This window comes from Triturus cristatus, chromosome 10 (assembly GCF_964204655.1).
Source record: "Triturus cristatus chromosome 10, aTriCri1.1, whole genome shotgun sequence".
Taxonomy (NCBI): Eukaryota; Metazoa; Chordata; class Amphibia; order Caudata; family Salamandridae; genus Triturus; species Triturus cristatus.
In genome coordinates, this window is record NC_140593.1 from 786,225,891 (window position 1) to 786,514,248 (window position 288,358).

Here is a 288,358-nt window from a genome sequence, read left to right on the forward strand (position 1 = left end):
GTGTGGTTATCACAAGTTTGCAAGAATTTTGAAGCAAGAAGATCAGACTGCAAAGATTGCAATGCAGCCGAATGCTCAGGCAGCCAGCAAGATTTGGTAAAAGTAGGTTATACCAAGGCATAAAGCGATTTGATACGCTGGGCATAATCAGGAATGTAGGTACGACTGAAATTCAGAAAACCCAGCAGAGATTGTAATTTCTTCAGTGTCGTAGGAGTACTAAGGCGTGCGCATTTCTCAAGGAAGTGCGGAGCCAAGCCTCGACCCTCATGATTGAGTTCGTACCCCAAGAACAACACTGTGAACTCGGCAATGTGGGACTTCGCAAAGTTGAACTTGTAACCGAAGTCAGCAAACATAGTTATTATGTTATCCACGCGAGCAAGGTGTGGAAGCAACTCGTCGTCCGTCAGGTAGATGTCATCTACATACGAATATGCTTCCAGGTCAATCATCTCCAAGAGAGAGACCACACGAGCAGCAAAGACCCCGGGGCTATTTTTATAGCCCATCGGGAGCCTTTTGAACCTCTTTTGTTTGCCACCCGAGGTGAAAGCTGTCCACTCATAGCTATGAGGAGACAGGTTGTGGCTATAAAAGCCATTGGAGATGTCAAGAGTAGTTTTAAATCGTTTTCTCACGAGACTATCGACGAGAGCGGATCTGTGTGTATTCTGTACCGCACATGTCCGGCAGTGCCGGTAATCCAAAACTAGGCGGTACGATCCGTTAGGCTTCGTCACAGTGAATAAAGGATTATTCATGGGTGACACATGTTTCAATTACTCCCTGATATTCCAATTGTTCAAGGATGGACGCGACGTGAGATCGAGCCTCGCGACGCATGGGGTATTGGGGTTGTGGCTGGGGTTCCGGCCGCAACGGAATCGTATGATTGGGAGAAAATTTGTCCCAGCCCACCTGAGTATGGTACAACGCAGGTGCGAGCACCTGCGCCCACTCCCCGGCTAACCTGTTAGAATGTTCCAGTGGCACTGTGTGCCCAAAGGACGGGAGGATTACTACCTCCCCTCTAGGAGCCTCTAAAACGAAAGCCGGGGGCCAATCTGCCTCCGCCAAAAGGATATCATAGGTGGTGGTTAGATTATCCCAGAATACCACTTTAATTTTACGTTGTATGTCACCCTCAATTAAAAGGACAATTTCAAACATCCGTTCAGGGGGAGCTACGCGAGTATCAGGTGTTTCAACACTTACAAATGTATCAGTTGCTGTCGCCGCCAGAAACGGACGCAGCGCTTGTCGCACTACTGTAACTTCCGCCGCGCTGTCTAGCAGCGTTAGCGCCCATGTCTGGTTCAGAAGCTGTGTCCGTACCATCTGAGGTATATCTCGCAGTCAGAGCAACAACTTTTTTCTTCTGAAACGGGGGTCTTTGACGTGCAGACTCGTCCTGCTTGCCTTTACCGTCAGTCTGACGGGGCTGCTCACGACCTTGAGCACCCCTTCCTTTCCCACGATCTCCGCCACCGGATTGAAAAGCCAATGTTTCCTGTGAAGAACGAGGAGAGCGTTGTTCAGGAACCTGAAATCTATCAGGTGACTTAATATTAGAACAATCGCACAAATCATAAGTGTGTTCACTTTGTATCTGCACCGGCGACGCAGAACGAGACCTCCATTTCTCTTGCTGCTTCCCCTGTTTTTTAGCTCGCCAACTTTGTTTTGGAAAGTTGGGCTTCTCGTCTTTGGTAGACGAACTCACTTTAGGCTGCTGCACCACAGTAGGAATGATCACGGTGGGTTTCACACCCAAGGCGCTACGTCCCACCATTCTGTAGGCTTTCGCTATAATTTTAGCAAATTCCTTTGGCCTGTCACCCGGATCCACAAGTGCCAACATATTACACACTTGGAATTGCATGGCATCTCCCTTGAGGTTGCCCATAACCATGGAACAAACAATATCGAAGCTATCGACAAGCCTCATTCCCAACTCAATTGCTGCCTCTGCACCATGATTGTCTTGGACCTTCTTGATGACTGAGGGCAGCACAGACATAGACGGAGTGCCATAGCACTTCGCATAGGTCGCAGCAAAGACCTTGCCCCAATTGTCACAGTCGACCATATACGGGACCAGATCCTTCGGCAAAGTAATAGTGAGTATCCTGTGTTTATCCACAGGAGAAGTATGTGGAAACACGGCTTCTAATTGATCACATTTTTCAGCAAGCCAGTAAGGAAATTCATCCCTATTCTGGGGGCGCTTGCCGACAACTGCATTAACCATAACAGGACTGATGACCATCGCGTGATGGTCAGTCGTGTGGCCCGCAACTGCAGGTGCCCCCACCTGTACATTGCGAGACACGTACTGCACTAACGCCCTATGGACCGTAATCAGGGCAGTGTGTAGCACTCGTAACTCCGCCACCGCCACAGTCATGTAGCGGGGATGGGGAGTATAACCGGCCAGCACCGGCCATGTGGCCCCTGCAATAGACAACGGGCCCATTCTCGCTGGTACTACCGCATGGGGAAGGGCGCCATTAAACCAAATAGTATGCTGCCAGGCAGTGAGGGGAATCTCAAGTGTCCGATAAGGGGCATAGGCTGCAGGCACCGCTGTGTGAGTATATTCGTGAAACAAATTGTCGTTTGCATCCACCTTCTCAAACGTCACCCAAGAGTAAAACAACTCATACGGGAACGCCGCATCAGCGCCTACGACTAAAATAACAGCCAAGCCATCATCCGGGACCCCATAGACCCTCAAATGTGCGGTCAGGGGAACCCGACTATGCGCGGCAACATTGACCGCCATTGGGACACTCAGAAGAACAACAAAAAGCTATACTGTAGCACTGGGGTTCAGAAAAAGAAAACCTTTTTAATTATCAAGCTTGAATGAACCTTTAGTCGAAACCTAGGTAGGTTAAGCCGTCACTCCCGTTGTCCGGAAACCAGAGTGAGGGCGTTGTGGACTAATCAAAGCACTACTAAGGCGTCTCAGATCAAAAGACCAAACGTTAGGTGCGCCATGTTGCAGGGATTCTGCTTATGCACAGAACTATGCGCAGGAAACCAGGACCTCAGAGAATTGTGGTGTACCAGAAACTCCCCTCAGAACCAAGAACCCATATCCGACTAGCTTAGTGTCACATTCATTATCCGAGATTTAGCTCGGCGATCCCAATGTATAGACAACCCAGAACAAGCGACTTGGATACTCTCAGGAGTGGTGGGAATCCGAAATACCCGTTGGTAGCTATATATCAGTCCACAACAGAATAACAAAGACACGGTAAAGTTTAAAGAGTTTATTTTATAAACCTCGCGTCCTAAGATGCAGTACTTTGGCTAACACAAGCAGACAAATGGTTAGGATCAGCACCATCAGCATTGTTACAATACCATAGAAAATGAAAGGAGCAATCATAATAATAATGACAGTGGAAAGCGACCACCCTCCTTTCTCTAGCAACTAATAAGGTATTATTAGACTAATAGAAGGTCTCTTAGGCTTGCATGGGGGACCCCATACCTTATAGATCAGCTTAGTGGAATCACATCACAGGATCAGCTAGGCTCTCTCCTGCAACAGCTCTTCGTTTCGAATGTAACAGAAAACATGCTGCTCTGTAATATTAAAGGGCTCGTCTTTCAGGTATTGGCAGCTGTATGTATGTTATGGCTAAGAAGTGGTACAATCAACCTGAACACAACAACCTGCACCGTCTAGTGACCCAGACTCGTTCTTTACACGGTGTACAGACCAAGGTCACTGCTCGCTGTTAAGGATGTTAAACAACAGACGGTTCTCATGTGAAGCAAAGTCGAGTCAGCAGTTCTCGAATGAATAACATGTAACAACAGTGTCGCGTGCAAAAGCAGCAAAAGCGGCAAGCTGGCTTTCTAACAGCCATCGAGGTTATGCTAACTTAGCGTTGTACATAGGGAGTGGTTAACCCATACTACAACACCTCTCCCTTTCTCCAAAAATCAGCCACATTGCCAATGGAAATCCTTTTGCGGCTGGCAGCGTTGTAAGTGGGTCATCCCCCTCCATCGTATATTTGAACCAGTTCCATTTACCGGGGGCTCGACCCTGCAGGGTGGGCTCTTAAAGCAGGAATGGAGATCCTGCCGCTTTGCAATAACTCACAGACATCACCAGAGCCCAACTCCGTCTTAATGCAGAAAGCTGACTTTATTCGTCACGAGTGCTGCAGCATTTCAACACACTTAAATAGTCCTGACGCGTTTCAACGTTACTCCACCTCGGAGCCCCCGGTAAATGGAACTGGTTCAATTATACGATGGACGGGGATGACCCGCTTACAACGCTGCCAGCCAGAAAAGGATTTCCATTGGCAATGTTGCACATTGTTGGAGAAAGGGAGAGGAGAGAGGTGTCTTCCTCTCTCCTACAACTTCACTGTGCAAGCATATATTGGGAACATTGCAGCATCGTGCAGGCACTTGGCAACGAACACTAAATATGCACTTTGAGTAAGGCGAAATGGAAATGTGACATTGGAATAAAAATACGCTATTGTAGCAGAAAGGTATGAGTTCCAATGCACAACTGAGAATACCTACCTGGTGCATTCTGGGTCCCATAGTTGACAGGCTGCGGGCACATGTCCACTTGGAGTTAATTAACAACACACCCACCTGTGAACAAGACGGAGTAACGCTGAAACGCATCAGGACTATTTAAGTGTGTTGAAATGCTGCAGCGCTCGTGACGAATAAAGTCAGCTTTCTGCATTAAGGCGTAGTTGGGCTCTGGTGATGTCTGTGAGTTATTGCAAAGTGGCAGCATCTCCATTCCTGCTTTAAGAGCCCGCTCTGCTGGGTCGGAGCCCCCGGTGAATGGAACTGGTTCAGTTATACGATGGAAGGGGTTGACCTGCTTACAACGCTGCCAGCCGCAAAAGGATTTCTATTGGCAATGTGGCAGATTGTGGGAGAAAGGGTAGAGGAGAGAGGTGTCTTCCTATCTCCTACAACTTCGCTGCGCAAGTACATATTGGGAACATTGCAGCATCGTGCAGGCACTTAGCAACGAACACTAAATATGCACTCTGAGTAAGGCGAAATGGAAATGTGACTTTGGAATAAAAATATGCAATTTTAGCAGAAAGGTATGAGTTCCAATGCACAACTGAGAATACCTACCTGGTGCATTCTTGGTCCCGTAGTTGACAGGCTGCGGGCACATGTCCACTTGGAGTTAATTAACAACACACCCACCTGTGAACAAGGCGGAATAACTCTGAAACGCGTCAGGACTATTTAAGTGTGTTGAAATGCTGCAGCGCTCGTGACGAATAAAGTCAGCTTTCTGCATTAAGATGGAGTTGGGCTCTGGTGATGTCTGTGAGTTATTGCAAAGTGGCAGGATCTCCATTCCTGCTTTAAGAGCCCGCCCTGATGGGTCGGAGCCCCCGGTAAATTTAACTGGTTCAATTATACGATGGAGGGGGATGACCCACTTACAACGCTGCCAGCCGGAAAATGATTTCCAATGGCAATGTGGCAGATTGTTGAAGAAAGGGAGAGGAGAGAGGTGTCTTCCTCTCTCCTACAACTTCGCTGCGCAAGCACATATTGGGAACATTGCAGCAACGTGCAGGCACTTGGCAACGAACACTAAATATGCACTTTGAGTAAGGCGAAATGGAAATGGGACATTGGAATAAAAATACGCTATTTTAGCAGAAAGGTATGAGTTCCAATGCACAACTGAGAATACCTACCTGGTGCATTCTGGGTCCCGTAGTTGAAAGGCTGCGGGCACATGTCCACTTGGAGTTAATTAACAACACACCCACCTGTGAACAAGGCGGAGTAACGCTGAAATGCGTCAGGACTATTTAAGTGTGTTGAAATGCTGCAGCGCTCGTGTTGACTAAAGTCAGCTTTCTGCATATATATATATATATCTATATATATATCTATATATATATATATCTATATATATATATATATATGTTCCACCAAAGTGCCCTGAAGCATTGGAAGGTCACTCGACGGCGCTGATTACCATCCGGTTATTTTTGCCTTGAACTGCTCACATTGACCTCCCCATTCAAATTCTGCCATATTTGCCGACGCGTTTCAAGGCATATCCGCCTCTTCTTCATGGGCTCATTTTCAAAAACACCACACTGATGCCTCACCTTCATTTCAGTATTGCGATCTTTTATTGGCACGAAAAGCCCCCAGTGGGCGTTTCTCAGGTAAAATATCCCGTATTGAATGCTGGAACATCTAGTCCTTGAACGTGAGGAAAAATAAATCCCTTTAGTAGGTTCAGTGTGCGTTCGTCTTAATGTATATATTTTCCTGTAGTAGGTAGGAGAGAGTCTTTACGAGCAAATTAAGTTCCAAACGCCGTGCTGACAGGTCAGAAAGGAGTTCTAACCTCAGCCATTCATTTGATAGAACTGGTGCTCCTTCCCACGGCCAGGCTGCCGTGTGCAAATATGTTCCACCAAAGTGCCCTGAAGCATTGGAAGGTCACTCGACGGCGCTGATTACCATCCGGTTATTTTTGCCTTGAACTGCTCACATTGACCTCCCCATTCAAATTCTGCCATATTTGCCGACGCGTTTCAAGGCATATCCGCCTCTTCTTCATGGGCTCATTTTCAAAAACACCACACTGATGCCTCACCTTCATTTCAGTATTGCGATCTTTTATTGGCACGAAAAGCCCCCAGTGGGCGTTTCTCAGGTAAAATATCCCGTATTGAATGCTGGGACATCTAGTCCTTGAACGTGAGGAAAAATAAATCCCTTTAGTAGGTTCAGTGTGCGTTCGCAATACTGAAATGAAGGTGAATGGGGAGGTCAATGTGAGCAGTTCAAGGCAAAAATAACCGGATGGTAATCAGCGCCGTCGAGTGACCTTCCAATGCTTCAGGGCACTTTGGTGGAACATATTTGCACACGGCAGCCTGGCCGTGGGAAGGAGCACCAGTTCTATCAAATGAATGGCTGAGGTTAGAACTCCTTTCTCACCTGTCAGCACGGCGTTTGGAACTTAATTTGCTCGCAAAGACTCTCTCCTACCTACTACAGGAAAATATATACATTAAGACGAACGCACACTGAACCTACTAAAGGGATTTATTTTTCCTCTCGTTCAAGGACTAGATGTCCCAGCATTCAATACGGGATATTTTACCTGAGAAACGCCCACTGGGGGATTTTCGTGCCAATAAAAGATCGCAATACTGAAATGAAGGTGAGGCATCAGTGTGGTGTTTTTGAAAATGAGCCCATGAAGAAGAGGCGGATATGCCTTGAAACGCGTCGGCAAATATGGCAGAATTTGAATGGGGAGGTCAATGTGAGCAGTTCAAGGCAAAAATAACCGGATGGTAATCAGCGCCGTCGAGTGACCTTCCAATGCTTCAGGGCACTTTGGTGGAACATATTTGCACACGGCAGCCTGGCCGTGGGAAGGAGCACCAGTTCTATCAAATGAATGGCTGAGGTTAGAACTCCTTTCTGACCTGTCAGCACGGCGTTTGGAACTTAATTTGCTCGCAAAGACTCTCTCCTACCTACTACAGGAAAATATATACATTAAGACGAACGCACACTGAACCTACTAAAGGGATTTATTTTTCCTCTCGTTCAAGGACTAGATGTCCCAGCATTCAATACGGGATATTTTACCTGAGAAACGCCCACTGGGGGCTTTTCGTGCCAATAAAAGATCGCAATACTGAAATGAAGATGAGGCATCAGTGTGGTGTTTTTGAAAATGAGCCCATGAAGAAGAGGCGGATATGCCTTGAAACGCGTCGGCAAATATGGCAGAATTTGAATGGGGAGGTCAATGTGAGCAGTTCAAGGCAAAAATAACCGGATGGTAATCAGCGCCGTCGAGTGACCTTCCAATGCTTCAGGGCACTTTGGTGGAACATATATATATATATATATATATATATATATATATATATATATATATATATATATATATATATATATTTATATATTTGTTTCTTTAGTCAAAATATAGTCCCTGATTCCCAGTATAATGCCTCAATTTCATTCAGTTTCTAATATATGTATACACAATTGCTAAAGTGGTATAATAGCCCATCTCTCTTTGCAGCAAGAAATTTGGTGATATTATAAGATTATTGTATATTGACGACATATATATTCTAGATGATGATTTAACTGAACACCTAGCTAGGGTGGACAAGATAGTGAAACTTTTAGCATGTCACAGATATAAAATTATTTTTAAGAAATCTAAAATTGCATTTTTTAAATTCTTTTTGCATATGAGCTGTTCAATGAGCCTAAAGGATAGGCACCTGACTTCCTACAGGAGTGTGCTACCTTACAACCTCCAAACTCATTGAGGAAGTTACAAGCCCCTGATGGGGTTTCTAAAATTTGGTGGTGCTTATTTGCCACATTATGCTGAGCGAGTTAGGCCTTTGTATGACTTAATCACTCCAACATTCTCTGAAAAGAATTGAACAAAAGCACTGACAGCTACCTTACTTGGAGTGCAAAATGTGCTGTGTACAATGAGGGGCAGACAACTCCCATAGCATAAAGATAATGTCTGTATTTCTCTGCCGAGAAATGATTTACTGCTTGTGAGAAATTTCTCACCACACCTCAGACAGCTATGCAAGGGGTATCACACTCAAGCAACTGCTGCCTTAGAAGTTCTCCCAGGGAACTCTGGGCTTCTTACTCGGTCAGGATGTTGTGTTCTCCCTCTGACCTATCCTGAAAGATGGAGGTATTCAAAGATATTGAAGTAGACGCCTTGCTCACTTAGCGTGACATGCTTCATCATTGGCGCCTATCCACACCCGGGTAAGGTGATACTACCCGGGCGGACAAATGCAAAAACAACAGCTGATGGACAGAATGCAGAACAATGTCATACATTCACCCCAGTACAGAGATCTGGGCCTAAATCCATCGTTTTCTTGCCCACCATGCCGTTCCAGTTTGAACCCAGCCATTTGAAAATCAGTCTTGACCCTGTGCCTCGTGGGTACAGTCCAGCCTGAACTGCCAAGCCAGGTCCTCCGTGAACTGGAAACAAGCATCCTAGGACCGGTTTCATGGTTTCACCCCTCTTCAGCCAGGATAGCTTGATTCCAGTGGCATGGAGAGCACGGGACCCACGTCTGGGCATACCCTTCCCACTCGGGGTGACAAATGCAAAAACAACAGTTGATGGACAGAATGCAGAACAATGTCATACATTCACCCCAGTAGGGAGATCTGGGCCTAAATCCATTGTTTTTTTGCTCACCATGCCGTTCCAGTTTGAACCCAGCCATATGCAAGTCAGTCTTGACCCTGTGCCTCATGGGTACAGTCCAGCCCGAACTGCCAAGCCAGGTCCTCCCTGGACTGGAAACAAGCATCCTAGGACCGGTTTCAGGGTTTCACCCCTCTTCAGCCAGGATAGCTTGATTCCAGTGGCATGGAGAGCACGGGACCCACGTCTGGGCATACCCTTCCCACTCGGGGTGACAAATGCAAAAACAAGAGTTGATGGACAGAATGCAGAACAATGTCATACTTTCACCCCAGTACAGAGATCTGGGCCTAAATCCATTATTTTTTTGCTCACAATGCCGTTCCAGTTTGAACCCAGTCATATGCAAATCAGTCTTTACCCTGTACCTAATGGGTACAGTCCAGCCTAAACTGCCAAGCCAGGTCCTCCCTGGACTGGAAACAAGCATCCTAGGACCGGTTTCGGGGTTTCACACCTCTTCAACCAGGAAAGCTTGATTCCAGTGGCATGGAGAGCACGGGACCCTTGTCTGGGCATACCCTTCCCACTCGGAGTGACAAATGCAAAAACAAATGTTGATGGACAGAATGCAGAACAATGTCATACAATCACCCCAGTACAAAGATCTGGGCCTAAATCCTTTGTTTTTTTGCTCACCATGCCGTTCCAGTTTGAACCCAGCCATATGCAAATCAGTCTTGACCCTGTGCCTCATGGGTACAGTCCAGCCCTAACTGCCAATCCAGGTCCTCCCTGGACTGGAAACAAGCATCCTAGGACCGGTTTCGGGGTTTTACCCCTCTTCAGCCAGGATAGCTTGATTCCAGTGGCATGGAGACCACGGGACCCACGTCTGGGCATATCCTTCCCACTCGGGGTGACAAATACAAAAACAACAGTTGATGAACAGAATGCAGAACAATGTCACGCATTCACCCCAGTACAGAGATCTGGGCCTAAATCCATCGTTTTTTTTGCTCACCATGCCGTTCCAGTTTGAACCCAGCCATATGCAAATCAGTCTTGGCCCTGTGCCTCATGGGTACAGTCCAGCCTGAACTGCCAGGCCAGGTCCTCCCTGGACTGGAAACACGCATCCTAGGACCGGTTTCGGGGTTTCACCCCTCTTCAGCCAGGATAGCTTGGTTCTAGTGGCATGGAGCGCACGGGACCCACGTCTGGGCATACCCTTAACACTCAGGGTGACGAATGCAAAAACAACAGTTGATGGACAGAATGCAGAACAATGTCATACATTCACCCCAGTACAGAGATCTGGGCAAAAATCCATCGTTTTTTTGCTCACCATGCCGTTCCAGTTTGAACCCAGCCATATGCAAATCAGTCTTGACCGTTTGCCTCATGGGTACAGTCCAGCCCGAAATGCCAAGCCAGGTCCTCCCTGGACTGGAAACAAGCATCCTAGGACCTATTTCGGGGTTTCACCCCTCTTCAGCCAGGATAGCTTGTTTCTACCCGGGTCGACTCAACCATAAGGCAGAGGGAGAACACAACATCCTGACTGAGTAAGAAGCCCAGAGTTCCTTGGGAGAACTTCTAAGGCAACAGTTGCTTGTGTGTGATAGCATTGTAAATGGGAGAGTGTAACTAACCTGACTTTCTCTTGCTTTCCATAGTGTAAAAGAGCTATGCAGAAGGAACATCCTCTAGCTCAGGCAATCACATTATTACAGTTTCTCCCATACTTAGACTAGAAGCAGTAATAAAAGCTTATGGGCCAGATATACAACCCTATTTTGCATGTGCAAACGGGTTTGCTACCCGTTTGCGACCCGTTTGCGCATGCAAAATTCATGTGGGCCATGTACAAACCCTATTTTGCAAGTCACAAAAAAAGTGTTTTGCAATTCGTATTAGGAAGGGCCGTTCCCTTCCTCATAGCAATCCCAAATGCCATGTATGAGTGTTTTACAACCACAATTGCGGTCACAGAACAGTCGCAGTTTACCACCCTTCACAGACCCCTTCCCATTTGTTACCACTGCTTGCTCATTTTAAAAATGAAACTGAAAAGTTTCATTTTTATTTTTTAAATGCATCCCGTTTTGCTTTACAGAAACCGGCTGCATTTAAAAAAAACTGCTTTATTCAAAAGCAGTCCCAGACATGGGGGTCTGTTGCCAGCAGGCCACCATCCCTGGCAGGGCTAGCCATTCCCAATAGGGTCGCAAATTGCGAGTGCCTCATGAACATTGATGAAGCAGGCAATTTGCGACCCCATTAGGAATTGCAAACAGTGTCTCCGATACTGTTGTACATGGCAATTTGCGACTCCCAAATTGCTACTTGCAATCGAGTGCAATTTGCGAGTCGCAAATTGTCATGGTCATACATCTGGACCAATATTCCTAATGTGCATGCTCTACACCTGTATCGGAAGCAGTAGGCCAATTTTTTAAATGATACCCGTATAAAATTGTACTATAACCCTACACTTTGCACTCAGGAATTCTTGCAATATACCCCCTAAGTTTTGCAAACTCTAAATGTTTTACCCATACATGAGTTTAAGTGCGTGTTGTACACAGACAGCTCTGCACAACCTGCAGTTGGCTCTTAAAATAAGTACTCCACAGCTTGTGCTGCAGTGCAGGGCATTTTCAATGATGGCTACTTCAATGCGCTACACACACTACAATTATGGATAATTCCACTGGACAGTTAGTAGAACTAAACACCCTGCCACTTGCCCTTTGGTAGTGTGATCTGTCAGTTCCTACACTTATTTAGTTAGATTCAGCCTTCTGTATGCAAGATGTAGATTTACCTTTTTGGTGTGTAAATTCATTCAGAAATTCAAAAGGTAAATCAACAGAAATTTAAAAGGTAAATCAATAAAATGTAAACAACTTTGGGGACAGTTGTCTCTTCTACTGAACACACTTCCTTTGTTGCATGTGCAGCACTACATGGTCCATAAAAGTGAATGAATTCTTTCTCCAGGGACCTGTGTGGCACACTTAGCTGCAAGGACATCAGTACAGATCTTTAAGGTAGTTACTGTAACTCAATCTCATACTAAGATCAATGCATTCATTTGAGTAGTGATACAAGCAACATTATAAGGGGAATCCTCTGATGGGTTTTCCCTTTCAATATTTTTAATCAGTTATTATATATAATAATCCTATGGTTTTTATACCTGGAGCAGGAGATATACACATCCCTAATTAGCAAGATAGATTAGATCTAAACAGGTTGGCTCATGAGAGAATAGCTTCAGCTCATGCTGTCATCAGTGCTGCTGGATTAATACTACATTTTCTAAAGTTTACAAAAAATATATACAGCAATGAAATCTTTGTCAACAAATAAAAGATTTGACTGTTGTACGACTGGCACAGATTTCCTTTAGTATCTCTGATAAACTTTTCAGTGTAAATGTTATCCCTGGTCAAAATGTAACTACACTGGAGTAACCAGAATAATTTCATTCATTTGTGTTACTCCTACATTTGCCTAATTCAAGCAAATATGAAGAGCAGAGTAATAGAGGATGAGTGGATGCTGGCTACTGCTGTTCCTGTTATGGTGCATTTAGCCGTATATTCTTACCTCAAAATGCATGCCTGGGTCCATTTGTTATGTAAGGGTGCATTCTGAGCTAAGAAAATTGTGTTAAATGCAAACTTTTACTTCTCGCATAACTCCACGTACTCTTAATAATTTTGCTGTAATTCAACTTAATTACACTACAGCAAATTATGCAAAATATGCCCACCCCTAGTATGTTTTCTTAGCTATACTGGCCCACTCATGTGTATGAATCAATATAAATGTATATTGGTTTCGGTTGACTCATGTCCTAGGTTCATTAATGGTTGGCCACAAAAGACTGCCACTACTCGAACAGTCATAAAAAACTTGCAGTGTCTATTAGCAATGAGAGCAGTTCATACCTTTCATTTTGAAAAATTTTCTACATGAAACAAACAAGCATTAGCATAGCCAATAGGTCTTCCCTTTGGGACCTAATAAGTGTTTAGCCATGCAGTACATCATCTTGACTACTTAGTTTTTGAAAGGTATTTGGATGCTGTTGTGGCGGTTTTTATAGTTCTGCCGGTTATCTGGTATCATTAGCCCTAAGCAAAAACCAAAGGAAATGATGGATGGAGTGTTGAACATTGCTAGCACTCACCCCCAGTCAACTGATCTGGGTTTAATCCATCACCGTTCTTTAGCCCACTCTGCCACCCCAGTTCAGACATGGCCATATGCAAATCAGTCTGACCCTGTGCCTCATGGGAACAGTCCAGCCCGAACTGCCAAGCCATGTCTTCCCTGGACCGGAAACAAGCTTCCTAGGACTGGTTTCTGGCATTTCAGCCGTCTTCAGCCAGGCTTGCTTGAATCCAGTGGCAAAGTGAGCAAGGGACTCACGTCTGAGCATACCCTGCCAACTTATGGCGAACAAAGCAAAAACATTGCAGAAACCGGTCCTAGGAAGCTTGTTTCCGGTCCAGGGAAGGCCTGGCTTGGCAGTTCGGGCTGGACTGTTCCCATGAGGCACAGGGTCAGACTGATTTGCATATGGCCATGTCTGAACTGGGGTGGCAGAGCGGGCTAAAGAACGGTGATGGATCAAACCCAGATCTGTCGACTGGGTGGGAGTGTTTGATTGGTTCTGATGCTACGTCCATCACCACCCCCTTTTGTACCACTTTGTTCGCCATAAGTTGGCAGGGTATGCTCAGACGTCAGTCCATTGCTCACTTTGCCACTGGATTCAAGCAAGCCTGGCTGAAGACGGCTGAAATGCCAGAAACCAGTCCTAGGAAGTTTGTTTCCGGTCCAGGGAAGGCCTGGCTTGGCAGTTCGGGCTGGACTGTTCCCATGAGGCACAGGGTCAGACTGATTTGCATATGGCCATGTCTGATCTGGGGTGGCAGAGTGGGCTAAAGAACGGTGATGGATCAAACCCAGATCTGTCGACTGGGTGTGAATGTTTGATTGGTTCTGATGCTCCGTCCATCACCACCCCCTTTTGTACCGCTTTGTTCGCCATAAGTTGGCAGGGTATGCTCAGAAGTGAGTCCCTTGCTCACTTTGCCACTGGATTCAAGCAAGCCTGGCTGGTGATGGCTGATAGCCAGAAACCGGTCCTAGGATGCTTGATTCCGGTCCAGGGAAGACATGGCTTGGCAGTTCGGGCTGGACTGTTCCCATGAGGCACAGGGTCAAGACTGATTTGCATATGGCCATGTCTGAACTGGGGTGGTGTGGTGAGAAAAATAACGATGGATTAAACCCAGATCTGTGACTGGGGGTGAATGTTTTGCCAATGTGCAACATTCCGTCCATCATCTAGTGTGTTTTGCTGTTCGCCCTATGTGGGAAGGGTATGCCCAGACGTGGGTCCCGTGCTCACTACGCCACTGGAGTCAAGCTATCCTGGCTGATGATGGCTGATAGCCAGAAACCGGTCCTAGGATGCTTGATTCCGGTCCAGGGAAGACATGGCTTGGCAGTTCGGGCTGGACTGTTCCCATGAGGCACAGGGTCAAGACTGATTTGCATATGGCCATGTCTGAACTGGGGTGGTGTGGTGAGCAAAATAACGATGGATTAAACCCAGATCTGTGACTGGGGTGAAGGTTTTGCCAATGTGCAACATTCCGTCCATCATCTAGTGTGTTTTGCTGTTCGCCCTATGTGGGAAGGGTATGCCCAGACGTGGGTCCCGTGCTCACTACGCCACTGGAGTCAAGCTATCCTGGCTGAAGACGGCTGATAGCCAGAAACCGGTCCTAGGATGCTTGATTCCGGTCCAGGGAAGACATGGCTTGGCAGTTCGGGCTGGACTGTTCCCATGAGGCACAGGGTCAAGACTGATTTGCATATGGCCATGTCTGAACTGGGGTGGTGTGGTGAGCAAAATAACGATGGATTAAACCCAGATCTGTGACTGGGGGTGAATGTTTTGCCAATGTGCAACATTCCGTCCATCATCTAGTGTGTTTTGCACCTTCAGGGCTAGCCAAGGGCAACACACACTAAGCACAGAGTTTGGGAGGCACTGTATAAGTAAGCTCGGATATAGAAATACACAGCAGTTTATTAAGTTCATTTTGAAGCTGCACCGCTATATGGCAATGTTACTTACACAAAGAATCATGTTTTGTTCTCATTACATGCACGTTCTTCATCTTTTTCAAAGTGTGCATAGAAGAAATACTGTTCGGTATGACATGTGCAGTTAAAGTGCACGCTTCCTCATCCTGGGGCATCTTTGAGTTAATATTGGGTGATATGAACGTGGGCAAACTGATATGAGCGTGGAAAATGATGTTAATATTTGTGTGTAGAGAGAGAAATGATAAAAAGCCCACGGCAAAGATAAGATGTTATACTTTTGAGACGGTGGTACAGGTTGCATTAGTACCGTGCTTTCGGTATTGCGATATAAAGAAAATACTTAACAGGTGAAACTCGTTATGCGATAGACTCTAGAGTGATTTCGGACACATAGGATGCAGCCTCGCTACTCTACGTCTGCCCCAATGTAAAGAAATGGGCACCGGGAGTGCCCAAAACATTAACACTATTTGACCTTTGGAAAACTTTTTGTGTGTGAAACGTAGCAACACCAAGATAAATGTAGGAACGCCTTGCAGAAAGAAAGTACATTGTCCAAAGGATTCCAGTTTTTACCTGCATGGGTACGCTTTGTAGTATGGAGAGAGGCAACACCTGGAGTCTCATTCGGTCATTGTAAGACCACTGTTCACAGACGGCCAGGGGTGGCTCCCCCATTATGGCTGAGGAGCGTCGCCCCGCCTACTGTGAGTGCAGCAGGCATACACATTAATAAAATGGTATTAAATACCATTTTATTAATTTGTCCAAGGCTCAGCTCGATGGCCGGGGGTGAGGCTGATCAGTGCGAGTGTACTAGTAATGCAGCCCGCCCAGTGCACAGGTCAGATTGTGCGGCTGCTTACAGCCGACCAATCTCACCTGTGTACTTCAAAGCCTGCAATCACAAAGCAGGGAAACAGCAGAGGGATTCAAATTTTGCGAACATACGTGACAAGAATTTTCAATTCTATTAAGGACACGGAGGCGAGGATTATGCTTCTCATTTCTTTACTAAGAAATTGCTCAGCAGCCAATCATATTACAACAAACAAAAACCAAGACTACAATACCCATGAACCCACTGGGTATGACGCAACAACCATAGAGTGTCTTCGTATAAAAGGTCACCAAGAGAATACGACTTCCTCTTTCTTTGGTAGTTAGAACAGTTAGAGGAAGAAAACAGTTCAGGAAGAGCATGGAAGAACAACGTAGCTCGATCACTGCAACAAGAGACCAACAGGTTGGAACAGCTGTCTTGATGCTTGAGTCGACATCCCAAAACCGGAACCAGCAGGTAACCAAAATAATCGAAGAAAAGTAGAAGAGCGCAACTCACTTCGGATCAGAACCTGAAAAAGATATAAAGTCGTAATATACCATTCCCAAATGAAGGAAAAAAGGTATAGATACTAAGGGGAGGGAAGAAAAAACAAGGAATTCATCCAAATTACACCATAGCATTACACAAGAAATATAGAATGGAAAATTACCATATGCAAAGATATATATGAAAAGTACATGACAGAAAAAATGGGTGGGATAATCCTCGCCTCGGTGTCCTTAATAGAATTGAAAATTCTTGTCACGTATGTTCGCAAATTTTGAATTCAATGTCAGGACCGGAGGCTCCGATTATGCTTGTTCAAAGCTGCGCCACCACAACAGAAGCAATATCCAAAATAGGTTTTTAATAAAAAGTTTTAAACATAGAGTCAGTTGACCAATCAGCTGCTTTCATAATATCCATTAAGGTCACTCCCATAGAAAAAGCTTTGGAAGCCATTGCTCCACGAGTTGAATGCGCACCAAAAACTGTAACATCAATACCTGCCTCACCCATGAGCCATCTGACCCATCTTGCTAAGGTAGCCGGGGTCACAGGGCGAAAAGGTTTCTGCAACGCAATCAACAATTGGCGATGCATATCTTGTCGAAATTGAGCAGTACTTACCTCATAATCCTTAATACATTGCACTACACAAAGTTTTGGGTTATTGGGAAAACTCGGGTAAGTGACTGAGGCAGTATTACACTTAGTACGTCTGGAAATAGAAAAAGTAACCCCTTCAGGTGAAAAGGTACGACCTGCAAGATCTAGCGCGCGAACATCAGAAACACGTTTGCAAGAGACCAGACATAACAACATAGTCAACTTTGCAGACAACTGTTTGCGGGATAAAGAAGCGTTGGAGGGCCAAGCCTCCAAAAAACGTAAGTTAATAGACACATCCCATAAAGCAACATATTTCGGACAAGGCGGTTTAACCAATCTGATACCCCTGAGTAATTTAGAAACCAAAGGATGCTCACCGGCAGGTTTACCATTAATAGGAATATGTCCTGCAGAGATGGCAGAGTGGAAATTATTGACAGTCCTATATGCAAGCCCGGAGGAGGCAATAGATGCTAAAAAATTTACAATCAAAGAGACATCTGCTGAAGCGGGATCCACTTCCCGTTGATTGTACCAATCACACCAACGTTTCCATGCTGCGGCATAACGTTTGTGTGTGTTGGGAGACCAAGCTTCGTTGATAAATCTGGAAGCGTCTCGCGAAAGGCCTGGGATTTGCCAGCGATCCCCGAAACCCGCCATGCCACAAGAAAGAGTTGATCCGACTCTATTAGCGGATGAGGATTGCTGAGAGGATCCAATAACAGATTCCACAGCTGGGGAAGAAGAAGTGGCACTGCACAAGACATCTGCAGAAGAAGTGGGAACCAAGCCTGAGCCCTCCAGAGAGGGGTGATCAGAATCAACTCCATCTGATAAAATTTCATGCATGCCAGAACCCTGGATATCATGAGAAACGGGGGAAAGGCATAACACAGAAGAGACGGCCATGTCTGTAGAAATGCATCCGTGGCCAGAGCCTCCGGATCCGGACGCCAACTGAAAAACTGAGGAAGTTGAGTGTTGAGTCGAGAGGCAAAAAGATCGATCTGGCAGGGGCCCCATATCCGAGACAGGTATCTGAACACCCGAAGGGTGAAGTCTCCAGTGCCTGAAATCCCGAAGATAACAAGAATTCCAGTCCGCCACCAGATTGCTGTGACCCGGCAGGTGCTCTGCAATCACCGTGATGTTTCTCTGAAGACAGAAGTGCCAAAAATCCTTGGCTATCTCTGCCAGAATCTTGGAACGTGTCCCCCATAACTTGTTGACATATCGAACCGCTGAGACATTGTCCATTCGCAGGAGAATGCAACAGTTCGTCATGCGTGGAGACAGACAACGGATCGCAAAAGACCCCGCCAGAAGCTCCAGACAATTGATATGGAGAGATAATTTCTCCGAAGACCACCGGCCTCCCGTGGACATTGGACCGCAACGGGCTCCCCATCCCCACCGACTGGCATCGGATTCTATTACCACCTCCGGGGACACTTCGAATAGGGCTCGGCCATTCCAGGACTCCATGTGTTCCAACCACCACAACATCTCCCACCTCGCTTCCTCCGAAAGAGGAATCTGATCCGAATACCGGAGGCCTTTCTGGAGATGACGGATTTTGAGTCGCTGGAGCGCCCGATAATGGAGAGGACCCGGGAAGATGGCCTGAATTGATGAAGCTAACAGACCGACAATCCGAGCTATAGATCTCAACGACACAAGCTGTTTGTGTAAAATCAATCTCAACTCCCGTTTGATCATTCTGATCTTCTGAAGGGGCAAGAGCAGTTGGCAAGAGAGGGAATTGATCAGAAAACCCAGAAATTCAATCGACTGCGAGGGACGGAAAATAGACTTCTGAGGATTCACTAGAAATCCAAGTGCCTGTAAGAGATCTATTGACCATTCCAAATGGCGCATTAACAGACGAGGACAGTGAGCCATGATGAGAATGTCGTCCAGATAGATTATCAGACGAACACCCCGAGCTCGCAGTGACTCCACCACGGGCCTCAGAAGCTTCGTGAAGCACCAAGGTGCTGGCGAGAGGCCTAACGGGAGAACCTTGAACTCGAACCAGACACCCTGCCATTGGAATTGGAGAAACCGGCGATGAGGACCGTAAATGGGAATCGACAAATACGCATCCTTCAGATCGAGACAAACCATCCAGTCCCCTTCCTGAAGAAGATCCCTCAAAAGATGGATGCCCTCTATCTTGAAGTGGCGATAGACAATCCAGCCGTTGAACTCTTTTAGGTTGAGAACTAACCTGGAACCGCCTCCTTTTTTCTGAACTAGAAAGACGTTGCTGGAAAAACCCTGAGGATGACGGGAAGACCGGACAATAGCCCCTTTCCGCAGGAGGGAGTCTATTTCTGCAGAAATAATCGCTTGATCGTGAAGGGAAAAAATTAGGGGAGAAGGAGGGAAGTGTTGACTTGGGCAACTGAAAAACTCTATTCTGAAACCTTTGACAGTCTCTAACACCCATGCATCGCTGGAGATCAAAAGCCAATTGGGAAGAAAAAACTGAATCCTGCCCCCCAACACGACTTCTGTAGCCGAGAGCAAGCTCACCTGAAGCGGAGGAATCGTGATGTCCTCCTTGATTACCGCCATAGCGTCCTTTCCGGAATTGGTGTCGACCTTTACGGGATGGGTAGAAGGAAGGCTTGTGGGTGGTGTAGTTGGGATCTTGACCTCCTCCACGGTGGGACTGGAAACCACGCTGGGTGGATTGGTTAAAACCGCGGCTGAACGATCGTCCCCTATATCGTCCGGCCCGTCCAAAAACTGGGCGAAAAGCCCATCTAATAGAAGCTTGAGCCTTGTCAAGGCCACTGAAAGTGGCCACAAATTTAGTTAGTTCCTTAAGGAAAGGATGCCCGAACAATGAACCCTGCGCCAAAGGACCAGATTCCGAAGTGGAGAGTTCAGCCAGTTTTGGGTCCAACTTCAATAATATAGAACATCTGCGCTCACAGGACATGGCACAATTGGCGTTTCCCAATTGGCAAATAGCCCTTTGAGTCCAACCAATCAGGTCATCTGGGTCAATGGTGGAGGAAGACTCCTTGGCCCGAAAGCCTAAGTCCAATATTTTTGTGGGGGGTCCCAGTAAGTCTAATAACTTATCTTGACAAGAGCGCCATGCTCTATCAATGCCTCTTTTTGGGTCCTTGGCATATTTTTTAAGATATGTCACCATAGTGGGATCCACCTCAGGTAATTTGTCTGCTAAATCAGGCTGTGGACACTCAGATCGGAGACGGGTACGCACATCCTTGTCAAAAGGTTGACGAATGTGTATCTGGACGTACTCCGCCACCTCCTGAGACGGGAGCCAAGAAGAAGAATTAGGATGCATGATGTCGGAAGGTTCAAAGGTAAGGACTTGGGGATGCGACGGAGCATCAACAAAATGCTCCTTCCGAGCCCTCTTACAAGGAGGAGGGGAAGCAACGTCATGGTCAGAGGAGGAAGAAGGAGAGGTAGCATCATCGTCTGTCTGGCGAGCCGGAGGAGGCGAAGGATCCCTGGAAGGCTGACCATAGGAATGCTCAGAAGAGAGGGCCTTAGCAAGCTTGGCAAAATCACACTTATGCGGATTAGCAATTTTGGAAGATTTAGAAGACCTGGAGGACTGTGAAGATTTTGAAGATTTAGAAGACTTAGGCAGCCAACCCTGCTGCACCGCATATTGGGACAAATGACGATTTAAGGGTGTAATAGCGCGAACCAGCGCCTTATTCACAGACTTTTGAACACCCGCGTCAAAAGCCTCTACTAAATCCTGTTCCATAGAGCCAGAGGCTTCCTCATCATCATAATAATAATATTCATCTTCCTCAAAATATTCAGCCATGGCAGTACCTGGCGTTAATAAAGCCCACAAGAGGAAGGAATAATAACAGGAAAATCAATATGCCAAAGCACAATAAAGGGGGAGCGGCAGAACCCCGTTGGCAAGACCAAACAACAGGTGAAATAACCTGAAATATTTAAATGTGGAGGGAGGGCTTGCCAATAATTATAAGCCACTCTAGGCAGTGCCTATGCAAGATTATCCAGCCTCAACTGTGTCAATGTACAGCAGGACGTCAATAGGGGCAAGAAAACAGGCTGTGGGCATACGAGCAAATGAAGCGCTGCTCTCGCGCTGAGTTTCTGAGGTAAAAACAGTGTTTACCAACAAAGAAAATGGCCGCCTGAATTCATCAAAAGGAAAGGACTAGGCGACACGCGTGTAGCCTTTCGGCCCCGTTTTCTCCCGCTCCACGTAATTAAAGAGGCGTGGGCGCACCGCGCCCGAACCGGGCAGGCAGACACACGCTCCCTGCAACGTTGAAACGAAGAATGCAAAACTTGCTGAACACGCGACCACAAAGTAAACCTGAATGCGCACAGCGCTATTAAAGCCAAAAACACAACGCTGAATACAATGCTAGCAATGTCGCGCTGCAGCAAGGAAATACAGAGAAATAGTATTGGAATAATAATAAAAATGCACTTAACTGGCTGCGGAGCAGCAAAGAAAGAGGATGTGGTATTCTCTTGGTGACCTTTTATACGAAGACACTCTATGGTTGTTGCGTCATACCCAGTGGGTTCATGGGTATTGTAGTCTTGGTTTTTGTTTGTTGTAATATGATTGGCTGCTGAGCAATTTCTTAGTAAAGAAATGAGAAGCATAATCGGAGCCTCCGGTCCTGACATAGAATTGTAGCCACAGGCCCCCAGCCTCAAGTGAGCGATGGGTCAGACTGCTCCAGCCAATCCTGGAGATGCAGCACAGCTCCAGGATTGGCTGGTTTCACGTTCTAGGGCGGAAGTCCTTTCCTTTCTGCCAGAGCCGAGGAGAGAGCTTGGAGGAAGGAGACCGCATCCAGAGCCTGCGGCAGAGAGGACACAGAAAAGAGAGTCTAGCGGCAGGGAAGTTCTTTGTATTTTATTTTAAATTTATATTTTTTTTGTTTGCCCCCCTCCCCGTCGCCCCCCCTGCTGCGCCACTCCACCCTCACACCAGCCGCTACTGCAGACAGCAGTCTTTATTTCCAGGTGACTAAAGTGGACAGCTGTGCTTTTACCTGACTAAATCAACCGTCTATAAGAAATACATCATTTTTGAAAGCCCAAAACTAGAGATTCTGCACCAACCTGGAGAAACCTTACTTTAGATTTCCTATACCATTGCTTCCAAATTCACTACATAGTTTTTGTTCTCTAAATCTGTTTAATGCTTGTCACAGATGCTACATTTGTGCTTTGACATTAACCTCGAGCTTAAGAACGTTTATGTGCAGTGTTGTCTCTGCCTCTTCTAACAGTGTTTGTGCTGTCAAGGACAATGATGTGCTATCCAGTTGATCAACAATGTTTCTGACATCAAACAGTTCCATGTCCTTGCTCTTTTGGCAGATGCTGTTGACAGGGATTGGCAGTGCCAATGGGTCTGGCTTGTTTTGAGAGTGTGTTCATTTTTTGTGATGTGTCTAGATATGATAGTGGAGGGATCACCAAGAGCGCTTGGGCGCTGCTTGCTGCTTTGGTTTACCTGCAGGAGGGTGTCACTCGGCAATGGAGTGTCACTCACACACACATGCATATTTCCAATACTTGAAGAGCTTTTTTCTGAGGGTGATTCTGGGGGCAGTAGTGATGAAAGACAATACAGGGAAGGAGAAACACTGGGCAAATACTTATTTTAGGAGGAGAAGGTGGACGTTAAAGGATGGTGGAGTTCAGACAAGGACAGAGACTCCAAGTTTTGCCAAGGTCCACCTTGGAAGGGCCACGGTGTTCAGCAATCCCTCACAGATAGGAGGAGGGACTGGGCTGTCTCACTGATGTTGCACTGCATATTGATTGTAATACCTTCACCATTTTCATCCTGGTTGTTTTCTGGGAGAAGGAAGTAGATACTCCCAGGGCAGGACTTGCATCCCCCCACCCACCAAGGAAGATGTGGGATGATGGAGAGCAGCGACCAATAACCAGTGGGTCGTGGGAGCCACAGGTGGAAAAGTTTGGGCACCACTGCATTAACGTAATATAAAGCAGCTGTCTAAGATCCCACCAAAAGGGAAATATCAAACTGCTCACAAGGACATCAACTGTGGATTTGGTTCACAGAACAGGAAGCAGGGGTTGGGCGTTCACTATTGGTGCTCAATATAAAGCAATATTTACACTGGTGAAATGCTTGTGATGTTTTTAGGTCTCGCCTGAGCCAGCGCATGCGCTGCACTGGCTAAACATTTAGTGAGTGGGCTTTAGAAATCCGACCACAAGGTTTTGCTGGCCTAGAGCGTGCTGTTACGCACACAGTAACACGCATTCCTCGCATCCCTCGATCAGGCACCATCTGGCTTTCCTCTCACTTGCTCTCCCAAGCGCGTGCTTCAACGCTCCTCCCCCACCCCCACCACAGAGCGTGTCCCGCTCCTCCCGCTGGCTGCTGCTGCTCCCGGCGCCATCTGGCCACTTTCACTGTCACCTCTGCCCGTCATTGCTTCCGTCTATGCTCCTATTTAGCACTTTGTTTTAAAGTATGCCCCTTCCACCCCACACACATACCTTTGTTGCTTGACCTGTCCCTCCCACCACCTTCTCGTCACTGCTTGACACCTCACCACCCAGTGACTTTCCCCATTCCGCTCCCGCCATCCTCCCATTCGTCCACTTGCTTTCACCTAAAATACTTTTTATGCTAAAGCCTTCACTGAACCTGATAGCAAGTATCCGTATGAGTTACCAAAACTGACATGAAAAACATCTATGTGTAAACTCTCCTGGCATCTCGGTCTTACACCAGCAAGTGCAATGGTTCTGAGCTTTTGATGCTTTGACTGTAAGCATTGCCCGCCCGGGCTCGAGTCCCAGCATGCAAAGCAGCACAAGTTAAAGAGCCAGTCTAGACTGAAGGTGTCCCAGTGCGGGGCTGCGGGAACATATTTACCAATGCTTGTTTATTGTTTTCAGTCCGGTCCTGACAGGAGCAGGGCACACACCTTCGTTGGGAATACGAGTTGTCTAGAGCCATTGGGGCGTGTGTGTTAACCATGATGGACTGTGCTTTTAGTTGTGTGCATGAGTGTGTTTGGAGGGGGTTGGGTTGGGGGGGTCAACTACACGTTCACTCCTCGCTGTCCATTTGCTTAAGGTGGCAGGATTTTATTTCATTTTAAAAGAAAAACACATGAAATGCTGTTCATCAAATTTGCACATCACTAAAATAAAATTTATGAAAATTACTATACCTTAAGAAAGGTATTCATAAATACAATAGCAATAATCCAAAGACATTTTAAACAACATTTCTGCAAGCAAAGTCAAAAGGAGAAAAATATAGGTTATTTGTGATATTTTGTAGCGCACTGAAATGTCGCAGCTTACTGGCCACTACAACGATGTGATGGAGCGGTGGGGGCTCTGAGATGGCTTTGTTTAAAGGGACCCTCTTCCTTGCACATCCATCTTGAAGGGTGTTTGCAAGTGAGCCATCCAGTGATTTACATTGTCAGGTGCTGGGTACCTGCACTTGCTTAGTTTGAAATGGAGAGTACCGGTGCTTGTGAGCAGGACGTCAGTGGAGTGGTACTGGCACGTCTCAGCATGGTTGCAGTGGTTGTGATGGGAGAGTACTGGCACATCTCAGCATGTCTGCAGTACATTCAGTGGGAGAGTCTAGTCATCTGTAAGTATGATTGCAGGACTTGTAATGGGAAGGTACTACTACTACTTCTCACATATGAGAGTACCACTACTTCTCCACACAGTTGCAGTGCATGTAATGGGAGGGTGCCACTACCTCTCTGCGCAGTTGCAGTGCTTGTACTTGGACGGCACCACCACCTCCCACGCAGGTGCAGTGCTTGTACTTGGACGACACCACCACCTCACGTGCTGTTGCAGTGCTTGTAATGGTGGGGCACCACCACCTCTCTGCACAGTTGCAGTGCTTTTACTTGGACGGCACCACCACCTACCGCTCAGTTGCTGTGCTTGTATTTGGACGGCACCACCACCTCACACGCTGTTGCAGTGCTTGTAATGGTGGGCACCGCCACCTCTCTGCACAGTTGCAGTGCTTTTACTTGGACGGCACCGCCAACTCTCTGGGCAGTTGCAGTGCTTTTACTTGGATAGCACCACCACCTCTCTGCGCAGTTGCAGTGCTTGTACTTGGATGGCACCACCACCTCTCTGCGTAGTTGCAGTGCTTTTACTTGGACAGCACCACCACCTCTCTGCGCAGTTGCAGTGCCTGTACTTGGATGGCACCACCACCTCCCATGCAGATGCAGTGCTTGTACTTGGATGGCACTACCACCTAACACGCTGTTGCAGTGCTTGTAATGGTGGGGCACCGCCACCTCCCGCGCAGTTGCAGTGCTTACACTTGGACGGCACCACCACCTCACGCGCTGTTGCAGTGCTTGTAATGGTGGGGCACTGCCACCTCTCTGCGCAGTTGCAGTGCTTTTACTTGGATGGCACCGCCACCTCTCTTGGCAGTTGCAGTGCTTTTACTTGGACAGCACCACCACCTCTCTGCGCAGTTGCAGTGCTTGTACTTGGACAGCACCACCACCTCACGCGCTGTTGCAGTGTTGTAATGGTGAGCCACCGCCACCTCTCTGCACAGTTGCCGCACAGTTGCCTCAGTTGTAGTGCAAGCATTACCCAGATAAAATCCTTAACAAAGGCTATAAAAGAGCACGGAACCAGCCCAGAGAGGCGCTTCTTGAAGATAACTCCAAGGAAAATAAAGAACTACCTTTAACATGCGTAACAACTTACAGCAGCGCTTCGAATTCAGTAAAAAAAGCTGTTAACAAACATTGGGGTATCCTCACCAGCAGCAATCGCAATTGGGATAAGCCACTTTTCTCATTCAAAAAAGGATGTAGCCTTAAAGACACCCTAGTCCATACACGCCCTAGAGAAAACCCCACAAGAGATCCAACTATTACTGAGACATGGGGTTTACCTAAAATCATGGGCCATTTCCCTTGCACTAACTGCAGCGTCTGTCATCTGACTAAGCATACAAAGGTGCTAAATTTGGAACAAGGCAAGACGTGGACACAGCGAGCCCACACTAACTGTAACTCCACCAATGTGGTTTATTTGATAACGTGTCTGTGTGAGTTATGTTATGTGGGCATGACGACACGTAAAGTGAAATTACGAGTTGGTGAACATCGTAGTAATATCCGCTGTGGTAGAATCACCACCAAGTTAAGTGAACACTTTATACAGCACAATCACACTGCAAATTATCTCAGATGGACAGTCTTCGAACATGTGCAAACACAACGCAACACCCAAGAAATCCTTTTTGAAAAAGAACAAAGGTGGGTGTACCGGCTGGGCACTCCTAACAAAGGGTTAAACGTTAACATTCCCTGGGCTTCAGTGTTAAACGTTAGTCAAATGCCCATCTCTGGGCCTTATATAAAACATCCAATCTACACCCCTCTTTTGTAACCGTTCCTCCCTTGGGAAATTATCCCTAAATAAGAAGGATGACCAATATTCAGGATAAGGTAGTTTTTCCTACCCCGATTTGCATAACGTGAGATGCTGGTCCTGGCCCCGTAACCAATAGATTTACAAAGGCCTTTCTCTTCATATTTAGTACGATCTGTTACTGATATGTTGACTTGGGCCACAGCCACATTGACAACTTTCACTTGTATAGTCCCCTCTTCCATTTTTCTTACATTCATACTCTGTTTTTATTCTTTTTATTCCCATATAACTAGTTGTAACTATTACTCCATTGTGGGTTCCCTTGAACATTTGTCTCTTCCAGTGCTATTCACTGAGACATTTAGCAGAATGAATCTGCTCCTTTGTTCTCCGTAAAGGCCTAATAAAGTTTCCTCGTCTAGACGCTAATACCAAGCTAGTCTTTCAGCGCGTACATTAAGCGCGATGTTGCCCTGACAACTAACTCTCTGTTATTTACCTTACGATTCTTCTAAAGATGGCCTTCAGAGTCTTCTGACTCCGGATTGGTACACGGCACATGACGCCTTCGGCGCCCACGTGTCCACGCCCTGTGTAACGCCACTCCGCCTCTTTGCGAGCCTCTGGAAAATCTGCTTAAAATACAAGCCGGTTTCCCCGCTACTTTGTCATCGGGGTCCGGTTCAAGAGGAAATTTGCAGGCACCAAGTGGGTGTTAAGCACTGCGGGCGTGAGTCCTCCATGCTGGCATGGTAAGATAAGTAACGCGGTACTTTGGTCTTTCCTTAGTAACCGATCACCCTCCATTTTTCGTTTTCTTTCCTTTTAACTCTTTAGGGTGTGCCATTGTTGCTACCACCCCCCTCCCGAGACCCATGATGTAGTTAGTGACTGCATCTTATGTGAGACTTCTCTTTCCTTTTTCTTTGTAAATATTCAATGCCCAATTGCGCTATGTATAAAAGCTTTACGCATAGTGTTTCTCACACAAGTTCGTGCTTATCGACACAACTCACGATGGGCATACTATTCGACACTCTTGTGAGATTCTACCACCGAATTGAGTTTGGTTTGCCATCTTTAGTGCACACTGTTCCTCAAAAGCAGCACGTACTGATAAGTGTTTCTGCTTATGTGCACTGCGTAGAGCACCAGTATTTCTGTGTTCAACTATGAGTTATTGATCGAATCACGGCTAACGATTATGTTTGCCTTTTTCTTTTCATGTATGTCTGTGTATGTTATGTTCAACCAGAATAAACTCGGTTCCTCCCACACACGAGGGATACCAGATGTCACGTGTATATATTTTTACACTTTTTTATCTTTTTCACTCTTAGAACCTCAGGTTAGGGTGAGCCTTAGCGCGCCCATACCGCCGGGGTTTACACTTAATGGTCCTGACGAATGCCTGTTAAAATCACAACACATAGGCAGAAACATGTTGACCACCTCTTAAGCGGACTCTGCTGAACAATTTATTCAGCTTTTTGTCCCACACCTTGTTTTTACTGTGACCGATTGGCTTCTAATAAAATATTTTTTTTGACAGAATCGTGATACTTTTAACACCCACTCCTTCACTATTCATTACACACGAATAACCAGCTCCGCAGTAATTCTGGCGATGTAGCACACCAGGGTGGCACTCGGCCTCTCCTCGTGGGGTCCAATGATGAAGCATGTCACCAACCAGGTTAGTGAGTGAGGGCTTTATAAAGAACCAATTTGGATTCTTCTGTCATGCTCTACATTCATTGTTTGCAAGGCACACTCTTTTGTTGTTATGATTAGATTTATCCTGGGGGACTGAGAGGGTTCCTGATTTATTTCCCTCCCTCTCTTGTTGTTTTCAACATATTTAGCAGCGCACAGCTGTGAGAGTCCTTTTTTCCTAGGAGGTCCCTAAATACCTCCTTACCCTCCTTACCTTTTCTTCTTTACTTTTTTGTTTTCCTCACCTTTGTTTCATGATGGAAAACCTGGGTCTCACCCATCCCGATTCAGAGGTGGATGCTATTCTGGCACGCCCTTCCCTTTTTGCTGATCCTGCAATCTCACAGGCTATAATCCACAATAGTGAATGGGAAAAATTATCAGAGCAGAAGAAAAATAGGATTCGGACTATCTTACACGGGACAATCTTAACTGAATATCTACGCACTAATACCGCGCCGAAGGGTCTTCTAGTTACTAACGCCCCACGTATCTTCCTAGAGGATGCCACCTTTAGGAAAGAATGGGCAATGATCGCGTGGCACTGCACACGCGATTGGCTGGTGCTAATTATAAAAACAGCAGTGAGACTTTCGGAAACACTTATGATCGAGATTCAACAAACAGTGAACCACTTTAAAACCACCCTTACAGGTTATAAAAAGAGATTGGATGAAATCAACAAGGACATCACAGAGTACAAGGAGGGTCTGACGCAGGCAAAAGTAACCAAGTTTCAGAAAGATCTGAAAACATTTACCTTCACCAAGGCCTATCCATATGCCTATCCTACATATACTCCGACAAGCAGAAATAGTTCAAACTCCGATCTCTCTGATGATAACTCCTCAATATCAAGTGGTTCCAGCAATGGCAGTTACAAACAAAGACAGGGGAGGGGAGGAGCCAGAGGGATGACAAGACCAAACTTCCCACAACCAATATGGCATCCATATCAGATGCCTGGAGGAGGGATACATCCAATGCATTTCCAACACCCTCATGTCCTGATGATGGGATGGAATCCTGGCTACATGCAGGCACCCCATTTCCAACAAAACACCTACCGCCCACCTTTTTTAGACAGAGGCCGGAGAGGAAGAGGCAAGAGGAGAGGATACAACCAAGTCCGATGGGAACAGGACGACCCAGTGGGCAACAATACTCGCAGCAAGTCCCAACAGGCGAGCACGAGTGCCCAGGGAGTCTAATTGTCAACCTCTCCAATTTAACTCTTTGCCCTTTAGAGACACATGTCCTTGAAAAAGGTTTAGGCTTTGTGCCAACTGACTGTCTGGACAAGTTCAGTCTTCACTGCGAACTCGCCAATTTTTTCAGAAAGCTGAAATTAAAGGCCTTTATTGAAGGAAAAGAAGAAGGAGCATTTAACACTGTTAAAGGAGACACCGGCTTGAGAAATAAATCAACTTTCATACCGCCCCCTCATACAATACCAGCAGAAATCCCTGCTTTTGAGTAGGCGGTCTTTCTTGAAATCGAGACCCTTGATGAACCTAGAGAATTCAAGAATCTGAGTGTGCTAGAATACAGGGCAGTTGATAGCTTAAAAACTAATTCTACCATCACAATCAAACCTGCTGATAAAGGCGGTGGTATTGTGATACAAAACACAGTTGATTATGACAATGAGTTCAAACGCCTGCTGAGTGACAGGGCAAACTACCAACCACTCACGACGGACACCTCCAAAGAACTCAAGGCTCGCATTACTAACCTTGTGAGAGAGGCAGAGGATAATGGTCACATCACTAAACATGAGGCAGATTTTTTGACAGCAGGGGACAGTGTAATGCCCTATTTCTATACCCTGCCAAAAATACACAAAAATAAAATGCCTCCTCCAGGTCGCCCTATTGTCTCGGGGATTGGCTCTCTTCTTGAGCCTCTGTTCCGTTTTTGCGACTACTTTCTCAAACCTTTAATCCAGAAGACTCCCACCTACCTTAAGGACACTAAGACCCTCCTTAACTTACTTCAAGAACTATCAATTGACACTGAGGCCACCACATTAGTGACCCTAGACATTGAGAGCCATTATACTAGCATTCCCCAGGACGAGACCATCAGAGTCCTGGGTGAGGCCCACAATAGTATAAACTGGGACTACCAAACATCCAAGGAATTTATTCTGGAATGTGCCACTTTGGCACTCAAAAAAAACTTTTTTGAAGATAAGGGGGACATCTACTTACAGTCAACTGGTACTTCTATGGGTATCACTTTCGCCCCTAGTGTAGCGGGCCTCTACGTCCATGACTTTGAACGTAGACACATCCAAAGTGCTACCAACCTCATTATTTTTTGGAAGAGATACATAGACGATATCCTCCATATCTGGCAAGGTGCGGAGAATGAACTAATGACTTTTTTGCAATGGTTAAATACCTTGGATCTTAATTTAAGATTCACTCACACCTGTAACTCACAATCAGTCGTGTTCCTGGACGTTGTGATTTCTAAGTCCAATGGGTGTCTAACAACCAAAACTCACTACAAACCCACCGCCAGGAGCAACCTTCTAGAATTCTCAAGTTTCCACCCAAGACCTTTACGAGAAAACTTACCCTATGGCCAATATCTCGGGGTAAGGAGAAACTGTAGTAATTTGGAAGACTTCCGTAAGCAGTCCACCGATCTCACCACCAAGTTAAAACATAGGGGTTACCCAGATAAAATCCTTCACAAAGGCTATAAAAGAGCACGGAACCAGCCCAGAGAGGCGCTTCTTGAAGATAAGCCCAAGGAAAATAAAAGAACTACCTTTAACATGCGTAACAACTTACAGCAGCGCTTCGAATTCAGTAAAAAACAGCTGTTAACAAACATTGGGGTATCCTCACAAGCAACAATCGCAATTGGGATAAACCGCTTTTCTCATTCAAAAAAGGACGTAGCCTTAAAGACACCATAGTCCATACACGCCCTAGAGAAAACCTCAGAAGAGATACAACTATTACTGAGGCATGGGGTTTACCTAAAATCATGGGCCATTTCCCTTGCACTAACTGCAGCGTCTGTCATCTGCCTAATCATACAAAGGTGCTAAATTTGGAACAAGGCAAGACGTGGACACAGCGAGCCCACACTAACTGTAACTCCACCAATGTGGTTTATTTGATAACGTGTCCGCGTGAGTTACGTTATGTGGGCATGACGACACGTAAAGTGAAATTACGAGTTGGTGAACATCGTAGTTATATCCGCTGTGGTAGAATCACCACCAAGTTAAGTGAACACTTTATATAGCACAATCACACTGCAAATGATCTCAGATGGACAGTCATCGAACATGTGCAAACACAACGCAAAACCCAAGAAATCCTTTTTGAAAAAGAACAAAGGTGGGTGTACCGGCTGGGCACTCATAACAATGGGTTAAACAATAACATTCCCTGGGCTTCAGTGTTTAAACGTTAGTCAAATGCCCATCTCTGGGCCTTATATAAAACATCCTATCTACACCCCTCTTTTGTAACCGTTTCTCCCTTGGGCACGTATCCCTAAATAAGAAGGATGACCAATATTCTGGATAAGGTAACTTTTTCCTACCCGATTTGCATAACGTGAGATGCTGGTCCTGGCCCCATAACCAATAGATTTACAAAGGCCTTTCTCTTAGCCCCATTGACAACTTTCACTTGTATAGTCCCCTCTTCCGTTTTTCTTACATTCATACTCTGTTTTTATTCTTTTTCGTCCCATATAACTAGTTGTAACTATTACTCCATTGTGGGTTCCCTTGAATATTTGTCTCTTCCAGTGCTATTCACGGAGACATTTAACAGAATTAATCTGCTCCTTTGTTCTCCGTAAAGGCCTAATAGAGTTTTCTCGTCCAGACGCTAATACCAAGCTAAGTCTTTCAGCTCGTACATTTAGCGCGATGTTGCCCTGACAACTAACTCTCTGTTATTTACCTTATGATTCGTCTAACGATGGCCTTCAGAGTCTTCTGACTTCGGATTGGTACAAGGCACATGATGCCTTCGGCGCCCACGTGACCACGCCCCGCGTAACGCCACTCCGCCTCCTTGTGAGCCTCCGGTAATTCTGCTTAAAATACAAGCCGGTTTCCCCGCTACTTTGTCATCGGGGTCCGGTTCAAGAGGGAATTTGCAGGCACCAAGCGGGTGTTAAGCACTGCAGGCGTGAGTCCTCCATGCTGGCATGATAAGATAAGTAACGCAGTACTTTGGTCTTTCCTTTTAACTCTTTAGGGTGTGCCATTGCTGCTACCACCCACCTACCAAGACCCATGATGTAGTTGGTGACTGCATCTTATGTGAGACTTCTCTTTCTTTTTTCTTTGTAAATATCCAATGCCCAATTGCGCTATGTATAAAAGCTTTACGCATAGTTTGTGCTTATCGATACAACTCACGATGGGCATACTATTCGACTCGCTTGTGAGATTCTACCACCGAATTCATTTTGGTTTACAAACTTTAGTGCACACTGTTCCTCAAAAGCAGCACGCACTGATAAGTGTTACTGCTTATGTGCACTGCGTAGAGCACCAGTATTTGTATGTTCAACTATGAGTTACTGATCGAATCCCGGCTAACGATTATGTTTGTCTTTTTCTTTTCATGTATGTCTGTGTATGTTATGTTCAACCAGAATAAACTCGGTTCCTCCAACACACGAGGGATACCAGATGTGACGTGTATATATTTTTACACTTTTTTATCTTTTTCACACTTAGAACCTCAGGTCAGGGTGGGCCTTAGCACGCCCACACCGCCGGGGTTTACACTTAATGGTCCTGACGAATGCCTGCTAAAATCACAACACATAGGCAGAAACATGTTGACCACCTCTTAAGCGGACTCTGCTGAACAATTTATTCAGCTTTTTGTCCCACACCTTGTTTTTACTGTGTCTGATTGGCTTCTAATAAAATATTTTTTTGACACAATCGTGATACTTTTAGCATCCACTCCTTCACTATTCGCTACACACGAATAACCAGCTCCGCAGTAATTCTGGCATTGTAGCACACCAGGGTGGCACTCGGCCTCTCCTGGTGGGGCCCAATGATGAAGCTTGTCACCAACCAGGTTGGTGAATGAGGGCTTTATAAAGAACCAATTTGGATTCTTCTGTCGTCCTTATCACATTGTGCTACTACTCCTGAGAAATAACCGGAAATTGGCCAGACCTCAAACCCATCCCCCATCTGGCCCACCCATCAGAATACTGAATCTATGAACTTACCTCTGACCGTGGAGCCATAGCTTTTTGGCCGATCCCCGATGGAGCTACCTGATAGCTATAGAGGAGATGAGCTGTGGTCTACCCCCTCGGCCGTCACCTACCCAGCCGGACTTTGGGCAGACCTTACTTTGTCTCTCCGTTGTATTCTCCCTCCTACCCCTTACCCCGCCCCCTTTCACCTCTATGGTTCATTTATCCCATCCTCTATGCTCTTTAAATGTTTTCCCGTTGAGACCTAGCTATTTGGCTGATGCCCGGTGGAGCTACCTTATAGCTTTAGAGGAGATGGGCTGTGGACTTCTCCCTCGGCCGTCACATACCCAGCCGGAGTTTGGGCAAACCCTCCTTCGTCTCTCCATCCTATCTCCCTCCTACCCCTTTACACCACCCCCTTACCCTTCTAAGCTCCATTTATTTTGTCTTCTACGCTCCTTAATTGTTTTGCTAATAACTGCTGTAACTTGTAACTGATGTAATTTTGTGGAACCTTATGTAGAGCGCTTTGATACCTCCGGGTCTAACTCAAAAAAAAAAAAAGCCTTTGTGTTTGTCTGCATTGGGCCCAGCGCACCGTCCCAGGACCCACTTCCACGCCTTCTATAGCCAGTTGAGGTGGGGGCTTGTGCAGGACTGTTGCCCCCCAGCTTCCACTTCTTGAAATTGGCACTGGGCCCGGGTGGTGCCCGCACCCAGTGGAGGAATTCTTGTGGTCCCGGCAACTGGCTGCATCGGCCTGGGCCATGCTGTTCCAGGGTCCATTATTGGGCCTCTACCGGCCGGCTGCAGTGGGGACCTGTGCTGGACAGTTGGGGCTCCACTGGCCCCTGTACACCACAGAGGGCTGTGTGCAGCCTGCTTTGACACCAAAGATCGGCTGCCTTGCACCAGGCAGCAGCATTTACGGGCCTCCATTCCATCTCTGTTGTGGGGTCCCGGCCTAGATGCTGGGGCTCACCCACATCTACACTCGCTCCCCACCTTCTTCCCCTCTGGTGGGTGTGGGGGCCCAGCTAAGAGGACTGTGAGCCTGCCCTACGAAGACTACACATGTGGTGGGGACCCACTCTTTAACCTTGGGGGCTTCCTCTGGAGAGTGTGGGGGATGGCAGAGCTCCTGGTAGACCTGGGGCGATACCAAAGGGGAGCAGTTGACTGGGGGTGAGTGTTTGATTTGCTCTAACACTAAGTTCCATCATCCCCTTTGGTATCGCTTTGTTCGGCCTAAGTTGGCAGGGTATGCCCAGACGTGGGTCCCTTGCTCACTTTGCCACTGGATTCAAGATAGCCTGGCTGACGAGGGTTATGAACCAGAAACCGGTCCCAGGATGCTTGTTTCCGGTCCAGGTAAGACATGGCTTGGCAGTTTGGGCTGGACTGTTCCCATAAGGCACAGGGTCAGACTGATTTGCATATGACCATGTCTGAACTGGGGTGGTGGAGTGAGCTAAAGAATGATGATGGATTAAACCCAGATCAGTTGACTGGGGGTGAGTGTTTGATTTGCTCTAACGCTCCGTCCATCATCCCCTTTGGTATCGCTTTGTTCGTCCTGGTAGACCTGGGCTTCTCTCTTGAACCACCCATGTCCTCCCTTTTGCCCCTTGGGTCTACGCCTGGCCTGTCCTGGTCCCATCTGTCATCTACAGTTGCCCACCTGGGTAGATTTGCCCTGGCGTCCTGTCCTGATCTGGACAATTGGCTGGGCCGAGTGTACTCCCTCTCCTTCTGACCATGGGGCGGCGTGCTGACTGACTTCGACTGTCCAGCTGAACTTTTCAACACCTGGCTTTTGGTTGCCCCTGGCTCCTCCTCTGGCCTCTGCTGGCTGTTCTGCTGCCCTCAGGGGACCCCCGTTGACAAGCAATATGTGAGCATCCTGTTCTCTGCTCACCAGCCTTCTCACAGAAGCCGGCTCCTAGCGTGTCTTCCAGCTGTGCCAGGATAGTTTCTCTATTGCTCCCACCTGCCGCTGTACATGGTCACCAGGAAGGTGTCTCATCAGCTGCTCTTTGCTGAGGCTGTTGCATTTCACAAAGTCCTCAAGCCAGCCCCACTGGGTCATTTGAACGACTCAATGGATCGTATCCTGCAGGAAATCACGATGATGGACGACAAGCTTCAACTGATGGATGCCAAGATCACAGATACAAATCGATCCGCATGGGTATTGGTGTGTTCCAGGGCTGCTTGGATAGTGTGTAGTACCGCCTCACTACGTTGAAGGCACAGGTTGCCAGTACCTTGAGGCAGGAGGCTGAGCTTTGGTGCCTAACCCACAAGATCAAGGGCCTAGAAGACAGAAGACAGTGGGATAACATTTGCTTCTTTGGCTTTCAGGTAAAAGTGGAGCAGGATGACACGGGGTACTTTCCTATGTGACCTTCTACCACACCTTTTGTGGCTTTCCTTCAGGGCTCTGCTGGAGGTACAGCATGCACATCGCATCCATGCCCGCTGGCCGGTGACTGCTAAAGAGCGTCGTCCGCTCACCGCTTGTTTTCTGATCTTACCTAAGTCTGACAGACTCTGACCATGGTGCGCATCCAGGGTCCTTACAACTATGGGGGCAATGAGATATGGATCTCGGGGGACTTCTTTAAGGAGACGAATGACAAGCTCTGTGATTTTATGACCCCCAGCCCTGCGCAAGGGGGACATAAAATACGGACTCTGGAGCCGGCATGTGTGTGGATCACCATGGATGGCTGGTCCAAAGACTTCCTGGAACCAGATAATCTAAAGACCTCTCTTGACTCTCTGCAGGACTCTGACAAGGATACTGCCCTGCCTTCTGTCTTCGATGGGGATCAGCCCTGCCACAAGACCCCAAGACAGCAGCACTGGTCGGACAGGTTGCAGGAGTGGCTTCTCACTTTCTACTCCTGCAGCGAGAAGGACAAATCTATTGATTGAACTTATGCAGGAGAAGGGAAGGGGCATGTCCCGTTAACCACTGAAGGCTTCTGAGACATCTACCCAGACGAGAAGGACTACCGGGAGCTCTCGTGGCCAACGGTACTGCAGACTGGATGAGTACACTGAGCTGTTTCTAGTTCACCCTTGTTTCTGTTGTTAGGGGTGACTCCGCTGATAACTCTGGCCAGCACATGTTGTTTCTATTGTCCATTGTCTTATATTATTGCTGGTTGTTTATTTGGGCTATTCTGCTGCTATGTGCTTTTCTATTGGGTGTTACTATGCTTTTGTTTGTTCTTCTATTTTCCTTATTGTGTGGGGAGGGGTTGCATTATACACCATGGGGACCCCCGTCTTTTACTGAAATCTCTTCACCCCCTGGTTGCCCAAAGTAGTGGCCCAGGGCAATTATGGCCTTTGCCCCTCTGAACCAGGGGTTTCCATGCTTGCACTGTATGGGGACCTTAAACCCCCCTCACTCCCACCCCTGAAGGTTTGCTTGCACAGATGAAATCCCTCCTGCCAATGTCACTGCCAATGAACCATGCCCAATTCCAGGCCTTCTACAGCCAGCTGAGGTGGGGGCTTGTGCAGGACTGTTGCCAACCCCTGGCTTCCACATCTTGGAATTGGCACTGGGCCCGGGTGGTGCCCGCACCCAGTGGAGGAATTCTTGTGGCCCCAGCAACTGGATGCATCGGCCTGGGCCATACTGTTCCTGAGTCCATTACCAGGCCTTTCACAGCCAGCTGCGGTGGGGGCCTGTCCTGGACTGTTGGGGCTCCCCTGGCCCATGTGCCCCACAGAGGGCTGTGTGTAGCCTGCTACGACCCTAAATATCAGCTGCCTTAGACCAGGCTGCATAATTTCCGGGCCTCTCTTCCATCTCTGTTGTGGGGGCCCAGCCTAGAAGCTGGGGTCCCCCACATCTACACTCGCTCTCCTCCTCCTTCCTCTCTGGTGGTTGTGGGGGCCCAACTAGGAGGACTGTGAGCCTGCCCAGCAGAGACTACATGGGTGGTGGGGACCCACTCTTTAAACTTGGGGGCTTCATCTGGAGAGCATGGGGGATGGCAGAGCTTGTGGTGGACCTGCGCTTCTCTCTCGAACCACCCCTGTCCCCCCTCTTGCCCCGTGGGTCTACGCCTGTTCAAATGGAACATTCCTTTCACAAACTTTGATATTGACACTATGAGCCGGACAAGGTGGTTGGCCGGCTGCATGCATCCCAGCTCCACCAATGCAAGGTGGCCTTCACTGTCCCAGCCATTAGGAACCCCATGGGTCCCCTCCTCATGTACCCTCAAGGGATTGCAGATGCCTTCACTGCTGCTTCTATGCATTGTAGATGGTAATTAGTGTACCACACATCCACCACTTCCTGAATGCGGTCACTCTCGCTTGGCTGCACGGAGAGTGCAGGGCCCTGCTTTCAGGACAGATCACCAAGGAGGAGATTGGCAGGCGATCTCAGCCGCTCTTACAGTAAGGTTCCTTGGGAGGATGACTAACCTGCAGAATTTTATAAATGGTCATCTAGAGATGTGGTGGAGTCACTCGCGCCACCCTTTGCTGAGGCGGAGGAGTTGGGCAGACTTAGCCCGATTTCCAACAAGGCCTTCATCACAGTGCTCCCCAAATTGGGAAAGGACCCACTGTCCTATGACAGCTGTCACCCCATCATCCTCCAGAATGGGGATGATAAGATCCTGGGTAGTGTCCTGGCCGCTAGGCTCAAAAAGGTTATACCCACGCTGATACACCAAACTGAGGTTGGCTTTGTTCCCGGCCGGTCCTTTGCAAGTACCTATGAACCCTAGCTCACACCCTATGGCTGGTGAAGGACCTAAAGGAAGAGGAGCTGTTCCTCTCTGGCGACACTAAGATGGTGGTTGACTACATAGAGTGGGGATATCTCTTTGCAATTCTCTGCTGGTTCATTTTGGGAAATGACTTTATTTCCATGGTCCAGCTTTTGTATGATGACCCCTCGGTGCATGTGAATTGCGGGGGTTTCACATCTGCTCCCTTCCAGATCAGGCACAGGACACGTCAGGGTTCCCCTCTCTCATGGCTCCTCTTCCTTCTGGCCCTGGAGCCCTTTGCTGTGGCCGTCCGTCAATCTCTGAGGATTGTGGGCATCCCGACCCTGGGAGGTCCCTTCTCCATCCTCCTTCACATGGATGAAATTCTGCTCAAACTTACGGATGGCCCTCAATCAATGTCCAGCTTTTTTTACCCTCATAGATGATTTTGCAAAGCTAACGGGACACAGGATCAGTTGGGGAAGAGTGAGACCCTCCCGCTCTCTTCCTCTATGATGGCAGCCATGGTCTGGGGCTACCAATTCTGCTGGACGCCATCACACCTCAAGTATCTGGGGATTCTTGTCAACAGGGTGTTGGAATGCATGACATCAGACAATCTTGAGCCCCTTCTAAAGCGGACTCAGGTGGTCTTTGTCAAATGGACGCGCCTCAGTCTCATTCTTTGGGGGCACACCCAGGATGTTAAGATGGTCACCCTCCTTAGGTTTATGTATGTTCTGTGTATGTTGCCCTTTTAGGTCCTGATCTGCCTCCTTCGCTCCATGAATAGCCTCATCAAAGGCTACATTTATGGTACTGCGTAGCTGGCATACTCCAAACTGGCCGTCCATCAGAAATATGGCAGACTGGGTCTTCCCTCAGTGGAACATTATGCTTTGGCACTTTACCAGGCGCAACTCGCCTTTATCTTCAATTCAATTGGTCAGATGTAACCTATCAATTCACATCTCTTCCATTTGGTCTTTCTTTAGCACCTTGGTGCTTAACCAAACTACTGAAACCACTCATGTACAATATGAGATTCTAGGGAACACAAACTTTAATTTATCTAGAAGATATTTTAATCATGTCACAAAATGAAAGCATTGTGTCATATTCAAACAACTATTTGGGATTTGTATTTCGAGCATCCAGTCATGTGATTAACAATTTAAAAGCACGCACTGACGCACTATGCAAATTATTTGGTGGAACTTCCAGCTGTGAACAAGGCAACCGCCGAAACGTTAGCGAATGGAAGTATGCTGTGCTGCTTAAAATATGCCGGAATAAAAGCCTGGTTACCAGTTTTGGGCCTCACTTTTTGTGTTCACTGGATGATATATATATATATATATATTGCAGCTCCCAAAAACTCTAGTTACTCGCACAGAGTTAAGCACTCACAGGAGGGGTTCTGTATCAGTTATTGCTTTATTTCGGCAGAAATCAAGATAGCAGCAAGACAGACGCGTTTCGAATCAATCTTCGTCAGTGTCTCAGCGGCAAGACCGCGCGCTTAGATTTAAATACAGATTACGTCATGTATTGCGCGACAGCGTGAGACATAATCGACTGACAGCCACTAAAAACAGAAGATGGCTCAAATCCCACTATTTACAACATTCTGGGGCGGCCATCTTAGAGTGATAAATTCACTGATCATGTCCATACAACTAAAGTTTTATGATCAAAGGAGCCATGATGAAGTTAGGAGCCATGTAAAGCATAATTCATTAAATAATACTGCATATTTAAATAAATCAACAGAACGCCATAACAAGGTATATACCGTTATCATGCGAAAAGCCATATAACGCCATGTATTGGCCATAGCTCCCTATACATTCAAAGAGTCAGGTGATGGACAGAAATAAAAAGAGAAAGAAACTGGAGAGAAGGGATGGGAAACATGGGAGACACTGTACGGGAAGGACAAGGAAAATAAAGGAATCCAACAATATAATAGTACTAAGCATTGCATGTTGGGATTTAAACTTATTTCATACTTCATACGAATATGAGATCCAATTATCTCCAGTGTTAAGACTGATCAGCGAGAGACAATATATGGTTCCCCGCCCTTAAAGTGTGCTCATCTACCCAGGTGTACACTCAATTCTTCCCCACTGTTAAGACCGTGTGGGGCCTTTGTGTATAGATCTATAATGTAGCGGGATTCCAGTCTACGCAATCTTTGGACTCGGTCACCTCCCCTAATGTTTGCGGGTACCTGATCTAGACCGAAGTACTGTAGAAGGTCCCGGTTGCTCTGGTGCATGATGGCAAAATGCCTAGCTACAGGGTAGTTTGCATCATTTCTATTGATGGCACGTTGGTGTTCCAAAATGCGCATTTTAACACTATTAATAGTGCTACCAATGTATTTAAGCCCGCACGGGCAGGTGAGGCAGTACACTACATGGGTGGTCGAGCAAGTGATGAATTTGTCTATGCGCCTTGGTTGCCTGACCCCTGGGATGTTAAATGTGAGAACTCTTTTACAGTTTTTGCAGGCTCTACACTTCCCACAGGGGAAAAATCCGTGCAGGGCCGTGAGAGTACCCGTAGGTTGTGGCAAGGGTGATAGATGGCTTTGTACCAATTTATCACGGAGTGATCTTGATTTTCTGAAAGTGATCATTGGTTCTTTGGGGATGTCCTTACCGATGACTGTATCGGTTTTAAGGATGTGCCAACTTTTTCTGACTATCCTCCTCAGTAAATTTGCGTCATCTGAGAAAGTGGTTATGAGGCGAAATTTGCCCTCATGTTCAGCTGTATCCCTATTGGCTGCATCTTTATATGTCAGAAGTTGTTGTCTGGGTATTTTTCTCACTTTATTAAGTATACAGATCAGGTCTGTATAATTGTAGCCTCTAACTTGGAACCTTTTTATGCTTTGAATTGCTGCTTGTTCAAAGTCAACTTCCCTAGAGCAGTTCCGTTTCAGGCGAAGCAGCTCGCCGTACGGAATGCTACGAATCGGTGTAGGTGGATGATTGCTATGGGCGTGCAAGATGGAGTTGCCCGCAGTGGGCTTCCTGTATAACTCGGTTTCGAGGGCACCCTCTCTAGCAAACACCTTCAAATCCAAGTAATTCACCGTTAGGGAACTAATCTCAGATGTAAACCTGAGATTAAGTTGATTGTCATTGAGCTCAGATATGAAAGTCTGAGCCTCATCTGATGACCCCCCCCATACCAAGAAGAGGTCATCTATGTACCTGTGCCAGGCTATCACATAGTTGGTCCATTTGCTCCTATGGTCGCTGAGGGCGACCTGCTCCTCCCACCAGCCCACGAAAAGATTCGCATAGCTGGGGGCGAAGCAGGTCCCCATGGCAGTCCCAGACAGTTGTCTGTACAGTTGTTCTTGAAATAGAAAAATATTATTGGACAGACAAAATTCGATAAATTCAAGGAGCATAATATTGTGCTCGGAAAATTTCAAAGGTCTTTTCGCCAGGAAGTATGCAGCTGCCTCGAGACCTTGACTATGTTCAATGCATGTGTACAGGCTAGTGATGTCCAAAGCAATTAGTTGGTATGTAGGTTCCCAATTGATCTTCTTAATCTGCATAATGAAGTCGGTAGTGTCCTTAATGTATGATTTCAACTGCAAAACCAGTGGAAAAAGAAAGGAGTCAATATATACAGACATGTTCTCGGTGAGGCTTCCTATCGAGGAAACAATGGGTCTCCCAGGCGGGTCATTGGTGTCTTTATGAATTTTTGGCAACTGGTAAAAGGTTGGCACCTCTATCGGTGGTTGTCTTGAAAATGTCACGCGCTGCTTCATGTCGGTCTGCTTCATCGAACATGTTCGCTGCATCTGCCAAGGGCCAAGCGTATTCTTGCCCTGTCGATACTACCCCTCCAAACGCCTTATCCCGAATGCCGAAGAGTCCGCCCTCAAACTGGGACTTTCCTTTTGCCCCAACAATCATATGGAATATACGCAAACACGTATTGATTTATTCAAATTCACACGGAAAATGAAGCTTCACAAATTCTTCAAGTTAAAACCCATGGTGAAGGAAGCCAGACAACTACAACAACAAGGACAATTACATGGAACCGATCTATTGACCACTGGTGATCTTGATATGCTAGAAATGCTGGAGGCCCTACGGAATGAGGAAGAAACTGCTGGTACCCTGACAGATGATGTGGCAACCAGAGCCATACGAGTGGGTATACACCAAAGAACACCGACTACGAGTTTCAAGCCCCCCTCAGTCTTTATTCCGCAAATGCCATTTGATGCGATTGACGCATTTTCTGATGCGGTAATGCAGGACCTCGTGAAATTTAGAATGAAAGCTTCCAGTACAAGAGATCGAGTTAACAACCTTACCGAAGAACAACGTTCCATATTGAAAGACTTATCACAGGATGCACAAATAGTGTGCAAACCCTCCGATAAAGGAGGAAACATCGTACTACTGACAAGAGAACAGTACTGTCGCGAGGCTTACCGTCAATTGAATGATGTGAAGGTTTATGAAGCAACCAACACTGCACAGTACAATACAAGCATTCTACAATATCAAAATCTACTAGAGAAATGGCGCAAAAGAGGCATGCTGGGAACTAACGAATTTCTCTTTCTACGTAATTTGGACCCCATTACACCAACCTTTTACCAGTTGCCAAAAATTCATAAAGACACCAATGACCCGCCTGGGAGACCCATTGTTTCCTCGATAGGAAGCCTCACCGAGAACATGTCTGTATATATTGACTCCTTTCTTTTTCCACTGGTTTTGCAGTTGAAATCATACATTAAGGACACTACCGACTTCATTATGCAGATTAAGAAGATCAATTGGGAACCTACATACCAACTAATTGCTTTGGACATCACTAGCCTGTACACATGCATTGAACATAGTCAAGGTCTCGAGGCAGCTGCATACTTCCTGGCGAAAAGACCTTTGAAATTTTCCGAGCACAATATTATGCTCCTTGAATTTATCGAATTTTGTCTGTCCAATAATATTTTTCTATTTCAAGAACAACTGTACAGACAACTGTCTGGGACTGCCATGGGGACCTGCTTCGCCCCCAGCTATGCGAATCTTTTCGTGGGCTGGTGGGAGGAGCAGGTCGCCCTCAGCGACCATAGGAGCAAATGGACCAACTATGTGATAGCCTGGCACAGGTACATAGATGACCTCTTCTTGGTATGGGGGGGGTCATCAGATGAGGCTCAGACTTTCATATCTGAGCTCAATGACAATCAACTTAATCTCAGGTTTACATCTGAGATTAGTTCCCTAACGGTGAATTACTTGGATTTGAAGGTGTTTGCTAGAGAGGGTGCCCTCGAAACCGAGTTATACAGGAAGCCCACTGCGGGCAACTCCATCTTGCACGCCCATAGCAATCATCCACCTACACCGATTCGTAGCATTCCGTACGGCGAGCTGCTTCGCCTGAAACGGAACTGCTCTAGGGAAGTTGACTTTGAACAAGCAGCAATTCAAAGCATAAAAAGGTTCCAAGTTAGAGGCTACAATTATACAGACCTGATCTCTATACTTAATAAAGTGAGAAAAATACCCAGACAACAACTTCTGACATATAAAGATGCAGCCAATAGGGATACAGCTGAACATGAGGGCAAATTTCGCCTCATAACCACTTTCTCAGATGACGCAAATTTACTGAGGAGGATAGTCAGAAAAAGTTGGCACATCCTTAAAACCGATACAGTCATCGGTAAGGACATCCCCAAAGAACCAATGATCACTTTCAGAAAATCAAGATCACTCCGTGATAAATTGGTACAAAGCCATCTATCACCCTTGCCACAACCTACGGGTACTCTCACGGCCCTGCACGGATTTTTCCCCTGTGGGAAGTGTAGAGCCTGCAAAAACTGTAAAAGAGTTCTCACATTTAACATCCCAGGGGTCAGGCAACCAAGGCGCATAGACAAATTCATCACTTGCTCGACCACCCATGTAGTGTACTGCCTCACCTGCCCGTGCGGGCTTAAATACATTGGTAGCACTATTAATAGTGTTAAAATGCGCATTTTGGAACACCAACGTGCCATCAATAGAAATGATGCAAACTACCCTGTAGCTAGGCATTTTGCCATCATGCACCAGAGCAACTGGGACCTTCTACAGTACTTCGGTCTAGATCAGGTACCCGCAAACATTAGGGGAGGTGACCGAGTCCAAAGATTGCGTAGACTGGAATCCCGCTACATTATAGATCTATACACAAAGGCCCCACACGGTCTTAACAGTGGGGAAGAATTGAGTGTACACCTGGGTAGATGAGCACACTTTAAGGGCGGGGAACCATATATTGTCTCTCGCTGATCAGTCTTAACACTGGAGATAATTGGATCTCATATTCGTATGAAGTATGAAATAAGTTTAAATCCCAACATGCAATGCTTAGTACTATTATATTGTTGGATTCCTCTATTTTCCTTGTCCTTCCCGTACAGTGTCTCCCATGTTTCCCATCCCTTCTCTCCAGTTTCTTTCTCTTTTTATTTCTGTCCATCACCTGTCTCTTTGAATGTATAGGGAGCTATGGCCAATACATGGCGTTATATGGCTTTTCGCATGATAACGGTATATACCTTGTTATGGCGTTCTGTTGATTTATTTAAATATGCAGTATTATTTAATGAATTATGCTTTACATGACTGCTAACTTCATCATGGCTCCTTTGATCATAAAACTTTAGTTGTATGGACATGATCAGTGAATTTATCACTCTAAGATGGCCGCCCCAGAATGTTGTAAATAGTGGGATTTGAGCCATCTTCTGTTTTTAGTGGCTGTCAGTCGATTATGTCTCACGCTGTCGCGCAATACATGACGTAATCTGTATTTAAATCTAAGCGCGCGGTCTTGCCGCTGAGACACTGACGAAGATTGATTCGAAACGCGTCTGTCTTGCTGCTATCTTGATTTCTGCCGAAATAAAGCAATAACTGATACAGAACCCCTCCTGTGAGTGCTTAACTCTGTGCGAGTAACTAGAGTTTTTGGGAGCTGCAATTTCTTGTGGGGCACCGCCACACCATAGCACCCGCCTGCGAGTGACCCGGCTGCTGGTGCAACTTTGGGAGCCTTCATATATATATATATATATATATATATATATATATATATATATATATATATATATATATATATATCCAAAATCCACAAACGCTTCTTCCGGACAGCTGGCACCCTTGGAAAGTGGCGTACACGCCGGCGAAGCAACCGGCAAGACTATCGTCAAAGTACAAAGATACGTGCGCTCTCAGGTAAGTAAACGACACATCCGAGTTGTAGTAGTGATCAGGTTTATTCCATAACGCGTTTCGACTGCGTCCGCAGCCTTGCTCACATGGAACCGTGTACTGGAAAACTAGATGCAAATGTATACAAAGGACACAACTAAGAGGGCAGTGGAGTCAAAATAGGACTAAGAGAAAGAAGGCGTCCGCCATCTTGGAAAGGTCAACATTGGTAAACATAGTGAAAGGCAAAATGCAAAGCAAATTCACAATAACGTAATGCAAAAACGACCAACAGTACATTTGTACAAAAGAACATACTCCACTGTTACATATGTGATAGGTCAAACGTGTATGGCTCGAAAAACAATAATATGTCGGAGCACTTGTAGATGACTCACAGTAAACTAAACGAAAATGAATACCTGGTGGACTGCGAGCATCGTGATACTGCGTCTTACAAAATTGGAAACGCTAGCCCAGAGTGGAAGCACTGCAAAGTAATAAACTTCCGCTCTGCATGGGATGGTGGCTGAGTAGCCAGAAAAAGGGGGGGGGGAGAGCTGGACCCCTTACGAGTTATTACAATAAAGGATGGTGTGGTGATAAGAAAGAGTCAGTGATGGTATAGTCAACTGAGCAGTGGTTGCATAGTGCAGACCAATGTCATGTCAGTGCGCGTTGCACGAAGTGCAAAGTTTGACCCTAACATGGTTCATGGGGAAGTGAGTCCATGATCTGACGTACATGCATAGTGCTCATACAGTGCAAGACATCTGGTCTTTCAAATCATGAGGATTAAATTAAGCAGTGTGCCAAGATAAGAAACAAGTTAAGAAACATGTTAGAAAGACAGTGATGAGCAAGTGCCCTGGGTCAAACGATAACCAAAAACCACTTATCCTGTTGCTCTCAAAGCCCTTCTTGAAGTGTCCAGTTGTGAATCAAGTGCCCCAATTCTCTAAGTGAAGGTGAAGACGTGACTCCGAAGAGAAGGTTAGGCACCTGTGTGGTGATTAGGTGCCTTCCTTATCTCCTGCAATTAAAAACATGAGATAAACATTAGCTGACAAGTAAGAGAAATATGCAAAATACCAAGACAAAATAAAACACAAGAAGGTACATCCTAGAAAATACAAGACATCCCCTGTAAACTGTCGGAACGTGAATGATTACTCTTTTTTCAGATGTATTGACAGTTCCTCGTCCTGGTTCATCCCGCCAGGGGCCTTGGTTTGGAGATCTACAATGTATTTGGACTCTCTCTGTCTGAGTTTGAGTGTCCTGTTACCCCCTCTGTGATCTAACCGGACTTGTTCCAAAATAAAATACTTCAGTAGTGAGGAGTCAGAATAGTGTCGCTCTTGGAAATGTCTCGCCACCGGGTGTTTGGGGTCTTTATTAGTGATGGCCCGCTTATGTTCGAGTACCCTTTTCTTGGCCATCAGGGTAGTGCTGCCTATATAGTAAAGTACACATGTGCATTCTATCACATATATAACGAATGTGGTACTGCATGTGAGGAACTGGGTTATTGCTCTCTGATTGTGACCTTGTTCGTATGTTTTACGTGAAGTACTGGCCGAACAAGCCTTGCAGTGACCACATGGGAAGAAACCTCTGAGGTTCTGGATACCTCTGTCTTGAGTCAGAGTGATGTCACTGTGTACTAGTATATCCCTAAGGTTTCTTCCTCGCCTATATGTGATATTGGGTCTGTCCTTGAAAGTGTGTCCTATGCTGTTGTCATTCTTAAGTGTGTTCCAATTTTTTGACAAAATATGTCTGATGCCATCAGACTCCGTATTGTAGGTCATGATCACCCTGGTTTCTGCATCCCCAGTTTCCTCCATTGCTGTGGTCTTATCCCTGAGTATGTCTGTTCTATCCACGGACTCTACTCTGCAGATCGCTTTCTTAAGGACCCAATTGGGGTAGCCTCGAAGTTTAAATCTTTCAATCATGACTTTGCTTTCTTTCTCGAATGCTTCTCTGCTGCTACAATTTCTTTTTGCCCTCAGCAGTTCACCAAAGGGGATACTCCATTTGAGGGTGTCCGGGTGGCTGCTGAGGGCATGTAGGATACTGTTGCCTGCTGTACTCTTGCGGTATAATGAGGTATGTAGTGTGTTGGATCTTACCTCTACCTTCACATCTAAATATTCGACCATGTTGTCACTAATGCACCCAGTGAGATGTATGTTGCGGTCATTGCAGTTGAGTTCTTGTATGAGATCTAGGGCCTCTGTCCGACTGCCTTTCCATATAATGAAAAGGTCGTCAATGTATCTGAGCCAAAGAGCTACTTTGCTCAAATTCTTGATGGCAATCTTTTCTGAAAAAATCTCCTCCTCCCAGAGGCCCATGAAGAGGTTGGCAAAACTCGGTGCCAGACAAGAACCCATCGCGGTACCAATCAGCTGTTTATGGATGGTACCGTTGAAGATGAAGATGTTATTGGTGAGGCAGAATTCCGTCATTTCAATGATCATGTCATTGTGTTCCAAATATTTGATCTCTCTTTGGTTAAGGAAGTGCCTGCATGCATCTAATCCCTGTTGATGGTCGATTATGGTGTACAGTGATTGTACGTCTAGTGTGATGAGTAGTAGGCCATTCTCCCATTTGATCTTTTCTAGTTTACCCAGGAAATCTTTAGTATCCCTCACGTAACTTGGGAGCTTGGTGACAAATTCCCTGAGAAAATGGTCCACATATTTGGATATGTGCTCTGCTACACTTCCTATGGAGGACACTATGGGACGGCCAGGTGGGGATGTGGCACTCTTGTGGACCTTGGGTAGAAGGTAGAGCACCGGTATCTTGGGAAAATCCCTCTTGAGATAACAGTACTCTTCCCACTCAAGGATCCCTTTGTCTCTCCAAGTGATGAGTTTGTCTCATATCAGAATGACACTTTCATTGTACACCTCCCTAGTGATCTCTGCTGCTCTTACTTTATTCACGAGGAAACCGGGACCAAAGAATCAGAAAGAGGCCACCAATCCTGAAACACGCACAACAGAGGACAAACTGAGGAAACTGGAGAAAAACAAGAGAGCAGAGATATCGAAATGGTGGGAGGCCATCTCACTACAAAACTACGTGGAACAAGAGATGGCTCCGAGAGGCCTGAGGATTTTCATTACACCCTCGTATGAAAAACCAAACCCCGAAATGCTCAAAGAATGGTCCCAGAACTCGGCACTCAGCTCCAGACGCATGCTGGAGATACTGATAAAGTACGCCTGGATCGACCGCGATGCAATAACATCTTCATCTTCAACGGTACCATCCATAAACAGCTGATTGGTACCGCGATGGGTTCTTGTCTGGCACCGAGTTTTGCCAACCTCTTCATGGGCCTCTGGGAGGAGGAGATTTTTTCAGAAAAGATTGCCATCAAGAATTTGAGCAAAGTAGCTCTTTGGCTCAGATACATTGACGACCTTTTCATTATATGGAAAGGCAGTCGGACAGAGGCCCTAGATCTCATACAAGAACTCAACTGCAATGACCGCAACATACATCTCACTGGGTGCATTAGTGACAACATGGTCGAATATTTAGATGTGAAGGTAGAGGTAAGATCCAACACACTACATACCTCATTATACCGCAAGAGTACAGCAGGCAACAGTATCCTACATGCCCTCAGCAGCCACCCGGACACCCTCAAATGGAGTATCCCCTTTGGTGAACTGCTGAGGGCAAAAAGAAATTGTAGCAGCAGAGAAGCATTCGAGAAAGAAAGCAAAGTCATGATTGAAAGATTTAAACTTCGAGGCTACCCCAATTGGGTCCTTAAGAAAGCGATCTGCAGAGTAGAGTCCGTGGATAGAACAGACATACTCAGGGATAAGACCACAGCAATGGAGGAAACTGGGGATGCAGAAACCAGGGTGATCATGACCTACAATACGGAGTCTGATGGCATCAGACATATTTTGTCAAAAAATTGGAACACACTTAAGAATGACAACAGCATAGGACACACTTTCAAGGACAGACCCAATATCACATATAGGCGAGGAAGAAACCTTAGGGATATACTAGTACACAGTGACATCACTCTGACTCAAGACAGAGGTATCCAGAACCTCAGAGGTTTCTTCCCATGTGGTCACTGCAAGGCTTGTTCGGCCAGTACTTCACGTAAAACATACGAACAAGGTCACAATCAGAGAGCAATAACCCAGTTCCTCACATGCAGTACCACATTCGTTATATATGTGATAGAATGCACATGTGTACTTTACTATATAGGCAGCACTACCCTGATGGCCAAGAAAAGGGTACTCGAACATAAGCGGGCCATCACTAATAAAGACCCCAAACACCCGGTGGCGAGACATTTCCAAGAGCGACACTATTCTGACTCCTCACTACTGAAGTATTTTATTTTGGAACAAGTCCGGTTAGATCACAGAGGGGGTAACAGGACACTCAAACTCAGACAGAGAGAGTCCAAATACATTGTAGATCTCCAAACCAAGGCCCCTGGCGGGATGAACCAGGACGAGGAACTGTCAATACATCTGAAAAAAGAGTAATCATTCACGTTCCGACAGTTTACAGGGGATGTCTTGTATTTTCTAGGATGTACCTTCTTGTGTTTTATTTTGTCTTGGTATTTTGCATATTTCTCTTACTTGTCAGCTAATGTTTATCTCATGTTTTTAATTGCAGGAGATAAGGAAGGCACCTAATCACCACACAGGTGCCTAACCTTCTCTTCGGAGTCACGTCTTCACCTTCACTTAGAGAATTGGGGCACTTGATTCACAACTGGACACTTCAAGAAGGGCTTTGAGAGCAACAGGATAAGTGGTTTTTGGTTATCGTTTGACCCAGGGCACTTGCTCATCACTGTCTTTCTAACATGTTTCTTAACTTGTTTCTTATCTTGGCACACTGCTTAATTTAATCCTCATGATTTGAAAGACCAGATGTCTTGCACTGTATGAGCACTATGCATGTACGTCAGATCATGGACTCACTTCCCCATGAACCATGTTAGGGTCAAACTTTGCACTTCGTGCAACGCGCACTGACATGACATTGGTCTGCACTATGCAACCACTGCTCAGTTGACTATACCATCACTGACTCTTTCTTATCACCACACCATCCTTTATTGTAATAACTCGTAAGGGGTCCAGCTCTCCCCCCCCCCTTTTTCTGGCTACTCAGCCACCATCCCATGCAGAGCGGAAGTTTATTACTTTGCAGTGCTTCCACTCTGGGCTAGCGTTTCCAATTTTGTAAGACGCAGTATCACGATGCTCGCAGTCCACCAGGTATTCATTTTCGTTTAGTTTACTGTGAGTCATCTACAAGTGCTCCGACATATTATTGTTTTTCGAGCCATACACGTTTGACCTATCACATATGTAACAGTGGAGTATGTTCTTTTGTACAAATGTACTGTTGGTCGTTTTTGCATTACGTTATTGTGAATTTGCTTTGCATTTTGCCTTTCACTATGTTTACCAATGTTGACCTTTCCAAGATGGCGGACGCCTTCTTTCTCTTAGTCCTATTTTGACTCCACTGCCCTCTTAGTTGTGTCCTTTGTATACATTTGCATCTAGTTTTCCAGTACACGGTTCCATGTGAGCAAGGCTGCGGACGCAGTCGAAACGCGTTATGGAATAAACCTGATCACTACTACAACTCGGATGTGTCGTTTACTTACCTGAGAGCGCACGTATCTTTGTACTTTGACGATATATATATATATATATATATATTACCTACTGGCGGTCGCCAGTAGGTAGTTATAGTTAGGACCACGTTTCCATAGGAAATCCGCAACATTCTATTTTGAATAACTTTGGCGCCGGTCGATGAATCCTCGCGAATTTTTCAAAATAGGTGGGGCGCTACGCTCCGCTCCTTCCCTGAAAGTCTCGGGGGGATTCGTCAAGCGGGGGCTGAGATAAAAGGGGGGTCCCAAAACGCGTTTTTCCCATGCATTTTTCCATAGGACCTTTAGACACAGCTACAGCCCGAACGGCTGAACAGAATTACTAGAAATTTGGCAGAGAGGTAGTCCTCAGGTCAAGGAAGTGCCTTTTGTAGGTTTGGTGTAAATCTGTTCAGTAGATTCTGAGAAAATAGCCTTTAAATCAATATATATATCTGAGCCAGCTTACGGTGCGCTTACGGTACGCTTACCGTACGCGTACGGTGGCGTGCGCGAGCGCGATTCTGATTGGCTCTTATATCTTAGTAAACATTCGAATCGGTCGAAACCAGGAAGCGGCGGCCGCCATTTCGTGTGTTTCACTCAGAAAAAAAAGAGTGATAACAAGAAAAGGGGGCAAGGAGGAGAGTTACAGACCCCCTAACATTTGTAAGGGGGTCAAAGAAGGACAGAAAAGTACAAAGAAAACATTTATTGATTTTAAAAAAAATCACGGGGTACGCGTACGGTAAGCGTACGGTAGAAAAAAAAAATAAAAAAAGAAATGAAAATCAGATTTAAGTGTTTAGATATTAGGGGGCTCTAAAAAGAGCCGTTGTGTTTATTAAGTGATTTTTTAGTGGTACCTACAAGTAAGTACCGATGCAGAGTCTTAGGTTCAAGAGGAAGACTCTGTTCCCTTCATCATTGAAGTGTACACCATCTCCTCTATAAATGTCTTGCATGTCATAACGCAAGTTGTTGTGGTAAATGGAACCCATACCATAGTCACGGAGGAAAGCAGAAACACATTTGTTGACGTGCTTTCTTGCTTTGTCAATCTGCGGACAGAAATGATTGGACCAGTTCCATTTTTGCCTTTGGCATATGTTAGAAAACACAAAGGCAGTTTTAGGAAAAAGTGAAAACAGTTGTGCAAAGGTCTCCTTCATAAGCATTTCCAGACCTACCCCAGTCAAAGTGCCTAGGTCATTGCCACCACAGTGCACTATTATGAGGTCAGGGTGTTGGATGTGCATGAAGGATTTCACCAATGGCATCAATTGGTGCCACTTTAACCCTCTCTGACCAATCCATTTAATGTCTACATTTGGCAAAGCAAGGTCTCTCACCATATCTGTTTTCTCTGCATACTTTTCACTCCAGAAGACATAGCTGTGCCCAACAATCCACACTGTGAACATCTTCAAAGGAGAACTGGATGCACTCAGGAGGTGTCTTTCAGTAGAATGGCAATATGAAAAGAAAGACAGTTTGGAAATGGAGGCATACATATTTTTTTCAAAAAAAAAAGAACTGATTGGCTGTTTCATACCATTCTAGAATAAAAACTAGGCTGTATGTGTAAATTAATAGAAGCATGTTTTGTATTGGTACAGAAAAATGTGTTACCAAAGAACAGTACTATGGATTTGCTGTTAGGTTTGAAAAGTCAAGCACTCTTGCTCTTTGGAATTGAAACATTGTTTGGCGAACTTCTGACCTGACTCCACACAGCAGTGTTCCATGAGCTGTTGCTATGGTAGCAGGCAGAAGTCAAGTTGGGGGAAGGGTACTAGGCAGAAGTCAAGTTGGGGGAAGGGTACTTTTGGAAAAGGGTTGGTTTTCAACCAATAGAAATGTGTGATTACATTTGAAAAAAAGGGGCAAGCACTGAGATTTGAAACTAACATGTATATGTGTGGAAAAAGAGAGGGAAAGTTTGCCATTATCTGGTTCTGCTGAGAGGAGAGAGGTGTAGAGAACAGAGATCCTGGCTCTGATAATCTGCTGTTTGAGTGCCACATTTCTTTCACAACTAACTAATTTTAAAGGTGAGTTTAGAGTCTGAGAGGGGATGTATATGGTAAATTAAGAAATGAATAATAGAAATGCAATTCTTTTTGTTGAAGTTGTGTTTATTATTTTCTGTTTTGGGAGAAATTTAAATGTGAGGAACATGTAAAATAATATGGACTATGTTTTCACAATAAATTAAGGTGTACTGGTATAATAAAAGAATAGTTTAAGGGTTTGAGGTTGGACTCAGTAATGCAAATACATTCAGCATCACTAAGGCTGGTTGCCCTTGCTGGAGTGTAGGCAGACACCCAGGTTACAAATGATGCTGGTCTGAAAAAGCAGTTTGGACATGTGCTTTGTAAAAAATCTGAAAAGTGGATTCATAATGTGTCAGTCTGTAAAAGTGTTTATCACTTGCCAAAAAAAAGAGCAGTAAGTGTGCTTTCAAATTGGCAAAGAAATTTCGTTTTGTGACTAATGTGAAAACATGACTCTGTGTGCAAATAGGAATTACAGGCAGAGATTTATTGCGTATTGATCTGGTGATTTCACAGTTGCATTAGATGGAAAGGGGGAGACATTTTTTGGTGCAGAAGCAGACTCTTAGCACACAGGTAGCTGCTTACCATGTGGAATCATGCACAGTATTCACAAGCGAGTGGGGTTTGAGGTTTCAGTCAGTAATGCAAATACATTCAGCATCACTAAGGCTGGTTGCCCTTGCTGGAGTGTAGGCAGACACCCAGGTTACAAATGATGCTGGTCTGAAAAAGCAGTTTGGACATGTGCTTTGTAAAAAATCTGAAAAGTGGATTCATAATGTGTCAGTCTGTAAAAGTGTTTATCACTTGCCAAAAAAAAGAGCAGTAAGTGTGCTTTCAAATTGGCAAAGAAATTTCGTTTTGTGACTAATGTGAAAACATGACTCTGTGTGCAAATAGGAATTACAGGCAGAGATTTATTGCGTATTGCTCTGGTGATTTCACAGTTGCATTAGATGGAAAGGGGGAGACATTTTTTGGTGCAGAAGCAGACTCTTAGCACACAGGTAGCTGCTTACCATGTGGAATCATGCACAGTATTCACAAGCGAGTGGGGTTTGAGGTTTCAGTCAGTAATGCAAATACATTCAGCATCACTAAGGCTGGTTGCCCTTGCTGGAGTGTAGGCAGACACCCAGGTTACAAATGATGCTGGTCTGAAAAAGCAGTTTGGACATGTGCTTTGTAAAAAATCTGAAAAGTGGATTCATAATGTGTCAGTCTGTAAAAGTGTTTTTACCATGTGCAATCATGCACAGTATTCACAAGCGAGTGGGGTTTGAGGTTTCAGTCAGTAATGCAAATACATTCAGCATCACTAAGGCTGGTTGCCCTTGCTGGAGGGTAGGTAGACACCCAGGTTACAAATGATGCTGGTCTGAAAAAGCAGTTTGGACATGTGCTTTGTAAAAAATCTGAAAAGTGGATTCATAATGTGTCAGTCTGTAAAAGTGTTTATCACTTGCCAAAAAAAAGAGCAGTAAGTGTGCTTTCAAATTGGCAAAGAAATTTCGTTTTGTGACTAATGTGAAAACATGACTCTGTGTGCAAATAGGAATTACAGGCAGAGATTTATTGCGTATTGCTCTGGTGATTTCACAGTTGCATTAGATGGAAAGGGGGAGACATTTTTTGGTGCAGAAGCAGACTCTTAGCACACAGGTAGCTGCTTACCATGTGGAATCATGCATAGTATTCATAAGCGAGTGGGGTTTGAGGTTTCAGTCAGTAATGCAAATACATTCAGCATCACTAAGGCTGGTTGCCCTTGCTGGAGTGTAGGCAGACACCCAGGTTACAAATGATGCTGGTCTGAAAAAGCAGTTTGGACATGTGCTTTGTAAAAAATCTGAAAAGTGGATTCATAATGTGTCAGTCTGTAAAAGTGTTTATCACTTGCCAAAAAAAAAGAGCAGTAAGTGTGCTTTCAAATTGGCAAAGAAATTTCGTTTTGTGACTAATGTGAAAACATGACTCTGTGTGCAAATAGGAATTACAGGCAGAGATTTATTGCGTATTGCTCTGGTGATTTCACAGTTGCATTAGAAGGAAAGGGGGAGCCTTCTTTTGGTGCAGAAGCAGACTCTTAGCACACAGGTAGCTGCTTACCATGTGGAATCATGCACAGTATTCACAAGCGAGTGGGGTTTGAGGTTTCAGTCAGTAATGCAAACACATTCAGCATCACTAAGGCTGGTTGCCCTTGCTGGAGTGTAGGCAGACACCCAGGTTACAAATGATGCTGGTTTGAAAAAGCAGTTTGGACATGTGCTTTGTAAAAAATCTGAAAAGTGGATTCATAATGTGTCAGTCTGTAAAAGTGTTTATTACTTGCCAAAAAAAAGAGCAGTAAGTGTGCTTTCAAATTGGCAAAGAAATTTCGTTTTGTGACTAATGTGAAAACATGACTCTGTGTCCAAATAGGAATTACAGGCAGAGATTTATTGCGTATTGCTCTGGTGATTTCACAGTTGCATTGAATGGAAAGGGGGAGCCTTTTTTTGGTGCAGAAGCAGACTCTTAACACACAGGTGCCTGCTTACCATGTGGAATCATGCACAGTATTCACAAGCGAGTGCGGTTTGAGGTTTCAGTCAGTAATGCAAATACATTCAGCATCACTAAGGCTGGTTGCCCTTGCTGGAGTGTAGGCAGACACCCAGGTTACAAATGCTGCTGGTCTGAAAAAGCAGTTTGGACATGTGCTTTGTAAAAATTCTGAAAAGTGGATTCATAATGTGTCAGTCTGTAAAAGTGTTTATCACTTGCCAAAAAAAAGAGCAGTAAGTGTGCTTTCAAATTGGCAAATAAATTTCGTTTTGTGACTAATGTGAAAACATGACTCTGTGTGCAAATAGGAATTACAGGCAGAGATTTATTGCGTATTGCTCTGGAGATTTCACAGTTGCATTAGATGGAAAGGGGGAGCCATTTTTTGGTGCAGAAGCAGACTCTTAGCACACAGGTAGCTGCTTACCATGTGGAATCATGCACAGTATTCACAAGCGAGTGGGGTTTGAGGTTTCAGTCAGTAATGCAAATACATTCAGCATCACTAAGGCTGGTTGCCCTTGCTGGAGTGTAGGCAGACACCCAGGTTACAAATGATGCTGGTCTGAAAAAGCAGTTTGGACATGTGCTTTGTAAAAAATCTGAAAAGTGGATTCATAATGTGTCAGTCTGTAAAAGTGTTTATCACTTGCCAAAAAAAAGAGCAGTAAGTGTGCTTTCAAATTGGCAAAGAAATTACGTTTTGTGACTAATGTGAAAACAAATGTAGTAATATATTTAAATAAAATAAAGGAATTTTTTTTTAGTTTTTTTCAGGTATTGCTGAAGAGCAGTGAACAAAATTTAAGATGCCTACAAAATCCAGAGTAAAAAAAGAGCAGAAAAAAAACCTATATTTGGAGACAACTGGAGGACCTAAGTTAGTTGAAGATGCTCATGTTGGGAAGAAGAAAAAATCTTCTGGTAAGCAAAAAAAAGATTTTCTAAGGAACATATTCAAAAAAAGGAAAAATGTACAAAATGTCTGTACTGGAAAGAATGATTTGAATCGAAAAGGACAGGAAAAAATTGAGAATTTAGTTAATGCAAATATACCTTATGCAACTAAAAAGATAAACTTAAACAGAAAAACAGCGTTTAAAGAGATACGTAGAAAAATGTTTCAGAGGAGAGTTATGTCCAATTTGATAAAGGATGTGAAGAAATATAAGCAAAAGGCAAAGTTTTTTAAGAGAAAAAAAGAAATTGGAGCCATTGCAGCTAAGGCATTAGAATTAAAAAGGAAACTATTCATTTTAATTTTGAATAGGATGCGTACATTAGACAAAATGGTTAATGTACTGAAATCACATAGCAAAAGGAAAAGAGTAGTGAACAGAACAAACTTTTGTAAAGTGTTTTTAGGAAAATGGATGCATAGTTCAAGTAGTGAACCTTTTTTTAATGAAGAGAGTTATTTTCAAAGTAATAGTTTGCTGCATGCAGTTGACACCAGAGGTCGTGCTTATGAAGTGAAAAATGGTTGCATAATGGAGAAGGAGATAATGGTTCCAAGAGATGAGGTACAAGTGATGGCGGATGAGGCTATGGGGAGACGTCCTAAAGCCCCAGTGTACACTTGGAATTGTAGTAGTATTTGCACTGTGCGTCAGGAATCTATTGATACATTTTGTGAGTTTCTAAGAGAATATAGCAAAAAAAGTGTGAAACAGAAGATTAAGGTGCTTCAAAGTCTGGATCCATGCAGAGTGAGAGAGAATACTGGTTTGCAGGGTCATTCTCTGGCTTGTCTATCTAGAAAAGTGTGTAATAGTGTTTTCCATCATTTTAGGATGCTGGCTGTTCATCATACTGAAATGAGAAAGTTTGTGAGACGGTTGTATTTTGCTAAAAGTCCAGCAATAAAGTTAGATGAATTGAATAGGGCTCTGTTCCGTGGAACGGTATTAGATGTAGAGAAGGTTGTTGATGAAATTCAGTTTTGTTACTTTGGTCCTGAACAAAACAGTGCAGAAAAGGACACAGTAAATGAGGAAGAAGTGGAAGAGAATGTAGAACCCTCTGTAAGTAAGACATTTAATGATCACATAACAAAATTTGCAATAATCTCTAATGAAAGACAAAATATAACTTGTATTTGTTGCCGCAGAACTCATTATAGAAAACAAACCAGGTATGTTGATCTCTACAGAAAGAGTGAAAATGAAGATAATTATAAGTGGAAGGATTTTGCCACCTATATATTTCTTGAAAATTGTTTTGAATTGGGTGAAGTTCAGCGTATTTGTAAATACTGTTACAACAAGTTAGAGGAAAATAGAATGCCGACCAGAGCTGTACATAATAATTTAGAATTGGATGCTATTCCTGCTGAACTTTCTGAATTAAATACATATGAGTCTATACTCATTCAATGTGTTCATCCGTTCCAGACCATAGTACGTATGGAGCCCAAAACTGGTAAATTACCTCCTTCAGATTTACTGAGAGGTTTAAAAGGTAGAGTGGTGTATTTGCCCTTGGATTTGAAAAAAAATATGGAAACTATTGATGCGGATACTTTGGAAACTGAACCATTAATTATTCTGGTTAATGGTGTACCTACAAAGAATAAGAAGATTTGGCAGGAGCTGGTAGATGTACGGAAAGTACAAAGAGCAAATTTGTATTTGAAAAGGAATAACAAATGGTATGAATCAATTTATATAGAAGAAGAAGAAGAAGAAGATTTACAAGAAGACACAGAAACACCAACTGGACAAATTGAAAAAGTGGACAAGTCAAAGGAAGAAGAAATTTATGAACATTTTAGCATACATCCTCTTCATTCAAAAGAAGTTATGGGAGACAATATTGATCTATTTCAGATGAAGAAAGCAAAAGGAACTCCCGTGAGTGTATGGGAGGAGAGCTTGGAAGCTCGATGTTTTCCCCAGCTGTTTCCTAAAGGAAAAGGAGGACGATACGATGAACGTCCGGAACAGATTCCAGCTTCTGAGTATCGGACTACAAGACTATATGCTGAAGATCCCAGATTTCGACAAAGTATTCCTTATTTGTTCCATCTTTTATTTGAAAGCGACTTGTCTGCACTGTCTTATGCAGTAAATCACATTTTAAAAAGTGGAGTACATTTACAAAATGTGTCTGCTAAGGATTTTATGGAGAAAGTGCAGCACCGAGATGATCATTTGGAAACACAACTGATCAATCTGATGGCTTGTCAGCGTGGGACAAATGAATATTGGTACCGACGCCATGGTGAATTAAAATGCATGTTACGGAATTTAGGAACACCAACATGGTTCCTTACCCTAAGCTGTGCTGAGTACGCTTGGGATGATTTACTGGATTTTCTACGAGAGGCAAATTCAAACATTAAAAACATCGAATACAAAACAGCAGGAGAACTGTGCTCATTGGATCCGGTTAATGTTTGCAGATATTTCAATCATAGATTTGAGGCTATGATGTCCTTCATCTGCAATAAAAAAAATCCACCTCTAGGAGATGTAGTGGATTTCTTTTGGAGAAAAGAGTACCAGGCAAGAGGTGCTCCTCATATTCATATGCTGTTGTGGATCAAGGATGCCCCAAAGTTTGGAACAGATACTGATGAAGCAGTGTTATCTTACATTGAAGAATATGCAACATGTGCTATACCAAAAAGCACAGAAGAGAAAAAGTTAAAGGAGCAAGTTTTACGTTTCCAAAGTCATCGGTGTGGAAAATACTGTCGACGGAAATACAAGAGCAAAGATAAATACTACACTAAATGTCGATTTGGATTTCCTAGACCTGTTCTTTCAAAAGGAAGAGTTAACAGTTTTATGTCAGCTGTGAGACATACTATCACAAGAAAATCACCTAAGAATACCTACAACCTTAAAAGAAAAGAAGAATCAAAAAATATAAATGACTACAACCCAGTGATTTTATCCATGTGGAACGCTAACATGGATATACAGTATGTAGCTGACAATTCCATTGCTGTTGCTCGATATGTAACGTCTTACATTACGAAATCAGAAAAAACAGAATTGAAGGAAATGTGGGAAGAGATTTCTCACGAGAAAACTGTCAGTAAGAAGCTGTACAGTTTCAGTTTGAAGATGTTATCGCATCGAGAAATTGGATCCTACGAATGTTCAGATAGGTTATCTTCTGCAAGTCTCTACTCGAAATCAAGAAGAATAATTTGGGCAAGTTTAGGCCTTGCAGCAATGAGAAATCGGGTACTGAAATCTGTTGGAGAAATTGAATATTTGGCCGAGAATGACCCAGAAAGTACAGATATTTTGAAATCAAACATGTTGGATACATATTACCCAAAGAGAAGTCATCATCTGGAGAACATGTGTCTCTATGAAGTGCTGCAGAACTACATTTATTCACGGAAAGCCGCAGAAGACATCAACAATGGAAAATATAAAGTTATTGGTGAGGAAGGATGTTTGGTGAAGCAAACAAAAGGAAGTTTGATAAATCACCGGAAGCTGAGTTGTGACACTACTGACAAAAAGGAATTTTACTACTTGGCTCTTTTACAGCTGTTTAAACCATGGCGTACAGAGGATGAACTACTGGGAGAATTTCAAAGCTATGAAGATTCATTTAATGCTTGCAAAGACAGCATACAATGCTGAACATTCACAACTTATCTGCAAATGTTAAATGAAGAAATTGAACAGGAAACTACAATTGCAGCAGAAATAGCTAGAGACAGTTCTCAGGACAGCCAAAGTTCAGGAACACTCAGTCAAGATCCCCTAGGACAACCAATCGTTGAAAATGAAGCATCAATAGCCATGAATGAAGTGGAAACGGCTATGAATCAAGCTCAAGAAGAATTTATAGACTTACAAAATTTGGAAAGACAACTGAATCAAGAGCAGCAACAAATTTATGAAGAGATCAGAAACAAAATTGATCACGGATTTCTACATGAAAAAAAAGAGTGCTCATGCACATCATTTCATCCAATCAGGATGTATGTAAGCGGACAAGCTGGAACTGGAAAAAGTTTCCTTATAAAAGTCATCAGAAGCTACCTACAGCAAAAAACGGATTCTACTTTGTCTTGTGTGGTTACTGCTCCAACTGGGTTAGCAGCATATAACATAAAAGGAATCACTTTACATCGTTTGCTAATGTTACCAGTGGAGCATGAGAACAAAATACAATACAACAAGCTAACTGGAGAAGCATGCTTGGAAGTTTCAAGAGTATTGAAGAAGATGCAAGTTCTCATTATTGATGAGGTGAGCATGGTATCGAACTTAATGCTTGCCTTTGTGCATTTAAGAATGCAGCAAATTCTGAAGTCAGACTATGACGTGTTATTTGGCGGAAAACACGTCATAGTTTTTGGAGATCTTTTGCAACTTACTCCAGTTAAAGGACAACCAGTGTTTAATACTGTGACACATGAAGACACGAAGAAGTCATTGGGAAGCATCGGTAATGCAAATATTTGGTCCTTCTCTGAGTACAAGGAACTTACAACTAATATGAGGCAAGCAAACGATGAAGAATATGGAAGTATTCTGAAAGATATCAGGATTGGACTACTCACAGAAGCTGGCAAAAAAGCATTACAGACTCGGCTGCTACATAATTTATTTCCAAAGGAAGAAATAGTTGCAGAGAAGATATACAAGAACATTGCAGAAAACAAAAGTGTCATCTGCTTAATGCCAACTCTACGTGAATGCTCAATATTCAATGAGGAGCTTTTGAAATTGGAAAAGGAAGATATCAGGAAATTGGAAGCAGTGGACAAAATTGAGGATGAAAGAATTACTGTCACATTAACAGGCACACTGAAAAATAAATTGGATTCACTAGAGAAGAAGATTTCCAAAACAGCTGGATTAGAAAAAAATCTATATGTTTGCATGAACTGTAGAGTATTTTTAAGGAGAAATTTGGATGTTGAAAAAGGTTTAGTTAATGGAGCTATGGGAAGAGTTGTGGGTTTTATTAATTATCAGAAAAAAGATGGAATTGAATGTTTAAAAATAAAATTTGATCAGATAGAAGAAGTTAAAGATATTTGTCGTTGTACAGTTCGTTTCATGCTTGTGAAAGACTTATATGTACGTAGGAAGCAGTTTCCGTTTTCTCTAGCATATGCTGTAACTATTCACAAGTCTCAAGGATTGACTGTAGATTGTGCATTTGTGAACATTGGTTCAACTGTGTTCAAAGAAGGTATGGCATATGTTGCTTTGTCACGAGTGAAAACATTATCAGGTTTATTCATGATAGACTTTGATGATTCAAAAGTTAGTGCTGATACAAACTGTGTAAAGGAGTATAATAGATTAAGAAGAAGCTATGCTCCTCATTTAGGTCAGTATCCTGTGTTGGAGAAACGTGTAGTTTCTCGTAAAAGGAGAAATGAGAATATCTGTAATGAAGATGTAGAGAGGAGGAAAAAAAAGAGGAGTGATGTAATTGCAAGCAAAAAGAATAAGGAAAATGAAGAACAGGTTGTAGGATGTTATTTTGAAAACAGCTCTGGTGTCAACTGCTACGCTAATGTAGTGCTGAATGTTGCATTTTATCTGGAGAGTTTGCAAGAGCAGATAATAGTAAATCAGGGAAAAAGATTCTGTACTGTGCTGAGTCTCCTTTTTGAGAAGCTGAGTAATGATAAAACTCAAATAGAAAGTGCTACTGATATTAGAAAAGTTTTAGATGTATGTTCAGGACGAACACAGTTTTCTCAAAATGTACAGCAAGATGCACAGGAATTCTTGATGTATTTTCTTCAGGTACTGGAAGAGGAAGGGGTACAAATACAAAATATGTTTGGTCTCTCTTATAAATGGGAACATAGTTGTGAAAACTGTTATAATATATGTGGCTCTAATGTTGATTCTGAAAGGTTTATTTATTTAACATTGCCAGAGAGTAAAACAGTCACTTTTGCTAAATTAGTTAAAGATGCTAATCATAGCATGCAATGCAGTGAGTGTAAATCTGACATGTTTTCAACATTAATTTTAAAGGAATACAGACAGTATGTAATTTTAATGATGCAACGATGTAGAGCTGATGGTTCAAAATTGGATACTTTAATAAAGAAGTTTACAGGACAGCAATTATCAATTTCAGGAAAAACTTTTGTAACAGTTGCAATAATTTTCCATGATGGACCTACTGTAACTTCTGGTCATTACACAGTTTATCTTAAATGTGAAAAAGGCTGGACACTGTGTAATGATTCCCAATTGATTTTTAAGCAACGTTTGCCTTTTGATTTAGCAAATTCCTATCTAATCTTCCTGAAACCTAAATTTTAGAGAGATTTGGCAACATCTGGAGAAAACAATTTTACCATTTTATTGGATTACCATTTGGAATTTACAAATAAAAAGATTTAACAAATTATCATTTGGCCTAATGGAAAGGTAACCAATTGTAATGTGGAATTTTTCCATTTTTTAAGGAAACTTTGGAAAACCAAAAATTTAGAAAAAATCGGTAACATCTGCACAATTTAAATTTTGGAATGTTATTGGATTGCCATTGGAAATTTTTTCAAAAAAGATTTTTAAAATTACTATTTGGCCATGCGGAAAAGTAAACAATTCTATTGTGGACTTATTTAATTATTAATTAATCTTTCGGAAACCAAAATGTTACAGAGAAACGGTGACATCTGTACAATTTAAACTTTTGTTTTTTATTGGATTACCATTGGAAATTAAACAAAAAAAGAATTTTAAAATTACTATTTGGCCTAAAGGAAATGGAACCAGATGTATTGTGGAGTTATTTGACATATATTATTGTGATTATACTTCTGAAACAAAAATATCAGACGGTATTTTAAAGAAATAAGTATAGATATTAGATGATATTTTTTTAGAATATTATGCATTTCTTTAGAGTTAGGTTTATGAAAAAAGAGATTCTGGGCTTTTTTAAAAACAATCTTTGAGATTGTTAATTTTTTTTTGCCTGCTGTTAAATGATGAATGCAATTGCTTTCACAATTTATAGTGAAATGCAATATTTTCTGAAAACAGCAAACAAAAGGCAAAAATATTTTTTGAAAAATATGTAAATATGTGTACTGTATTATTAAATGTTTTATTAAATATTAATACTTTTTTCTTTTTTTTCAGATTGAGATAGAACATTTTCGAAAACTATAACCATTTTAAAAGCAATTAAAAATAAATTAAATGAATAAATCTTTTTTTGAGTGGGTATGGTAAGTCAATAATGTCATGGTCCCTTTTTTCCACTTCTCTACAATCACATTTGCAGTTTTTAATTGTAGTCTCTCAAGGACCTTGTAATGTGATAATTGATTTTTAGTGTTTTTAAAAAAAAAAAAATAATAATTACGCGTACGGTAAAAAAAAAAATTAAAAAAGTTTTAAAAAAATATATAAAAAATAGATGAAAGGTAAGGTTGGCTCTTAAAAGAGCCGTTGTGTTCATGCAGGGACAGAGGAAAGAAAGATTGGGAATATTAGACGGTACGACAAGTGTGCTGATCTATTTTACTGTTCACTAGGGAAACACTGGTCTCCCTATAAGTAATTAGATTGTGACAATGGGCGCACCGTACTTCAACCCTCGCAAACCGAGGGTTAATTTCCAGAGGACCAGAAAAAGGAGATGCTCCCCCCACAGATGAAGGGCTCACCTGACCTGCAGAAGAAGGAGTCGGCTCTGCAGATGATGGTCCAGGCTGAGCTGCTGTGGATGTGCTTGGTTGATTTACTGAAGGGTTACCTTCAGTAAGTCGAGCATGTGTCCTTCTGTGTACATCCTTAAGGTGTCTCATCATGGTGTGATTCCCAAAGGAATACTTCCTGTCAGGATTACCTCTTGAAAGTACACGCTTACACAGCTTGCAAGTCACTAAGGGTGCATTTACCTTTTGCTGGCCTTCTGGAAAAGTAAAATAATCCCATACGTAAGAGGTGTTTTGTTTCCTCGCTCTCTGCCTCAAGGTAGTGCTGCTAGCCTCACTCTCAGAAGAGCTCTGCTGTTCTGCCATCGTATCACAAATACAACCCAGCTCCTTCTCCTAAGGGATCCCAAGCAGAAATGAGGGGAATGGGTGTGGTGTAGGAGAGTTCTAGAACTGAAAGTAGTTTCAACCAATCAAAAGTTGTGTTTCATGATCACATGACCTACCGTACGCTTACGGTACGCTTACGGTGCGCTTACGGCAAAAGTACGCATGCGCGTAAAAAAGACACGCGCTTGCGCGCATGCGCATAACAGTCACTCCCCGACACTTCCGCGTAACGTGCGCGTGTGGCGTACACGCGTTCGCGCCCCACGCGGGGTACGCGCGGCTACGCAAATTGCGTAACTATACGCAAACAGCGTAGATAAATTACGGACGTTGCGTAAACCGTACGCTTACCGTAAGCTTACGGTACGCGTACTAAAAAAAAAATTAAAAAAAAAGGAAAAAATGTATTGCTAATAAATTTTACGTTTATTTTATAAAATATATTAAAAAAAACATATTATAGAATTTTAAAAATTTAACCATAGTCTTTAAAAAAGGATAGAAAATTAAAAAAAAATATGTAAAAAAAAATAGAAGAAAAAAAAAAATTAGCATTTAAAAAACCTTGCAAATTCACTGATAAAACCATGGGTTTCACTCACGTTATAGTAAGGAATTAGCATTTAAAAAACCTTGCAAATTCACTGAAAAAACCATGGGTTTCACACACGTTATAGTTAGGAATTAGCATTTAAAAAACCTTAGAAATTCAATGAAAAAACCAAAGGTTTCACACATGTTATAGTTAGCTGGACATTTCACTCGTAAAAAACCAATGAAATTCCCCCGTTATAGTTAGTTCAGCTAACTATAACTCGCGCGCCCGCAATGCACTACTGATGACGTCACATATTACATCACTCATGACATGGTCAGTGACATCACTCATGACATCACTGATGACATCTCAAATGACATCACTGATGACATCATCCTTGTGACAGAGTGGTAGACCTCCTCTCACCCTAATATAACCTTTGATACACACATTCAAAAATAGAGACTGAAATTTTCAAAAAAATGGACATACCAATACCAGTTACAACAACCTATTCAGTAATTCTAAGATCCACATACACATCCACTCATCCACCAACAATCCTATACAGTCACTCATACATGTACTCACACATCATATGTACTCATACACCTAAACATCCTGTTACACAATCCCACTCATCCATAGAGTTACTCACACACATAGTCACTCATGCTAATAAAGAAACAAACATCCATTTACTTGCATATACAGTTATACACACACCAGCACACTTACTTTAACAGAAACTTACACATACTTAGTCTTTTTAACAATCACTTATAGAAACACATACTTATTCATACAGGAACTCTTCCAATCTCTCACTCTCACATATACTCACTTATAAACAACAATAGTCACATATACTAGTTTAAAACATATGTAGTTACTTATGAAGACACTATTGAGACAGTCATTCACTCACTAACACACCCATACACACACTCATCCACCCATACAGTCCTGCACACATGCTGTCTTCAACACATACAAACAGTGAGTCACTTATTCATGCACCTATGCACTACGTAATACCCCCCACCGAACCATGCATACACTCAGACTGATACTCAAAAAACCAACTAATAATCTATATAGACACTCATGTAGCTACTCACCAACCCATGCAGCCACTTATATACAAAGTGAGAGACTGATACAGGTATTTACACATTTAAACATTACTCACTAAGCCATGTATTCAAAAAGATACACTTAATCAGTCAGTTGTACAATCAATTTTTCAGAAACAAATCATCAATTTAGACACTTATATACTCATTTATTCTTCCATCGACCTTGAGATATACATATATAAAACATATTTAATTTTCAGAAAAACACACATTCACTGGATGATGTCATCAGTGATGTCATTTGAGATGTCATCAGTGATGTCATGAGTGATGTCACTGACCATGTCATGAGTGATGTAATATGTGACGTCATCAGTAGTGCATTGCGGGCGCGCGAGTTATAGTTAGCTGAACTAACTATAACGGGGGAATTTCATTGGTTTTTTACGAGTGAAATGTCCAGCTAACTATAACATGTGTGAAACCTTTGGTTTTTTCATTGAATATATATATATATATATATTAACAGAAAAAACCATAGGTTTCAGGCACGTTATAGTTAGGAATTAGCATTTAAAAAACCTCAGAAATTCACTGAAAAAACCATAGGTTTCAGGGGTGTTATAGTTAGCTGGACTTTTCACTTGTACAAAACCATTGAAATTCCCCCGTTATAGTTAGTTCAGCTAACTATAACTCGCGCGCCCGCAATGCACTGCTGATGACGTCACATATTACATCACTCATGACATGGTCAGTGACATCACTCATGACATCACTGATGACATCTCAAATGACATCACTGATGACATCACTGATGACATCATCCAGTGAATGTGTGTTATTCTGAAAATTAAATATGTTTTATATATGTATATCTCAAGGTCGATGGAAGAATAAATGGGTATATAAGTGTCTAAATGGATGATTTGTTTTTGAAAAATTGATTGTGTAACTGACTGATTAAGTGTATCATAGTGAATACATGGCTTAGTGAGTAATGATTAAATATGTAAATATCTGTATCAGTCTCTCACTTTGTGTATAAGTGGCTGCATGGGTTGGTGAGTAGCTACATGGGTGTCTATATAGGTTATTAGTTGGTTTTTTGAGTATCAGTCTGAGTGTCTGCATGGTTCGGTGGGGGTATTACGTAGTGCATAGGTGCATGAATGAGTGACTCACTGTTTGTATGTGTTGAACACAGTATGTGTGCAGGACTGTATGGGTGGATGAGTGTGTGTATGGGTGTGTTAGTGAGTGAATGACTGTCTCAATAGTGTCTTTATAAGTAACTACATATGTTTTAAACTAGTATATGTGACTATTGGTGTATATATGTGAGTATATGTGAGAGTGAGAGATTGAAAGAGTTCCTGTATGAATAAGTATGTGTTTCTATAAGTGAATGATTAAAAGACTAAGTATGTGTAAGTTTCCGTAGAAGTAAGTGTGGTGGTGTGTGTATAACTGTATATGCAAGTAAATGTATGTTTGATTCTTTATTAGCATGAGTGACTATGTGTGTGAGTAACTATGGATGAGTGGCATTGTGTAACAGGATGTATAGGTGTATGAGTACATATGATGAGTGAGTACATGTATGAGTGACTGTATTGGACTGTTGGTGAATGAGTGGATGTGTATGTGGATCTTAGAATTACTGAAGAGGTTGTTGTAACTGGTATTGGTATGTCCATTGTTTTGAAAATTTTAGTCTCTATTTTTGAATGTGTGTATCAAAGGTTATATTAGGGTGAGAGGAGGTCTGCCACTCTATCACAAGGATGATGTCATCAGTGATGTCATCAGTGATGTCATTTGAGATGTCATCAGTGATGTCATGAGTGATGTCACTGACCATGTCATGAGTGATGTAATATGTGACGTCATCAGCAGTGCATTGCGGGCGCGCGAGTTATAGTTAGCTGAACTAACTATAACGGGGGAATTTCAATGGTTTTGTACAAGTGAAAAGTCCAGCTAACTATAACACCCCTGAAACCTATGGTTTTTTCAGTGAATTTCTGAGGTTTTTTAAATGCTAATTCCTAACTATAACGTGCCTGAAACCTATGGTTTTTTCTGTTAATTTCAAAGGTTTTTTAAATGCTAATTTCTAACTATGCCTACAGAGATAGGACATGTGAAGAAAGAAGAAAAAATGCACAGAAAGAAACAAAAGAAGTGCAGAAAGAAGCAACAGAAGTCCTCAAATACGAAGATAAGTGCAGGAAGAAGGATAACGTGCAGAAAGAACAAAAAGAAGAGCAGAAAGAAGCCTTGTTGCAAAATCATCCTGTACCCTCAACTTTTTCAGACGGATACTGGTGGTAACTGAGTCTGACTAACCAGTCCTAGAGCCAGTGCTATGTTAAAAGACACTTAGAATACAGTGAAAACACCTACATACACTAGGGAACATTATGCGTTGGGGTCCCCCTGTGATTAGCCTTACCTCCTCTATAAGCCCCTAGTATATAATAGGGCATGGGGATTAAAACTACCTCTTAAAACAGGCCACAGGGCGTTTTTGCACACGTTAACTCAGGCCCCGTCCCCTCCTTTCACCATTGTGTAAACACGCCCTGTGTCCGTTTTTAGTTGGGAGATTAAGTTCATTTGAGTCCTGAGGGTCCCTAGGGTCCAACTAGCCCACTAGGTACCTCCAGTAAGTGCCACAGAGCTGCGTTGCAGAGAGGTGTAAAAAGTGGCTCGGCCTGGACCACCTCTCTGCAATGCAGCTCAGTGGCGCTTACTGGAAGCACTTGGTGGGCTAGTTAGCCCCCAGGGGCCCTCAGTATTGAAGGGAAATTATATCCCCAATTTAAAACGTGCCATGGTGCGTGTTTGCACACGTCACCTCAGGCCCCGTCCCCTCCCTTCACCACTGTGTAAACGCGCCCTGTGGCTGTTCTAAGTTGAGAGATTAAGTCCCCTTGAATCCTAAGGGTCCCTAGGGTCACACTAGACCACTAGGTACCTCCAGTAAGCGCCACAGAGCTGCGTTGCAGAGAGGTGTAAAAAGGGGGTTGGCCTCAGAACACCTGTCTGCAGCGCAGCTCCCTGGCGCATAGTGGAGATGCCTGTTGGGGGCGCGTTTGCAGAGTGCTGCATGGAGGGGGCATGGCCTCCGGCACGATGCCAGTCTTTTATTTATTTTATTTTTTTAAGAAGGGGTGCTGTGTGGTTCCCCTTCTTATTCTAATTTATTGGCCCTGATGACCCCATCCCCCAGGGCCTGTCTCCTAATTATATTTTTTTGACCCCAATCCCCAGGGCCGGCCACTGTTTTTTATTATTTTTAAAAAATATATATTTATAGACACACCTAGGACATGCTGGACAAACCGTACGTACCTATCACCATGACGATTTGCGTGATATTCATTAAAAGGCGACTATGCATGCAATTAATCCACGTGGAATGTATTTACACCACTAGTGAAGCTCTGACATGTCTGATGCTCTACCGTGCCTAATCCCGGTAGACACCCTTGTCGTTTATTTATACAAACATGGGTAGCTATTGACGGGCATATTTAATACACATGCACACCAAGCCATTCAAAGGGGATTCGACAAAAATTCGACCAAAACTATGCAAGAAACCCCCCTCACAGTTAATAAAACACACATCCACTGCCGGATGTGTAATACTTTTTATTTTACTCTCTGGAAAGGGGACGAACATCACTTGCGAGTCACAGCACGCTCCTGGCAGAGCCCAATGCTGTGTTACACCCACCATTGCCTGTCGAGTGCCACACACCTCTGTATTGTATTCCACTAGCTAGTGCATATGCTATGACACTCTCTAGCCCATGTGCACTGTAACACCACCCCGTGAAAATGTCATGCCACACTTGTCTTCGCACGGGTTATATTGCCCCATCTAACGTGCCTTCCTCGATGCCTATGTTATAACGCACAGTGCTATGCCATACATATTACAATTTGGGATCCATATCTTTGTCACAGTGCATATGCAACGTTACACTCCCCAGCACATATTTTATATTACAACTTTAGAGACTAGTTAGGTTACACAACACTGCCCTGTGCATATTACACTCCAAGGCGCATATCGCATAGCACACACTAGTGCCTGTGCTATCTCGCGCTCTCCAATGAATCTGTCATTGCGCACAATGTATTGCATATTATATTTCACGCCTGGTTCATCTTATATCACACTTTTTGGTGCATAGTTTATACCATACACTATATCTAGTTTTCATTTTCAATCGTGCTCTCAGGACTATGTTCTATATAACACTGTGTTCACCTACCCTTTTCACGGGCATTACATTTTGCGATAGGGGGTGGAGGGTCAGGGGGTGTTTTTGCCAAGTGAGCCCGGAGTCACAGTCACTAACGTCTTCTTCTTCCTGAATAAAAGTGAGATTATGCTGCATACTTGTTCATATTTTAAGTAGTTTGCACAGACAAAATGTTTTAAAAACAATAAAGTTTCTAATACCCTCCTTCTCTGAACAGTTAGCTTGCTGCCCCATCCCCCTCCTCCCTATCCTCTGTTGTGTGAATCCATGGACTAGCCTCCTCCCTCCTGCCATGCATGGTCTGATGTGCTGCCACTGCCCTCAATTTAGTATGATGTACCAGTCCACTCCTCCTGCCCTCCATTGCCCAATTCTATGCCCCATCATTGACCTCCTGCTTAAACTCTGTGCTTAGCTTGCTGCCCCTATTCTCCTTCCCCCTGCCCTCCGATGTCTTTGTGCATGCCCCTGCTCCATCCTTTTTGCCCACCATGTCCCATGGACCTGCCACTCCTATCTACTCTGAGTGTTCTGTTGAGCTGCCACTCCCCTCCCACCTGCCCAGCATTGTAAGATGACTGTAACCTGTCCCTGCCACCTCCACCCTGCCTGTCCACATGCCATGCCTCTATCCTCTTCCTCCTGTCCTACATGGTCCATTGTACTGCCACACCCTTCTGCCCTCCCTGGTCTGTTGTGCTGCAACTGCTCCTCCTGCCTGCCCCGTGTGGTCTGTTGTGAGGCCCCTTCCCCTGAACTTTCTTGTCTGTGCACAGGTCCTGACCCTCCCTTCTATCCTCCATCGTCCTTTGTGCATGCCCCTGCACCCTCCTTCTTGCCCATCATAGCCATTGTGCTGCCACTAACCCTCCCACTTGCCATGCATGGTCTTCTGTGCTGCCATGGCCCCTCCCACCTTCCCTGTGTGGTCAGTTAGCTGCCCCTGACCCCCTCCCACCTTCCCTCCATGGTCTGTGTGTATGCCATCACAGTCTCACTGTTGCTCTTCATGTTGTGTCTTGCTTCTAGTGCCCATCCTGCCTGACCTCCATGGCCATCTTGCTGCTCCTGCCCTGCCCCCTTGCCCCCAGCCCTCTGTTTACATGTGCAGACCCCTACTCCCTCCCTCCTGGCTTGTCTGTTCCATTGTAATGCCCCTGATCCGTCCCTCCTGCCCTTTATGGTCTGTTATGCTGCAGCCTTCTCTCCTGTCTGTCCATTATGGTCAGCTAGCTACCATTGCCTCTTGCCCCTCTGTTCTCTGTTGTCCATGTGCATGGTCCTGTCCCCTCCCTCTTGCTTTCTATGGATTGTTGTGCTGCACTCCCGTCCTGCATGCCCTGTGTGGTGTATTGTGCTTCTGCAAACCCGGATGCCTGCCCTGCAGGGTCAGTTTGGTGCACCTCTCCATGTCTCTCCTGTCCTCTGTTATCCAAGTCCATGTCCCTAACCCATTTCCTTCCATGATCCAATGTACCATACTTGCGAACATTTTGAACTTGGTAAGAGGGAGATTTTGAAAAAAAACTGGGGTATTGATTTTCCCCTTTGAGTTACATTGAAAAAGAGGATATTGTAGACAGGAGACAGATCAAATAAAGCCCATTTGAGCTTAAAAACATTGGACGTTTCCTGGCTGAATCGGGTCTGTTGGCATGTATGGTTGTACTACCATTGCCTCTTCCTTCTGCCCACAATGGTCTATTACATTGCCACAGCCTTGAAGGAGGGTAGATTTTGTATCACAGGGGGCCCCTGGCCCGTTCTGTCCACACCTGAAGTATGAGACCCTTGTCCTTGCCCTGCCAGCCGCATTTGTAGGCCGTATTAAATTGACCAGCGGGTCCTGTGTTGCTATATAATTATCCTGAGACATCCTTACCACTCAGCCAGCATAAAACCCCTGTGTAGGCCCTTCTGTTCAATATGTAGGCCTCTTTGTTAAATTGACCATAGCTCTGCAATTTTAGTGTATAGCAGTCTGAAGGCAGGTCTGCGAGGCCTTCTGCTCCAAACTAGTAGCCCCCACCCTACCCGAGTGCTCCGTGCTCGGTATCAAAGTTCAACATCCCCCTGAAGCTGTCGACATACAGTAGGCTGCATCCTGGACTGGTACTTGCTTCCTGGGCAGGTTTCCCGCTTTTAAGGAAGTGGCAACCGCAGAGCGTCAAGTTAGGAGAACTGAGGAGATTTTATACATGAATATATTGAATTCCTGTACAATACCCATTATTTTCTGCTTGCTCTATGGAACTTACGATAAGCGATTGGCCTGAGAGACTGACCTTTTCACCCAGTCCATTGTCAGCATTAAGTGGGTAAATGACGAAATGTCTGGTAAAATCTGCAGACGAAGCTTTTGGGTAGCATACGTAGGTAGATGTAGCGTGCAAAGGAGCCCACAAAATGATATAAAAAGGGAGCACCCACAGATATCGACGGACAACCTCGCCGTCTGTATGTAGGTTAACAGGCTGTGCAGGTTTTCCCCAAGAACTGGGAGCTCTTGTCTTCGTTTGCTTAAAATGTCTTGCTCGGCTTTGCTTGAAGTATCTTATTCTATTTTACCTATATGAAATGTCATGTTATGTTTAACCATTGTTCTCTTTACTTTTGCATTTAAAAGATGTTGTATTGTAATTGCAGGAATGCTTGCTCTAAGAGTAAATGTGAGTGTCCCTAGGTAACATTTTCCTTGGTGTAACTTGTTTCTCATGATGCATTTATAGATGTGTTTTCTCTCTCTCTCTGTCAGTCCATTAATTGAGATACAGAGAATATCATGACAGCTGTATGATTATCTGGATTCTGTATTTTGTACTTTAGGTCTCTATTCTGCGGTTTCTTTGAAGTTGCATCTTCTCATTAAACTGCCATTGTATTCTGCCTCCAATTCCATGTCTCATATGTCTGTTTTCTTCATTTTTGGAGCAAGCGTTCCTAGGCACCCCGGCTCAAATTAAGGTGCCCCTTTTGTCCCTGACTCACTCTCCTGCTCAGTTCTGTGGTGGCTCCCGGGGCTCTGGGGACCGCCCTTAGCTTCCTTGACCCGTAATAGATCTTCCCTCCAACAGCCTCTCTTGCAAGTCCTGTATTGTTGGTTTGTTGCCCCTGCCCCCCTTTCCACTGCCCTCCATAGTCTGTTGTGCTTCCACGGCCCTTCCTGCCTGCTCAGTGTGGTTAAATTGTTGCCTTTGCACCCTCCTACCTGCCTTCAATTTTCAGAGTCCGTGCCCCTGGCCTCTGCCTCTCAACAGTATCCTAATGAACAACTAGATTGCTAACATTCTATATTTATTACAAAAGTGTGGAGCGCCTGACATCATCTTGATGTAATCAAAACTGTAATACCTAGAGCATTCCTTTAGAAATTACATATATGAGAGGGTCTTATTGGCATCAAAATTATGGTTAGTGCTCTAAAAGACTAAAATAAGGAGATATTTTCTGAGTTTTCAAATAGCGACAAAGCACTTTTAAATTATTTGTTATCTTTATGTTTTTTTATCTAGTTGACAACTTGATTACATGTTGCACTTAGGGGAGAGGATGTGGTGTTACTTCCAGAACTGCAGACTTTGCAACTGGGGAACCAGGTTGAAGTTTCTGCTTCAGCTCGACATTCTGTGATTCTGGTCAAATCACTTAGTCTCCCCATGTCTACAACCAAAATGAATTTGTTCTTGTGTGATGTAACCAATGCTCATGTAAAGCACTCCAATACCTGACAAGTCTGCACTATATAACACTGCAAAAACACAAAATAATAAGTGTTTTGCACACTTCTGTCATTGGGCTATATTTGGGCTATATCTGGGTGATTTTGGGCTACATTTGGGCTCTTTTGTCTCCGGTGGCCATCTTGGGAGATTTATTTGTTATGAAGTTTCCTAATTTCCTCATGTACTGCAGTCTCCTCAGTCGGAAATGCTTTCAGTTTTTTACTTTGATTCCATCATGAAGGTATTCAGATATGTCACACATTTGCCATGAATTCTGAATGTTAGCACTCTAGTTGCTCATTAGATCACTGTAGTAAAACTACTGCTCACCATGGAATTCTGCTCCTGGTATTAAAAGTGCATGTTTCAGTCTGCATGTCAGAATTTTTTAATGAAATAGAAGAGGATTTGAGAAGTCACTCAAAATGTGCCCTCATTTTCTTTCTTCAGCATTAATCATAATTTCTATGGCAAAATGAACCCCCTCATTGTGTTCCTTTTTAAATTAAATGTTTTAAGTGTTACCAGTTTATTCCAATCAAGATGGCTTCAGGTGTGCCATACTTTTGTCATAATGAAGACAGTAAGTGCTCTAGTTGTTTTTAAGAACATTCTTGGACATTCTGTCATTGGGCTATACTTGGGCTACATCTGGGTGATATTTGGGCTACATTTGGGCTCTTTTGTCTCTGGTGGCCATCTTGGGAGACTTATTTGTTATGAAGTTTCCTAATTTCCTCATTTACTGCAGTCTCCTCAGTAGGAAATACTTTCAGTTTTTTACTTTGATTCCATCAAGAAGGCATTCAAATGTGTCACACATTTGCCATAAAATCAGAATGTTAGCACTCTTTTTGCTCATTAGATCACTGTAGTAAAGCTACTGCTCACCAGGGAAAACTGCTGCTGGTATTGAAAGTGCATGTTTCAGTCTGCATGCCAGGATTTGAGAAGTCACTCAAAATGTGCCCTAATTTTTCTTTATGCAGCACTAATCATACTTTTTATGGAAAAATGAACCACCTCATTTTGTTCCTTTTTAAATTAAATGTTTTAAGAGTTACCACTTTAATCCAAGCAAGATGGCTTCAGGTGTGCCATACATTTATCATAAGTAGGACGGTTAGCGCTCTAGTAGTTCTTTGGAACACTCTGGAAAGCTGCAGTAGAACACAAAGGAATCAACTGACAGTCTCTGCCCTTGTTGGATGTACATGTTTTACTGAGAATGTCAGACTTCATTCTCACATGACTGAGAAAGATAATGTGAATTTACAGAAAATAAGCTCTCAGTTTAGCTTATAGATCACCTTCCAAACCTCTGTGGTAAAAGCATGAGAAAATATTTTTCTCTCAATCATGATATCCCAGCAGAAGGCTTTTTCACATGGTGAAATCACCTTAGAACATACCACAATTCCTAAAATGAGTATGGTACCATCAACAAATGATTTATAATGTAACTAAAGTCTTAAAATCTTCTATTAACTGCAATGCTTTTTAATGAGGTGCTATCATGTATATTGGTCCCAAGATGGCTGCCAACACTTCTTGGATGAAGTGCTGACAGCCAATCAGATCTCAGGATGAGATGTGTGGTTAGGCTCCGCCCACATATATATATTGATTTAAATGCTATTTTCTCAGGAACTACTGAACAGATTTACACCAGACCTACAAAAGGCACTTCCTTGACCTGAGGACTACCTCTCTGCCAAATTTCAAGTAACTCTGTTCAGCCGTTCGGGCTGTAGCTGTGTCTAAAGGTCCTATGGAAAAATGCATGGGAAAAACGCGTTTTGGGACCCCCCTTTTTTCTCAGCCCCCGCTTGACGAATCGCCCCGAGACTTTCAGGGTAGGAGCGGAGCGTAGCGCCCCACCTATTTTGAAAATTTCGCGAGGATTCATCGACCGGCGCCAAAGTTATTCCAAATAGAATGTTGCAGATTTCCTATGGAAACAGGGTCCTAACTATAACTATCTACTGGCGACCGCCAGTAGATAATAAATATATATATATATATATATTTTTTTTTTTTTGATACTGGGACATCAGCCCATTCAGGGCAAAATAGATAAACAAACAACAGCAAATAACACGGGGGAAATACAAGGAAGATGAAATTAAAATGTATTAAAAACAATCAATTTGCTGGGGGAAAGAGAGGAAAATAAACCCCAATCTATGTGTTTACACTAGAAAGATCATAATCCGATACCTTGTTGAATGAAATCGACAACAAACTTATATTTATCTCCATGCAATGTATAACCCGCTGTTGTTAGCCTATCTTAATTTTATTTTATTAATTTTCACATTATTGCACATTGAACCTTTTTGAAACGACAATGAAAGGAATTGCACTTCATGTAACATGTTATAAGATGGCCGCCCCATTTGAGCAATACACTGTAGTCCATCTTTGCTGTTTACATGGTTCTCGTGAAACGTCACGATATGAAAGTGTCGTTTGTTTTGCACAGCAAACCGACATTGGCAAAGCCGCGAGGCGAAACGTGTCTGTTGGGGGGGGTTTAGGGGTCCGGATTAAAAGCACTTTACAAAAAGGATATGCCAGTGTGCTCTCTTCATTCAGCATAGAATCTGTGCTGATAGTGCTGTTATTATATATATATATATATATATATATATATATATATATATATATAGATATATATATATATATATATATATATATACATACATACATTACCTACTGGCGGTCGCCAGTAGGTAGTTATAGTTAGGACCCTGTTTCCATAGGAAAACCGCAACATTCTATTTTGAATAACTTTGGCACTGGTCGACGAATCCTCGTGAAATTTTCAAAACTAATGGGGCGCTACGCTCCGCTCCTACCCTGAAAGTCTCGGGGGGATTCGTCAAGTGGGGGCTGAGATAAAAGGGGGGTCCCAAAACACATTTTTCCCATGCATTTTTCCATAGGACCTTTAGACACAGCTACAGCCCGAACGGCTGAACAGAGTTCCTTGAAATTTGGCAGAGAGGTAGTCTACAGGTCAAGGAAGTGCCTTTTGTAGGTTTGGTGTAAATCTGTTCAGTAGATTCTGAGAAAATAGCCTTTAAATCAATATATATATCTGAGCCAGCTTACGGTGCGCTTACCGTGCGCTTACCGTACGCGTACGGTGACGTGCGCGAGCGCGATTCTGATTGGCTGTTCGATCTAAGTAAACATTCGAATCGGTCGAAACCAGGAAGTGGCGGCCGCCATTTTCTCTCTCGCACTCTGAGTGGGGCAGCAAAAACAAAGACAAAAAACATATAAAGGGGCAGTATATTCAGTTCTCAACCACCCAGCATCGATATAGGTGTCCCCAAACAACCCCCACGGCCAAAAAAACAATTTTATTTTCTTCCGAAAAATCGCCGATTTCGCTTACCGTATGCGTACGTTAAATATATATATATTTTTTTTAAATTATCCACTCTTTCCTCACCCCGTGTGCAAATGGTGCCCGAAGTGCACCATTTGAGCATGGCATATTTATTTTAGAAATTACTTAAGAATCCCTTTCACAACGAAGCGCATAATATGTCCCCCATGTGCGCACGGGGCGCGTATCGCATCGTGCGTACATGGCCCATCCCGCGTAACGTGGGCACGCGGTGCGCACAGCGCACCGCGTGACCACCATGCGTGCACGGCACTAACTGCGTAAAGTGGGCGCACGGAACGAACTGCGTTAACTGGGCGCGCACGCCACGAATGGCGTAAAGTAACTTAGCATTTAAAAAAACGTACAAATTCACTGAAAAAACCATAGGTTTCACACACGTTATAGTTAGGAATTAGCATTTAAAAAACCTTGCAAATTCACTGAAAAAACCATAGGTTTCACACATGTTATAGTTAGCTGGACATTTTACTGATAAAAAACCAATGAAATTCCCCCGTTATAGTTATTGCAGGCAACTATAACTCACGCGACCGCAATCCTCTGCTGATGACATATATGTCTTTATGAAAAAAAAATATTTGTAATATATGTATAGCTAAAATTTAATGGAAGAAGGCATGGGCAAATAAGTGTCTAAATACAGTATTAGCATCAGCAGAGGATTGCGGTCGCGTGAGTTATAGTTGCCTGCAATAACTATAACGGGGGAATTTCATTGGTTTTTTATCAGTAAAATGTCCAGCTAACTATAACATGTGTGAAACCTATGGTTTTTTCAGTGAATATATATATATATATAGTTCGGACTTTACTGTATCCGGTACTGTACCTGAACATCTTGAAGGAATCAACACAGGATTGGCGGCTGCCAGTCCATTTCGTCCTCCTTCAAGTTTTTATCCGATCATGCCCAAAGACTCTGTTGATGTGTTCAGTGACATGGTAATTAATGACCTAAAAAATCTAAACTTGTCCACTTATTCCAAATGTAGTCAAATAAATGCAAAATTGAGAAACTATTGGGCGTTGATCAAGAAAATTCGTGGGAATGGTCAAATTGTGGTGATGGGTGCTGATAAGGGCGGTAACATAGTTCTTTGGCCCAAAAATGATTATCTTCAAGAGGCTCAACGCCACTTGTCTGACACTAATTGTTACAGCAAAGTAGGCCGCGACCATTTGGGTGAAATCAAGAAATCTGTATCCTCCCTATTGGCACAATGGAAAAGAATGGGACTCTTGTCAAAGAATGAATATCTGTTTCTTAAAAATGATTTTCCAACTACAGCTACCCTGTATTTCATTCCTAAAGTTCACAAGGGCATTTACCCTATGCCTGTTGATTATTTTCTCCAACCCCATATGACCGCTTTGCCATCCTTTATTAAGGATACTGGTGATTTTTTAAATAAAATCCAGGCAATTGATTGGCAATCCACCTTCATACTTATCACACTTGACATAGCTTCCCTTTACACTAGTATTTTACATCCACAAGGGTTAACTGCTGTTAAACATTTTTTAGACTCCCGTTCTATCAATTTCAAAGACCATAACACCATGCTCCTCCAAATGATTGATCTTTGCCTCAATAACAATCTGTTTCTTTTTGATAAAGTTTTATACAAACAGTTGAGGGGTGTGGCTATGGGGGCATGTTTTTCTCCAACCTTTGCCTGCCTTTTGGTTGGTTGGTGGGAGGAACATGTCCTCAGAGTCAACCATAAGGCTATGTGGGATGCACATATCCGTTACTATGGCAGATATATAGACTATATTTTTATCGTCTGGGAACGTTCCACAGAGGAGGCTTCTTTGTTTGTAGCATCCATCAATAACAACACGATGAACTTACAATTCACAGCCACTATTAGCACTGAGAGGGTGGAGTTTCTGGATGTGGAAGTCTTTATTTCAGACCAACACATAGAAACTAGATTACACAGGAAAATCACTGCTGGCAATTCTATCTTACATGCCAGTAGTGCACACCCACCACACCTTATACGCAGCATACCCTACGGGGAATATCTTCGCCTACGTCGGATATGTAGCCGTCAATCTGATTTAGAACAGTGCCAACAGGAAGCTACCAATCGGTTCCGTGCCCGTGGGTATAAACCGGACAACCTGAAAAAAGCCCTTGACAAAGCAAATCTTTGTTCTCGGGAAATCTGCCTTTCTACCAAACAACCTCAGACTACAAACATTAGTTGGGAGGTGGACACAGAGGTTATTCAACCCATTAGACTCATTACCACTTTTTGCAAACAACATAAAACTTTGCGGAATATAATTTACAAACACTGGCCCATTGTTTTAACTGATATGACTCTCAAGTTTTTGCTACCCAATCTACCTAACATTACTTTCAGGAGAGCACCCTCAATGAGGGATGCGTTAGTTAAATCCAATCCTGAAGTCACGGAGAAGACCACGTGGTTATCACGATTTGGCTTTTTCAAATGTGCTTCATGCCGTGCGTGCAAATTCGGAATCAATGTTTCCGAATATCACACTGCATTTAACAATGTTCCGGTACAAATCAAACAACATTTCACGTGCCGCACTGATTTTGCGGTTTATGTGTTGGAATGTACCTGCCATTTGAAATATGTGGGCAGTACCAAACTACCGGTTTTCAATCGCATTTTGCAACATCTGCGTGCGATTGTCAACTCGGATCCCACAGATCCTGTTGCTCGCCATTTCAAAGCAATTCATGCCAACAAGATCAGTGACCTAACATATTTTGTGATTGGGGCGGTACCACCTTCAATTCGGGGGGGCAACAGAGAGAAACAACTTCGCCAGTTAGAATCCTCCTTCATTCTATTACTTGACACCAAAATGCCTAATGGGATGAATACGAGTGAGGATCTGCATAACTTTTTGTGAATGTCTGTTCTATTGTGGTCTGATTCTTTTCCTTTAAATGTAGCTGATCTAACAGTATTTGTAACACTTACTAGCGTTTTCTCGCAACTGGCAGTCTCTTTATAAGTTTGAGTATTCACTCCAATGCTTCTTGCTCAACCTTTTTTCTTACTTCCTTTGTGTATTTATTTCTCTTCATTCCCGTATATGCTTTTTATTAATTCCCAATTTATTTTTCTTTTCCCTTACCTTCCTTCCCTTCTGTTATTTTTCCCCCCCTTTTTTTTGTTTTTTTTTATCTTATTCATGTGATAATCGGTGATCAAGAGTGTGCATTGTTTAGATTTCATCAATGAATTGTTGCTTTTTTTCAGAAACATGCAAACCGTGGCTATGATTTGTTATTAGCATTTCAGCATCAAGGGGCACTTGCCTTGTATTTTGTTTGTTTGCTATGATTTGCTTCGCTGCATATTATGTATCAATTTGATATATTAGCCTGGTTACTACTGTTTCTGATTTATTTTCATAACACCTTTAAGAGGACACACTCTAGGTTTGCAGTATTTTATTTATGTCTATTACCACTGAGCAATATGATTGGGTGAAGTTGATTTTATAATGGAAGGTCCGGCATCAGCGCGTCAGGTGATCAAGATCGCGGAGGCGATCGAAACGCGTCTGAGGCGGACACTTGTCTGACATAATGAAATAAACGTCGGAATTGAAACTTTGGAACTGCTTGGTGTTTTACTTTTGGACGTCAGCATTGTGCATGGTGGAGAGGTCCATACCTGTTCTCAACTCCCTTTGTTGTATTGGGGAGGTCAGGACTTTGTCTCTCTCTCTCTCTATATATATATATATATATATATATTCACAGACAAAACCATAGGTTTCAGGCACGTTATAGTTAGGAATTAGCATTTAAAAAACCTCAGAAATTCACTGAAAAAACCATAGGTTTCAGGGGTGTTATAGTTAGCTGGACTTTTCACTTGTACAAAACCATTGAAATTCCCCCGTTATAGTTAGTTCAGCTAACTATAACTCGCGCGCCCGCAATGCACTGCTGATGACGTCACATATTACATCACTCATGACATGGTCAGTGACATCACTCATGACATCACTGATGACATCTCAAATGACATCACTGATGACATCACTGATGACATCATCCAGTGAATGTGTGTTTTTCTGAAAATTAAATATGTTTTATATATGTATATTTCAAGGTCGATGGAAGAATAAATGGGTATATAAGTGTCTAAATGGATGATTTGTTTTTGAAAAATTGATTGTGTAACTGACTGATTAAGTGTATCATAGTGAATACATGGCTTAGTGAGTAATGTTTAAATATGTAAATATCTGTATCAGTCTCTCACTTTGTGTATAAGTGGCTGCATGGGTTGGTGAGTAGCTACATGGGTGTCTATATAGGTTATTAGTTGTTTTTTTGAGTATCAGTCTGAGTGTCTGCATGGTTCGGTGGGGGGTATTACGTAGTGCATAGGTGCATGAATGAGTGACTCACTGTTTGTATGTGTTGAACACAGCATGTGTGCAGGACTGTATGGGTGGATGAGTGTGTGTATGGGTGTGTTAGTGAGTGAATGACTGTCTCAATAGTGTCTTTATGACTAACTACATATGTTTTAAACTAGTATATGTGACTATTGGTGTATACATGTGAGTATATGTGAGAGTGAGAGATTGAAAGAGTTCCTGTATGAATAAGTATGTGTTTCTATAAGTGATTGTTTAAAAGACTAAGTATGTGTAAGTTTCCGTAGAAGTAAGTATGGTGGTGTGTGTATAACTGTATATGCAAGTAAATGTATGTTTGATTCTTTATTAGCATGAGTGACTATGTGTGTGAGTAACTCTATGGATGAGTGGCATTGTGTAACAGGATGTATAGGTGTATGAGTACATATGATGAGTGAGTACATGTATGAGTGACTGTATAGGACTGTTGGTGAATGAGTGGATGTGTATGTGGATCTTAGAATTACTGAAGAGGTTGTTGTAACTGGTATTGGTATGTCCATTGTTTTGAAAATTTTAGTCTCTATTTTTGAATGTGTGTATCAAAGGTTATATTAGGGTGAGAGGAGGTCTGCCACTCTATCACAAGGATGATGTCATCAGTGATGTCATCAGTGATGTCATTTGAGATGTCATCAGTGATGTCATGAGTGATGTCACTGACCATGTCATGAGTGATGTAATATGTGACGTCATCAGCAGTGCATTGCGGGCGCGCGAGTTATAGTTAGCTGAACTAACTATAACGGGGGAATTTCAATGGTTTTGTACAAGTGAAAAGTCCAGCTAACTATAACACCCCTGAAACCTATGGTTTTTTCAGTGAATTTCTGAGGTTTTTTAAATGCTAATTCCTAACTATAACGTGCCTGAAACCTATGGTTTTTTCTGTGAATTTCAAAGGTTTTTTAAATGCTAATTTCTAACTATGCCTACAGAGATAGGACATGTGAAGAAAGAAGAAAAAATGCACAGAAAGAAACAAAAGAAGTGCAGAAAGAAGCAACAGAAGTCCTCAAATACGAAGATAAGTGCAGGAAGAAGGATAACGTGCAGAAAGAACAAAAAGAAGAGCAGAAAGAAGCCTTGTTGCAAAATCATCCTGTACCCTCAACTTTTTCAGACGGATACTGGTGGTAACTGAGTCTGACTAACCAGTCCTAGAGCCAGTGCTATGTTAAAAGACACTTAGAATACAGTGAAAACACCTACATACACTAGGGAACATTATGCGTTGGGGTCCCCCTGTGATTAGCATGACCTCCTCTGTAAGCCCCTAGTATATAATAGGGCATGGGGATTAAAACTACCTCTTAAAACAGGCCACAGGGCGTTTTTGCACACGTTAACTCAGGCCCCGTCCCCTCCATTCACCACTGTGTAAACACGCCCTGTGTCCATTTTTAGTTGGGAGATTAAGTTCATTTGAATCCTGAGGGTCCCTAGGGTCCAACTAGCCCACTAGGTACCTCCAGTAAGTGCCACAGAGCTGCGTTGCAGAGAGGTGTAAAAAGTGGCACGGCCTGGACCACCTCTCTGCAATGCAGCTCAGTGGCGCTTACTGGAAGCACTTGGTGGGCTAGTTAGCCCCCAGGGGCCCTCAGTATTGAAGGGAAATTATATCCCCAATTTAAAACGTGCCATAATGCGTGTTTGCACACGTCACCTCAGGCCCCGTCCCCTCCATTCACCACTGTGTAAACGCGCCCTGTGGCTGTTCTAAGTTGAGAGATTAAGTCCCCTTGAATCCTAAGGGTCCCTAGGGTCAAACTAGACCACTAGGTACCTCCAGTAAGCGCCACAGAGCTGCGTTGCAGAGAGGTGTAAAAAGGGGCTTGGCCTCAGAACACCTGGCTGCAGCGCAGCTCCCTGGCGCATACTGGAGATGCCTGTTGGGGGCGCGTTTGCAGAGTGCTGCACGGAGGGGGCATGGCCTCCGGCACGATGCCAGTCTTTTATTTATTTTAGTTTTTTAAGAAGGGGGGCTGTTTGGTTCCCCTTCTTATTCTAATTTATTGGCCCTGATGACCCCATCCCCCAGGGCCGGCCACTGTTTTTTATTATTTTTAAAAAATATATATTTATAGACACACCTAGGACATGCTGGACAAACCGTACGTACCTATCACCATGACGATTTGCGTGATATTCATTAAAAGGCGACTATGCATGCAATGAATCCACGTGGAATGTATTTACACCACTAGTGAAGCTCTGACATGTCTGATGCCCTACCGTGCCTAATCCTGGTAGACACCCTTGTCGTTTATTTATACAAACATGGGTAGCTATTGACGGGCACATTTAATACACATGCACACCAAGCCATTCAAAGGGGATTCGACAAAAATTCGACCAAAACTATGCAAGAAACCCCCCTCACGGTTAATAAAACACACATCCACTGCCGGATGTGTAATACTTTTTATTTTACTCTCTGGAAAGGGGACGAACATCACTTGAGAGTCACAGCGTGCTCCTGACAGAGCCCAATGCTGTGTTACACCCACCATTGCCTGCCGAGTGCCACACACCTCTGTGTTGTATTCCACTAGCTAGTGCATATGCTATGACACTCTCTAGCCCATGTGCACTGTAACACCACCCCGTGAATATGTCATGCCACACTTGTCTTCGCACGGGTTATATTGCCCCATCTAACGTGCCTTTCTCGATGCCTATGTTATAACGCACAGTGCTATGCCATACATATTACAATCTGGGATCCATATCTTTGTCACAGTGCATATGCAACGTTACACTCCCCAGCACATATTTTATATTACAACTTTAGAGACTAGTTAGGTTACACAACACTGCCCTGTGCATATTACACTCCAAGGCGCATATCGCATAGCACGCGCTAATGCCTGTGCTATCTCGCGCTCTCCAATGAATTTGTCATTGCGCACAATGTATTGCATATTATATTTCACGCCCAGTTCATCTTATATCACACTTTTTGGTGCATAGTTTATACCATACACTATATCTAGTTTTCATTTTCAATCGTGCTCTCAGGACTATGTTCTATATAACACTGTGTTCACCTACCCTTTTCACGGGCATTACATTTTGCGATAGGGGGTGGAGGGTCAGGGGGTGTTTCTGCCAAGTGAGCCCGGAGTCACAGTCACAAACGTCCTCTTCTTCCTGAATAAAAGTGAGATTATGCTGCATACTTGTTCATATTTTAAGTAGCTCGCACAGACACAATGTTTTAAAAACAATAAAGTTCCTAATACCCGCCTTCTCTGAACAGTTAGCTTGCTGCCCCATCCCCTTCCTCCCTATCCTCTGTTGTGTGAATCCATGGACTAGCCTCCTCCCTCCTGCCATGCATGGTCTGATGTGCTGCCACTGCCCTCAATTTAGTATGATGTACCAGTCCACTCCTCCTGCCCTCCATTGCCCAATTCTATGCCCCATCATTGACCTCCTGCTTAAACTCTGTGCTTAGCTTGCTGCCCCTATTCTCCTTCCCCCTGCCCTCCGATGTCTTTGTGCATGCCCCTGCTCCATCCTTTTTGCCCACCATGTCCCATGGACCTGCCACTCCTATCTACTCTGAGTGTTCTGTTGAGCTGCCACTCCCCTCCCACCTGCCTAGCATTGTCAGATTACTGTAACCTGTCCCTGCCACCTCCACCCTGCCTGTCCACATGCCATGCCCCTATCCTCTTCCTCCTGTCCTACATGGTCCATTGTACTGCCACATCCTTCTGCCCTCCTTGGTCTGTTGTGCTGCAACTGCTCCTCCTGCCTGCCCCGTGTGGTCTGTTGTGAGGTCCCTTCCCCTGAACTTTCTTGTCTGTGCACAGGTCCTGACCCTCCCTTCTATCCTCCATCGTCCTTTGTGCATGCCCCTCCACCCTCCTTCTTGCCCATCATAGCCATTGTGCTGCCACTAACCCTCCCACTTGCCATGCATGGTCTTCTGTGCTGCCATGGTCCCGCCCACCTTCCCTGTGTGGTCAGTTAGCTGCCCCTGACCCCCTCCCACCTTCCCTCCATGGTCTGTGTGTATGCCATCACAGTCTCACTGTTGCTCCTCATGGTGTCTTGCTTCTAGTGCCCATCCTGCCTGACCTCCATGGCTATCTTGCTGCTCCTGCCCTGCCCCCTTGCCCCCAGCCCTACTCCCTCCCTCCTGGCTTGTCTGTTCCATTGTAATGCCCCTGATCCGTCCCTCCTGCCCTTTATGGTCTGTTATGCTGCAGCTTTCTCTCCTGTCTGTCCATTATGGTCAGCTAGCTACCATTGCCTCTTGCCCCTCTGTTCTCTGTTGTCCATGTGCATGGTCCTGTCCCCTCCCTCTTGCTTTCTATGGATTGTTGTGCTGCACTCCCGTCCTGCATGCCCTGTGTGGTGTATTGTGCTGCTGCAAACCCTGATGCCTGCCCTGCAGGGTCAGTTTGGTGCACCTCTCCATGTCCCTCCTCTCCTCTGTTATCCAAGTCCATGTCCCTCTCCCATTTCCTTCCATGATCCAATGTACCATACTTGCGAACATTTTGAACTTGGTAAGAGGGAGATTTTGAAAAAAAACTGGGGTATTGATTTTCCCCTTTGAGTTACATTGAAAAAGAGGATATTGTAGACAGGAGACAGATCAAATAAAGCCCATTTGAACTTAAAAACATTGGACGTTTCCTGGCTGAATCGGGTCTGTTGGCATGTATGGTTGTACTACCATTGCCTCTTCCTTCTGCCCACAATGGTCTATTACATTGCCACAGCCTTGAAGGAGGGTAGATTTTGTATCACAGGGGGCCCCTGGCCCGTTCTGTCCACACCTGAAGTATGAGACCCTTGTCCTTGCCCTGCCAGCTGCATTTGTAGGCCGTATTAAATTGACCAGCGGGTCCTGTGTTGCTATATAATTATCCTGAGACATCCTTACCACTCAGCCAGCATAAAACCCCTGTGTAGGCCCTTCTGTTCAATATGTAGGCCTCTTTGTTAAATTGACCATAGCTCTGCAATTTTAGTGTATAGCAGTCTGAAGGCAGGTCTGCGAGGCCTTCTGATCCAAACTAGTAGCCCCCACCCTACCCGAGTGCTCCGTGCTCGGTATCAAAGTTCAACATCCCCCTGAAGCTGTCGACATACAGTAGGCTGCATCCTGGACTGGTACTTGCTTCCTGGGCAGGTTTCCCGCTTTTAAGGAAGTGGCAACCGCAGAGCGTCAAGTTAGGAGAACTGAGGAGATTTTATACATGAATATATTGAATTCCCGTACAATACCCATTATTTTCTGCTTGCTCTATGGAACTTACGATAAGCGATTGGCCTGAGAGACTGACCTTTTCACCCAGTCCATTGTCAGCATTAAGTGGGTAAATGACGAAATGTCTGGTAAAATCTGCAGACAAAGCTTTTGGGTAGCATACGTAGGTAGATGTAGCGTGCAAAGGAGCCCACAAAATGATATAAAAAGGGAGCACCCACAGATATCGACGGACTACCTCGCCGTCTGTATGTAGGTTAACAGGCAGTGCAGGTTTTCCCCAAGAGCTGGGAGCTCTTGTCTTCCTTTGCTTAAAATGTCTTGCTCTGCTTTGCTTGAAGTATCTTATTCTATTTTACCTATATGAAATGTCATGTTATGTTTAACCATTGTTCTCTTTACTTTTGCATTTAAAAGATTTTGTATTGTAATTGCAGGAATGCTTGCTCTAAGAGTAAACGTGAGTGTTCCTAGGTAACATTTTCCTTGGTGTAACTTGTTTCTCATGATGCATTTATAGATGTGTTTTCTCTCTCTCTCTGTCAGTACATTAATTGAGATACAGAGAATATTATGACAGCTGTATGATTATCTGGATTCTGTATTTTGTACTTTATGTCTCTATTCTGCGGTTTCTTTGAAGTTGCATCTTCTCATTAAACTGCCATTGTATTCTGCCTCCAATTCCATGTCTCATATGTCTGTTTTCTTCATTTTTGGAGCAAGCGTTCCTAGGCACCCCGGCTCAAATTAAGGTGCCCCTTTTGTCCCTGACTCACTCTCCTGCTCAGTTCTGTGGTGGCTCCCGGGGATCTGGGGACCGCCCCTAGCTTCCTTGACCCGTAATAGATCTTCCCTCCAACAGCCTCTCTTGCAAGTCCTGTATTGTTGGTTTGTTGCCCCTGCCCCCCTTTCCACTGCCCTCCATAGTCTGTTGTGCTTCCACGGCCCTTCCTGCCTGCTCAGTGTGGTTAAATTGTTGCCTTTGCACCCTCCTACCTGCCTTCAATTTTCAGAGTCCGTGCCCCTGGCCTCTGCCTCTCAACAGTATCCTAATGAACAACTAGATTGCTAACATTCTATATTTATTACAAAAGTGTGGAACGCCTGACATCATCTTGATGTAATCAAAACTGTAATACCTAGAGCATTTCCTTTAGAAATTACATATATGAGAGGGTCTTATTGGCATCAAAATTATGGTTAGTGCTCTAAAAGACTAAAATAAGGACATATTTTCTGAGTTTTCAAATAGCGACAAAGCACTTTTAAATTATTTGTTATCTTTATGTTTTTTTATCCAGTTGACCACTTGATTAAATGTTGCACTTAGGGGAGAGGATGTGGTGTTACTTCCAGAACTGCAGACTTTGCAACTGGGGAACCAGGTTGAAGTTTCTGCTTCAGCTCGACATTCTGTGATTCTGGTCAAATCACTTAGTCTCCCCATGTCTACAACCAAAATGAATTTGTTCTTGTGTGATGTAACCAATGCTCATGTAAAGCACTCCAATACCTGACAAGTCTGCACTATATAACACTGCAAAAACACAAAATAATAAGTGTTTTGCACACTTCTGTCATTGGGCTATATTTGTGCTACATCTGGGTGATTTTGGGCTACATTTGGGCTCTTTTGTCTCCGGTGGCCATCTTGGGAGATTTATTTGTTATGAAGTTTCCTAATTTCCTCATGTACTGCAGTCTCCTCAGTAGGAAATGCTTTCAGTTTTTTACTTTGATTCCATCATGAAGGTATTCAGATATGTCACACATTTGCCATAAATTCTGAATGTTAGCACTCTAGTTGCTCATTAGATCACTGTAGTAAAACTACTGCACCATGGAAGTCTGCTCCTGGTATTAAAAGTGCATGTTTCAGTCTGCATGTCAGAATTTTTTCATGAAATAGAAGAGGATTTGAGAAGTCACTCAAAATGTGCCCTCATTTTCTTTCTTCAGCATTAATCATAATTTCTATGGCAAAATGAACCTCCTCATTGTGTTCCTTTTTAAATTAAATGTTTTAAGTGTTACCAGTTTATTCCAATCAAGATGGCTTCAGGTGTGCCATACTTTTGTCATAATGAAGACAGTAAGCGCTCTAGTTGTTTTTAAGAACATTCTGGGACATTCTGTCATTGGGCTATACTTGGGCTACATCTGGGTGATATTTGGGCTACATTTGGGCTCTTTTGTCTCTGGTGGCCATCTTGGGAGACTTATTTGTTATGAAGTTTCCTAATTTCCTCATTTACTGCAGTCTCCTCAGTAGGAAATGCTTTCAGTTTTTTACTTTGATTCCATCATGAAGGTATTCAGATATGTCACACATTTGCCATTAATTCAGAATGTTAGCACTCTTTTTGCTCATTAGATCACTGTAGTAAAGCTACTGCTCACCAGGGAAAACTGCTGCTGGTATTGAAAGTGCATGTTTCAGTCTGCATGTCAGAATTTTTTAATGAAATAGAAGAGGATTTGAGAAGTCACTCAAAATGTGCCCTAATTTTTCATTCTGCAGCACTAATCATACTTTTTATGGAAAAATGAACCCCCTCATTTTGTTCCTTTTTAAATTAAATGTTTTAAGAGTCACCACTTTAATCCAAGCAAGATGGCTTCAGGTGTGCCATACGTTTATCATAAGTAGGACTGTTAGCGCTCTAGTAGTTCTTTGGAACACTCTGGGAAGCTGCAGTAGAACACAAAGGAATCAACTGACAGTCTCTGCCCTTGTTGGATGTACATGTTTTACTGAGAATGTCAGACTTCATTCTCACATGACTGAGAAAGATAATGTGAATTTACAGAAAATAAGCTCTCAGTTTAGCCTATAGATCACCTTCCAAACCTCTGTGGTAAAAGCATGAGAAAATATTTTTCTCTCAATCATGATATCCCAGCAGAAGGCTTTTTCACATGGTGAAATCACCTTAGAACAGACCACAATTCCTAAAATGAGTATGGTACCATCAACAAATGATTTATAATGTAACTAAAGTCTTAAAACCTTCTATTAACTGCAATGCTTTTTAATGAGGTGCTATCATGTATATTGGTCCCAAGATGGCTGCCAACACTTCTTGGATGAAGTGCTGACAGCCAATCAGATCTCAGGATGAGATGTGTGGTTAGGCTCCGCCCACATATATATATGCTTTTAAATGCTATTTTCTCAGGAAATACTGAACAGATTTACACCAGACCTGCAAAAGGCACTTCCTTGACCTTATGGCTACCTCTCTGCCAAATTTCAAGTAATTCTGTTCAGCCGTTCGGGCTGTAGCTGTGTCTAAAGGTCCTATGGAAAAATGCATGGGGAAAACGCGTTTTGGGACCCCCCTTTTTTCTCGGCCCCTGCTTGACGAATCCCCCCGAGACTTTCAGGGTAGGAGCGGAGCGTAGCGCCCCACCTATTTTGAAAATTTCGCGAGGATTCGTCGACCGGCGCCAAAGTTATTCCAAATAGAATGTTGCGGATTTCCTATGGAAACAGGGTCCTAACTATATCTACCTACTGGCGACCGCCAGTAGGTAATATATATATATATATATGTATATATATATATATATATATATATATATATATATATATATATATATATATATATATATATATATATATATATATATATATATATATATATATTACCTACTGGCGGTTGCCAGTAGGTAGTTATAGTTAGGACCCTGTTTCCATAGGAAATCCGCAACATTCTATTTTGAATAACTTTGGCGCCGGTCGACGAATCCTCGCGAATTTCTCAAAATAGGTGGGGCGCTACGCTCCGCTCCTTCCCTGAAAGTCTCGGGGGGATTCATCAAGCGGGGGCTGAGATAAAAGGGGGGTCCCAAAACGCGTTTTTCCCATGCATTTTTCCATAGGACCTTTAGACAGGGCTACAGCCCGAACGGCTGAACAGAATTACTAGAAATTTGGCAGAGAGGTAGTCCTCAGGTCAAGGAAGTGCCTTTTGTAGGTTTGGTGTAAATCTGTTCAGTAGATTATGAGAAAATAGCCTTTAAATCAATATATATATCTGTAAGCGCGCAGCGTGCGCGCTGGGTGCGCGCACCTTGCCGTGCGCGAGCGCAATTCTGATTGGTTGTTAGATCTTAGTAAACATTCGAATCGGTGGAAATCAGGAAGCGGCGGCCGCCATTTTGTCTATCGCATAAAGAGGGGGTGATAAACAAAGGGGGAGAACTTGAAAAGGGGGCAGAGTGGGGAGAAATTGACCCAGTAGGCATTGTAAGGGGGTCACAGTAGGACCTTGTAGGGCAAAAAAAAAGATTTATATTTTGTTAAAAAATATCGCCGAGTGCGCGCACCCAGCGCGCACCCGGAAAAAAACTTTATTAAACAAATTAAAAAAAAATCGCATTTAAGTGTTTAGATATAAGGTGGCTCTAAAAAGAGCCCTTGTGTTTATTGTTTGTTTTTTGGTACCTACAAGTAAGTACCGATGCAGAGTCTAAGGTTCAAGAGGAAGACTCTGTTGCCTTCATCAGTGAAGTGTACACCATCTCCTCTATAAATGTCTTGCATGTTGTAACGCAAGTTGTTGTGGTATATAGAACCCATACCATAGTCACGGAGGAAAGCAGAAATAGATTTGTTGACGTGCTTCCTTGCTTTGTCAATCTGCGGACAAAATTGGTTGGACCAGTTCCACTTTTGCCTTTGGCATATATTAGAATATACAAAGGCAGTTTGTGGAAAAAGCGACATCAATTGCACAAAGGTGTCCTTAATAAGCATTTCCAGACCTACCCCAGTTAAAGTGCCTAGATCATTACCACCACAGTGCACAATAATAAGGTTAGGCTGTGGGAGATGTAGAAAGGTTTTCACCAAAGGCATTAATTGGTGCCACTTTAACCCTCTCTGACCAATCCATTTGATGTCTACATTTGGCAAAGCAAGGTCTCTCACCATACCTCTTTTTACTGCAAATTGTTCACTCCAGAAGACATAGCTGTGTCCTACAATCCACACTGTGAACATCTTCAAAGGAGATCTGGATGCACTCAGGAGGTGTAATTCAGTAGAATGGGAAAAAGAAATGAAAGACAGTTTGGAAATGGAGGCATACATATTTTTTTATAAAAAAAAAAGAACTGATTGGCTGTTTCATACCATTCTACACTAAAAACTAGGCTGTATGTGTAAATTTATAGAAGCATGTTTTGTATTGGTACAGAAAAATGTGTTACCAAAGAACAGTACTATGGATTTGCTGTAAGGTTTGAAAAGTCAAGCACTCTTGCTCTGTGGAATTGAAACATTGTTTGGCGAACTTCTGACCTAACTCCACACAGCAGTGTTCCATGAGCTGTTGCTATGGTAGCAGGCAAAAGTCAAGTTGGGGGAAGGGTACTAGGCAGAAGTCAAGTTGGGGGGAAGGGTACTTTTGGAAAAGGGTTGGTTTTCAACCAATAGAAATGTGTGATTACATTTGAAAAAAAGGGGGAAGCACTGAGATTTGAAACTTACATGTATATGTGTGGAAAAATAGAGGGAAACTTTGACATTATCTGGTTCTGCTGAGAGGAGAGAGGTGTAGAGAACAGAGATCCTGGCTCTGATAATCTGCTGTTTGAGTGCCACATTTCTTTCACAACTAACTAATTTTAAAGGTGAGGTTAGAGTTTGAGAGGAGATGTATATGGTAAATTAAGAAATGAATAATAGAAATGTAATTCTTTTTGTTGAAGTTGTGTTTATTATTTTCTGTTTTGGGAGAAATTTAAATGTGAGGAACATGTAAAATAATATGGACTATGTTTTCACGATAAATTAAGGTGTATTGGTATAAAAAAAGAATAGTTTAAGGGTTTGAGGTTGGACTCAGTAATGCAAATACATTCAGCATCACTAAGGCTGGTTGCCCTTGGTGGAATGTAGGCAGTCACCCAGGTTACACATGTTGGGAAATATAGGCAGAGATTTATTGTGTACAACTCTGGTAATTTTATATTTGCATTAGTAGGAAAAAGGGGGAGCGATTTTTTGGTGCAGAAGCAGACTCTTAGCACACACCCAGCTCCTTTCCATGTATAATCATGCACAGTATTTACAAGCGAGTGGGGTTTGAGGTTTCAGTCTGTAATGCAAATACATTCAGCATCACTAAGGCTGGTTGCCCTTGCTGGAGTTTAGGCAGTCACCCAGGATACACATGGTGGTGGTCTGAAAAAGCAGTCTGGACATGGGCTTTTTAAAAAATCTGAAAAGTGGATTCATAATGTGTCAGTCTGTAAAAGTGATTATTACTTGTCAAAAAAAAAGAGCAGTAAGTGTGCTTTCAAATTGGCAAAGAAATTTCGTTTTGTGACTAATGTGAAAACATGACTCTGTGTGTAAATAGGAATTACAGGCAGAGATTTATTGCGTTTTGCTCTGGTGATTTCACAGTTGCATTAGTAGAGATTTAATTTGTGAAGTTGTTGTTCTGAAAGAAATGCAGCCCATGAAAGGGGCAGCCTGTGTTATGTGCTTAAAATGATGGCATGACTCTGTGTGCTTCCATTTCTTCACCTCTTTTTGTATATTAATTTAAAAAAAAAAAAAAAAAAAAAAAAAATTTAAAAAAACCTTGGGTGCGCGCACCTCAAAAAAATTTCAAAAAAAATATCTCAAAAAAACATTTGGGGGGTTTAGTTTATAAGTGGCTCTTAAAAGAGCCCTTGAGTTAATGGAGGGAAACAGGAAGAGAAAAACGCAAAAAAAGAAAAAACATCTATGGCCTAGTGCACGGATGCGCATCAAATTTTCTCTGAAGGAGATCAAGACTGGTCTCCCCCACAGAAATAAGAGAACCGCAATCAGTGCACCGTGTAGACAACCTCGCCAAACAAGGTGGACCAACAAGAGGTGTAGAAACAGGTGAAGGCACCATCGCAGCTGAAGTGCTCCCCTGAGCTGCCGAAGATGTGCTCGGCTGAGCTGCTGCTGATGTCGTCGGCTGAGCAGGTGGAGGGTTTTCTCCAGAAGCTCGACGAAAAGTCACTGGATGCATTTTGTCAACATGCCTCAACATAGTGTGAATGCTAAAAGAATATTTCTTGTTAGGATTCCCACGTGACAAGACTTTTTGACAAAGTACACAAGTAACTTTCGGTGCATTTACCTTTTTCTGACCTTCTGGAAAAGTGAAAAACTGCCATATAAAGCTGTCTTTCTGCTTCCTGTTCCTCTGCCTCTCAAGAGTGTCCTGGTCACTGTCTGAAGATGGTTGCTGTTCAGCCATTGTCTCTCAACAACAGAATAGCTCCTTCTCCAAAGGAATCAGAACTAATAATGAGGGGAGTAGGTGTGGTTTGGGAAGAATCTAGAACTGAAAGTACTTCAAACCAATCAAAAGTGATGATTCTTGATCACATGACTTGCCATGAGGGGATTGGGTGTGGTATTGAAACAATTAGAAACTGAAAGTAATGATAACCAATAAGAAGTGTTGTTTTATTATGTATAAACCCGAGGTGCGCGCACTGCGCAAGCTCCGAGCGCGCACCCCGTGATGACGTATGCACGAACGCGTAAGCGTGCAGGTGCATACGTCATATGCGCGTACCTAGCGCGCATACGTTGAGCACGCGTATACGCGACCGTTATTGCACGTAATTTTAGCGTATGCGGAAGTAAACCGCGTCGAGCGCGTAGGACGCACGCACGCATGCGTACGTACGTACGCATACGTACTGGGTGCGCGCTCCCAGCGCGTACCATGAAGTATATTTGCGTACGTAAATAACGTACGCCGGAATTCATAAAAAACTTACGAAATAGTACTAGGAGCGCGCTCAGAGCGCGCACCCCAAGAATTTATATATAAAAAAAAAAAAGTGGACAAAAAATAATTTAAAAAATTTAAAAAAAAAAAAACTATCCTAATTGAATTTTTAAAAAAAATAAATTAAAAAAAAGATACAGATAATATATAAATGAATATATAGTAATTTTATTTTTATTAAAAAAAAATATCTTTAATTAAAAATACAAAAATTAGCATATAAAAAACCGTACAAATTCACTGAAAAAACCAAAGGTTTCAAAAACGTTATAGTTAGGAATTAGCATTTAAAAAACCTTGCAAATTCACTGAAAAAACCATAGGTTTCACACACGTTATAGTTAGGAATTAGCATTTAAAAAAACCTTGCAAATTCAATGAAAAAACCATAGGTTTCACACATGTTATAGTTAGTTTTACATTTCACTCGTAAAAAACCAATGAAATTCCCCCGTTATAGTTAGTTCAGCTAACTATAACTCGCGCACCCGCAATCCACTGCTGATGACGTCACATATTACATCACTCATGACATGGTCAGTGACATCACTCATGACATCACTGATGACATCTCAAATGACATCACTGATGACATCACTGATGACATCATCCTTGTGATTGTGTAGCAGACCTCCTCTCACCCTAATATAACCTTTGATACACACATTCAAAAATAGAAACTACAATGTTCAAAATAATGGACATACCAATACCAGTTACAACAACCAAATCAATAATTCAAAGATCCACATACAAATCCACTCATTCACCAACAGTCCTATACAGTCACTCATACATGTACTCACTCATCATATGTACTCATACACCTATACATCCTGTTTCATAATGTCACTCATCCATAGAGTTACTCACACACATAGTCACTCATGCTAATAAAGATTAAAACATACAATTATATGCATATACAGTTATACACACACCACCACACTTACTTATACGGAAACTAACACATACTTAGTCTTTTAAACAGTCACTTATAGAAAAACATACTTATTTATACAGGAACTCTTTCAATCTCTTACTCTCACATATACTCAATTAAAAACACCAATAGTCACATATACTACTATAAAATATATGAAGTTACTCATAAAGACACTATTGACACAGTCATTCACTCAATAACACACCCATACACACACTCATCCACCCATACAGTCCTGCACACATGCTGTCTTCAACACATACAAACAGTGAGTCACTCATTCATGCACCTATGCACTACGTAATACCCCCCACCGAACCATGCAGACACTCAGACTGATACTCCAAAAACCAACTAATAACCTATATAGACACCCATGTAGCTACTCACCAACTCATGCAGCCACCTATACACAAAGTGAGAGACTGATACAGATATTTACATACTTAAACATTACTCACAAAGCCATGTATTCACTATGATACACTGAATCAGTCACATATTCAATTTTTCATAAAAAAAACATCAATTTAGACATTTATATACCCATTTATTCTTCCATCGACCTTGAGATATACATATATAAAACATATTTATTTTTCAGAAAAACACACATTCACTAGATGACATCACTGATGACATCACTGATGACATCACTGATGACATCATTTGAGATGTCATCAGTGATGTCATGAGTGATGTCACTGACCATGTCATGAGTGATGTAATATGTGACGTCATCAGCAGTGGATTGCGGGTGCGCGAGTTATAGTTAGCTGAACTAACTATAACGGGGGAATTTCATTGGTTTTTTACGAGTGAAATGTCCAACTAACTATAACATGTGTGAAACCTATGGTTTTTTCATTGAATATATATATATATATATTCACTGAAAAAACCATGGGTTTCACACACGTTATAGTTAGGAATTAGCATTTAAAAAACCTTAGAAATTTAATGAAAAAACCAAAGGTTTCACACATGTTATAGTTAGCTGGACATTTCACTCGTAAAAAACCAATGAAATTCCCCCGTTATAGTTAGTTCAGCTAACTATAACTCGCGCGCCCGCAATGCACTACAGATGACGTCACATATTACATCACTCATGACATGGTCAGTGACATCACTCATGACATCACTGATGACATCTCAAATGACATCACTGATGACATCATCCAGTGAATGTGTGTTTTTCTGAAAATTAAATATGTTTTATATATGTATATCTCAAGGTTGATGGAAGAATAAATGAGTATATAAGTGTCTAAATTGATGATTTGTTTCTGAAAAATTGATTGTATAACTGACTGATTAAGTGTATCTTTTTGAATACATGGCTTAGTGAGTAATGTTTAAATGTGTAAATACCTGTATCAGTCTCTCACTTTGTATATAAGTGGCTGCATGGGTTGGTGAGTAGCTACATGAGTGTCTATATAGGTTAATAGTTGGTTTTTTGAGTATCAGTATGAGTGTCTGAGTGTCTTCATGGTGCGGTGGGGGGTATTACGTAGTGCATAGATTCATGAATGAGTGACTCACTGTTTGTATGTGTTGAAGACAGCATGTGTGCAGGACTGTATGGGTGGATGAGTGTGTGCATGGGTGTGTTAGTGAGTGAATGACTGTCTCAATAGTGTCTTCATAAGTAACTACATATGTTTTAAACTAGTATATGTGACTATTGTTGTTTATAAGTGAGTATATGTGAGAGTGAGAGATTGGAAGAGTTCCTGTATGAATAAGTATGTGTTTCTATAAGTGATTGTTAAAAAGACTAAGTATGTGTAAGTTTCTGTTAAAGTAAGTGTGCTGGTGTGTGTATAACTGTATATGCAAGTAAATGGATGTTTGTTTCTTTATTAGCATGAGTGACTATGTGTGTGAGTAACTCTATGGATGAGTGGGATTGTGTTACAGGATGTTTAGGTGTATGAGTACATATGATGTGTGAGTACATGTATGAGTGACTGTATAGGATTGTTGGTGGATGAGTGGATGTGTATGTGGATCTTAGAATTACTGAATAGGTTGTTGTAACTGTTATTGGTATGTCCATTGTTTTGAAAATTTTAGTGTCTATTTTTGAATGTTTGTATCAAAGGTTATATTAGGGTGAGAGGAGGTCTACCACTCTGTCACAAGGATAATGTCATCAGTGATGTCATTTGAGATGTCATCAGTGATGTCATGAGTGATGTCACTGACCATGTCATGAGTGATGTAATATGTGACGTCATCAGTAGTGCATTGCCGGCGCGCGAGTTATAGTTAGCTGAACTAACTATAACGGGGGAATTTCATTGGTTTTTTACGAGTGAAATGTCCAGCTAACTATAACATGTGTGAAACCTTTGGTTTTTTCATTAAATTTCTAAGGTTTTTTAAATGCTAATTCCTAACTATAACGTGTGTGAAACCCATGGTTTTTTCAGTGAATTTCAAAGGTTTTTTAAATGCTAATTCCTAACTATAACGTGTGTGAAACCCATGGTTTTTTCAGTGAATTTGCAAGGTTTTTTAAATGCTAATTTTTTTTTTTCTTCTATTTTGTTTTACATATTTTTATTTTTATTTTCTATCCTTTTTTAAAGACTATGGTTAAATTTTTAAAATTCTATAATATGTTTTTTTTAATATATTTTATAAAATAAACATGTAAAATTTATTAGCAATACATTTTTTCCTTTTTTTTAAATTTTTTTTTTAGTACGCGTACCGTAAGCTTACGGTAAGCGTACGGTTTACGCAACGTCCGTAATTTATCTACGCTGTTTGCGTATAGTTACGCAATTTGCGTAGCCGCGCGTACTCCGCGTGGGACGCGTACGCGTGTACGCTACACGCGCACGTTACGCGGAAGTGTCGGGGAGTGACTGTTAAGCCCATGCGCGCAAGCGCGTGTCTTTTTTACGCGCATGCGTACTTTTGCCGTAAGCGCACCGTAAGCGTACCGTAAGCGTACGGTAGGTCATGTGATCATGAAACACAACTTTTGATTGGTTGAAACTACTTTCAGTTCTAGAACTCTCCTACACCACACCCATTCCCCTCATTTCTGCTTGTGATCCCTTAGGAGAAGGAGCTGGGTTGTCTTTGTGATACGATGGCAGAACAGCAGAGCTCTTCTGAGAGTGAGGCTAGCAGCACTACCTTGAGGCAGAGAGCGAGGAAACAAAAGACCTCTTACGTATGGGATTATTTTACTTTTCCAGAAGGCCAGCAAAAGGTAAATGCACCCTTAGTGACTTGCAAGCTGTGTAAGCGTGTACTTTCAAGAGGTAATCCTGACAGGAAGTATTCCTTTGGGAATCACACCATGATGAGACACCTTAAGGATGTACACAGAAGGACACATGCTCGACTTACTGAAGGTAACCCTTCTGTAAATCAACCAAGCACATCCACAGCAGCTCAGCCTGGACCATCATCTGCAGAGCCGAGTCCTTCTTCTGCAGGTCAGGTGAGCCCTTCATCTGTGGGGGGAGCATCTCCTTTTTCTGGTCCTCTGGAAATTAACCCTCGGTTTGCGAGGGTTGAAGTACGGTGCGCCCATTGTCACGATCTAATTACTTATAGGGAGACCAGTGTTTCCCTAGTGAACAGTAAAATAGATCAGCACACTTGTCGTACCGTCTAATATTCCCAATCTTTCTTTCCTCTGTCCCTGCATGAACACAACGGCTCTTTTAAGAGCCAACCTTACCTTTCATCTATTTTTTATATATTTTTTAAAAAACGTTTACGGTACGCAAATTTTTTTTTTTTTTTTAAAAAAACACTAAAAATCATTATCACATTACAAGGTCCTTGAGAGACTACAATTAAAAACTGCAAATGTGATTGTAGAGAAGTGGAAAAAAGGGACCATGACATTATTGACTTACCATACCCACTCAAAAAAAGATTTATTCATTTAATTTATTTTTAATTGCTTTTTAAATGGTTATAGTTTTCGAAAATTTTCTATCTCAATCTGAAAAAAAAGAAAAAAGTATTAATATTTAATAAAACATTTAATAATACAGTACACATATTTACATATTTTTCAAAAAATATTTTTGCCTTTTTTTGCTGTTTTCAGAAAATATTGCATTTCACTATAAATTGTGAAAGCAATTGCATTCATCATTTAACAGCAGGCAAAAAAAAAAGCCCAGAATCTCTTTTTTCATAAACATAACTTTAAAGAAATGCATAATATTCTAAAAAAATATCATCTAATATCTATACTTATTTCTATAAAATACCGTCTGATATTTTTGTTTCAGAAGTATAATCACAATAATATATGTCAAATAACTCCACAATACATCTGGTTCCATTTCCTTTAGGCCAAATAGTAATTTTAAAATTCTTTTTTTTGTTTAACTTCCAATGGTAATCCAATAAAAAAAAAAAGTTTAAATTGTACAGATGTCACCGTTTCTCTAACATTTTGGTTTCCGAAAGATTAATTAATAATTAAATAAGTCCACAATAGAATTGTTTACTTTCCGCATGGCCAAATAGTAATTTTAAAAATCTTTTTTGAGAAAATTTCCAATGGCAATCCAATAACATTCCAAAATTTAAATTGTGCAGATGTTACCGATTTTTTCTAAATTTTTGGTTTTCCAAAGTTTCCTTAAAAAATGGAAAAATTCCACATTACAATTGGTTACCTTTCCATTAGGCCAAATGATAATTTGTTAAATCTTTTTATTTGTAAATTCCAAATGGTAATCCAATAAAATGGTAAAATTGTTTTCTCCAGATGTTGTCAAATCTCTCTAAATTTAGGTTTCAGGAAGATTAGATAGGAATTTGCTAAATCAAAAGGCAAACGTTGCTTAAAAATCAATTGGGAATCATTACACAGTGTCCAGCCTTTTTCACATTTAAGATAAACTGTGTAATGACCAGAAGTTACAGTAGGTCCATCATGGAAAATTATTGCAACTGTTACAAAAGTTTTTCCTGAAATTGATCATTGCTGTCCTGTAAACTTCTTTATTAAAGTATCCAATTTTGAACCATCAGCTCTACATCGTTGCATCATTAAAATTACATACTGTCTGTATTCCTTTAAAATTAATGTTGAAAACATGTCAGATTTACACTCACTGCATTGCATGCTATGATTAGCATCTTTAACTAATTTAGCAAAAGTGACTGTTTTACTCTCTGGCAATGTTAAATAAATAAACCTTTCAGAATCAACATTAGAGCCACATATATTATAACAGTTTTCACAACTATGTTCCCATTTATAAGAGAGACCAAACATATTTTGTATTTGTACCCCTTCCTCTTCCAGTACCTGAAGAAAATACATCAAGAATTCCTGTGCATCTTGCTGTACATTTTGAGAAAACTGTGTTCGTCCTGAACATACATCTAAAAGTTTTCTAATTTCAGTAGCACTTTCTATTTGAGTTTTATCATTACTCAGCTTTTCAAAAAGGAGACTCAGCACAGTACAGAATCTTTTTCCCTGATTTACTATTATCTGCTCTTGCAAACTTTCCAGATAAAATGCAACATTCAGCACTACATTAGCGTAGCAGTTGACACCAGAGCTATTTTCAAAATAACATCCTACAACCTGTTCTTCATTTTCCTTATTCTTTTTGCTTGCAATTACATCACTCCTCTTTTTTTTCCTCCTCTCTACATCTTCATTACAGATATTCTCATTTCTCCTTTTACGAGAAACTACACGTTTCTCCAACACAGGATACTGACCTAAATGAGGAGCATAGCTTCTTCTTAATCTATTATACTCCTTTACACAGTTTGTATCAGCACTAACTTTTGAATCATCAAAGTCTATCATGAATAAACCTGATAATGTTTTCACTCGTGACAAAGCAACATATGCCATACCTTCTTTGAACACAGTTGAACCAATGTTCACAAATGCACAATCTACAGTCAATCCTTGAGACTTGTGAATAGTTACAGCATATGCTAGAGAAAACGGAAACTGCTTCCTACGTACATATAAGTCTTTCACAAGCATGAAACGAACTGTACAACGACAAATATCTTTAACTTCTTCTATCTGATCAAATTTTATTTTTAAACATTCAATTCCATCTTTTTTCTGATAATTAATAAAACCCACAACTCTTCCCATAGCTCCATTAACTAAACCTTTTTCAACATCCAAATTTCTCCTTAAAAATACTCTACAGTTCATGCAAACATATAGATTTTTTTCTAATCCAGCTGTTTTGGAAATCTTCTTCTCTAGTGAATCCAATTTATTTTTCAGTCTGCCTGTTAATGTGACAGTAATTCTTCCATCCTCAATTTTGCCCACTGCTTCCAATTTCCTGATATCTTCCTTTTCCAATTTCAAAAGCTCCTCATTGAATATTGAGCATTCACGTAGAGTTGGCATTAAGCAGATGACACTTTTGTTTTCTGCAATGTTCTTGTATATCTTCTCTGCAACTATTTCTTCCTTTGGAAATAAATTATGTAGCAGCCGAGTCTGTAATGCTTTTTTGCCAGCTTCTGTGAGTAGTCCAATCCTGATATCTTTCAGAATACTTCCATATTCTTCATCGTTTGCTTGCCTCATATTAGTTGTAAGTTCCTTGTACTCAAAGAAGGACCAAATATTTGCATTACCGATGCTTCCCAATGACTTCTTCGTGTCTTCATGTGTCACAGTATTAAACACTGGTTGTCCTTTAACTGGAGTAAGTTGCAAAAGATCTCCAAGAACTATGACGTGTTTTCCTCCAAATAACACGTCATAGTCTGACTTCAGAATTTGCTGCATTCTTAAATGCACAAAGGCAAGCATTAAGTTCGATACCATGCTCACCTCATTAATAATGAGAACTTGCATCTTCTTCAATACTCTTGAAACTTCCAAGCATGCTTCTCCAGTTAGCTTGTTGTATTGTATTTTGTTCTCATGCTCCACTGGTAAAATTGGCAAACGATGTAAAGTGATTCCTTTTATGTTATAGGCTGCTAACCCAGTTGGAGCAGTAACCACACAAGACAAAGTAGAATCCGTTTTTTGCTGTAGGTAGCTTCTGATGACTTTTATAAGGAAACTTTTTCCAGTTCCAGCTTGTCCGCTTACATACATCCTGATTGGATGAAATGATGTGCATGAGCACTCTTTTTTTTCATGTAGAAATCCGTGATCAATTTTGTTTCTGATCTCTTCATAAATTTGTTGCTGCTCTTGATTCAGTTGTCTTTCCAAATTTTGTAAGTCTATAAATTCTTCTTGAGCTTGATTCATAGCTGTTTCCACTTCATTCATGGCTATTGATGCTTCATTTTCAACGATTGGTTGTCCTAGGGGATCTTGACTGAGTGTTCCTGAACTTTGGCTGTCCCGAGAACTGTCTCTAGCTATTTCTGCTGCAATTGTAGTTTCCTGTTCAATTTCTTCATTTAACATTTGCAGATAAGTTGTAAATGTTCTGCATTGTATGCTGTCTTTGCAAGCATTAAATGAATCTTCATAGCTTTGAAATTCTCCCAGTAGTTCATCCTCTGTACGCCATGGTTTAAACAGCTGTAAAAGAGCCAAGTAGTAAAATTCCTTTTTGTCAGTAGTGTCGCAACTCAGCTTCCGGTGATTTATCAAACTTCCTTTTGTTTGCTTCACCAAACATCCTTCCTCACCAATAACTTTATATTTTCCATTGTTGATGTCTTCTGCGGCTTTCCGTGAATAAATGTAGTTCTGCAGCACTTCATAGAGACACATGTTCTCCAGATGATGACTTCTCTTTGGGTAATATGTATCCAACATGTTTGATTTCAAAATATCTGTACTTTCTGGGTCATTCTCGGCCAAATATTCAATTTCTCCAACAGATTTCAGTACCCGATTTCTCATTGCTGCAAGGCCTAAACTTGCCCAAATTATTCTTCTTGATTTCGAGTAGAGACTTGCAGAAGATAACCTATCTGAACATTCGTAGGATCCAATTTCTCGATGCGATAACATCTTCAAACTGAAACTGTACAGCTTCTTACTGACAGTTTTCTCGTGAGAAATCTCTTCCCACATTTCCTTCAATTCTGTTTTTTCTGATTTCGTAATGTAAGACGTTACATATCGAGCAACAGCAATGGAATTGTCAGCTACATACTGTATATCCATGTTAGCGTTCCACATGGATAAAATCACTGGGTTGTAGTCATTTATATTTTTTGATTCTTCTTTTCTTTTAAGGTTGTAGGTATTCTTAGGTGATTTTCTTGTGATAGTATGTCTCACAGCTGACATAAAACTGTTAACTCTTCCTTTTGAAAGAACAGGTCTAGGAAATCCAAATCGACATTTAGTGTAGTATTTATCTTTGCTCTTGTATTTCCGTCGACAGTATTTTCCACACCGATGACTTTGGAAACGTAAAACTTGCTCCTTTAACTTTTTCTCTTCTGTGCTTTTTGGTATAGCACATGTTGCATATTCTTCAATGTAAGATAACACTGCTTCATCAGTATCTGTTCCAAACTTTGGGGCATCCTTGATCCACAACAGCATATGAATATGAGGAGCACCTCTTGCCTGGTACTCTTTTCTCCAAAAGAAATCCACTACTTCTCCTAGAGGTGGATTTTTTTTATTGCAGATGAAGGATATCATAGCCTCAAATCTATGATTGAAATATCTGCAAACATTAACCGGATCCAATGAGCACAGTTCTCCTGCTGTTTTGTATTCGATGTTTTTAATGTTTGAATTTGCCTCTCGTAGAAAATCCAGTAAATCATCCCAAGCGTACTCAGCACAGCTTAGGGTAAGGAACCATGTTGGTGTTCCTAAATTCCGTAACATTCATTTTAATTCACCATGGCGTCGGTACCAATATTCATTTGTCCCACGCTGACAAGCCATCAGATTGATCAGTTGTGTTTCCAAATGATCATCTCGGTGCTGCACTTTCTCCATAAAATCCTTAGCAGACACATTTTGTAAATGTACTCCACTTTTTAAAATGTGATTTACTGCATAAGACAGTGCAGACAAGTCGCTTTCAAATAAAAGATGGAACAAATAAGGAATACTTTGTCGAAATCTGGGATCTTCAGCATATAGTCTTGTAGTCCGATACTCAGAAGCTGGAATCTGTTCCGGACGTTCATCGTATCGTCCTCCTTTTCCTTTAGGAAACAGCTGGGGAAAACATCGAGCTTCCAAGCTCTCCTCCCATACACTCACGGGAGTTCCTTTTGCTTTCTTCATCTGAAATAGATCAATATTGTCTCCCATAACTTCTTTTGAATGAAGAGGATGTATGCTAAAATGTTCATAAATTTCTTCTTCCTTTGACTTGTCCACTTTTTCAATTTGTCCAGTTGGTGTTTCTGTGTCTTCTTGTAAATCTTCTTCTTCTTCTTCTTCTATATAAATTGATTCATACCATTTGTTATTCCTTTTCAAATACAAATTTGCTCTTTGTACTTTCCGTACATCTACCAGCTCCTGCCAAATCTTCTTATTCTTTGTAGGTACACCATTAACCAGAATAATTAATGGTTCAGTTTCCAAAGTATCCGCATCAATAGTTTCCATATTTTTTTTCAAATCCAAGGGCAAATACACCACTCTACCTTTTAAACCTCTCAGTAAATCTGAAGGAGGTAATTTACCAGTTTTGGGCTCCATACGTACTATGGTCTGGAACGGATGAACACATTGAATGAGTATAGACTCATATGTATTTAATTCAGAAAGTTCAGCAGGAATAGCATCCAATTCTAAATTATTATGTACAGCTCTGGTCGGCATTCTATTTTCCTCTAACTTGTTGTAACAGTATTTACAAATACGCTGAACTTCACCCAATTCAAAACAATTTTCAAGAAATATATAGGTGGCAAAATCCTTCCACTTATAATTATCTTCATTTTCACTCTTTCTGTAGAGATCAACATACCTGGTTTGTTTTCTATAATGAGTTCTGCGGCAACAAATACAAGTTATATTTGGTCTTTCATTAGAGATTATTGCAAATTTTGTTATGTGATCATTAAATGTCTTACTTACAGAGGGTTCTACATTTTCTTCCACTTCTTCCTCATTTACTGTGTCCTTCTCTGCACTGTTTTGTTCAGGACCAAAGTAACAAAACTGAATTTCATCAACAACCTTCTCTACATCTGATACCGTTCCACGGAACAGAGCCCTATTCAATTCATCTAACTTTATTGCTGGACTTTTAGCAAAATACAACCGTCTCACAAACTTTCTCATTTCAGTATGATGAACAGCCAGCATCCTAAAATGATGGAAAACACTATTACACACTTTTCTAGATAGACAAGCCAGAGAATGACCCTGCAAACCAGTATTCTCTCTCACTCTGCATGGATCTAGACTTTGAAGCACCTTAATCTTCTGTTTCACACTTTTTTTGCTATATTCTCTTAGAAACTCACGATATTTATCAATAGATTCCTGACGCACAGTGCAAATACTACTACAATTCCAAGTGTACACTGGGGCTTTAGGACGTCTCCCCATAGCCTCATCCGCCATCACTTGTACCTCATCTCTTGGAACCATTATCTCCTTCTCCATTATGCAACCATTTTTCACTTCATAAGCACGACCTCTGGTGTCAACTGCATACAGCAAACTATTACTTTGAAAATAACTCTCTTCATTAAAAAAAGGTTCACTACTTGAACTATGCATCCATTTTCCTAAAAACACTTTACAAAAGTTTGTTCTGTTCACTACTCTTTTCCTTTTGCTATGTGATTTCAGTACATTAACCATTTTGTCTAATGTACGCATCCTATTCAAAATTAAAATGAATAGTTTCCTTTTTAATTCTAATGCCTTAGCTGCAATGGCTTCAATTTCTTTTTTTCTCTTAAAAAACTTTGCCTTTTGCTTATATTTCTTCACATCCTTTATCAAATTGGACATAACTCTCCTCTGAAACATTTTTCTACGTATCTCTTTAAACGCTGTTTTTCTGTTTAAGTTTATCTTTTTAGTTGCAGAAGGTATATTTGCATTAACTAAATTCTCAATTTTTTCCTGTCCTTTTCGATTCAAATCATTCTTTCCAGTACAGACATTTTGTACATTTTTCCTTTTTTTGAATATGTTCCTTAGAAAATCTTTTTTTTGCTTACCAGAAGATTTTTTCTTCTTCCCAACATGAGCATCTTCAACTAACTTAGGTCCTCCAGTTGTCTTCAAATATAGGTTTTTTTTCTGCTCTTTTTTTACTCTGGATTTTGTAGGCATCTTAAATTTTGTTCACTGCTCTTCAGCAATACCTGAAAAAAACTAAAAAAAAATTCCTTTATTTTATTTAAATATATTACTACATTTGTTTTCACATTAGTCACAAAACGGAATTTCTTTGCCAATTTAAAAGCACACTTACTGCTCTTTTTTTTGGCAAGTGATAAACACTTTTACAGACTGACACATTATGAATCCACTTTTCAGATTTTTTACAAAGCACATGTCCAAACTGCTTTTTCAGACCAGCATCATTTGTAACCTGGGTGTCTGCCTACACTCCAGCAAGGGCAACCAGCCTTAGTGATGCTGAATGTATTTGCATTACTGACTGAAACCTCAAACCCCACTCGCTTGTGAATACTGTGCATGATTCCACATGGTAAGCAGCTACCTGTGTGCTAAGAGTCTGCTTCTGCACCAAAAAATGGCTCCCCCTTTCCATCTAATGCAACTGTGAAATCTCCAGAGCAATACGCAATAAATCTCTGCCTGTAATTCCTATTTGCACACAGAGTCATGTTTTCACATTAGTCACAAAACGAAATTTCTTTGCCAATTTGAAAGCACACTTACTGCTCTTTTTTTTGGCAAGTGATAAACACTTTTACAGACTGACACATTATGAATCCACTGTGGAGAGGTGTGGCTCACTGGTTAGAGGCGGCAGATCCGCAAGCAGAGAATCGGCCAGGGACCAGGGTTCAATTCCCAACGCGGCAGGGTCGTGGACCAGGGTCAAAACGGACTCAATAATTCTCGCCTCGGTACCTACTCTAACCAGGAACACACTCGGCAACTCTGGGCATTAGCTTGCCTCATCTCCACAACGGCCCCCCACATTTGCCGGGGATGCCTGGTTTCACCTTGGAGATACCCTGGAGGGACCATCTCACAGGGATAGCCAGGACAGGTTCCCCAGCGGTCTACAGCGCCAGGACGCCTCAGGGCAGCAGTGCGCTTTACAAGACACATACATACATACATACATACTTTTCAGATTTTTTACAAAGCACATGTCCAAACTGCTTTTTCAGACCAGCATCATTTGTAACCTGGGTGTCTGCCTACACTCCAGCAAGGGCAACCAGCCTTAGTGATGCTGAATGTATTTGCATTACTGACTGAAACCTCAAACCCCACTCGCTTGTGAATACTGTGCATGATTCCACATGGTAAGCAGCTACCTGTGTGCTAAGAGTCTGCTTCTGCACCAAAAAATGTCTCCCCCTTTCCATCTAATGCAACTGTGAAATCACCAGAGAAATACGCAATAAATCTCTGCCTGTAATTCCTATTTGCACACAGAGTCATGTTTTCACATTAGTCACAAAACGAAATTTCTTTGCCAATTTGAAAGCACACTTACTGCTCTTTTTTTTGGCAAGTGATAAACACTTTTACAGACTGACACATTATGAATCCACTTTTCAGATTTTTTACAAAGCACATGTCCAAACTGCTTTTTCAGACCAGCATCATTTGTAACCTGGGTGTCTGCCTACACTCCAGCAAGGGCAACCAGCCTTAGTGATGCTGAATGCATTTGCATTACTGACTGAAACCTCAAACCCCACTCGCTTGTGAATACTGTGCATGATTCCACATGGTAAGCAGCTACCTGTGTGCTAAGAGTCAGCTTCTGCACCAAAAAAAGGCTCCCCCTTTCCTTCTAATGCAACTGTGAAATCACCAGAGCAATACGCAATAAATCTCTGCCTGTAATTCCTATTTGCACACAGAGTCATGTTTTCACATTAGTCACAAAACGAAATTTCTTTGCCAATTTGAAAGCACACTTACTGCTCTTATTTTTGGCAAGTAATAAACACTTTTACAGACTGACACATTATGAATCCACTTTTCAGATTTTTTACAAAGCACATGTCCAAACTGCTTTTTCAGACCAGCATCATTTGTAACCTGGGTGTCTGCCTACACTCCAGCAAGGGCAACCAGCCTTAGTGATGCTGAATGTATTTGCATTACTGACTGAAACCTCAAACCCCACTCGCTTGTGAATACTGTGCATGATTCCACATGGTAAGCAGCTACCTGTGTGCTAAGAGTCTGCTTCTGCACCAAAAAATGTCTCCCCCTTTCCATCTAATGCAACTGTGAAATCACCAGAGCAATACGCAATAAATCTCTGCCTGTAATTCCTATTTGCACACAGAGTCATGTTTTCACATTAGTCACAAAACGAAATTTCTTTGCCAATTTGAAAGCACACTTACTGCTCTTTTTTTTGGCAAGTGATAAACACTTTTACAGACTGACACATTATGAATCCACTTTTCAGATTTTTTACAAAGCACATGTCCAAACTGCTTTTTCAGACCAGCATCATTTGTAACCTGGGTGTCTGCCTACACTCCAGCAAGGGCAACCAGCCTTAGTGATGCTGAATGTATTTGCATTACTGAGTCCAACCTCAAACCCTTAAACTATTCTTTTATTATACCAGTACACCTTAATTTATTGTGAAAACATAGTCCATATTATTTTACATGTTCCTCACATTTAAATTTCTCCCAAAACAGAAAATAATAAACACAACTTCAACAAAAAGAATTGCATTTCTATTATTCATTTCTTAATTTACCATATACATCCCCTCTCAAACTCTAAACTCACCTTTAAAATTAGTTAGTTGTGAAAGAAATGTGGCACTCAAACAGCAGATTATCAGAGCCAGGATCTCTGTTCTCTACACCTCTCTCCTCTCAGCAGAACCAGATAATGGCAAACTTTCCCTCTCTTTTTCCACACATATACATGTTAGTTTCAAATCTCAGTGCTTGCCCCTTTTTTTCAAATGTAATCACACATTTCTATTGGTTGAAAACCCAACCCTTTTCCAAAAGTACCCTTCCCCCAACTTGACTTCTGCCTAGTACCCTTCCCCCAACTTGACTTCTGCCTGCTACCATAGCAACAGCTCATGGAACACTGCTGTGTGGAGTCAGGTCAGAAGTTCGCCAAACAATGTTTCAATTCCAAAGAGCAAGAGTGCTTGACTTTTCAAACCTAACAGCAAATCCATAGTACTGTTCTTTGGTAACACATTTTTCTGTACCAATACAAAACATGCTTCTATTAATTTACACATACAGCCTAGTTTTTATTCTAGAATGGTATGAAACAGCCAATCAGTTCTTTTTTTTAAAAAAAAAATATGTATGCCTCCATTTCCAAACTGTCTTTCTTTTCATATTGCCATTCTACTGAAAGACACCTCCTGAGTGCATCCAGTTCTCCTTTGAAGATGTTCACAGTGTGGATTGTAGGGCACAGCTATGTCTTCTGGAGTGAAAAGTATGCAGAGAAAACAGATATGGTGAGAGACCTTGCTTTGCCAAATGTAGACATTAAATGGATTGGTCAGAGAGGGTTAAAGTGGCACCAATTGATGCCATTGGTGAAATCCTTCATGCACATCCAACACCCTGACCTCATAATAGTGCACTGTGGTGGCAATGACCTAGGCACTTTGACTGGGGTAGGTCTGGAAATGCTTATGAAGGAGACCTTTGCACAACTGTTTTCACTTTTCCCTAAAACTGCCTTTGTGTTTTCTAACATATGCCAAAGGCAAAAATGGAACTGGTCCAATCATTTCTGTCCGCAGATTGACAAAGCAAGAAAGCACGTCAACAAATCTGTTTCTGCTTTCCTCCGTGAGTATGGTATGGGTTCCATTTACCACAACAACTTGCGTTATGACATGCAAGACATTTATAGAGGAGATGGTGTACACTTCAATGATGAAGGGAACAGAGTCTTCCTCTTGAACCTTAGACTCTGCATCGGTACTTACTTGTAGGTACCACTAAAAAATCACTTAATAAACACAACGGCTCTTTTTAGAGCCCCCTAATATCTAAACACTTAAATCTGATTTTCATTTCTTTTTTTTTTTTTTTTTCTACCGTACGCTTACCGTACGCGTACCCCGTGATTTTTTTTAAAATCAATAAATGTTTTCTTTGTACTTTTCTGTCCTTCTTTGACCCCCTTACAAATGTTAGGGGGTCTGTAACTCTCCTCCTTGCCCCCTTTTCTTGTTATCACTCTTTTTTTTCTGAGTGAAACACACGAAATGGCGGCCGCCGCTTCCTGGTTTCGACCGATTCGAATGTTTACTAAGATCTAAGAGCCAATCAGAATCGCGCTCGCGCACGCCACCGTACGCGTACGGTAAGCGTACCGTAAGCGCACCGTAAGCTGGCTCAGATATATATATTGATTTAAAGGCTATTTTCTCAGAATCTACTGAACAGATTTACACCAAACCTACAAAAGGCACTTCCTTGACCTGAGGACTACCTCTCTGCCAAATTTCTAGTAATTCTGTTCAGCCGTTCGGGCTGTAGCTGTGTCTAAAGGTCCTATGGAAAAATGCATAGGAAAAACGCGTTTTGGGACCCCCCTTTTATCTCAGCCCCCGCTTGACGAATCCCCCCGAGACTTTCAGGGAAGGAGCGGAGCGTAGCGCCCCACCTATTTTGAAAAATTCGCGAGGATTCGTCGACCGGCGCCAAAGTTATTCAAAATAGAATGTTGCGGATTTCCTATGGAAACGTGGTCCTAACTATAACTACCTACTGGCGACCGCCAGTAGGTAATATATATATCTATATATATATATATATATTCACTGAAAAAACCATAGGTTTCACACATGTTATAGTTAGCGGAAATTTTACTGATAAAAAACCAATGAAATTGCCCCGTTATAGTTAGTGCTGGCAACTATAACTCACGCGACCGCAATCCTCTGCTGATGCTAATACTGTATTTAGACACTTATTTGCCCATGTCTTCTTCCATACATTTTTAGCTATACATATATTACAAATATTTTTTTTATAAAGACACATATGTCATCAGCAGAAGATTGCGGTCGCGTGAGTTATAGTTGCCAGCACTAACTATAACGGGGCAATTTCATTGGTTTTTTATCAGTAAAATTTCCGCTAACTATAACATGTGTGAAACCTATGGTTTTTTCAGTGAATTTGCAAGGTTTTTTAAATGCTAATTCCTAACTATAACGTGTGTGAAACCTATGGTTTTTTCAGTGAATTTGTACGGTTTTTTAAATGCTAAGTTACTTTACGCCATTCGAGGCGTGCGCGCCCACTTAACGCAGTGCGTTCCGTGCACGGTTTTTATCAACTTTAATAAGCCCTGTACATTTGGTGGCCTTCGGCCACCAAAAGCACAGGGGGTGGGGTCAATGTGGATAGTGTTTTTTTTATTTCGATTTTATAATTTCATGTTGCCAAAATATAGTTTTTTTACTGATGTAATAAGCCCTGTACATTTGGTGGCCTACGGCCACCAAAAGCACAGGGGGTGGGGTAAGTGTGGATAGTGTTTTTTTTATTTCTATTTTTTAAGCGTACGGTAAGCGTACTCGGCGAAATTGCCGAAAAAAAAATAAAACCGTTTTTGCTCTTGGGGGATGTTTGGGGACTCCCTCAACATGACTATGTGGGAGGGAGTTCAGTTGTCAAAACAGCCCCGTAACATGTTTTTGGGCATCATGTTTGATAAATAACACTCAGTGCGAGAGACAAAATGGCGGACGCCGCTTCCTGGTTTCGGCCGATTCGAATGTTTACTAAGATCTAAGAGCCAATCAGAATCGCGCTCGCGCACGCCACCGTACGCGTACGGTAAGCGTACGGTAAGCGTACCGTAAGCGGGCTCAGATATATATATTGATTTAAAGGCTATTTTCTCAGAATCTACTGAACAGATTTACACCAAACCTACAAAAGGCACTTCCTTGACATAGGGACTACCTCTCTGCCAAATTTCTAGTAATTCTGTTCAGCCGTTCGGGCTGTAGCTCTGTCTAAAGGTCCTATGGAAAAATGCATGGGAAAAACGCGTTTTGGGACCCCCCTTTTATCTCAGCCCCCGCTTGACGAATCCCCCCGAGACTTTCAGGGTAGGAGCGGAGCGTAGCGCCCCACCTATTTTGAGAAATTCGCGAGGATTCATCGACCGGCGCCAAAGTTATTCAAAATAGAATGTTGCGGATTTCCTATGGAAAAGGGGTCCTAACTATAACTACCTACTGGCGACCGCCAGTAGGTAATATATATATATATATTCACTGAAAAAACCATAGGTTTCACACACGTTATAGTTAGGAATTAGCATTTAAAAAACCTTAGAAATTCAGTGAAAAAACCATAGGTTTCACACATGTTATAGTTAGCTGGACATTTTACTCGTAAAAAACCAATGAAATTGCCCCGTTATAGTTAGTTCAGCTAACTATAACTCGCGCGCCCGCAATGCACTGCTGATGACGTCACATATTACATCACTCATGACATGGTCAGTGACATCACTCATGACATCACTGATGACATCTCAAATGACATCACTGATGACATCATCCAGTGAATGTGTGTTTTTCTGAAAATTAAATATGTTTTATATATGTGTATCTCAAGGTCGATGGAAGAATAAATGGGTATATAAGTGTCTAAATGGATGATTTGTTTTTGAAAAATTGATTGTGTTACTGACTGATTAAGTGTATCTCTCACTTTGTGTATAAGTGGCTGCATGGGTTGGTGAGTAGCTACATGGGTGTCTATATAGGTTATTAGTTGTTTTTTTGAGTATCAGTCTGAGTGTCTGTATGGTACGGTGGGGGGTATTACGTAGTGCATAGATGCATGAATGAGTGACTCACTGTTTGTATGTGTTGAAGACAGCATGTGTGCAGGACTGTATGTGTGGATGAGTGTGTGTATGGGTGTGTTATTGAGTGAATGACTGTCTCAATAGTGTCTTCAGGAGTAACTACATATGTTTTTAACTAGTATATGTGACTATTGGTGTATATATGTGAGTATATGTGAGAGGGAGAGATTGAAAGAGTTCCTGTATGAATAAGTATGTGTTTCTATAAGTGATTGTTTAAAAGACTAAGTATGTGTAAGTTTCCGTAGAAGTAAGTATGGTGGTGTGTGTATTACTGTATATGCAAGTAAATGTATGTTTTATTCTTTATTAGCATGAGTGACTATGTGTGTGAGTAACTCTATGGATGAGTGGCATTGTGTAACAGGATGTATAGATGTATGAGTACATATGATGAGTGAGTACATGTATGAGTGACTGTATAGGACTGTTGGTGAATGAGTGGATGTGTATGTGGATCTTAGAATTACTGAAGAGGTTGTTGTAACTGGTATTGGTATGTCCATTGTTTTGAAATTTTTAGTCTCTATTTTTGAATGTGTGTATCAAAGCTTATATTAAGGTGAGAGGAGGTCTGCCACTCTATCACAAGGATGATGTCATCAGTGATGTCATCAGTGATGTCATTTGAGATGTCATCAGTGATGTCATGAGTGATGTCACTGACCATGTCATGAGTGATGTAATATGTGACATCATCAGCAGTGCATTGCGGGCGCGCGAGTTATAGTTAGCTGAACTAACTATAACGGGGCAATTTCATTGGTTTTTTACGAGTAAAATGTCCAGCTAACTATAACATGTGTGAAACCTATGGTTTTTTCACTGAATTTCTAAGGTTTTTTAAATGCTAATTCCTAACTATAACGTGTGTGAAACCTATGGTTTTTTCAGTGAATTTCTAAGGTTTTTTAAATGCTAATTCCTAACTATAACGTGTGTGAAACCCATGGTTTTTTCAGTGAATTTGCAAGGTTTTTTAAATGCTAATTCCTTACTATAACGTGTGTGAAACCCATGGTTTTTTCAGTGAATTTGCAAGGTTTTTTAAATGCTATTTTTTTCTTTTTTTCTTCATTTTTTTCAAACATATTTTTATTTTAATTTTCTTATCTTTTATAAAGACTATGCTTAAATTTTTAAAATCCTTAAATATATTAAATATATATATTTTTTAAAATAAACATGTAAAATGTATTTCCAGATTTTTTTTTTTTTTTTTTTTTTTTTTTATAGTACGCGTACCGTAAGCTCACGGTAAGCGTACGGTTTACGCAACGTCCGTAATCTATCTACGCTGCTTGCGCATAGTTACGTACTTTGCGTAGCCGCGCGTACTGCGCGTGGGACGCGTGCGCGCTTACGCAACACGCGCACGTTACGCGGAAGTGCCGGGAAATGACTGTTATGCGCATGCGCGCAAGCGCGTGTCTTTTTTACGCGCACGCGTACTTTTTGCCGTAAGCGTACCGTAAGCGTACCGTAAGCGTACGGTAGGTCATGTGATCTTGAAACAGAACTTTTGATTGGTTGAAACTACTTTCAGTTCTAGAACTCTCCTACACCACACCCATTCCCCTCATTTCTGCTTGTGATCCCTTGGGAGAAGGAGCTGGTTTGTCTTTGGGATACGATGGCAGAACAGCAGAGCTCTTCTGAGAGTGAGGCTAGCACCAGCAGCACTGTCTTGAGGCAGAGAGCGAGGAAAGTAAAGCCTTCTTACGTTTGGGAGTATTTTACTTTTCCAGAAGGCCAGCAAAAGGTGAATGCACCCTTAGTTACTTGCAAGCTGTGTAAGCGTGTACTTTCTAGAGGTAATCCTAACAGGAAGTATTCCTTTGGGAATCACACCATGAAGAGACACCTCCAGGAAGTACACAGAAGGACACATGGTCATCTTTTTGGAGGTAACTCTTCAGAAAGACGAGCCAGTACATCCACAGCAGCTCAGCCTGGACCATCACCTGCAGGGCTTACTCCTTCTTCTGCAGGTCAGGTGAGCCCTTCATCTGTGGGGGGAGAATCTCCTTTTGCTGGCCCTCTGGAAATGAACCTTCGATTTCGGAAGGTTGATATTCATTGCACATTTTGTAAAGGTCTAATTTGTCATAGGGAGACCAGTGTTTCCCTAGTGAACAACAAAATAGATCAGCACATTTGTAGCTTTGAATGATTTTCCCATGCTTCCTTTCCTCTGTCCCTGCATGAACACAACGGTTCTTTTAAGAGCCAACCTTATCTTCCATCTTTTTTTTACTTGTTTTTAAAAACTTTTTTTTTTTTTTTTTTTACCGTACGCGTACGGTAAGCGTACCTTTTTTTATTTTTTAAAAAAAAACACTAAAAATCATTTATCACATTATAAAGTCCTTGAGAGACTACAATTTTTATTATTGACTTACCATACTCACTCAAAAAAAAATTTATTCATTTGTTTTTTTAAAAAATAGTTTTTAAAATGGTTGTAGTTTCCGAAAATTTTCTATATCGATCTGAAAATAAAGAAAAAAGTATTAATATTTTTAAACCATTTAATAATACAGTACACATTTTTACATTTTTTACCAAAAAATATTTTTGCCTTATTTTTGCTGTTTTCAGAATAAATTGCATTTCACTATTAATTGTGAAAGCAATTGCATTCAGCCTTAGTGATGCTGAATGTATTTGCATTACAGACTTAAACCTGAAAACCCCACTGGCTTGTACATACTGTGCATGACTATACACGGCAAGGACATGGGTGTGTGCTAAGCCTCTGCTTCTTCCCCCAAAAATTCGCTCCCCCTTTCCATCTAATGCAACTGTGAAATCACCAGAGCAAGACGCAATAAATCTCTGTCTATAATTCTTCTATGCACACAGAGTCATGTTTTCACATTAGTGCCAAAACGAAATTTCTTTGCCAATTTCAAAGCACACTTACTGCTCTTTTTTTTTCGGGCCAAGTGAAAATCTCTTTTTACAATTTGAAATCACTTTTACAGAGTGACACATTATGAAACCACTATTTTTGCTTTATTTAATTGCACGTGTCCAAGCTGTTTTTTTTTCAGACCACCACCATGTGCATTCTCTGTGACTGCCTACACTCCACCAAGGGCAACCAGCCTTAGTGATGCTGAATGTATTTGCATTACAGACTTAAACCTGAAAACCCCACTGGCTTGTACATACTGTGCATGACTATACACGGCAAGGACATGGGTGTGTGCTAAGCCTCTGCTTCTTCCCCCAAAAATTCGCTCCCCCTTTCCATCTAATGCAACTGTGAAATCACCAGAGCAAGACGCAATAAATCTCTGTCTATAATTCTTCTATGCACACAGAGTCATGTTTTCACATTAGTGCCAAAACGAAATTTCTTTGCCAATTTCAAAGCACACTTACTGCTCTTTTATTTTTTCAGGGGCAAGTGAAAATCTCTTTTTACAATTTGAAATCACTTTTACAGACTGACACATTATGAAACCACTATTTTTGCTTTATTTAATTGCACGTGTCCAAGCTGTTTTTTTTTCAGACCACCACCATGTGCATTCTCTGTGACTGCCTACACTCCACCAAGGGCAACCAGCCTTAGTGATGCTGAATGTATTTGCATTACAGACTTAAACCTGAAAACCCCACTGGCTTGTACATACTGTGCATGACTATACACGGCAAGGACATGGGTGTGTGCTAAGCCTCTGCTTCTTCCCCCAAAAATTCGCTCCCCCTTTCCATCTAATGCAACTGTGAAATCACCAGAGCAAGACGCAATAAATCTCTGTCTATAATTCTTCTATGCACACAGAGTCATGTTTTCACATTAGTGCCAAAACGAAATTTCTTTGCCAATTTCAAAGCACACTTACTGCTCTTTTATTTTTTCAGGGGCAAGTGAAAATCTCTTTTTACAATTTGAAATCACTTTTACAGACTGACACATTATGAAACCACTATTTTTGCTTTATTTAATTGCACGTGTCCAAGCTGTTTTTTTTTCAGACCACCACCATGTGCATTCTCTGTGACTGCCTACACTCCACCAAGGGCAACCAGCCTTAGTGATGCTGAATGTATTTGCATTACAGACTTAAACCTGAAAACCCCACTGGCTTGTACATACTGTGCATGACTATACACGGCAAGGACATGGGTGTGTGCTAAGCCTCTGCTTCTTCCCCCAAAAATTCGCTCCCCCTTTCCATCTAATGCAACTGTGAAATCACCAGAGCAAGACGCAATAAATCTCTGTCTATAATTCTTCTATGCACACAGAGTCATGTTTTCACATTAGTGCCAAAACGAAATTTCTTTGCCAATTTCAAAGCACACTTACTGCTCTTTTATTTTTTCAGGGGCAAATGTAAATCACTTTTACACACTGACACATTATGAAACCACCATGTGTAACTACAACAAAAACAATTCCCATTTCTATTATTCATTTCTTAAGTTACCACATACATACCCTCTCAAACTGTAAACTCACCTTTAAAATTAGTTAGTTCTGAAAGAAATGTGACACTCAAACAGCAGATTATCAGAGCCAGGATCTCTGTTGTGTTCACCTGTCTCCTCTCAGCAGAACCAGATAATGGCAAACTTTCCCTCTAATTTTCCACACATATACATGTAAGTTTCAAATCTCAGTGCTTCCCCCTTTTTTTTCAAATGTAATCACACATTTCTATTGGTTGAAAACCAACCCTTTTCCAAAAGTACCCTGCCCCCAACTTGACTTCTGCCTAGTACCCTTCCCCCAACTTGACTTTTGCCTGCTACCATAGCAACAGCTCATGGAACACTGCTGTGTTCAGTTAGGTCAGAAGTTCGACACACAATGTTTCAATTCCACAGAGCAAGAGTGCTTGACTTTTCAAACCTAACAGCAAATCCATAGTACTGTTCTTTGGTTACACATTTTTTTGTACCAATACAAAACATGCTTGTATTAATTTTCACATACAGCCTAGTTTTTTTTCTAGAATGGTATGAAACAGCCAATCAGTTCTTTTTGTTTTGTAAAAAATATGTATGCCTCCATTTCCAAACTGTCTTTCTTTTCATATTGCCATTCTACTGAAAGACACCTCCTGAGTGCATCCAGTTCTCCTTTGAAGATGTTCTCAGTGTGGATTGTAGGGCACAGCTATGTCTTCTGGAGTGAAAAGTTTGCAGAGAAAACAGATATGGTGAGAGACCTTGCTTTGCCAAATGTAGACATTAAATGGATTGGTCAGAGAGGGTTAAAGTGGCACCAATTGATGCCATTGGTGAAATCCTTCATTCAAATCCAACACCCTGACCTCATAATAGTGCACTGTGGTGGCAATGACCTAGGCACTTTGACTGGGGTAGGTCTGGAAATGCTTATGAAGGACACCTTTGCACAACTGTTTACACTTTTCCCTAAAACTGCCTTTGTGTTTTCCAACATATGCCAAAGGCAAAAATGGAACTGGTCCAATCATTTCTGTCCGCAGATTGACAAAGCAAGAAAGCACGTCAACAAATCTGTTTCTGCTTTCCTCCGTGACTATGGTATGGGTGCCATTTACCACAACAACTTGCGTTATGACATGCAAGACATTTATAGAGGAGATGGTGTGCACTTCAATGATGAAGGGAACAGAGTCTTCCTCTTGAACCTTAGACTCTGCATCGGTACTTACTTGTAGGTACCACTAAAAAAATGACTTCATAAACACAACAGCTCTTTTTAGAGCTCCCTAATTTCTAAACTCTTAAATCTGCTTTTCATTTATTTATTTTTATTTTTTTTACCGTACGCTTACCGTAAGCTTACCGTACGCGTACCCCGTGATTTTTTTTAAAATCAATAAATGTTTTTATTGTACTTTTCTATCCTTCTTTGACCCCCTTACAAATGTTAGGGGGTCTGTAACTCTCCTCATTGCCCCCTTTCCTTGTTTTCACTCTTTTTTTTCAGAGTGAAATACACAAAATGGCGGCCGCCGCTTCCTGGTTTCGGCCGATTCGAATGTTTACTAAGATCTAAGAGCCAATCAGAATCGCGCTCGCGCACGCCACCGTACGCTTACCGTAAGCGTACGGTAAGCGTACCGTAAGCGGGCTCAGATATATATATTGATTTAAAGGCTATTTTCTCAGAATCTACTGAACAGATTTACACCAAACCTACAAAAGGCACTTCCTTGACCTAGGGACTACCTCTCTGCCAAATTTTGAGTAATTCTGTTCAGCCATTCGGGCTGTAGCTCGTTCTAAAGGTCCTATGGAAAAATGCATGGGAAAAACGCGTTTTGGGACCCCCCTTTTATCTCAGCCCCCGCTTGATGAATCCCCCCGAGACTTTCAGGGTAGGAGCGGAGCGTAGCGCCCCACCTATTTTGAGAAATTCGCGAGGATTCGTCGACCGGCGCCAAAGTTATTCAAAATAGAATGTTGAGGTTTTCCTATGGAAACGTGGTCCTAACTATAACTACCTACTGGCGACCGCCAGTAGGTAATATATATATATATATATATATATATATATATATATATATATATATATATATATATATATATATATATATATATATATATATATATATATATATATATATCCATCACCAAAAGTTTGCCTGGAGAGAGGAGAGCCCACACAAGAAGGTAAGTATTCTGCTGCTTTATTGTGTGGAGAAAGCAGTGTGAGGACAGCGAACCGCTTCACGCGGTAAAGTCCAATCCTGACGCGTTTCGTGCTTCAGCAGCACTTTATCAAAGGAAACCGGACATGCACAGGAAACCTCCGGCATTGATTGCACCCTTAATGTTCTCTTCGCCTCGGTGGGCGTGGCCACCAGCGTGTCGCCTGATGGTCTATGTAGTGCTGGGTTAAACTACAGTGAGTTGCCGGCTGGATCCTCAATATGTGAAAGTGTTACCCAAGTGGGTTGTGGAGCCGGTTACGCTTGTTCCAACACCTCCGTTCATAACGCCACGAGCACCTCTTGCTCCTTAGCTGCCTCGTCGATTGGCGCTGCAGCATGGGCTGCTCCTGCAGCTGGGCTCACCTCGCGGCTCAGGCAAAAGCCGCAATACATCCATCACCAAAAGTTTGCCTGGAGAGAGGAGAGCCCACACAAGAAGGTAAGTATTCTGCTGCTTTATTGTGTGGAGAAAGCAGTGTGAGAACAGCGAACCGCTTCACGCGGTAAAGTCCAATCCTGACGCGTTTCGTGCTTCAGCAGCACTTTATCAAAGGAAACCGGACATGCACAGGAAACCTCCGGCATTGATTGCACCCTTAATGTTCTCTTCGCCTCGGTGGGCGTGGCCACCAGCGTGTCACCTGATGGTCTATGTAGTGCTGGGTTAAACTACAGTGAGTTGCCGGCTGGATCCTCAATATGTGAAAGTGTTACCCAAGTGGGTTGTGGAGCCGGTTACGCTTGTTCCAACACCTCCGTTCATAACGCCACAAGCACCTCTTGCTCCTTAGCTGCCTCGTCGATTGGCGCTGCAGCATGGGCTGCTCCTGCATATATATATATATATCCCACAAACTGGGTCATTCCAGGAGTGAGCCCATAGTCACGTGGTGCGTAAAGCCGGTATGCCCTTCCCGGCTAAAAAAGTCCCAATTATTCTCCAAATACACGCACTCTTGAAGTGGTAGTGCTACAAAGAAAACTCTTTATTGCTCGCTACGCGTTTCGACAACCTAATGTCTCGATCACACAAACAGAATGGCAACAAAGGCGTGCATATGTAAACAGAGAAAAGGACAAAGGGCTACATTGATTCCATTTCGAAACCTGTCCCAAAATTTTGGCCATCTTGTAACATTTGAATAAAGCTTTTGAATATAAGCACATTACAGTCATATTGCATTTGACCAATGAAATTACATCAGATGCAAGCTTATTCATATTACATTAAATATGTAAAATAAATGCTGTGTAATTCATATCGCACTAGTGGCTAAAACATCAATATTTGAAGTGCAGTTGACCAACTAGTAAATGTCTTCTAATGCGATTATTTAGCAGAATTTTCTATCAGATTTGCACAAGAACATGTAGGTACTCAATTATATTAAACTATTATTCCATAACTGTTATTATAAACTGTTTTTCATCGCACTAGTGGCTTAATCACAGCATTTGAAATACACCTAATAATTCAAAGTTGACATTTAAACTTATTAAATTAATATCGGCTTACAGATAATTTCATTTACTATATACAAATTTGTGTCCAAGACACTATAGTATATTCATAATTACATATCAGTATTTAGAATTACTTCCATATAAATTCAAGTAAGATTATATGGTCCCCAAATATTTGAGATCAATCTCAGAAAAAACCTACTACACTCGAAAATCGAAGAAAAAAGACCTACATAAGTACAAGTACTGGCGACAGGATTACTAGATTCGACAAGTACCTGCTCATAAAAGTCCTCGTCCAAACTCAAGAGAAATAAGGTGAAAAGGGATCAAAATCCACAATTATTTAACATAAGAAAAAGGTTAAAAAGTCTCTTATCTTGTTTCAATGTGTTTCCGAGCCCGGGGAAGAAAAGGTGGGTCCCTTCCTTTCTTCCTGTGAGAGTAAAAAAGATAAAAGAGAATAAATTCACTTTTCATAAGAGAATATTATTTTCAATTCATAATCAAAGCATAAAAACAGTAAAGTACACATAGTCTAGTTTGCATAACAGATTCACAATACAAATTTCATTCCTCATGGAGGTGTGTTGCTAATTCATCATCTATGTTGTGGCCCCCAGGGAATTTAGTTTCCAACTCAAGTATCCATTTGGATTCTTTCATTCTAAGAGCTAATTCCCTATTGCCTCCTCTATTGCTAAGATTGATCTGTTCAATCGCAGAAAAGAGAAGTAGAGAACTATTAGAATGATGGTATCTTTCAAAATGTCTGGCAATGGGATAATGTATATCCACATTTGTGATTGCTCTAAGATGTTCCATAACTCTTTTTTTAACCATACATGTGGTACTTCCCACATACCTAAGTTTGCAAGGACATTCTAGAACATACACTATGAAGGTGCTTCTGCAGGTAAGAAACGGATGTATTCTCCATTTTTGTACCCGTCCTGGAATACTAAATTCTTTAACTGACTGACTAAATTTACATGATCTACAGTGTCCACACGGGAAAAATCCTTTAAGATCGTGAAAAGTATTTTTCTTTGTTTCTGTAATATCACCTTAACAAGGATATCTCTAAGACTTCTCCCTTTTCTGTAAGTAATAAGTGGGCTCTCCCCTACTTCTGAACCTACGATGTTGTCAGTCTGGAGAATATTCCAATTGTCAGACAAGATTTTTTGTATTTTCTTGGAGTGGCTATTAAAAGTTGTTATCACTCTAGTGACTGGTTTAGTTGTATCCATTTTTTCTGTCTGATATAGTGATTCTTCTCTGCTAACATTAGCAACCTTCTCTAATGCTTTGTTCAACACCCATTCAGGGTAGCCACGTTCTCTAAATCGTTTGAGTAATATTTCCTGTTCCTGCATGTATTTATCAATCTTACTGCAATTTCTCTTTGCCCTCAGTAATTCCCTGTATGGAATGCTCCATTTAAGGGCCTCTGGGTGTTCACTGAGGGCATGGAGGAGGCTATTTCTGGCTGTCTCTTTTCGGTATAGGCTGGTGACAATTTTGCCTTCCACGACTTCAATCCTAATGTTAGGAATTCTACACAAATTCTGCTGATTTTATGGGTTAAAACAAAGTTGTACTTGTTGTTATTAAGTTTGTCGATAAATTTTAAGGCTTCTGATTCACTTCCTTTCCATACTATCAGTAAATCATCGATATATCTGAGCCATTTAATTACCGACTTGAAGTCATCAGCCATATTTGTGTCAGAACGGATTTCCTCTTCCCACTTTCCTAGGAAGAGGTTAGCAAAGCTCGGTGCGAAGCACATACCCATTGCCGTGCCTCGCACCTGCTTGTACAGTACCCCATCAAAGAGAAATATGTTATTTTTGAGGCATAATGATATCATGTCTGTTAACATATGTGTATGTTCCAAATACATGATATTTCTCGAATTTAAGAAGTGTAAACATGCTTCAATACCCTGGGCGTGATCAATGATGGTATAAAGTGTATTCACGTCCAGGGTAATAAATGAATATTCCTCTTCCCAAACAAAGCCTTCAATTTTGTTAAGAAAATCCTTCGTATCCTTAACATACGATGGAAGTTCAGTAACATATTCTTTCAGAAATTGATCAACATATTTGGAAATATTCTCCAATACATTTCCTACTGAAGATACTATTGGCCTCCCTTGAGGAATAGTAGGGTGTTTGTGAATCTTAGGCAAAAGATATAACACTGGTAACTTGGGATAATCTCTTTTAAGAAAACAATATTCATGCCAGGTAATAATACCCAGTTCTTGCCATTCTGAAAGTTTTTCCCATGCAGTGGTTATACTCGCATTGTAGGTAGTAGTATCACAAATGCAATAAAATCTAGCATCATTTAGTTGTATTCTGGCCTCTTCTATATACAATTGCTTGTCGCACAACACTATATTACCTCCCTTGTCGGAGGGAAGTATAACCATACTGTCATCCTTGGCCAAAGACATAATCACATTACGTTGTTTAAATGATAAATTATAGTTAATGCAATGTTTGTTACTCAAACTGTGTTTTTGTTTCTTCAACTCTTTGACCACCACGTCATGAAAGGTATCAATAGAGTCTTGAGGTAAGTTTGGATGAAACACAGAGCGTGGTTTAAAAGAAGTACAAGAAGCTCTATCCGTGATAATGTCTGACCATTCTTGGTGGCTAATTCATATGTATTAATCCCCAGGTATAATATTGTATGTAGAATGCTGGCATCACCAGCTGTGAGGCTCTCATTGCTCAGATTATCTGATGTAGATGTAATTTCCGAATGAGATATACTGTTCCTGAGCATATACCATTTTTTACATTTTATTTTCCTTACAAACTTAAAAAGGTCTATACGAGTGTTAGTATAGTTGAAAAGTTCCGTGGGACAGAAGGATAAACCCAAACATAGGGTTGTTTTGTCGGAATGAGACAAAGTACGTGAAGAAAGATTAACAATGGTTTGATTTACCATTCTCAAATCCATCATTACTGAATTTTCCTGGAGCCTCTTCTTCCACGGCCCCTTCCAAGGCCCCGAGCTGGTGGAGTTGGAGTAAGGGTTCCTTTCCCAGGCTGTCGACTCTTTTTCATTACTCGAAACTCGTCTAAAAAAGTAGCTTGATGAGTTATTAATTCCACTTCAGATGATGAACTCGCTGTCTGTATAGAAGCATCTGTGTCTGAATCACTAGCTTCATTCTGTACAGTTGTTGTTTCATTCGCAGTCGTTGGTTCTACTTGCATAGATGTTTGATTATATAGATGGTCATACTTGTGGCTATACGTCAAAATACGGCCAGTCTCGTAATCTATGCAGTCTCTATGTAACTTCCTTTGTTTGCGACGTTTTATTTCTTCTTCATGTTTCTTTAATCTACCTTTAAGATCCTCTTTGAATTTGATGATGCTTTGTTGATCTTCATTTTTCTTCAAGTCATCTTCAAGCTCCAATATTTCTTTTAATATTCTGTCCCTATCTTCCCAAGCATATTTAATTAATATGCTCAACATTTTCCTTGAGCTAGCAGCTGAATTTTCAGCCCACTCATCTAACATATGCGGGTTAGGTGACTCATGAGAAGGGGTTATATATATCCTCAGGCCTCGTGGAACCATTTGTTTGTCGACATAATCCTGAAGGGAAATCGCTTCCCACCACTTCGAGGTTTCCTGTCTCTTCAATTTCTCATACTTCTTAAGTTGACTACTCAAAGCATTGTCTTTGTCTTTGGCTGGTATTATCATAGATCGCCCTTTACCAGGTGCACATGCAAATAAAGATTGCGCAGCTTTACGCCTCTCGTTTTCTTCTTTCATTGTGATACTGTTAGCAGACTTGTACTATTGACTTATATTCAAATGTTCAACGCACGTCTTGTTCTGTGAGGAATTAAAAAGCGTTTCTGCCTCCTTTAGTAATCCCACACGGAGTTACTCTGTAGACACTATGCTTCCCGCTTATAATTAGCGGTTCCTGATGCTATTGTATTAAATCTCGTTAATGCAAGGGAAGGGGAACGTCTGTTATTTTTAACTCTCGATAGTAAATATGAGGCGCTTCGAGTGATGCAGAGATCATATTACACTCGGAACACAATTTTCATGATTCAATGTGATTTCGCATTCCTCGCCTCAATCTTACGTTGCCCCCATTCATAACTCATTTCAGAGACGTAAGTAAACCGTCCCCTCCGCTGCACTCGTAGGGAAAAGCCACCCGAGCACAAGTGCCAAAGCGTGCGCTCCTGCCGAGAACCACAACCGGGGACGGGCTTACCGCTGGCAGTCGGGAACCTTGCTGATCCTCGGTGCTACTCCGATATTTATCTGCTTATATTGCGAAGTCCGTGGCCGGCTCACAGTCCTTCCATCGTATTAAATCCACAAACTGGGTCATTCCAGGAGTGAGCCCATAGTCAGGTGGTGCGTAAAGCCGGTATGCCCTTCCCGGCTAAAAAAAGTCCCAATTATTCTCCAAATACACGCACTCTCTAAGTGGTAGTGCTACAAAGAAAACTCTTTATTGCTCGCTACGCGTTTCGACAACCTAATATCTTGATAACACGAACGGAATGGCAACAAGCTTGCATCAGATGTAATTTCATTGGTCAAATGCAATATGACTGTAATGTGCTTATATTCAAAAGCTTTATTCAAATGTTACAAGATGGCTGAAATTTTGGGACAGGTTTCGAAATGAAATCAATGTAGTCCTTTATCCTTTTCTCTGTTTACATATGCACGCCTTTGTTGCCATTCCGTTCGTGTGATCAAGGCATTAGGTTGTCGAAACGCGTAGCGAGCAATATAGAGTTTTCTCTGTAGCACTACCACTTCGAGAGTGCGTGTATTTGGAGAATATATATATATATATATATATATATATGTTTCCAAAGGGTTTTCCTGTTTCGAGGGCGCACTCGCACAGCAGGTAGGTAACCCCCCAATTAGTACATAAAAGCGCAGTCCCACTCCGACCTTGGAGTCCTCATGCCTGACACGTTTTGAAGATTCCTTCTTCTTCTTCAGAGGCATTTCGTCATTCCACAGTAATGCTTGTCAACCAATTCCCCCTGCTTGCTCATTCATTTATAGGCCTCCGGTGTGCCTTCCATGGTGGCTTCACTCTATTGCATGCTGGGAAATGTAGTTGAATGTTTATCAATGTTCTCCCTCCGGTGAGTTCTGTGTATATGCACGACTTTGCAAAGACAAATTTCGCCCTTCAGTGGGCCTCGGGATGGGATTCCGCTTTTAAAATCATCGTGCTGCTGTGTCTGCACTCGGTTAGACATAATTTCCATCCTGCAGTCTCACCATTATTCTTTGAGAGGTGCAACCCTCCACGACCGGAAACAGCCGTGAATTTTTGTTTCCAAAGGGTTTTCCTGTTTCGAGGGCGCACTCGCACAGCAGGTAGGTAACCCCCCAATTAGTACATAAAAGCGCAGTCCCACTCCGACCTTGGAGTCCTCATGCCTGACATGTTTCGAAGATTCCTTCTTCTTCTTCTTCAGAGGCATTTCGTCATTCCACAGTAATGCTTGTCAACCAATTCCCCCTGCTTGCTAATTCATTTATAGGCCTCCGGTGTGCCTTCCATGGTGGCTTCACTCTATTGCATGCTGGGAAATGTAGTTGAATGCTTATCAATGTTCTCCCTCCGGTGGGTTCTGTGTATATGCACAACTTTGCAAGGACAAATTTCGCCCTTCAGTGGGCCTCGGGATGGGATTCCGCTTTTAAAATCATCGTGCTGCTGTGTCTGCACTCGGTTGGACATAATTTCCATCCTGCAGTCTCACCATTATTCTTCGAGAGGTGCAACCCTCCACGACCGGAAACAACCGTGAATTTTTGTTTCCAAAGGGTTTTCCTGTTTCGAGGGCGCACTCGCACAGCAGGTAGGTAACTCCCCAATTAGTACACAAAAGCGCAGTCCCACTCCGACCTTGGAGTCCTCATGCCTGACATGTTTCGAAGATTCCTTCTTCTTCTTCAGAGGCATTTCGTCATTCCACAGTAATGCTTGTCAACCAATTCCCCCTGCTTGCTCATTCATTTATAGGCCTCCGGTGTGCCTTCCATGGTGGCTTCACTCTATTGCATGCTGGGAAATGTAGTTGAATGTTTATCAATGTTCTCCCTCCGGTGGGTTCTGTGTATATGCACGACTTTGCAAGGACAAATTTCGCCCTTCAGTGGGCCTCGTGATGGGATGCCGCTTTTAAAATCATCGTGCTGCTGTGTCTGCACTCGGTTAGACATAATTTCCATCCTGCAGTCTCACCATTATTCTCCGAGAGGTGCAACCCTCCACGACCGGAAACAGCCGTGAATTTTTGTTTCCAAAGGGTTTTCCTGTTTCGAGGGTGCACTCGCACAGCAGGTAGGTAACCCCCCAATTAGTGAGCACGCGGTGCGCTTCGTGCACCGCGCGCCCACTTTACGCAGTTAGTGCCGTGCATGCACGGTGGGCACGCGGTGCGCTACGCGCACCGCGTGCCCACGTTACGCTGGATGGGCCATGTACGCACGATGCGCTTCGCGCACCGTGCGCACTTGGAGGGCATATTATGCGCTTCGTTGTGAAAGGTAATCTTTTACATTTTCAAATGTTAGTGATGCCATGCACAAACAGTGCACTTCGGGCACCATTTGCACACGGGTTGGGGAGAGTGTGGATAATTTCTTTTTTTTAAAATATTTTTTACCGTACGCGTACGGTAAGCGTAATCGGCGATTTTTGAAAAAAAAAAAATATTGAATTTTTGGCCTTGGGGGTTCTTTGGGGACACCTTCATCAAGGCTAGGTGGTTAGGAGCTGTCTAAACAGCCCCTTTACATGTTTTTTGCCTTTGTTTTTCCTCCCCCCCTCAGAGTGCTAGAGAGAAAATGGCGGCCGCCGCTTCCTGGTTTCGGCCGATTCGAATGTTTACTAAGATCTAACAGCCAATCAGAATCGCGCTTGCGCACGGCACCGTACGCGTACGGTAAGCTTACCGTAAGCGCACCGTAAGCGCACCGTAAGCTGCCACAGATATATATATTGATTTAAATGCTATTTTCTCAGGATCTACTGAACAGATTTACACCAAACCGACAAAAGGCACTTCCTTGACCTGTAGACTACCTCTCTGCCAAATTTCAAGTAACTCTGTTCAGCCGTTCGGGCTGTAGCTGTGTCTAAAGGTCCTATGGAAAAATGCATGGGAAAAACGCATTTTGGGCCCCCCCTTTTTTCTCAGCCCCCGCTTGACGAATCCCCCCGAGACTTTCAGGGTAGGAGCGGAGCGTAGCGCCCCATTAGTTTTGAAAATTTCGTGAGGATTCGTCAACCGGCGCCAAAGTTATTCCAAATAGAATGTTGCGGATTTCCTATGGTAAGAGGGTCCTAACTATAACTACCTACTGGCGACCGCCAGTAGGTAATATATATATATATATACACCTGTAACAAATACCAAAATAAAATATATATATGTTATGTTATGTTATGTTAGGGGCATTTGTATTGCGCACAGCTGCCCCAGCTAAGGGGCGTCCTGGCGCATGACAAGGTAAACATAGCCGCACCTGACAACAACAGAAAGAAAAAACAGGGAACACTAAAGGGGAAAAATTAGAATAATACGGTTTTTAAAGCTTTACGAAATGCCAGAAGGTCGTCCATCAGGCGAATCTCCAACGGGAGAGAATTCCACAGCACTGCTGCTTACACCCGAAGGGACCGACCTCCCATACGACTAAGCTTGAACCTCGGGACCACCGCAAGTGCTTGGCCCACTGATCTCAGAGAGCGAGTTGGTACATAAAAAGACAGAAGATTTTGAAGAATCCGAGGGGCTAAGCCCTTCAGGATCTTAAAGGCCATGCATAGAACTTTAAAATTAATTCTAGTTTTCACCGGTAGCCAATGCAAGGATCGGAGAGTCATGGAAACAGAGCAAGACCAAGGCAAGCCAACTATGGCTCTGGCTGCTGCGTTTTGGACGCGTTGGAGGCGGCTAATTTCCGCCTGATTTGCCCCTACCAGGAGGGAGCTGGCATAGTCCAAGCGAGAGATTACAGTCGCCTGAACCACCAGCTGCCTCGTTGGAGGGTCGAAAAACTTCAAGACGGATCTCAGGCCACGAAGAACCCCAAAACAGCAGGCCGCGGTTTTCTTAGAATGCCCCACGAAATTGAGAGCGGGCTCCAGCCATACTCCCAAGTTTCTCAACTCCATGACCGGAGTTGGAACCGGCCCAAGCTCCGGTGGCCACCATCTATCTCCCCAAAGCTCCCGCCCCTTCCCGACGACCATAACCTCAGTCTTTTTAGCGTTGAGCTGGAGACAATTTACATTCATCCAACTCGCCACCGCCCTCAGTCCACTCTGGAACCTGAGGGCATCATGCTCAGCATCCCCACTGATAGTGACCGCTAGCTGAGTGTCGTCGGCATAAGAGACCATCGTCATGCCCCACTGCTTGACGACATCAGCCAGCGGTCTCACATAAAGATTGAAAAGCGTAGGACTCAGCGAGGAACCTTGCGGCACCCCCAAGCCCAGAGGATGGAATTTGGACTGGCAAGGTGGTATAGCAACGCAAAAGGAACGGTCGTCAAGAAAGGAATGGAACCACTGTAAGGCGGACCCACCAATGCCTATCTCCTCCAGGCGACGTAGAAGGATGTGGTGCGAGACAGTGTCGAAGGCGGCGCTCAGATCTAATAATATTAGCACCGCCGTCTGTCCCCCATCCAACACCCTACGCAGATGTTCCACCATGGCGAGAAGGGCTGTCTCCGTACTATGCCCAGCACGAAACCCATGCTGAGTATCATCCAGGATATTGGCTCGAATGAGATGGTCAGAAAGAGCCTGGTTAACATGGGCCACCATAACTTTTGCCGGCCAGGGAAGTAAAGAAATTGGCCGGTAATTCTCCGGTTTCGAAGGGTCCAATGAAGGCTTCTTCAAAATAGGAGAGACCACTGCCCGCTTCCATTTAGCTGGGACCATGCCCGTCGCCAGCGAGCTGTTAATAAGAGAACGCACTATAGGGCGTCCCACAAAGGACTGATCTCTGAAGGAGACAGGCCTTAATGGATCCAGAGGTGATCCAGACTTGATTTTTTGGGTTACTCCATCAAATTCCTCCGGTAGAAGCAGAGGAAAAGACTCCAAGGTGGGGAGACCCGGGATAGCCACCAGAGTCCCCAATGGTGGCCCCGTAAGAGAAAACGCCCGGTAAATAGTTTGCACTTTCTCCAAAAAGAAGGATGCCAAAGCCTCGCAATGAGAGGTAGAAGCCAATACCGGAGAGGAGGTTCTTTTAGCCAAAAGATCTTTGAGGGCCTTGAATATTGATTTAGATGGATTAGAGCTGTTGCGGAATTCTTCCGAGTAGAACGCCGCGCGGGCTCTACATATGGCACGATGGTAAACCTTGACGGAGGTCAGATACAACGCTTTCTTAGCCGCGTCATAGTGCCTCCGCCACTCTCTCTCAGCCCGCCTACAAGTACCCTTTAAAGCACGTAGGGTGCTGTTGTACCAGGAGCTCGAATCTCTAGCGCGAGATTTACTAGCCATAATAGGAATCAATAAGTCAAGCGCCCTAGTGATCCACTGGCAGAACTGGTCATAACCCAGTTCAACATTCTCCAGGGGTCCCAGCGGATCTGCAGCCAAGACCTCCTGTAAATCCTCTAATCTAAGTTTATTCCAATGCCTTCTAAGGACTAATCTGGGAGGAAGGATAGAAGGAGTCTCAGTCAAAGGAGCTCGAATGGGCACTAGAAAACGGTCCGTCCACCCCAAGGGTGTTATGGAGGAGATTGAAGTTTCCGAAAGATTAGTAAAGAAGTGATCTAGCGTGTGCCCTCCTACATGACTGGGTTGAGCTACCTTTTGATCCAATTGGAGGGCCTCAAGGTCAGCTAAGATATTATTGACTGCCGATATGCTCTTATTGTCAAAGTGGAGATTAAGGTCTCCCAAAATAGAAAAATTGGCACAGCCACTTGCCAAAGAGCTAACGGCATCAGGGAAGGCTTCTCTAAATGCAACATCACTGCCTGGGGGTCGATAAACCACCATCCCCGAGATCGTAAACTGGGGGCTGATCGAGATCTTGAAAAAGGCACTTTCACATCCAGCAATATTTAAGACCTTCCAACTACAGGAGAAACTAGATTTAACAGCCAAGGCGATACCCCCGCCTCTAGTTGACCGATTTAGTGTAAAGATGGAATACTCCGGGCGGAAAGCCAAGTTAATAATGGCTGCATCGTGTTCCTGCAACCACGTTTCCGTGATCGCAAATATATCAGGAGACTCCTCCTGTATGAGGTCATAAAAGGCTATATGATGTTGAACCAGAGACCTAACATTTAAACTAAATATTCGAAGTGTAGGCGTTACGCCCTTACCTCGAGGAGCAGTAGAGGAAATTCCCTTACGGATGCAAACAGGAGAGCCAAGTGCCCATCTTCTGCAGGCGCACTGACAAGGGCCACTTAGCGGATGAATCTGAAGCTGATCACACTTCGGAATAGAGTGACCAATAGATCGCAAAGTGAGATTTGAATAGGTAATCATCCCGACACTTAACACGCATGAGCCTCAGACAAACCCGTTGCGCCCAGTGCGTCCTCAGCACGGACGGGCGCAGACGGGCAGGACTCTGGCACGACTCCGGCTAAGCGACGGCGTCCCACTGCGGGACCCCGCTGCGCGGGGGGGACGTCTTTAAATAGGTGTCCCCCGAGGCTGTCCAGGTGCAGTAGCGCTCCAAATGGCGCCCGCCGGGGGAAAGAGGAACCAGCCCAACCAAAGATGGCGCCCAAACAGGACTATGGACCCACCCGTGACCCGGACCCACCAAACGGCGGTGCTTGTACAGATTAAATGCGGTAAGAGGGAGGGGAGCCCCTACCTGATCCCAGAGTAAAACCAAGGGTAATAAAATAAATAAAATTAAATACAAAAAACGGGAGAGTTAAAAATGCACAGCGATCACCGCAGCGCGAAGCGCAACTACACCATTACCTTGTCGAGGTTACCGGTGAAAAGAGGACCGCCTTAAATAGGTGTCCCCCGAGGCTGTCCATGTGCAGTAGCGCTCCAAATGGCGCCCGCCGGGGGAAAGAGGAACCAGCCCAACCAAAGATGGCGCCCAAACAGGACTATGGACCCACCCGTGACCCGGACCCACCAAACGGCGGTGCTTGTACAGATTAAATGCGGTAAGAGGGAGGGGAGCCCCTACCTGATCCCAGAGTAAAACCAAGGGTAATAAAATAAATAAAATTAAATACAAAAAACGGGAGAGTTAAAAATGCACAACGATCACCGCAGCGCGAAGCGCAACTACACCATTACCTTGTAATAAAATAATTATTTAATTTTAAAACAACATTTTCCACTACATTAACTAAAACAGAAGGGAAAATGTTGGATAGCGTAGAGGATAAAATTACTATTCCCATTCCAGGGATTGTAAAAGTAGGGAAAGTGTTGGATAGCGGAGGGTATAAAATTACTATTCCCACTCCAGCGAGTGCAACAGTAGGAAAGTGTTGGATTGCGGAGGGGAATAATTTACAATTCCCACTCCAGCGAGTGCAACAATAGGAAAGTGTTGGATAGCGGAGGGGATAACATTACTATTCCCACTCCAGCAAGTGCAACAATAGGAAAGTGTTGGATAACGGAGGGGAATATTTAACATTCCCACTCCGGCAAATGCAACACTAGGGAAAGTGTTGGATAGCGGAGGGGATACAATTGCTATTCCCACTCCAGGGAGTGCAAGAGTAGGGAAAGTGATGGATAGCGGAGGGGATAAAATTACTATTCCCACTCCAGCAAGTGCAACAGTAGGGAAAGTGTTGGATAGCGGAGGGGATAACATTACCATTCCCACTCCAGCAAGTGCAACAATAGGGAAAGTGTTGGATAGAGGAGGGGATAAAATTACTATTCCTACTCCAGCGAAGTGCAAAAGTAGGAAAGTGTTGGATTGCGGAGGGGAATAATTTACTATTCCCATTCCAGCAAATGCAACAGTAGGGAAAGTGTTGGATAGCGGAGGGGATAACATTACTATTCCCACTCCAGCAAGTGCAACGATAGGAAAGTGTTGGATAACGGAAAGTGTTGGATAGCGGAGGGGATAAAATTACGTTTCCCACTCCAACAAGTGCAACAGTAGGGAAAGTGTAGGATAGCGGAGGGGAAAACATTACTATTCCCACTCCAGCAAGTGCAACAATAGGAAAGTGTTGGATAATGGAGGGGAATATTTAATATTCCCACTCTGGCAAGTGCAACAGTAGGGAAAGTGTTGGATAGCGGAGGGGATAAAATTACGTTTCCCACTCCAACAAGTGCAACTGTAAGGAAAGTGTTGGATAGCGGAGGGGAATAATTTACTATTCCCACTCCAGCAATTGCAACAGTAGGGAAAGTGTTGGATAGCGGAGGGGTATAATTTACTATTCTCACTCCACAGAGTGCAACAGTAGGGAAAGTGTTGGATAGCGTAGGGGATACAACTATTATTCCCACTCCAACAAGTGCAACAGTAGAGAAAGTGTTGGATAGCGTAGGGGATACAACTATTATTCCCACTCCAACAAGTGCAACAGTAGAGAAAGTGTTGGATAGCGGAAGGGATAAAACTACTATTCCCACTCCAGCAAGTGCAACTATACAAAAGTGTTGCATAGCGGAGGGGAATAATTCACTATTCCCACTCCAGCAAGCGCAACAGTAGGGAAAGGGGTGGATAGCAGAGGGGATACATTTAAGATTCCCACTCCAGGGAGTGCAAGAGTAGGGAAAGTGTTGGGTAGCGGAGGGGATAAAATTACTATTCCCACTCCAGGGAGTGCAACAGTAGAGAAAGTGTTGGATAGCGGAGGGGAATCATTTACTATTCCCACTCCAGCAAGTGCAACAGTAGTGAAAGTGTTGGATAGCGGAGGGTAATAATTTACTATTCCCACTCCACTGAGTGCAACAGTAGGGAGTGTTGGATAGGAGAGGGGATACAATTACTATTCCCACTCCAACAATTGCAACAGTAGGGAAAGTGTTGGATAGCGGAGTAGAATAATTTAGTATTCCCACTCCAGCAAAATAATAAACATTAATTAACAAATACTTAAATAATAAAAAATAATTTACCTTCCACCAAATCCCCCTATAAATAACAACACCAATATTGTAAAATATGGCACAAATAACATAATTGCTTAACAATGAATTAATTAACTAATAACAATGAACACTCAAAGTAAAAACAAGTAGTAATAAATTAATTCACACTATTAAGACTATATAACAGCAATAACTAAATATTATATAAAACATATTAAAAAATGTATTACATTTTAATTACTTCCTACACTACTCCCCTATAAACCCATAACCTGCTCCTAAAAAACATGACACAATTACATATTTAGCAATTAATTATTAATAATGAATAACCAAATAATAATTAATTAATAATGCATTATCTAACACAATTAACATTATAACATATTAAATACACAAATATTGACTAATAAAAATTATTAATTATTATTTATAATTAAATTACTTCCCACCCTACTCCCTAATAAACCCACAACCCGCTCCTAAAAAAATAAGACAACAAACATATTTACCAATTAATAATTAATATCCAATTAATAACTAATTAATAACAAATTATGTAACAAAATAAAATAGTAAATACATTAATATTAATTAATAAAATTACTAATGTATTAATTATAATTAAATTACTTCCCATCTTACTCCCCTATAAACCCACAACCCGCTCCTAAAAAAATGACACAATTAACATATTTACCAATTAATAATTAATAATTCCTAACTAATTAAGAACAAATTAATTAACACAATTAACAATATAAATTATTAAATACAAAAATACTAATTCATTAAAATTATTAATTAATTAATTATAATTAAATTACTTCCCACTCTATTGCCCTATAAACCCACAACCTGCTGCGGAACTAAAATGCAATATTTAGGGGCCTATTAGGATGGCGGCGGTGCTGGGACTGGCCGACAGTGGTGCGGCAGTACCGCACCGGCAATTAGGATGCCACCGTGGCAGTGACAGCCTCTATTCCCAGCATTGTGGCACCACAATGCTGGGAATACACATTGTGCATTGGCATGCACAAGGTGACAGGCACCGCGCGGTTCCTGCCACTTTGTCCGCGCCAATAGGGGGGTACCATAGGTACCCCCCATGTGCCCCCCCCAACATCCCGGGGGCCCACAACAGGCCCCCAACTGCAAAATCTGCATTCCTTTCATTGCGGCCATGGAAAGGCGGCCTCCTGCTCCCATTGTAATATGGATGGCGGTGACTAGCAGACACCGCCATCATATTCAACCCTTTTCCGCCCGCTCGACTCATCGACCGGGCAGAAAAGCGGCAGGCAGTATTCCCGTCCGCCGCGGTACCCCCGCCATCATAATATGGCGGGGGAATTGGAGGCGGGCAGGAGATGATGTCGGGCGGATTGCCACCGCCATGCGGGCGGTGGCGATCCGCCCGACATCATAATAGACCCCTTTATTTTTATAAAATTAATAACTTCTAAACATTATTAATAAATATATTATAACAAAATTACTTCCCACCTTATTCTCCTATAAATCCACAACCCGCTCTGGAACTAACATACGCAAAAATTATCATAAAATTAATTATTTCTAAAAATGTCAAACAATCAATACAAAAATAAGCTATACTTATGCAAAATATTTAAATCACATACTTTTAACACATATACTAAAATACAGGACACTAAAATACATTTTGATATTATTAACAACGATATTTTTACTAACGATATTACTAACTTTGATATTAAGTAAAACAATATTTCTTACCTGCATGTTGATATTCTGGTCGATGATATACTTGCAGGTCAATATAGTGCCACATCGATATTAAACATCGATACTATGTTTGCATACAACTTTTTAGCATAATCCTATTGACCACGTTTTTTTACCAATTATTAATCTGTTTTCAAATAGCATAAAATCTTGATTTTCTAAGTAATCATGATGGAAATTTCTAATTTTATTAAGGACATTGAGGCAGATATTATCGCACCGCTTGTTTTTGAGGGGTTAATTTCCCTTCATATTTATTGTATTTATTTCTTTAAATAAATGTGATGTGAATTTGATGCAATCCCATCCTTTAGTATTTTAACATTCTTAATAAATTTGCTCTCACTTTTTTATAGTGGCGCAATTTACAGTTCCTCAATCAGGACAGTGAGGCATCGGACTTCAACAATTGGATACTTTTCTTCTTCACGTTGGAGTGTTGATGTACTTTGTTTCATTTCCATTCCTGTTACAACTTCAATAGACTTTTGTTGCACCAAGAAAGAGGAAGGGCTAGGGCAATGCCTTCTCTATATACTGTTTGAGAACCTTTATTGTGTCATTTTGTAGTTTTTCCATCTCTTTATTTGTTTGTGCAATAACATTTCACTTTTCTTCGCTGGCTGCTGTGAGTGATAAAGCAGGGGAGTGAAGCATAATATTTGAGGCTCTGTCCTTAATAAAATTAGGACTTTCCATCATGATTACTTGGAAAATCTAAATTTTAATCAACAGTAAATCTGGGCCAATCGGTTGAATGTATCACAGTGTGGTGCACCGAGTCTAGGTGAAATCAAAATGGTAAAAAATCAAAATACAATTTGTTTAGGCGATACAAGGAGAGACAATATGAATATGAGACAGTACATTTTATAGCAGTGTTTTCAATATTTACAGCACACACATTTGAAGAACTTTGGCCAATTTTACACAGTTTTTGATTATGTCCTGATAGGAGCCAACATGTTCATATTCTCCATAGTATAACAAATGATAAAGATAGGCACGCATATTTTAGACATATATGCCCAGGGTCAGCCTCAAAGAACATGCCATCCTTTGAAACAACCTTCAAAATGTCATTGCAATCCAGAATGTAACACACTTTACACATACCAGACTTGCCATTTCCATTTTTAAAATGAAAGAAAACCCTGGAGGCAACATTGGAAAGGTTTTCTCTCTTAAATGTCTGAGAAATATTATGGTTAGTACCTGTAGCTCAGAGAGTTTTCAGCATTGGAGTTTTGATAATAAAATCAGGACTTCTGCATCCTTAGTTAGTTGTTGTGAGGAAACAAATATCATTTACATAGATCTAGTTTTAGGGGGCATGGCCAAGGTGGCGAAGATAGTGTCAGCAGTTTGAGATCGCTTCTGACCTCCTTGTGAATCCTTCACCATCCGCTGCCCCGACACAGATGACTAAACCTTCTGATGCCTTTCCTGTATGCTGTGGATGTTCATCTGCTTGTTCACGGGGTCCAGGAGGCAAGGGATGGTGAGAAGAGATGGATGGCGGTAGAGCGCAAGGTCAGCCTATGCAAAATGGCAGCTTCCAAGCCTCAGTGCTCTGCTGCTGCCACACAGAACACCTGAAGGGTTGCCTGGCGGAAATATAATTTCACTTCCAGAATTGGCGGGAATTCGGGAAGTCTGTGGAGTTGCTGCTAACTTCTGCCTTCATGCGCATGGCGGAATTATATTTCCATTTGTATGCATGAAACTTGTTTTGGTATGTGCTGGCCAGCACAACAAGATTTGCCAGCCACTAGCACGTCTTCCAGTTGCCATGGAGCCTCCTGGGAACATTTTCATGATGCTGGCGAGGGTGTGTGGCTGTGGTAAAAGCATAAAAAATCTACTCTAAAAGATGTTTTCTAGTGAATATTCTACTCTAATGGACTGTTAAAGTAGTTTTTTTAATGCGAAAATTCCAACTTCCTGTGCAGCAGGATCCTTTCAGTGCCTTGTCCATCTCAGGTCACTTTTCATTTGGATTTCGGGGTGGAAGGATCACTCACTGTATGCCATTCCTGCTGCAAATATACCATTGGATTTTACAGGACTTTGTTTTGTGATATTGCAAGTAAGTTCAAAAACTTATGTGTAAGGGTGTTGTTTGTTTGATAGATGGCATGCACCTATATCTATTTGTGCTTTTATTTTAATTTTACATTTGATTTTGGCTGTGGTGGGAGGCCTGGAGTTTCAGTAGGGGGCCAGTTATTTGTTTGCATTTAATGTTTTATCTTTTGTAAGGGAAAAAAAATTGCACAGTTCAGTGAATTTTCTCCATGTTTGTTAAATGTGCAATATTCATTTATTTTATTATGTGGCCTAGTCTGTCCATGGGCCATCCTGCCAGTACTAGTCATCGGGTAAATGAAACAACTGTTATTGTGGTATATGTTGTTTTAAAAAATAATTTAGGCCAGGATGACATTGAATTAAATTAAAAATGTGGTGTTTCTTTCTTTTTGTATTTCACGTTTTTTCAGCAAAAAGTGTATTTTTGTGGTGTCATATTTGATACCTTGGGAGGATGTGTGTTGTTGTTAATTTTTTTAGCTCACTTAATTTTTAGGTCTTGCCTAGCGTTGCAGCGCGCATGCGCTGCTTGCTCTGCGAGGGCTATTGTGATCAAGGAAATTTCAGAAGGGGACTTGAAGCCCAGCCCATCATTTTCATTGGCTGGCATCATCATTTATCTTAAACGGTGGCCTGCCATTGAAAACAAGGCTTCTTTGTTTCCGCCCTGTCTCCTTTTGGGACGGCCCAACCGGACTGGATTGGTTGCTTCACGGCTGTCGTCAGGCTATTTCTTATGTTTGGGAGGCGTGTAGTTACGGATCATGTTTCCGAAGTTAGGCACACACAACGCGCTTTGGCGCGCTTTCACTTTCCTAGTTTTACTTCCATTCGAAGGCCTCTGCTTCTAGCTTTGACATTGCAACAGCGCCGTTGTGAATTTCTGCGAACCGCATCCCGTGTCATTTCCCCCATAGAATAGGATGCCTTCTCCTCGCGGGGTCAGAATATTGGGGGGCGGTGGCGGGGGTTGCGAGTGAAGAAACCCTGCTGACTCGCGCAGCCATCCTTAAGCAGCAGCAGCACATGTTGCAAACAAACCTCCCCGCCGAACAGCCAGAGAAGTTAGAATGACAGACATAAAACATGTCCTTACAAAGGCTCCCCTCTAACAGAAAATGTACCTCTCTCTACGAATCCAGACGAAGGATCCTTAGTGAATGGATTTGGGGTTGTCAATCGCGGGTCGCATGCAGTACAATTCTGTACATCCTTCTCGTGTAAGCAAACATGCAGTGTTACCGCAGTTGTCAGAAAGGTTTCTGAAGCGTAACAGTGGTTCTACACAAGAAACAAGCACAGTGTAACATGCCGGAAGCAGTGTTTGTGTCCACGTTATACAAAATAAACAGAAAGGAGCAAGTGGTGTGGGGTTGTCGAATCTGCGTAAGTGTGCTCTTTTCTATTCCAAACTGTCTGCCGGCGCATCTCTAATGCCCAGAATCAATTAGTCCATTTCTGAGAGGGCACTCAGCTCGGTATTGTACTCTCGCAGTCTCTCTTCACCCATAAGGACCTACATTAGAGAGCGCATGAAGGCCGCACACTTAAAGAACAGCAGCAGGTGGCTTCACTCCAAGAGGCATTCACCTCTTTTCCTGCTGAGAACCCTCTGATATTCTCACTTACAAGCTGGCAGGGGAGACTTCCCTCAGTCTCGTTTTAGTTTTTGCTACATAGACCAATTTCCACAGTCCGTAAGTGTTTGGCAAGGCATAGTTATAACATTTTTTTTAAGAAGGAGCAAAGGAAACAAGCATTTAAAATGCAATAGGTCTTGCATTTACGACAATTTGAGCTATTGATATTGTAAATATTGTATTAGGCATTAGGTTCACGACTATAAAGAATATTTCTACTGTTGGAAAGATAACAGTAGTGTCACCAGCCTGTTGAGATATTTGTCTGTTATCTGGCTGGTCCTGATGAAGGTGGTGCCTGTTCTCTTCTTAAACCACCGAAACACGTTGACCATAGCTATTCAGATCCTGCTCTATGCAGTTGTCCTAAATGGTCGTGGAGATTGAAAACAACGGTGTCTCCCACTTCCCAGATACATGTAGTTGTGAATGGGGTATGAATGTGGACTGAGAGAAATGAATGTATGAGAGTTGGTGGGAATGCTTTTTTGGTTTGTCTCTCGACCGGAGGTATATGATGTTGTTGTATACAATTGCCATTGTATCGTGAAGTTACATGTACTTATTGATTCTATTTATTGTATATACACACATGATAAAGATGATATAAAAATGATTTTGATAAAAGAAAGAAAATCAATGAATAAAAAATAATTTTGATAAAATAAAAGAAATTAAATAAATAAGAGTTAAGATTCTTATGTTTTTGGATTTGGTCATGGTTATATTCTATGCAAGGCCCATGTTGAATGTACATTTACAATATTGAAAAGAAATATAGGTCATGAGGGAGCATTCTTAGAGTATTTTCTATTGTAAATGACAATGCCTTTATTCATGTGTTCAGAAAACCTGAAAAGTCCGAAGTGCGTAACAAAACACATAACCAAAAGGCATTGTTATTTGCAATGACAATAGCTCAAACTCTCGCAAATGCGAAACCTTTTGCATTGCAAATGCTTGTTGTTTTTGGCATTGCTGAATTAATGGTAGTGTTTTCTTCCTTGTTACTATGCCTCCTTTGTTTGGCCAGTATTTGTTTGCCGAAGCCACCATTTGCCTTTGTTCTCCATGCCTTGTGGCCGGGGGGGTATTTTGTGTAGTTAGTGTCCATAGGCCTGCACATATGTTCTTTGCTGTTCATGCTTTCTTAATTTTTGTTTGACCATGTGGCAGGTGACCATTGGGAAATGGCCACTATAACGCAGCCGTTTCCACACATAATCATAACCACGCATGCATTACAACGCATGCGTGGTTACAACGAATAGCCTTTACCACGCATACCTCTACTATGAGATATGTAGTAAAGGCGTGTGCTAAAGTTAAAAGAAAAAAAGGGGGTTTTGGGGGGTCTCCCCCCCAAAAAAGCATGGGATTAAAAAAGGGGGCTGGGGGGGCACCCCCCCAATTTATTTATTTTTAAAACGCACCTGTTTCCGTCGTTTGAACAAAAAGATGTGGAGGCAATCGGTGCCTTTAGAGGAAACGGAAGGACACTTCCGCTTCCTCTTAACGATGTGCAACGTCACCTCGGAAGATGAAGGAGAGGAGAGGTAAGGGGGAATGAGGGGGTGATGTTGCGCAGGGGTAAATTTAAAGGGTACATTTTTAGGGTGATATCCTTTAACATGAAAATGCCATTAACATGCATATTTTAACAACAGAAATCGTTGTAAAAGTATGCGTGTAAAAGGCATTTTCGTGGTAAAGGATATGCGTAGTGATGGGATTCGCATTGTAACGCATGCATGGTAAAGGCATGCATTACAACGGAATGCGTTGTTAAGTCATACAACCTCGAACATTTTGTGTAGCCAGCCAGTGTGCTTTTGCCCTAGGCTTGCATGTGTTCTTTGTTGCATCCATGCCACCTTGCTTGTTGTTCTTGATTTACCATGTGGCTGGTGGCCATTTTGTGTAGCCAGCCAGTGTGCTTTTGCCATAGGCCTGCATGTGTTCTTTATTGTGGCAATGCCTCCTTGCTTGTTGTTTTTGTTGGGCCATGTTGCCAGTGGTCACTTTGTAAAGCCAGTCAGTTTGCTTTTGCCATAGATCTGCATGCATTCTTTGTTGTGTCCATCATACCTCCTTGCTTCTTGTTGTTTGACCCAGTGGCCATTTTGTATAGCCAGCCAGTGTGCTTTTGCCATAGACCTGAATCTGTTCTTTGTTGTGTCCATGCCTCCTTCCTTTGTTGTTTTTGGTTGGCAATGTGGCTGGTGGCCATTTTGTGCATCCAGCAGTGGGCTTTTGACACAGGCATGCATGTGTTCTTTGTTGTGCATGCCTCCTTGCTTGTTTTAGTTTGACCATGTGGCACGTGGCCAGTTTGTGTAGCCAGACAGTGTGCTCTTCCAATAGACCTTCGTGTGTTCTTTTTTGTGTCCATGCCCCCTCGCTTGTTGTTGTTGGTGGACCATGTAGCTGGCAGGCATTTTGTGGAGCCACCCAGTGTGCTTTTTGCCATAGGTATGCATGTGTTGTCCATATCTCCTTGCTTGTTGTTTGACCAAGTGGCCGTTGGCCATTTTGTATAGCCAGCCAGTGTGCTTTTTCCAGAGACCTGCACCGGCAAAAACATCAGGCTTTAACACACCTCGGATTGCAATACAGAGGGAGCAATATATGCCATATGTTGTCCTTGTGGATTAACATATGTCAGCAGAACCTCTCATAAAATAAAAACAAGAATAATTGAACACAAGAGTATGACACATAACAGAAACAAGAATTCTTGTTTAGCTACACAGTGGATCGATACACCAAATACCATTCACCATTCTTGAAACAATACATGACCGTGCTGGTATAGGAAACCCATACTTTACTAACACAACGAGAAACCTTTTGGATAAAGTATCTTGGAACTCTGATCCCAAAAGGTCTTAATGACCATTATGAACTGCTATGTTTTCTGTGACAAAAATGTATTGGTACTGTTCTCATATTGTGACATCATGAGTGTACATCTGTGCTTGCACCCACTATCATTACATCGCACCGATTATCACCACATGGGAATGGTTTACTTAACTCTCTTAGATACTTTTCAATTCACCTATTGTAGTTCACACACTCTTCTCTGGATCGTAGTGCCGCGATACTGTCACATTTTTCCAAATAGGGCCCTTCTTTTCTTAAATTATTTCATTAATTTTTTATTTTCTTATTTTTTACATTTCTTACTTTTAACTGTTCGGGTCCGCACAGACATGACACGTCGGTTCGTTGTGTTCGTGCCACTTCACAATCATGGTTCTCCATAAAGTTAGACTCGCTTTGAATTCAGACTAACACTAAGCGTACCGCGTTTTGGAACGCAGACGCACAGTCAAATCTCATGTAATCACGCAGTCATGTGAACTCAGATCAGCGCAGAGGGTATGTCTTTAAATCAAATGATGCAGAGTTGCAATTCTCTTTCCACAGAATCAGACGGCTAGGAATCACGTCTTACTTTAGACGCGGGTGAACTCGCTTAGAACACCATAGTATTGGGAGGTTCCAGTTTAGAATGGGAGTTCAACCGGAGGTCTTTCCACCTCAGATATCACGCTCAAACACTACTTACACTTTCCCAAGGTAAGACGTATCACCAGTCGGATGTTTACGGGTCGACTATGCACGTTTGTTCTTATATAGAATAGAGGGTAATTTAGGATTTTTACTTTTTTCAGACCAAGGTCATCTCGCGATGGCTATAGGTAAGATTTGCACTTCTATAATTGGGCAAGTTAGAGGCAGTTTTAAACGTGGATGCAGCTCATGCTCATGCTTTTGATTCCTACACAGACACGCTTGCTATCAAAGCCAAATGTTTTTTTCAGTCCTTCTAGACTCACGTTTATGAGCCTGGAGGTTATTAATCTTTAGCATGACCTTTGGTCAAACTTAACTGTTTACTGCTCTCACATGATCACATGGCATTTATCTATTTCTTCCTATCCTGTTCAGGCCGAGATGGGTTGTTTGATAAGCACAAATCGCACACTTTGTTTTTCCAGCAGTTCTGAGATCTTCACTTCTTTGGGAGACCACTGAGTTGCATGTAGAATTAAATTTGCACATTCACTGCACAACTTTGGCAAAACGTTTTCTATAACGACAGATGCGCATAGTGGTTTCAAGCACAGATATCGCATAACGTCATTATAACATTGTACTTCTGACTAATGCTTACCCGTTGTTTTCCTTTTTCTTTGTCTTATTTTTCCGGCAGGAGGCCACAGATTACTACATGTCAGAATGAAACAACATTAATTTCCCCTGATGAAGGGTTCTACCCGAAATGCATTGGGACCCCTTTTCATAAGTTGTTTAAACTGATGATTTGAGTGCACTGTTTCATGCACTTTCAGTGTTTAGTTTTGAACTTTGAACATTATCATTATTTTTGAGCTGAAAGTTCATGTGTTTGTAAATTTTTTGTGACAAACAAAGAAACCTTGAATGTAGTATTGTTTGCAACTATAGTTGTGAATAAAGTTTTTGATTGTTTGAGACAAATTATGTTAATTGTTTACTTTACAACAGTGAAACCTTAGGGACGTTTTGCTGTGCGCTGTGAGTCAGGAACGGAGGTTCTCCGTTTCCTTTTCTTAACAGTTGTGGTCACAGGTCCAATAGGCAGGTCCTTAAGCTCACAGCAGCATGCATTGGCATAAACACATTACCTTATTACATCGTGATAACATAGCCACAATCAGGTGTGCAGGTCGGCACCCATTTTTTGTATCCTAGTAACCCAACCTAAGCCCAAGGCCATGTTTCTCAGTGAGGCAACCACTGCAATCATAGCAATGAGTAGTAAGAATGAACTGGATTTGTCTCAGTAGCAAATTAGTAGCCAATCTTTGCAGCAAACTGAACAAAGCAGACAACAGGAGCAGCAACCAGCAATAGTAGATCTTCCTAAAGTAGGAGCAGAACAGGAGGTTGAGCTTCCTGCTGAGCAAGATGCACCTCTTCTTGAACCATTGGCTTCCCGATGTCCAGCGGGAAAAAGGAAGGGTGTTCTACCATCTTCTCCAAGCCCCCTTCTAATGATCTGAACAGGTAATGGACACCAGCTGAGTCCAAGACCCGCCACTAGAGACAAGGGAAAGGAAAGTTCATGAAAGCCTTACAATAATCAAAGGGGATGAAGAGACAAGCCAGTCACTGTCATGGAAGCTGGCCCAGAGGACACCAACATTACCTCTCCTATTTACCCTGCTCTGGGAGATATGGCACTAGTACTACCTCCACCTCCAGTTTTCATATTTATGAGGCCCCTGCTGAGGCCGGCATCCACCACTACCTCAGTCAAAGTACGCACTGCAGAGAGGCAATCGTCAACACACCCACCTACATCCAGTTCTTCGGGCATTGGCAGTGGCACCAGTGGCCCACTAAAAATGTTATCCTCCCCAGTTTAGGACTTCTTTACAATTAGCAAGCAGGAGGACAACATTGTCAATTTGCCACACAAGTGTTCACCAAGGTAAGCCTGTTTCACACTATGGTACTGGAGGCCAAATGACCGATAAAAAAAAACCATCATGTAGTGCTGTGGTAGGGCCCTGTAGTTCCTAGGACCCCCCAGGACCTGCATGTTTTGGGTGACCTAAACTCAGGGCTTGGTGTGCAGACAGACTCTGGACACCCCCACAGGATGAGTCAGCCATTAGACCAGCTGGCTCTACAGTGTCACTACCACCGCCTGTATTCTACAGCGGTATAGGTAGTTTCTGGCAACCACTGAACATGGCAACCCTGATTCCTCAGTTATCATGGAAAACAATACTGTATATTTCGCTCAGTCACTCGTGCTTACTTTTCTCAGAATACACATAGACTGATGATTGGAAAGGTTTCAATAATTATTTATTGATCAAGAATCAGTCTAGTATGAAACATATTCGCTGCGACAATCAAAAGACAGGAGCAGACAAATGTGATCACTAGCACCAATATCGTAAATAGTAGATACATTTTTACCATAATGCTAATAAGATGAGTAAAAGCAGATTATATAAAACAACAGCATTGGCGTACTCCTACGATGCGGAGCCTACCTGAATGTACCTAGCCTAGATATGTAGGTGAAGCATGTATATGTAAGTGCTAGGATATATCCTAATGGAGCCAAGAATCCCCCGGAAAGTCCTAACCCCTCACCTGATGGTTCTGAATGAAGGACCCCTTCTCTGCATCGAGGATGACACCTCGCAAGGGATGTCAGGTCTCTGCCTGTCAAAGGATCAGCCTGCAGAGTCTCGGTCCAACCTGGAAGGACATTTATCCTAAAGTGGTCACTCCAGGGTTTCTTCTAGAATCTATATGTTTTGAAAACATTCACTAATTCTTTAAATTTTCTAAACAAAAATACTCATGCACAGCTGGCTGTTGGCCACGGATGAAAAAAGTGGCGACCCTCATATAGTCAGTCAGTCAGTCAAAAAACTTTACTTCGGCTATAAAGCCATAAAAGCACAATTGTTTATAACATTACAAATGTTACAGGAAGTTATATCATTAGAGCCAAGAACGATATTATGCTGCAAGTTTGTAAGGTGTTTACTGGCCCCAATAATACTAGTCACCCGATAATCGACAACCATATGTATCAACTGTTACCAGATTTTCTATAGGCAAAACTTTTAAAAACAATCGAAATCTGAGCATTTACAAGAATAATTTAAAAGAAAAACATTAAAATACATAACAAAACAAAAATTTCAGAAGAATTTCCCCAATTGGAGATATGTGCAAATTTAGATCAGTAGCATATCTAATGAAAGAACACAGTTGCATTTTCACCCAGCTCTTTTTCCTTTATAATGCCTCTTCGTGTACACCACATCGCAAATAGAAATCTAGAGGTGGCGACTACAAATAATGGATTTATCTCATATTTTAGTAGCCTAAAAACCTCGATGTAGTTTCTAATCCCCAGATTTCTACAGAGCTGGAGGACCCACTTTGACCTAGACTTTCTATAGGCAGGACAGAAAAGTATGACATGAAGTTCTGTTTCTTCTGTCGAAGTACATCCGGGGCAGTCTAGTTTAGTAGCTCCCTTCCATTTATTTGTAAATGCTCGGAGCGAGAGCGTCCCGTGTCTGAATTATAAAAACAGTTTATTTACCATAAAGGGTTGGATACTATCCAGGGTCAACTCTAACTTGTATTGCTGTTTGACATCCAAAAACCTGGAGGTCAAGCAGCATGAGTTCATGCTCTGAGACAGTAGGGCAAATTTATGTTCTTTAAAAGCAAGGGTTAAAGACTTTTTAGGATTAGAGGGGCAAGCATCTTCTGGTGTTAGCCACATGTTTGCCCTCCCCAATGCGCGGCATATATTCCCGATGTAAGACAGCCATGGTAAGTTCCCTGCTCCCAAAATGGACATGACGTCCTTCAATTCCCTCCCTGTAAGTTTCTAGCTCAGGCATACTCCATAGACGGCGCCAATATAAAAGTGGGTGAGAGGCAATTAAGTTGGCAATAGGGCAAATTCCCAAATCCATCCATAGTGGAGTTAAGGGGGTGCTTTTTGGGAGACCCACCAGCTGCCTGATAAAAATGTTCTCTGTTACAGATAGGGTATTAGACGGGCAGTGGCCCCAAAGCTCAGCACCATATATTGAAGCTCCCTACGCTTGGGTCTTATAGATTTCTGCTGGTGGGTCTACCACTTTTTGGGTACAATTTTTATGTACCTTTAAAATACTCCATATGGACTATGTTAATTTTAGGTTGGCTTTCTTTACTTGAGTCCCCCAATCCATCTTTTCGTTAAGTGTAAGGCCCAGATAATCGAAAATGGGCACCCTCTCTAGGGTTCTGCCTTCCATTTGTGGGTGTGGGCAATTACTAGTATTGGCATGGAAGACCATATATTTAGTTTTTTGGAGTTTTATCTCCAGGTCCCTTTTCCTGCAAAATAGGCTGATCTCTTCCAATACCCGCTGCATACCCATGGGTGACTTGGATAGAAGCAGCGTATTGTCCGCAAACATTAAAGCTGGTATTTTGCGTTTCGTTAACCTTGGAGAATCTATGTCCTTCACTTCCAGGAGAGTTTCAAGTAGACCATTTAGGAAGAGGAAGAACAGAGTCGGCGCTAGCACACATCCCTGTCTCACCCCCTTCTCAACAGGGAAGGGAGCTGTCAATTCCCCATTCTTACCATGTCCTTCCATAGGTGCCTTCGTGTATGCGCTTCAGCTGCTGGCAAGGGTATACTGGTGCTCCCATATCATGGAGTAAACCCCATAGCTGATCGCTCTGCACCATATCAAATGCGGATTTGAGATCCACAAAGGTTAGGTAAAGGCTGCCACCCTCCAAGATTACAGTTTTCCAATGGATCAATTGCAATCTGAATATTGGGTCGATGGTTGAGGTTTTAGACCTAAAATCAGCTTGTAGGGGAGTTAGTACACTCATCTCATCCATCCATGATTGCAATCGGCCCAGGAGCACACGGGCAAATATTTTTTGAGTCACATCAATGAGGCTTATTGGCCGATAATTTGCCGGATTGAGCGGGGAACCTTTTATATAGATAGGAATAATTTCTGTGCCAGCCCAGCTCGGAGGGAGCGCCGTACCTTGAAAGTTAGAGTTAAATTGGGTCCATAGGTAGGGTGCCCATACTACTTGTTCATTTCTAAACAGGTCTCCAGGGATCCTATCGAGCCCTGGTGCCTTGTTTGGTAGCAATTTGCCCAACGCCAAAGAGACCTCTGCCAATGTGCAGAGTGGTGTACCCGTATGAGGGGGAATGTGATCAAAATCTGATGCCCTATCATCCGTATCTCCATCTAGAGGCCTTGAATATAAAACTTTAAAATGGGATCTCCAAGCTTCTTCCCCCCCAAGTATGGTTCGATTACTGAGTTGCCTTCGGATTTTCCAGTTTTTACTAGGTTCCAAAAGCCTCTCATATCTCTATCATCTAAAGCTTTCTTAATTGCTTCCCATTTATCAATCTCCCACGCTGATTTAGCTTCAGCTAGGGTTTGTTTATAATTTGCTGTGGTTTCTTTGGTACATAGGTTGTCCCCATCCTTAATCCCTAGTATCAAAGCGCGTTTAGCTTCCCTACACGCTTTATTATACCATGACTGTTTAAGCTCGGGGTCAGAACTGTTATTATTTTTGCCATTGTAAAAAACTCCGCCAATTTCAAAAACATATCTTGATGGTTCTTGCCTAACACCAGCAGTGATTCATAACCTCGACAATTTTCAGAAACGGCGAATGCGGTTTCTAAGAAGGGAATGATTTGTTTGTACATGGTGGCCAGTTTTTTGGTTGATTGTTCAAAAGTTCCCTATCGTACTCTTCTACCTCCTTCAGTTGCAACTAAATTTGGGAGAGATCGTTTTAGCATACCCTGGTCATCCTTAGACGGTGACCAGTCTATAGCTAGGACCAGTAGGTTGTGGTCACTTTCACATCGAGGTCGGTCCAAAAAGTCCGTAATTCTGTGCCATAACTCAACATCTACCAGGATATAGTCAATTGTGGATGCCTGTCCCAATTTATCAAAGGTAGGATTACCCGGCAGTCAGAGGGGAAACGACCATTACATGCCCTGGGCAAGTGGCTAAGTGTGAGTGAGTTCATTTGAAGAATGAGGGGGTCCACCCCCTTATTGGGTAGATGTTACATTCTGGAATTGCCCAGACCGAATCTTCCTCACTTGTAATGGTAGTGGTTATGCCATTGAGGGGTTCAAAATGGCAATTAAAGTCCCCTCCAATAATTACATGTATAGACTCAGGTAGAGTGGGGAGAAAAGAAGCCAAACAGCCTGCAAGGTTTGCCCATGCCTCACTGGACGAGAGTAAATGTTGATAATAGCCATCTTTGGAGAGTTGTCAAAGGAGAGGAGGATACACAAGATATCAGGGAAAAAAGTATCTATCGTCTTGATGGAGCATCCCAGATGTGTACCGACCCAAATACAAAGGCCCCCTGAGGGTCTTCCTCTAGGTCCCTGGACGGCTGGAATGCAATATGCAACATATCCTACTCTATACAGTGCTATCGTTGACCACGTTTCTTGAAAAAGACATAGCTCATGAGTGTCTATATAGTCTCCCCAATCCGGGAGATCCATTTTAGAGATTAGACCTGCTATGTTCCAGGATAAGATCTTAGTATTTTGAGGTTTTTCTACATTTACAGTCTGTGTGAGCGAGGGGACCCCCTCCTGTTGTAGCGCTTGAAGTGAGGTCCCCACTCGTCCCTGTGTGGTGCAGTGAAAGTCCCCAGATGTTCTGATAGAGGCACCTGGAGTGCTAACTACTGGTATAACCTCTTGAATTTTCTTCGAGAGTTGGTCAACAAGCTCAAATCTTTCACAATTTTGGGACTCATCTGGCTGATTATCTATAGGGATCAGATGTTTAACAGTAGAGTTTAGTCAATCAACCAGTTCTAGAGGGCTAAATCTTTGCTGACAGGAATGTTAAATGGCGAGATGGTTTCAGAGCCCCAGCCCATATTTAGCAAGTTTCCAGTCTGTGCTCTCATTTCTCACTTTTTGTACACACTTCCCATTCTCTCTAACAAGGGACTAGGGGGATAAAAATAGCCTAGGAGGAGTGTATGAATACCACTAGTCTCCCTGGGCGGTCGCCATACGAGAATGTGTTGGACCACCCTACTATCTCTAAAATTAAGCAGATCTCAGTCCCCCGGAATTTCTTTCTGCCTCTGCCCCAACCAGCTAACCCTTATGGGAAATAGAATTTCGCTGTGTATCAGATGGGGGGAGAGGTCTGTTTTTATTTAACCAATAAATGATTTTGTTTTTCAATTCGGGGAAAGACTCAACACGACCTACTTCCAACTCTGGTACTCCAGCTAATATGACAACATAAGGAGTAGAGGCTGGAGGCAAATCGATACGTGGCAAAGTGGAATTAGTTTCTCTTAAATTAGGTTAAAATGTATTCCTGTTTTCTCCTTTGCCATATCTAGGTGGGTAATGTTCCGTTGGCAGATCTAAAGATATTCCCATAGCCCTAGTGCCATGAGCGTTATCTACTGTGTGTGTTGCCCTGTGTTGGAGAGTAACTGGGGCCTGGTTTTCTTGGGTTAAGGGAATAATCCCGGCAGGTGCAATCATTTGCGCTGGTGGTTTTTGCCCTTCAGGGAGGCATAGCACAGTGGAAGCAAGTGGAATTATGTGGTTTTGTTGGGGTGCAATAGCCTGGTCCAAGGATTTAATAGATTCAGTTGTATGCAAAATGGTATCGATTTTACACCCCCAGGAGTCTACCAGTGAGGACAGCTTATTAATGCGTCTCATTGCAACTTCTAGCTCGGATTTTATAAGATATTCAAGATAGGTTTTAAGCTCTTTTACCAGGTGTAGTGCCCATATCGATGGCTCCACTGGTTTGTTACTATCCCCAGCTACATGTCCCTCTGGCAGTTGATTAGGCGCCACCACGAGAGTGTGGATCACATGTTTCCCTCCCTTATGATCTTTATGTTTCCGATAAGCTCCTTTCCTTTTTGCCCCCCCCCGTGCCGTGTCAATGTTGCTGGGAGTTTCCTGGGCTATGATTTCTTGTACAGACGATAAATCTAGAGTGGTCGGGGGATCTAGTGTTTGGGAAGAGTTAAGTACTCCTGACTCCGTAAATGGTGAGGTTCTTGGAATCGTTGGTGTTAAAGAAAGGTGTCTCTCAGTGCGTTCTATTTCACCGGAGACGGCTCCTATTGCTTGCTGCAACATTTTATCAATAGCTGTAGGTTTGATGGTAGGGGTTCGCACAGGGGCTTTCTACCTAGTGTTTGGCCTTGTGGGCGGGAGGTGCCTTTCCCCATACTTATTTGGTATCTAAGCCTCCTCGGTCCAAATTACGAGTAGCAGGTATTAATCAGTTGAATAGAGTCAGCATGCTCCCCACTATAATTCAAGTAATTTAATCCTTAAACTTCACTCTTAAAAGCCCCCAAAGACTCACCCTGGTTCAACAGCACGCTACATTAGCTAATACGCAATCGTCAAACATAAGAACTCACATATATCAAATTAACGGTGGTGGCCCAACCCAGCCTTGGTCAGTCTCGGACGGGCTCAGACGGGCCCACCCATGACCCGGGCTTCGCCTGGCACGTCCCGCGCTCCGGGGGTAGAGGCTGCACTTTATGCGCAAAGATGGTCCGGTGCCTCCCCCTCATCAGCAGGACTCGAAACACCTGAGTGGGCTCGCGTTGCACCCTGGTTGATGTGGTCCTCCACAGGGTGTTGGAGCGTGATGCACAATCCAGAATAAATGCAAAAACAACAGTTGATGGACAGAATGCAGAACAATGTCATACATTTACCCCAGTACAGAGATCTGGGCCTAAATCCATTGTTATTTTGCTCACCATGCCATTCCAGTTTGAACCCAGCCATATGCAAATCAGTCTTGACCCTGTGCCTCATGGGAACAGTCCAGCCCGAACTGCCAAACCAGGTCCTCCCTGGACTGGAAACAAGCATCATAGGACCGGTTTCGGGGTGTCACCCCTCTTCAGCCAGGATAGCTTGATTCCAGTGGCATGGAGAGCACGGGACTCACGTCTGAGCATACCCGTCCCACTCGGGGTGACAAATACAAAAACAACAGTTGATGGACAGAATGCAGAACAATGTCATACATTCACCCCAGTACAGAGATCTGGGCCTAAATCCATCGTTTTTTTGCTCACCCTGCCATTCCAGTTTGAACCCACCCATATGCAAATCAGTCTTGACCCTGTGCCTCATGGGAACAGTCCAGCCCGAACTGCCAAGCCAGGTCCTCCCTGGACTGGAAACAAGCATCCTAGGACCGGCTTCGGGGTGTCACCCCTCATCAGCCAGGATAGCTTGATTCCAGTGGCATGGAGAGCACGGGACTCACGTCTGAGCATACCCGTCCCACTCAGGGTGACAAATGCAAAAACAACAGTTGTTGGACAGAATTCAGAACAATGTCATACATTCACCCCAATACAGACATCTGCACCTAAATCCATCAATTTTTTGCTCACCATGCCATTCCAGTTTGAACCCAGCCATATGCAAATCAGTCTTGACCCTGTGCCTCATGGGAACAGTCCAGCCCGAACTGCCAAGCCAGGTCCTCCCTGGACTGGAAACAAGCATCCTAGGACCAGTTTCAGGGTTTCACCCCCCTTCAGCCAGGATAGCTTGATTCCAGTGGCATGGAGAGCACAGGACTCAAGTCTGAGCATACCCGTCACACTCGGGGTGCCAAATGCAAAAACAACAGTTGATGGACATAATGCAGAACAATGTCATACCTTCACCCCAGTACAGAGATCTGGGCCTAAATCCATCATATTTTTGCTCACCATGCCAATCCAGTTTGAACCCAGCCATATGCAAATCAGTATTGACCCTGTGCCTCATGGGAACAGTCCAGCCCGAACTGCCAAGCCAGGTCCTCCCTGGACTAGAAACAAGCATCCTAGGACCGGTTTCGGGGTTTCACCCCTCTTCAGCCAGGATAGCTTGATTCCAGTGGCATGGAGAGCACGGGACTCACGTCTGAGCATACCCGTCCCACTCAGGGTGACAAATGCAAAAACAACAGTTGTTGGACAGAATTCAGAACAATGTCATACATTCACCCCAATACATACATATGGACCTAAATCCATCGATTTTTTGCTCACCATGCCATTCCAGTTTGAACCCAGCCATATGCAAATCAGTCTTGACCCTGTGCCTCATGGGAACAGTCCAGCCCGAACTGCCAAGCCAGGTCCTCCCTGGACTGGAAACAAGCATCCTAGGACCAGTTTCGGGGTTTCACCCCCCTTCAGCCAGGATAGCTTGATTCCAGTGGCATGGAGAGCACAGGACTCAAGTCTGAGCATACCCGTCACACTCGGGGTGCCAAATGCAAAAACAACAGTTGATGGACAGAAAGCAGAACAATGTCATACCTTCACCCCAGTACAGAGATCTGGGCCTAAATCCATCATATTTTTGCTCACCATGCCAATCCAGTTTGAACCCAGCTATATGCAAATCAGTCTTGACCCTGTGCCTCATGGGAACAGTCCAGCCCGAACTGCCAAGCCAGGTCCTCCCTGGACTAGAAACAAGCATCCTAGGACCGGTTTCGGGGTTTCACCCCTCTTCAGCCAGGATAGCTTGATTCCAGTGGCATGGAGAGCACGGGACTCACGTCTGAGCATACCCGTCCCACTCGGGGTGACAAATGCAAAAACAACAGTTGATGGACAGAATGCAGAACAATGTCATACATTCACCCCAGTACACAGATCTGGGTCTAAATCCATCGTTCTTTTGCTCACCATGCCATTCCAGTTTGAACCAAGCCATATGCAAATCAGTCTTGGCCCTGTGCCTCATGGGAACAGTCCAGCCCGAACTGCCAAGCCAGGTCCTCCCTGGACTGGAAACAAGCATCATAGGACCGGTTTCGGGGTGTCACCCCTCTTCAGCCAGGATAGCTTGATTCCAGTGGCATGGAGAGCACGGGACTCACGTCTGAGCATACCCGTCCCACTCGGGGTGACAAATACAAAAACAACAGTTGATGGACAGAATGCAGAACAATGTCATACATTCACCCCAGTACAGAGATCTGGGCCTAAATCCATCGTTTTTTTGCTCACCATGCCATTCCAGTTTGAACCCACCCATATGCAAATCAGTCTTGACCCTGTGCCTCATGGGAACAGTCCAGCCCGAACTGCCAAGCCAGGTCCTCCCTGGACTGGAAACAAGCATCCTAGGACCGGCTTCGGGGTTTCACCCCTCATCAGCCAGGATAGCTTGATTCCAGTGGCATGGAGAGCACGGGACTCACGTCTGAGCATACCCGTCCCACTCAGGGTGACAAATGCAAAAACAACAGTTGTTGGACAGAATTCAGAACAATGTCATACATTCACCCCAATACAGACATCTGGACCTAAATCCATCAATTTTTTGCTCACCATGCCATTCCAGTTTGAACCCAGCCATATGCAAATCAGTCTTGACCCTGTGCCTCATGGGAACAGTCCAGCCCGAACTGCCAAGCCAGGTCCTCCCTGGACTGGAAACAAGCATCCTAGGACCAGTTTCAGGGTTTCACCCCCCTTCAGCCAGGATAGCTTGATTCCAGTGGCATGGAGAGCACAGGACTCAAGTCTGAGCATACCCGTCACACTCGGGGTGCCAAATGCAAAAACAACAGTTGATGGACATAATGCAGAACAATGTCATACCTTCACCCCAGTACAGAGATCTGGGCCTAAATCCATCATATTTTTGCTCACCATGCCAATCCAGTTTGAACCCAGCCATATGCAAATCAGTCTTGACCCTGTGCCTCATGGGAACAGTCCAGCCCGAACTGCCAAGCCAGGTCCTCCCTGGACTAGAAACAAGCATCCTAGGACCGGTTTCGGGGTTTCACCCCTCTTCAGCCAGGATAGCTTGATTCCAGTGGCATGGAGAGCACGGGACTCACGTCTGAGCATACCCGTCCCACTCAGGGTGACAAATGCAAAAACAACAGTTGTTGGACAGAATTCAGAACAATGTCATACATTCACCCCAATACATACATCTGGACCTAAATCCATCGATTTTTTGCTCACCATGCCATTCCAGTTTGAACCCAGCCATATGCAAATCAGTCTTGACCCTGTGCCTCATGGGAACAGTCCAGCCCAAACTGCCAAGCCAGGTCCTCCCTGGACTGGAAACAAGCATCCTAGGACCAGTTTCGGGGTTTCACCCCCCTTCAGCCAGGATAGCTTGATTCCAGTGGCATGGAGAGCACAGGACTCAAGTCTGAGCATACCCGTCACACTCGGGGTGCCAAATGCAAAAACAACAGTTGATGGACAGAAAGCAGAACAATGTCATACCTTCACCCCAGTACAGAGATCTGGGCCTAAATCCATCATATTTTTGCTCACCATGCCAATCCAGTTTGAACCCAGCTATATGCAAATCAGTCTTGACCCTGTGCCTCATGGGAACAGTCCAGCCCGAACTGCCAAGCCAGGTCCTCCCTGGACTAGAAACAAGCATCCTAGGACCGGTTTCGGGGTTTCACCCCTCTTCAGCCAGGATAGCTTGATTCCAGTGGCATGGAGAGCACGGGACTCACGTCTGAGCATACCCGTCCCACTCGGGGTGACAAATGCAAAAACAACAGTTGATGGACAGAATGCAGAACAATGTCATACATTCACCCCAGTACACAGATCTGGGCCTAAATCCATCGTTCTTTTGCTCACCATGCCATTCCAGTTTGAACCCAGCCATATGCAAATCAGTCTTGGCCCTGTGCCTCATGGGAACAGTCCAGCCCGAACTGCCAAGCCAGGTCCTCCCTGGACTGGAAACAAGCATCTTAGGATCGGTTTCGGGGTTTCACCCCTCCTCAGCCAGGATAGCTTGATTCCAGTGGCATGATGTGGTCCTCCACAGGGTGTTGGAGCGTGATGCAGCGTCCAGAACAGGTGTTAGCAGAGGTCAGCGCCCACAACAGAGATCAGCGGTGTCACCAGGAGAAGGCGTGGATTCAACAACGGGACCCACGCTGCGGAGGGAGAGGCTGCGCTTTATGCGCGAAGATGGTCCGGTGCCTCCCCCTTGTCAACAGGACTCGAAACACGTGAGTGGGCTTGCGTTGCACCCTGGATGATGGGGTCCTCCACAGGGTGTTGGAGTGTGATGCAGTGTCCAGGACAGGCGTTGGCAAAGCTCAGCACCCACAACAGAGATCAGCGGTGTCACCAGGAGAAGGCGTTGATTTAACAACGGGACCCACGCTGTGGGGGCTGAGGCTGTGCTTTATGCGCGAAGATGGTCCGGTGCCTCCCCCTTGTCAGCAGGACTCGAAACACCTGAGTGGGCTCGTGTTGCACCCTGGATGATGTGGTCCTCCACAGGGTGTTGGAGCGTGATGCAGCATCCAGGACAGGCATTAGCAGAGGTCAGAGCCCACAACAGAGTTCAGCGGTACCCTCATACAGAATAAATCTGCTGTGCCTGGGGACATTTAATGTACGGCAGGTACAGGGATTAAGATAGGGTACAGAGAGCCTGGTGTCGAAGAGACAGAAGTAATCTACTAGGTAAAAGGCAACCTGTGTAGGACTGTTATGTCATGTGGATAGGACAAAATGTATATAATCGGTACGTAGATGATTGGACTATCCTAAAGGACATGGCAGTAGGAACACTAAACAAACTGCTGCAGGTGGTGGTGAGAGGGGGGAATCAGCTCCAATCATGGTGGGAGGTGATGAGGAAAAAGAGGGTGACAGCTTTATTCAAAGCTGCCATTTCCCCAGCAGTGCACCAGCAGCACCCAGCTCAGTATTCTCAAAATGGCACAAGAGTCAGATGGAGACACCACAGCAATGAGTGACTGCCCCAAGGCGCACATTAAGTCTACTATCTCTTTGTTCGCTCCGGAATTTGCCCGCGTCAGTGGCACAAGAAAAGGAAAAAAACAGGCTACTATTATGGGCATGTTTAAGCAGGATGTACACTGCAAACACAACCATCTAATGGCACGTTTGTACAATGGGAAGCTGGCTAAAATGTTAGCACTGGACCATCTACCTTTTCTTTTGTGGAAGGAGTGGAATTTTTGGAATTTGTGGTGGCCCACTGCCCAAATTGGAAGGTTCCCAGCTGGACCTATTTTGCCAGAGTTGCTATTCCAGTGCTGATCGCGATGTGCTGCCATTGGTTGGGCAAGATTTGCAATAGAGTGCTGTTCACGCTAGCCACCAGATGACAGACATGTGGACCAGTTGTCAAGCAACTGTTTACATGTGTATCACTGCACACAGGGGGGAAATGTATGAGCCCCTTGGGGCACTGTTGTATCACTTTTTGTGATGCAACAGTGGGTCAAACCACCAAATCCTATTTATGAGGCCCCGCAAACCCACTGTGTGTGGCTTGGAATGACCTCATAGATATGGAGGAAGGCAGTGCAAATCGCTGCTTTGCCTTACTCCGCTCTAGAGAAATGTTCCATGGGGGCTGCGGTGGGTGTTCATATGCAACACTCATGGATTTTGATGCATCCTTAGGTTTACAAGGCCATGTAAACCTACCTGGGGATGCACCAAAACCTTATGCCTCCCCAGGGGAGGCTCAATGAGAAGAATGACATTTATTTTTCTTCATTTTTCCTCTTTCACTATACAAGACATAGATTGTTGATTAAGCGAGGGACCTTGAAGAAAAACGTCAAAAAATTAGAGTCCGGGAAGAAGTTCTGGCATGCAGCCTTCAACCTTCTGAGAGCTCAGTGCTGTTGTTTCATAGCAGGCAATACTAGCAACAAGAACACCAGTACAAAAACAATAACAGCAACATAAGAAGCTAGCCCAACCTCTACAATGGCTTGGTTAAGTGTCAGGGCTTAAGTCAAGTACGAAGGTGGCGGCAAAAGAGGTTGAGCAAGTGGCAGCACCAATGATTATTCAGAGGATGTTCCAGGTCTATCTGGATGACCCAAAAGAGGTCTACTTGGATAAAAACCCATTCATATGGGAAGATGTGCCAATTTTCAGAGCTCAGCAGGCTGGCAATAATGCATCTGGCTTTTCCGGTAGCCAGTGTGTCTGCTGAGCATGTGTTCAGTCTAGCTGATGCAGTTGTCACAATCAGAAGTACCGATCTCTCACCTTAACACATGGAAAGATTCACCATGATTAAAGTGAACCAACACTTAATACCACAGAATTATACTGTTCCTAAAACACCACAGAAGGAGGAGGAAGGTGATTGGTCAGACTCAAGTGCGTTAGCTGACTAACTTCTGTGCGAACCACCTGAGTTTGAGGACAAACATGACTTCTCTGACAGAGTACTTAGTAGACCACCATAGAACATTTTTACTATCGTTAAATTGCGTTTCCCTAAAACAAAAATGGACATAGCTAGTGGAACAATGTTAGAAATTGGGTTTCTGGTTGGCAGAGGTATGCACCATGTCCAAGCAGGAACTAAAATCCTAGTCAGGGCAAGTCACAACACACCCTAAGTTATCTTGTGCTTACCCTCTGGTAGTTTGTCACAGAGCACACAGGCCTAGCTTAAGAGGCAATGTGTAAAGTTTTTGTGAAATGCTTCAAACAGTAACACAGTGTACACACCACAAACAACCTCCACACCAGGTTAGAAAAATAGATTATGATTTTATAAATAAAGCAACAACAAAACAACAAAAATCCAGCTAGCATTAGTGAAGATATGACTTTTTAAAGAATAGACTGTTTTATAGTGCTTAGAAACAAATAGCGCTAAATGGGGCTATCTGGCGACACTTGACTAAGGCAGATCCAAAAGTTCAGGATGGAGCACTGTTTGGAAACAGGGACCAGCCTTGCCCCCTGAACAGTACCTTGGATGTATCAATGTTGAAGGTGATGCGTGGAGCAAAGAATGGAGTGATGCATTGGTTCCAAGCTGCGAAAGTCAGAGATGCATTAAAAGTCAAGATGCAAAATACATCGGGGTGCTGAGTAATCCTCGAATCACTGGCCTGTAGGTAACGCATGCAGAACAAGGCGATGCGTTGGTGCCAAGCCATGCAAAGTTGGAGATGTGTCTGAAAGAGGGGTTGGTTTGAGCACCGTCGGCAATATGATGTTCATGGAGCGTGCAGCTGTGGTGATGCATCAAGTTGAAAGAAATGTGCAGGTTCCAATCGCTGCAGCATCATCGATGCATAGATTTTCTGGATTGCAGCACTGAAACCTCACTTCCAAGGGCCCAGGACTGGATTGGCACCACTTAGCAGCGCAGGACTCATAGAAGGCAGTGTCCAGGTGCTGGTTGTAGGTTCTAGGGTGAAGTCTTAGATATCTGTGAGACTTCAGAAACAGGAGGCAAGCCAACAGCCCTTGGAGATACTTTGGTTCTGGTATATTGAAAGCAGTTCCAATCCTTCTTGCTCCAGTCACTCCTGGGAGCAAAGCAGTCCTGGTTCCTGAACACCCTGCCCTGGCTCCAGGCTCACTACAGGGAACTATGCAACCCTTTGTGTGGAGCCTGGACACAGCCCTTTCAATTGCAAGTGTCAGCTTCTCCCTCCCATCCTTCTCAGGATGACCTGTCAGCATGCAGATGGCCACTCAGTCAAAACTACCCCTCCTTTGTGTGTGGCAGTTTAGAGGGAATGCAGGAAGCCAGCCGTCACCCACCCTAGACATGTATTCCAGAGACAGACAGAAGGCACCAAATGGTTACAGTAAGAAAATGCCTACTTTCTGAAAGTGGCATTTTCAGAATTGCAATTTAAAAACCAACTTCACAATGAATTGTGTTTTTAAATTGTGATTCCAGAGACACCAAATTTTGGGTCCCCTCTTTTCCCAATTGGAAATTACACATAAACACTGTGACAAGGTAATCCCAACGCTATCCTATGGTAGAGATAGGCCTTGCAGTAGTGAAAAATGAATTTAAAAGTTTTTCACTACCAGGACTCGTAAAACCTAAAAGTATCAGTCCTACTTCTTAAATACACTGCACCTTGCCCATGGGCTGTCCGGGGCTCACCTTAGGGATGACCTATATATAATAAAAAAAGAAGGTTTGGGCCTGGCAAGTGGGTTTGAAACTGCACACAAAGGCCTTGCAGTGGTACTTAAATGGGTGGCACAATCAGTGCTGAAGGCCCACTAGTGGCATTTGATTTGCAGACCCTGGGTACATGTAGTACACTTTATTAGGGTCTTATAAGTAAATCAAAGATGCCAATTGTGGATAAGCGAATGTTTTTTAAAATAATTTTTTTATTTATTAAACATTAATCACTGATGATACATATAATATATGGGCAGATATATGGGTGTCCATTACACGTATGCATTCAGTATCTACAACATCTGATACTTCGCAGGTCTTCTTTTGTCTATACAAATATGGTAACATTATACAGTAAGTCATACATATTTTCAAATTTAAACATTTACATCAATAGGCTGATATACAACATTGCTAAACTGCTGAAGAGTCTATCAGTGCAGTCCCATATGCAACTCAGAAAGGATCTCAACTCCAACCCACGCTTTCAACCATTGTTGGGTCTTTATGTTGGTTTGCAACTATGAACTTCCCCCATCGAAACGTAGGGCCTCTCTCTATATAGTATTTAATATCCTGAAGGAAGGTAGGATCTGACTGCATGGTCACCCCCACTTTTTGACTGGTGTTTTGCTAGTTTTTGACTAATCTGACTGGGATCTTGCTAATCAAAATCTATCTGCTTTCTCCCCAAATTGGTTGTGTTATGTACTTAGGTACACTCCAGATTGGGTACTGGAGTACCCTTGTCAGTCCCTATTATATGGTACACCTGTACCCAGGGCATAGGTACCCCAGAGGCCTCCCATGGGCTGAAGCATGTGTTATACCACCCATGAGAGGCCATGGAAAATGGATCTACAGGCATGCCATTGCAGCCTGTGTAACTTGGTCACCCCTCTAGCAGGCCTTGACAATCCTGAAGGCAGGGTGCTGGGTTTTACGTGATAGGGTGTCCCTGCATGAGCAGAGCACACATTCAGCCTTCAGAGACCATTCTCCTGAGTTGTTGGTGACGCACCCAGACATATAGGTAGAGGTGCATTATATGCTCGCGTAAAATTTTATCTCGAAAATGGTTGTCAACAAAACATGTTGTGTTTGGTATCAAACACCTTGCAATCATACCTCCACACCGGTAACCGGTGTGGGAGGTATGATTCCACCCTTCCAAAGCAAGCTTCGTGGGTCCCTGGTCTTCACGGTTCCAGCCTTCTCGAGCCAGAGAGCGCAAAGGTTGCTGCTGACCAGAGACACATTTCTGCCCTCCTGCTGCTGAGCCAAGCTCATGCAGGGGAAGGCAGCACAATAGGCATCTTGTCACAGGGAGGTGTGACCACCTCCCAGACAGGATTTACTGTATTGGGGCTGGGTGGGTGTACTTCCAAAGTGCCTGAAAGTCTACAAGAGGGGCACATTTGGTGTCCCTGTGCATAGTCCAGTTCAAACCAGTCCTGGGAGCCACTGGCTCCTGCTCTGGTGCGAAACTGGACAAAGGACAGGGGAGTATCCTCCCCACTGTCCTGAACCTCCTCTAGGAGAGTCCCCTGAATCTGTCCAACCCTCTCCTGTGGGTACGAAAGGGCTTACCTGGCTGTGGACAAGATTATGATCAAGAAACCACTGACCTTCGACCGTCTGGACACTGTTGACTTCACTGGACTGCAACTGGGCCCAACTTCATATCCCTCTCTGTACAAAGCATCATCTGTGCCCTTGCACCATACAGGCTCTGTGCAGGACCTGTGGAGCATCAAGGTCAACTGAAGTTATCTCCCTTGCGGTGAAGGAGTGACTCCCCTGCATTCGCAGGCACCATAACGCAACTGGCTTGTCTGCTGATCTTAAGCTCCTCTGAAGGCTCCAGCAACACAGGAGGTGGGCTCCTATGTTCCTTGAGGTCAAGCTGCCCTCTCACGAAGTCTGAGGCCAGTATCCCTCGTGGGGACCGCGTAACCCCAAACCCCTGCACACCGCATACTTTTGCAAGTGCATATGCTTGTTGGCATTCCCCACTGAAGTGCCAAGGGCTATCAATATCCCCAACCTCTGCACACATTTCATACAAAGGCATTTGGCCTCCTTGCACTCTGAGCCCTGTAAGCTGTTACTTTGTGAAACTGCAAGAGGTCCCCTCATGACTCCTGTGCCTGCAGTCTGTGGGTCCATTTGAGGGACAACACTGCTTTTCTTGGGTTCCCCTGGTTGCTCCTGGCCTGCCCTGACTCCCCTTGCTGCGGTGGGGCCCTGGTCCTTGCTGTGCCAGACCGTAACCTTCCTTGACCTTATTTGTGGGTTGCAGCTACCAAGGCTGTTGGTGCTCCCGCTGGACACCGACCCCTCAGCCCTTGACATCCTTTGTGGGACAGCTCGTATCCGGCTCCTGGTCATCCTCAACATCTCCTGGTGCGTGCAGTTGTAGAGTCAAGGTCTCCATCATCACACCTGAAGCACCCGACATTAGTGGACTTTCATCTACCGAGCTCCTGCGCACCCATGAGTGACCCAGACTCTTTCCACTCTGCTTTCAAGTTCCTTCCATCAAGAATCCACCTGTGGGTTCCATCGGACACTTTTCTTCTTTCCAGCAGTGCCATTTCTTTGAAGGCTCCCATTGAGATCGACGGCGGTTTCCGACGCCACTTCAACCCTATGCACCCAGCTTCCCTGGGATAGGTATCTCTGGTACTTCAGAATCCACGGGTGGAGTGGCTCTCCAACCTTCTAGGTTCCAAAGGATTTCTTTGTAATCCACTGGGAAGGGTCCTTAAACTTTAAAACCTCAACAGCGACTCTCCCATTGAATTGTACGAAGCACGCGGTCGTGTTGTCACACTGCACCCGTCCCCCGTGGGGTCCCGACTTACTCACCGTGGGTGGTTCCTTGGGGTCCCAGCAATTCTACAGCCTCTAGACACTGTCTTGACTCAAGTCGTGGTTCTTATACCACTATTTTAGTAAATGGTTTGGTCTACCCCTGGAACCAACTGTGTATTGGTGCTATTTACGATTGTTTCTGTGCTACAGTATTGTGTGCTTTGTGTTTATCTGCGTGTAGCAGATACTGTGAGTTATTTAAGGTGTGATAATAATAAGTACATATTTTTATAACTACTCTGTGGTTCTCCTTTCATTTAAACAATACATTAAGGTTGTATTCTGGTAAGACAAGCTGCTTAACATTCCTTCAAGACTAAGCCTGAAGGCTGCTCTCCACAGCTACCACTTGGATAGCTTTCTAAGGTTATCTTTTACCTCTTAAATCACCATAAGGATTGTTTGGACTGGTGCAAGGTGCCCACTTTAATTAGTGGATATCTTATACCAGGCCAACTTCTCACACTGACACAGGATCAGCAGCAATATCTGCTGGATGTGACATTAGGTTTGCATATGTCCTTTGGATGTGAGGTAAGCGGGAGCAATTCCGCATAGATGAGCGTTTGTTCCTGCCAGAATAATAAGTCCCTGATCCACTCCTTGAACTTAGGGGCTCTTCCTCGTCCCCATCTACACGCAATTCTGCGTTTGGCTATTAGAAGCCCTAGTGACATATATCTTCGATATCCTACATCAATGTGTTCTGTATACCCCAATAAAGCGAATGTCGGAGATGCTGTCAATGTCTGTGATGTTATCTGTTCCATTGCTGTAAACACTTGTTGCCAGTATTCATCAATTCTATTGCAGTTCTAAGCAAGGTGCAAAAAATCTGCACCTTCCGTCCCACACCTGTCACATTGGCCGTCATCCCTCAACTTGTATTAGTACATATTGACAGGCGTGTAATAGGTGCGGTGTAGAAATTTAAAGTGAATGATCCACAAACGGCTGCTCGCACACACCTGTTCTGTTTGTGTACAACGGTATGCCCACTGTGTGTCTGTCATTTCATTGCCAATATCCCTATCCCATTGTTGCCTTGCAGGGCATTGGCCTAACACCTGATTGGTATGTATATTATGATATAGAACGGAGACCACATGTGCAGATGTTTCAGTTTGCAATAGCATATGAAGTGGGGATAGAGTCTGTGGTTCCGGTGGATACAAGGGTGTGTTATCTTTGATGCCTTGGCGCAACCTAACATATAAGAATATATCCATAGGGGTGGGTGTCAAGTTTACAAACATCTGTTCAAGTGTGCGGAACTTCCTGCCTTGGTATAAGTCTCCCCAGCATGTTATATTTGTCTTCTGCATAACTTTCTTGAAGGCTATTTCTTGGATCACTTGTATATTTGGGTGATGCACTAAGGGAAGTAGAGGTGAATATATCATTGGGGCTTGTAATAGTTCACCTATGCACCAACACCCATTCACAGTACACGTGGCCATCATGGGGTCCTTCTCTCAGAGCTTGGGAGTGCTAAATATTACTCCCGTCAGGGGAACTGGTTGCATGAACCATTGTTCTAATGCCAATTGTGGCATGGATTTGGGTGTGTGAAACCAATAACGTACGAAGTGGGCTTGTGCACAGATGTAATACAATTCTAAATTGGGAACATCAAATCCCCCCTGGGAGTAGGGTCTGGTGATTATTTCCCATTTTAACCCCTGTTGTTTGCCTCCTCAGTTCAGTCTAATGAATTTGTGCGTAGAGCCACAAATAAATGTCTGCTGGGAAAATATGGGATATTCATAAATAAGTATAATGAATTGGGGAGAATCACCATTTTTATTAGAGAGGTTCTCCCTGTCACAGACAAGGGCAATGAGATCTAACATGTAACACAACTCGTGATAGTCTCCAAAGCTCTTCTATAATTAAGATGCATTACATACGCACGATCCGATGCGATACATATTCCCAAGTATTTTACCTCCAAATCGCATCATTCTATTGGAAAGTCAAGAGGAATTGGCGTTGCGGCTTCTGTGAGCGGGAACAACTGCGACTTTCCCCAGTTAATGTGTATCCCAGAGAGTTCCCCAAAAATAATGAATTCTCACAGAATGGGATTTAAATTCTGTTGTGGGTCTCTGAGGTATAGGGTAATATCATCTGCATAAAGAGAGATGAGTATTTGCCACGTGTGACACCATAAAGTCTTTTCCTGGTGGTGTTGCCGCAGTTTGGCCACAAGGGGTTCAATAGATAACACAAAGAGTAAAGGGGAAAGTGGACATCCCTGTCTCGTACCTCTCGTAATAGAAAAAGGCAGCAATATCTGACCATTAATAAGGACTGTCGCTGCTCTGGAATTATATAAAAGACTTATCTATTACAGAAACCCCGCAGATATTCCCATGCGTTGTAGTATCCCTAACAAATAGTACCATTCTACCTAGTCAAAGGCCTTCGTGGCATCTAAGCTGACCGCCGCGAGTGCCAATCCTGGGTCCACGTTCTGTAGAATGGAAAATAAAGTGCAGAGATTATGGGATGTTGCTCTACAGGCTGAGTCTATTAGACAATACTTTGGCAAGGATTTTTGCATCATTATTAATAAGAGATAATGGCCTATAGGAATTGCAGTGATCCGTAGGCTTCCCAGGTTTTAGGAGTGAAGTTATAAGGGCTTCCCTCATTGATCGAGGAAAAATGCTTGGGCCTCCTCATGAACTGTTTTAAATAAAGGTGTAAGTTATAAAAGTCAATCGGGAGACCATCTATGCCCGGAACCTTACCGGACTTCATTTGCCTTACTGTGGTCCGGATTTCATCCTCTTCAAGAGGGGCAGCCAAAAATTCTCTTTGTGAAATCCCCAACCGGCCTATTACCACATCATCCAAACAGCTGGCCAGATCAAGTGGTTGTTGTCGATTGGCACTATATAGTGTGGCATAATGTGTAGTGAATGTTTTGAGGATGTCTATATTATCTCTGTGTCTCGTACCTTTATTATCCGAGATTTCCAACACATAGTAGAGAAGCGGGGTTTGCGAATTTCCTCCGCAAGTGCTTTTCCCGGACATACCCCCTCTCCATATCTGCGTGCCACAAAATATTTACCCCTGAAGTGAACCTCTCTATCTTTGCATAACAAGAGTTTGTCCCTAAATTCTTTTTTAAGTGTTCCATTCGTACAAGCACTCATTTCTCTTTCTAGTCTCTTCAAGTCAGTTCCAATTTCTGCAGGGTCTGCCATATGTCTTGAAGGACCCAAGAACCTTTGGCAATGCCGAACACACATATTGTGCCCTTAAAGGCCTCCCATACTGTCTCCGTACGTGCAACTGAACCTACATTTTGCTGGAAAAAATCTGTAATCTCCTGTCCTCGCTCTGTCTGGAACACTGTGTTTAATAATGTAAGCAGCATAAGACTCCAGCTTCTAGTGATCGTATTAAGCGCCAAAGAGGATGTCAGTTGGACCGGTGAATGGTCAGAGTACATCCTTGCTAAGTGTTCTACTGTATCAATCAATGGCCTTATGCCCCTGGTTACCACCCAATAATCTAGCCTAGCCCATGTTGAATGCATTGCTGAGTAATGTGTACCTTCCTTCGTCTCAGCGTGTATCTGCCGCCATGTGTCCAGAAGACTATTGGCAGAAATGATGTCTTGTAGTAGTTTATGCGTTCTAGTATAATGGTGCCGGAGTGGATTGGACCTGTCATTCGCTGGATTCAGTGCTGTATTGAAGTCCCCTCCCCAATTTATATGTGTGGACCCTATCTCAAGAATTTTCCCCCACTGTGTAGCATAGAAGTCTGGGTCATCCACATTAGGCCCGTAGGAGCTCAACAATGTGGCTGAGTCAGAGCCTAATCTGCCCGACATAATACAGTACCTCCCCAGGTGATCATGAATCATGCCACACAAAGTGTATGGAGTGTTTCTCTTGATCAGAATCGCTGTCCCTCTGGAATACGAGGAATGTGAGGAGAATACACTATGCTCTGCCCACTTGCTAGCAAAGGAGGGAGAGCGCCGGGGGTCCAAATCAGTTTACTGAAGCATCGCAATTTGAACATGATGCCAATCTAGGTATGCTAATACCTGTCTATGTTTGCATGGATCCCCCAATACACTGACATTCCACGTTAATAACTGTATCTTCTGTTTGGCAGTGACTTGAGCCATTTAAACATCAACAACCAGAGTGTAATGGAATTACAAGACCTACTTCTATTAATTTTTTCCTGTGCATACATTGATGAGTCTATGAATGTCATATCTTGCCTTATCTCAGTTCCAAACAATGTTCCCCATCCCACCCCTCCCACATCAGCATCCCAAACATGCCGGTATTTCCATTCCCCCCAAACCTTCCCAAACTACAAAATTATGATGCATTGCTACCCACAGTAGGGGAGATTGCCCTTGGGGGTACGCAAGGGGGCTCACAAGATTCCTCCCTACCCCTCCAAGTGATGGAATGTCTAGTACAGGGAAGGGGAAGGCATGCCCGGTACAGTTTGTTATTCAGTCCTATTGGTGCACTTATCTGTTTGTTGTGTCTTTTCGCTATCTCGTCTGGATGCTCTGCCTTCAACTTCTTCCCACAGTTGTTCAACCTTAGGAGAGAGAAGTCTTCGAACTGTAAGAGGGGGGAGGCACCGGTCACCAGGAATTATGCCAGACTTTTTTGTTCTCCTATTTATTCCGATGTTGTAGACGATGGTCTCGATGGACGCTCCTGTGCAGTGCAAGGTGAATCGTGACATTTGAAGCAATTCAAGAAATCGTCCACTTGCTGTGCGTTGGTGAAAAATACTGTTTACCTTGGTGTGTGACTCAGAGGTGCACTGGGTATATTAGTACGTAGTCCATTTGCGCCTGGCGTAATTTGCGTTTAGCCGGGATAAACTTGCACCTTGCTTCTTGTATAGTAGTTGTGAAGTCGGGGTATATTGTGAACTTGCTGCCTTCAAACAGAAGATGTCTTTTCTCTCGAGCCATTCTCAGGTCCACATCTCGATCTCGATAACTAAGCAGCCTTGCGATGATCGGGTGAGGTAGGCTTCCTGGAGGTGGTCTGGGGCCCAGAGAGCGATGTGCTCTCTCCACTACCATCTGTGAGGAGAAGTAGTCAGTCCTAAGTGCTTCGCGCAGTAGATGCTCAATGAATTCTTCCATACGGCCTGTATTTGTACTTTCTGGTATACCAATAACGCCTATGTTGTTACGCCTACTGTGTGCTTCTAAATCTTCATTCTTAGTGGTGATGACCTTAAGAATCTTGTCCATCTGTGTAATCTGTTTCTGCATTTTTGACGTAGTATCTTCAGTGTCAGAAATTTGTCGCTCTGCTTCCCCAATGCGTTCATTGTGCTTATCTAGTTTGAGTACTATGGAATCCATGTGGGTCGTCATTGAATCCATTTTGCTCTCTATAGAAGTGAGGCTCTGCTGCATACAAAGCAGGAGTCCTTTAACTTCATCATCTTGAGCATGTGTTGTTTCTTGTGCGTGTTCCTTACCTGCATGTTCAGGATCATCTTGATGCGAGCGGGTTGTTTTTTGGCTTTGAAGGGCAGCTTTGACTGCTTCCCGTCTGTCTTCCCCATAATAGAAACATGGCTTCTCATGCCTTAACAACACAATGTAGGTAGAAGATCTAAAGTTTGTTTCGCCTTATGAAGGGCGCGTGGCTCCCTGGTTCAATCACTCCACATAGCCAAGAAGGATGAAAACAAAACACTACACAGGCCCCATAGATGGTGCCTCAGAGTAACCTCAAATCGCCAATGCGCCCCTGCCATGTTGCAGCTCTGTAGAACGAAAAGTTTACACCAGCAGCATGTGTAGATGGGCCCAGCGCCCTGTCTTCACACTTCAATAAATACTGTACTTTGTTCTTATCACTTGTCCTCTTTCTCAGTGGGGATTTCGCCTTGGTACACTCGCAAACTATGTAGGGCAAGATATGTATACATTTGTAGTATAGTAGTTCTGAGGTGCCCGTCTCCACTTTTGTGTCGGTATGTGGCTCTCTGTAATTCTCCAGCTGTCTTCCCGCGGCAGGCTTCTCTGGGACTGATGATCAAGTTCAGCATATCCAAATTAGCGTTTGTAATGACAGCCCAGCCACACTAACGCTACCGTCCAACTGCGAACACATGGACTTTCCTCTTAACGCAATACTGCCAGCTTCAGTCGATAATATCACGCCGCTCCAGGAGATCGTTCCAGGAGGTCATCACGGTGCGCGCTTGCCACCACAGCTCCGCCGGCGCTCGTGCAGGCTAGGTGAAACTCCCAGTCGGCACTGTCCTTCAGCCCACCTTTCGTCTACCTTCACCAGCAGTGTAGGCAGATATTTTCAAGATGGGTGTCTAGTCAGCTCTGGGCTGGCAGGATATTCACATACGCCGCTGCCCTTGTGAAGTCGTCAGTGCGGCCCTGCCTCCACGTGCGCATTGCGGGAGTCACATAGCGCCCATTGCCGTATCCAGCACCAGCGGTATGCAGCTAATCTGGGCTCTTTCTTTCAATTGCTCTCACGGTGACACCAGGCACTCTCCGCCACAATAAAATGGTCAGTTAGGAGGTCAGGCACATCTCCTCTCCGTCTCTTCCTTTAGATATCTGTTTGTTTTTGTCTGGGCAGGATAAAAGTTCAGATTTAGTTCAGGCACTGCAAGAGCCTCACTGCAGTGCAGCCATCTTGCTTGTGCGCCACCTAGCACCCCCATCAATAAGCCAATGTTACCATGTTTTAAGCAGAGAGCGCATGCAATTTAGCACTGGTTAGCAGTGTAAAGTACCCAGAGTATCTAAAAGCCAAAAAAAGAGGTTAGAAAAAAGAGGAAGGCAAAACATTTGGGACAACCCTGCAGAAAGGGCTATTTCCAATAAACATTATATATTTTGTTTGTGTCTGACTTAATCAGACCACCAATTTGGGCACATGTATGGTAGGATTGGATTTGGACCAGTGAGCAGTGAAGAAGTCTCTCCATTCCCTTCAAGGACATTAGAGACAATGCCTGGCTCCGTCCCATGCCTATTATACTTTTTTTCATTTCCTAGCAGGGCTGCTCCAGTAAAGATCACTTGATTTACAAGACTGCCTATGTGTTGCTTCCATCAAAAGACGAGATACAATTGTATAGCACTGTGATTGGATTGGGGCAGGTAACTATTGCACCAAAGAGTGATATATTATTGAGTGATTGTGAGAGAGGATTGATGACTCATGTGGTGGCAGACAGTAAGCAAGGTCGGAAACTAATTTGTAAACTTGATTTTGATAATTTGCAATGTTTGGGGCCTTATGGGTGAATTTTGCCTGAAGGTGAATGGCCCTTTCACACTTAGCTACATTTACATGCAGGGTCCACCCCGTGCTGTATTTTTGTTTTCTGGTTCTTATGAGACCAGACCATTCATTATAGTTAACAAACAGAAAACTACACAAAATGCTCACATTCTTTTACTCTTCATTGTTCAACAACAGCAGTGCTCTACATAGGTCTATCTGTCGCAATCTCATTTGGTTCAGGATGGAGTCAGACTGAGTTGTTACTCGGAGTCTGTATGCAGAGCGGGACTACCTAGCCAGACCATGTAAGTTATTAACTTCGAAGTGAAGCTAACATGATGATGACTCTAAGAGGCCTACTCAGCTCTGTGGACTGGAGAGAGATGTGTTGGTTTAGGAAATGCATAGTGTGCTGGCTCAAATGTGAAACTCCACTATTATGTGGTTGTGGTTGGGGGTCCTGTTGTAACTGGAGACAGACATGTAATGTCACATCATCACATGATGGACCCACTCATCTAAATGTTATGATGGCAGTTGTGAGATTGAGACAGCCGGGTACATGCAGCTACTTGTCTAGGATTGGTTGTAAAATAGCTCTCACTTGTCAGTTATTCACACATGATTCCAAATGAATGATTGCAGCAGCCTATGCTATTGCTCTGTCTCTTGGTTCACTCCTCATGAAGCTTACCTTCTGTCCTCCTTGAATCTACAATATTATTTCTGTTTTACAATCCGCAGCCCTTCTCTTCTCCTACACGAAAGGCAAAAACTCCATAACAATCCTGGTTACCTTACCAAACCGATTCAGCTAGTTACCCAAGAAGATAGACTTTCTGAGAATAATAAAGATGCACTGCCCAATTTAGCTTTTACATACAGCATAATTTTTCTTTTAACAAACCTAGATGACAGAACATTTAGACATATTATAACTGTGGTCTCTGGGGCTAAAAGACTGGTTGCAATGAATTTAATTGAATTGTCATTCCTTAATTTCCTTTCACAACAGATTTGACTATGATGATGTGCTGCTCATCTACCTGATGAATATTGTTGTTGTCTAGTGGTTATCTTTGTCACGCCTTTCCCCATCTAACTGTTCCTATCCATTCATCAAATCCCTAACCCTCTTCCCCAGGCTGTGTGATGTAGATTGAAGTGTGACTTATGAATTTACACCATAAATGAATCGTACACTTTCGGGAGGGGTGGTGGTGAAAGTGACACCAATTTGCTGCGGGATCTCCTGTTACCTGAGCAATAGCCCACGCCAGCCCCACTTATCGACCCACGCGTAAAAGTGACCACAATTTCCTTATATAATACCATTCAGGCCGTGTGTTGTGTAAATGCTTAACCTTGTCCTGAGTTCACTTATCCAGACTTGAGGATTCCTTAAGTTTAGTTTTTGTTATTTAAAAAAATTAAATACTCGCTCCCCATTGCTCAGAAGAAGTTACCACTGCTAGATGTTGTTATATTATCAGGTGTTTATGTCATGGTGGTAGTCTGGTCTCATTCTTTGATAAGTTATGATATAAATAAATAACTCACTTACTCTGTGTTTTCTTTCTTGTTGCCTGTAAGGGATACTCCTGATGAATTCTGCAGTTGAAGTTCACTTAGGTGGGAGTGGGACCTCGCTTGTGATGTATTCCCTGTCAGCACAGCAGCCTGCTACTACGTCCACCACCATTAAGAAGGTACCTTGGGAAACACTGCAATAAGATTTTGGAAGATTGAGAGAGGTCGCAGCCATCGCTTCGTCTATTCATGTAAAAAACCTATGGAGTGAAGTGAACTAATTTAGTTAGTAACTGACTCCAAAGAGGCAGACCAATAATAGTAATACCACGTCACACACGTCACATATGATACGCATATATCCTGTCTGCCTTAAGCAGACAGTAGAAAAAATGATGCACTGCGGTTTATGGAAAAGAACAAGATACAGATTTTATTTGGCACATTCATCACAGAGTATCCCATCCACTAAACCCTAAATCAAGCACTTAGTCCCACTTTACTCCCTGGCCTCGCCCTCCACCACAAATTGTTTTCAAGAAATACCTTCACTTGGCAATAGGGAAAGTTACTCAACTGCAGTGTAAGTTAGAGGGATTGGACTAGGTAGAGCTTTTGCTATAGAAAAGGAGGGCGTCTCTGATCTTCATGTGCTAAGCTTTGGCTTAGTCAGTCACTGTAGTTGATGAATGACAAAAGGGAAAAATTTGAACAGGCATAAATCCGTTACTGAAGCCATATATATCACTTTGCCCGAAAAGTGATGCAGATGTCAAGACTGGATATTTAATTTTTTTGGTACATAACTTTGGGACAGAACTTAGGAAGGCATAATGGAGTGAAGTACTAGTAGGAGGTGACTGAGTGGGCACTGGGAAACACACTTTGGGGTAGATGTATGACCTTTTTTTGTCACAAACGGGAATTCAGTCCGTTTGCGACAGCAAAATTGGTCTGCCCCATTCACAAACTATATTTTGCAAGTCATTAACCGATTAGTGACTTGCGAAATATGGTTTGCGACTTGGTATTAGGAAGGGGCGTTCAAAGGGCGTCCCTTCCTGATAGTGAGTCTAACAACAATGTATGATTGTTTTGCGACCGCAAATGCGGTCGCAAAACAATCGCAGTTTACCACCTACTTCAAGTAGGCAGTAAACCCCTTGCAACTGGGAAAGGGTCCCCTGGGGACCCCTTCCCCTTTGTGAATGGGTGTGAACATATTTTTTAGGAGCAGGCCACTGCTTGCCCCCTAAAAAATTAAACTGAAAAGTTTAATTTTCCTTTTTTAAATGCATCCTGTTTTCTTTAAGGAAAACATGCTGTATTTAGAAAAAAACTGCTTCATTGAAAAAGCAGTCACAGACATGGTAGTCTGCTGATCCCAGCAGGCCACCATCCCTGTGAGTGCTAGCCATTTCTAATGGGGTCACAAATTGCGCTTGCCTCATGAATATTGATGAGGCATGAAATTTGCGACCCCATTGGGAATCGCAAACAGTGTCTGAGACACTATTGTGCATTCAGTGTCGCGAGTCGCAAATTGCGAGTCGCAATTCTGTGCAATTTGCGACTCGCTAAACAGAATGGTCGTACATCTGGTCCTTTGTTTTTTGTTTGTAATGCATTGAAAACTTCATAGTGCTGCATTAACTGGAGCAGACGCACCTTGCACTGCTAACAATGTGTGCCGAATTGAAGCATGCTGCAGTTAGATCACGGTTGGTGAAATGCTGGATGGATGGATGGATGGGATATCTACCTTGATTAACAAATAGATAATACTTAATTTTTCAATAAGCAAATTGTGACTCACCACCATCCGTCACTGCCACCACTGGGACCCCACCTCACAACCCCTCTTGGGCTGCCTCCTATGCCCTGGCACTGGTGGTCTGTGTGGCTAGAAAATAAATTGTACATTTTAGATGCCAGATTTGCCTTCTAAATAATAATAATTATTTTTTAACAAAGTACAACCGCAAGAGCAGAGTTATATTGACTCTGAGTCATTGAAGCACAATAAAGGGATGGAATGGTCAATGAAGGACATATGGTCTTGGTTGGCAAAGGTGATTCTCTCATCCCTTAGTCTGGGGAGGGATAGATTTTCTTCTTTTTCAGTAAACCACCACCCAGTCCTTATGAAACGCCATGGATTCTTCCTGACCATTAGGACGTGAAACATGTCGACCCACACCACTTGCACTCGCCACTAAATTGTGTTTCCTCATTATTGAGAATTAAGAGTTTAGATATTGCTTTTAACCTTACCAGGGGGATCCAGGAATTAAACTCAACCTCAGGGTACCTCCGTGATATTTTTAACCCACCGATTCACTTGTTCCACACACCTGCACTCACCTTTACAGTGTTCTACAAAAAGATCTCCACTAAAGAGCCCTCTTGCAGGGACCGTGGAGTATTACAACAATGACCCCACAAGGAGCAAAACGACCAATGATGAAGCACGACACCTTCACAGGGATGTGAGGGCATTACTTCCTAATAAGTAAGCTTCCCCCCCAAGTATCAACTTGTAACTTTTCTCCTTGATTACTTACTTACTTATTTTGTGGCTTAAGTACATCAGGGACTCCTTTTAGAATCTAGGCAGAAGAGACTTATATAGTATCCCAAATGGGATTTGTGAAGCTGACTGCAAAGGGGTCAAAGAATACTTCTTTAGGCAGCTGTTTATGGCTAGAGAAAGGTCTGCCCTATGGAAAGCCCTGTGGCCAATGATCTATCATGATGAAAACTGTGCCAACCACAGAGCCATACCTCCTTTTTGTTTAAAGTAGGTAGGATCGCTTTTAATTAACTAGGTTCCAGCTGGACGTATTGTCCTTTCTGCTAGCCTATCTTCGAGGTTTAAATAGAGGTCACAAGCTTTCATCCTGCGGCTGCAACAATAGGTCTCCACAGGATAACCTGCATTTGAAAATGTTCTGTAATTTTTATGAAATGCCCTGGAAGGTGTATATTATTGCTAGGGCAAACTTCTCTCAAGTCTGACCATCAGTTATGTATTTACAGTTGCTCCTAGGAGTTGTCATTCTAAATGTACTTAGCTTTCTGAAAGTCACTGTAATTCGGAGAAATGGTTGTTAGTAGGCACTCCATGAGATTAGAGGTGGTAACCTCTTTTTAAGATGTACTGTATTATTGTGTCTACTCATCTTGATTTTTATTTTATGCTTTTCTATTGTATGTACATTTTTATCTGTATTTGTCAATGACTGGATTTTAACTTATCTTTTACTTTATGGTGCTTTGCTTTTATGAATTTGACTTTCAAAAACAGAATAAAGCTTACTTTGATTGATTGGTTGATTGACTGATACATTGTCACACATGTTCGGTTGGTCTATGATTCTGCAATCAAGGAGGTCTTTTATGTTCAGTTGTGTGTTTTGTTGAGGCTGTTCTTATGCTTTGGCATAGGGCAACAGATACTTTGGAGTAGAAGTTTGGGGGGGAGTTGGGGGTTCAGGGAGCTATGTTGTATTATATTTGGTTTTCTCTACAGTCTTCAAGTCACAGCTGCCCAGTCCATCTACCCTACCTTTGTGCTTATTGGAGTCCACTTGTTGTAAGGCATGACAGGGCCCATGCCCAGTCTTCATTTTTGCTCGACGTTTTTTGCTTTGCATCGTTTTTCTGTTTGTGACTTTAAACATGCTTTGCATTTGCATTGAGATTCATTATACTTGTTGTTCATTTCTTTGCAAGCACCAGTATAATGTTTATTTGTCCACTCTGTTCAAGGCTAGAAACACATGGAGCGAAATACCCTTGTCTGGCTAGAGACATCTCTTCTGCTCTAGACTTACCATTGCATCAGCATTGCACCTCTGACACAGTGCAATTAGACCAGTGCATTGATTGTATAAACCAGCTGTGTAAGATGATTAGAAGAGGAGCACTTTGGCTTAGATTCCTGGATGGAACCCGCTGTGACTGAAATGCAGTCCTACTGACTTTTACCCATACCCTGCTATGAACAAAACACTGTTCTACATAGGCTGGCTTCCATATTTATCACACTCAAGTATGAGGGGGTTAGGCTATCCCAGGGGATCTGGCAAAAGGGTACTCTCACTATGCTCTTGATTGTGTAAGTAGCGCTAGGTAGGAGTATAACACACTATAATCATAGTAACGCTATAATGATTGAACTGTTCATCTTTTTCACCATTCTTGTACCGTTGATTGCAATGCTATGTTTCTTCTGCCTGATAATTACAGCACACTCTTTTTCTGTAAAATGTGATTATTTTAATAAATGTTTTAAAACTTCAATTCGTACCTTTCTTTTGTTACCCTAGTCATGAAGGAATGAACCAGTGAAAGGTTGATCTGTTTCCAGGATTCCTTGGAGAATTATAGATTGTTCATATTTGAGGTTGCTGATACCATCTGTCACCCTGGTATGGTTAGGAGCCTATATGGGGCACTATGAGCTAGCTAGGAACCTGGCCAAAATTCTCTTTTACTCGTGTCCCGAGTTCCAATATTTGAAGTCTATGTGGTCTAGATTCACAGTTCTACTGGATTCGTAGGGACCGTATAGCATGGCTCCATTAATGTTCTAGGTCAGGTACTTATTGCATGGGTCTCCTGAGTAGTACTTTTGTGTGCCCAAAGTCCCCTAATCATCTTGTACAGAGACATCCGTGATATTCGGGAATTATAAATCCGCCTCAGCTTTTTTAGGAAATTCCTATAATTGTCTGTAGGCTGTTCAAGCTTGAACCTTTAAAAGGGTTACCCCTTTATATGTATTTACTTTCTCTGAATTCGATTCACTAAAATGACACAGGTAGTTAACATTCCCGTTAACTACTGATCTGCTCTCACAGCATTATTAGAACAACAGGGACTCCCTTCCACAGGGGGAGATGTTCCCTTTGTGCTTGAGGCCCACGAAGCATACAAAACAGAGGTAACTTACTCAAGGGTCATTCAACATGAACTTAATAGAAATACACAAACATTTCACAACTATGCACCAGTTGCTATACCCAGTGCATACAGAGCATATCAAGATTTAGAAATACCATTAACATTTTAGGAACATCACAATTGGTTCCAAGATGACATACACTAAATGATGTATGACTGGGTCCGCTCATCAGTGAGGGGCAACATGGCCAGTCTTAGCAGGCTGTATACCATGCAGAATTTACAACCATTAACTCTTACAGACCTAAGTGTTTTGTATAATGGCCTAATTAGATGCTATAGTCGCTTAGCACAATTTGTAATGCACACAATAACGGCAACCCCAGCAAGGGCTGATCAAGCTGTGCAACCGCAGTTAGCTGTGCCTGCAATAAATCCTATATCAAATAGCACAATTATGGGTAAGGTTCTCTCCAGATGAGAGCTAATTCTGTTTTGGATTGGACGTAAAATAAAAATCAACTTGAAGCAGTGTTTACCTAAACATAACCTCAAGACCCACACAGAATTCTCACAATGTGCCAACCACTTGATATGGTGTGCCCAGTGGAGGATTGTGCTATTTGGTACGCAGTCTTTGCTGCAATATATACCATCACACATGGACACCATTAATTTGTAATTTACCTGAAGTGCTAAAACAGATACAAAATGAATAAGGGGTAGCCCCTGTCCTGGACTTGGGGATACAATTATCTGGCAACTTTGCAACAGTTTCCTCAATTATTTAAAGGAACCTAAAAGGGGAAGCAGCAGCACTGGTGGTATGCCAGCACCATGCGCTAGTTCTGATCAGGAGTGCGTACTACCTTTATTGCTGAAACCTATACTTCTATAGGTCGAGATTATTTGGCAGCCAGACCAAATAACCCACAGCTTGAGGGTAATTAACAAGGAATAATACCAAACCGGCAGAGTCTTCTACAAAAATTCTTGGGTAAACAAAAAAATAATGAAAGACCAAAAACATGGGGTGGATCTTGGGAACCGGAGCCCACTGAGAAATGTTACAGTTTATGTAACCATGATACTATTTAACAACCTGCTAAGTATCAGTATACTGATACTCATTCCAGAATTCACCAGACAAACAATCTAAGAGGGAGGACACCCAAAAAACAGGCAATAAGAGTACGTGAAACCGGGACCACCATGTTGTTGGTGTATCCCCATGGTGCCTTTCTGGCGCTGGCTGTCCTGCAATTAACCAGTCATTTCTGTCATGAAGGTTAGGATTCTGTCCTGGAATATAAATAGCCTGTTGGACTGTGTCAAGCGCACGCCCATATTCCGGTACACTAGGCACTTCGAGCTTGTCGTTCTCCTGTGTCATGAGACCACTTGCTGGTGGAACACTTTCAATTCCTTTGGCACTATAGCTACGCCAGGGTTTACCACTCTGGGTTCACCAGGGGGTCACATGGTGTGGCAATTCTCCTCAACAGGGGTTTCCCTCTTTTGGTGACCAGTCCCCACTTGGGCCCCCATGAGAGATACATACGGGTGGAGGAGCTTGTCAAAGGTAAATAATTCACCTTTATGTAGATCTACGTACCAAACCACCAATTCTGCTAGGCTAACCACCAGGCACCACCATTATTGGGGAGGATTTCAATGCGGTCCCTGTTTCAGCGCTTGACACTACAGGCTCCACGAGGGTGGGGCGTCAGTCTTGCTCCCACCAGCTTAGGGCATGTATTGACTCACTTGGGATGTGCGATGCATGGAGGATGTGGCACCCTCACATTACTTACCCACGCCTCAGCATCCCATAAGACATAGTCGTGCATTGGCCATCTGCTCCTTCTGGCCACAGATGTTCTGCAGATGTCCCTGATCGACATCCTTCCACGGTGGATATACGACCATGCACCCCTTCTTTTGCATATGGGATTCTCAGAGTCTGGTAGGCGACCCATGTGGTGCCTTAATACATGGCACTTGTCTGAAAGGGACAGCTCTGACTATGTAGAGACCAAGCTGCAGGCTTACTTTAAGACCAAATCAAAAACACAAAAAGGACGGAGAGAGATTTTAAGACCATTGGTATTTTCTCCCAAAACAAAAAATCAGCACCACACTTAAATAACAGGGTCTGAATAGGAGACTAAAGGAATGGTATGTTTTCAAAGATGTAGAGGATTATTTCCTTTTTAGGATGAAAACCCTCACCCACCAATGGTGGCATGCTTCATCATAGAGTTTCTTCTCACACCACAACAAAAAGTTGTGGTGTGGGCTACAACTCTTAAAATAATTAGGAGGAGCTCTTTGATTTTTTGATGCAACCCTATGTGAGTCAATAGGCTGGCTGCGTGGTGCAGAGGGTAGAAAAATAAAGTGTAATGAAATGAAAGAAAGTGAGTTAAAACTAGCGCCATGACAGATATTAGTCCTTATTTCTGTCTGTTGGGGTAGGATTAAAAATACGCAAAGCGAGTGATCAGGGAAAAGTTTGCCCAACACTGAAAACCCAGTGGTCTTTGGTTAACTTGTTTCTGCCTTCAAGTTACCTTTGTCAAAGGTGTGGTGTCATTCATCAAAACCGACACTCAATCACTATCCTATGCACTGCCGTAGTGCTAACTAGTGCAAAAATAAATGATAAACATGCAATAAAAGTGGTCACCAAAATTGCTAAGGAAATCCACTTTTCCAAGACCTGTAAATAAATATAATATGGTCAAAACATCTTGGGTCATAACAACAAATACAGCTATGTCACCTGACAGTTGTAAGTGCCACCATCAAACCACATGGAAATCAATTAATTCCTCCTATGTGGTGTCCACATGCTATTAAGTTATTAGCATCAGAAAAGATGATCAACCTTAGCCACAATAGTCGGGTCTAGTGTCTCTATTCGAAATGCCCCTAGGACAATACTATAGGAAAGACACCAAGGTCAAACAAAGAATAGGAAACTTAATTTTTATTACATTTGTGACCCAAAAGAGGATATGTCCAGATTCCAAAAAGAAGATTAAACTGCAAGAAAAATTATAAGAAATGTTTTGGCTAAAACCAGATTGCTACAAAATTGCTGCATATTTACTCCAATGCTGCATGATTTAGTTAATATGGCATCAAAAAATCTGCAGTGTGAGACAGGTGTCTACCATCAGGAGCAGAAAAACATTTAGGTGCCGATTCCGATCCTGTAAAACCCGGGTACAAATGGTCGTAAGGAGCGTTTTCTCCGTCCGACTCGTACCCGGAAAAAACACCTTACAAAGTCGCAAGTACGATTCGCACAGAAATGCCATTTCCGTACGAGTCGTACAAAAGACCGACCGGCAAAAAAATACATACAAATCTGAATCTGGACAGCGCGTACGCGATGTCCGGACGGAGTCAGGCAGCGTTTTACGGACCAGCAAGTACGATCCGTGCCTACGTCACTCCGCACCGCTATTTTTTTACGGCAGCCAAAAACTCCTGGGAAATTGAGGACGACGCAAAGAAGGAGCACCGGTACGTGACGGACAGCGTTGGACCCCAACCTACGCGTCATCCCGGCCCTCATAGCCTATGACCTCGTGTTCAGAAACCACCGCAGACGCCGCAGAAGGTCAGAACAACACCCAGGGGTAAAGGGGGGTGGGGGGGCTGGGGCAGGAAACATTACCCCCACCCAATTACAAATATACATATGTCCTGCACAGAAATGACCTCCAGGCTCTGGTCACTGGGGGGGGCGTGTCCACCAATCCCTACCTACCTCCACAACGGAAGTGGACGTCGACTTGTACCTGTCACCACTACAATGGTGGTACAGCCCATACCCACGCCCCCAGAGCATGGGTATGGCCCGTACCACGCGTACCCCTACGTCACCGCCACAATGGTGGTACTGCCAGTACCCACACTCTGGGGGGCGTGGGTACCGGCCGTACCACGCGTACCCCTACGTCACCGCCACAATGGTGGTACGGCCCATACCCACGCCTCCCAGAGCCTGGGTACGGGCCATACCACACGTACCCCTATGGCACCACCACTATGGTGGTATGGCCCGTAACCACACCCCCAGAGCATGGGTATGGGCCGTACCACGCGTATCCCTACGGCACCGCAACAATGGTGGTACGGCCCGTACCAACGCCCCCAGAGCATGGGTACGGGCTGTACCACGCGTACCCCTACGGCACCGCCACAATGGTGGTACGGCCCGTACCCACGCCCTCAGAGCATGGGTATGGGCCGTACCACCCGTACCCCTTCAGCCCCATTACATGATGGATACAAGGCGTACACACGCCACGGATGTAGGTGTACGGCTTGGTGCAGCACATCAGCTGTAAATTGGGGGTGGTGTATGCCCAGAACAGCAGTGTACCACAGCAAGGGCGCAAGTGGGTGGGTGGGTGGGTGCAGAGGACTCCCAGCAGTGGACAGGGACATGGGGGTGGGTGCAGAGGAATACCAGCAGTGGACAAAGACATGGGGCTGGGTGCAGAGGAATACCAGCAGTGGACACAGACATGGGGGTGGGTGCAGAGGAATACCAGCAGTGGACAGGGACATGTGAGGGGTGGGTGCCCATCACTCCCAGCAGTGGACAGATACATGGGGTGGGTGCAGAGGAATACCAGCAGTGGACACAGACATGGGGGTGGGTGCAGAGGAATACCAGCAGTGGACAGGGACATGTGAGGGGTGGGTGCCCATCACTCCCAGCAGTGGACAGAGACATGGGGGTGGGTGCAGAGGAATACCAGCAGTGGACACAGACATGGGGGTGGGTGCAGAGGACTCCCAGCAGTGGACAGAGTCATGGGGGTGGGTGCAGAGGACTCCCAGAAGTGGACAGAGACATGGGGGTGGGTGCAGAGTACTCCCAGCAGTGGACAGAGACGTGGGGGTGGGTGCAGAGGACTCCCAGCAGTGGACAGAGACATGGGGGTGGGTGCAGAGGAATACCAGCAGTGGACACAGACATGGGGGTGGGTGCAGAGGACTCCCAGCAGTGGACAGAGACATGGGGGTTGGTGCATATCAACTCCAGCAGTGGACAGAGACATGGGGGTGGGTGCAGAGGACTCCCAGCAGTGGACAGAGACATGGGGTGGGTGCAGAGGACTACCAGAAGTGGACAGAGACATGGGGGTGGGTGCAGAGGACTCCCAGCAGTGGACAGAGACATAGGGGTGGGTGTATATCAACACCAGCAGTGGACAGAGACAGGGGGGGGTGCAGAGGACTCCCAGCAGTGGACAGAGACATGGGGGTGGGTTCAGAGGACTCCCAGCAGTGGACAGAGACATGGGGGTGGGTGCAGAGGAATACCAGCAGTGGACACAGACATGGGGGTGGGTGCAGAAGACTACCAGCAGTGGACAGAGACATGGGGGTGGGTGCAGAGGACTCCCAGCAGTGGACAGAGACATGGGGGTGGGTGCAGAGGACTCCCAACAGTGGACAGAGACATGGGGGTGGGTGCATATCAACACCAGCAGTGGACACAGACATGGGGGTGGGTGCAGAGGACTCCCAGCAGTAGACAGAGACATGGGTGTGTGTGCAGAGGACTCCCAACAGTGGGCAGACATATATGAGTGGGTGCAGAGGACTCCCAGCAGTGGACAGAGACATGGGGGGGTGTACATCATTATCAGATGACCACAACTCCATGGGTGTATGTACGCATCCCTAACTTTGGACAATGATGATAGTGCCATAACAACACATCACTGACAGCAGTGTCCCACTCCCAAGAGGATGGATGTCTTTGCCCCACTGCATGACACACCACATGTGGGAGTGAGGACAAATAACACATGCATACCCACTCCTGGCAGATGCAGCACAATATACACACTGAGATCATGCCACAAGACTGTATAGTCATGTCACTGTCTACTAAACTAAGAGAGCCAAAGAGAACACACACTGTCACGCACATCCCAGGACTGATAGGAATAGGGTGGAGTTCCCACAGATACAATGCCCACAATTGGGAGTCAGGTGTTCAAATACCCAGCAGAACAAGTACCATATGTGTGCTAGGCTGGGATTACACACATGCATTGTGAGGAAAAGGGACAATTTCTCCATGAAGGCATGGCAAAATACTCTATACACAAGTACAGTGAGTACCAAGGATGGCACAGACGATGCAGCCGGAGACATTGCTGAGCATGCATGGCCAGAGTTGAAGGGATCCATCACCAACAAAGGAAATATAGACACAGGTCAACACAACAATTGTGCAACTCTCTGCAGGGAAGATGTCAGGTGCCACAGAGGAAGGAACACTCCTTGGGACAATGTCTCCAAACACAAAGTGCATACACGACAAAGAATCTATGCAGAGACCTTGTGATGGCACGCAGATACCAGGTTCCACCCCATGAGCAGCAGACTACAACATTTCCCTGAAACACATGCCCACAACTCCAACTCTGTAGCATCAGCATCAACATCAATACCTGAAATGCAAGACTTTTCTAACGAAAATAGAAAATGCTTTATTCAGCATGAGAATAATAATGTGTAAACGAGACTATTCACAAAGGCCAATGGCCAGTCCATATCATCAGTCCTTGGGGGGGGACACATGGCCATGCGTGTCCCCTAGCTTGTCTGCACATCAGGAGACTCTGTGTCATCGACTGGGGGGGGGGGGGCATCATGTGGGGAAGGACCAGGCACCGCAGGGACAGGAGGGGGAAGGGGAGGTGTGGTGGGTGTGGGGACGGACGACTCCACCACAGGGGGTGGGGCAGCCCCAAAGGTGGAGGTGAGCTCGGCGCTGCACACTTCTGCCAGTTCTTCGAGCGTCTCCCCTGTACCCGGAGAAACAACAGGCCCCAAGGAGGGGGGGTTCGGAGGGATGGGTTGCAGCGCTACTGGGGGAGGTGGTGGGCAGGCTGGGGGACTTAACTCCCCTACCCGTGGAGTGCCTTGACCGTTTCCAGCCAGGTGAACTAGTGGGGCTGAGGCCCAGCCCAGCAAAGTAGGCCTCCTTTTCCGAATCTGGGGCAGGGGAGCCAAGGGGAGTGACATCGGAGGGACTGGGGGGTGAGTCATGTGGACGAGGACTGTGGCTGCGTGCCTGCCTGTGTGCCCCAGACCCAGTGGGTGTGCCTGCTTCCCCCTGAGTGTGCGTGTCAGGAGGTGTGCGCTTGCCCTTACGTGGTGGTGTGCTGCTTGTGTCTGGTGGGGTGCGTGTGTGTGGATGTCTTGGTGTGCTTGGGACAGGCATGGGTGTGGGACTTGTGGATGGGGCAGGGGTAGGTGGGAGACGCAGCGCTGCAGGTGACTCACTACTGCCGTCGGTGACGAGTCCAGGGACCTCAGCAACATCCGTTGGTCAGACATCGCTGATGACATGCCCTCCATGTACGACACCATCTGGGTCAGCAGTCTGGTGTGGCCATGGAGGACAGTCAGGATCGATGTCTGCCCAACTTGCAACTGCCGCTGAATGTCCACAGACTCGGCAGTGAGGGCAGCAGGGGGGACTGGGCAGGGGGTGCAGTGCCTGGCACGAAGGAGACACGGTGTGGCCTAGCATGGACAGAAGGGACCAGAGCAAGTGGGAGGGCGGTGATGGGAATGGAGGGGGCGGGTACGGATGGAGTGCTGCTGCCAGCTGTTGGAGCAGCCTCCGCCCCCTCAGGGAGTTCAGCCTCGGACCCATCAGCCTCGTAGTCAGTGTTGGTACTGGGCAGGTCCTCCGCCTCACTCCCCTGGCCCTCGGTGCCACTTGGGTCCGCCGACTCCTCAGCAGTGGTGGCACCACTGCTCGATCCCTCCTCCACATCCGTGCCGGTGTCTCCCTCGGTGTCCTCCGATGATGCTGTGGGCAAGGTGAAGAGACAGGAAAAAATCGTCACCTGTATACATCTGACACATGATTCCAAACAAAATAGGCAACAGTGCATATCAGGAAAGGCAACATGAGTATCATCTAGAATACTCCCCACATATGTAAGCCCTGCACTCCCCAGTTGGTTGACCCACCATGCCACTTGGAAACAATGAAAATTAGGACACAACAGCAAATAACTTGAAATCACAAGATCATGAGAAGCTAGTGTCTGGGATCAGTTGAGCACAGCAAGACTATGAAGGCATGCCACCTCTTGTTTACTGTGAACCAAACAGCATTGTCGCACCCAAGGCCAAATACCACATGCCAATGCAGAAGGTGTCCCCACACTCAGAGACCTGTGAGTACTTTTGACACCCCAAAGAAATACATTGTGACTCCTGGAGAATCACAACCCTATACACAATGGACATGTCTAGAATGTGTGAATGTGGCACTCTGTGAACACAACACACATGTGTCTGTATAGCAGAAGTCACACAAGGAGGTGCACACCAAACTACATGTACACAGTCATTGTCTGAGCTGCCAGACTCATTCAAATCAGCCACTGTTAGGCAGAAATGGTGTATCAGTAAGTACATACACATGGCACCATGGTGGTCTGGATGACTTGACACTCGTAAGTTGGTATCAGCAACAACCAAGGACTAACCCAAATGCTTCCACACTGTGGGAACATGTATATGTATGAACTCCAAACAAGTTTTGTTCAAACTGTGCCTTACTTTAAAATGTGCCAGCGTGTCCCTGGAAAGTGTAAAGGTGGTGTCTTGTGCACTTCCTTGGGAGACATCTGTCATGCAGGCACATCATTGTCCTACACAACAAAACAACAAGGTCAAGCATATGAAACATTGAGACATGTTGATAGGTGTACTGAGTGCCAATGGACATTTTCTCTGAGTAACTACTTGAATAATGTAATTTGTCACATGGCTATTCATCACCTGATCACACAGTTGGCTACACATATGACCTACTGACTGTCATCTGGAGTGGCACACATGTCCACACCCAGGACAATGCATAAGCTAATGGGCCTGCAATTGTTTAGCAAAAAAGCCTAGCTGTACTGTGGGTTCCCCCTCATGGCAAGCCAGAATGTACCCACAGATGTCAGCACACAAAGTCACAACTGTGTAGCATCTGAACCACACACAGGTGCCAAAAATGTACAAGCAGGATACATGATTGTCAAAAACTGACACAGGCTACGAAGCACGAACATTAAGCACTGGCCAACATCACGGGTGCACTGCACGATGACTTTCTGTACTGCGAATCATCACACACAAGTCAGAACTGGCAATGAAACATCAGGGTTGAACATGTACGCCCCTCCCGCACACACCCACCCATACCTAAGTCAATGTGACTGATACCGATCAAGAAGTGACACCTCTTATTCAGGGTTACAATAACTGTGTTTGAAAACTAGCTTCATTAACATGACATCACCTTGTAGGGCTGCCAAAACATATTGGTCACAAACAAACATCAACAGATTGTTGTGAATAGCCACACAGGCACTGCCCAGTGTGAGTATGCACAAGCAAACTGGTGTATCCCTGTCCAGTGGACAAATGTATCACACATGTGAAAAATACTACCTAGGCCAGGGAACAATGCCACAGAGGCAGAGCCATGCTGAACCCACAGTGAATGTGCACAGTGTTGGATGACACACATGAGTAGGAGGGCAGGCTGTGTTAGGGGACTGTAGTGGGCACACTGCTCCATGGTCCAGGAATGAGCTGACTGTAACAGGAGCAACTGTCCTGGCACTATGCATATATCCCACTCATGCACATCATGTCTGAGGCCACAACATTGGTAATGCATGCTGCAAGTCTGTTCATTTGAAACCTCACACTCCTATGTTGAGACTCAGCATCAGTGTCAACAATTATGCACCCCCAAATGACTGAACAGGACAGGGCACAGGCAGACCACCCCCACACATGATGCTGAAAGCAGTGTGCACCTTGATTAACTGGCAGCCTAGATGACCATGTGCAATAGTGATAACACACAGACCAGGTAACACATGTCAAGGAGGGGAAGGGAGGAAGAACAGCACAGGTTGACTTGGGGGAACAGGATATGCACTACACATATATACCCTGGCAGTGTATCCAGGCGACTGAGCAGCTACAAAAGCTGGTGACACAAAACAAACACAAATGTACCTACCCCCTTCCTGCTGCTGTAACTCCTGTATCCGCCTATCCAGGTCAGGGAAGACCACCGCCAGGACACGCTTCATCTGGTGGGTCAGGCGCCGGCGCCCGCCATGCTTGCAAGGAGCCTCCTCCTTCAGCATGACCCGGGCGATCCTCCGGGTCCAGCACCGGATGTCCTGCCATCTCTTCCTCACTTGTGGCAGGAGCCGACTGCGACCCTCCACCGATTGCACGGCCTTGACGGCATCCTTCCAGATCTTCCCCTTGTGGTAGGCGGTTACCTGTGTGGATGACAAAGTGGGACAACATCACTGCACCTGCACCATGTCACAGAGACACACATTTGAACATCTTTGATTTGTTGAACAGGGCATAGTATGGTGGCAAATAATAGCACCTTAGTCATAGGGACTTTTTCCACTGTGGACGCACCAATGCACTACATGGCATAGTAAGTACACAGGTGGCATGAGGTGTGCGAAACAATCCCTGATCATGGCACACACTGTGCATCCCAAGCAACACAAGGCTGATGGACAGCACCGCAAAGCAGTCACATGCCCCAGACCACTGACGAAACCTCAGCAGAGTACACAGACACACACAGGCACACATCAATCATCTGCCATTGGCAACAGCGGATGCAAACCTCACTCTGCACATGTGCCACTTGCCAGGGGAGGGTCACAGGTGTGGGGCTAGCTCAGCAAGTCAGACACGCAGCACGGCTTACTTCTCACATCAGATGGATTGAGCAGTTGCCTCCTCCATGCAGCTGTGGTGCAACACTCCACATAGACACTCACCCACATGACAAGAAACATTCACACACATCAATGTCCAGGGGGCGTACACATCATTTGGACGCTCTCACCACTCTCACCACAGCTCCACTCATCTCTCACACACATCTGTGGGTGCAGTCACCTGTCACACCGGGGTGACCACTGAATCACCGCAGGACAATAGAACAAGAATGCCCAAGAGGATCAGGCTGGCTGAATGTGCTATGCACTATGCAGTGAATGTCACAGTAGGCACAATGCAAGTGAGGAGTGCCACCATGAACTACATCAAGCCCTGCTTGAGAGACATAAGCCATCGACCCCCCCTGGGACCCACTCCAACCAACATTGCATGTCTGTCACACCTGGACACAATGCCAGAAGTGACATACACAAAAAAGGTGCACAGGCAACGGTAGTGGATTTAGCACTCACCTGCTCTCCTGGTCGACCATACAGCATGGGGTACCGTGGGAGGATCACATCCAGCAGGGCCTCATTCTCCTCCTGGGTGAAAGGCTGGGCCCTCTCCACAGTCCTTGACATGGTGCCAGAGGGAGACAATACAGCAGCAGTGGTATCGACTGACATGTTGTGCAGGCAAGTGCCCTCCCATGGGTTCTGCCTGCCTTATAACTGCCTTGCTGGCCTATTTCAATTACAGGAGTACAGAGTGATTGGTCAGACTCATTTGCATCCTACGTTTCCTCCAATCCCTTTAAACATACACCAGTGACAGCCTTAGCATCTTTCGAATTTGCAGCATCGTTTCAAGTCAACAACCACTTTGCAACAATGTATAATGTGGCCAACTGCTTTTTCCAGACCACATGATGTTAAATTTTGAACTTGAAACTTGGTATCCATGACAACCAGCATGCATTTAGGCCCTAATACTTGTCCCTCATGTGTCCCCATTGTAATTCTTAAATCCCCACACAGGTACGTTTCACACGTACCCCTAGGGCACCATCACTACAGTGATACAGGCCGTACTCACGCGTGTACGTGCCATACATGCGTGAGTACGTGCCGTATCACTAGGGCCTACGGTAACACAACTATAGTGATAGGCACGTACTCATGCGTGTATGGGCCGTACACACGTGAGTATGTGCCGTATCACTCAGACCTACAGTAACACAACTATAGTGATAGGCACATACTCACGCGTGTACGGGCCGTACACGCGTGAGTACGTGCCGTATCACTAGGGCCCACGGTAACACAACTATAGTGATTGGCACGTACTCACGCGTGTATGGGCCGTACACGCGTGAGTACGTGCCGTATCACTCAGACCTACAGTAACACAACTATAGTGATAGGCATGTACTCACGCGTGTACGAACCGTACATGCATGAGTACGTGCCGTATCACTAGGGCCTAAGGTACCCCAACTATAGTGACAGGCACGTACTCACGCGTGTATGGGCCGTACATGTGTGAGTACGTGCCGTATCACTCGGACCTACAGTAACACAACTATAGTGATAGGCACGTACTCACGCGTGTATGGGCCGTACACTCGTGAGTATGTGCCGTATCACTCGGACCTACAGTAACACAACTATAGTGATAGGCACGTACTCACGCGTGTACGGGCCGTACACACGTGAGTACGTGCCGTATCACTCGGACCTACAGTAACACAACTATAGTGATAGGCACGTACACACGCATGTACGGCGCGTACTCACGCGTGAGTATGGCCCGTACACACGCCCTCAGAGCATGTGTACTGCGTTTCACAGCTTACACTGGTGATAGGAGGCGCACACGAAAGGAATGGAGGTGTCAGACTCGCACAAGGCTGGACATCAAGTCATTGTCAGTGCAGTCCTTCATGTGCAGGGCCTAGGTTTGTCAGGCAGTGATGTGGCACATGTCTCATCATGCTGTGGCACAATAGATGTGTGATGAGCTGTTTACATATGTCATGTGTGATGGGGCACTATGTGGCACACTTCCCCTTCACACTTTGCACATGTGTGCATGTAGGACACACGTGTCAAGCACTGCATCACTGGTATGGCACAGTCACCAACACCCGCAACTGTCCCCTGATGCCAGGTACACGGATAATTACACCTGACATGTGACTACCAGCGTGCCACGATGTGACTATGTCATGTGTGTGTCATGTGTTCCCATGAGCTTGCTGTTGGTGTTCCGTCAACTCCATCTGCTGTTGCAGCATCCAACATGTGTCTGTGTGCATATGTGCATGACACACATATACGCACTCCATGCCACATGTGGACTCACACGTTACATGTGTCATGATGGTTCGAAGATGACTTCCTGACATGAGGCAATATCTGCGTTGTCTCAATGTCTGTGTCATCAGTTTTTGACATGTACCCCTTCATGGAAATGTGTGTTATCTGTCCTTTTTCAGATGACATGTGACCTGTGCGTCTAGACTCTCGCCAGCTGTCTGTATGAGATAACATCCTTCAAATGCTGATATGTGGATGTCTGTCACTCATGTAATGTGTCTGGCTGGTCACTTACACTGGCCCACAGCTATTTCAATGGCATGTCACGTCAACATTGCCATGCAACTATTGTGGCTGGCTCTTCATAGGAGTGTCACCTGGCTGGCCTACGTGTCCTGGATGTATTGCACAGACCAGACTCTGTATTCAGCAGATGTGTATTAGCTGTTGAACATGTGCTCACCTCAGTGACATTGGTGTGGTAATGTACTCACTCTTCGTTATTCCTTCCAAATCTCTGCAGGGCACCGCCTCTCCCCAGACGAATTCCAGACCTGGATGCCATGCGTGAACATGACTGCATACGCAGATACCGCTTCTCGCAAGAGTTGATAGAGGACTTGACCCGCCGGCTTGAACCACACCTCCAACCACAACACAGGTTTCCTACAGCTCTGACCCCCAAGATGAAGGTGATGGCAGCCCTACATTTTTTTGCCACCGGCACGTTTCAATTGACCATAGCTGATGTTGGTGGCATGTCCCAGACAATGTTCAGCCGTGTCCTGCATGATGTTTTAGAAGCCATGTTGGTGCACCTGGATGAATTCATCCATTTTCCCACTCGTGAGCAGTTGACACATGTCAAGGGTGAGTTCTATGCCCTGGGAGGGATGCCTCACGTAATTGGGCCATTGATGGGACACATGTGGCTTTGGTACCACCACAGGCACAGGAGGTAGCCTTTCGGAACCGCAAACATTATCACTCTATCAATGCCCTTGTGGTGTGTCTGCCTAAAATGTCCATTTCCCATGTCTGTGCCCGTTTTCCAGGGTCCGCACACGATGCCTACATCATGAGACGTAGCAGGGTGCCAGAAATGATGCTGCAGCTGCACGTGGAACGAGCATGTCTTGTTGGTGGGTATACTCTGTTAGTCCTGTGTTTAGCGCTATCTTTGTATCGTACGGCATCTCCTGACCCACTTCTTCACATGATGTTTTCATGTAGGGGACTCTGGCTATCCCAACATACCATGGCTGATGACGCCTCTCCGCAACCCCAGAACAGCCGCAGAACACCGGTACAACGACACCCATGGGCAGACGAGGCGAGTGATTGAGAGGACGTTTGGACTCCTGAAGAGCAGATTCCGGTGCCTCCACAAGACCGGCGGCGCCCTCCCATATGCCCCAGTGAAGGTCTGCAAAATCTTCATTGTGTGCTGCATGCTGCACAACATGGCAGTGGAGAAGGCCGTGCCACTCATCCTTGATCCGGATGAGCAGGATCATCTACCCGTGGAGGATGAAGGGCTTGGGCACGGGGCAAGTGAGGATGAGGATGAGGATGAGGACATCCGGAGTCAGCTTATCCACAACTTCTTCTCATAATGGTGAGTCCCTGTGTCTGAGTGTGCACGTTTTGAGCCTTGTGTGGCATGTGTTGCAATGTGTGTGTCCAGCTGACTGTGTGCTAAGTGACTTGGAGGTGTGTTCTGATGTGTCATTCAAGTGATGATGTCATTCCAAAAAACATTTTAACTGGGACACTACATTTTTTAAGAGCATGGTGACAACATCATTCCTGTAGAGTACATGTACATGTCTGCGGATTACTAGCTCTTCGCTGACTTGTTGTGTGTCTGTCCTCCCCAGGTTCTTGCGGCTGTCGTCTGCTCATGTCGTCTGCTCATGTCATCATTGCCCTCCTGCTATTCCTCATGAGTATTGCAACATGTGCTGGATCAGAGTTACATGCACAGACATGGTGAACAGTCATTTTGGGTAAGGAGTGCAGCAAGGCATTTTGTGGGTGGTACGTGTTTGTGATATGTGGGGACTGCTCCTGTGCATGTTGTGTTACCATGCATACATGTCGACTCACCATGGGGCACATGACGTGTTGCATGGCTCCCATGAATTGATAGTCACCCTTTCTGACAGTCATCTGTAATGGTTTGTGGATTCTGATGAAGGCATCAATGTGTGTATAACGTCCCTCAGGAACATACGGGATGCTAATGGTGGACATAGTGTGGGACATCCCCATATGAGGCTCAATGGGGAATTGCAGACTCTCCGTGTGCAGCAAGGGGTGTTAGGCTCAACCCCTTCACTTGTGTGCCAGCTCAGTAGGATTTACCACATCTGTGTGTTGAAGGGGGTGTCCAGTGTAGGTCACACATGGTCAGCCAAATGACCTGTGAGTCTGTTCCAATTGATGCATTTCCCTTAGTGTGAGGCTGAGTAATAAAGGTGTTCGTCACACTCCAAGGTGCCTCATCTCTGTCAATGCAGGTCTCTTGCCACTTTGCATGCAGCATATCTGGCATAGTTGTGGAAGATTATGCATAGGAGTCCATGTGTAGTTTAGCAACATGCATGCAGTTGCTCTTGGATTAGGCTCCCTATTGGGCATGACGTACATGGTTGTGTATGTGTTTTGGCATGTTGGTCCACACAATGGGCCATCAACACCTGCTGAGGGTGTGTCTCCTGTGCACAGGTCGGCCTTCAGTTTCCTGATCTGGTGTCATGCTTTTTTGGTGATTGTGCATGCATTGTCTCTGGGTGTGCCATGTGACACTGGACACTCCTTACTTTACACACGCGCCTGTTGCAGTTGTCCTTCTGACATCCTAGTCTTTGTGTGCAAATTCTGGCATTTTGCAAGGAGATGCCGCCTGCTGCTGCGGCCCCTGCAGCAAGGGGCCACAGAGTATCCAGATTTGGCAACACACACGCCTCCAAGATGCTCCTCACTTCCTCCCTCCACCCATTCATTTGGCTGTCCTCAGCTTGTCTATACCACTGTTGCCGCCACGCGGTGCCAAAGGCTGGACCATCAGCACATGCAAGGTGCACATTGCACCACCATCCTGTCCTTGCATAACCCACATCACACTACAGTCTGATGTAGCAGCCACACTCCGAGCTATGTCCATCCGCACATCTAACGCCTGCTGTCAGACATACCCTGGGCACACACACGACACCTTTGCATCCTGAGTGTGCAACTCCAACTGCCTACACTGCGCTGCCCCACCTTCCAGGCCCTGTCACACCAACCTAATACTCCCCACCGGCTCTGTAGCCCAGCAAGGGCATGGGAGTGGGACTCAAGGCTTCAGCATGTAGTCTGGGACATGGCACAGGTATCATCTCTCAGCATGTCAATCTACAGAGTGTCCAGGACCCCCCTCTCCACCATCACATGCGCACAGCACCTCATCATCAGGCGCGTACATGGGGGGGTACGGCACGTACAGTTGCGGGGCTGGGGTACAGTGCGGACAGGGTGGTGTACGGTGCTGACATATTGGGGGGTGGGGGGGCTGTATGGGTCGTACACGGGCATAAGTTTACCCATGTGCATGTGTGCTACTGCGTTGCCTCCGTACGGGCCATTTTACGTGCGATTGTGTATTCGGACGGACGGCCAGGATCGTACTTGCGCGCTCGGACTTGTGTTTTACGATTTGCATGTAAAAATGTCCGGCTCACTCTCGTACACTTTTCCTGACGATATTCGGACGTAAAAACTTTCCGACGCCCTCTCGTACACTTTTCCCGATGCTATTCCTAGTTATTTTTCACGTACGAATCGTACTTGGCCGTTTGTACGGTACTTGTACGACTCGGACTTAAAAAAATACGGATACGGGTCGTACGCAAATTATTTTTAACGGATCGGAATCGGCACCTTAATGTTGATATCAGCGAGGGAACATGAAAGTCACTATTGCCAATGAGAATGTAGCGGCATGCCATTTACCCGATTTTGGCCCCCAACAGTTTGCAGCTTGCCGGAATTGAGTACGCAAAACTCTAGCGGTGATTCTCATTAACAAGCAACGCGGCGTGCGCTCTAATAACATCAGTGAGATGCTCATTCTCCACAAGTATTGTATGGGACACTGGGAAGTGTAGTTCCCCAGCACACAGGACATTAGCTTCTTGTAGATGGTAAGCAGTTGACTTGTAAAGTTCTTTAAAGTGTAATGCAGCTTTGTAATTTTGTGATTGCATGAGGCTAGTCATAATATTTTTTTTCTATAAAGACAGAGATACTATTATCATGTTTCTCAAACATAAGAGTACAAATGAAACATATTAATACTGCTTGTGAATGGCATCTAATGTTTTTTTTTATCCTTCCACATGTATAAACAGAACGAATAATTTGTTCCTAACAACCATGTCTAGACAATATCACTGAATAATTTAATCTCTATGTTCATTTATCTGAACCACAATTTCAAGACCACCTTACCAAATTTCAAGGTGGTTATAAAGAGGATGTTAATAAGGGGCCTTCTGACATAGAAGAAAACATTTAACAAAATTGAATTTTCACTACAAAGTGTATTAACAGCGATAAAAAAGTCAGTCAGTAGTATGTCCTTGCTGGTGTATATAAGAAAATTCTGTTTAATTACAATATATATTGATTAAGTAATAGAATTCTATTTCAACCAAATATTATTTACCTAGCCTGTGTAAACCCCATTAGCTTAGTTGGGGGTTTGACCTGTCTAGGGCAATGCATTCCATGAGATGTCACCCTTTAGACCAGCATCATACCTCTTTAAATGGAACACCCAGCACTGCTCATTGACATAAAAAACTGTGACGAATTCCAGGCATTCGTTGATATAGTCAGTTTGTCCAGTACAGTGCAAAAAAATTAATCTATTCTGTGTCCTTTTTCTAGGAAATGTCTTGTCAACCTGGTTGTGTTCCTTTTCCACCTAATGGTGCTCTGGTGTTCCATGATCCGTACCCTGACTTTCCTGGTTGTTATCCCTACATACCTGAGGTCACAGTGAAATGTGATCAGATAGATGGATTTAGTCCCAGATCTCTGTACTGGGGTGAATGTATGACATTGTTCTGCATTCTGTCCATCAACTGTTGTTTTTGCATTTGTCACCCCGAGTGGGACGGGTATGCCCAGACGTGGGTCCCGTGCTCTCCATGCCACTGGAATTAAGCTATCCTGGCTGGGGAGGGGTGAAACCCCGAAACCGGTCCTAGGATGCTTGTTTCCAGTCCAGGGAGGACCTGGCTTGGCAGTTCGGGCTGGATTTTTCCTATGAGGGACAGCGTCAAGACTGATTTGCATATGGCTGGGTTCAAACTGGAATGGCATGGTGAGCAAAAAAAATTATGGATTTAGGCTCAGATCTCTGTACTGGGATGAATGTATGACATTGTTCTGCATTCTGTCCATCAACTGTTGTTTTTGCATAGATGCATTTGGCATTATTGCAATTTGTGTGCTGCCATAATTCCCATGGATTGCAAATTCCTAGTTCCATGGGCAAACAGCCATTACAAGGTGATCAGAACCACAAGTGGTCTTTATCATGTATGCCTTTACCATGCATGCCTTTACAACAAATTTCGTTCTAAAGGCATGAATGATAAAGGCATATGCGTGGTAATGGTTTTACACGTAAGTAGATTCAAGTCTTGAGCGATATATGTATATATGCATAAAACTTTCTTGAATATAAGAAAGCTTGCACTCGAAGACCAGGCGCTGTCCATAATCTTTAAAGTACCAAGTTGCACAAAGTTAAAAACGAAATCCATTAGTTTCCAATCTCTCAGCAGCAACAAATGGCTGTAGGTTACAGGAGACGCTTTTTGGCTGATTAGAAAGCCTTTATCAATCCAAATAGATCGCCATCTTGGGAGCTCTTTAAATGTATTTTCAGCACTAAAAACAGAAGAAATACTTCTCATTTCCCGACGAAATTGTTTATAATAACAAAGTGTTTCTTCAATCAATATGTGTATAATTGTTCACCTCAGATGGTGCCTAATATAATTATTATGTGCACAGTATTATCGCCATTTTCAAAATAGCAACATTTCAATTTAAGCAGCATAGGAACAGTCTCATTAATTTTTATAAAGAGCAACGTTACCAAATGAAGTTCATGCTGCTCTTATATCATTTTCAGCTTCATGCACTGTCAATCCTTCAAAGAATGTATGGATTCCAATCTTCCCCACAAAATATGGTGCCCTGCACCCATCTTCTGGATCCATTTCCGAGAGCGACGTTACGGGAAGTGTGCAGACAGGCAAAGTCCCCGCCAAGAGAGCCATGCGGCTCTTAGCGCCAAACCTCTCTCTCCACCTCCGCCTTCACAAGAGCTTCAATCTTTTTCCAGGTCAGGGGGCAAGCCATCATTAAACATCCGTACTGTTGCACTTTGCGGCTTGCTGCCTGAACGCAGTTGGTACAGGTAAAAGACGTAACTGCAAGTGCCTTTTTCACATGCAAAAAACCTACTTGAATATAAGAAAGCCCACACTTGAAGACCAGAAGCTGTCCATAATTTTTAATGTACAAAGTTGCACATAGTTAAAAATGAAATCCATTAGTTTCCAATCTCTCAGCAGCAACGAAATGGCTGTAGGATATAGGAGACGCGTTCCGGCTGATTAAACAGCCTTTATCAATCCAAATAGATCGCCATCTTGGGAGCTCTTTAAACGCATGTTCAGCACTAAAAATAGAAGAAATACTTCTCATTCCCTGCCAAAATCATTTATAATAACAAAATGTTTCTTCAATAAATATATGCATAATACTGTGCTGATGTCCATAATCCTTTCCTAATTGTTTACCTCAAATGGTGCCTAATATAATTATTATGTGCACAGTATTATCGCCATTTTCAAAATAGGAACATTTCAATTTAAGCAGTGTAGGAACAGTCTAATGTTTATATATATTCACTGAAAAAAAAAGGTTACACGGATGCTATAGTTAGGAAATAGAATGTAAAAACCTAAGAAATTCACTGAAAAAACCAAAGGTTATGGGGATGTTATAGTTAGGGTCAGATTTGACTCATACAAAGCCAGTGGAATTAAGCAGTTATAGTTACCTGAGCTAACTATAACTTACGCCCCCACAATGCACTGTTTATGACCTCACATATTACATCATTTATGACATGGTCAGTGATATCACTGATGACATCACTGATGACATCATCCACAGAACCACTTTAAATACTAATTCCTAACTATAACATCCCTATACCCTTTGGTTTTTTCAGTGAATTTCTATGGTATTTTAACTAGTAGTCGTGTTTGCAGAGTGGTGGAGATAGGGGGCTGGGCCTCTGACCAACTCTCAGGAATCCCGTGGTATAGGACTAACAAGGTCCCACAGCAGCAAAGGGGACTTCATTCCCCAACCAGGAATGCACCAAGATGCGCATTTTCAGAGTAGTGGAGAAAGGGGGCGGGGTCTTGGTGATTTAGTAGCTTTTTTTATGCTATATTTAATGAAAGCAGGGCTGCGTGGTGCCCCTTTCTAAACCATTTACAGCCCCAGGAACCCTATCCCCTGGCCCGGTCTTTCATTCAAAAAAATTAATCAAAGGAAGGGGGACCGTGTTGCCCCCCTTCCTTGGGCCAATTTCGATCCCATCCCCGGGGCATGCCCCTTTTTATATATTTTTTTCTAAAAGGAAGGGGCCGCCCTCCTGAGGCCAATTTTGGCCCCAGGGACCCCATTCTCCGGAATTGGCCATTTAACAAAAACTCTTTAAAATCTTAACAGGGAAGGGGGCTGAGCTGCGCCCACTGGGGCCATTTTGGGCTCTGGGGACCCCATCCTCTGGAGCATGGCCATCTCGTTGGGGACCGTAGGGAGATCCTGAAGGCCACCACGGTCACGGCCGGCACCCACCTCCTGCAGGAGCCGGTATTGCGTTTTACACCCAGTGAGCTGCTTTTTACCCCCAGTGAGCTACTAACATGCAGCTCCATGGGTGTAAAAAGCAAAGTGTGCTCTGCTTTGAGCAAGCGAGAGCATACTGCTTTCGCTTGTTGAAAATGGAGCACACTTTTGCTATGGGATTGCTGGAGCAGTGCTCCCACCATCCCATAGCAAACTGCAATGTCCCAGGGGTGGCACCTCGGGACATTGCTGAAGCCGACCCTGGGGGATGGCAGTCCATGTATGGCTCCGGGAGGAGAACTGTGCAGCCCCCTCCCATCTTGTATATAGCCCTATCACTAGTGTATTGGTGCCCAGGAGAGGTGGCGGTCCCCGGGGCTGCGTTGGGGGGGGCAAAGACCCACCACTTATCATTATTTATTTATATTAGCCCCGGGGAGGTGGTGGTCATAATGTGCTTGTGTGCTGGTAATGTGGCGGTCCCCAGGGCACAGAGGCCCATGAGGCCCCACATACTATTGAAGTTAGGCCCGGGGAGGTGGCGGTCCCCAGGTCTCCGGACAGACCCACCCGCATTAATAATGTAAAGTGCCCTGGAGAGGTGGCGGTCCCTGGAGCTTTGTTAAGTCCTAGGAGTGGGCCCCCGGGCACCCCCTCCTATATTAATCATATGCCCCAGGGACCTGGCCCACCCAGGAGTTATTTTGAAACAAGCACGGGAGCCTGTGCTTGCTTTTAAAAAAAACGCTTTTATGCCATGGCAGGATCCCAGGGGGACCCCAAGACCATGGCTTTGGGGTCAGAGTATTCCTAAGCTGCCCCCTATTCTTTATTTTCACTCTCTTTTTTGGAACTCGGCTTGAAGCTAAGTCCCTAGATGGATGCCAACACTTCCTGGTTGAAGTGTTGGCAGACTACCAGAGCAGTGAATTTCCCTGCATGAGTTATCTTTGTTCACGGAGACTTCGCGACCAGAGATATCACTGTAATTTTTAACTTACATTTATCAAAAACTACTGAACGGGTTTACACCAAATAAGCAAAAGGCACTTCTTTGAACCAGCTACCTCCCTGCCACATTTGGTGTATGTCTGTTCAGCTTTCGGGCTGTAGGTGTGGCTAAATGTTCCTATGGGAATTAAAATGACAAATACAAGCTTATTTCGAGCCCCAATTTCTCGGTCCCCACTGCATGGATCACCTCAAACGTTCCATAACAATAGAACCCACCTAGGTTTTGCAGCCCAAGATGGTGGTCGCCTGAGCGACGTGTCCTGGGCTGGGGGCATTGATCCGACCATAATATGAACTCCCCAGCTTGCTCCGAGGACACTGCGACGCACGGACTGCTGCTGTCTCCTACCTGCGAGCTGCAACAAGCGATTTGCGACTCTCAGAGGCTCGTGATCCTGTGACACTGGCCTGGGAGGAATCCAGAGTGCTTCTGGGCCTGGCTGCGACGTGTAGCCTGCAGTGCCGAGACCTTGCATACATCTGCTGCAGTGCTGTGTGCCCCTGGGGCCTGCGACGTCCCGACTTGAGGCCCTGGGCGGGGGGTCTTGAAGAGGTTTCCTGCAATTGACAACCAGATAGCCCCTGGTAGGTGTGACGCTGCTCCTTCCTGCCCTATTGTGCTCTGAAGGGTACCCAGTGCCATTGCCGTGGACAACCTCGGGCCCCGTACAGAGGCCTTCCGCCAGCCACCAGGCATATATCTACTGCCAAACTGCATGCCTCTGGGATCGACCAGTGTGTGAGCTCGCCCCCCCTGGACCGGGGCCTTACAACAGCTTTACCATTCTTCTGCCTGGCTGTGGCTCCTGTTGGTGGAGCACTGTTTCTTGTTGTGCTGCGGCATCCCCTGGGGCTCCCTTAGTGTCACCCGAAGAGATTTCGTACCCACAGGCCGGGGGGCCCTCCGTCAGTTACCTGGGTCGACTGTTGGTCTGGGAATCCCTGGTGAATGTGGTGCTGCTCCTCTCTGCCCTGCGGAGACCTGGGACCCTCGTCATTGTTGTCCTGAGGGGGCCGCGGACTGCACTTTCTCAGCGACAGTGGCCTGTCTCCCACTGGCAGGGCGCTCCCTTCATGGCACACAGTGACGCCCTGATCGGTGACAGTGGGAGGGCCCCCTGGAGGGGATCGCAGGGAGCAGTGCTGTTGGGGTCTCCTGAGCTTGGAGGGCTCGCAGACCTACGGCGTGGATTGGCAGAGTCTTGGTGGCGGTGCTGGACCTAGCAGAGATGTGGGATCTCCACTGCAGCGGATTGGCCCACGCTGGTTTACCGGACTGCACTGCCTTGACACTGACTGGGGTCTTGGCTTGGGCCCTCCTGGATCTGGGCTTTTCTCTGACTGGCTGGCTCTATAGCCTGGACTGATTTTCTGTGAGGTGCTGGGGGATCCCTCACATCTGGTGGCCTGCATCTCCCGCTCTGGAGCTGGCGAGGGCTGGTATAGCTGCATGGGATGGCGTAGCTGTGGACCCTGGGTTCTCATGCTTACCCAACGACCCGTGATATCTGAACCTACGACTGCTGATCTGCGGTGCCTGCCTATATAACCCGCTCTGGTCAAATAATTCCTTTCCTGGGGAATGCCTTGGGGCCAGCGGTGGTGGATCCTGCACTACTCAGGGGAATCCCCTCTGGTTTTGGAATAACCCGTGACCTGGTCTGCTCCAGCCCAACACGCCAACCATAATAGGCAGGGCTAAGACGAAATCTACCTCCAGATCCGGGAGGACCGGGTGACTCTCACCAAACTCTGAACATTCCTCCGGTTGCTCCTGCTACTCCGAGGACAGAGTCTTGTGCAACACCCTGGAGGATAAGATAGACGTGATTTTATGGTTTAAATGTTTTTATTAGTTTGCAGGCATCAAACAAGATTACGTACACGTAGCGATCATCATACACTGCAGTGATATAACCCTAGATCGAGTCGTTGTTAAGCATTGTATGAACAGTGTGCGCATAGCTGAATAGTAACCTCGACCAGGAGAAACTCTTAAATGAAAAGGAAAAACAGAAACCCTAACAAACCCTGTCCCCTGCCCTCACCCCTCCCCCTCCCCGTGCTCCATGTCCTTCCCAAAGCCTTGCCGAACCCCTATCGCCAACCCTCCCTCCGGACCTCTGTGATACGCAACAGCCGGAGATATCTGGGGCATGTGACTTCCCTAAATTCAGAGGCCAAAAGTGATAAAAAGGGTTGCCACAACTCACCATATTTGTCCCCCTCCCCTGCCATAGTCAGTGCTAATTTTTCCATACCCAGGACATACCACAAACGATGCAACCAGCCTGTGAAGGTCGGCAGTTGAAGGGTGCGCCAGTGAGTGAGTATGTTTTGTGTAGCTGACCCTAATGGGATGGCCATCTGTCTGCCCCTACTAGATCGCAGTGGGTAAGTCAGAGGATTGGGAAGTCCCAACAGTACATAGGCTGGAAAGCGCGGTATCTCAGTCTCAAAGGGTTTGTCCACTTCATCAAGCACCTGGGTCCAATAGGATTGGAGATGTGTGCATTCCCAAAGCAAATGGACTAAACTTCCTACCCGGCCGCAACCCCTCCAGCACGTCGCCTCCCGAGAGCGATCCATCGCATGTAAGCGCTCCGGGGTATAGTACCAATATGTCACAATCTTCGTAAATGTCTCCGTAAGCCCCATGTGGTATTCAGAGTGCCGAGCCCTATAATAAATACCCTCCCATTCTTTGTGACTCAGTGTTCTTCCTAATTCCTGTTCCCACCGCTCCCTGCTAGGGTTGTATGAGTGCTTGTGTTTAAGCTGCAGCTGCTTTTAGAGATCAGAGATGAGATTTTTGTCTGACGTGCGTGTGATGAGCCATCGTTCATAGGGGGAGAAGCGTCTATTCGCCCCAGAGCGAACCTGCGGCTGAAGCGCCCAGTGCCTCACCTGCAGATACCTCAACCTCTCTGTCTCCGGCAGCCCAAAGTCTCTCCGCATCTGGGTGAACGAATTTACCCCCTCCGCCCCATAAATATGATACAGAAACCGACAGCCAGCCGCCCTCCAGCCTGCGAAGGTGGCGTCCTCCATCCCAGGAGTGAAGTCAGGATTGCCAATCAACGGGGTAAGTGGAGATGGGAAAGATGTGAGCTCGTGGGTGAGGTTAGTGGCATCCCACACTTCTAAAGGGACTCGCGTAATATAAGAGGCATACAGATTAGGAGGCCTGTGGGGTTTACACAAGAAAGGGATTTCTTGCAAGGGTCGCGCCGCCACCACCTGGTCTTGAAACAACCAGTGTTTCTCCGATTCCCATCTGCTCCATTCCACCAGATATCTCAGTTGAGCTGCCTGAAAGTAGAGTCCAAGATCCGGAACCCCAAGTCCTCCATCTTCCGGCGCTAATGACACCAGTGTTCGACGCATTCTCGGCTTCCGACCGTTCCAGATAAACCGGGCCAAGTTGGTTTGCATCTTTCGAATCCATCCGACAGGCGGTCGGAGTGGTATAGTGCGAAAGAGGTAGAGGATCTGTGGGAGGATGGTCATCTTGACCGCCGCAACCCTGCCTAACCAGGAGAGGGGGTAGTGCTGCCACCGGTCGAGTTCCCGTCGGACTCTGCCGCGCAGCAGTGGGATCACTGACATAATATCGACTACCAAAATATAGACATACAAAAATATCAATGCCAAAATATAGAATGCCAAAATATCGAATCCCTATCTCCAAACAGGTAAGTACAAAAATATAGAATCCAAAATATCGTGGTTAAAAATATAGTTAGTCAAAATATCGAATTTTTTAAATGTCTTAAAAGTAATGTAAAATGAATGAAATAATACATATAATTAACTGACACATACTTAAAAATACTTAAATAACATTAAAAATAATAAATAATTAATGTAAGTAAAAAAAAAATGTATACATATATATCCAGAGAGTGCAATAACAGGGAAAGCATTGGATAGCGTAGGGGTAAAAATTACTATTCCCACTCCAGAGAGTGCAACAGTAGGGAAAGCGTTGGATAGCGGGAGGGTAAAATTTACTATTTCCACTCCAGTGAGTGCAACAATAGGGAAAGCGTTGGATAGCGAAGGGGTAAAAATTACTATTCCCACTCCAGTGAGTGCAACAGTAGGGAAAGCATTGGATAGTGTAGGGATAAAAAATTACTATTCCCACTCCAGAGAGTGCAACAGTAGGGAAAGCGTTGGATAGCGGGAAGTTAAAATTTACTATTCCCACTCCAGTGAGTGCAACAGTAGGGAAAGCGTTGGATAGCATAGGGGTAAAAATTACTATTCCCACGCCAAAGAGTGCAACAGTAGGGAAAGCATTGGATAGAGTAGGGCTAAAAATTACTAATCCCACTCCAGAGAGTGCAACAGTAGGGAAAGCGTTGGATAGCGTAGGGGTAAAAATTACTATTCCCACTCCAGAGAGTGCAACAGTAGGGAAAGCGTTGGATAGCGGGAGGGCAAAATTTAATATTCCCACTCCAGTGATTACAACAGTAGAGAAAATGTTAGATGGTGTAGGGGTAAAAATTACTAATCCCACTCCAAAGAGTGCAACAGTAGGGAAAGCGTTGGATAGCGTAGGGATAAAAATTACTATTCCCACTCCAGAGAGTGCAACGGTAGGGAAAGCGTTGGATAGTGGGAGGGTAAAAATTACTATTCCCACTCCAGAGAATGCAACAGTAGGGAAAGCGTTGGATAGCGGGAGGGTAAAACTTACTATTCCCACTCCAGAGAGTGCAATAATAGGGAAAGCATTGGATAGCGTAGGGGTAAAAATTACTATTCCCACTCCAGTGAGTGCAACAGTAGGGAAAGCATTGGATAGCGTAGGGGTAAAAATTACTATTCCCACTCCAGAGAGTGCAACAGTAGGGAAAGCGTTGGATAGCGGGAGGGTAAAATTTACTATTCCCACTCCAGTGAGTGCAACAGTAGCGAAAGTGTTGGATAGCGTAGGGGTAAAAATTACTATTCCCACTCCAAAGAGTGCAACAGTAGGGAAAGCATTGGATAGAGTAGGGCTAAAAATTACTACTCCCACTCCAGAGAGTGCAACAGTAGGGAAAGCGTTGGATAGCGTAGGGGTAAAAATTACTATTCCCACTCCAGAGAGTGCAACAGTAGGGAAAGCGTTGGATAGCGTAGGGGTAAAAATTACTATTCCCACTCCAGTGAGTGCAATAGTAGGGAAAATAATAAATTAATATTTTATTATATATAAATGAATTATTAATACCAAAAAAAGTATTAAAATTAATCACCAATCACACAATATTTAATTATTAATTAATTATAAATACCAATACATTTTTGAATAATTAATTACCTATTAATAATTAATTAACAACCAATTATTTTTCTATAACAAACATTAATAAATGCAAATAATACCAATTAATAATTAGTTAATAATATATTAATTATCAATATACACAAATTATTTAAATAATACATTTTTTAGAATTATATTACTTTCCACCATATTCCCCTATAAACCCACTACCCGCTACAAATATTAAATGAATACAATTAACATAATTATCAATTAAACAATTAATACAAATTAATTACCAATTAATACAAATTATTTACCAATTAATAATTAATCAACAACTAATTAATTTTCAATACTAATTAATAATTAACTAATAACAATTAAATTACTTCCCACCCTATTCCCCTATAAACCCACAACCCGCTACAAAAGTAAAACGCAAAATTAAAATAAAAATAATTAATGATTCCTATAAATTATTATTTAATGTACTATAATTAAATTACTTCCCACCCTACGCCCCTATAAACCCACAACCCGCTACGGAATTATATTACACAAAAATGAAATAACATAAAATTCATTACTTTAAAAATATTTTAACATACATTCCAATATTAATACATACTTTTAACACATATACTAACACTTACAACACTATAAAAAAAATCGATATTTTTAACTACTATATTATGACTGTCGATATTACTTACTTCTATATTATTTAAATCAATATTTCTTACCTGATTTTTGATATACTTCACCACTATATTTTGGCAATTCGATATTCTGTCCATTCTATATTAAAAACTCTATATTCTGTCCATTCGATATATTTTTTTCGATATTATGTCTATTTACCGCAGCAGTGTATAATTTGTGTGAACCACCTTAGGAAGAGATGGGGCCAGTTGAATCCCTAGATACGGTATCGTGTCTGTCGCCCAACGAATGGGAAGCCTGGTTTGCAAATAGTCCTGGGTGGGACGTGACAACGATAGGTCCAGAACTAAGGATTTCCCTGCATTCACTTTGAACCCGGCGGCCCGAGCATAGACATCCAATTCCGCCCAGCAAGCCGGAAGAGCGGACGTAGGGTCAGACAACGATATTAACACGTCGTCCGCGTACAGACTAATCATGTGGACAAAGCCCCCAAATTGTATCCCCGTGATCTCCGGGTTTTGCCGCATCCTCTGAGCTAAAGGTTCCATGTAAAGGGAAAAGAGAAGGGGGGACAGCGGACACCCCTGCCTCGTGCCCCTCTCAATGTGAAAGCGAGAGGATGTGTAGCCATTCACCCGGACCGTAGCTGTAGGAAACTGGTAACAATTAAGGATGTATGTGCAGAACCGATCTCCTATCCCTACCCTCTCTAGCACCTGTTCCAAATAGGGCCAGTGCACGCGGTCAAACGCCTTTTCGGCATCGATGGCCAGCATAATAAATACCCCCGGAACACGGGCAGCCTTCTCGATAAGATGCAAAATCCGTTTCGTATTATCCAATGTTTGGCGTTCAGGGATGAAACCCACTTGGTCCGGGTCAATGAGGCATGGCATATGGGGGCTAAGACGGGCGGCCAGTATCCCTGTGTATAATTTAAAATCTATGTTAAGGAGGGATATTGGGCGGTAAGCTCCGCAATGTGAACTATCTTTCCCGGGTTTGGGAATGACCGCTATATAGGCCTCCAGGAGATCACTCGGGATCGCCCCCTGATCAGCAAAGGAGTTAAACAACCGAGTGAGAATCGGAGCGAGCAAGGAGCAAAACGTCTTGTAAAAAATAGCTGGAAAGCCGTCCGGACCGGGGGCCTTCCCCAGTTTGAGACGAGATATGGCGGATACTACCTCCTCCAGTTGAATGTTTCTGTCTACATATTCGGCTTGTGCCACGGTCAAAGCTGGCAAGGTGACAGGATATAAAAGAGCCGTCCCAGCAGAACACTCCAAGGGGGCCCCCGCGTAAAGAGTGGCGTAGAAATCTCGGAATACCTCTACGATAGCACCATCATCCGTAGAGCATGTGCCGTCCTCCCTAGTGATCGTAGCTAAGAGGCACCGACATCTGTCCCCACCTGCATAATAGGCATGCCGCAGCCTCAGTGCCGCAAATTCTGCCCTATCCTGGTCGAGCGCCGTTAGCTGTTGGCGAGCAGCTTTAAGTTGCCGCCACACTCTCGGAGCTCCCGTCCGCTGGTGCATCCGCTCCAGCTCCCGGACATGCTGTGTAAGCACTTCCCTTTTGCACCCTCGTTCCCTATTATCTGCCACTGAAATCGAGATGAACTCCCCCCTAATAACTGCTTTCAATGCTGCCCATTGCGTGGCAAGTGTGGTGTCCGGATTTGCGTTGTGTCTGAGATAATTGCAAATGGAGTGCTGGATGCGTTTAACCACATCCTCCCGGTGCAGGAGAGCGTCCCTAAGGCGCCACACCCTGGCCGGTCGTGACATGGGTGGAAGGGTGAGGGTTGCCAGTACCGGAGCATGGTCTGATAGAGAGGCCACCCCTATGTCGACCGCGGTCGTGAGTGCCCGTACCGGAGCGGACACTAAGAAATGATCTTGTCTAGCATAGGTCTTGTGTGCATTGGAGTAAAAGGAGTATTCCCTGTCCCGAGGGTGAATGCTGCGCCAGAGGTCACATAGCCCCAAGTCCTGCAATCGCGCAAGCCCCTCAGCAGAAAGTGCCCCCGCCTGGTGAGTGTGCTGACTGGATCTGTCCTGAACATTATCGAAAACCAGGTTGAGATCACCCCCTAAAATAATGTTGCGATCAGGCATAGCTGTGGCCTCTGTAAGAGCGGAATGTAAGAACTGCTCGGACCCCTCATTTGGAGCGTATAGGGAACTAATAGTGAACGTCATTCCCCCTAGTGCAAAGCGATATGTCAATAGTCGTCCCTTAATCTCGGCCACCTTATGCAGTACCTCCCCCCGAAACCTCTGAGCCACCAGAATCGCCACTCCCGCTGTTTTAGTAGGCCCAGAGGAGAAGAGCTGGGTGGGGACCTTTTGGGTTCTAAGACGGTGACAGTTGCGTAGCAGGAGGTGGGTTTCCTGCAAAAGACAGAGATCTGCTTGTGAATTCTCTAAACATGACAGAACAGCCCTACGCTTGACTGGATTGTTAAGACCCCGTACATTTAGGGTCAATATCTTAAGTGTGGTGGGGGACATGATATGTATTGGATAGGAGACACTGCATTAGGGAGGAGGCGTGCAATGTGGCACCGGAAAGTCCGGTGTGCAGGCGGACCAGGGATGCGTGGTCACAGGGGGTTGCACTAACCCTAAAGGAAAGGTGGACGTGGAGCACTAAGTTCCCTCCCCAGCCCTCCCCAAAAAACCCTGAAAAAAGGAACAGACTACCATAATAACTGAGAACACATAGTCCATCACTCGTCGGTGATCAGTGAAAAGTCATTGGGGTGTGTCCACCAACAGTGGAAGAAAGCCCCCCTCCTGCCAACAATCTGAACAATAGGAAAGAAATCCCTCGGGTACAGCGTATTGATCACGTTCAGCCAAGATTGGGACCAGAAAGGTCCGCATACACAGCCTCCAGCGCCGATTGTCGGCCCTTCGTAATCTCCGCAGCCGGTGGTTTCCTAGAACGGCGTTTACAACCCTGCTGACACCAACGAGGCCCAGTGTTCTCCGGTTCATTCTTGGATTCCCCCTCTCAGCCCTCCTCCTCCGGGAGGTCCACCCCCAATAATTTGCTGACCTCGGACAGAGAGCGCAACTGGTACAGTTCGTCATCCTTACGGAATACCAAACGAAAGGGATGGCCCCAGCTATAAGGAATGTTGTGTTGCTGAAGGTGCGCAGTAATGGGTTCGAAAAGGCGCCTTTTTTGCAACGTGAGAGCGGATAAGTCCTGGTACAACACCGGTCTTTGAACACGGAACTGCAGGGGGTGCATTTGACGCGCTTTTGGCAGTATCGATTCCTTAGTGCGGTAGTCCTGCACACACACTAAAATGTCCGACGGGGGAGCCGTTGGCGCCCTGGGAGGACCCACCCTATGTGCCCTATCTATACATAGATCCGTTTCCAGAGGCCACCCCAGGATGTGATTTAAGAGTTCCCTCGTGTAAGTGAAAAGGTCCCTCAAGGTGTCATCTATTTTTACCCCCCTGATCCGAATGTTGTGGCGGCGGAAGCGATTTTCCAGGTCCTCAAGGTGGACCTGGAGACTGACCTGTTGATCGTGAAGTCTGATGATCTCCAGCTGTAAGCTCGCTATCTCCATGTCCCTTCCGTCGGTCTTGCCCTCCAGGTCTGCAACTCGTTCTCCGATGCCAACCATGTCGCGACGGACCTCTTTGAGCTCAGACGTAAACTCTTGCTTGAGAGTGTGAATGTTGTCCCGCAACACGACAAACATCGACTCCAGAAAGGCCTTGGTGATGGGCTCCGATCCCCCAGCCCCCGACGACCCCTGTCCCGGGGCCTCCGCTTCCGCACCAGAGGCCATCTGTCCAGTTGGAGTCCTGGAGAACAGGTCTTTAAGGGACTTGTCTTGCCGCTTCCTGGAGGTGGACATAGCGCTCCTCAAGGGGCCCGAAGAACTTCGTGCAAGGTTCCTATCCCCCCTCACCAGCCCTCCGTCAGGGAATAGGACCCAGAGGAATCTCAAACAGAGGGTGTAAGGCCCAGGATCACTGACCTCCCAGCAGGCTTCTCCAGCGCCCCTTTCTTGCCTGAAACACTACTGCCCCTGACCCCTTGCAACCGGGCTGTACAACTCGGGCTAACCTCCCGCTCCTGCAGGGATAGCACTGTTGCCCTCTATCAGCTTCTGTACCACTATTCTGGGTGTAGGCCTCCCCGTCGCACCAGGCCGGCCGGTATCCTCTCCTTTACTAATGGCTGGTGCGCCGTCCGCCCGTCGCCTTCATGGCACACTAGGCTGCGCTCTCCGTTGTGCGGCAAGGGTCGGGCACGGCGCCCAGCTCCAGGGGGGTCGCCGGTTTCCAGGCCCCAAACATCCAAAGCCCCGGTCAGGCCACGATGAGTTCCCAGACGATGGCTCAGCTGCTAGGGGGGGGGGAGTGCACGCAACAAGCCCCCAGTCACCGCCGCCCCGGCCCCCGCTCATTCCTTCAAAATGGCAGGCCGCTCCTTAGCGTTGCTCTGCTCTGACCCCCTCCGTCGCTCCTCAATTTCTCGCTCAGTGCCACATCATGGGAGGGCGCTCGGCTCCCAGCCCAGCAGGCACTCGCCGGTATTTCGGGCCCTGGGTATGTCCAAGCGGCACACAATAGGCCCCCAGGCTACGCCGCCTCGGCCCCAGCGCAGATCTCCGCTCTTCAAGATGGCGGGCCAGAACCGGTCGCGGCTCCGTGCTGTGCTCGCCTGCCGTCTCTCACCTTCTCCGTTGCCGCAACACCTGGGGGTCCCCACCGGTCGCCGTCATCTCCGGGCGTGAGAGGTCCCGGCCCCAGCTCCGCAGGCCTCCGCCGCTACTTCTGGTTCCGGCCACTCCCACGCAGCCCTGGCGCCACCGCGGGCTGTCCGCTCCTCACCGGTGCTGAAAACAGACTTCGGCCGCCGCTCTCGCCGCCACGTTGAGCTCTCCCGGCTCTGGGGCTCTGGCAGCTGCTAAGCAAGTACCGTTGGTGCCAATGACGGCCCACCGGCCGGTGCTTTACAGATCAACGGCGGGAGCTCAGGAGCAGGACGTCTGCTCACTCCGCCATCTTGGCTCCGCCCCCTAGATGTGACTTTAAAAGAAATTCATGATTCCCGAACAGCAGTGGAGAACCGTTTGAGCACGATCTCTGTAGAGCTCAATCTCCTCAAGGCCAACCAGGGATAGTTAGCGGATGAAGTTAAGTCTGCAGAACAAACTCTGTAAACAGTGGTGCCACAGGTAGCTGCTCATGATGAACAACTTAGTCAAATACGCCTGCAGATTGACTCCCTCCAGGCCCGTGCAGATGATGCGGAAGGTCGGGCCCGGCGTAATAATCTTAGAATTGTTGGACTGCTTGAAGGAACAGAAGGCCCTGACCCGACGACTTATATCGAACACTGGCTGAAAACAACTGTAGCTCCAACTGGCCTGTCCACACATTTTACTGTTAAATGAGCCCACCGAGTACCTGCGCGCTGTCCAATCCCTGGAGCAAACCCCCATCCAGTGTTGGCCAGAATTTTAAACTACAGGGACAGGGATCATCTGCTGCAAGCAGCTCGTGACAACAGACCACTGCAAATTGAGAATGTGAAAATATTCATCTTCCCTGAAGCTGTACAGCGTAAACGCTTCTCATTTATGGAAGTTAAGGCCCGAGTCCGCTTCGCGGGTCTCACCTTTGAATTGCTATTCCCGGCAAAACTGAAGGTTATATACAGTCAGCGATCGCTATTTTTTGATTCACCCGACGATGCTTGGGACTGGCTCGACAAAACCTTTCCGGATGTTTTACCCGCAATGCGGATGGACTCCAGAGAGCCGAGATCACAGTGTGCTCCCTGGAGACATAGAAAGGGCCTCATGATGCAGAGCATGGGCTCCGGTTCTCCACCTCAGCAACAAGTATTGGAAGGTAGGCAAGAGGCTCTTCGATCTGCCACGGCCTTCCGCCCACCTCGGCCGCCTATCAGCCCCAGTTCTTCAGTTGAGGCCAACTCGGAATCTGAATCAGTGGGTGTCTACGCAGCTGAGTTACGATCCTTTGGAATCATACGTTTCTGTGATGCTTATAAGCTTGTTTCTCTGCCTAGACTGCCTGTGCACTACAAAATTGTATCATAAGTGATGTCATTATTCCCGCAGTTATGGGTGCTGGATTCTGCGGCAGCCTGTGAATTAGTACTACAGTTGTATCACTATGTAACTAAGGACGTTATGGTATGTCCCCCTGGCCCGGCCTGTCCTGGGCGATTCCATGCATTGTGTTCTTTTCTCTCCTTTTTCTTCCTTTTTTAAGGAACAGTACTGTTTGCAACCTCCCCCATAGGCGACAGCAACAGGTTGATGTGAATTGTGTTGATGTTTCTTGCGCAGTTTGGTCGAACGAAGTTAGATCGTTGGACCCAGTATTGGGTTATGGTTTTAATATTTAAATTTTTGCTGCATGCTCTGAGGTGTGGAGGGTTGGGTGAGGGTTGGGTTGAGGTGAGGGTGGGATGGGAGGGTTTCCTTAATTGACCCTGATGATGTCTACTCCCAAATCTTATACTCTCATATCTTGGAATTTTAGAGGACTGGGATCAATTCCGAAGCACCTTCGTATAGTAGCACAACTGCACCGCCGTAAGGCCCAAATAGTATATTTGCGGGAGATACATCTTATGCCCTCCGAAACTTCGAAATTGCAATGACATTGGAGGGGTCATCTTTATGCTACAGCATACTCTGCCTTTTCAAGAGGGACTGCAATATGGATCCGGGCGGGAATTCCCTTTTCCCTCACTGAGAGTAGGATAGATGAACAGGGGAGGTATGTATTTTTACGAGGGACCTTAGATGGTACGCAAATGGTTTTGGGGTCCCTTTATGCGCCAAATGTAGACCAAGATACTTTCCTGTCCCGTGTATCACTGGCTCTCGCGGATTGGTCCTGCTACCCATGGTTACTGGGAGGGGACCTGAATGCAGTTTTTGATGTATCCCTGGACCGCTCTCACCCTCCCTTGCCGAACACTACCGCCCACTCCCAGGCTGCGGCACTGTCACGCTGGGCACAGGACTGGAATCTAATAGATGTCTGGAGGTCCCAACATGTAAACATGCGGGAATACTCTTTTTACTCTTACTCCCACATGTTGCATACCCGCCTGGATTATTTTTTGTGAAATCTCTTCGACTATTTCGCACTGTACTTACCTAGGCAAGACGATCTCGGATCACAATCCTATTGAGCTAAATCTTAAATGGGGACGTCTTCCTGCGCCTATTTCGACCTGGCATATGCAACCGCTGCAATTGGAGGACCAGGTGTATAGGGCCACGTTAGCCGCTGCCATAACAACATATTTTACAGTTAATGAAGGCACAGCTACAACCCGATCCATAGAATGAGAGGCATTCAAAGTGTCAGTCTGGTGCGTATCCTTGTGTTCCTTGGTGGGAATTAGGAGGGAAGCGGTCAGGGACCTCGCAGAGTTGGAGGGCAAAATACAAGCACTGGAAGTGGAGGCCCAAGCGGATGTGGATGGGGTGGAGCGCTTGCAATCAACTAGGATCCAATAAGCAGAATTCCTAGAACGTTAACGATTGATTGATTTTAATGCATACACACTTCGCACACACTCTGAGGCAGATCGGTCTGGCACCTTATTGGCAAGACTCATTGCGCCTCCGACAACCCCCACTCCCATGTTACCGATTAATACTGTTCAGCATATGCGGGTCACTACACAGGCTGGGATAAACTCTGCCTTCCACGCCTACTATACTACTTTATATACCGCTCCTCATCTAGATGTGCTCAATGCTACTACTCGCTTCCTTGCGGAGGTAGACCTCCCAGTAATCTCTGATGCTGATGTCCAAGACCTGAAAGCTCCGATTACACCGATGGAAATAAAGATGGCAATTTAAGCGTTAGCTCGTAATCAAACACCGGGCTCTGACGGGCTCCCTATTGAATTTTATTCCACCTTTTCGACAGCACTGGTCGCTAAACTCTTACAGCTCTACACTAACTCGCTTGCTGATGGTACACTATCCCTCACAACTAGAGAGGCATTATTCACCTCTTAACTGAGGCCTGATAAGGATTCCCTCGAGCTTACATCCTATAGGCCTCTTTCTATTCGTAATACTGAGTATAAAATACTCAGTAAACTCCTGGCATCTAGGCTTATTCCCTTGCTCCCCCAGCTCATACATGTAGATCAGTGTGGATTTGTCCCCGGACATAGCACCTCTTTAAACATTCGCCGATTACATGCTATCCTACATGCGACTATGACACAGGTCCCGCATGCCGGGTGTCTATCCCTGGATATACATCAAGTCTTCGATACTCTGAGTTGGTCTTATATGCTGGCAGTCTTGACCAAGTTCGGTCTACCTTCCGAATACTGTGACTTGATAAAATTACTCTAAACCAATCCTACAGCCTGTGCAAAAACCAGCTAGATTACATCGCCAGCGTATTTTATTTCTTGAGGCACGCAACAGGGTTTCCCCCTGTCGCCTTTATTGTTCGTCCTAGCGCTCTAGCGTCTAGCCCAATATTTGCGGCAGGTTATGGCCCCCTATGGTATTCCCATACAGAGTACAATTCATTCTGTGTCGCTTTACGCAGACGACATGTTATTATATTTACGGGACTTACATGAGGACATGCGTGTAGTAGCGGATGTGTTTTTACAGTTTGAGGAACTATTGAGGTTGCACCTTAATGCCTCCAAATCCATTGCATATTCTTTCAATAATACGTATGACGCCCCCCTTTTGGGATTTGGTCCATCGCAATTTAGAGTAGAGCCAGTGACCTTTAAATACCTAGGGATTTACATATACAGAATCACTGCCGACACAATAGCTGGAAACGTAGTACAGACCATCAATTTCCTTCAGTCCCAAGTCTCCTTCTGGAATACTTTGCCGCTCACAGTAGCAGGCCGTCTCGCTGTGTCCAAAATGGTTATGCTGCCCAGGCTCCATTATCAATTTGTAAATCTTCCGGTTATCCGCCCAGCAAGGATATTTCAAACACTAGACACCCTATTAACCTCCTTAGTTTGGGGCTCGAGCAGACATAGATTGGCACTCGCCAAGATGCGGCTTCCAAGCAGTGCAGGTGGGATGGGAGCGTCCGATTTTAAAGTACACTGTATGGTTGGGCAACTGCAATGGCTGGCATATTGGCTAGCGGGCCGAAATTTATTTGAGATAGCGTTTTACCTGGACGAACTTAGACGTGGTACTCTACAGATGTTGCTGTGCCCTGGAGCAGACAAATTGTGCAACCCTCCTCATCTTTTACACATAGCGCTTCATTATTGGAAACAGGTCATAAATATGCGAAAATATCTTCTCCCTATTCCCTGAATATCCCACTCTGTGGCTTACCCACAATGCGTGGAATAATATGAGCGACACACTTTCGAACTTGATCAAAGGAGGAACAAGGGCACCCAAAGGAATTAGACAGGGACCTTGGGTAGATACGTATTGCAGGAAACAGTGGTCCCTGAAACCAAACGATAGAGCAAAAAATGAATATAGTCAAAATTGGAACTATATTATAGCCAATGTCCAGCCGGGCATGGCAACTTTAATAAGTAGAAATTCTTGACAGTAAACAAGGAAATGTAAGTAGAAATTCGGTGGGACACAAGCCTGTATCCTCTGACTTACATACCAAGTAGACAGAAAATGACAAAACACATTCAGGCAATTACAGTGATGTTTCTTTGAGAAATAATGAATAGCGAAACATCTGATATTCAGATTGCCACCTTCACACTATATTACATACAGCAATATTTAAGGTGTAGGGTGGGCAAAAGAGTCGACGGCGTTTCGATCCTTATGAGAAAGATACAGGATCATCATCAGGACTAATTTAGTTAAATTGCCCTTATTTTGAATGCCTCATGTTGCCATGGAGGCAACGGAAAAGATGCCGATTCATGAAAAGGTAACGTTGAGTTAAGGTTTACGGTAGGACAATGCCTACGCACAATTCTTCCGGGAGGAAGGACACGGATAGGTCTCAATCAACTTGCAGAAATGGGTTCCGTGGCCATGCAGTGTGTACGGACGATGCCTAGTTGATCCGGCATCGTCCGTACACACTGCATGGCCACGGAACCCATTTCTGCAAGTTGATTGAGACCTATCCGTGTCCTTCCTCCCGGAAGAATTGTGCGTAGGCATTGTCCTACCGTAAACCTTAACTCAACGTTACCTTTTCATGAATCGGCATCTTTTCCGTTGCCTCCATGGCAACATGAGGCATTCAAAATAAGGGCAATTTAACTAAATTAGTCCTGATGATGATCCTGTATCTTTCTCATAAGGATCGAAACGCCGTCGACTCTTTTGCCCACCCTACACCTTAAATATTGCTGTATGTAATATAGTGTGAAGGTGGCAATCTGAATATCAGATGTTTCGCTATTCATTATTTCTCAAAGAAACATCACTGTAATTGCCTGAATGTGTTTTGTCATTTTCTGTCTACTTGGTATGTAAGTCAGAGGATACAGGCTTGTGTCCCACCGAATTTCTACTTACATTTCCTTGTTTACTGTCAAGAATTTCTACTTATTAAAGTTGCCATGCCCGGCTGGACATTGGCTATAATATAGTTCCAATTTTGACTATATTCATTTTTTGCTCTATCGTTTGGTTTCAGGGACCACTGTTTCCTGCAACACTTTCGAACTTGGGCACAGCAAGGGGTGGAGACAGTTGGATATTGTTTTCACGATGGCAACCTGATGCCACATGAAGAATTTGTACGCACCAATGCAGTGCCTGACACTCTTTTCCTTACCCACACTGCTATTACACTGTATATTCACAGATACTGGCTGGTGGACCAAAGAGAACCTCCCACCTTCCATCTGCTGAAATCCCTTCACATAATGGGGCATGGCCGTCACCTTGTTCAGTGGTTGTATCGTGGGCTGAGGGAACACCTGAATGTCCTGTTGGGCCCACTCAGAGAAAAATGGAAAACAGTATTGTCACAAGACTTAGAAGATAGGGAATGGACCCTAATGTTGGAACATCCAAGAAAGGTGTCTCACAATTGCCGATTGAAAGTGATACAATTATTTGTTCTGCATAGGGCTACCTCACCCCGAAAACGCTACACAAATTGTAAACAGCCACCTCCCCGAACTGCCCCAGATGCCCTGCTCCAGATGCTAATTTCATACATATGTTGTGGTCTTGCCCGGCGTTACATGAGTTTTGGAGTGAGATCATACAGCACCTGTCCACATTAACAGAACGCACGTCCTGGGACACTGTAGAGGCCTGTCTGTTAGGCCTTTTCCCACTCCCCCAAAAAATCAAAGCTGCTGCGCCACTTCGCAGGCTTAGCCCTGATGATTGCAAAAAGGCTGATTACACAGTGCTGGAAATCCCGCACGCCACCACGCGTGGGTAAATGGAGAGAAGAGTTCCTCCGTTGTGCGACAGGAGAAAGGGAGGCGCTATAGCGGGAAGAATATGGGGGATTACGGAAGCATCTAATATCCTTAGATTGGGCACACTTGGGGAAGTTTGAAATTAAACCTCTGCAGACCGGGTGAGACCTGCTTCGTGGACGCGCTGCTCTCCTCTTCCTGCTGCTGGCCCTGCTGGTGCTCCCTCGGCCCCCTACGCAGCATCCAAGCCTGCCGCCGCCGCTGCTTCACCGTGCGGCCTGGAAGCGGCCAGAACTGCATTTCCCAGGTGCCCCGGCACTCCTTTGACGCAACATATGCGCCCGGAGGCGCATTTAAGATCGGCGCTCCCTTGGTGGAGCGGGAAGTTTGAAATTAAACCTCTGGAGACCGGGTGAGACCTGCTTCGTGGACGCGCTGCTCTCCTCTTCCTGCTGCTGGCCCTGCTGGTGCTCCCTCGGCCCCCTACGCAGCATTCAAGCCTGCTGCCGCCGCTGCTTCACCGTGCGGCCTGGAAGCGGCCAGAACTGCATTTCCCAGGTGCCCCGGCGCTCCTTTGACGCAACATACGTGCCCGGAGGCGCATTTAAGATCGGCGCTCCCTCGTTGGAGCGGGAAGTTTGAAATTAAACCTCTGCAGACCGGGTGAGACCTGCTTCGTGGACGCGCTGCTCTCCTCTTCCTGCTGCTGGCCCTGCTGGTGCTCCCTCGGCCCCCTACGCAGCATCCAAGCCTGCCGCCGCCGCTGCTTCACCGTGCGGCCTGGAAGCAGCCAGAACTGCATTTCCCAGGTGCCCCGGAGCTCCTTTGACGCAACATACGCGCCCGGAGGCGCATTTAAGATCGGCGCTCCCTCGGTGGAGCGGGAAGTTTGAAATTAAACCTCTGCAGACCGGGTGAGACCTGCTTCGTGGACGCGCTGCTCTCCTCTTCCTGCTGCTGGCCCTGCTGGTGCTCCCTCGGCCCCCTACGCAGCATCCAAGCCTGCCGCCGCCGCTGCTTCACCGTGCGGCCTGGAAGCGGCCAGAACTGCATTTCCCAGGTGCCCCGGCGCTCCTTTGACGCAACATACGCGCCCGGAGGCGCATTTAAGATCGGCGCTCCCTCGGTGGAGCGGGACGCGCGCGGGCGGGCGCCGGGCTAAGCCCGGGCAAAGGGCGGGCCGTCTGTGGCCGTCCGGGGTCGAAGGAGGTCGGGTCGGGCCACCCCCCCTGGCTCAAACGAGGTGTGGGCCTAGCTGCAAGAGATCGTCAGTCGTGTGAGTACATTATATACTGTGCCAGGGAATTATCTAGCGTTGTGTAGTATACTGAGATACATATTGAAAAATGGGGAAAAGACCACCTCCTGTGCCTAAATCTAATCGTAAGCAGCCAACTTCATCATCTACTGCCATAAACCCCACTCCATTACCTAGTTTGACCGCTATTGACAAAATGCTCCAGAAGACAATTGGTGTTGTGGCCTCTGCGATTCAAAACACTGAAAGACGTTTATCACTTCCGTCAAGCCTGCCACCACCTTTGCTGCAGGAGAACTCAATGGAATCCCTGCTTGCTACATCGGATATAACATCCCATGCGGGGCTACCAGGCACAGAACTTAATGAGAACCACAGAATTGTGGACATAGTATCCCCTAACCTATGTTTGACGGATAACAGACTTTCGCTAACCCCGACTATGCTAAGATTAAGTACTAACAAGAGTGCTGATTCCATTTTATCCCTAGTTCATGAGCAGGCATATTCGGACGGAATAGAACTATGTTCAGATACCGATGTGTCGATCACAGATAGGGGAAAAAGTGATAGCATATCTATGCGAACAAGGGGACAAAAAGCAAGAAAGCAAAAAACAAAACGAAAAGTGAAACAATTTGAGCCACTAGTAGTTGGGCGCCCCCAACTGCGGAGGCCCCCCGCTTCTGTAGAGCTAAATGATGGTAATAGTGAAGCCTACCCTACCAACAAGGATGAACAAATAATATTAACTAATGTAATGTTGGGGAATGAAGGGTTCTGGGGGAGAATGGAGACTTTGTTAACTACCCTCTTAGGACCTATTAACCAACAAGTCCTCAATATTGACAAGAGGTTGAGGGCACTGGATGATCATGTGTTAAAATTAAGTACAGAGCGTAACCCTACAATTACACCACACCTCGGTACAACTAACACTAACACAGTTAAATCACAACCTATTAAGGCCAACAAGAAAGGTATAGCGCACATCAATGCCCCTCCTTTAATACCTAAACCGAGCACTAGTAAAGACCCATCAAGCGCGGAACTTCCATCTAAACAGGTATTTAAAACAACTAAGACAGCTAGTTCTGGAGGAGGGGACCAAATCACTGCTAGAACTAATAGGGCATCAACAACACAAGTGATTGATGTTGACCAACAACCCGCGACCGCTAAGCAGGATATAATTGAAGCGACTAACACGAGACAGATCCCGGCTCGTAACAGTCTACCCCCAGAATGTGGAGCATATGTCTTGGTTTTAGTCAATGTCCCAAAATTGAGGGAAACCCAAGAGGAAAATCATGTAAGTTTAAGGAATAGAACCCTCCATTGGCTCTCTGCAAATTGCAATTTTCCAATGGATGGAGCAGGGGAGATAATTCACACTCAAAGAGTAGGGTGGGTGGGCCCATTGAGAAAAAGGTTTGAGGGGGATTGTATAATCATAAATTTTAGATCCCCACAATGGGTACAATCTACACTCTCAAAAGCCCCACCACCCTCACCCTGGGAACTTAACACCACTCTTCTTCCCCTTGGGTATTTTTATAGACATTTAATTGATTTTAATCCCAATCCTGGGTCTAATTTCCCAGTAGATCAACCCGGTATGAACTATAACATTACTAATGGTTATGGATACCCTCATCAGGATCTTAATTGTAATCTGAGGAATGGCCGCTCAACGGACCATCGAATCATACCACCATCGAACTCAATGCAATATTTATCTTTCCCCACTCCCTCTTATTTTAATCCAAGGGAAAGACTCTACGAAAGGCCCAAGCAAAATTTTAATATGCCCCTGAATGAGCCTAGGTATATATACAACATACCAACCCATAATCGTTTTGAACATGCTTTCTCCAACTTGGAATGTCAGGACTGACTGGGGAATAAAGATAGAGGGAGCGAGGATGTACCTACCACCTTTAGGGAAAATCCCCACTATACACAAACCAATTAAATCATGATAATGGCACCATATGCTGCTCCGGTTGTATATCCAGCAACACATGAGAACACAATTACTTTACCAACCCAACCTAAGCAGTTTAGTGGGTATAATATCTCTCGTGCTTCAAGACGTTCCAAATTGTCTATTCTTAGTTGGAACTTCGCCGGGTTGGAACCAAGATTGCTTGACCCTCAATGGATCAAGCTATTGGACGATAAAGATATCATTATGTTCCAGGAGACGTGGGCTGTTAGCAACTTATTTATTGAGGGTTACCACTGCTTTAGTGTAACTTCAAGCAAGCCTATTTTTGGCCGTGCAGTGGGAGGTTTATTTATAGGTATTAGTACATTGATGGGAGGTACCATTAAAGATCTATCAGAAGGAAATCCGAATATCCAAGTTCTCGAGTTGAAACAAAAATCCAGGATTTATATAATTAATTTTTATAACAATGATTTTCATTCTACACCTAACACAAATTTCATAGCACTCTCCAAGACTTTACAGAAACTGGAAATAAATCTGGAATCAGAGGAGGAGTTAGGGATTTTAATCGGGGGAGATTTTAATGCTAAACTTATAAAGAATTGTTGGGCAAAGGACATTAACAACATTACAGACCAAGCTGAAAAAAGGGGGCTCGAACTAGCAAAGTTATTAAGTGAGCACACCCTCAGCAATGCCGTGGAAGTGTCCCAATCATCTGGCATGGATTATGTCCCTACGTTTAGGGGGAGAGACTGCTGCTCAACTATTGACTTTATTTTTATGTCCCCTGATCTAGTGGACCGTGTGTTGGAATCAAAGGTAATGGAAACATCATTTGGCGATCATAATCCCCTCATAGTCACTTTGCATTTAGGCTCTGGCCCTGTATATGCGAAATCCAACGGCGCAAGAGACATTACACCATCAGGTGATGGCCTGCGGCTAAAATGGAGGGGAATTGATAGCGGAGCTATTTTAGAAACTGTGCGGAATGATTATCCTGAACTAATCAATTCTTGTCTACTTTTAAATGGAAATAATAATAGAATAATCACCGATTTTGGCAAACTGTGTTTAGTAATTAAAAAACTGTTGTCAGTCCCATTACCAAAGATAGCGAAGGAACCAAGATGGTTTGATTCTACTTGCTCTACGGCGAATAGGGAACTACGTAAGGCATTGTCCTCCAAACCAAGGTGTATACTAGAGGTACAGTTGGCAAGAAAAAATTACAAATTAAAAACAACTGAAAGGAAGGCTGCCCTGCTGACAGAACAGTGGGAAACTCTGGTTGAAAGCGCCAACCTGAAGAGCAGTGGCCCCTTCTGGTCAGCTGTTAGGAAGACGCGAGACACGGGGAAACATTTATCCCCAATCAGCTGTAACATAACTAGCAGCAGCTGGGAGGCTCACTTTGCTAAAATATATGCGACTCCTCTCAATGAAGTATTCATTTCTACCTCGGAAGAGTTAAGCAGTCTTAAGATTGATCTCTCTGAGGTAGTTATAGCCATCAAAGAGAGCCTTGGTAATAAGGCTCCCGGTCCTGATGGACTTCCTATAGATATTATTAAGTATAACACGGACTTATGGGCACCAATTCTTCTTAACGTTTTTAACAGTTTACCCATGGTGCCTATGCCTGAAACGTGGGCCACTAGTACCATAGTTCCCATTTTTAAAAAGGGCGATAGGTCAAACCCAGCTAACTACCGTCCGATCTCGCTCTTGGATAACACTTTAAAAATCCTTGGACGAGTTATTTATAATAGGATGATAGAGTGGACTGAAGACACTGAATTATTGGACTCGTGCCAGATGGGATTCAGGAGCGGTGTGGGCACGGTGGAGCAATGTTTAAACTTAAAATTGATAGTTGATAAGTATAATGTTGCTCGATCAAGCCCAATTTATCTCGCATTCATGGACCTTTCATCCGCTTTTGACCTAGTTAATAGATCCAAACTATGGCTTATGCTTTCTAACTATGGTCTGGACGAAGCTCTTGTAAATTTTCTGGCTTATCTTCACACTGACCTCAAAGCACAAGTCAGGATCGGGTCCGGTGGTGATGTGTCCGGACCCATAAAAATAGGCAGGGGGGTCAGGCAGGGGTGCGTTTTAGCACCCCTGCTATTTATTATCTCTATTAACGGTCTTGCCAAAGCTCTGAAACAAGTGACGAGAGATGTCCCAATTATTCAGGGGAATTCATTACCAGTCTTATTATACGCAGATGATGCGGTCCTTATGGGCCGCACTCCTAATGCTCTTCGTTTGCTTGTTGGAGCATTCGCCCAACATATGGAGACATTGGATCTGCGTGTAAATTAAAAAAAATCTTTTATCATGTCTTGTGGACCCGGGAAAAGGAAGCTCAATATCTTAAACGTAGGTTCGGATAAACTAGAATCCGTAACCTCCTTTCCATACTTAGGGATGGTTTTCGCTGCGAACGGCTCATGGAGCGGGCATTGTGCCCACGCCATGGGCAAGTTCTCGAAAGCCACCAATTCTATATTGAGCCTCCCACGCCCAAAGAAAATAGGTGCCACTAGAGCTATTTTAAAATTTTTTAAACTACAGTGCATCCCTGTAGCCACGTATGGGGCTGAGGTATGGGGCTCTGGGAGAAACTTAGGGATTCAGCGTGAGGAAAACCGTTTTTGCAGAAAAATATTGGGTGCACCTTTCTCCGCCTCCGAATTCATTTGCCATAAAGAATTAAATCTCCCCTATGTTTGTGATTTAAGTCATGGCCCAACTTAAATGCTTTGGGTTTTCAGATGAGGAGTTTGCCACCCTCATAGGAACCAGTAGTTCGTTTGGTAACAGTTCAAAAACTAGCATCCATACCAATGATGATATCAACAAACTAATAGACCTTAAGAAGAAACTAAAAAGGATGGAAGCGCACGGTGAATTCATGTTAGAATACCTAAAAGCCGGCATAATACCTCAAGGCCTAAGAGTACGCAATATCCCAGGACTTTTTGTCCAATACAAAGAATTTTTACACAAATGGAGCATGATTGCCAACAGATGCTCCAGAGATTTAATGATATTAATCATTGAAACTGCCAAAGAGCTAGCAGCAGTACTCAAAATAGAATTGACTGAACTAGAAGACCAAATCAAGAAAAACAATAGTGTAGAAGACGCCATAAAAAAATTGGAAGAATCAAACAAAGAACTAGCTTCCTTTGCAGAATATTTAAATAAAAGAAAATCTGACAAACTACTTAAAGATAAAAGATACTGTACACCAGATAGAACGTATCCATATCTTCATGAAGATTTCTATAAACACAACCAATATATTAATGACCATACAGCTAGACATCAAAAAGTCATGACCTTTTCAGACACGTCTGATACAGACAGTGAAAATGGTATACACCAACATGAACCAAGCGATACATATAATTCCTTTAATTCCACAAAAAACTCACACCAGCCTTTTTTAGGTCACCGAGGAGCTCGCAGAGGCAGACAAAAAGTCAGGTTTCAACCTCAACCTCAATTCAGAGGAAATTATCAGGGACCGCACTACCAACCGGATCCCCAATATCTATTAGAGACAAGGAACCGACAATATTGGAAACAGGGAACATAATACCCATCTTTAATCTATCATCACACCCACTCGACTTGCTGTCAAAGATTGCTTTAGGTCACGGTTCATTCGCTCCACAACACTATTGCCCTCAGGCCGGTATGGAGACGAAAATTTGACTTGGACCCCCAAACTTCTCATGGCTTCTTTGTAAGCCCTAGAGGCAAACGCAGGGCCCTGGTCAGAATGAAGGGTACCACATGCAAAACTCCCAATAAAGACACGCAAATCCTTGATGACCGTCCGGGCATCAGTACTCCTTTGCGGCCACACCCACAGAAAACATGTGCACGAATCCACTGCAACCAAGATGTACTTGTACGCAGTATCAGAGGAAAAAGGACCGCAGTGATCTAAATAAACACACGCAAGTGGTTGATTAGATATATACAGCTGCGTTTGTGGTGGACGCGCGACAGAAGAAGGTTTAATCTGCTGGCAAATGTCACATAAAAGGACATAAGCTCGCGCTTGCTTGTATAAACCGTACCACTAGTAAAGTTGCTGTAAAAGAGATACAGTCGCCAAAACGCCGGCATGCGCAGACGCAACACCTTCGTGGGCAGCTGTAATCAGACATGGTCTGCAGTCCTCGTTGGGAATCAATCTGTCACCAACGTCGTTAATCCTCACTAACGGGACGTTATCAGGACTTAAACGATAATGGTAGCGGGAAGGGAATCCTTTCGGAAACACCCGTCCCTGTCTCGGACGCAGCAATAGCTGCCAAGATGTCATCATCAATCCTAGTTTTGGATCTTGTAACTGCTGCTACTAAATATGTCGCCACTGCGGTTTTTGCTGCCTCGTCAGCCAAACTGTTACCGACAGCATGGACACCAACTCGTTGGTGACCAAGAGTGTGAATTACATTCACGAGGGGCAGACCTTCTTTAAGTTCTGCCACTCGAACCCAAAGCGTTTTGTGCTTTACTGTGCTACCTTTCGAATCACGAAAGTCATTGTGACTCCAAAAGTGTAGATTCTCGTTGTATGATTGAACACAATAGTACGAGTCACTCACTATAAGAGTGGTGACTCGAGGATCAGCAAACTCCAGTGCAAGCACCAGAGCTTTCAGTTCCGCCAACTGCGTGGTACAATCACCCAATGACTGCGTATGCACGACATCAGACTGGAACTCACCGTTCACGAAAGTACCTACTACAATTGCGCAGGCCGCTGAATAGGCGTGCTTTGATCCAGTTGCGGGTTGCGCAGACCCATCAGTGTAAATGACACAATGGTACTCCTCGAGCGGGCGCAAAGTCAGAGGAGCCGGATGAACAAATTCATACTCCAAGAACTCCTGTGTCTGTAATGCCGCGTCAAAGATATATATGACGTCAGGCGACATCAAGGAGGTTGCACATTGTATCCACCTTGGATGCAAAACCTTAGAATTCGGTACACTGGCTTTAGTGACCGCCTCAAGGGCAGGGTACGGTGTGACCACCAGCATGTGCTTCCCCTGTAATAGCGCTCGCTCTTTCAGCATCGCCATCTGAACTGCTGTCAGTCCTTTTTCGACAGCGGAGAAGCGCAGCTCAGCCGAAGTGTACAGATGAGATTTGTATGCAATGGGGACGGTGTCGCCCTCATTGAACGTCAAGTAGGTGAAACCCACTGCACCCGGTACGATTCTAATGACCAGGTTAGTGTGGTTATCACAAGTTTGCAAGAATTTTGAAGCAAGAAGATCAGACTGCAAAGATTGCAATGCAGCCGAATGCTCAGGCAGCCAGCAAGATTTGGTAAAAGTAGGTTATACCAAGGCATAAAGCGATTTGATACGCTGGGCATAATCAGGAATGTAGGTACGACTGAAATTCAGAAAACCCAGCAGAGATTGTAATTTCTTCAGTGTCGTAGGAGTACTAAGGCGTGCGCATTTCTCAAGGAAGTGCGGAGCCAAGCCTCGACCCTCATGATTGAGTTCGTACCCCAAGAACAACACTGTGAACTCGGCAATGTGGGACTTCGCAAAGTTGAACTTGTAACCGAAGTCAGCAAACATAGTTATTATGTTATCCACGCGAGCAAGGTGTGGAAGCAACTCGTCGTCCGTCAGGTAGATGTCATCTACATACGAATATGCTTCCAGGTCAATCATCTCCAAGAGAGAGACCACACGAGCAGCAAAGACCCCGGGGCTATTTTTATAGCCCATCGGGAGCCTTTTGAACCTCTTTTGTTTGCCACCCGAGGTGAAAGCTGTCCACTCATAGCTATGAGGAGACAGGTTGTGGCTATAAAAGCCATTGGAGATGTCAAGAGTAGTTTTAAATCGTTTTCTCACGAGACTATCGACGAGAGCGGATCTGTGTGTATTCTGTACCGCACATGTCCGGCAGTGCCGGTAATCCAAAACTAGGCGGTACGATCCGTTAGGCTTCGTCACAGTGAATAAAGGATTATACATGGGTGACACATGTTTCAATTACTCCCTGATATTCCAATTGTTCAAGGATGGACGCGACGTGAGATCGAGCCTCGCGACGCATGGGGTATTGGGGTTGTGGCTGGGGTTCCGGCCGCAACGGAATCGTATGATTGGGAGAAAATTTGTCCCAGCCCACCTGAGTATGGTACAACGCAGGTGCGAGCACCTGCGCCCACTCCCCGGCTAACCTGTTAGAATGTTCCAGTGGCACTGTGTGCCCAAAGGACGGGAGGATTACTACCTCCCCTCTAGGAGCCTCTAAAACGAAAGCCGGGGGCCAATCTGCCTCCGCCAAAAGGATATCATAGGTGGTGGTTAGATTATCCCAGAATACCACTTTAATTTTACGTTGTATGTCACCCTCAATTAAAAGGACAATTTCAAACATCCGTTCAGGGGGAGCTACGCGAGTATCAGGTGTTTCAACACTTACAAATGTATCAGTTGCTGTCGCCGCCAGAAACGGACGCAGCGCTTGTCGCACTACTGTAACTTCCGCCGCGCTGTCTAGCAGCGTTAGCGCCCATGTCTGGTTCAGAAGCTGTGTCCGTACCATCTGAGGTATATCTCGCAGTCAGAGCAACAACTTTTTTCTTCTGAAACGGGGGTCTTTGACGTGCAGACTCGTCCTGCTTGCCTTTACCGTCAGTCTGACGGGGCTGCTCACGACCTTGAGCACCCCTTCCTTTCCCACGATCTCCGCCACCGGATTGAAAAGCCAATGTTTCCTGTGAAGAACGAGGAGAGCGTTGTTCAGGAACCTGAAATCTATCAGGTGACTTAATATTAGAACAATCGCACAAATCATAAGTGTGTTCACTTTGTATCTGCACCGGCGACGCAGAACGAGACCTCCATTTCTCTTGCTGCTTCCCCTGTTTTTTAGCTCGCCAACTTTGTTTTGGAAAGTTGGGCTTCTCGTCTTTGGTAGACGAACTCACTTTAGGCTGCTGCACCACAGTAGGAATGATCACGGTGGGTTTCACACCCAAGGCGCTACGTCCCACCATTCTGTAGGCTTTCGCTATAATTTTAGCAAATTCCTTTGGCCTGTCACCCGGATCCACAAGTGCCAACATATTACACACTTGGAATTGCATGGCATCTCCCTTGAGGTTGCCCATAACCATGGAACAAACAATATCGAAGCTATCGACAAGCCTCATTCCCAACTCAATTGCTGCCTCTGCACCATGATTGTCTTGGACCTTCTTGATGACTGAGGGCAGCACAGACATAGACGGAGTGCCATAGCACTTCGCATAGGTCGCAGCAAAGACCTTGCCCCAATTGTCACAGTCGACCATATACGGGACCAGATCCTTCGGCAAAGTAATAGTGAGTATCCTGTGTTTATCCACAGGAGAAGTATGTGGAAACACGGCTTCTAATTGATCACATTTTTCAGCAAGCCAGTAAGGAAATTCATCCCTATTCTGGGGGCGCTTGCCGACAACTGCATTAACCATAACAGGACTGATGACCATCGCGTGATGGTCAGTCGTGTGGCCCGCAACTGCAGGTGCCCCCACCTGTACATTGCGAGACACGTACTGCACTAACGCCCTATGGACCGTAATCAGGGCAGTGTGTAGCACTCGTAACTCCGCCACCGCCACAGTCATGTAGCGGGGATGGGGAGTATAACCGGCCAGCACCGGCCATGTGGCCCCTGCAATAGACAACGGGCCCATTCTCGCTGGTACTACCGCATGGGGAAGGGCGCCATTAAACCAAATAGTATGCTGCCAGGCAGTGAGGGGAATCTCAAGTGTCCGATAAGGGGCATAGGCTGCAGGCACCGCTGTGTGAGTATATTCGTGAAACAAATTGTCGTTTGCATCCACCTTCTCAAACGTCACCCAAGAGTAAAACAACTCATACGGGAACGCCGCATCAGCGCCTACGACTAAAATAACAGCCAAGCCATCATCCGGGACCCCATAGACCCTCAAATGTGCGGTCAGGGGAACCCGACTATGCGCGGCAACATTGACCGCCATTGGGACACTCAGAAGAACAACAAAAAGCTATACTGTAGCACTGGGGTTCAGAAAAAGAAAACCTTTTTAATTATCAAGCTTGAATGAACCTTTAGTCGAAACCTAGGTAGGTTAAGCCGTCACTCCCGTTGTCCGGAAACCAGAGTGAGGGCGTTGTGGACTAATCAAAGCACTACTAAGGCGTCTCAGATCAAAAGACCAAACGTTAGGTGCGCCATGTTGCAGGGATTCTGCTTATGCACAGAACTATGCGCAGGAAACCAGGACCTCAGAGAATTGTGGTGTACCAGAAACTCCCCTCAGAACCAAGAACCCATATCCGACTAGCTTAGTGTCACATTCATTATCCGAGATTTAGCTCGGCGATCCCAATGTATAGACAACCCAGAACAAGCGACTTGGATACTCTCAGGAGTGGTGGGAATCCGAAATACCCGTTGGTAGCTATATATCAGTCCACAACAGAATAACAAAGACACGGTAAAGTTTAAAGAGTTTATTTTATAAACCTCGCGTCCTAAGATGCAGTACTTTGGCTAACACAAGCAGACAAATGGTTAGGATCAGCACCATCAGCATTGTTACAATACCATAGAAAATGAAAGGAGCAATCATAATAATAATGACAGTGGAAAGCGACCACCCTCCTTTCTCTAGCAACTAATAAGGTATTATTAGACTAATAGAAGGTCTCTTAGGCTTGCATGGGGGACCCCATACCTTATAGATCAGCTTAGTGGAATCACATCACAGGATCAGCTAGGCTCTCTCCTGCAACAGCTCTTCGTTTCGAATGTAACAGAAAACATGCTGCTCTGTAATATTAAAGGGCTCGTCTTTCAGGTATTGGCAGCTGTATGTATGTTATGGCTAAGAAGTGGTACAATCAACCTGAACACAACAACCTGCACCGTCTAGTGACCCAGACTCGTTCTTTACACGGTGTACAGACCAAGGTCACTGCTCGCTGTTAAGGATGTTAAACAACAGACGGTTCTCATGTGAAGCAAAGTCGAGTCAGCAGTTCTCGAATGAATAACATGTAACAACAGTGTCGCGTGCAAAAGCAGCAAAAGCGGCAAGCTGGCTTTCTAACAGCCATCGAGGTTATGCTAACTTAGCGTTGTACATAGGGAGTGGTTAACCCATACTACAACACCTCTCCCTTTCTCCAAAAATCAGCCACATTGCCAATGGAAATCCTTTTGCGGCTGGCAGCGTTGTAAGTGGGTCATCCCCCTCCATCGTATATTTGAACCAGTTCCATTTACCGGGGGCTCGACCCTGCAGGGTGGGCTCTTAAAGCAGGAATGGAGATCCTGCCGCTTTGCAATAACTCACAGACATCACCAGAGCCCAACTCCGTCTTAATGCAGAAAGCTGACTTTATTCGTCACGAGTGCTGCAGCATTTCAACACACTTAAATAGTCCTGACGCGTTTCAACGTTACTCCACCTCGGAGCCCCCGGTAAATGGAACTGGTTCAATTATACGATGGACGGGGATGACCCGCTTACAACGCTGCCAGCCAGAAAAGGATTTCCATTGGCAATGTTGCACATTGTTGGAGAAAGGGAGAGGAGAGAGGTGTCTTCCTCTCTCCTACAACTTCACTGTGCAAGCATATATTGGGAACATTGCAGCATCGTGCAGGCACTTGGCAACGAACACTAAATATGCACTTTGAGTAAGGCGAAATGGAAATGTGACATTGGAATAAAAATACGCTATTGTAGCAGAAAGGTATGAGTTCCAATGCACAACTGAGAATACCTACCTGGTGCATTCTGGGTCCCATAGTTGACAGGCTGCGGGCACATGTCCACTTGGAGTTAATTAACAACACACCCACCTGTGAACAAGACGGAGTAACGCTGAAACGCATCAGGACTATTTAAGTGTGTTGAAATGCTGCAGCGCTCGTGACGAATAAAGTCAGCTTTCTGCATTAAGGCGTAGTTGGGCTCTGGTGATGTCTGTGAGTTATTGCAAAGTGGCAGCATCTCCATTCCTGCTTTAAGAGCCCGCTCTGCTGGGTCGGAGCCCCCGGTGAATGGAACTGGTTCAGTTATACGATGGAAGGGGTTGACCTGCTTACAACGCTGCCAGCCGCAAAAGGATTTCTATTGGCAATGTGGCAGATTGTGGGAGAAAGGGTAGAGGAGAGAGGTGTCTTCCTATCTCCTACAACTTCGCTGCGCAAGTACATATTGGGAACATTGCAGCATCGTGCAGGCACTTAGCAACGAACACTAAATATGCACTCTGAGTAAGGCGAAATGGAAATGTGACTTTGGAATAAAAATATGCAATTTTAGCAGAAAGGTATGAGTTCCAATGCACAACTGAGAATACCTACCTGGTGCATTCTTGGTCCCGTAGTTGACAGGCTGCGGGCACATGTCCACTTGGAGTTAATTAACAACACACCCACCTGTGAACAAGGCGGAATAACTCTGAAACGCGTCAGGACTATTTAAGTGTGTTGAAATGCTGCAGCGCTCGTGACGAATAAAGTCAGCTTTCTGCATTAAGATGGAGTTGGGCTCTGGTGATGTCTGTGAGTTATTGCAAAGTGGCAGGATCTCCATTCCTGCTTTAAGAGCCCGCCCTGATGGGTCGGAGCCCCCGGTAAATTTAACTGGTTCAATTATACGATGGAGGGGGATGACCCACTTACAACGCTGCCAGCCGGAAAATGATTTCCAATGGCAATGTGGCAGATTGTTGAAGAAAGGGAGAGGAGAGAGGTGTCTTCCTCTCTCCTACAACTTCGCTGCGCAAGCACATATTGGGAACATTGCAGCAACGTGCAGGCACTTGGCAACGAACACTAAATATGCACTTTGAGTAAGGCGAAATGGAAATGGGACATTGGAATAAAAATACGCTATTTTAGCAGAAAGGTATGAGTTCCAATGCACAACTGAGAATACCTACCTGGTGCATTCTGGGTCCCGTAGTTGAAAGGCTGCGGGCACATGTCCACTTGGAGTTAATTAACAACACACCCACCTGTGAACAAGGCGGAGTAACGCTGAAATGCGTCAGGACTATTTAAGTGTGTTGAAATGCTGCAGCGCTCGTGTTGACTAAAGTCAGCTTTCTGCATATATATATATATATCTATATATATATCTATTTATATATATATCTATATATATATATATATATGTTCCACCAAAGTGCCCTGAAGCATTGGAAGGTCACTCGACGGCGCTGATTACCATCCGGTTATTTTTGCCTTGAACTGCTCACATTGACCTCCCCATTCAAATTCTGCCATATTTGCCGACGCGTTTCAAGGCATATCCGCCTCTTCTTCATGGGCTCATTTTCAAAAACACCACACTGATGCCTCACCTTCATTTCAGTATTGCGATCTTTTATTGGCACGAAAAGCCCCCAGTGGGCGTTTCTCAGGTAAAATATCCCGTATTGAATGCTGGAACATCTAGTCCTTGAACGTGAGGAAAAATAAATCCCTTTAGTAGGTTCAGTGTGCGTTCGTCTTAATGTATATATTTTCCTGTAGTAGGTAGGAGAGAGTCTTTACGAGCAAATTAAGTTCCAAACGCCGTGCTGACAGGTCAGAAAGGAGTTCTAACCTCAGCCATTCATTTGATAGAACTGGTGCTCCTTCCCACGGCCAGGCTGCCGTGTGCAAATATGTTCCACCAAAGTGCCCTGAAGCATTGGAAGGTCACTCGACGGCGCTGATTACCATCCGGTTATTTTTGCCTTGAACTGCTCACATTGACCTCCCCATTCAAATTCTGCCATATTTGCCGACGCGTTTCAAGGCATATCCGCCTCTTCTTCATGGGCTCATTTTCAAAAACACCACACTGATGCCTCACCTTCATTTCAGTATTGCGATCTTTTATTGGCACGAAAAGCCCCCAGTGGGCGTTTCTCAGGTAAAATATCCCGTATTGAATGCTGGGACATCTAGTCCTTGAACGTGAGGAAAAATAAATCCCTTTAGTAGGTTCAGTGTGCGTTCGCAATACTGAAATGAAGGTGAATGGGGAGGTCAATGTGAGCAGTTCAAGGCAAAAATAACCGGATGGTAATCAGCGCCGTCGAGTGACCTTCCAATGCTTCAGGGCACTTTGGTGGAACATATTTGCACACGGCAGCCTGGCCGTGGGAAGGAGCACCAGTTCTATCAAATGAATGGCTGAGGTTAGAACTCCTTTCTCACCTGTCAGCACGGCGTTTGGAACTTAATTTGCTCGCAAAGACTCTCTCCTACCTACTACAGGAAAATATATACATTAAGACGAACGCACACTGAACCTACTAAAGGGATTTATTTTTCCTCTCGTTCAAGGACTAGATGTCCCAGCATTCAATACGGGATATTTTACCTGAGAAACGCCCACTGGGGGATTTTCGTGCCAATAAAAGATCGCAATACTGAAATGAAGGTGAGGCATCAGTGTGGTGTTTTTGAAAATGAGCCCATGAAGAAGAGGCGGATATGCCTTGAAACGCGTCGGCAAATATGGCAGAATTTGAATGGGGAGGTCAATGTGAGCAGTTCAAGGCAAAAATAACCGGATGGTAATCAGCGCCGTCGAGTGACCTTCCAATGCTTCAGGGCACTTTGGTGGAACATATTTGCACACGGCAGCCTGGCCGTGGGAAGGAGCACCAGTTCTATCAAATGAATGGCTGAGGTTAGAACTCCTTTCTGACCTGTCAGCACGGCGTTTGGAACTTAATTTGCTCGCAAAGACTCTCTCCTACCTACTACAGGAAAATATATACATTAAGACGAACGCACACTGAACCTACTAAAGGGATTTATTTTTCCTCTCGTTCAAGGACTAGATGTCCCAGCATTCAATACGGGATATTTTACCTGAGAAACGCCCACTGGGGGCTTTTCGTGCCAATAAAAGATCGCAATACTGAAATGAAGATGAGGCATCAGTGTGGTGTTTTTGAAAATGAGCCCATGAAGAAGAGGCGGATATGCCTTGAAACGCGTCGGCAAATATGGCAGAATTTGAATGGGGAGGTCAATGTGAGCAGTTCAAGGCAAAAATAACCGGATGGTAATCAGCGCCGTCGAGTGACCTTCCAATGCTTCAGGGCACTTTGGTGGAACATATATATATATATATATATATATATATATATATATATATATATATATATATATATATATATATATATATATATATATATTATATATTTGTTTCTTTAGTCAAAATATAGTCCCTGATTCCCAGTATAATGCCTCAATTTCATTCAGTTTCTAATATATGTATACACAATTGCTAAAGTGGTATAATAGCCCATCTCTCTTTGCAGCAAGAAATTTGGTGATATTATAAGATTATTGTATATTGACGACATATATATTCTAGATGATGATTTAACTGAACACCTAGCTAGGGTGGACAAGATAGTGAAACTTTTAGCATGTCACAGATATAAAATTATTTTTAAGAAATCTAAAATTGCATTTTTTAAATTCTTTTTGCATATGAGCTGTTCAATGAGCCTAAAGGATAGGCACCTGACTTCCTACAGGAGTGTGCTACCTTACAACCTCCAAACTCATTGAGGAAGTTACAAGCCCCTGATGGGGTTTCTAAAATTTGGTGGTGCTTATTTGCCACATTATGCTGAGCGAGTTAGGCCTTTGTATGACTTAATCACTCCAACATTCTCTGAAAAGAATTGAACAAAAGCACTGACAGCTACCTTACTTGGAGTGCAAAATGTGCTGTGTACAATGAGGGGCAGACAACTCCCATAGCATAAAGATAATGTCTGTATTTCTCTGCCGAGAAATGATTTACTGCTTGTGAGAAATTTCTCACCACACCTCAGACAGCTATGCAAGGGGTATCACACTCAAGCAACTGCTGCCTTAGAAGTTCTCCCAGGGAACTCTGGGCTTCTTACTCGGTCAGGATGTTGTGTTCTCCCTCTGACCTATCCTGAAAGATGGAGGTATTCAAAGATATTGAAGTAGACGCCTTGCTCACTTAGCGTGACATGCTTCATCATTGGCGCCTATCCACACCCGGGTAAGGTGATACTACCCGGGCGGACAAATGCAAAAACAACAGCTGATGGACAGAATGCAGAACAATGTCATACATTCACCCCAGTACAGAGATCTGGGCCTAAATCCATCGTTTTCTTGCCCACCATGCCGTTCCAGTTTGAACCCAGCCATTTGAAAATCAGTCTTGACCCTGTGCCTCGTGGGTACAGTCCAGCCTGAACTGCCAAGCCAGGTCCTCCGTGAACTGGAAACAAGCATCCTAGGACCGGTTTCATGGTTTCACCCCTCTTCAGCCAGGATAGCTTGATTCCAGTGGCATGGAGAGCACGGGACCCACGTCTGGGCATACCCTTCCCACTCGGGGTGACAAATGCAAAAACAACAGTTGATGGACAGAATGCAGAACAATGTCATACATTCACCCCAGTAGGGAGATCTGGGCCTAAATCCATTGTTTTTTTGCTCACCATGCCGTTCCAGTTTGAACCCAGCCATATGCAAGTCAGTCTTGACCCTGTGCCTCATGGGTACAGTCCAGCCCGAACTGCCAAGCCAGGTCCTCCCTGGACTGGAAACAAGCATCCTAGGACCGGTTTCAGGGTTTCACCCCTCTTCAGCCAGGATAGCTTGATTCCAGTGGCATGGAGAGCACGGGACCCACGTCTGGGCATACCCTTCCCACTCGGGGTGACAAATGCAAAAACAAGAGTTGATGGACAGAATGCAGAACAATGTCATACTTTCACCCCAGTACAGAGATCTGGGCCTAAATCCATTATTTTTTTGCTCACAATGCCGTTCCAGTTTGAACCCAGTCATATGCAAATCAGTCTTTACCCTGTACCTAATGGGTACAGTCCAGCCTAAACTGCCAAGCCAGGTCCTCCCTGGACTGGAAACAAGCATCCTAGGACCGGTTTCGGGGTTTCACACCTCTTCAACCAGGAAAGCTTGATTCCAGTGGCATGGAGAGCACGGGACCCTTGTCTGGGCATACCCTTCCCACTCGGAGTGACAAATGCAAAAACAAATGTTGATGGACAGAATGCAGAACAATGTCATACAATCACCCCAGTACAAAGATCTGGGCCTAAATCCTTTGTTTTTTTGCTCACCATGCCGTTCCAGTTTGAACCCAGCCATATGCAAATCAGTCTTGACCCTGTGCCTCATGGGTACAGTCCAGCCCTAACTGCCAATCCAGGTCCTCCCTGGACTGGAAACAAGCATCCTAGGACCGGTTTCGGGGTTTTACCCCTCTTCAGCCAGGATAGCTTGATTCCAGTGGCATGGAGACCACGGGACCCACGTCTGGGCATATCCTTCCCACTCGGGGTGACAAATACAAAAACAACAGTTGATGAACAGAATGCAGAACAATGTCACGCATTCACCCCAGTACAGAGATCTGGGCCTAAATCCATCGTTTTTTTTGCTCACCATGCCGTTCCAGTTTGAACCCAGCCATATGCAAATCAGTCTTGGCCCTGTGCCTCATGGGTACAGTCCAGCCTGAACTGCCAGGCCAGGTCCTCCCTGGACTGGAAACACGCATCCTAGGACCGGTTTCGGGGTTTCACCCCTCTTCAGCCAGGATAGCTTGGTTCTAGTGGCATGGAGCGCACGGGACCCACGTCTGGGCATACCCTTAACACTCAGGGTGACGAATGCAAAAACAACAGTTGATGGACAGAATGCAGAACAATGTCATACATTCACCCCAGTACAGAGATCTGGGCAAAAATCCATCGTTTTTTTGCTCACCATGCCGTTCCAGTTTGAACCCAGCCATATGCAAATCAGTCTTGACCGTTTGCCTCATGGGTACAGTCCAGCCCGAAATGCCAAGCCAGGTCCTCCCTGGACTGGAAACAAGCATCCTAGGACCTATTTCGGGGTTTCACCCCTCTTCAGCCAGGATAGCTTGTTTCTACCCGGGTCGACTCAACCATAAGGCAGAGGGAGAACACAACATCCTGACTGAGTAAGAAGCCCAGAGTTCCTTGGGAGAACTTCTAAGGCAACAGTTGCTTGTGTGTGATAGCATTGTAAATGGGAGAGTGTAACTAACCTGACTTTCTCTTGCTTTCCATAGTGTAAAAGAGCTATGCAGAAGGAACATCCTCTAGCTCAGGCAATCACATTATTACAGTTTCTCCCATACTTAGACTAGAAGCAGTAATAAAAGCTTATGGGCCAGATATACAACCCTATTTTGCATGTGCAAACGGGTTTGCTACCCGTTTGCGACCCGTTTGCGCATGCAAAATTCATGTGGGCCATGTACAAACCCTATTTTGCAAGTCACAAAAAAAGTGTTTTGCAATTCGTATTAGGAAGGGCCGTTCCCTTCCTCATAGCAATCCCAAATGCCATGTATGAGTGTTTTACAACCACAATTGCGGTCACAGAACAGTCGCAGTTTACCACCCTTCACAGACCCCTTCCCATTTGTTACCACTGCTTGCTCATTTTAAAAATGAAACTGAAAAGTTTCATTTTTATTTTTTAAATGCATCCCGTTTTGCTTTACAGAAACCGGCTGCATTTAAAAAAAACTGCTTTATTCAAAAGCAGTCCCAGACATGGGGGTCTGTTGCCAGCAGGCCACCATCCCTGGCAGGGCTAGCCATTCCCAATAGGGTCGCAAATTGCGAGTGCCTCATGAACATTGATGAAGCAGGCAATTTGCGACCCCATTAGGAATTGCAAACAGTGTCTCCGATACTGTTGTACATGGCAATTTGCGACTCCCAAATTGCTACTTGCAATCGAGTGCAATTTGCGAGTCGCAAATTGTCATGGTCATACATCTGGACCAATATTCCTAATGTGCATGCTCTACACCTGTATTGGAAGCAGTAGGCCAATTTTTTAAATGATACCCGTATAAAATTGTACTATAACCCTACACTTTGCACTCAGGAATTCTTGCAATATACCCCCTAAGTTTTGCAAACTCTAAATGTTTTACCCATACATGAGTTTAAGTGCGTGTTGTACACAGACAGCTCTGCACAACCTGCAGTTGGCTCTTAAAATAAGTACTCCACAGCTTGTGCTGCAGTGCAGGGCATTTTCAATGATGGCTACTTCAATGCGCTACACACACTACAATTATGGATAATTCCACTGGACAGTTAGTAGAACTAAACACCCTGCCACTTGCCCTTTGGTAGTGTGATCTGTCAGTTCCTACACTTATTTAGTTAGATTCAGCCTTCTGTATGCAAGATGTAGATTTACCTTTTTGGTGTGTAAATTCATTCAGAAATTCAAAAGGTAAATCAACAGAAATTTAAAAGGTAAATCAATAAAATGTAAACAACTTTGGGGACAGTTGTCTCTTCTACTGAACACACTTCCTTTGTTGCATGTGCAGCACTACATGGTCCATAAAAGTGAATGAATTCTTTCTCCAGGGACCTGTGTGGCACACTTAGCTGCAAGGACATCAGTACAGATCTTTAAGGTAGTTACTGTAACTCAATCTCATACTAAGATCAATGCATTCATTTGAGTAGTGATACAAGCAACATTATAAGGGGAATCCTCTGATGGGTTTTCCCTTTCAATATTTTTAATCAGTTATTATATATAATAATCCTATGGTTTTTATACCTGGAGCAGGAGATATACACATCCCTAATTAGCAAGATAGATTAGATCTAAACAGGTTGGCTCATGAGAGAATAGCTTCAGCTCATGCTGTCATCAGTGCTGCTGGATTAATACTACATTTTCTAAAGTTTACAAAAAATATATACAGCAATGAAATCTTTGTCAACAAATAAAAGATTTGACTGTTGTACGACTGGCACAGATTTCCTTTAGTATCTCTGATAAACTTTTCAGTGTAAATGTTATCCCTGGTCAAAATGTAACTACACTGGAGTAACCAGAATAATTTCATTCATTTGTGTTACTCCTACATTTGCCTAATTCAAGCAAATATGAAGAGCAGAGTAATAGAGGATGAGTGGATGCTGGCTACTGCTGTTCCTGTTATGGTGCATTTAGCCGTATATTCTTACCTCAAAATGCATGCCTGGGTCCATTTGTTATGTAAGGGTGCATTCTGAGCTAAGAAAATTGTGTTAAATGCAAACTTTTACTTCTCGCATAACTCCACGTACTCTTAATAATTTTGCTGTAATTCAACTTAATTACACTACAGCAAATTATGCAAAATATGCCCACCCCTAGTATGTTTTCTTAGCTATACTGGCCCACTCATGTGTATGAATCAATATAAATGTATATTGGTTTCGGTTGACTCATGTCCTAGGTTCATTAATGGTTGGCCACAAAAGACTGCCACTACTCGAACAGTCATAAAAAACTTGCAGTGTCTATTAGCAATGAGAGCAGTTCATACCTTTCATTTTGAAAAATTTTCTACATGAAACAAACAAGCATTAGCATAGCCAATAGGTCTTCCCTTTGGGACCTAATAAGTGTTTAGCCATGCAGTACATCATCTTGACTACTTAGTTTTTGAAAGGTATTTGGATGCTGTTGTGGCGGTTTTTATAGTTCTGCCGGTTATCTGGTATCATTAGCCCTAAGCAAAAACCAAAGGAAATGATGGATGGAGTGTTGAACATTGCTAGCACTCACCCCCAGTCAACTGATCTGGGTTTAATCCATCACCGTTCTTTAGCCCACTCTGCCACCCCAGTTCAGACATGGCCATATGCAAATCAGTCTGACCCTGTGCCTCATGGGAACAGTCCAGCCCGAACTGCCAAGCCATGTCTTCCCTGGACCGGAAACAAGCTTCCTAGGACTGGTTTCTGGCATTTCAGCCGTCTTCAGCCAGGCTTGCTTGAATCCAGTGGCAAAGTGAGCAAGGGACTCACGTCTGAGCATACCCTGCCAACTTATGGCGAACAAAGCAAAAACATTGCAGAAACCGGTCCTAGGAAGCTTGTTTCCGGTCCAGGGAAGGCCTGGCTTGGCAGTTCGGGCTGGACTGTTCCCATGAGGCACAGGGTCAGACTGATTTGCATATGGCCATGTCTGAACTGGGGTGGCAGAGCGGGCTAAAGAACGGTGATGGATCAAACCCAGATCTGTCGACTGGGTGGGAGTGTTTGATTGGTTCTGATGCTACGTCCATCACCACCCCCTTTTGTACCACTTTGTTCGCCATAAGTTGGCAGGGTATGCTCAGACGTCAGTCCATTGCTCACTTTGCCACTGGATTCAAGCAAGCCTGGCTGAAGACGGCTGAAATGCCAGAAACCAGTCCTAGGAAGTTTGTTTCCGGTCCAGGGAAGGCCTGGCTTGGCAGTTCGGGCTGGACTGTTCCCATGAGGCACAGGGTCAGACTGATTTGCATATGGCCATGTCTGATCTGGGGTGGCAGAGTGGGCTAAAGAACGGTGATGGATCAAACCCAGATCTGTCGACTGGGTGTGAATGTTTGATTGGTTCTGATGCTCCGTCCATCACCACCCCCTTTTGTACCGCTTTGTTCGCCATAAGTTGGCAGGGTATGCTCAGAAGTGAGTCCCTTGCTCACTTTGCCACTGGATTCAAGCAAGCCTGGCTGGTGATGGCTGATAGCCAGAAACCGGTCCTAGGATGCTTGATTCCGGTCCAGGGAAGACATGGCTTGGCAGTTCGGGCTGGACTGTTCCCATGAGGCACAGGGTCAAGACTGATTTGCATATGGCCATGTCTGAACTGGGGTGGTGTGGTGAGAAAAATAACGATGGATTAAACCCAGATCTGTGACTGGGGGTGAATGTTTTGCCAATGTGCAACATTCCGTCCATCATCTAGTGTGTTTTGCTGTTCGCCCTATGTGGGAAGGGTATGCCCAGACGTGGGTCCCGTGCTCACTACGCCACTGGAGTCAAGCTATCCTGGCTGATGATGGCTGATAGCCAGAAACCGGTCCTAGGATGCTTGATTCCGGTCCAGGGAAGACATGGCTTGGCAGTTCGGGCTGGACTGTTCCCATGAGGCACAGGGTCAAGACTGATTTGCATATGGCCATGTCTGAACTGGGGTGGTGTGGTGAGCAAAATAACGATGGATTAAACCCAGATCTGTGACTGGGGTGAAGGTTTTGCCAATGTGCAACATTCCGTCCATCATCTAGTGTGTTTTGCTGTTCGCCCTATGTGGGAAGGGTATGCCCAGACGTGGGTCCCGTGCTCACTACGCCACTGGAGTCAAGCTATCCTGGCTGAAGACGGCTGATAGCCAGAAACCGGTCCTAGGATGCTTGATTCCGGTCCAGGGAAGACATGGCTTGGCAGTTCGGGCTGGACTGTTCCCATGAGGCACAGGGTCAAGACTGATTTGCATATGGCCATGTCTGAACTGGGGTGGTGTGGTGAGCAAAATAACGATGGATTAAACCCAGATCTGTGACTGGGGGTGAATGTTTTGCCAATGTGCAACATTCCGTCCATCATCTAGTGTGTTTTGCACCTTCAGGGCTAGCCAAGGGCAACACACACTAAGCACAGAGTTTGGGAGGCACTGTATAAGTAAGCTCGGATATAGAAATACACAGCAGTTTATTAAGTTCATTTTGAAGCTGCACCGCTATATGGCAATGTTACTTACACAAAGAATCATGTTTTGTTCTCATTACATGCACGTTCTTCATCTTTTTCAAAGTGTGCATAGAAGAAATACTGTTCGGTATGACATGTGCAGTTAAAGTGCACGCTTCCTCATCCTGGGGCATCTTTGAGTTAATATTGGGTGATATGAACGTGGGCAAACTGATATGAGCGTGGAAAATGATGTTAATATTTGTGTGTAGAGAGAGAAATGATAAAAAGCCCACGGCAAAGATAAGATGTTATACTTTTGAGACGGTGGTACAGGTTGCATTAGTACCGTGCTTTCGGTATTGCGATATAAAGAAAATACTTAACAGGTGAAACTCGTTATGCGATAGACTCTAGAGTGATTTCGGACACATAGGATGCAGCCTCGCTACTCTACGTCTGCCCCAATGTAAAGAAATGGGCACCGGGAGTGCCCAAAACATTAACACTATTTGACCTTTGGAAAACTTTTTGTGTGTGAAACGTAGCAACACCAAGATAAATGTAGGAACGCCTTGCAGAAAGAAAGTACATTGTCCAAAGGATTCCAGTTTTTACCTGCATGGGTACGCTTTGTAGTATGGAGAGAGGCAACACCTGGAGTCTCATTCGGTCATTGTAAGACCACTGTTCACAGACGGCCAGGGGTGGCTCCCCCATTATGGCTGAGGAGCGTCGCCCCGCCTACTGTGAGTGCAGCAGGCATACACATTAATAAAATGGTATTAAATACCATTTTATTAATTTGTCCAAGGCTCAGCTCGATGGCCGGGGGTGAGGCTGATCAGTGCGAGTGTACTAGTAATGCAGCCCGCCCAGTGCACAGGTCAGATTGTGCGGCTGCTTACAGCCGACCAATCTCACCTGTGTACTTCAAAGCCTGCAATCACAAAGCAGGGAAACAGCAGAGGGATTCAAATTTTGCGAACATACGTGACAAGAATTTTCAATTCTATTAAGGACACGGAGGCGAGGATTATGCTTCTCATTTCTTTACTAAGAAATTGCTCAGCAGCCAATCATATTACAACAAACAAAAACCAAGACTACAATACCCATGAACCCACTGGGTATGACGCAACAACCATAGAGTGTCTTCGTATAAAAGGTCACCAAGAGAATACGACTTCCTCTTTCTTTGGTAGTTAGAACAGTTAGAGGAAGAAAACAGTTCAGGAAGAGCATGGAAGAACAACGTAGCTCGATCACTGCAACAAGAGACCAACAGGTTGGAACAGCTGTCTTGATGCTTGAGTCGACATCCCAAAACCGGAACCAGCAGGTAACCAAAATAATCGAAGAAAAGTAGAAGAGCGCAACTCACTTCGGATCAGAACCTGAAAAAGATATAAAGTCGTAATATACCATTCCCAAATGAAGGAAAAAAGGTATAGATACTAAGGGGAGGGAAGAAAAAACAAGGAATTCATCCAAATTACACCATAGCATTACACAAGAAATATAGAATGGAAAATTACCATATGCAAAGATATATATGAAAAGTACATGACAGAAAAAATGGGTGGGATAATCCTCGCCTCGGTGTCCTTAATAGAATTGAAAATTCTTGTCACGTATGTTCGCAAATTTTGAATTCAATGTCAGGACCGGAGGCTCCGATTATGCTTGTTCAAAGCTGCGCCACCACAACAGAAGCAATATCCAAAATAGGTTTTTAATAAAAAGTTTTAAACATAGAGTCAGTTGACCAATCAGCTGCTTTCATAATATCCATTAAGGTCACTCCCATAGAAAAAGCTTTGGAAGCCATTGCTCCACGAGTTGAATGCGCACCAAAAACTGTAACATCAATACCTGCCTCACCCATGAGCCATCTGACCCATCTTGCTAAGGTAGCCGGGGTCACAGGGCGAAAAGGTTTCTGCAACGCAATCAACAATTGGCGATGCATATCTTGTCGAAATTGAGCAGTACTTACCTCATAATCCTTAATACATTGCACTACACAAAGTTTTGGGTTATTGGGAAAACTCGGGTAAGTGACTGAGGCAGTATTACACTTAGTACGTCTGGAAATAGAAAAAGTAACCCCTTCAGGTGAAAAGGTACGACCTGCAAGATCTAGCGCGCGAACATCAGAAACACGTTTGCAAGAGACCAGACATAACAACATAGTCAACTTTGCAGACAACTGTTTGCGGGATAAAGAAGCGTTGGAGGGCCAAGCCTCCAAAAAACGTAAGTTAATAGACACATCCCATAAAGCAACATATTTCGGACAAGGCGGTTTAACCAATCTGATACCCCTGAGTAATTTAGAAACCAAAGGATGCTCACCGGCAGGTTTACCATTAATAGGAATATGTCCTGCAGAGATGGCAGAGTGGAAATTATTGACAGTCCTATATGCAAGCCCGGAGGAGGCAATAGATGCTAAAAAATTTACAATCAAAGAGACATCTGCTGAAGCGGGATCCACTTCCCGTTGATTGTACCAATCACACCAACGTTTCCATGCTGCGGCATAACGTTTGTGTGTGTTGGGAGACCAAGCTTCGTTGATAAATCTGGAAGCGTCTCGCGAAAGGCCTGGGATTTGCCAGCGATCCCCGAAACCCGCCATGCCACAAGAAAGAGTTGATCCGACTCTATTAGCGGATGAGGATTGCTGAGAGGATCCAATAACAGATTCCACAGCTGGGGAAGAAGAAGTGGCACTGCACAAGACATCTGCAGAAGAAGTGGGAACCAAGCCTGAGCCCTCCAGAGAGGGGTGATCAGAATCAACTCCATCTGATAAAATTTCATGCATGCCAGAACCCTGGATATCATGAGAAACGGGGGAAAGGCATAACACAGAAGAGACGGCCATGTCTGTAGAAATGCATCCGTGGCCAGAGCCTCCGGATCCGGACGCCAACTGAAAAACTGAGGAAGTTGAGTGTTGAGTCGAGAGGCAAAAAGATCGATCTGGCAGGGGCCCCATATCCGAGACAGGTATCTGAACACCCGAAGGGTGAAGTCTCCAGTGCCTGAAATCCCGAAGATAACAAGAATTCCAGTCCGCCACCAGATTGCTGTGACCCGGCAGGTGCTCTGCAATCACCGTGATGTTTCTCTGAAGACAGAAGTGCCAAAAATCCTTGGCTATCTCTGCCAGAATCTTGGAACGTGTCCCCCATAACTTGTTGACATATCGAACCGCTGAGACATTGTCCATTCGCAGGAGAATGCAACAGTTCGTCATGCGTGGAGACAGACAACGGATCGCAAAAGACCCCGCCAGAAGCTCCAGACAATTGATATGGAGAGATAATTTCTCCGAAGACCACCGGCCTCCCGTGGACATTGGACCGCAACGGGCTCCCCATCCCCACCGACTGGCATCGGATTCTATTACCACCTCCGGGGACACTTCGAATAGGGCTCGGCCATTCCAGGACTCCATGTGTTCCAACCACCACAACATCTCCCACCTCGCTTCCTCCGAAAGAGGAATCTGATCCGAATACCGGAGGCCTTTCTGGAGATGACGGATTTTGAGTCGCTGGAGCGCCCGATAATGGAGAGGACCCGGGAAGATGGCCTGAATTGATGAAGCTAACAGACCGACAATCCGAGCTATAGATCTCAACGACACAAGCTGTTTGTGTAAAATCAATCTCAACTCCCGTTTGATCATTCTGATCTTCTGAAGGGGCAAGAGCAGTTGGCAAGAGAGGGAATTGATCAGAAAACCCAGAAATTCAATCGACTGCGAGGGACGGAAAATAGACTTCTGAGGATTCACTAGAAATCCAAGTGCCTGTAAGAGATCTATTGACCATTCCAAATGGCGCATTAACAGACGAGGACAGTGAGCCATGATGAGAATGTCGTCCAGATAGATTATCAGACGAACACCCCGAGCTCGCAGTGACTCCACCACGGGCCTCAGAAGCTTCGTGAAGCACCAAGGTGCTGGCGAGAGGCCTAACGGGAGAACCTTGAACTCGAACCAGACACCCTGCCATTGGAATTGGAGAAACCGGCGATGAGGACCGTAAATGGGAATCGACAAATACGCATCCTTCAGATCGAGACAAACCATCCAGTCCCCTTCCTGAAGAAGATCCCTCAAAAGATGGATGCCCTCTATCTTGAAGTGGCGATAGACAATCCAGCCGTTGAACTCTTTTAGGTTGAGAACTAACCTGGAACCGCCTCCTTTTTTCTGAACTAGAAAGACGTTGCTGGAAAAACCCTGAGGATGACGGGAAGACCGGACAATAGCCCCTTTCCGCAGGAGGGAGTCTATTTCTGCAGAAATAATCGCTTGATCGTGAAGGGAAAAAATTAGGGGAGAAGGAGGGAAGTGTTGACTTGGGCAACTGAAAAACTCTATTCTGAAACCTTTGACAGTCTCTAACACCCATGCATCGCTGGAGATCAAAAGCCAATTGGGAAGAAAAAACTGAATCCTGCCCCCCAACACGACTTCTGTAGCCGAGAGCAAGCTCACCTGAAGCGGAGGAATCGTGATGTCCTCCTTGATTACCGCCATAGCGTCCTTTCCGGAATTGGTGTCGACCTTTACGGGATGGGTAGAAGGAAGGCTTGTGGGTGGTGTAGTTGGGATCTTGACCTCCTCCACGGTGGGACTGGAAACCACGCTGGGTGGATTGGTTAAAACCGCGGCTGAACGATCGTCCCCTATATCGTCCGGCCCGTCCAAAAACTGGGCGAAAAGCCCATCTAATAGAAGCTTGAGCCTTGTCAAGGCCACTGAAAGTGGCCACAAATTTAGTTAGTTCCTTAAGGAAAGGATGCCCGAACAATGAACCCTGCGCCAAAGGACCAGATTCCGAAGTGGAGAGTTCAGCCAGTTTTGGGTCCAACTTCAATAATATAGAACATCTGCGCTCACAGGACATGGCACAATTGGCGTTTCCCAATTGGCAAATAGCCCTTTGAGTCCAACCAATCAGGTCATCTGGGTCAATGGTGGAGGAAGACTCCTTGGCCCGAAAGCCTAAGTCCAATATTTTTGTGGGGGGTCCCAGTAAGTCTAATAACTTATCTTGACAAGAGCGCCATGCTCTATCAATGCCTCTTTTTGGGTCCTTGGCATATTTTTTAAGATATGTCACCATAGTGGGATCCACCTCAGGTAATTTGTCTGCTAAATCAGGCTGTGGACACTCAGATCGGAGACGGGTACGCACATCCTTGTCAAAAGGTTGACGAATGTGTATCTGGACGTACTCCGCCACCTCCTGAGACGGGAGCCAAGAAGAAGAATTAGGATGCATGATGTCGGAAGGTTCAAAGGTAAGGACTTGGGGATGCGACGGAGCATCAACAAAATGCTCCTTCCGAGCCCTCTTACAAGGAGGAGGGGAAGCAACGTCATGGTCAGAGGAGGAAGAAGGAGAGGTAGCATCATCGTCTGTCTGGCGAGCCGGAGGAGGCGAAGGATCCCTGGAAGGCTGACCATAGGAATGCTCAGAAGAGAGGGCCTTAGCAAGCTTGGCAAAATCACACTTATGCGGATTAGCAATTTTGGAAGATTTAGAAGACCTGGAGGACTGTGAAGATTTTGAAGATTTAGAAGACTTAGGCAGCCAACCCTGCTGCACCGCATATTGGGACAAATGACGATTTAAGGGTGTAATAGCGCGAACCAGCGCCTTATTCACAGACTTTTGAACACCCGCGTCAAAAGCCTCTACTAAATCCTGTTCCATAGAGCCAGAGGCTTCCTCATCATCATAATAATAATATTCATCTTCCTCAAAATATTCAGCCATGGCAGTACCTGGCGTTAATAAAGCCCACAAGAGGAAGGAATAATAACAGGAAAATCAATATGCCAAAGCACAATAAAGGGGGAGCGGCAGAACCCCGTTGGCAAGACCAAACAACAGGTGAAATAACCTGAAATATTTAAATGTGGAGGGAGGGCTTGCCAATAATTATAAGCCACTCTAGGCAGTGCCTATGCAAGATTATCCAGCCTCAACTGTGTCAATGTACAGCAGGACGTCAATAGGGGCAAGAAAACAGGCTGTGGGCATACGAGCAAATGAAGCGCTGCTCTCGCGCTGAGTTTCTGAGGTAAAAACAGTGTTTACCAACAAAGAAAATGGCCGCCTGAATTCATCAAAAGGAAAGGACTAGGCGACACGCGTGTAGCCTTTCGGCCCCGTTTTCTCCCGCTCCACGTAATTAAAGAGGCGTGGGCGCACCGCGCCCGAACCGGGCAGGCAGACACACGCTCCCTGCAACGTTGAAACGAAGAATGCAAAACTTGCTGAACACGCGACCACAAAGTAAACCTGAATGCGCACAGCGCTATTAAAGCCAAAAACACAACGCTGAATACAATGCTAGCAATGTCGCGCTGCAGCAAGGAAATACAGAGAAATAGTATTGGAATAATAATAAAAATGCACTTAACTGGCTGCGGAGCAGCAAAGAAAGAGGATGTGGTATTCTCTTGGTGACCTTTTATACGAAGACACTCTATGGTTGTTGCGTCATACCCAGTGGGTTCATGGGTATTGTAGTCTTGGTTTTTGTTTGTTGTAATATGATTGGCTGCTGAGCAATTTCTTAGTAAAGAAATGAGAAGCATAATCGGAGCCTCCGGTCCTGACATAGAATTGTAGCCACAGGCCCCCAGCCTCAAGTGAGCGATGGGTCAGACTGCTCCAGCCAATCCTGGAGATGCAGCACAGCTCCAGGATTGGCTGGTTTCACGTTCTAGGGCGGAAGTCCTTTCCTTTCTGCCAGAGCCGAGGAGAGAGCTTGGAGGAAGGAGACCGCATCCAGAGCCTGCGGCAGAGAGGACACAGAAAAGAGAGTCTAGCGGCAGGGAAGTTCTTTGTATTTTATTTTAAATTTATATTTTTTTTGTTTGCCCCCCTCCCCGTCGCCCCCCCTGCTGCGCCACTCCACCCTCACACCAGCCGCTACTGCAGACAGCAGTCTTTATTTCCAGGTGACTAAAGTGGACAGCTGTGCTTTTACCTGACTAAATCAACCGTCTATAAGAAATACATCATTTTTGAAAGCCCAAAACTAGAGATTCTGCACCAACCTGGAGAAACCTTACTTTAGATTTCCTATACCATTGCTTCCAAATTCACTACATAGTTTTTGTTCTCTAAATCTGTTTAATGCTTGTCACAGATGCTACATTTGTGCTTTGACATTAACCTCGAGCTTAAGAACGTTTATGTGCAGTGTTGTCTCTGCCTCTTCTAACAGTGTTTGTGCTGTCAAGGACAATGATGTGCTATCCAGTTGATCAACAATGTTTCTGACATCAAACAGTTCCATGTCCTTGCTCTTTTGGCAGATGCTGTTGACAGGGATTGGCAGTGCCAATGGGTCTGGCTTGTTTTGAGAGTGTGTTCATTTTTTGTGATGTGTCTAGATATGATAGTGGAGGGATCACCAAGAGCGCTTGGGCGCTGCTTGCTGCTTTGGTTTACCTGCAGGAGGGTGTCACTCGGCAATGGAGTGTCACTCACACACACATGCATATTTCCAATACTTGAAGAGCTTTTTTCTGAGGGTGATTCTGGGGGCAGTAGTGATGAAAGACAATACAGGGAAGGAGAAACACTGGGCAAATACTTATTTTAGGAGGAGAAGGTGGACGTTAAAGGATGGTGGAGTTCAGACAAGGACAGAGACTCCAAGTTTTGCCAAGGTCCACCTTGGAAGGGCCACGGTGTTCAGCAATCCCTCACAGATAGGAGGAGGGACTGGGCTGTCTCACTGATGTTGCACTGCATATTGATTGTAATACCTTCACCATTTTCATCCTGGTTGTTTTCTGGGAGAAGGAAGTAGATACTCCCAGGGCAGGACTTGCATCCCCCCACCCACCAAGGAAGATGTGGGATGATGGAGAGCAGCGACCAATAACCAGTGGGTCGTGGGAGCCACAGGTGGAAAAGTTTGGGCACCACTGCATTAACGTAATATAAAGCAGCTGTCTAAGATCCCACCAAAAGGGAAATATCAAACTGCTCACAAGGACATCAACTGTGGATTTGGTTCACAGAACAGGAAGCAGGGGTTGGGCGTTCACTATTGGTGCTCAATATAAAGCAATATTTACACTGGTGAAATGCTTGTGATGTTTTTAGGTCTCGCCTGAGCCAGCGCATGCGCTGCACTGGCTAAACATTTAGTGAGTGGGCTTTAGAAATCCGACCACAAGGTTTTGCTGGCCTAGAGCGTGCTGTTACGCACACAGTAACACGCATTCCTCGCATCCCTCGATCAGGCACCATCTGGCTTTCCTCTCACTTGCTCTCCCAAGCGCGTGCTTCAACGCTCCTCCCCCACCCCCACCACAGAGCGTGTCCCGCTCCTCCCGCTGGCTGCTGCTGCTCCCGGCGCCATCTGGCCACTTTCACTGTCACCTCTGCCCGTCATTGCTTCCGTCTATGCTCCTATTTAGCACTTTGTTTTAAAGTATGCCCCTTCCACCCCACACACATACCTTTGTTGCTTGACCTGTCCCTCCCACCACCTTCTCGTCACTGCTTGACACCTCACCACCCAGTGACTTTCCCCATTCCGCTCCCGCCATCCTCCCATTCGTCCACTTGCTTTCACCTAAAATACTTTTTATGCTAAAGCCTTCACTGAACCTGATAGCAAGTATCCGTATGAGTTACCAAAACTGACATGAAAAACATCTATGTGTAAACTCTCCTGGCATCTCGGTCTTACACCAGCAAGTGCAATGGTTCTGAGCTTTTGATGCTTTGACTGTAAGCATTGCCCGCCCGGGCTCGAGTCCCAGCATGCAAAGCAGCACAAGTTAAAGAGCCAGTCTAGACTGAAGGTGTCCCAGTGCGGGGCTGCGGGAACATATTTACCAATGCTTGTTTATTGTTTTCAGTCCGGTCCTGACAGGAGCAGGGCACACACCTTCGTTGGGAATACGAGTTGTCTAGAGCCATTGGGGCGTGTGTGTTAACCATGATGGACTGTGCTTTTAGTTGTGTGCATGAGTGTGTTTGGAGGGGGTTGGGTTGGGGGGGTCAACTACACGTTCACTCCTCGCTGTCCATTTGCTTAAGGTGGCAGGATTTTATTTCATTTTAAAAGAAAAACACATGAAATGCTGTTCATCAAATTTGCACATCACTAAAATAAAATTTATGAAAATTACTATACCTTAAGAAAGGTATTCATAAATACAATAGCAATAATCCAAAGACATTTTAAACAACATTTCTGCAAGCAAAGTCAAAAGGAGAAAAATATAGGTTATTTGTGATATTTTGTAGCGCACTGAAATGTCGCAGCTTACTGGCCACTACAACGATGTGATGGAGCGGTGGGGGCTCTGAGATGGCTTTGTTTAAAGGGACCCTCTTCCTTGCACATCCATCTTGAAGGGTGTTTGCAAGTGAGCCATCCAGTGATTTACATTGTCAGGTGCTGGGTACCTGCACTTGCTTAGTTTGAAATGGAGAGTACCGGTGCTTGTGAGCAGGACGTCAGTGGAGTGGTACTGGCACGTCTCAGCATGGTTGCAGTGGTTGTGATGGGAGAGTACTGGCACATCTCAGCATGTCTGCAGTACATTCAGTGGGAGAGTCTAGTCATCTGTAAGTATGATTGCAGGACTTGTAATGGGAAGGTACTACTACTACTTCTCACATATGAGAGTACCACTACTTCTCCACACAGTTGCAGTGCATGTAATGGGAGGGTGCCACTACCTCTCTGCGCAGTTGCAGTGCTTGTACTTGGACGGCACCACCACCTCCCACGCAGGTGCAGTGCTTGTACTTGGACGACACCACCACCTCACGTGCTGTTGCAGTGCTTGTAATGGTGGGGCACCACCACCTCTCTGCACAGTTGCAGTGCTTTTACTTGGACGGCACCACCACCTACCGCTCAGTTGCTGTGCTTGTATTTGGACGGCACCACCACCTCACACGCTGTTGCAGTGCTTGTAATGGTGGGCACCGCCACCTCTCTGCACAGTTGCAGTGCTTTTACTTGGACGGCACCGCCAACTCTCTGGGCAGTTGCAGTGCTTTTACTTGGATAGCACCACCACCTCTCTGCGCAGTTGCAGTGCTTGTACTTGGATGGCACCACCACCTCTCTGCGTAGTTGCAGTGCTTTTACTTGGACAGCACCACCACCTCTCTGCGCAGTTGCAGTGCCTGTACTTGGATGGCACCACCACCTCCCATGCAGATGCAGTGCTTGTACTTGGATGGCACTACCACCTAACACGCTGTTGCAGTGCTTGTAATGGTGGGGCACCGCCACCTCCCGCGCAGTTGCAGTGCTTACACTTGGACGGCACCACCACCTCACGCGCTGTTGCAGTGCTTGTAATGGTGGGGCACTGCCACCTCTCTGCGCAGTTGCAGTGCTTTTACTTGGATGGCACCGCCACCTCTCTTGGCAGTTGCAGTGCTTTTACTTGGACAGCACCACCACCTCTCTGCGCAGTTGCAGTGCTTGTACTTGGACAGCACCACCACCTCACGCGCTGTTGCAGTGTTGTAATGGTGAGCCACCGCCACCTCTCTGCACAGTTGCCGCACAGTTGCCTCAGTTGTAGTGCAAGCATTACCCAGATAAAATCCTTAACAAAGGCTATAAAAGAGCACGGAACCAGCCCAGAGAGGCGCTTCTTGAAGATAACTCCAAGGAAAATAAAGAACTACCTTTAACATGCGTAACAACTTACAGCAGCGCTTCGAATTCAGTAAAAAAAGCTGTTAACAAACATTGGGGTATCCTCACCAGCAGCAATCGCAATTGGGATAAGCCACTTTTCTCATTCAAAAAAGGATGTAGCCTTAAAGACACCCTAGTCCATACACGCCCTAGAGAAAACCCCACAAGAGATCCAACTATTACTGAGACATGGGGTTTACCTAAAATCATGGGCCATTTCCCTTGCACTAACTGCAGCGTCTGTCATCTGACTAAGCATACAAAGGTGCTAAATTTGGAACAAGGCAAGACGTGGACACAGCGAGCCCACACTAACTGTAACTCCACCAATGTGGTTTATTTGATAACGTGTCTGTGTGAGTTATGTTATGTGGGCATGACGACACGTAAAGTGAAATTACGAGTTGGTGAACATCGTAGTAATATCCGCTGTGGTAGAATCACCACCAAGTTAAGTGAACACTTTATACAGCACAATCACACTGCAAATTATCTCAGATGGACAGTCTTCGAACATGTGCAAACACAACGCAACACCCAAGAAATCCTTTTTGAAAAAGAACAAAGGTGGGTGTACCGGCTGGGCACTCCTAACAAAGGGTTAAACGTTAACATTCCCTGGGCTTCAGTGTTAAACGTTAGTCAAATGCCCATCTCTGGGCCTTATATAAAACATCCAATCTACACCCCTCTTTTGTAACCGTTCCTCCCTTGGGAAATTATCCCTAAATAAGAAGGATGACCAATATTCAGGATAAGGTAGTTTTTCCTACCCCGATTTGCATAACGTGAGATGCTGGTCCTGGCCCCGTAACCAATAGATTTACAAAGGCCTTTCTCTTCATATTTAGTACGATCTGTTACTGATATGTTGACTTGGGCCACAGCCACATTGACAACTTTCACTTGTATAGTCCCCTCTTCCATTTTTCTTACATTCATACTCTGTTTTTATTCTTTTTATTCCCATATAACTAGTTGTAACTATTACTCCATTGTGGGTTCCCTTGAACATTTGTCTCTTCCAGTGCTATTCACTGAGACATTTAGCAGAATGAATCTGCTCCTTTGTTCTCCGTAAAGGCCTAATAAAGTTTCCTCGTCTAGACGCTAATACCAAGCTAGTCTTTCAGCGCGTACATTAAGCGCGATGTTGCCCTGACAACTAACTCTCTGTTATTTACCTTACGATTCTTCTAAAGATGGCCTTCAGAGTCTTCTGACTCCGGATTGGTACACGGCACATGACGCCTTCGGCGCCCACGTGTCCACGCCCTGTGTAACGCCACTCCGCCTCTTTGCGAGCCTCTGGAAAATCTGCTTAAAATACAAGCCGGTTTCCCCGCTACTTTGTCATCGGGGTCCGGTTCAAGAGGAAATTTGCAGGCACCAAGTGGGTGTTAAGCACTGCGGGCGTGAGTCCTCCATGCTGGCATGGTAAGATAAGTAACGCGGTACTTTGGTCTTTCCTTAGTAACCGATCACCCTCCATTTTTCGTTTTCTTTCCTTTTAACTCTTTAGGGTGTGCCATTGTTGCTACCACCCCCCTCCCGAGACCCATGATGTAGTTAGTGACTGCATCTTATGTGAGACTTCTCTTTCCTTTTTCTTTGTAAATATTCAATGCCCAATTGCGCTATGTATAAAAGCTTTACGCATAGTGTTTCTCACACAAGTTCGTGCTTATCGACACAACTCACGATGGGCATACTATTCGACACTCTTGTGAGATTCTACCACCGAATTGAGTTTGGTTTGCCATCTTTAGTGCACACTGTTCCTCAAAAGCAGCACGTACTGATAAGTGTTTCTGCTTATGTGCACTGCGTAGAGCACCAGTATTTCTGTGTTCAACTATGAGTTATTGATCGAATCACGGCTAACGATTATGTTTGCCTTTTTCTTTTCATGTATGTCTGTGTATGTTATGTTCAACCAGAATAAACTCGGTTCCTCCCACACACGAGGGATACCAGATGTCACGTGTATATATTTTTACACTTTTTTATCTTTTTCACTCTTAGAACCTCAGGTTAGGGTGAGCCTTAGCGCGCCCATACCGCCGGGGTTTACACTTAATGGTCCTGACGAATGCCTGTTAAAATCACAACACATAGGCAGAAACATGTTGACCACCTCTTAAGCGGACTCTGCTGAACAATTTATTCAGCTTTTTGTCCCACACCTTGTTTTTACTGTGACCGATTGGCTTCTAATAAAATATTTTTTTTGACAGAATCGTGATACTTTTAACACCCACTCCTTCACTATTCATTACACACGAATAACCAGCTCCGCAGTAATTCTGGCGATGTAGCACACCAGGGTGGCACTCGGCCTCTCCTCGTGGGGTCCAATGATGAAGCATGTCACCAACCAGGTTAGTGAGTGAGGGCTTTATAAAGAACCAATTTGGATTCTTCTGTCATGCTCTACATTCATTGTTTGCAAGGCACACTCTTTTGTTGTTATGATTAGATTTATCCTGGGGGACTGAGAGGGTTCCTGATTTATTTCCCTCCCTCTCTTGTTGTTTTCAACATATTTAGCAGCGCACAGCTGTGAGAGTCCTTTTTTCCTAGGAGGTCCCTAAATACCTCCTTACCCTCCTTACCTTTTCTTCTTTACTTTTTTGTTTTCCTCACCTTTGTTTCATGATGGAAAACCTGGGTCTCACCCATCCCGATTCAGAGGTGGATGCTATTCTGGCACGCCCTTCCCTTTTTGCTGATCCTGCAATCTCACAGGCTATAATCCACAATAGTGAATGGGAAAAATTATCAGAGCAGAAGAAAAATAGGATTCGGACTATCTTACACGGGACAATCTTAACTGAATATCTACGCACTAATACCGCGCCGAAGGGTCTTCTAGTTACTAACGCCCCACGTATCTTCCTAGAGGATGCCACCTTTAGGAAAGAATGGGCAATGATCGCGTGGCACTGCACACGCGATTGGCTGGTGCTAATTATAAAAACAGCAGTGAGACTTTCGGAAACACTTATGATCGAGATTCAACAAACAGTGAACCACTTTAAAACCACCCTTACAGGTTATAAAAAGAGATTGGATGAAATCAACAAGGACATCACAGAGTACAAGGAGGGTCTGACGCAGGCAAAAGTAACCAAGTTTCAGAAAGATCTGAAAACATTTACCTTCACCAAGGCCTATCCATATGCCTATCCTACATATACTCCGACAAGCAGAAATAGTTCAAACTCCGATCTCTCTGATGATAACTCCTCAATATCAAGTGGTTCCAGCAATGGCAGTTACAAACAAAGACAGGGGAGGGGAGGAGCCAGAGGGATGACAAGACCAAACTTCCCACAACCAATATGGCATCCATATCAGATGCCTGGAGGAGGGATACATCCAATGCATTTCCAACACCCTCATGTCCTGATGATGGGATGGAATCCTGGCTACATGCAGGCACCCCATTTCCAACAAAACACCTACCGCCCACCTTTTTTAGACAGAGGCCGGAGAGGAAGAGGCAAGAGGAGAGGATACAACCAAGTCCGATGGGAACAGGACGACCCAGTGGGCAACAATACTCGCAGCAAGTCCCAACAGGCGAGCACGAGTGCCCAGGGAGTCTAATTGTCAACCTCTCCAATTTAACTCTTTGCCCTTTAGAGACACATGTCCTTGAAAAAGGTTTAGGCTTTGTGCCAACTGACTGTCTGGACAAGTTCAGTCTTCACTGCGAACTCGCCAATTTTTTCAGAAAGCTGAAATTAAAGGCCTTTATTGAAGGAAAAGAAGAAGGAGCATTTAACACTGTTAAAGGAGACACCGGCTTGAGAAATAAATCAACTTTCATACCGCCCCCTCATACAATACCAGCAGAAATCCCTGCTTTTGAGTAGGCGGTCTTTCTTGAAATCGAGACCCTTGATGAACCTAGAGAATTCAAGAATCTGAGTGTGCTAGAATACAGGGCAGTTGATAGCTTAAAAACTAATTCTACCATCACAATCAAACCTGCTGATAAAGGCGGTGGTATTGTGATACAAAACACAGTTGATTATGACAATGAGTTCAAACGCCTGCTGAGTGACAGGGCAAACTACCAACCACTCACGACGGACACCTCCAAAGAACTCAAGGCTCGCATTACTAACCTTGTGAGAGAGGCAGAGGATAATGGTCACATCACTAAACATGAGGCAGATTTTTTGACAGCAGGGGACAGTGTAATGCCCTATTTCTATACCCTGCCAAAAATACACAAAAATAAAATGCCTCCTCCAGGTCGCCCTATTGTCTCGGGGATTGGCTCTCTTCTTGAGCCTCTGTTCCGTTTTTGCGACTACTTTCTCAAACCTTTAATCCAGAAGACTCCCACCTACCTTAAGGACACTAAGACCCTCCTTAACTTACTTCAAGAACTATCAATTGACACTGAGGCCACCACATTAGTGACCCTAGACATTGAGAGCCATTATACTAGCATTCCCCAGGACGAGACCATCAGAGTCCTGGGTGAGGCCCACGATAGTATAAACTGGGACTACCAAACATCCAAGGAATTTATTCTGGAATGTGCCACTTTGGCACTCAAAAAAAACTTTTTTGAAGATAAGGGGGACATCTACTTACAGTCAACTGGTACTTCTATGGGTATCACTTTCGCCCCTAGTGTAGCGGGCCTCTACGTCCATGACTTTGAACGTAGACACATCCAAAGTGCTACCAACCTCATTATTTTTTGGAAGAGATACATAGACGATATCCTCCATATCTGGCAAGGTGCGGAGAATGAACTAATGACTTTTTTGCAATGGTTAAATACCTTGGATCTTAATTTAAGATTCACTCACACCTGTAACTCACAATCAGTCGTGTTCCTGGACGTTGTGATTTCTAAGTCCAATGGGTGTCTAACAACCAAAACTCACTACAAACCCACCGCCAGGAGCAACCTTCTAGAATTCTCAAGTTTCCACCCAAGACCTTTACGAGAAAACTTACCCTATGGCCAATATCTCGGGGTAAGGAGAAACTGTAGTAATTTGGAAGACTTCCGTAAGCAGTCCACCGATCTCACCACCAAGTTAAAACATAGGGGTTACCCAGATAAAATCCTTCACAAAGGCTATAAAAGAGCACGGAACCAGCCCAGAGAGGCGCTTCTTGAAGATAAGCCCAAGGAAAATAAAAGAACTACCTTTAACATGCGTAACAACTTACAGCAGCGCTTCGAATTCAGTAAAAAACAGCTGTTAACAAACATTGGGGTATCCTCACAAGCAACAATCGCAATTGGGATAAACCGCTTTTCTCATTCAAAAAAGGACGTAGCCTTAAAGACACCATAGTCCATACACGCCCTAGAGAAAACCTCAGAAGAGATACAACTATTACTGAGGCATGGGGTTTACCTAAAATCATGGGCCATTTCCCTTGCACTAACTGCAGCGTCTGTCATCTGCCTAATCATACAAAGGTGCTAAATTTGGAACAAGGCAAGACGTGGACACAGCGAGCCCACACTAACTGTAACTCCACCAATGTGGTTTATTTGATAACGTGTCCGCGTGAGTTACGTTATGTGGGCATGACGACACGTAAAGTGAAATTACGAGTTGGTGAACATCGTAGTTATATCCGCTGTGGTAGAATCACCACCAAGTTAAGTGAACACTTTATATAGCACAATCACACTGCAAATGATCTCAGATGGACAGTCATCGAACATGTGCAAACACAACGCAAAACCCAAGAAATCCTTTTTGAAAAAGAACAAAGGTGGGTGTACCGGCTGGGCACTCATAACAATGGGTTAAACAATAACATTCCCTGGGCTTCAGTGTTTAAACGTTAGTCAAATGCCCATCTCTGGGCCTTATATAAAACATCCTATCTACACCCCTCTTTTGTAACCGTTTCTCCCTTGGGCACGTATCCCTAAATAAGAAGGATGACCAATATTCTGGATAAGGTAACTTTTTCCTACCCGATTTGCATAACGTGAGATGCTGGTCCTGGCCCCATAACCAATAGATTTACAAAGGCCTTTCTCTTAGCCCCATTGACAACTTTCACTTGTATAGTCCCCTCTTCCGTTTTTCTTACATTCATACTCTGTTTTTATTCTTTTTCGTCCCATATAACTAGTTGTAACTATTACTCCATTGTGGGTTCCCTTGAATATTTGTCTCTTCCAGTGCTATTCACGGAGACATTTAACAGAATTAATCTGCTCCTTTGTTCTCCGTAAAGGCCTAATAGAGTTTTCTCGTCCAGACGCTAATACCAAGCTAAGTCTTTCAGCTCGTACATTTAGCGCGATGTTGCCCTGACAACTAACTCTCTGTTATTTACCTTATGATTCGTCTAACGATGGCCTTCAGAGTCTTCTGACTTCGGATTGGTACAAGGCACATGATGCCTTCGGCGCCCACGTGACCACGCCCCGCGTAACGCCACTCCGCCTCCTTGTGAGCCTCCGGTAATTCTGCTTAAAATACAAGCCGGTTTCCCCGCTACTTTGTCATCGGGGTCCGGTTCAAGAGGGAATTTGCAGGCACCAAGCGGGTGTTAAGCACTGCAGGCGTGAGTCCTCCATGCTGGCATGATAAGATAAGTAACGCAGTACTTTGGTCTTTCCTTTTAACTCTTTAGGGTGTGCCATTGCTGCTACCACCCACCTACCAAGACCCATGATGTAGTTGGTGACTGCATCTTATGTGAGACTTCTCTTTCTTTTTTCTTTGTAAATATCCAATGCCCAATTGCGCTATGTATAAAAGCTTTACGCATAGTTTGTGCTTATCGATACAACTCACGATGGGCATACTATTCGACTCGCTTGTGAGATTCTACCACCGAATTCATTTTGGTTTACAAACTTTAGTGCACACTGTTCCTCAAAAGCAGCACGCACTGATAAGTGTTACTGCTTATGTGCACTGCGTAGAGCACCAGTATTTGTATGTTCAACTATGAGTTACTGATCGAATCCCGGCTAACGATTATGTTTGTCTTTTTCTTTTCATGTATGTCTGTGTATGTTATGTTCAACCAGAATAAACTCGGTTCCTCCAACACACGAGGGATACCAGATGTGACGTGTATATATTTTTACACTTTTTTATCTTTTTCACACTTAGAACCTCAGGTCAGGGTGGGCCTTAGCACGCCCACACCGCCGGGGTTTACACTTAATGGTCCTGACGAATGCCTGCTAAAATCACAACACATAGGCAGAAACATGTTGACCACCTCTTAAGCGGACTCTGCTGAACAATTTATTCAGCTTTTTGTCCCACACCTTGTTTTTACTGTGTCTGATTGGCTTCTAATAAAATATTTTTTTGACACAATCGTGATACTTTTAGCATCCACTCCTTCACTATTCGCTACACACGAATAACCAGCTCCGCAGTAATTCTGGCATTGTAGCACACCAGGGTGGCACTCGGCCTCTCCTGGTGGGGCCCAATGATGAAGCTTGTCACCAACCAGGTTGGTGAATGAGGGCTTTATAAAGAACCAATTTGGATTCTTCTGTCGTCCTTATCACATTGTGCTACTACTCCTGAGAAATAACCGGAAATTGGCCAGACCTCAAACCCATCCCCCATCTGGCCCACCCATCAGAATACTGAATCTATGAACTTACCTCTGACCGTGGAGCCATAGCTTTTTGGCCGATCCCCGATGGAGCTACCTGATTGCTATAGAGGAGATGAGCTGTGGTCTACCCCCTCGGCCGTCACCTACCCAGCCGGACTTTGGGCAGACCTTACTTTGTCTCTCCGTTGTATTCTCCCTCCTACCCCTTACCCCGCCCCCTTTCACCTCTATGGTTCATTTATCCCATCCTCTATGCTCTTTAAATGTTTTCCCGTTGAGACCTAGCTATTTGGCTGATGCCCGGTGGAGCTACCTTATAGCTTTAGAGGAGATGGGCTGTGGACTTCTCCCTCGGCCGTCACATACCCAGCCGGAGTTTGGGCAAACCCTCCTTCGTCTCTCCATCCTATCTCCCTCCTACCCCTTTACACCACCCCCTTACCCTTCTAAGCTCCATTTATTTTGTCTTCTACGCTCCTTAATTGTTTTGCTAATAACTGCTGTAACTTGTAACTGATGTAATTTTGTGGAACCTTATGTAGAGCGCTTTGATACCTCCGGGTCTAACTCAAAAAAAAAAAAAGCCTTTGTGTTTGTCTGCATTGGGCCCAGCGCACCGTCCCAGGACCCACTTCCACGCCTTCTATAGCCAGTTGAGGTGGGGGCTTGTGCAGGACTGTTGCCCCCCAGCTTCCACTTCTTGAAATTGGCACTGGGCCCGGGTGGTGCCCGCACCCAGTGGAGGAATTCTTGTGGTCCCGGCAACTGGCTGCATCGGCCTGGGCCATGCTGTTCCAGGGTCCATTATTGGGCCTCTACCGGCCGGCTGCAGTGGGGACCTGTGCTGGACAGTTGGGGCTCCACTGGCCCCTGTACACCACAGAGGGCTGTGTGCAGCCTGCTTTGACACCAAAGATCGGCTGCCTTGCACCAGGCAGCAGCATTTACGGGCCTCCATTCCATCTCTGTTGTGGGGTCCCGGCCTAGATGCTGGGGCTCACCCACATCTACACTCGCTCCCCACCTTCTTCCCCTCTGGTGGGTGTGGGGGCCCAGCTAAGAGGACTGTGAGCCTGCCCTACGAAGACTACACATGTGGTGGGGACCCACTCTTTAACCTTGGGGGCTTCCTCTGGAGAGTGTGGGGGATGGCAGAGCTCCTGGTAGACCTGGGGCGATACCAAAGGGGAGCAGTTGACTGGGGGTGAGTGTTTGATTTGCTCTAACACTAAGTTCCATCATCCCCTTTGGTATCGCTTTGTTCGGCCTAAGTTGGCAGGGTATGCCCAGACGTGGGTCCCTTGCTCACTTTGCCACTGGATTCAAGATAGCCTGGCTGACGAGGGTTATGAACCAGAAACCGGTCCCAGGATGCTTGTTTCCGGTCCAGGTAAGACATGGCTTGGCAGTTTGGGCTGGACTGTTCCCATAAGGCACAGGGTCAGACTGATTTGCATATGACCATGTCTGAACTGGGGTGGTGGAGTGAGCTAAAGAATGATGATGGATTAAACCCAGATCAGTTGACTGGGGGTGAGTGTTTGATTTGCTCTAACGCTCCGTCCATCATCCCCTTTGGTATCGCTTTGTTCGTCCTGGTAGACCTGGGCTTCTCTCTTGAACCACCCATGTCCTCCCTTTTGCCCCTTGGGTCTACGCCTGGCCTGTCCTGGTCCCATCTGTCATCTACAGTTGCCCACCTGGGTAGATTTGCCCTGGCGTCCTGTCCTGATCTGGACAATTGGCTGGGCCGAGTGTACTCCCTCTCCTTCTGACCATGGGGCGGCGTGCTGACTGACTTCGACTGTCCAGCTGAACTTTTCACCACCTGGCTTTTGGTTGCCCCTGGCTCCTCCTCTGGCCTCTGCTGGCTGTTCTGCTGCCCTCAGGGGACCCCCGTTGACAAGCAATATGTGAGCATCCTGTTCTCTGCTCACCAGCCTTCTCACAGAAGCCGGCTCCTAGCGTGTCTTCCAGCTGTGCCAGGATAGTTTCTCTATTGCTCCCACCTGCCGCTGTACATGGTCACCAGGAAGGTGTCTCATCAGCTGCTCTTTGCTGAGGCTGTTGCATTTCACAAAGTCCTCAAGCCAGCCCCACTGGGTCATTTGAACGACTCAATGGATCGTATCCTGCAGGAAATCACGATGATGGACGACAAGCTTCAACTGATGGATGCCAAGATCACAGATACAAATCGATCCGCATGGGTATTGGTGTGTTCCAGGGCTGCTTGGATAGTGTGTAGTACCGCCTCACTACGTTGAAGGCACAGGTTGCCAGTACCTTGAGGCAGGAGGCTGAGCTTTGGTGCCTAACCCACAAGATCAAGGGCCTAGAAGACAGAAGACAGTGGGATAACATTTGCTTCTTTGGCTTTCAGGTAAAAGTGGAGCAGGATGACACGGGGTACTTTCCTATGTGACCTTCTACCACACCTTTTGTGGCTTTCCTTCAGGGCTCTGCTGGAGGTACAGCATGCACATCGCATCCATGCCCGCTGGCCGGTGACTGCTAAAGAGCGTCGTCCGCTCACCGCTTGTTTTCTGATCTTACCTAAGTCTGACAGACTCTGACCATGGTGCGCATCCAGGGTCCTTACAACTATGGGGGCAATGAGATATGGATCTCGGGGGACTTCTTTAAGGAGACGAATGACAAGCTCTGTGATTTTATGACCCCCAGCCCTGCGCAAGGGGGACATAAAATACGGACTCTGGAGCCGGCATGTGTGTGGATCACCATGGATGGCTGGTCCAAAGACTTCCTGGAACCAGATAATCTAAAGACCTCTCTTGACTCTCTGCAGGACTCTGACAAGGATACTGCCCTGCCTTCTGTCTTCGATGGGGATCAGCCCTGCCACAAGACCCCAAGACAGCAGCACTGGTCGGACAGGTTGCAGGAGTGGCTTCTCACTTTCTACTCCTGCAGCGAGAAGGACAAATCTATTGATTGAACTTATGCAGGAGAAGGGAAGGGGCATGTCCCGTTAACCACTGAAGGCTTCTGAGACATCTACCCAGACGAGAAGGACTACCGGGAGCTCTCGTGGCCAACGGTACTGCAGACTGGATGAGTACACTGAGCTGTTTCTAGTTCACCCTTGTTTCTGTTGTTAGGGGTGACTCCGCTGATAACTCTGGCCAGCACATGTTGTTTCTATTGTCCATTGTCTTATATTATTGCTGGTTGTTTATTTGGGCTATTCTGCTGCTATGTGCTTTTCTATTGGGTGTTACTATGCTTTTGTTTGTTCTTCTATTTTCCTTATTGTGTGGGGAGGGGTTGCATTATACACCATGGGGACCCCCGTCTTTTACTGAAATCTCTTCACCCCCTGGTTGCCCAAAGTAGTGGCCCAGGGCAATTATGGCCTTTGCCCCTCTGAACCAGGGGTTTCCATGCTTGCACTGTATGGGGACCTTAAACCCCCCTCACTCCCACCCCTGAAGGTTTGCTTGCACAGATGAAATCCCTCCTGCCAATGTCACTGCCAATGAACCATGCCCAATTCCAGGCCTTCTACAGCCAGCTGAGGTGGGGGCTTGTGCAGGACTGTTGCCAACCCCTGGCTTCCACATCTTGGAATTGGCACTGGGCCCGGGTGGTGCCCGCACCCAGTGGAGGAATTCTTGTGGCCCCAGCAACTGGATGCATCGGCCTGGGCCATACTGTTCCTGAGTCCATTACCAGGCCTTTCACAGCCAGCTGCGGTGGGGGCCTGTCCTGGACTGTTGGGGCTCCCCTGGCCCATGTGCCCCACAGAGGGCTGTGTGTAGCCTGCTACGACCCTAAATATCAGCTGCCTTAGACCAGGCTGCATAATTTCCGGGCCTCTCTTCCATCTCTGTTGTGGGGGCCCAGCCTAGAAGCTGGGGTCCCCCACATCTACACTCGCTCTCCTCCTCCTTCCTCTCTGGTGGTTGTGGGGGCCCAACTAGGAGGACTGTGAGCCTGCCCAGCAGAGACTACATGGGTGGTGGGGACCCATTCTTTAAACTTGGGGGCTTCATCTGGAGAGCATGGGGGATGGCAGAGCTTGTGGTGGACCTGCGCTTCTCTCTCGAACCACCCCTGTCCCCCCTCTTGCCCCGTGGGTCTACGCCTGTTCAAATGGAACATTCCTTTCACAAACTTTGATATTGACACTATGAGCCGGACAAGGTGGTTGGCCGGCTGCATGCATCCCAGCTCCACCAATGCAAGGTGGCCTTCACTGTCCCAGCCATTAGGAACCCCATGGGTCCCCTCCTCATGTACCCTCAAGGGATTGCAGATGCCTTCACTGCTGCTTCTATGCATTGTAGATGGTAATTAGTGTACCACACATCCACCACTTCCTGAATGCGGTCACTCTCGCTTGGCTGCACGGAGAGTGCAGGGCCCTGCTTTCAGGACAGATCACCAAGGAGGAGATTGGCAGGCGATCTCTGCCGCTCTTACAGTAAGGTTCCTTGGGAGGATGACTAACCTGCAGAATTTTATAAATGGTCATCTAGAGATGTGGTGGAGTCACTCGCGCCACCCTTTGCTGAGGCGGAGGAGTTGGGCAGACTTAGCCCGATTTCCAACAAGGCCTTCATCACAGTGCTCCCCAAATTGGGAAAGGACCCACTGTCCTATGACAGCTGTCACCCCATCATCCTCCAGAATGGGGATGATAAGATCCTGGGTAGTGTCCTGGCCGCTAGGCTCAAAAAGGTTATACCCACGCTGATACACCAAACTGAGGTTGGCTTTGTTCCCGGCCGGTCCTTTGCAAGTACCTATGAACCCTAGCTCACACCCTATGGCTGGTGAAGGACCTAAAGGAAGAGGAGCTGTTCCTCTCTGGCGACACTAAGATGGTGGTTGACTACATAGAGTGGGGATATCTCTTTGCAATTCTCTGCTGGTTCATTTTGGGAAATGACTTTATTTCCATGGTCCAGCTTTTGTATGATGACCCCTCGGTGCATGTGAATTGCGGGGGTTTCACATCTGCTCCCTTCCAGATCAGGCACAGGACACGTCAGGGTTCCCCTCTCTCATGGCTCCTCTTCCTTCTGGCCCTGGAGCCCTTTGCTGTGGCCGTCCGTCAATCTCTGAGGATTGTGGGCATCCCGACCCTGGGAGGTCCCTTCTCCATCCTCCTTCACATGGATGAAATTCTGCTCAAACTTACGGATGGCCCTCAATCAATGTCCAGCTTTTTTTACCCTCATAGATGATTTTGCAAAGCTAACGGGACACAGGATCAGTTGGGGAAGAGTGAGACCCTCCCGCTCTCTTCCTCTATGATGGCAGCCATGGTCTGGGGCTACCAATTCTGCTGGACGCCATCACACCTCAAGTATCTGGGGATTCTTGTCAACAGGGTGTTGGAATGCATGACATCAGACAATCTTGAGCCCCTTCTAAAGCGGACTCAGGTGGTCTTTGTCAAATGGACGCGCCTCAGTCTCATTCTTTGGGGGCACACCCAGGATGTTAAGATGGTCACCCTCCTTAGGTTTATGTATGTTCTGTGTATGTTGCCCTTTTAGGTCCTGATCTGCCTCCTTCGCTCCATGAATAGCCTCATCAAAGGCTACATTTATGGTACTGCGTAGCTGGCATACTCCAAACTGGCCGTCCATCAGAAATATGGCAGACTGGGTCTTCCCTCAGTGGAACATTATGCTTTGGCACTTTACCAGGCGCAACTCGCCTTTATCTTCAATTCAATTGGTCAGATGTAACCTATCAATTCACATCTCTTCCATTTGGTCTTTCTTTAGCACCTTGGTGCTTAACCAAACTACTGAAACCACTCATGTACAATATGAGATTCTAGGGAACACAAACTTTAATTTATCTAGAAGATATTTTAATCATGTCACAAAATGAAAGCATTGTGTCATATTCAAACAACTATTTGGGATTTGTATTTCGAGCATCCAGTCATGTGATTAACAATTTAAAAGCACGCACTGACGCACTATGCAAATTATTTGGTGGAACTTCCAGCTGTGAACAAGGCAACCGCCGAAACGTTAGCGAATGGAAGTATGCTGTGCTGCTTAAAATATGCCGGAATAAAAGCCTGGTTACCAGTTTTGGGCCTCACTTTTTGTGTTCACTGGATGATATATATATATATATATATTGCAGCTCCCAAAAACTCTAGTTACTCGCACAGAGTTAAGCACTCACAGGAGGGGTTCTGTATCAGTTATTGCTTTATTTCGGCAGAAATCAAGATAGCAGCAAGACAGACGCGTTTCGAATCAATCTTCGTCAGTGTCTCAGCGGCAAGACCGCGCGCTTAGATTTAAATACAGATTACGTCATGTATTGCGCGACAGCGTGAGACATAATCGACTGACAGCCACTAAAAACAGAAGATGGCTCAAATCCCACTATTTACAACATTCTGGGGCGGCCATCTTAGAGTGATAAATTCACTGATCATGTCCATACAACTAAAGTTTTATGATCAAAGGAGCCATGATGAAGTTAGGAGCCATGTAAAGCATAATTCATTAAATAATACTGCATATTTAAATAAATCAACAGAACGCCATAACAAGGTATATACCGTTATCATGCGAAAAGCCATATAACGCCATGTATTGGCCATAGCTCCCTATACATTCAAAGAGTCAGGTGATGGACAGAAATAAAAAGAGAAAGAAACTGGAGAGAAGGGATGGGAAACATGGGAGACACTGTACGGGAAGGACAAGGAAAATAAAGGAATCCAACAATATAATAGTACTAAGCATTGCATGTTGGGATTTAAACTTATTTCATACTTCATACGAATATGAGATCCAATTATCTCCAGTGTTAAGACTGATCAGCGAGAGACAATATATGGTTCCCCGCCCTTAAAGTGTGCTCATCTACCCAGGTGTACACTCAATTCTTCCCCACTGTTAAGACCGTGTGGGGCCTTTGTGTATAGATCTATAATGTAGCGGGATTCCAGTCTACGCAATCTTTGGACTCGGTCACCTCCCCTAATGTTTGCGGGTACCTGATCTAGACCGAAGTACTGTAGAAGGTCCCGGTTGCTCTGGTGCATGATGGCAAAATGCCTAGCTACAGGGTAGTTTGCATCATTTCTATTGATGGCACGTTGGTGTTCCAAAATGCGCATTTTAACACTATTAATAGTGCTACCAATGTATTTAAGCCCGCACGGGCAGGTGAGGCAGTACACTACATGGGTGGTCGAGCAAGTGATGAATTTGTCTATGCGCCTTGGTTGCCTGACCCCTGGGATGTTAAATGTGAGAACTCTTTTACAGTTTTTGCAGGCTCTACACTTCCCACAGGGGAAAAATCCGTGCAGGGCCGTGAGAGTACCCGTAGGTTGTGGCAAGGGTGATAGATGGCTTTGTACCAATTTATCACGGAGTGATCTTGATTTTCTGAAAGTGATCATTGGTTCTTTGGGGATGTCCTTACCGATGACTGTATCGGTTTTAAGGATGTGCCAACTTTTTCTGACTATCCTCCTCAGTAAATTTGCGTCATCTGAGAAAGTGGTTATGAGGCGAAATTTGCCCTCATGTTCAGCTGTATCCCTATTGGCTGCATCTTTATATGTCAGAAGTTGTTGTCTGGGTATTTTTCTCACTTTATTAAGTATACAGATCAGGTCTGTATAATTGTAGCCTCTAACTTGGAACCTTTTTATGCTTTGAATTGCTGCTTGTTCAAAGTCAACTTCCCTAGAGCAGTTCCGTTTCAGGCGAAGCAGCTCGCCGTACGGAATGCTACGAATCGGTGTAGGTGGATGATTGCTATGGGCGTGCAAGATGGAGTTGCCCGCAGTGGGCTTCCTGTATAACTCGGTTTCGAGGGCACCCTCTCTAGCAAACACCTTCAAATCCAAGTAATTCACCGTTAGGGAACTAATCTCAGATGTAAACCTGAGATTAAGTTGATTGTCATTGAGCTCAGATATGAAAGTCTGAGCCTCATCTGATGACCCCCCCCATACCAAGAAGAGGTCATCTATGTACCTGTGCCAGGCTATCACATAGTTGGTCCATTTGCTCCTATGGTCGCTGAGGGCGACCTGCTCCTCCCACCAGCCCACGAAAAGATTCGCATAGCTGGGGGCGAAGCAGGTCCCCATGGCAGTCCCAGACAGTTGTCTGTACAGTTGTTCTTGAAATAGAAAAATATTATTGGACAGACAAAATTCGATAAATTCAAGGAGCATAATATTGTGCTCGGAAAATTTCAAAGGTCTTTTCGCCAGGAAGTATGCAGCTGCCTCGAGACCTTGACTATGTTCAATGCATGTGTACAGGCTAGTGATGTCCAAAGCAATTAGTTGGTATGTAGGTTCCCAATTGATCTTCTTAATCTGCATAATGAAGTCGGTAGTGTCCTTAATGTATGATTTCAACTGCAAAACCAGTGGAAAAAGAAAGGAGTCAATATATACAGACATGTTCTCGGTGAGGCTTCCTATCGAGGAAACAATGGGTCTCCCAGGCGGGTCATTGGTGTCTTTATGAATTTTTGGCAACTGGTAAAAGGTTGGCACCTCTATCGGTGGTTGTCTTGAAAATGTCACGCGCTGCTTCATGTCGGTCTGCTTCATCGAACATGTTCGCTGCATCTGCCAAGGGCCAAGCGTATTCTTGCCCTGTCGATACTACCCCTCCAAACGCCTTATCCCGAATGCCGAAGAGTCCGCCCTCAAACTGGGACTTTCCTTTTGCCCCAACAATCATATGGAATATACGCAAACACGTATTGATTTATTCAAATTCACACGGAAAATGAAGCTTCACAAATTCTTCAAGTTAAAACCCATGGTGAAGGAAGCCAGACAACTACAACAACAAGGACAATTACATGGAACCGATCTATTGACCACTGGTGATCTTGATATGCTAGAAATGCTGGAGGCCCTACGGAATGAGGAAGAAACTGCTGGTACCCTGACAGATGATGTGGCAACCAGAGCCATACGAGTGGGTATACACCAAAGAACACCGACTACGAGTTTCAAGCCCCCCTCAGTCTTTATTCCGCAAATGCCATTTGATGCGATTGACGCATTTTCTGATGCGGTAATGCAGGACCTCGTGAAATTTAGAATGAAAGCTTCCAGTACAAGAGATCGAGTTAACAACCTTACCGAAGAACAACGTTCCATATTGAAAGACTTATCACAGGATGCACAAATAGTGTGCAAACCCTCCGATAAAGGAGGAAACATCGTACTACTGACAAGAGAACAGTACTGTCGCGAGGCTTACCGTCAATTGAATGATGTGAAGGTTTATGAAGCAACCAACACTGCACAGTACAATACAAGCATTCTACAATATCAAAATCTACTAGAGAAATGGCGCAAAAGAGGCATGCTGGGAACTAACGAATTTCTCTTTCTACGTAATTTGGACCCCATTACACCAACCTTTTACCAGTTGCCAAAAATTCATAAAGACACCAATGACCCGCCTGGGAGACCCATTGTTTCCTCGATAGGAAGCCTCACCGAGAACATGTCTGTATATATTGACTCCTTTCTTTTTCCACTGGTTTTGCAGTTGAAATCATACATTAAGGACACTACCGACTTCATTATGCAGATTAAGAAGATCAATTGGGAACCTACATACCAACTAATTGCTTTGGACATCACTAGCCTGTACACATGCATTGAACATAGTCAAGGTCTCGAGGCAGCTGCATACTTCCTGGCGAAAAGACCTTTGAAATTTTCCGAGCACAATATTATGCTCCTTGAATTTATCGAATTTTGTCTGTCCAATAATATTTTTCTATTTCAAGAACAACTGTACAGACAACTGTCTGGGACTGCCATGGGGACCTGCTTCGCCCCCAGCTATGCGAATCTTTTCGTGGGCTGGTGGGAGGAGCAGGTCGCCCTCAGCGACCATAGGAGCAAATGGACCAACTATGTGATAGCCTGGCACAGGTACATAGATGACCTCTTCTTGGTATGGGGGGGGTCATCAGATGAGGCTCAGACTTTCATATCTGAGCTCAATGACAATCAACTTAATCTCAGGTTTACATCTGAGATTAGTTCCCTAACGGTGAATTACTTGGATTTGAAGGTGTTTGCTAGAGAGGGTGCCCTCGAAACCGAGTTATACAGGAAGCCCACTGCGGGCAACTCCATCTTGCACGCCCATAGCAATCATCCACCTACACCGATTCGTAGCATTCCGTACGGCGAGCTGCTTCGCCTGAAACGGAACTGCTCTAGGGAAGTTGACTTTGAACAAGCAGCAATTCAAAGCATAAAAAGGTTCCAAGTTAGAGGCTACAATTATACAGACCTGATCTCTATACTTAATAAAGTGAGAAAAATACCCAGACAACAACTTCTGACATATAAAGATGCAGCCAATAGGGATACAGCTGAACATGAGGGCAAATTTCGCCTCATAACCACTTTCTCAGATGACGCAAATTTACTGAGGAGGATAGTCAGAAAAAGTTGGCACATCCTTAAAACCGATACAGTCATCGGTAAGGACATCCCCAAAGAACCAATGATCACTTTCAGAAAATCAAGATCACTCCGTGATAAATTGGTACAAAGCCATCTATCACCCTTGCCACAACCTACGGGTACTCTCACGGACCTGCACGGATTTTTCCCCTGTGGGAAGTGTAGAGCCTGCAAAAACTGTAAAAGAGTTCTCACATTTAACATCCCAGGGGTCAGGCAACCAAGGCGCATAGACAAATTCATCACTTGCTCGACCACCCATGTAGTGTACTGCCTCACCTGCCCGTGCGGGCTTAAATACATTGGTAGCACTATTAATAGTGTTAAAATGCGCATTTTGGAACACCAACGTGCCATCAATAGAAATGATGCAAACTACCCTGTAGCTAGGCATTTTGCCATCATGCACCAGAGCAACCGGGACCTTCTACAGTACTTCGGTCTAGATCAGGTACCCGCAAACATTAGGGGAGGTGACCGAGTCCAAAGATTGCGTAGACTGGAATCCCGCTACATTATAGATCTATACACAAAGGCCCCACACGGTCTTAACAGTGGGGAAGAATTGAGTGTACACCTGGGTAGATGAGCACACTTTAAGGGCGGGGAACCATATATTGTCTCTCGCTGATCAGTCTTAACACTGGAGATAATTGGATCTCATATTCGTATGAAGTATGAAATAAGTTTAAATCCCAACATGCAATGCTTAGTACTATTATATTGTTGGATTTTCCTTGTCCTTCCCGTACAGTGTCTCCCATGTTTCCCATCCCTTCTCTCCAGTTTCTTTCTCTTTTTATTTCTGTCCATCACCTGTCTCTTTGAATGTATAGGGAGCTATGGCCAATACATGGCGTTATATGGCTTTTCGCATGATAACGGTATATACCTTGTTATGGCGTTCTGTTGATTTATTTAAATATGCAGTATTATTTAATGAATTATGCTTTACATGACTGCTAACTTCATCATGGCTCCTTTGATCATAAAACTTTAGTTGTATGGACATGATCAGTGAATTTATCACTCTAAGATGGCCGCCCCAGAATGTTGTAAATAGTGGGATTTGAGCCATCTTCTGTTTTTAGTGGCTGTCAGTCGATTATGTCTCACGCTGTCGCGCAATACATGACGTAATCTGTATTTAAATCTAAGCGCGCGGTCTTGCCGCTGAGACACTGACGAAGATTGATTCGAAACGCGTCTGTCTTGCTGCTATCTTGATTTCTGCCGAAATAAAGCAATAACTGATACAGAACCCCTCCTGTGAGTGCTTAACTCTGTGCGAGTAACTAGAGTTTTTGGGAGCTGCAATTTCTTGTGGGGCACCGCCACACCATAGCACCCGCCTGCGAGTGACCCGGCTGCTGGTGCAACTTTGGGAGCCTTCATATATATATATATATATATATATATATATATATATATATATATATATATATATATATATATATATATATATCCAAAATCCACAAACGCTTCTTCCGGACAGCTGGCACCCTTGGAAAGTGGCGTACACGCCGGCGAAGCAACCGGCAAGACTATCGTCAAAGTACAAAGATACGTGCGCTCTCAGGTAAGTAAACGACACATCCGAGTTGTAGTAGTGATCAGGTTTATTCCATAACGCGTTTCGACTGCGTCCGCAGCCTTGCTCACATGGAACCGTGTACTGGAAAACTAGATGCAAATGTATACAAAGGACACAACTAAGAGGGCAGTGGAGTCAAAATAGGACTAAGAGAAAGAAGGCGTCCGCCATCTTGGAAAGGTCAACATTGGTAAACATAGTGAAAGGCAAAATGCAAAGCAAATTCACAATAACGTAATGCAAAAACAACCAACAGTACATTTGTACAAAAGAACATACTCCACTGTTACATATGTGATAGGTCAAACGTGTATGGCTCGAAAAACAATAATATGTCGGAGCACTTGTAGATGACTCACAGTAAACTAAACGAAAATGAATACCTGGTGGACTGCGAGCATCGTGATACTGCGTCTTACAAAATTGGAAACGCTAGCCCAGAGTGGAAGCACTGCAAAGTAATAAACTTCCGCTCTGCATGGGATGGTGGCTGAGTAGCCAGAAAAAGGGGGGGGGGAGAGCTGGACCCCTTACGAGTTATTACAATAAAGGATGGTGTGGTGATAAGAAAGAGTCAGTGATGGTATAGTCAACTGAGCAGTGGTTGCATAGTGCAGACCAATGTCATGTCAGTGCGCGTTGCACGAAGTGCAAAGTTTGACCCTAACATGGTTCATGGGGAAGTGAGTCCATGATCTGACGTACATGCATAGTGCTCATACAGTGCAAGACATCTGGTCTTTCAAATCATGAGGATTAAATTAAGCAGTGTGCCAAGATAAGAAACAAGTTAAGAAACATGTTAGAAAGACAGTGATGAGCAAGTGCCCTGGGTCAAACGATAACCAAAAACCACTTATCCTGTTGCTCTCAAAGCCCTTCTTGAAGTGTCCAGTTGTGAATCAAGTGCCCCAATTCTCTAAGTGAAGGTGAAGACGTGACTCCGAAGAGAAGGTTAGGCACCTGTGTGGTGATTAGGTGCCTTCCTTATCTCCTGCAATTAAAAACATGAGATAAACATTAGCTGACAAGTAAGAGAAATATGCAAAATACCAAGACAAAATAAAACACAAGAAGGTACATCCTAGAAAATACAAGACATCCCCTGTAAACTGTCGGAACGTGAATGATTACTCTTTTTTCAGATGTATTGACAGTTCCTCGTCCTGGTTCATCCCGCCAGGGGCCTTGGTTTGGAGATCTACAATGTATTTGGACTCTCTCTGTCTGAGTTTGAGTGTCCTGTTACCCCCTCTGTGATCTAACCGGACTTGTTCCAAAATAAAATACTTCAGTAGTGAGGAGTCAGAATAGTGTCGCTCTTGGAAATGTCTCGCCACCGGGTGTTTGGGGTCTTTATTAGTGATGGCCCGCTTATGTTCGAGTACCCTTTTCTTGGCCATCAGGGTAGTGCTGCCTATATAGTAAAGTACACATGTGCATTCTATCACATATATAACGAATGTGGTACTGCATGTGAGGAACTGGGTTATTGCTCTCTGATTGTGACCTTGTTCGTATGTTTTACGTGAAGTACTGGCCGAACAAGCCTTGCAGTGACCACATGGGAAGAAACCTCTGAGGTTCTGGATACCTCTGTCTTGAGTCAGAGTGATGTCACTGTGTACTAGTATATCCCTAAGGTTTCTTCCTCGCCTATATGTGATATTGGGTCTGTCCTTGAAAGTGTGTCCTATGCTGTTGTCATTCTTAAGTGTGTTCCAATTTTTTGACAAAATATGTCTGATGCCATCAGACTCCGTATTGTAGGTCATGATCACCCTGGTTTCTGCATCCCCAGTTTCCTCCATTGCTGTGGTCTTATCCCTGAGTATGTCTGTTCTATCCACGGACTCTACTCTGCAGATCGCTTTCTTAAGGACCCAATTGGGGTAGCCTCGAAGTTTAAATCTTTCAATCATGACTTTGCTTTCTTTCTCGAATGCTTCTCTGCTGCTACAATTTCTTTTTGCCCTCAGCAGTTCACCAAAGGGGATACTCCATTTGAGGGTGTCCGGGTGGCTGCTGAGGGCATGTAGGATACTGTTGCCTGCTGTACTCTTGCGGTATAATGAGGTATGTAGTGTGTTGGATCTTACCTCTACCTTCACATCTAAATATTCGACCATGTTGTCACTAATGCACCCAGTGAGATGTATGTTGCGGTCATTGCAGTTGAGTTCTTGTATGAGATCTAGGGCCTCTGTCCGACTGCCTTTCCATATAATGAAAAGGTCGTCAATGTATCTGAGCCAAAGAGCTACTTTGCTCAAATTCTTGATGGCAATCTTTTCTGAAAAAATCTCCTCCTCCCAGAGGCCCATGAAGAGGTTGGCAAAACTCGGTGCCAGACAAGAACCCATCGCGGTACCAATCAGCTGTTTATGGATGGTACCGTTGAAGATGAAGATGTTATTGGTGAGGCAGAATTCCGTCATTTCAATGATCATGTCATTGTGTTCCAAATATTTGATCTCTCTTTGGTTAAGGAAGTGCCTGCATGCATCTAATCCCTGTTGATGGTCGATTATGGTGTACAGTGATTGTACGTCTAGTGTGATGAGTAGTAGGCCATTCTCCCATTTGATCTTTTCTAGTTTACCCAGGAAATCTTTAGTATCCCTCACGTAACTTGGGAGCTTGGTGACAAATTCCCTGAGAAAATGGTCCACATATTTGGATATGTGCTCTGCTACACTTCCTATGGAGGACACTATGGGACGGCCAGGTGGGGATGTGGCACTCTTGTGGACCTTGGGTAGAAGGTAGAGCACCGGTATCTTGGGAAAATCCCTCTTGAGATAACAGTACTCTTCCCACTCAAGGATCCCTTTGTCTCTCCAAGTGATGAGTTTGTCCCATATCAGAATGACACTTTCATTGTACACCTCCCTAGTGATCTCTGCTGCTCTTACTTTATTCACGAGGAAACCGGGACCAAAGAATCAGAAAGAGGCCACCAATCCTGAAACACGCACAACAGAGGACAAACTGAGGAAACTGGAGAAAAACAAGAGAGCAGAGATATCGAAATGGTGGGAGGCCATCTCACTACAAAACTACGTGGAACAAGAGATGGCTCCGAGAGGCCTGAGGATTTTCATTACACCCTCGTATGAAAAACCAAACCCCGAAATGCTCAAAGAATGGTCCCAGAACTCGGCACTCAGCTCCAGACGCATGCTGGAGATACTGATAAAGTACGCCTGGATCGACCGCGATGCAATAACATCTTCATCTTCAACGGTACCATCCATAAACAGCTGATTGGTACCGCGATGGGTTCTTGTCTGGCACCGAGTTTTGCCAACCTCTTCATGGGCCTCTGGGAGGAGGAGATTTTTTCAGAAAAGATTGCCATCAAGAATTTGAGCAAAGTAGCTCTTTGGCTCAGATACATTGACGACCTTTTCATTATATGGAAAGGCAGTCGGACAGAGGCCCTAGATCTCATACAAGAACTCAACTGCAATGACCGCAACATACATCTCACTGGGTGCATTAGTGACAACATGGTCGAATATTTAGATGTGAAGGTAGAGGTAAGATCCAACACACTACATACCTCATTATACCGCAAGAGTACAGCAGGCAACAGTATCCTACATGCCCTCAGCAGCCACCCGGACACCCTCAAATGGAGTATCCCCTTTGGTGAACTGCTGAGGGCAAAAAGAAATTGTAGCAGCAGAGAAGCATTCGAGAAAGAAAGCAAAGTCATGATTGAAAGATTTAAACTTCGAGGCTACCCCAATTGGGTCCTTAAGAAAGCGATCTGCAGAGTAGAGTCCGTGGATAGAACAGACATACTCAGGGATAAGACCACAGCAATGGAGGAAACTGGGGATGCAGAAACCAGGGTGATCATGACCTACAATACGGAGTCTGATGGCATCAGACATATTTTGTCAAAAAATTGGAACACACTTAAGAATGACAACAGCATAGGACACACTTTCAAGGACAGACCCAATATCACATATAGGCGAGGAAGAAACCTTAGGGATATACTAGTACACAGTGACATCACTCTGACTCAAGACAGAGGTATCCAGAACCTCAGAGGTTTCTTCCCATGTGGTCACTGCAAGGCTTGTTCGGCCAGTACTTCACGTAAAACATACGAACAAGGTCACAATCAGAGAGCAATAACCCAGTTCCTCACATGCAGTACCACATTCGTTATATATGTGATAGAATGCACATGTGTACTTTACTATATAGGCAGCACTACCCTGATGGCCAAGAAAAGGGTACTCGAACATAAGCGGGCCATCACTAATAAAGACCCCAAACACCCGGTGGCGAGACATTTCCAAGAGCGACACTATTCTGACTCCTCACTACTGAAGTATTTTATTTTGGAACAAGTCCGGTTAGATCACAGAGGGGGTAACAGGACACTCAAACTCAGACAGAGAGAGTCCAAATACATTGTAGATCTCCAAACCAAGGCCCCTGGCGGGATGAACCAGGACGAGGAACTGTCAATACATCTGAAAAAAGAGTAATCATTCACGTTCCGACAGTTTACAGGGGATGTCTTGTATTTTCTAGGATGTACCTTCTTGTGTTTTATTTTGTCTTGGTATTTTGCATATTTCTCTTACTTGTCAGCTAATGTTTATCTCATGTTTTTAATTGCAGGAGATAAGGAAGGCACCTAATCACCACACAGGTGCCTAACCTTCTCTTCGGAGTCACGTCTTCACCTTCACTTAGAGAATTGGGGCACTTGATTCACAACTGGACACTTCAAGAAGGGCTTTGAGAGCAACAGGATAAGTGGTTTTTGGTTATCGTTTGACCCAGGGCACTTGCTCATCACTGTCTTTCTAACATGTTTCTTAACTTGTTTCTTATCTTGGCACACTGCTTAATTTAATCCTCATGATTTGAAAGACCAGATGTCTTGCACTGTATGAGCACTATGCATGTACGTCAGATCATGGACTCACTTCCCCATGAACCATGTTAGGGTCAAACTTTGCACTTCGTGCAACGCGCACTGACATGACATTGGTCTGCACTATGCAACCACTGCTCAGTTGACTATACCATCACTGACTCTTTCTTATCACCACACCATCCTTTATTGTAATAACTCGTAAGGGGTCCAGCTCTCCCCCCCCCCTTTTTCTGGCTACTCAGCCACCATCCCATGCAGAGCGGAAGTTTATTACTTTGCAGTGCTTCCACTCTGGGCTAGCGTTTCCAATTTTGTAAGACGCAGTATCACGATGCTCGCAGTCCACCAGGTATTCATTTTCGTTTAGTTTACTGTGAGTCATCTACAAGTGCTCCGACATATTATTGTTTTTCGAGCCATACACGTTTGACCTATCACATATGTAACAGTGGAGTATGTTCTTTTGTACAAATGTACTGTTGGTCGTTTTTGCATTACGTTATTGTGAATTTGCTTTGCATTTTGCCTTTCACTATGTTTACCAATGTTGACCTTTCCAAGATGGCGGACGCCTTCTTTCTCTTAGTCCTATTTTGACTCCACTGCCCTCTTAGTTGTGTCCTTTGTATACATTTGCATCTAGTTTTCCAGTACACGGTTCCATGTGAGCAAGGCTGCGGACGCAGTCGAAACGCGTTATGGAATAAACCTGATCACTACTACAACTCGGATGTGTCGTTTACTTACCTGAGAGCGCACGTATCTTTGTACTTTGACGATATATATATATATATATATATATTACCTACTGGCGGTCGCCAGTAGGTAGTTATAGTTAGGACCACGTTTCCATAGGAAATCCGCAACATTCTATTTTGAATAACTTTGGCGCCGGTCGATGAATCCTCGCGAATTTTTCAAAATAGGTGGGGCGCTACGCTCCGCTCCTTCCCTGAAAGTCTCGGGGGGATTCGTCAAGCGGGGGCTGAGATAAAAGGGGGGTCCCAAAACGCGTTTTTCCCATGCATTTTTCCATAGGACCTTTAGACACAGCTACAGCCCGAACGGCTGAACAGAATTACTAGAAATTTGGCAGAGAGGTAGTCCTCAGGTCAAGGAAGTGCCTTTTGTAGGTTTGGTGTAAATCTGTTCAGTAGATTCTGAGAAAATAGCCTTTAAATCAATATATATATCTGAGCCAGCTTACGGTGCGCTTACGGTACGCTTACCGTACGCGTACGGTGGCGTGCGCGAGCGCGATTCTGATTGGCTCTTATATCTTAGTAAACATTCGAATCGGTCGAAACCAGGAAGCGGCGGCCGCCATTTCGTGTGTTTCACTCAGAAAAAAAAGAGTGATAACAAGAAAAGGGGGCAAGGAGGAGAGTTACAGACCCCCTAACATTTGTAAGGGGGTCAAAGAAGGACAGAAAAGTACAAAGAAAACATTTATTGATTTTAAAAAAAATCACGGGGTACGCGTACGGTAAGCGTACGGTAGAAAAAAAAAATAAAAAAAGAAATGAAAATCAGATTTAAGTGTTTAGATATTAGGGGGCTCTAAAAAGAGCCGTTGTGTTTATTAAGTGATTTTTTAGTGGTACCTACAAGTAAGTACCGATGCAGAGTCTTAGGTTCAAGAGGAAGACTCTGTTCCCTTCATCATTGAAGTGTACACCATCTCCTCTATAAATGTCTTGCATGTCATAACGCAAGTTGTTGTGGTAAATGGAACCCATACCATAGTCACGGAGGAAAGCAGAAACACATTTGTTGACGTGCTTTCTTGCTTTGTCAATCTGCGGACAGAAATGATTGGACCAGTTCCATTTTTGCCTTTGGCATATGTTAGAAAACACAAAGGCAGTTTTAGGAAAAAGTGAAAACAGTTGTGCAAAGGTCTCCTTCATAAGCATTTCCAGACCTACCCCAGTCAAAGTGCCTAGGTCATTGCCACCACAGTGCACTATTATGAGGTCAGGGTGTTGGATGTGCATGAAGGATTTCACCAATGGCATCAATTGGTGCCACTTTAACCCTCTCTGACCAATCCATTTAATGTCTACATTTGGCAAAGCAAGGTCTCTCACCATATCTGTTTTCTCTGCATACTTTTCACTCCAGAAGACATAGCTGTGCCCAACAATCCACACTGTGAACATCTTCAAAGGAGAACTGGATGCACTCAGGAGGTGTCTTTCAGTAGAATGGCAATATGAAAAGAAAGACAGTTTGGAAATGGAGGCATACATATTTTTTTCAAAAAAAAAAGAACTGATTGGCTGTTTCATACCATTCTAGAATAAAAACTAGGCTGTATGTGTAAATTAATAGAAGCATGTTTTGTATTGGTACAGAAAAATGTGTTACCAAAGAACAGTACTATGGATTTGCTGTTAGGTTTGAAAAGTCAAGCACTCTTGCTCTTTGGAATTGAAACATTGTTTGGCGAACTTCTGACCTGACTCCACACAGCAGTGTTCCATGAGCTGTTGCTATGGTAGCAGGCAGAAGTCAAGTTGGGGGAAGGGTACTAGGCAGAAGTCAAGTTGGGGGAAGGGTACTTTTGGAAAAGGGTTGGTTTTCAACCAATAGAAATGTGTGATTACATTTGAAAAAAAGGGGCAAGCACTGAGATTTGAAACTAACATGTATATGTGTGGAAAAAGAGAGGGAAAGTTTGCCATTATCTGGTTCTGCTGAGAGGAGAGAGGTGTAGAGAACAGAGATCCTGGCTCTGATAATCTGCTGTTTGAGTGCCACATTTCTTTCACAACTAACTAATTTTAAAGGTGAGTTTAGAGTCTGAGAGGGGATGTATATGGTAAATTAAGAAATGAATAATAGAAATGCAATTCTTTTTGTTGAAGTTGTGTTTATTATTTTCTGTTTTGGGAGAAATTTAAATGTGAGGAACATGTAAAATAATATGGACTATGTTTTCACAATAAATTAAGGTGTACTGGTATAATAAAAGAATAGTTTAAGGGTTTGAGGTTGGACTCAGTAATGCAAATACATTCAGCATCACTAAGGCTGGTTGCCCTTGCTGGAGTGTAGGCAGACACCCAGGTTACAAATGATGCTGGTCTGAAAAAGCAGTTTGGACATGTGCTTTGTAAAAAATCTGAAAAGTGGATTCATAATGTGTCAGTCTGTAAAAGTGTTTATCACTTGCCAAAAAAAAGAGCAGTAAGTGTGCTTTCAAATTGGCAAAGAAATTTCGTTTTGTGACTAATGTGAAAACATGACTCTGTGTGCAAATAGGAATTACAGGCAGAGATTTATTGCGTATTGATCTGGTGATTTCACAGTTGCATTAGATGGAAAGGGGGAGACATTTTTTGGTGCAGAAGCAGACTCTTAGCACACAGGTAGCTGCTTACCATGTGGAATCATGCACAGTATTCACAAGCGAGTGGGGTTTGAGGTTTCAGTCAGTAATGCAAATACATTCAGCATCACTAAGGCTGGTTGCCCTTGCTGGAGTGTAGGCAGACACCCAGGTTACAAATGATGCTGGTCTGAAAAAGCAGTTTGGACATGTGCTTTGTAAAAAATCTGAAAAGTGGATTCATAATGTGTCAGTCTGTAAAAGTGTTTATCACTTGCCAAAAAAAAGAGCAGTAAGTGTGCTTTCAAATTGGCAAAGAAATTTCGTTTTGTGACTAATGTGAAAACATGACTCTGTGTGCAAATAGGAATTACAGGCAGAGATTTATTGCGTATTGCTCTGGTGATTTCACAGTTGCATTAGATGGAAAGGGGGAGACATTTTTTGGTGCAGAAGCAGACTCTTAGCACACAGGTAGCTGCTTACCATGTGGAATCATGCACAGTATTCACAAGCGAGTGGGGTTTGAGGTTTCAGTCAGTAATGCAAATACATTCAGCATCACTAAGGCTGGTTGCCCTTGCTGGAGTGTAGGCAGACACCCAGGTTACAAATGATGCTGGTCTGAAAAAGCAGTTTGGACATGTGCTTTGTAAAAAATCTGAAAAGTGGATTCATAATGTGTCAGTCTGTAAAAGTGTTTTTACCATGTGCAATCATGCACAGTATTCACAAGCGAGTGGGGTTTGAGGTTTCAGTCAGTAATGCAAATACATTCAGCATCACTAAGGCTGGTTGCCCTTGCTGGAGGGTAGGTAGACACCCAGGTTACAAATGATGCTGGTCTGAAAAAGCAGTTTGGACATGTGCTTTGTAAAAAATCTGAAAAGTGGATTCATAATGTGTCAGTCTGTAAAAGTGTTTATCACTTGCCAAAAAAAAGAGCAGTAAGTGTGCTTTCAAATTGGCAAAGAAATTTCGTTTTGTGACTAATGTGAAAACATGACTCTGTGTGCAAATAGGAATTACAGGCAGAGATTTATTGCGTATTGCTCTGGTGATTTCACAGTTGCATTAGATGGAAAGGGGGAGACATTTTTTGGTGCAGAAGCAGACTCTTAGCACACAGGTAGCTGCTTACCATGTGGAATCATGCATAGTATTCATAAGCGAGTGGGGTTTGAGGTTTCAGTCAGTAATGCAAATACATTCAGCATCACTAAGGCTGGTTGCCCTTGCTGGAGTGTAGGCAGACACCCAGGTTACAAATGATGCTGGTCTGAAAAAGCAGTTTGGACATGTGCTTTGTAAAAAATCTGAAAAGTGGATTCATAATGTGTCAGTCTGTAAAAGTGTTTATCACTTGCCAAAAAAAAAGAGCAGTAAGTGTGCTTTCAAATTGGCAAAGAAATTTCGTTTTGTGACTAATGTGAAAACATGACTCTGTGTGCAAATAGGAATTACAGGCAGAGATTTATTGCGTATTGCTCTGGTGATTTCACAGTTGCATTAGAAGGAAAGGGGGAGCCTTCTTTTGGTGCAGAAGCAGACTCTTAGCACACAGGTAGCTGCTTACCATGTGGAATCATGCACAGTATTCACAAGCGAGTGGGGTTTGAGGTTTCAGTCAGTAATGCAAACACATTCAGCATCACTAAGGCTGGTTGCCCTTGCTGGAGTGTAGGCAGACACCCAGGTTACAAATGATGCTGGTTTGAAAAAGCAGTTTGGACATGTGCTTTGTAAAAAATCTGAAAAGTGGATTCATAATGTGTCAGTCTGTAAAAGTGTTTATTACTTGCCAAAAAAAAGAGCAGTAAGTGTGCTTTCAAATTGGCAAAGAAATTTCGTTTTGTGACTAATGTGAAAACATGACTCTGTGTCCAAATAGGAATTACAGGCAGAGATTTATTGCGTATTGCTCTGGTGATTTCACAGTTGCATTGAATGGAAAGGGGGAGCCTTTTTTTGGTGCAGAAGCAGACTCTTAACACACAGGTGCCTGCTTACCATGTGGAATCATGCACAGTATTCACAAGCGAGTGCGGTTTGAGGTTTCAGTCAGTAATGCAAATACATTCAGCATCACTAAGGCTGGTTGCCCTTGCTGGAGTGTAGGCAGACACCCAGGTTACAAATGCTGCTGGTCTGAAAAAGCAGTTTGGACATGTGCTTTGTAAAAATTCTGAAAAGTGGATTCATAATGTGTCAGTCTGTAAAAGTGTTTATCACTTGCCAAAAAAAAGAGCAGTAAGTGTGCTTTCAAATTGGCAAATAAATTTCGTTTTGTGACTAATGTGAAAACATGACTCTGTGTGCAAATAGGAATTACAGGCAGAGATTTATTGCGTATTGCTCTGGAGATTTCACAGTTGCATTAGATGGAAAGGGGGAGCCATTTTTTGGTGCAGAAGCAGACTCTTAGCACACAGGTAGCTGCTTACCATGTGGAATCATGCACAGTATTCACAAGCGAGTGGGGTTTGAGGTTTCAGTCAGTAATGCAAATACATTCAGCATCACTAAGGCTGGTTGCCCTTGCTGGAGTGTAGGCAGACACCCAGGTTACAAATGATGCTGGTCTGAAAAAGCAGTTTGGACATGTGCTTTGTAAAAAATCTGAAAAGTGGATTCATAATGTGTCAGTCTGTAAAAGTGTTTATCACTTGCCAAAAAAAAGAGCAGTAAGTGTGCTTTCAAATTGGCAAAGAAATTACGTTTTGTGACTAATGTGAAAACAAATGTAGTAATATATTTAAATAAAATAAAGGAATTTTTTTTTAGTTTTTTTCAGGTATTGCTGAAGAGCAGTGAACAAAATTTAAGATGCCTACAAAATCCAGAGTAAAAAAAGAGCAGAAAAAAAACCTATATTTGGAGACAACTGGAGGACCTAAGTTAGTTGAAGATGCTCATGTTGGGAAGAAGAAAAAATCTTCTGGTAAGCAAAAAAAAGATTTTCTAAGGAACATATTCAAAAAAAGGAAAAATGTACAAAATGTCTGTACTGGAAAGAATGATTTGAATCGAAAAGGACAGGAAAAAATTGAGAATTTAGTTAATGCAAATATACCTTATGCAACTAAAAAGATAAACTTAAACAGAAAAACAGCGTTTAAAGAGATACGTAGAAAAATGTTTCAGAGGAGAGTTATGTCCAATTTGATAAAGGATGTGAAGAAATATAAGCAAAAGGCAAAGTTTTTTAAGAGAAAAAAAGAAATTGGAGCCATTGCAGCTAAGGCATTAGAATTAAAAAGGAAACTATTCATTTTAATTTTGAATAGGATGCGTACATTAGACAAAATGGTTAATGTACTGAAATCACATAGCAAAAGGAAAAGAGTAGTGAACAGAACAAACTTTTGTAAAGTGTTTTTAGGAAAATGGATGCATAGTTCAAGTAGTGAACCTTTTTTTAATGAAGAGAGTTATTTTCAAAGTAATAGTTTGCTGCATGCAGTTGACACCAGAGGTCGTGCTTATGAAGTGAAAAATGGTTGCATAATGGAGAAGGAGATAATGGTTCCAAGAGATGAGGTACAAGTGATGGCGGATGAGGCTATGGGGAGACGTCCTAAAGCCCCAGTGTACACTTGGAATTGTAGTAGTATTTGCACTGTGCGTCAGGAATCTATTGATACATTTTGTGAGTTTCTAAGAGAATATAGCAAAAAAAGTGTGAAACAGAAGATTAAGGTGCTTCAAAGTCTGGATCCATGCAGAGTGAGAGAGAATACTGGTTTGCAGGGTCATTCTCTGGCTTGTCTATCTAGAAAAGTGTGTAATAGTGTTTTCCATCATTTTAGGATGCTGGCTGTTCATCATACTGAAATGAGAAAGTTTGTGAGACGGTTGTATTTTGCTAAAAGTCCAGCAATAAAGTTAGATGAATTGAATAGGGCTCTGTTCCGTGGAACGGTATTAGATGTAGAGAAGGTTGTTGATGAAATTCAGTTTTGTTACTTTGGTCCTGAACAAAACAGTGCAGAAAAGGACACAGTAAATGAGGAAGAAGTGGAAGAGAATGTAGAACCCTCTGTAAGTAAGACATTTAATGATCACATAACAAAATTTGCAATAATCTCTAATGAAAGACAAAATATAACTTGTATTTGTTGCCGCAGAACTCATTATAGAAAACAAACCAGGTATGTTGATCTCTACAGAAAGAGTGAAAATGAAGATAATTATAAGTGGAAGGATTTTGCCACCTATATATTTCTTGAAAATTGTTTTGAATTGGGTGAAGTTCAGCGTATTTGTAAATACTGTTACAACAAGTTAGAGGAAAATAGAATGCCGACCAGAGCTGTACATAATAATTTAGAATTGGATGCTATTCCTGCTGAACTTTCTGAATTAAATACATATGAGTCTATACTCATTCAATGTGTTCATCCGTTCCAGACCATAGTACGTATGGAGCCCAAAACTGGTAAATTACCTCCTTCAGATTTACTGAGAGGTTTAAAAGGTAGAGTGGTGTATTTGCCCTTGGATTTGAAAAAAAATATGGAAACTATTGATGCGGATACTTTGGAAACTGAACCATTAATTATTCTGGTTAATGGTGTACCTACAAAGAATAAGAAGATTTGGCAGGAGCTGGTAGATGTACGGAAAGTACAAAGAGCAAATTTGTATTTGAAAAGGAATAACAAATGGTATGAATCAATTTATATAGAAGAAGAAGAAGAAGAAGATTTACAAGAAGACACAGAAACACCAACTGGACAAATTGAAAAAGTGGACAAGTCAAAGGAAGAAGAAATTTATGAACATTTTAGCATACATCCTCTTCATTCAAAAGAAGTTATGGGAGACAATATTGATCTATTTCAGATGAAGAAAGCAAAAGGAACTCCCGTGAGTGTATGGGAGGAGAGCTTGGAAGCTCGATGTTTTCCCCAGCTGTTTCCTAAAGGAAAAGGAGGACGATACGATGAACGTCCGGAACAGATTCCAGCTTCTGAGTATCGGACTACAAGACTATATGCTGAAGATCCCAGATTTCGACAAAGTATTCCTTATTTGTTCCATCTTTTATTTGAAAGCGACTTGTCTGCACTGTCTTATGCAGTAAATCACATTTTAAAAAGTGGAGTACATTTACAAAATGTGTCTGCTAAGGATTTTATGGAGAAAGTGCAGCACCGAGATGATCATTTGGAAACACAACTGATCAATCTGATGGCTTGTCAGCGTGGGACAAATGAATATTGGTACCGACGCCATGGTGAATTAAAATGCATGTTACGGAATTTAGGAACACCAACATGGTTCCTTACCCTAAGCTGTGCTGAGTACGCTTGGGATGATTTACTGGATTTTCTACGAGAGGCAAATTCAAACATTAAAAACATCGAATACAAAACAGCAGGAGAACTGTGCTCATTGGATCCGGTTAATGTTTGCAGATATTTCAATCATAGATTTGAGGCTATGATGTCCTTCATCTGCAATAAAAAAAATCCACCTCTAGGAGATGTAGTGGATTTCTTTTGGAGAAAAGAGTACCAGGCAAGAGGTGCTCCTCATATTCATATGCTGTTGTGGATCAAGGATGCCCCAAAGTTTGGAACAGATACTGATGAAGCAGTGTTATCTTACATTGAAGAATATGCAACATGTGCTATACCAAAAAGCACAGAAGAGAAAAAGTTAAAGGAGCAAGTTTTACGTTTCCAAAGTCATCGGTGTGGAAAATACTGTCGACGGAAATACAAGAGCAAAGATAAATACTACACTAAATGTCGATTTGGATTTCCTAGACCTGTTCTTTCAAAAGGAAGAGTTAACAGTTTTATGTCAGCTGTGAGACATACTATCACAAGAAAATCACCTAAGAATACCTACAACCTTAAAAGAAAAGAAGAATCAAAAAATATAAATGACTACAACCCAGTGATTTTATCCATGTGGAACGCTAACATGGATATACAGTATGTAGCTGACAATTCCATTGCTGTTGCTCGATATGTAACGTCTTACATTACGAAATCAGAAAAAACAGAATTGAAGGAAATGTGGGAAGAGATTTCTCACGAGAAAACTGTCAGTAAGAAGCTGTACAGTTTCAGTTTGAAGATGTTATCGCATCGAGAAATTGGATCCTACGAATGTTCAGATAGGTTATCTTCTGCAAGTCTCTACTCGAAATCAAGAAGAATAATTTGGGCAAGTTTAGGCCTTGCAGCAATGAGAAATCGGGTACTGAAATCTGTTGGAGAAATTGAATATTTGGCCGAGAATGACCCAGAAAGTACAGATATTTTGAAATCAAACATGTTGGATACATATTACCCAAAGAGAAGTCATCATCTGGAGAACATGTGTCTCTATGAAGTGCTGCAGAACTACATTTATTCACGGAAAGCCGCAGAAGACATCAACAATGGAAAATATAAAGTTATTGGTGAGGAAGGATGTTTGGTGAAGCAAACAAAAGGAAGTTTGATAAATCACCGGAAGCTGAGTTGTGACACTACTGACAAAAAGGAATTTTACTACTTGGCTCTTTTACAGCTGTTTAAACCATGGCGTACAGAGGATGAACTACTGGGAGAATTTCAAAGCTATGAAGATTCATTTAATGCTTGCAAAGACAGCATACAATGCTGAACATTCACAACTTATCTGCAAATGTTAAATGAAGAAATTGAACAGGAAACTACAATTGCAGCAGAAATAGCTAGAGACAGTTCTCAGGACAGCCAAAGTTCAGGAACACTCAGTCAAGATCCCCTAGGACAACCAATCGTTGAAAATGAAGCATCAATAGCCATGAATGAAGTGGAAACGGCTATGAATCAAGCTCAAGAAGAATTTATAGACTTACAAAATTTGGAAAGACAACTGAATCAAGAGCAGCAACAAATTTATGAAGAGATCAGAAACAAAATTGATCACGGATTTCTACATGAAAAAAAAGAGTGCTCATGCACATCATTTCATCCAATCAGGATGTATGTAAGCGGACAAGCTGGAACTGGAAAAAGTTTCCTTATAAAAGTCATCAGAAGCTACCTACAGCAAAAAACGGATTCTACTTTGTCTTGTGTGGTTACTGCTCCAACTGGGTTAGCAGCATATAACATAAAAGGAATCACTTTACATCGTTTGCTAATGTTACCAGTGGAGCATGAGAACAAAATACAATACAACAAGCTAACTGGAGAAGCATGCTTGGAAGTTTCAAGAGTATTGAAGAAGATGCAAGTTCTCATTATTGATGAGGTGAGCATGGTATCGAACTTAATGCTTGCCTTTGTGCATTTAAGAATGCAGCAAATTCTGAAGTCAGACTATGACGTGTTATTTGGCGGAAAACACGTCATAGTTTTTGGAGATCTTTTGCAACTTACTCCAGTTAAAGGACAACCAGTGTTTAATACTGTGACACATGAAGACACGAAGAAGTCATTGGGAAGCATCGGTAATGCAAATATTTGGTCCTTCTCTGAGTACAAGGAACTTACAACTAATATGAGGCAAGCAAACGATGAAGAATATGGAAGTATTCTGAAAGATATCAGGATTGGACTACTCACAGAAGCTGGCAAAAAAGCATTACAGACTCGGCTGCTACATAATTTATTTCCAAAGGAAGAAATAGTTGCAGAGAAGATATACAAGAACATTGCAGAAAACAAAAGTGTCATCTGCTTAATGCCAACTCTACGTGAATGCTCAATATTCAATGAGGAGCTTTTGAAATTGGAAAAGGAAGATATCAGGAAATTGGAAGCAGTGGACAAAATTGAGGATGAAAGAATTACTGTCACATTAACAGGCACACTGAAAAATAAATTGGATTCACTAGAGAAGAAGATTTCCAAAACAGCTGGATTAGAAAAAAATCTATATGTTTGCATGAACTGTAGAGTATTTTTAAGGAGAAATTTGGATGTTGAAAAAGGTTTAGTTAATGGAGCTATGGGAAGAGTTGTGGGTTTTATTAATTATCAGAAAAAAGATGGAATTGAATGTTTAAAAATAAAATTTGATCAGATAGAAGAAGTTAAAGATATTTGTCGTTGTACAGTTCGTTTCATGCTTGTGAAAGACTTATATGTACGTAGGAAGCAGTTTCCGTTTTCT